This window comes from Ailuropoda melanoleuca, chromosome 5 (assembly GCF_002007445.2).
Source record: "Ailuropoda melanoleuca isolate Jingjing chromosome 5, ASM200744v2, whole genome shotgun sequence".
Lineage (NCBI taxonomy): Eukaryota > Metazoa > Chordata > Mammalia > Carnivora > Ursidae > Ailuropoda > Ailuropoda melanoleuca.
The window spans coordinates 111192823-111412140 of record NC_048222.1 but is presented as its reverse complement, the minus strand read 5'-3'; the positions used below and the strand labels follow the sequence as shown (position 1 = coordinate 111412140).

The window sequence follows — 219318 nt, the reverse complement described above, 5'->3', positions numbered from 1 at the left end:
AGGGGGTGGGGGAATGGGATAGACTGGTGATGGGTAGTAAGGAGGGCACGTATTGCATGGTGCACTGGGTGTTATACGCAACTAATGAAGCATCAAACTTTACATGAATCTGGGGATGTACTGTATGGTGATTAACACAATATAATAAAATAAAATTAAAAAAAAAAAAAAACCACTTTGGAAAACTGTTTGGCAGTATCTTCCAAAACTGGGCATAAGCATACTCTGTCACCTGTAACTCACTTCTAGGAATAGATCACATAGAAGTGTGTGCACAAAACAAAGTTTTAAATGTTCGAAGTAGTCTTATTCATAAGAGCCTAAAACATGAAATAACCAAAGGTTCTATGAAGAGTAGAATAGGTAAATAAATTGTGGCATATTCATATATTAAATTCCTAGACAGCAGTGAAAATGAATGAAGTCCAGACACACATCATAATATGGATGAATTCCACAAGCATAATATTGAGGAAAACAAACCAGACACAAAGGAATGCATAATCTTATAATTCCATTTATATGAAACAGGTCATTTGTGGATGTAAGAAGTAAGGATATCACCTTTGGAGAAAAGAGGGAAGTGATCAGAAAGGACCATGAAAGGGGAACTTCTGCAGTGTGATTAATTAATGTTAATTAATGTTCTATTTTTTACCTGGTTATTCATTTATCAGTCGTGCTCATTTATGATATAACATAACAAACTGTATACTTACAATTTTGTACTTTTCTGTATGTCTTGTATAGCTCAAGAAAAGTTTGAAAATTTAATTATAATGGGAAGTTCTTTAAGACTGGCCTAGCAGAGTTTAAGACTAGAGGCCAGAAAGTAGTTAAGAAGCTACTGCAAGAGCCCCAGTGATGAATGATGGGTTCAGACTAAGAGAGTTGTAGAAAATTGAGGAGGATGAAAATGAATTGCTTACATATATCTAAACTGAGTATTTTTAAATTTAAATTAAATTAAAATGTCAGTTTCTCAGGTGCATTAACCACATTTTAAGTGGTCTTTGCCCCCATTTGGCCATGGCTACCATAATGGATATGATTTAGTGGTGATAAACTACATTTTGTAATTATATGCCTCATTCCCAACCTGGATACCCATTATCTGGGTACCCTTTTAAAAAAATTAAATGCCTGTCCTCTAATTATGAAATAAATGAAACTACTTAATAACTCCAGGTACCCATCTTCCTGGAAATTTCAAACTCAGTCCTTCTTAGAGAATGAACCATATATGACTTCTAAAAGAGGAACTTAGGACAATATTAACGACTTGCCAATTATTAAGGCTACAGAGCAATAGACTTATTTTAATGCTGCTTCTGTTGACCACTTATTAACCAACCATTCTGCCCATGGCTATAAGAAAGGAACTAGCTCAAAATGCTTGCTTGCCTATTAGAACATCTTGTCCTCTTTTTAATTTTATTTTTATTTCTTGGGCTTGGGGTTATACTCCGCCTTCCACTTGCTACCACTGATCCTGGTTTCTTTAAGCAGACAGTAACAGATACAGTATGTGCTCTTGATATCAAAATCACAACATTCCAGTAGAGAGCACTGCTGCCATTTAATTTCTCTAGGGTGATCTATATACACTTGGCCAAGTCCAGTGTTTATAAATAGTACCCATGATGTATTTTTGATGGCTTATATTTCCAGAGAACGTCATCATTTTCAGGTGTGAAAGGCAGACTTGACCTTCACTTGGTTCCGCTGGAGCAGTTTGTTTTCAAACACTGTCCAGAATTAATGAAGAAAATATTGAAATCTAACATGGAAAAGTAATTTGCTATGGTAATTGATGGTACACCTCCGTATGTCTCTGCTGAATAATTTCTTTCCTTGGATGATGTCCACCCTCTTGGTTTTCAGTAATAGCAGAAGCAACAACTAATCAAATAAGCCAAGGATCAGAAACAAGTTTATTGCTTTTCTCACCCATGCCTAACTAAGATGAGCACAAAACTAAAAGTAAAACAATAATAATGATAATAACACAAAACTTGCCTCTCATCTCCACTGGCCTCCCTTAAATCCTGCCAAAATAATAATAAAGAAAACATTCCTATCTAAACTAAGAATCTTGCTTTGGGACGTGATTGCCCAGAATTTTCTATTTTGTCTTCAGTAAGGACACTGGCTGCCAATATAAACATCAGCAATTGTCTGAAACAGTCACAGAATACTCACTATCCCTTGTTGGAATGTCATGGTTAGACACTTGTTAAGTATATAAAGTATGCAAGGGCGAAGTTTGTATTAAATACTAGAGACAAAATAATAGATTGGTTGCCATCTGGCAAATCATCTTCCCAGATCCATTATTGACTCAGAATAAGTGCCTTAAACAATCCACATCTCCATTTTCTAGGCAACCCAGTGTCAATTAACACTATGTAGTTTGGAGACTTGGTTTGAGGGAAGGACAGAGAGTTAATAGCATTTTTTATATAGAGGATCTTCATAGAAAACACATATGATCACAATCGGCAAGACTTCAGTGATAACCCTGAAGGCACATAGCAGTCAGTGGCTTATTTTACTCTCTCCACAGAAATTGAACAGAGCTGCTAGCAAGGAGTTACATGACTGGCCCAAGTATACTTGAGCATTGCTCTAACCTTCATTTCCTGTCTCCTCCTACTCATCTTAAGGAGAGATTTTAATTAAAAAATGAAGTCCCCCCAAAACAGGCAACAGAAAAATGGAAACATTAAGGATCTGAATCATCTATAGATGCAATAATCAGGTGCTTAGAAGAGTGAGTTGGTTTTCTTCATCACTAGGATAATTTCTAACAAATGGAGGAGTGTTTTTATGGCTGTCAAATACTTTAAACGTCAATCACTAATGTATTGAGTTATCTGTAAACATTCTCCTCTGATTTTTTTAAGTGGGGAGTTTAATTTCCAGACTTCAAATAAATTGATTAATGTCATTTTTTTTGCCATTACAGGTTTAAATATACATATATTTAACACATTCCTCATTAAAGTGATGAGTACATGAAGAGAGTCAATTGTTAACTGTATTTGAAACTATGACTGTAACTAGACTGAATTCCCTCTGAAGGAATGCCTTCTTCATCTTTGCATCCCAGGGTCTACCACATACCTGACATTTAGTGGGTTTTTCAAAACTAAAGAAAAATATAAATGTGAGGTTAATATTTTTTCAGAATTGTTTTTTCTGAGCTGGCTGTGTAAATGATAGTCCAGAAATAAAAAGAAGTGCTAAAAAAAAAATCACAGATTGGGAAAGTTAAAGACTATTTAATAATTATGTCTAATTTTCTACCATTTATGATATATAATTATATTTTCTGCAAATATTTTTAGAATATCTCTGGAGAAATATATAATAAACTGTTAGTATTAATGCTTCCAGGGAAAGAACTGGGGGACTAGAGGTAGAAGGGAGACTTGTTTTTACAGTGTATTTTTTGTACTTTTTAAATTTTCTATCATGTGTATGTAATTCCATTTTTCACTTTGTTCTTTAAAAATCACCATTTACCTGATTAGACAATAAGCCTAAATAAATTCTGATCATTGGTGCAAAATATTTTTACTCTAAAGACAAAGCTTCTCCATTCTATGACTTTTTGGTTAGACCCTTTTTAAACATTTATGTTTAGGGAGGTTTTAAGTGTGTTTATTATACAGATGTTTTTATTCTATTAGCCTTATGCTATAGGAAAAAATAATAAGGTAGTAACTATAATAGTTTAATCATGAATTAGTAAAAGCATAGAATTAGGCTGGTGGCAGCAGCAGAAAAAAAAAAAGATGAATGAGAGAGGCAAAGTGTAGGGCCATTCTAAAATTGGCAGACCTCATGAACCTCTGAATTCTGATCTCCTAAAGCCTTCATTATTCTCTTGTGGTCTGAAAAAGTACATTATCTCCAGGGGTTTGAATCTCACAGGAGGGAACACAGATACCCAAATCTAACTAAAGACCTCAATTGTGTGAAGAAAACTTTACTCATAAAACTTGCAAATGAGAATTCAATGAGAATTTTCTCTCCTGCTGGCCTATATGTAACTTATTTTTTAGAGAAAATTTCAAAGATATAAAAAGATAAGATATATAATGAGCCTCTGTGTGCTTATCACCACTTCCCCTCTCCCAGGATTATTTTGAAGCAATCCCAGGCTTCATTTTGTCTTTAAATATTTCTATTTATATCACTAGTTCCTAAGAATTCTTTTTAAAATAAAATTTAACCAATAAAGGTTTCATATCTAAAAAATTAACAGTTGTTTCTTAACATCATGAAATTTCCAGTCAATATCATTTTTCCTATTTTCTTAGAATGTTTTGTCTTAGACTGTTTTTGTTTGAATCTGAATCCACATGTGATCCATACATTGGATACCACCTTACGCCAGTTAGAATGTGGAGAGGATGTGGAGAAAGGGGATCCCTCCTACATTGTTGGTGGGAATGCAAGTTGGTACAGCCACTCTGGAAAACAGTGTGGAGGTCCCTTAAAAAGTTAAAAATTGAGCTACCCTATGACCCAGCCATTGCACTACTGGGTATTTACCCCAAAGATACAGACGTAGTGAAGAGAAGGGCCATATGCACCCCAATGTTCATAGCAGCATTGTCCACAATAGCTAAATCGTGGAAGGAAACGAGATGCCCTTCAACAGATGACTGGATTAAGAAGCTGTGGTCCATATATACAATGGAATTTTACTCAGCTATCAGAAAGAACGATTTCTCAATATTTGCTGCAACATGGACGGCACTGGAGGAGATAGTGCTTAGTGAAATAAGTCAAGCAGAGAAAGACAAGTATCATATGGTTTCTCTCATCTACGGAACATAAGAACTAGGAAGATTGGTAGGGGAAGAAAGGAATAAAGAAAGGGGGCGTAATCAGAAGGGGGAATGAAGCATGAGAGACTATGGACTCTGAGAAACAAACTGAGGGCTTCAGAGGGGAGGGGGGTGGGGGAATGGGATAGACTGGTGATGGGTAGTAAGGAGGACACATATTGCATGGTGCACTGGGTGTTATACGCAACTAATGAAGCATTGAACTTTACATCAGAAACCAGGGATGTACTGTATGGTGACTAACATAATATAATAAAAAAACATTAAAATAAAACAGTTTCCCTGTTTAGTAGTTCCCATAGACTATCCCTCTAGGATTATAATCAAATTACTGCTATAAAGTGTCACTTAGAATAGTTACTTACTCTTTGACTATGCCTCTAACTTGTTTCAGAGTTAGATTCACTTGTCTTTTTCTTAATTTCTATTTTTGGGAATTGATTTTCAATTTATTTTCTTATTTTATAATTATGTAAAACATACATGATTCCAAAATCAAAACTATACAACAAGGTATATTCAAAGATCAACTTCTACCCCTTCCCCCACTCTACTCCCTCCCCATTAGTAATCCATTTTGTTTAATTTATAGTTTATCTTCCTGTTTTTTAAAGCAAATATATGTATATATTAGGTAAAGATAGATAGGTACATAGATGATAGATAGATAGATAGATAGGTAGATAGATAGATAGATAGATAGATAGATGATAGATAGATAGATAGATAGATAATACACACTTAGATAAATGGTAGTTCACTATCCATGATTTTATCCACCTTACTTTTTAAAAAGCATATCCTGGAGGTCACTCTATAATCAATCGTACAGAGAGAAAGTGTTCCCTCCCTTTTGGAACTAAAACCATCCTGTCGTGTGGATAGACAATGGTTCATTAGACTAGTTCTCATTGATGAACATTGGGTTGTTTGCCTGCTGTCCTCTTTTTGAAGGTTAACTCCCTGTGCTCATAAGGACTGCAGAGGGCTCAGGGCCCCACCGCCTTACCACGAAGACCAGATGGCCGTTCTTTTGACTCCTGTCATTCTTTCTTAAATGCCCTCCATTTCTCAGCTTTCTCTTTTCTCTATTCAGGGGAGGCTTTTACGTCCTCTCTTTTCTGCTACCCTTTCCTATTTTCCTGCATCATCTTCACCTCCACTTGTTGGTTGGGGGTGGGGGGACACAACCGTACTCTGCAACATTCTCAAGAATCTCATCTTTTCTTCTCCTTTCTCTCTCAGGGGAAGGTTGAAGGAGGTCTTTATTCTCCTTCAGAAACTTTATTTTGATAAAATAAAACCTCCTCAAAAAGTGAAACTCTCATATTCAGCACTTCCTGGTTTCTGAGAACATAAATCATTAAGCATTCACAAGTCAAACGGTTCTAGCCACAGCTGCCCAGCACGCTATGCAGTGTGATCTTCTCTCATGATGCTGGGCAGGGAGAGTGAGCCACAGCTCCCAGTCAGCCAAGCGCTCCCGGGGCTGAACCACAGATACACTTACAATCATCCTGTATGCACGCCACCCATTCTGTTTTTCACTCTAGTACAGTATTCGATAAATTACATGAGATATTCAACACTATTATAAAATAGGCTGTGTGTTAGAGGATTTTGCCCAACCGTAGGGTAATGTAAGTGTTCTGAGCACGTGTAAGGTAGGTGAGGCTAAGCCATAACGTTTGGTGGGTTGGGTGTATTGAATGCATTTTTGACTTATGATATTCTCAACTTATGATGGTTTCAGCAGGACATAACCCCATCTTAAGTCAAGAGAGATCTGTATTGTTGGGAGTAGCCCAACTCAGTCTGTTCACAGGGCCTGAGGGTCTCCCCTTGATTCTCACTCTCATTAGAATTTATTCATATGCAAGAAAAGGAAGCGAGGCTGTTGAGAATGCAAAAAACAGAACACGTTGGCTGAGATATCACCTCAGGCCTATGTGCCAGTGAAAGATAAAGGTAAGTCTATAGAAGGAGACGGAGGTGTGGCTTCTACGTTAGAGGGGAGGCAGATTGGAGATAAATATTCAGGAGAACGATTTACAGTGTTGGGCTGGCATTTATTCCTCTCTTCTTACTTTAATCTTTCATCATCTCCTCCTCTCATTTGGCTCAACCTAAATCCAGGGGGATTAAGAAAGGGCAAAATAAGAAGAAAAATAGGCCACGGTGAGGGTGAGGCACAGACCAAGCCCTCACTCACCTCTTTACATGTATAAAAGTACAAAGGAGTATATAGTGAAAAGTAAAATTCTTCTGTCCCCGCCCCGTACCCAACACCAGTTCAACTCCCCGGAGACGACTATTAAGGGGAAAACTCTGTATTCCTGATTTTTCCTTCCATGTGGGGATGTTTCAGTCCTGGCCTCTCTCCATTCCACTATGGAATGTGTTTTTTAAATGGCTTAATCTGAGTGGTAAATTTGAGAAAGAGAAACTGGGGGCTGGAGCTTCAGGGGGAAGGTGTGCTCTGCTGCTTGTCCAGACGTGGGCTCTGCCTGCCACGTAGGAAGGGCTACCCTGGTCCAGCACTTTTATCACGGCATGGATCAAGTTCCTCCTCCTGCCACGCATTAAAGGAGCCCTTTAGCTCTCTCAGCCGTCATATACTCCAGCTTAGCCTTTATGAATAATAAAGTAACATTAGAATCTCCCACCAACCCTACTCCTTGTCTTATTCCCTGATTTGTTCAGAAACTGGTTGGGAAAGAGGAGTTCTATCGATAGGTTCTCTTCAGAGGCTCCAACACCACTTACTTATGGCTCTACTATTCATAATCTCTGTAATGTAAAGGGACTGTATCTACTCCTCTAACCCCCCGCTTCGATAGTATTTCTCAACTCCCCAGTCTATAAAATGAAAAATTGGTTCCCTACATTCTTGCTCCAACTTTCCTCTACATCATCTTCCAGCTTATCAGCTGTACATTTAATGTGTACACTATTGAAGTTTGTGGTATTTTTACTTTACATGGATGTACATACATGCAATTATAATTCAATGCTCTAAATTTTGTCTAAAAGCCAAATTACGAAAACTAAAAAACAATTATAATATTTAAAATATGATTAAGGAAATGCTATTCTCAGCAGAACAAATGAAAGAGTGAAACAAGTTTATGTCAATAAACGTGTGCTATTTGAAGGAACCTTTTCCAATGTTGACATCAAATGAATATTCTCTTCTTATATTCCATAATTATCATGCCGCATTTTGTGTTTGTTTCGTATTTAGATGTTGAGTTTTATACTCATAATGATCTAGGACGAGACAGTTGTTCTAGAAGCCACCGAGGTCTATGCTCTCTGCCCCAATCTACTTTCTCCACCTCTCTCACATCCTTGTAAAGTTATTTAAAGATACCATGACCTACACCCAGGAATGAAGTGATGACCCAGGCAATCACTCTCTTCACGAAATCAGAGTGAAAGGCATCTTAGATATCCACTTGTCCAAAGTCTCCATTTTATAGTTGAGTAAACTGGAACCCAGAAAATTTGGTTGATGTTTTATGCCCAAATTACAGAGCAAAGCATATTAGCCTACATTGACTTGTCACAATAGTACAATAAAAAGGCAAAATAGTACAAAGCTTTGGCTCCCTCAGTGTTCTGTTTTTGCCTCATAGGTCAGCTCTAGGTGAGAGATGTATTAACACAGATGAGGAAATTGTCTCACTATCTGGGAAGCTCTGGATGGGGAGGAGGACAAGAGTGGAAAAGTACTAAACACCAAGCCAGAGTGTAGTAAAGGGTCTTGAAGTCCCCTTGAGAAGGAGGCCTCGGAATGGAGGCATTTGGACTAGGAATGTAGACATGTACAACAGCACAGCTGGCCTGTGGGGGAACTGAGTGCTTGAAATACCCTCCAGACTGCCCCAACGGGGGCAAGGGCAGCTTTCCCCCAAGAGGTCTACCAGATAAAGCCTTTCTCATCACCTATGATTGGGCTTGAAAGATCACATGTAGAATTCTGATCTGGAGCCAAGCTCCTCAGTTACATATGCTAACAGCCCTTTTTCGCATCCTTAGACATGTTTACAAAAGGTTTCTAACTCCCTAGATATGACTAGCGCTTAATGTGTATTTTGATTATCACAGTTAACTATAGTCAGAATAAAGCTAATTATCACCAAATTTTCTCCAAGGTGAAGAGACCAAAGATGATATAATTGGACATTATTATGTATTATTATGAGTGCTTTTCTGTGTTCAAATACAGAGCTGGGCACATTGCAAAAATCTCAATAAATACACGCATCTATTTCTTTTCTTGTTTTGATTACTCTGAAGATCTAAATATAAGCAATAGTCCATTATATTTTCATTTCCTGCACTATATGTCCTTTAAATTTACTTTCTAATCTTATTATTCCATTCATTGTATATGGTTTTAATTATAATCTCACATCTTTCTTAGTAGAAATAATCTTGGTAGAAATAAAGAAGATATTAAAGATACGTTGATTGCTATGTAAAAAGTTGTGGATGCTGCCTAAGGAGATTTCATCCAAGAAAAGTACCCCAGATAGCATATAGAAACCTCCCTTCCCTATTCTTGCCTCTAGACCCCACCTGCTTCCCTGCCTCAACACATGCCCTAAATCAGGACAGGAAAATCTGGAGGAAAAAGAGGTGGGAAAGAGAAGAAATTCACAGCCTAAAACAAGCCAAATCATGTTCCCAGCCATTTCATAGGACTCTTCAAAACTTGCTAAAGTAAGTTTAGCTCTGTAAATGTTTATTTTTAAAGGTTGGATGTTAAGTATGGAGGGAAATTGAATTGCAGAGCAAGGTGGAAGTGTTGTGTGAAATTTTCAGTAATTGTTCCCATTAACTGAAAAAATATTTGCTTAGGATTTGTTTGCAGTACTACCCTTTGGTTAGCCAAGGGGACTGGAATGTGCTGGGCAGGGGAGCTCCACTGCCATTTTACCTACCACGTTTTCAAAGCTGGAACATCTCCAGCTATGGCTTCCTATACTGAGTGTACTTATATACCTTCCTCAGTTTGAATAAGTAACACGCAGAATGGTAATGGGGTGGATTAAAGTGGAACTACACTACGAAAGAGAAAGCAATCATTAAGCCTCATCTTTCTGCTTCTTCCAGCACTGCCTCAGGCTTGGAACACTTTTTTTTTTCCTGAGCATTAAAAAACGTTATTATGAATTTATTTACATGATATACAGTAAAACTAATTTCTCCGTAGGTGTACTGCCCTACAAAGTATGTTTGAAGTGTTTTTGTTTGTTTGTTTTTGGCTTGGTTTCCTTTGTTGGTTTAAGACAATTCATAAGCATTATTAAAAGTAAGCCTCTAGTATTTCCTTTCCTTGTATTTTTTTTTCAGGATTTATTTATTTGAGAGAGAGAGAGCAGGGGGCAGGGCAGAAGGAGAGACTGAATCTCAAGCAGACTCCCCACTGAGCACAGAGTCCTATGTTGGCGATCTCAGGAGCCTGAGATCATGACCTGAGCCAGAACCACGGGTTGGACGCTTAACCAACTGAGCCACAAAAGGTGCCCCATCCTTGTATTTTTTTTTATAACTGATTTATAAGTCTTCCCCACTACCTTGCTCTTTTTTTCTCTGCCTACTCCCTTCACAACTTTTTGTTCTTTCTTCCACCTCACTCAGTCTGTTTCTATATGCAGCCAGGCAACATGATATACACACTGTAAAATACGGTTGTCCTGACTTGTTCTCTACCTTTATGTCTAGAGAGAGAATAAAAACCTGGAAGTGTATGTGTCCCATCTTCTGGGGGGGGGGGGAATCCACGTTGTACTAATTGGCCTAAATTGTTAAAATCCAAGTTCAGTTGGCCTACGTCATGACTTTAATCACAGGTTCTTTTGAATAGAGCCAAATCCCAGCTGCCCAAACCAAACACCTTTTAGGCTGGAAATAAGCAATGCTATTCTCTGAATTCCCCTTGGTCTTCTGGCCCAGATCAGCAGATCTCACCTTGCCCACTGCCAGCCTGCCCTTCTCAGCTCTGGTCACAGTATCACCCCTTTGGTGCAAGGCAGAAGCTACAGACTGAATAAGGAAATAAAGGCAAAGGCATTATCTCCGGGACTCTATCAACCAGAAACACTAACAGTCCCTGGTTTCCTTCTGGCCACTCTCGGAGACCACCAGGAGTACGGTGACTGCTTCAGCCTCTTTTATTCATGAATAGAAGGAAGATTACCCTAAATAATGTTTGGGTGAATTCTCCTCCTCAAGTATTAAATTACCTAACAAGGACCACATATATACATGAAGTCAATACCTTTCTATCATTTACCCACAATTAAATTACTCAATATTTCAGAATTGTTATGTGTTAGGATTAACTGTAATCCTTTCCAAAGGAAATCTACCAAACATTGTCATAAGCAATGAGTCGGTCTTATCCCAGAAATCACTCCGAAGTGGTTTATGAGCAAAGATAATGAGGATGTTTTCATGGAACCATGCCAAAATATAGATACAGAATAAGAAACCACTCCAAACTATTTTATGTCTAAATATAAACAATAAGAGCTATACTACAAACCATAGACAAGAGAAAACTTGAATGAGTGCTAATGCGTATTATCCATCTCAGTAAAACAACTTGCTAAGGCTTGGGGAGAAACTCTGCCTTACTCTTCTGCTCATAAAGAGGAAGAAGTTTGGATTTTCACACAGGAAAAAAAAAATGTCCATTATCTATATATGACACTGAGTAGCAAGGAAGATAGAAAGTGTCATCCCTGTATTAAGCATCCCAGGAAGATGAGGTTCACAGGGCTTTGGACTCTATGCTTCTTCCTAATATGGAGACTCTGTTTTCCATTTGGATCAGCAATCAGGACACTTGCTATCCCACCAGGAATAATTGCCTTAGTCACATGAGGCACTTAACAATGAGACAAAGGAAACAGCATCCAGTCTCAGGTTTCAAAATCAAATCAAAGCAGTGAGATGAATAGGGCAGCGATTTCTGTCAGTTTTGTTCCCTGATGCATCCCAAGTACTTACAATGATTCCTGACACCCAGTAGGTGGTCAATAAAGATTTACTGAGTAAATGATATTGCAAGAATGAATAAGCAATGATTCAACATTATTCACACTGAAGGATAAACTATTTCTTGGTGTGTATAACCGTCAATATTTTGCAAAATGTTTTGGGAGTATAGCAGCCTCCTTTACTTGCTATTCAGCTACCAAAATTAAATCTGCAATGAATTTAAAGCAAAAGCATAGCATAGTTTTTTTTAATTCAACAAATTGGTATGGTGGTCCTACTATGTGCAGGGTAGCATTGTAATATATAAGAGTAAGAGCTCTTACCTGAAAAGTGAACCACAATGCAAGCATGGATCACACAAAACAGGATGAGCAGAGTGGATAGCATCAGAAAAAGCGTGATTCTTGTTTTAATCATCTGAACCTTAACGAGCAGTAATCAAAATCTCATATCAAGAAATCCACCCTTTCACCCTTAATGTCTCTTCTACGTGGTTATATAGATTGTATCAGTCAGAATTTGGTCAAGAAAACAGAAACCACTCTACGTGTTTTAAGCAGTAAGGAATTTAATACAGAGAATCAGAGCTCTTACACAAAACCACTGGAAGGATGGGGAGAATAAAGGTCTGGGAAGCTCCTCACAGCATTCAGAAATCAGGAAGTTCAGAATTCAGAAGAAACCTTTGCCAATGATCTCAGCTTTCCACAGCACCAGAATGAGTGATTTCCAGAAGAATACTTTAGAAACTTCTGGCAAAGCCTCATGTCTTCCCGTTGGTAGAGCTTACATGCTTGTCCACAGCGCTGAGTCAATGATACCTTGTACTTCTCTTTTTTCTTTCTGTTATGTTCTATATCTCAAAGAGTGCTTCCCATTTCTGGACCTATACTAGAAGCCTGATGGCAAAGCAGTTTGGAAAAAGTAATTTCCTGGCCTCCAAACCCTACAATACAGAAGGGTGGGGAGGGAATATTGTGCAGTTGGAATGTTGCTTAGATCCCAACAGAAAATCTAGCACAAAGATTTAAGTTAAGACTATAGCCAAATGTATATTGTTTTCATTCATCATGTGGATTCAGTCATCTTCCTTTTGTAGAGTTGTTGTTGTCTTTCTGAAAATCTCAAGTTCAAGAATCCCTCTATAGATACCATCCCAGAAAGCTATGGGGACTGGGTGGGCCCAGCTGACTACTTGATCTGTTGTCCCAGAAGGGACAAAAACCGAGTAAGCAGCTTGCTTGTGGGTTGCTTAGAGAATGCTGTTTTAATAAAACTTTATTTCCACCAGGGTAAGGCACTGGAAAGTCAAACAAGATGGGAAGGAAATGCTCTCAGGGACGGTTTTAGAGAGGAGGGTTGAAAATTTAGTAGCAGTCCTCCAAACAGACAAGAACACAGTAGACAATGAAAGCAACAGAAACAGCATGATAAGCCTCTACTAGAATTTTTTTTTTTTTTAAGATTTACTTATTTGAGAAAGAGAGAGAGAGCACACACCCACATGTGCAGGGCGGTGAGGGGTGCAGAGGGAAAGAAAGAGAACCTCAAGCAGACTCCCTGGAGCCCAGTGAGGGGCTCCATCCCACGACCCTGAGATCACGACCTGAGCCAAAACCAAGAGTCGGATGCTCACTGACTGAGCCGCCCAGGGGCTCTGCCTCTACCAAAATTCACTGGAAGGAGGAAAATGTGTCTCTTCTGGCTACCTTGCATGTTTTCTAATATCCGCTCAAGGAAACTTCATTACAAACTCTTTTTAAGTTAGTGTTATCAACTGGGGAGAAAAATAAAAGATACACTCTAGAAGTGAGGCTGAATAGATGATACAGAATGGAATGATAACAGTCATATTTCTCTCACTTAAAACAACACAAAACAGAAACTTTTCCATCAGCCCTCCCAACTTGAGCTCCCAACAGAAGCCCCCTGGGCAGCACAGGGAAGAATTACTAGCACAAACAGCTCACCTACCCACTGTTTTGGCCACTCCTTTACTCTCAGTTCATCTTTCCAGGAGGGAACTTCAGGGCCACCCAGGCTGTGAGCGATCTTCTGCTCTGGAGGTAATGCCTCTGGGAACGGGGTTATGACCTCCTGAGTGGAGAGAAACTCCCTGCCCTCCCTCTTCTGAACATTTTCCTTGGGTGAGGGAGCGCTGAAAACCAAGCTCAAGTATCAGGTTCCTATTTTGATCTGTAAACTAAGAAAAACACTCTTTTATCTTTTCCCTCCAATCCCTAGGGAGTTTTTCTCCTGACAGTGCAGTAGAATTTTAGTCTCCAAAAAGCCACCTAGGAAGCTGACCCATAGCCAGCTCAGAACCCACACCCTTTTTGTCCAGAAGACCCAGCAGTAACTGGGCTGGAGGACTTAGCCAAGAGCAACATGGCAGGACTTGTACAAGGAGAGCAGTGAAGGGGTGAGAAGCTGTGTTAAGATTTTAAAGTTACTTCTTCTTCACCGGGTTCCATTACTCAAGATGGGTAAAAATAAAGCACTTGGAGAACAAAAATACATTGAGAAGTAGCCAAAGCACTAGAATCCTTTTCATAAAAGAAGCAGGAAAAGGAAGGGAGGGAGAGAAAGTGAGTGAGTGAGAGATTTTGATTTTTCTTTAAGAGAAACTTAAGTCTCTTACACGAGGAAACCTAGATTTAGGGTTGCAAACACTTCTTTTTTTAAAATTTAAATTCTATTTAGGTAAGCTACAGTGCAGTATCGGTTTCAGGAATAGAATTCAATGGTTCATCACTAACATACAACCCGCGTGCTCATCGTAATAAGTGCCCTCCTTAATGCCCATCACCCATCTATCCCCTCCCCCACCCACCTCCCAGGTTGCAGACACTTTCAAATACATTAGTAGCATATGGAAAAGACTAAAAAGAAGTTGATTGTATATCTCTTTTCAATGTGTTTACTTGCCCTCAACTTGATGGGTGGTGTGCTTCAACGTATGGTTTTCCTTATTATTTATAGTATCAAATGCAATTAAAGAAGGGTCATTACTAGACTAATCCTTCCCTTATATTAATCCTCTGTGATAACGAATAATCAGTCATAGGGAAAACAAGACTAAAATTAAAAGGCTTAGTCAAACCCTAAAACTACAGGTTGAACACATAGCTGCAGCTGTGTGGTTGCCAGAATGCCTTTGCATTAAGCTAACAGATGAAGAATATGTGTTACCGAGACACCCTTACACTCAGTAAGTTCATCATACAATAGTTTTAATTAAAAGTCTGTCATGCTGCATGGCTCAACACATTAGTGCAAACCCAACTATCCTCAAATTGAACAAAAAAAATATGAGGCCAAAAGACTATTGGACTTTTTTTTTAAGTAGAATCAACATACAATATTATACTAATTTCAGGTGTACAACATAGGGATTCAACATTTATAAACATTAGGAAATGATCACTAAGATCAATTTAGCTACCATCTATTACTGAAGTTCTAACAATATTATTAGCTCTGTTCCCTATACTGTACATTATATCCCTGTGACTTATTTATTTACAGGCTTGTACCTTTTAATTCCATTCCCTTATCTCACCCATCCCAAGATGGCCCTCGCCTCTGGCAACCACCAAATTGGTCTCTGTATCTATTAGTCTGTTTCTGTTTTGTGTTGTTTTATTGGTTCATTTGTTTTGTTTTTCCAGATTCCACCTGTAAGTGAAATCATACCATATTTGTCTTTGTCTAACTTATTTCACTTAACATAATACCTTCTAGGCCCATCCATGTTATCACAAATGGCAAGATTTCATTCTTTTTCATGGCTGCATAATCTTCCATTGTGTGTATATACCACCTCTTTATGCATTGGATATTCTTCATCTGTTGGATTGTTTTGAGTAAGAATTAGGCTCAGAAAAATGTAAATGAAAAGTATTCTTTATCTGTTTGGTATTCTCTGTGTACAAATTTGCCATCCCAAAAGTCTAGGTAAAATTGTAAAGCCTAGAAAAATCACAAAGGCTGATAAAAACTCCAGCAGGTATATTTTTGAAACCTGATTTTTATAAGCTTCTCTCTAAAATAAATATCTTGGGGTGCCGGGGTGGCTCAGTTGGTTAAGCGTCCAACTCTGGATTTTGGCTCAGGTCGTGATCTTGGAGTCATGGGATCCAGCCCTGTGTTGGGCTCTGCTCTCAGCAGGGAGTCTGCTTGAGATTCTCTCTCTCCCTCTCCCCCTGCCCCACTCACTCTCTCCCCCTCTCTCAAATAAATAAATAAATCTTAAATAAAATAAAATAAAATAAAATAAAATAAAATAAAATAAATCTCTCAACGTCACCACTTTCAGAATGCATCTAACTGGGGAATTCCAAAGCAGCTGGTTTTTCCTTGGACAACGTTACATAAGGGTCTCTAATAAAGCCTTTCCTAACATAGTCGGTACATTGCTACATTGTTGAATCATTACCATCAAAACAAAACTCACTAGTCAGAGAAGTGTGTTTTTCTTCTGTAGTCCCCTTCCTCCTTCCATTTTCGATGATAATTTCATGATTATTCCCAGCTTTGATCTTCTAGTTTTCTGTAGGGCCATTATTGGAATCTTATGGGGGATGATTCTTCACTGTTCAGGACAGTCTACGACATTGTAAGACAGCATTAATACTCCTAGCTCACTACATTGAGCAACATCTAGTCATTCTGACATCACCCATTCTGCCCCACATTTCCAAATGCCTACCAAGAGGTGGTACTCATGTGGTTGAGAATCACTACACCTCTAATGCATGTGTCTGTATGGACAACCACCATCTATCACAACCCTAAAAGGCAATGTATACTTGTGGCTGAGGCACAAGATTTCTTACTTATAATGCAGAGGTTTCTCTCCAGAGATGTATTCCTCTCTGCTGAAGGTGTGGTTCCTACGGAACATGGGCCCATTCTGATCATGACGCATGATCATTGTTGTTTAGGTTTTCTTATACAGAGACACAGAGCAATGAGGAAGTAAAAGCGGATGTGTTTGCTTCACCATCGAGTTCCCTCTCAAGTTGTCTTAGCCCAGCTCTGCCCACATTCACCACTTTCCAGCACTTTCTCATTCAAAAGTGCAAATGAAAGTGTTTTCTAGATATTATTGCACCGATTGCATTCTTTTCAAGAAAAGGACTCATGGTTCTAGTAAGAGGAACTAATTGTATTCACTGAGATCTTTTCCCAGCAACGTATGTGGTGTGTCTTGAATGCAACCTCCATGCGAGAACTACAGCAGGCCTGGGAGAGGACTTTTTAAGCTCAGGAACTTCCCCAAGGATAAGAGACAAATAGCTGCCTGGTAGACAACAGAGAGAAATTATGGAAGAAGGTAGGCCACTCTGATACCACTTGGACACTATATCATCAATCTTACTAAGGCCTTGAAGACCTTTGTGTTGAACATTTCTCTCCCTTGTGATGGTGGTCCTGTCAGTTCTCTGGTCTGTACTCATCAAGAGTTTTCCATCATTCAGATTATTCAGCATGAGAACATAAAACAAGCAAATTCTTAAGTCCGTGTGATGTTTGGAGAGAGGGAAAACATTTATTCCTATGCATAGGTCGTAATCTTGGCATGACACAATGCTTGGCATGAATAGCAAAACACTTTGGAATAAGATGGAACAAATGAAAGAGAACACCCTCAATCCCACCTTGTGCCAAAAATGATTTTTCATCTTTTCATGTAACTTCCAGATCCTATCTACAATTGCAGTCATGGTTTATATGTCATTATATATTGTGCTTTAAAAAAATGCATTTTCTGTATTCTGACTTGCTTATGTAATCGTATTTAATGGTTGTACCGGAGTCCCTCTTGTCTACGATCTGTAATTAACTACACTCTTTCCTTATTGTTGAATATTTAATGTTTTTCTTTTTCTTTTTTTTTTCTATTACAGATAGAAACATCTGCCCTACATCTGTCAAAATATTTCCTTAGGAAAAATTCTCTAGTGTAGTATTACTTGGTCAAAGGACATGAATGCCTTTGTAGCTTTTACTCAGTGTTATCTTACACATTTTAAAAGGAGATATGTCGATCTGAAATGCTCTTTGCCACATATTTGTATCTAAACTTTACCTTCAACTCAGGTGACATAAAATGGTAACTCGGAATTGCCTTTCTTTGGTTATTAGCAAGAGCACCTACCTTTGATTAAGCCATGTCAAATTACCTCCTTGTTCGTTTGCAATTCTTTCTCAAGGCAGAGAGTATCACAGCAGCAACAGCTGATGAGCTTGTGTTGCTTTCATCTAGAGTTGAGTGAAACTGCAGAGGAAAACACTCAAAGAAGAGAGGGGAAATATCATTTATTCTTTGTGTTTTGATGAACCTTTCTTTCTCCTATGATGTAAAAAGAAACCTCAAATATTTTGTGAAAAGCCTATGTAATGAGTTAATAAGCCTATATAATAAATTAATGATTTTTTGGCTGCATAAAATGTAAATTTACTTTAGTTACCTAAGGAGGAAAAAGAATCTGTAAGAAGTATACTAATGAATTTAATAGAATATAAGGAAGATCTGGGTCAGTATGGTCTATCATTTAGAATACCTTTTATTGCAAGTAACTAAAAATTTAAGAGTGGCTTTAGAAATAAAGAGATTTAATTATTTGGCAAAACAACATTCCAGATTTCCCTGGGCTGGTTCTGCGATTTGACAATGTCATCAAGGAGCCAGACTCTTTCTATCCTTTCACTTCACCAGCCTCAGTGTGCCAGGCATTTTTGTACTTAGTTGTCTCATGGTTCAAGATGGCTGCCTTGACACCAGGTGCTCCATTCAAAGGCAGGAAGCAGGGGGTGAGGATGATGGCTGAGGTAGAGAGAAACTTATTATTCTTTATCTTTTTCTCAAGGAATAATAAGTATTTCTCAGAAGACACTTAGCAGACTTTCTGTTATGTCTCATTAGATAGAGCTGAGTTTATGATTTTTATTAGAATGAATTTGGTTATAGGTTTATGACCATCCCTAGACTAGAAGTTGTACCCATTTTCCATGAGATCAAGGAATCTTCAGCTAACACTGGAGGGAAATTGTGATGTTTGATAACGGATAAGAAATAAAGCTAAGCTTCTGGATACACAGCCAGAGTGTGTGTCACATTTGGGAACTAGGGACTTTGTGGACCTTCCTTTCTTCTATAAATGGGTTTCCATTGGCAAGAAACTCAAATATCTATATTCCTTAGGTAAAACTACAAATGTCTACGAAAAAGAATCTATTAGTTCCGCATGAGGTTCAGGGAGAACGTCAAAGTGAAGGTATGGTCTCAGGTGCCCATCTTACAGGTGGGAAAAGGGAAAGCATCAGCCCTAAAAAAAAAGAAAAGAAAAGAAAAGAAAATGGCTTAGTCGGTTAAGCATCTGCCTTTGGCTCAGGTTATGATCCCAGGATCCTGGGATCAAGTCCCGCATCGGGCTCCCTGCTCAGCTGGAAACCTGTTTCTCCCTCTGCCTGCTATCCCCCTGCTGTGCACACTCTCTCTCTGACAAATAAAGAAATAAAAATCTTTATTTAAAAAAAATGGGAATTGTCTTAAACACGTGATAAGTGCAATGGACATCCTTTACATCTAAATTAAACAAAATACCAACAAAAGGTATTTATTGACTTCCTAACTTGTAGAAGACATTGTACCACATCCTCTGGGGATGCAATCTCTATCCCCTCGTTCTTGTCCCTAAAGCAACTACAATCTATTTGAGGAGAAGCTGGTGTAAATAGCACAAAGAATAGATGAGAGCTAATTCTGAGATACAATCAGTGCTTTGACCATAACAAACTTTGTTGAAGAGAATGGCACATAAACTATTTCAGGTGGGAGAAGAAAAAAGCTTAGAAATGTTTAATTCATTCAACCAACCCTCATGGAGTCAACTACGCCACAGCTCTTTCTTGGTTACTCATCACCGAGGGTCTCAGACTCTTCTGATGTTATACAGCCCACCATTTTGGTGGCCAGGGCCAATGGTGTGGCCTTAGAGATTGCTTCAAGAAATCCTGCTTCCTTCAGGCAGGCTTTATCTTCCCCACCTCCTCTTGCCTTTTTCAGGACATTCATTTTAACTCCTTTATCTCCCACCTCATAGCCTCATTTTTTGAGTGGTTAGTGAAAACTCTATTATTAGGGGCTAAGTTTTTTAATTCTTTTTTATAGCCACAAAGCAAGTACATAATATAGCATACAATTAATGATTCTGCTGTGTGATAAAGGGCAGGTCTCTTAAGCTTTCTGTGCTGAAGAATCACTTAAAGAAAAATAATATGATCTGTCTTTCACTTTTTCAGCCAGGTTCCTCATGAAAACCAGTAACATAGCCCACCAAAACTTGTAATATTTTAGTAAAATATTTTATGAAAATGTGTAATCCTTTTATAAGAAAACACTAGACTTCAAATGGATTTCTTCTATACTCTCTCTTTTTGAGAGAGGTAATAGCCCTTCAGTAGGAAAATCCAATTACGCAAATCTGTATGTTTTCTCTTGGTCATCAGAACATTCAGAAACACAATGAATCCAGTTTTAAAAAAAATGTTCACACCCTTGAATGAATTATAGTAAGCAGGACTAAGATGTAATTAGAAATGCTATTACCTGAGATTATGTGTTAGCCAAAAACCAGCTGCTTAAACCAAAGCAGAGAGATACCCAAAGTCCCTGGACTAGCATCTGGGCTGAAAATTTGGTTAATATTTTCCTCCCAGACTGAAGCACCCAGATCTGGATCCATTATTATCACACAGAAGTTCTTGTTTTTAAATCATTGAATACTATTCAGGACTTTCCGCAGGAAGCAGACCCTTAGTAACGGGAAGACTTTCTAAAAATTTCTCCTTTCAGGAAAAGACAGAAGTCAGGAAAAGGGGAATGCACTCTAGAGAAGAAATCTAGCATATATTAGACTGCGTTATTTCCAGATGCAGCTGAAAAACACTTCCTTTGTTAAGCCTTCCTTGATCCCATAAATTAGCAATTAACTTCCCTGTGTTGGAGACTACCAGAGCTGATCATTTTAATCTCTTCCTAGCATTTATGTTAATGACTTACACTACTGTTAGTTATTTTCCCATCAATCTTCCTCACCAAAGTTACAAGTTCTTGGGGAAACAACCAGTTCTTTCACATTTGTGACTCCTCCTTGCCCCCACAGTGTCTGGAATAGTTAATAATAACTCCTACTGTGTGTCAGGCATTGTGTTAACTACCAGACAGAAAATGGATAACAAAAATAGCAAAGTTCTCTTTGCCCATTGCTTAGAGTCTAGAATGCATAAGAGATACGATTGAATAAGCAAAAACAACAAAATGCCAGTGCATCCTGGGATAGAATTCGAGGTGTTCAGTGACGGTTCATTTCCACGGCATGCCTGCATTATGAATACCTCAAGGGTATGAATACCTGAAGTGTGGTTTGTTCAGTAGCATTCCATATGAAATTGAATATAAATTCATGGGAAGCTGACTGAGTTCGGGTGTCAGTTCCCAGTCTTTTGAGTCTGATAAGAATCATGTGAGCCTTACACACTGTATATGCACTAAAATGAAAAGTGCCCCTGCAGGCATCCTGAGGCTTTGGGGTGGGGAGGAAGGAACTTTAGCTCCCAATGCCCCAGCTTTGCTGATTGTTCCTTTTAATGAATGTCTTTCTAAATATTCCTAAAGTCCAGTGTTTGCTTGTGCTAACACAGGTGCAAGCTTCATCTTTCATGAGGATTTCAATGAACTGGGCCGGTGGATATCCCTTGCATGAAGGAAAGTACAGGAAACTGTGGAAACACACGGAGCATACAACTTAGTTTCAACACACATTCATTTGTATTATGAGTAAATGATTATCAAAGCTTGAGAAAAACAGCATTCAGATAACACAAAAAAACTAAGATGGAAATGGAAAGTATGAATTATTCATTCACCTAAGAACGATTGATGACCTGTTACATGTATGTTATGTTACAACTATGAGATCTGTAGTTACTTTAGAGTTTAGCGATTGTTTTTTTCTTTTCTTCTTCTCCTTCTTCTTCTTTTTTAATCCTCAGAATCCAGGAGGGCTCAGGAATCTGTATTTAAAAAATATCTCTGATGTGGGTGGTCTAGCACCTGTACTTTGAGGAAATAGGTCTAAATTCTAGAATAGGTCTAAATTTTCTATTCTCAGCCTGGCATTCCTTGATACCTTTTTTAAAAACCTGGTTTAATTTAATTATATATCAATTTATTTAAACTAAAGCAAAAAAAACCACTTTACTCATTTCTCCCACCTTTTACCCTTTGCCTCCGGCAACCAATCAATCTGCCTCTGTATCTGTAATATTTAATATATACTATATATAAATAATATAAATATATAAATAAATATAAATTATTATTGATATACACATTGTTACAAATACATAAATCATTAATATAAAATTATATTAATATATTTATAAATTCTACATATAAAAGGGATCCTACAGTATTTGTCTCTCTCTGTCTGATTTATTTCACTTAGCATGATGCCCTTATGGTCCGTCTATGTTGTCACAATGGTGAAATTTGCTCATTTTTTGTGGCTGAATAATATTCCATTGTGTATCTATACCACAATTTCTTTATCCATACATCCACCCATAAACACTTGAAATCAGGGGGTGTGATGCCTCCAGCTTTGTTCTTCTTCCTCAAGATTGCTTTCGTTATTCGAGGTCTTGTATGGTTCTATACAAATTTTAGGACTGTTTGTTCTGTTTCTGTAAAAATGCCATTGGTATTTTGATAGGATTTGCACTGCATCTGTAGATTGCTTTGAGTAGTATGGACCTTTTAACAATGTTAATTCTACCAATGCATGAGCACCAAATACCTTCCATTTATTTGTGTCTTCTTCAATTTCTTTCATTAATGTCTTTTAGTTTTCAATATATAGGTTTTTCACCTCCTTGGTTAAGTTTATTCCTGGGTATTTTATTCTTTTTGATGCCTTGTAAATGGGATTGTTTTCTTAATTTCTCTTTCTGATAATTCATTATTAGTGTATAGAAATACAATAGATTTTTATATAATGATTTTATATCATGCAACTTTACTGAATTTATTTATTAGTTCTAGTAATTTTTTGATGGCATCTTTAGAGTTTTCCTCATATAATGTTATGTCACCTGTAAATAGTGACAGTTTTATTTTTTCCTTTCTAATTTGGATGTGTTTTATTTATTTTTCTTTCCTAATTGCTCTGGGTAGGACTTCCAATGCTATTTTTGGATATGACCCTTAAAGCACAGGCAACAAAATCAAAAATTAAAAAAATGGGACTATATCAAACTAAAAATCCTCTGCACAGCAAAAGAAAGCATCAAAAAAGTGAAAAGACACTCTACAAGATGAGAAAAAAGATATGTGCAAACCATATACCTGATAAAGGGTTTATATCCAACATATACAAAGAATTTCTACAACTCAATAGGAAAAAAACAAATAACCCATTTTAAAAATGGACAAAGGACCTCTATAGACATTTCTCCAAAGAAGATAAGTTTGGTTTTTTTTTAAGATTTTATTTACTTATGTTTGAGAGAGAGAGAGAGCAAGCACGGGGCAGGGGGGTGTGAGAAGCAGACTCCCCGCTGAGCAAGAACCCTGATGTGGGACTCGATCCCAGGACCCTGGGATCATGACCTGAGCTGAAGGCAGACATTTAACTGACTACCCAGGCGCCCTCTCCAAAAAAGATATACAGAAGGCCAATAGGTACATGAAAAGATGCCCCATGACTAGTCATTAGGAAAATGCAAATTAAAACTTAATGAAATATCACCTCATGCATTTTAGAATGGCCATCATCAAAAAGATGAGACATCAATGCCAGCATGTATATGGAAAAAAGGGATTCCCTATTGGTGGGAATGTAAATAGGTGTAGCCACTATGGAAAACAGTATAGAAGACCCTCAAAAAGTAACAGAACTACCATACGATCCAGAATATATCCAAAGGAAACAAAAGCACTAGCTCAAAAAGATACCTGCACCCTCATGTTCATAGTAATATTATTTACAACAGCCAAGATATGGAAACAACCTAAGTGTCTATCGATGGGTGGATAAAGATATATATATACAATGGAATATTATTCAGCCACAAAAAAAGCGGAAATTCCACCATTAGCAACAATATGGATGGACCTTGAAGGCATTACGCTAAGTGAAACAAGTCAAGACAGAGAAAGAGAAATACTGCATGTTCTCACTTATCTGTGGAATCTTAAAAGAAGAAATAAAAGCGAACTCATAAAAAAGAGATCAGACTTGTGGTTACCAGAGGAGGATGGGGGGGGGGCAGAATGAGAGAGATGCTTGAAAGGCACAAACTTCCAGTTACACAATAAATACGTACGAGGGATGTAATGTACAATGTGATGAGATAGCTAACACTGATGTATGACACATAAAGAAGCTATTAAGAGAGTAAATCCTAAGACTTCTCATCGCAAACATAATTTTTTTCTTTTCCTTTTTTTTCTTTTCTTTTTATTATATCTATATGAGAAGATGGGTGTTAGCTGAAACTATTGTAGTATCATTTCACAATATATACAGTCAAACCATTGTGCTGTATGCTTTAAACGTATACAGCGATGTGTGTCAATTATTTCTCCATAAAACCAGAAAAAAATAAAATGCCCAAGATTCAAAAAATGAAAAAAAAAAGTTAAGAAAATCTGAATAAAGCATGAACTTTAGGTAATATTTTTTAAAAAGAAAAGAAAACCAAACAAATAAAAAAAAAACCCAATTCCCTCAATCTATATATATCACACTTGATATTCTGATGTGTTGTATATGATTTATTCATTCCTTCACTTATTCATTGGACAACTACTTATCTACTATATATAATGAGTTCTACTCAAAGAGGTGAGTGGATGGCAGTATATAAGACAGACAAGGTCTCTGTTCTTATGGAGACCATGTTCCAGTGGTGCTGGGGAAGATTGATGATAGTGCTATTAAAAAGAAACTAAGTCGGAAAGATATTATGGAGAGTGAGTGGGCTTATTTGAATGGGTGAACAGGGCAAGCCTTCAAACTAAGACTTGGAGATGAAATTGCCATATGATTTCCAAAGACAAACATCCCAGGCAGCCAAAATCCCAAGAATAAGGGCTCTAAGGTAAAAATTAGCTGAATGTGTTGATGGCTGAAGGCTAAAGCATTGGAAAAAGAAAGAGAGTGGTAGAACATAAGATTGGAAAAGTACATAGTAACCGTACAAAGAAGTTTTGTTTCTGGTCTATGTGCACGGAATGCCACTGGAGGATTATAAGCACAAAAGTAACTAGTATCTTATTTATGTTTTAAAATGATGCTTTCAGAAGAATGGACTGTAGGAAGCAAGAGAGAAGCAGGGAACAAGTCAGGAGAATATTTCAGATTACAGCCTGGACCAAACTTTTATGGCATGATGCATTTTGATTTCCTGTGACATGTATGAAAGACCATTGTATGAGCACAATGGCTAAAGTAAATGGAAGAATAGAGGAATAGAAAGGACAGAAGATGAGGGCAGAAATTGAGAAAGATCTGAATCTATGAGTGGGCATTGTATAACGAACAGAGATAGAAGACCCTGCATAGGACTTGTGTGACCTAGGACTCTTATTGAAGAAAAGTAAGGAAATGCCAGAAAGTAGGGTAGTGCTCAAAACTAATGAGAACATTTTAAAATACTGTAGCAGTGAGCATGAAGGGGCAACCGCTGGCCGTATTCTGGACAGTGCTTTCATCAGAGTGAATACCAGCTGGAATGGATATTACACACTGAAGAAAAAGGACTCGTGAAACTTATATTGACACCGATAAAACAAATTTTTGGAAAGTCCAGGTGGAGGAAGAATTCTTTGCCAAGAATGCCAACTACCGAATGCAGAGGCACGGCGGACGTAGAGGAAGTAGAAAATGGACATGTTTACAAGTTTACAATCACTAGAGTAATAACGGATCCAGCAAGAGCCATACACGGGTGCCCAACCTGCCGGGTAAAAGATTACGCGAGAAAAAATATGTACATGGTCACAAGATTTCACTCCAGTCTTAGTTATTAACTTGAAAAGGAAACGTTGCTTTTTCCATAGAGGAATCTGGCAGAAACGACCTTAATCAAATGATCAAACTCAACATTACCCATAACGACACAACCTAACCCTGTTTGCCCATGACGTGATTCACCGAGAAGGCCCCGCATGGCCTATGTGGTACTCCTTTCCAAAATGTTTTATCTGCATCGAATCGTGAGAAAGCAATTAAATAAATCTAAACTGAGGTACAATCTGCAACAATAACTCCCTTGGACTAAAAAAAAAAAAACTGGAGGGTGGATGGGAAACTGCTCTGGACTAGGGACTAAAGAAGTACAACAGCTAACTGCAATGAGTTATCCTATTTTGGATCCTGGACTTTAAAAAAAAATGAATAAAGTTATAAAGGATACTATTCAAATAACTACAGAAATCTGGTACCGGGCCATGGACAAGAGAAGAGCTTCACATGCAAACTACTTGTACATCCTAAGGCCTGGTAGATTATGGTGTTTGCAAATGGCTCGGAAAGAGAGAAACAGAGAAGCAAAAGATTAAAAATGAACAAGTCTAGATAAAGAATATATGGTTGCTCATTGTCCTCATCTTGCAAATTTTCTGTTGGTTTGAAATCTTTCCAAATAGGAATGGTGAAGATAAGACAATGCAAAGGCTCGGCCTCCTGAAGTGGAGAGTTGTTTCTTTTATTTATTTAATATTTATTCTCTAGAAGTGGAGAACAGCTCTCTCCATCCAGTATCTGTGCAAAACAAGACGCAATCAGAGAAGGAGACAAACCATAAGAGACTCTTAAGCACAAGAAACAAACTGAGGGCTGCTGGAGGGGAGGGGGGTCGGGGGATGGGAAATCTGGGTGATGGGCATTAAGGAGGGCACTTGATGTGATGAGCACTGGGTGTCATATAAGACTGATGAATCAATGACCTCTACCTCTGAAACTAATAATACATTATATGCTAATTAATTGGATTTAAATTTTTTTAAAAAACCTGCAGGGTGAAGGGCAATGTGGTGTGGTGTTAAAGGACTAGGTTCTCTTATGGACTATGAGAAACAAATTGAAGACTTCAGAGGGGAGGGGGTGGGGGAATGGGATAGACTGGTGATGGGTAGTAAGGAGGGCACGTATTGCATGGTGCACTGGGTGTTATACGCAACTAATGAAGCATCAAACTTTACATCGGAATCTGGGGATGTACTGTATGGTGATTAACATAATATAATAAAATAAAAAAATTTAAAAAAATTAAAAAAAAAAAAAGGACTAGGTTCTCGAGCCAAACTTCCTACATTCCTGTTGCAAATTTTTTACATAGTAACTGTGTGACTTTTTTTTTGTATTACCAATTATATATTTTAATATTTCTATTATGTCTCATTTTGAAAATATCTTTAAAATTTTATTATGTTATGCTAGTCACCCTACCGTACATCATTAGTGTTTGATGTAGTGTTCCATGATTCACTGTTTGCATATAACACCCCATGCTCTATGCAACATGTGCCCTCCTTAATACCCATCACCGGCTTACTCTATCCCCTCACCCCTGAAACCCTCAGTTTGTTTCCTGGAGTCCATAGTCTCTCATGGTTCGGCTCCCACTCTGATCCGCCCCCCTTCATTTTCCCTTTCCTTCTCCTAATGGTCTCCCTGCTCTTCCTTATGTTACAAATATAAGTGAAATCGTACGTTAATTGTCTTTCTCTGCTTGACTTATTTCACTTAGCATAATCCACTCCAGTAACTGTGTGGCTTTGAACCAATTATTTAACTTCTTTGTGCCTCAGTTTCCTAACTATAACATGGCACTAAAAATGACATCAAGTACATACAGTTTTTGTGAAGATTAAAGCATGTAGAGAGATGCTGGCCAATAGTAAGCAGTCGATAGGGGTGAGCTGAAGCTATGAATGGGCATCGCGTCTCTTAAGGCAAGATCGAATATCCTCCACAGACGACACATCTTTCAAAATGTAATAATTGTGGATCTCACCAATAATAAACAGTATCATCCAGGAATAGTTTTATCATTTCTTACTCCCTGGTGATCTCAGAACTTCAGTTTAGTGTTTTATGGGTTTTTTAATGAATAATTTTAATAGTATCTGCCTTATAGGGTTGTTGTCAAGAGTAGAAGTTCAAGAACAGTCCCAATGATTACTCTGAGGAAGCAAAAACGAGTTAAATTATGCTTGATACTCTCTATTAAACACGACAGGGAAACATTTTAGAAATATTTTCACTTGAAATAGTTTTAATTTTAACGTTCAAATTCAATTATGCTTTTAAAAATATTCCCTTCCAGACTTTTCTTTTTCTTAATCCCCCAATGGGGAATTAAAATAAAATCCAGGGACAAGCTAATGTACAAACCTAACAAAATAGATTCTTTCCCTTCCCCAAGCTGACTCTGGGACCTAGAGGGCTGTACTCTCACTGTAAAGGTAAGCTCGAAGTAGATCTGTTCTCAGCCCCAGAGAAATGCAAGAAAAATCAATTCTGTCAAAAGCGGCACTGAAAAAAAGGAGGGAAATGATGTTAAGAATTTGGATCCACAACTCGGCTCTCATTGAAGGTTTGTATCTGAAATCACATATGTGTAGTGTAACAATCTCAAGCCAAGAATTCAGTGTAGCATAATCCCTTACTGGTAATACCCCAGGTTCCTGAAAGAGGCAAATGGAAATTCACTCTGCAGAAATTCAACTTCCGACCAAGCCAATAAGAATCCTCACAAACAAAATTCTAAGGAAAATGAACAGTCCACAATCAAAAATAACAAAGTACATTTTTTTAAAAAGGCACAAGAGGGACACCTGGGTGGCTCAGTAGGTTGAGTATCTGCCTTCAGCTCAGGTCGTGATCCCAGAGTCCTGGGATCGAGTCCCATGTCAGGCTCCTTGCTCATCGGGGAGCCAGCTTCTCTGTCTGCCTGCTCTGCCTGCCCCTTCCCCTGCTTGTACTCTCTCTCTCTCACTCTGATAAATAAACAAATTAAATTAAATTTTAAAAAGACACCAAGAATGAAAACCAGTACAACACTAAGGCCCACAAAAGAGTCCTATAATAAAATCAGATTGTGGGGTTATGTCTAATGGATTTGTAATGCGTCAACTTCACTAGGCTGAAGGGCTTTTCCCAGAATTCTCTTTCTTGATTGTTTCCGGTTAATGTTTCCTGTGGCCTTAGAAGGGAAGTCCTTGGGATTTGGAAAGCAGGAGGCAAACAGCAACCATATTGTAGTGTGTACGTGACGTTGCTTTGCCGACTCACCTCTTGATGTGAAGCATTAACTGGACCTGCAATTGCTCGGTCTTCCCTTCCATTCCTATAGCTTTTCTGCTGGAAAAAGCATGTGTACGTAATTCTGTGACAAAAGACCCCCGCTTCTGTAAAATACCCTTGTCACCAAGAGCAGAGACAACAAGAATGGACATGGGTCTCAGTGCACCCTCATGGGATTCCAGGTCATGCTGGTGAGTTCCAAACTGCATTTGATCTTCCATTGCTGCCCTGTAGACTTCTCCAGATTCAGAAGCAGAGAACAGCTTTGCAGAGACTGTTTAACCAGCTCTCCAATTTGCATGAGCCAATTCCCTGAAGAAGAAAAAAAAAGTGTGGGTGTGTTTGTGTGGGTGTGTATGTATTTCCTAGTAGAGGATTTATGTTGCTGTTTGAAACTTGACTATTACGTTATCAGACACGGAGTACAAAATGACCACATTTAATATGTTTAAAGAAACATGAGGGTGTTGTGTTTGTGCTTTGAATGTAAAAAGCTGCTTGAGAAGATGCTTCCATTCTAACAGAAAAGAGAAAATCAGATAATTAATAAAATTACAACTTCTTTTAAACTCATCAGAGAGGTGAGGTCATAAAATAATCAAGTAAACTGAATTCTAAAGAGTGATAATCCCCTCTGTAGAGAAACAGAATTGTTTTGCTTTTGAGAGGACGCATGCAGAACTGACGTCCATAAAGATGAATAAGAAGAAATTGTCTGAGATTAACAAATTCTTTTTTAAAATTTTATTTATTTGAGAGAGAGAAAGCACACACCAGCCAGAGGGCAGAGGGAGAGGGAGAGAAGCAGTCTCCCCACAGAGCAAGAAGCCCAATGTGGGATGTGGGGGATGCAGGACTCGATTCAGGACCCTGAGATCATGACCTGAGCTGAAGGCAGACGTTTAACGGACTGAGCCACCCAGGCGCCCCAGATTAACGAATTCTTGAAGGCTAGTGTATCGGCTGAGAATGACTGGGGCCCCAGACACAAAGAATCTACATGCACTTGCAGGGTCCTTCCTGCAGGCTTTCTCTGGGTGTTCACAGGAAAGATGAGGCATAGGGCAAAAGATTCAAGAGAGATAGGGGAAACAAGTGTGCAATGGTAAGGGACTGATGGTAGAGGGAAAGGCGAGAAACGCTGCCTGCTGCCCTAGACTCTTCTTTCATGTGAAGCAAAAGCTCTATACCATTTGGGTAGGAGAGGCAAACCCTTGTGCAAGGATCCACTTCTGGAAGGAAGGGTAGAAATAAAAGCCCTGCCCCTGAGAAAAAGACAGAAATCCCTCTTGGGGGGCACCTGGGTGGCTCAGCCGTTAAGTGTCTGCCTTTGGCTCAGGTCATGATCTCAGGGGGATCGAGCCCCGCATGGGACTCCCAGCTCGGTGGGAAGCCTGCTTCTCCCTCTCACACTCCCCCTGCTGGTGTTCCCTCTCTCGCTATCTCTCTCTGTTAAATAAATAAATAAATAACCTTTAAAAATAAGGTAAAATAAAATACTTAGAAATTTAAAAAAAAAAAAAAATCCCTCTTGGGCTCAGATTCCTGTACCGATATAAATTAGATGTCTGCTGCCACTGCAGGGAGGGTAAGAATATATAATGAACACTATTGAGTTTATAAATGGAAGAAAAAAAGATAATATTTGGCAAAAGATATGTGCGTGTGTGTCATTAAAGAAAAAACTCAAATGACAAACATATTAAAAATACTCAACTTTATGAATAATTAGGGAAATGCAAATGAAAACCATAAGACACCATGACATACCCTTTGGGTTGGCATAATTTAAGAAATCTGGCAAAACCAAATGCAGAAGAAGAAGTGAATCAGTAGGGATTCTCATGTACTTTGAGAGGTAGAAATTGGTATAACTGTCTTGAAAACCAATTTTTTGTCGTTAGCAAATGTAAACTTATACATACACTGCAGTGTCAGTAATTTCACTCCAACATACATACACTAGATCACTTCCTGCCCACGAGCACCTGGGGACAAGCATAAGAATAATCAAAGCGGGATTGTTCACAATAGCTCCAAACTCAAAACAACCCAAAAGCCTATTAATGGATAAATAACATGTGGCCACTAACCAGCAGTGGAAAGGAAGGAACTAAATCTACACAGATGAATATCGTAAACACAATATAGAATAAAATAAGCAAGTCATAAAGTATACATAAACTATGGTTGTATTTATAGAAAATACAAAACCAGGCAAAACTACAAAATATATTCTTCAAACATGCAAACACTGGTGGCAAAAATATAAAGAAATAAATTGAATGATAGACATAGGATTCAGGGGAACTGTTTTTTCTAGAGAGAAAGGAAAGGAACAGAATTGGGGAGAGATATAAAGGGACATTCTAATAAGCTCTCAGTGTTCTTATTTACCACTTGGTTGATGTGTAAAAGGGTGGTTGTTTTATTACTAAAAAAGTACATGTATTTTTTAAATGCCCTTATGTATGTGTGATAGATTTCACAATAAAAAAGAAAAACAAGTTAAAAAAATAAAGTATCTTTACTTCAGCCAAGATGAAGTAACAGGAACCAGATTTATTCTACTACTTAAAACAACAAAAACCAAAAAACTGTACAAAATATATATAACAACGTTTTCAAAACACTGAATGTCAGGCATTGAAGGATAACGATTCCTGAGAGACAGGAAACAAATAAGGTGGGCACTACAAAAGGCCCAGCTTACTGTTTTGAGAGTTTCTAGCCCAAGAAGCAGAGCGGGATCTCACACAGAACCCAGGGGACCCCCAGTGGTGATGTGGGACCAACATCACTAGAGTTCAGAGCAATGAGTACCAGCTGCTGGGAGAGAGAATTCCAGAGATCTGCAGGAAGTCCTCTTTGAGAATGTAGCAAAATTCTGATGAACACATGCAATCGAGGAAATCATCCAAGTCTCGGGAAAGAACCACCTGAAAGGATCAAAGGGGACAGTCCTGAGCCACAGGAAGTTATGCCATAGGATATTTACTGAGTGACTCCTGTATGCAAAGCAAGTTAACATGCATCTCTCATCTTCACAATTACGTTAAGATAGATAGAGGGAATAGCTTTTGCAGGGCTACACAGCTAGAAAATGTCAGTACCCAGATTCAAGATTAAGCCTTCTGACCAAAACCACATGTCTTTTGCAATTTAATGTGTTCTCTCTCCCTTTACTGGAGCCTATCATTGACAAAATTCCAAGGGGATTGATTAGCTCTTTTTTCTCACTTGCTGGAGATCTCCCTTCCTTAACAAACAAACAATCGCTTGAAAGTTGCACAAAACACTTCAAATGTATGTATTCAACATATTTTATGAATGCTGTAACTTTCCTTTTTTTAATTTTTTTATTTTTTTAATGTTTTTTTATTATATTGTTAGTCACCATACAGTACATCCCTGGTTTTTGATGTAAAGTTCCATGATTCATTTAGTTACGTATAACACCCAGTGCACCATGCAATACGTGCCCTCCTTACTACCCATTACCANCCCATCACCAGTCTATCCCATTCCCCCAACACCTCCCCTCTGAAGCCCTCAGTTTGTTTCTCAGAGTCCATAGTCTCTCATGCTTCATTCCCCCTTCTGATTACCCCCCCTTTCTTTATCCCTTTCTTCCCCTACTGATCTTCCTAGTTCTTATGTTCCATAGATGAGAGAAACCATATGATAATTGTCTTTCTCTGCTTGACTTATTTCACTTAGCATTATCTCCTTCAGTGCCGTCCATGTTGCAGCAAATGTTAAGAAATTGTTCTTTCTGATAGCTGAGTGACATTCCATTGTATATATGGACCACAACTTCTTAATCCAGTCATCTGTTGAAGGGCATCTCGTTTCCTTCCACGATTTAGCTATTGTGGACAATGCTGCAATGAACATTGGGGTGCATATGGCCCTTCTCTTCACTACGTCTGTATCTTTGGGGTAGATACCCAGTAGTGCAATTGCTGGATCATAGGGTAGCTTAATTTTTAACTTTTTAAGGGACCTCCACACTGTTTTCCAGAGTGGCTGTACCAACTTACATTCCCACCAACAGTGTAAGAGGGATCCCCTTTCTCCACATCCTCTCCAACAATTGTTGTTTCTTGCCTTGTCAATTTTTGCCATTCTAACAGGCGTAAGGTGGTATCTTAGTGTGGTTTTGATCATCGATTTTTTTTTTAAGTAGGCTCTACCCAACATGGCTTGAACTACAAGTAGGGCTTGAACTCACAACCCTAAGATCAACACCCACATGCTTTACGGGCTGAGTCACCCAGGCACCCTGCTTTCCTTCATATTTTAATTCAAGGTCAGCCATCTTTTAAAGAAGGGTTTTAGTTTTATTTGATTTATTTAAAAATGAACTGACTACCTACGGTGGACCAGAATAAACTGTAAAAACATTTACACAGAGTTTTAGCTATTTGGAGGGGATTTTTTTAAATGATTTTCTTTTGTCTATGAAAGCTTTTCCATCTTCAAGAATGTTAGTAAAATTCAGGTGCTTTAATTAAGGCAACCTGAAGTCAAAATCATGTGAAAGAACCCCCTAACTGAAAAATCTGAATTGGGGACGGTATGCGCCATCTCAAACCGAGCAATGCAAAAGATCTGGATTAATCTGGGTCACTAGAATACTGAAAGTAGATCCAAAATTTCACATTTTTAAAAAAGATTTTATTTATTTATTTGAGAGAGAGAGAGAGGGAGAGAACATGAGTGGAGGGAGGGGCAGAAGGAGAGGGAGAAGCAGGCTCCCCACTGGGCAGGGAGTCCGATGTGGGGCTTGATACCAGGACCCTGGGATCAAGACCTGAGCTGAAAGCAGACGCTTAACCAACTGAGCCTCCCAGGTGCCCCCAAAATTTCACATTTTTGCTTGTGTAGTTTTCCAGAGGGAGTCTAACAGCATTCTTCAGACTTCCGAAGGAGCCTATAGCCTGGTAAAAATAAGAGACTTTTACTCAAAACTTGTAGTTCCCTAAGTGTGGTCTCTGGACCAGCAGCATCCGCATCACCTGGGACCTTGTTAAAAATGCCAGTGCTTGGGGAGCCGGGCTGGCTCAGTCGGGAGAACCAGTGGCCCTTGGTCTCGGTGTCTTGAGTTCAACCCTACATTGGGCATAGATCCTACTTTTTAAAAAAAGTACCAATGCTCAAGCTTCATCTAGACCTGCCGAATCAGACTCTGAGTGTGAGGACCAGTGACTCCTATTTTCACCAATTTTCTGGGTGATTCAGAGGTATGCAGAGCTTGAAAATACATCCCTATATGGCCCTTCAATTTACTTCAGAAAGTCCCTGGTTCTCATCTGACCAAAAAAGTCTTCCACTCTTCCCTTCAGAGAACTCCCTCCCTCCCTTTTCTCTCTCTCTCTCTCTTTTTGGTATTTATTTATTTATTTATTTATTTATTTATTTTGTATCTTTCAAGCTCATCTCTAATGCTACTTAATGCAGGAAGCTTTCCAAGCCTGGAGGAACTAACTTCAGTTTCTCCCATCATCTGGAAAGAGTCACCTCCCCCAGCCCCCACCCTAACCTAGCAGAGGATATTCACATTGTTTCTTGAAAGAAAAATAAATAAATACAGAAAACCAGAATCAAAACTTCAAACCAACCATGGAAAGCACTTGGTATGTGTTTGGACGATATGTGAATAAACATGTGACATGTTTATTTTATTGTTTTAGAATTTAAACTTCTGGACCGAAGGAACTATAACACATATAACATATAACTCTTGGGCAAGAGAGGAGCCAAATACATTTTTAAACACTGTGTCATAGTAAAAATACTCCCAAATCATGATTCTGCCCTATTATCTGCAGAATCACAGGGCTGGATTTAATCGGTGTTAATGTAATTGCTTGCATTTAAAATTGTTCCACAGAGGTCATGTCCCCACGGTGCTCTAGCTACTGCAGGGATTATATGAAAGCCCTGACCCCTGTTCCCATGGCCACTTCCCTGTGGCATTCCATGCTTCTGGCTTAGCTTTCCCTGGGAAGAAAAACTGGATACTTTCTTGGTACTGAGCCATGCTCCCATCTGGGATAAACATTGAGAAAGAGGGAGGGATCTTTTGTTCAGATTATAAATGCCAGATGCTGCCACATTAATTGTCCTGCACATCCCAGTGGTGCTTACTTCAAACATTTGGTTTTCAAACCCGCCCCTTTAAAAGAATGTGCTGGTAACTGTCAGGAATCACCGAGGAGTGATTCCTACACTACTTTCACGAACACTCACTCTAAGATTGCCACTGACAGAATAAAGGGAAATCCCTGGACCATATTGTGGTTTATCAGTTTTCACACAGCAGAATGTTTCCCAGATTGGAGACTTCCCTACCCCAGGGAATCATGAGAATTGTTAAAGAGGTCACCATTTTGGCTTCAAGCCAAAAGGACATAAACCACCATCAACGAAAGGCTTTTTAGCCTTTGAGTTAGTATTGACTTATAGGAAACCACTCAGCTACTATAAATGAAAGAGCTCTTTGACCGTTTGCCTTGCAAAATCTGAGGGAGAGTAGATAGGTCAGAGATGATGTGAAGAAGCAGCAAAAAAGAAACCTGAGGGAATGATAAACAGGAGAGAAAAGAATAGTCAAAGAAGAGAATGTGGAAAGAAAGAGTGAGAGATAAAGAGGGAAAAACAGTGCAACAAAATCAACTCCATTTCTGAGTCAAGGCTTTTAATCACAGTGATAACTCTAGGCACAGCTTTCAAAGGAAAAAAAGTTATAAAGGAGTCTGTATCGGTAGGACCGATTTTTCCTTTGCCTTAAGTTCCAATACGGTCTGGCCAGCACTGTTACAGATCCTGTCTTTTTTTTTTAATTTTAAAATTATGCTCATTATGGATTTTTTATTTTTAAAATATTATTTATCTTGATTACTGAGTTTTTTGGCACCCCTTCAATTTTGCACCCAGGGCGGGAGCCTTTCTTGCCTCACTCCAGTCCTGCCTCCCTAGCTCAGGTTTCTCTTCAAAATTTGAGTTGGTGCTGTCAGAAACTGAGATGGAGAGAACACATCTCCTTCGAATGGAAAGTCTAAGTGAGTTCAGCTGTACATAGACTTTGAGACTGGAAATTCTCTCGAGAAGCTATTTTCACAGATTATGGGGTTAGAGACATGCTTGTACCCGAAGAATTATTCTGAATAAAGTTTCCTCCAAGTGCTCATTGACATCATCTAGCCAAGGCCAGGCAAACAATTGTCTCCTGGTTCTCTTTTGCCCTGTCACAGACCTAAGGCCCTAATATGAAACCAAAGACTCTTGTCCTGCCAAGTCTGATGAGAAGGGCAAACCAGGAAGATGGCAACTCCCAGGTTTGAACTGCAGTTTGAACCTGACAAACTTCTCCCTGGAGCGATGTCAGAAGGTTCAGGAAAAACATGCTTTGAATGTTAATTTATCTGTTCGTATGGAAAAGGATATATCGATCGGGCTTCATACATATTAATTCTGAGTCTGTAGACTCCAGCAGAAGACCACAGAAATGCATTTGGATGAAGAAAATCCTTGTGGAATAAAACTAAAGTGACCTGAGAAAATGTGATCTTACGCTACCATCCAAAGAAATGGACAACGGTATGTTCCCATTGCAAATGTGGGTGAAAATATGAGTGAAAATTTGGTACGTGTAGTTTACAATAATAGTTTTTACAAAATTGTTACCAAGTGTTAAGGGAGAGCTGACAGAGTACTAGGCATTTTACCTATGTTATCTTTATTAATCCCCATAATAACCATGAAAGGAAGATTTTACTATCCCATTTTTCATAGGAAAAAACTGAAGCTTAGAAAAGTGATTTGTTGGGGCGCCTGGGTGGCACAGCGGTTAAGCGTCTGCCTTCGGCTCAGGGCGTGATCCCGGCGTTATGGGATCGAGCCCCACATCAGGCTCCTCTGCTAGGAGCCTGCTTCTTCCTCTCCCACTCCCCCTGCTTGTGTTCCCTCTCTCGCTGGCTGTCTCTCTCTGTCAAATAAATAAATAAAATCTTTAAAAAAAAAAAAAAGAAAAAGAAAAGAAAAGTGATTTGTTGGGATGCCTGGGTGGCTCAGTCAGTTAAGCGTCTGCCTTTGGCTCAGGTCATGATCCCAGAGTCCTGGGATCAAGTCCCACATCGGGCTCCTTGCTAGGCGGGAGCCTGCTTCTTCCTCTGCCTGCCGCTCCCCCTGCTTGTGCCCTCTCTTGCACTTTCGACAAATGAATAAATTCGAAAGAAAGAAAGAAGAAAGAAAGAAAGAAAGAAAGAAAGAAAGAAAGAAAGAAAGAAAGAAAGAAAAGGAGAGAGAAAAGTGATTTGTCCTTGGCCAAATCAAGCAGCTTGTTAATCATGGGGTGCATGTTTCACTTGGGTCTATCTCACTCCAGAGTCACCGTGCTTTCCTCTAAACCAGGGCTCTGCAGACTACAGACCACGTGCCAAGTCGGCTGTGCCACCTCACAGTCTGCAAACTAAGATGGTTTTTACACCTTTAAATGGTTGAGAAAAACCCAAAGAAAAATACTATTTTTGACATGTGAAAATTACCAGTGTCCATGAATGAAGCTTTATGGAATACGGCCACGCCCATTCATTTCCTTACTCATCTATGTGGCATCCCCACTACAATGGCAGAGTTGAGTAGCTACTGCAGAGACCACACAACCCACAGCCTGAAATATTTACTATCTGGCTCGGTAAGATGACATTGGCTGACCCCTGCTCTATGTCACATTGCATCCTGATGTAGTAGTAGCAATTTTTTTTTAAATGTCATTTAAAAAAAATAATAATCCCAGCATTAGCAGGCTTTCTTTTCCTCACTGTAGATATAACCAGTATTCCTGAACCACATCCTTTTGGTTTTCTACAAAAGTTAAATCTCCCTGCTTGCCAACTCCAGCCTGCAAGAGGAATCTCATTGCTACTTAATGTTCTACCAATCAGACTGAGTCACTTTCTTCTTTAATTTAATTCCAGTCTATATGAAAGAGAAAAACCTACCCAAGCACGTAGCCTGCTGATTTCTTGATAAATCACGAATTTCTGCCAATCTCATGCCTGATTTTAGGACTCTTACCAAGCCAAGAGAGAAATCATACTTAAGTAGCAGCAAAAGAATATTTTTTCAAGCTGCATAATCCTACGAATAAAGAATAACAGAATTATGGCAAGGTAAACACCACCATACCGCAATGCAAACAATACAAAGAAGCTATTGCAAAATACTATTTAAATATCTAGTTTTTAACATCTTCTTCCAATAGATCTCTGCTGCCTGCATTTCCTCTGACAGTCACTCTGCTGACCTGGCATCCCAGACATCGTTGTGCAAATGTTCTGGGAATCCAACAGTCAGTTCTCAGCACCCTCCTTCTAGCCCCCGAGCATTATTCATAATGCTAATGTCATCACCATGAGCCAATTGTATTCCCATAATCCCCTTCAAGCAGTGGTAGGAAGAAAAGGAGAGCACTGTCCATCCCAGGGACTTAAAAGGTAAGGCTGAGAGCAGTGCTGCCTTCACAACAACCAGGCAGCCTCGTTCTCCAGCGCTTGCTTCTCAGAGCCTCCTTCAGCCCACCCTCAACGCTTTCTAGTGGTACTTTCCAGCTCATCGTATTTAGGGCTCTTGCTATCCACTAAAGGAACTCATGGAACAACAATGAACTATTATTAATAGGGCTGGTAGAAAGCTCTTCCTTGGATAATGAGGTTGAGGTTTCTATGCCAAAAGAAATTTTCTTATGTAGAAATTCTATTTCTTTGCCTGGTCCTCCGTGGCTTCCTTTCCACCCCCCCCCCAAATCTTCTGCCTTAGTTAAATCTTATCTTTTCATTAGGGAAAATGTCCCCAGCAACCCAGGGATACAACCAACTTTCCATGAAAATAAACTCCATTTCTCCATTCCCCTGACCTTCCAGATTTCTGACATGAGATTTTCTAGAGTCTGAAGTCAAAGGAGTTCCAAAAATACCTCATGAACCAATCTGGTTTTTGGACCTACTTGATACGATGCAGTTGAGTTTTGACAGGCTAGCAGAAAGGAAATGACTTAAATCAGAAGCAGGCTTCGTTTAAAATTGTCTGTGTGGCTGTTTTTTTTCCTAGATGGTTCCAGAAAAAATAAATACGATTCTTTGTGAGTGTCTACTTTGGAAATTGTTTTTTTCCCTTCTTTGTCATTCTCTGTGTGAATTCCAAGGGGCCGCTGAAGAGAATTTTCCAGGAGCAAAAGGAAGAGAAGAGCCAGTGAAAGGCTCAGTTTGCTCTTACTAATGTAACTCTTTCGTACTCGTGGGTGAGCTATCGGTCAGCCAGCAATGGGATTATTGTTAAAAGCTCACCTGACTCCTTGACTTCAGGAAAATAAGTATCCTTTAGTTCTCAAACTAAGACCAGTTTGAAAAGTTCCCTTTAAGAATCCTGCTAACTATGCCAGAAATGACTTCAATAACTAGGTGATTGAAGACCAAACTTTTAAAATATAAAGTATTTTAGGGAGAAAAACAAGATTTAAAAAAAAGTCAAATTCCAATGAGAGCAAAGATAACCCTTTAAAATGTGTGGAGAAGCTGAGTCAGACCCTGTCAGCAAGCTTCACTGAAGCCTGGGGACTTGTAGCAACACGATCTAAAAAAAAAACAAAACAAAAAACCCCAAAACTAAAAACTTACACAGCAACTTTTATTCAGGGATCTCTATTCTACAAAAGTAAAATTGTCTAACATTCCATGGAGGGGGTAGGTTCGGGAAATTACCGTGGTCCTTCTAAATCAGTTTCTCGACCTCGGCACTATTGACATTCAGAGCTTGATAATGCTTTGCTGGGTGGGGGTGGGGGGCGGAATCCAGGGCAATGTACAGTGTTAGCAGCATTCCTGACCTCTACCCACGAGATGCCATTAGTGCCACTTTCCCTTCCCTGGTCGTGACTACCAAAAAGGTCTCCCGACATTGCTATCTGTCCTTTGGGGGAACAGTTGAGAAGCACTGCTCTAAATGAACAAACCAAGGCCAAAGCGGTCCATAAACTTGTACAACAGTGCCAGCTCGAAAGCAGTGGCCAAACTGGAAGACGAAATAGATGACTCTTGAGTCCCAAGCATGCCAACCTTACCACCACTTCTGCCTACTTCCATGGAAACTCATCTGAGTCCCTAATTTATTCCCCCAAAGTCCCTAATTTATTCCTTGGGTTGGTTAGTTCTGAAAACACATCCACTAGGACTGAGTTGTCAATATAAATTTTCCCTTGCAATGTACGGGATGCTTGGCTGTGTGCAGTATTATCTGACTGGTATTATTCTCCTGGGAGTCACTAAGTGATTTCTGAGACTAACTCCTCTCTCACAGGGGACAAGGCTCTGGAGCATGGAATGGACCAGCAGCAACCCCCTAATTGTACATGCAGAATCGCTGATAATGTTAAGCTTTTACTAAGAGCAGAGTTGCCTGTGGGCAAGATGGGGTGGGACGAGGAGCCGATAGGATAACTTACTCAAGCACATGAATGCTTTTAGATTTTGTTATCTGGTTATCTCAACTACCTTAATTTTTTTTCAGAGCATTGCTTGGAATGATTGCAACATATACGTTTGTTAATTGATTTATTTAAAAGACCATTTCATTTGCATACAAAATTTTTGATATGTCAGTGCTTGTCTCTTGACAAATTACAAAAGGCCTGTGCCCTCCCTCTTCTTTATTCACATCAGTATGTGAACTTGTTGATCTCTCCAGGTGAGTCAGTGAAATCAGGTACAGATTAATTTGAGCAATGCACCACCTCACACATTTGGGGAATACAGACAAGTGTAAAAAATTATTTTTAAAACATGAACTCTGGGAGACACAAAAGAAGAGTGGGGTGGCATGCTGGTGTAACCATTACACAAAGCTGGATATAAACTGGTATCACTTGGCTCTATATTTATTCAATGAACATATATTGAGTACCCACTGGCTCCAAGGCCCTGTGCTGGAGAGTATGAGAATGCCCAGAGTCAGCCTCTGCTGCTTTGGTGTATATATATATATATATGTTTTGTGGGTTTTGGGGTTTTTGTTTTGTTTTGTTTTGTTTTGTTTTGCATAGGCTAACAGGAAAACTGCTACATATGCATAAGTAATCATACTATGAGGCAGAAAGTAATCAGTACTTTAAAGAGGAACAGGCAAAGTGTGCGTCTTTGGCATTCCACAATTTTTCATCCTATGAAACCACAAAGAATAAGTTTCCATCCTAACAGTTGGTGTGGAGTAAAAGACGCCCTGAATTGCCCTGAATGTAGGGTCAAAACTCTCTGGGCTGACTCCTGACTCTTCCATTTCCTAGTTGCATACCTTTGAGCATGTCAATTAACTTGGAGCCTCATTCCCTCATCTGCAAAAAGAGACAGTAGTGCCTGAAAGGGTAATTGCGAAGAGCACAATGTTGTTAAATTTTCAGATAAATGTTACAATTTCTAGCGTTAGGAATCGATCATAGCCATACTTGGTTTATTGCTTATCTCTGCAAAGCCGCTTAATAGTATCCTCTAACTTACACAATAATCCTATGAAATAGGCATCATTATCTTCCTTTCATAGATAAGGAAATTGAAGGCCAGAGAGGTTAAGTGATTTGTCCGAAGTCATACGGCTGCACTCAGCAGACTGTTCAATCTATGGAACCTAGGCCTATTGAACTGGAAAGCATGTATCATTTCCACACCATCATGCTGCCTTGTCACTAGGTCTCTATTTTGCATAAGAGAACAAAAGGTATGAATAAACAGGTTAATATGGCACTCATTGAAATATGGGGATTGATAAAATAACCATCAAGGAAAACATTGATTTACCATATTTCAAGAAAAAAAAAACAGATACAAGTTATTTTCAACAGGATTCTTAGAAAATGAGACAAAGTAATATAGAGCTTGAGACAAAAATCAGGTGTGAGGATGCTCACAGAGGTCCTGGTCCTATTGTCTCTTTCTTCCAGCACTGGAGCAGAATGAGGCTCTGAGAGTGTTGGGAGTTTTTGAGAGCTCGTGCGTGAACTCAGACCTCAGCAGCAGCTCCCTTGCCTGGACCAGGCTAGAGCTGTATTCTGCAGCACGAAGAAGTGAAAGAATTAGCTAGCTCACCTCAAGAAACAAAGACATTTTCTTTTTGGCCACAGTCTGACATATCAGGGGGAAATCATCTATTTTTATGCTTCACAGATTAAAAATGTTGCTTTTCTGGGAGAGATCGAGGAAACATAGAATCATGGAAAATCCTCAAGGCTGATAAAGATTTAAAGAAACCCGTTTATAAAGTAATCTGTCATGAGCTGGCTGCATAGAGCTATCTCATTTCATCCTTGGGACACTATGTAAAGTATACACCATATCACTGTTTCCCAGATGAGAAAATTGAGGTTCGGTAACCCTTGTATTTTTCCCAAGTTGTCTCTGGAACAATCATTTGTGTTGCATTGTGAGAACCAGCCACCTTCAACATGAAACAGTGCCCTCTCTCACCCACCAGGCCTGCTTTGTTCCCCAAGCACAGATTTAACCTCCACTCACCTTCTCTGCTCCACCCACCCTCCATCTGGCACACAGAGAGACTCTGGTTGGCACATAAATGAGCATTGAAGGTGTTTCCAATAACCTGTGACTTTTGAACTGAACAACTTTTGACAGCCAACCCTCAATCATGTGCAAAAGGCTTGCACATCTCCTTGGCAAACTCCTGCCACTTAGGTGTATTCCCACAGTACACAGGGAGAAGTCACATGATGTAAGGGAATTTTCATTTTGGCATGAGCAAAGAATTAGGAAGATAAATCTGTAGGCAAAAGGAATCATATGATGCCTCCAAAGCCAAAGAGAAACTCATTCTCTTTAGATTATCTATTACTCTCCTCCATTAAGGCAGATAATTGGGGTTACCTGGAATCTCTCACCTTACAGCAGTGCCGAACTAGGTATTAGTCTATTTTTATAGATGACGAAAGTAAGTCTCAAAGGTTAAGCAACTTGCCCCAGGCCACACAGCTGGCAGGCTCCAGAAGCCAGGCTCTTGAACCACACTTACCTTTGGTAAGGCACTCCCTCTCCAATGAAACAAACTCCAAAGAGTAAAATGAAGGGGAAGCACTCCTTCTCTTTAAAAGCATGATTAAAAACAGTTAAAACTTTGGCTCAATTATCCAGCCTTATACGTTGTCAGGTACTTACAGTAAATGTTACATTTTATTCTGGCCTTTTCCTTATAGTTAGTAACTTCAGGGCCCTGTCAATGTATGTGCTCATTGACAGAAGAGTAATATTAATATTAGCCCCAAAACACGGTATTGCAAAAATAAAACCAAAGTGGGCAAACAACATCAAGATATTGGATTCATTCCCAAACAGCAAAGACTTTAACTTTAAAAAGCTTGGACCTATCATTTTATTAATAGCAATTTTAAAAAGTTACCATTAAGCACTGATCATGTCAGCTCTATCTAGAAAGTAGAAGTTATTATTCCTATACCAAGTTGACAAAACTAAAACTAAGCCACTTGCTCAAGACCACTGGCCTAGCAGGTGCTAGAACCTGGATTCAAACCTAGGTCTTTCTCTATAAGCTTCCTTTCTTCCTACTGCATTAACAGAGCTGTTTGTATTTACAATGCTTCATGTGATGACTTCTGAGCCTTTCATAAATATTAGATGATGGAAAGTCACAAGACTGAGAAATCTGAATGGGTCCAGTGCCCAGAACCCTTCACCACTGGGCTGACTTACAGCTCAAAATTTTCACACTTCCAATCACCCGCCTAGAAGAACTAACTGGTTTCAAGAGAAAGCTGGGATGGCGGGCATGATAACAGATCAACCTGGGGGAAAAAGGCCTGAGAGACACCCAGTCCAAGAGCTGTCAGTATACAAGAGGACACATGGGGGCATTGGACATCCAGGTGAAGTCGCAAATGGCCTCAGCTACAAGGAGCATACCAACCGTTGGACCCAGGCTTGCCTTGGCCAGCAGCACCCCACATCTGCCATGGGGAGAAAGGCTTCTATAAGATCCATCAGCAAAGCAGTGGTTAAACCAGCGATGAGACCCAGAACGCACAATTGCCAAGACAGAAAATATATTTGGAACACAGAGCTAGTGTCTAAATTGTGTCTTCAAGAAGCAAGTTGAGTGAAAATCCTGATTCCTCAGCCAGATACTTACTGCCCCTGCAGGTTCCAAAAGGGTAACCACAGAGCCATCCCACGCCCACGTACTCCGTCACTCGCTGAGCTTCTGACCCCCAGCCCCTCTTCCTCTGTTGAGCTGGGTAGGCACGGCCCCTCTAGTTCAATTAAGGCTTAGCCTAAACTTTCCTAGGCCAGTGGTTCTCCAACTTTATCCAGCTTTAGTATCATCTTGTAGGTTTGTTAAAACATGACTTCCTGGGCTCCACTCACACAGTTTTTGGTTCAGTAGATCTGGGATGGGGCCTGAGAGTTTGCGTTTTTTTCCGGTCCTTTGGTGATGCTGATGCAGCTGGTCTGGGGACCACATTCTGAGAATTGCTGTTACAGACCCGTACTCAGACCTTGACCCCAGGGTTCTATGCCTCCAGAAGCAGGAAGAGACAAGACAAAGTCAAGGAAAGAGCACTTCCACACCAGGGCAAGAACAGCTGACCAATGCCTTCCTTTCTCAGAGCCCCATTCAGTTCCTCCTAGGACTTCCAAAGGCCCAAAGGGCCCCTGCCAATCGACAAGCTACTTCAGTTCACCTCTCTTTGAGCTGGCCACATGGCAAAAAAAAAAAAAAAAAAAAAAGGAAAGAAAAGAAAAGAAAAGAAAAAAGAAAAAATTGAAAGGACAATCTGAAGACAAAATAAGTCCCTTTACCCTTCCTGAGGATACTCCAAGGAGTAGGAAAAAAGGTCAACCACCTCGCTCCTCCCCCAGGAACGCCACTCTATATCATAATGTCCCACTTATTAGAGCCGGATTAAGCTTAGACGTGCCATTAACAAGGTTTAGAGCCTCGCGCTGTGTCAGGTGACCTATATTTTGCAAAGACATTTACCATAAAATAAAGGAATTGACACATCTACTAAAAGTACCTTTTCAGAAATTTTATTTGACAAGTCCAAGAATCATGAACCAAAATGAATCTACACGTCAACACATGGTAACTCCCCAATTATTTTTTCTCTTTAGACCTATGGTCTCTGAAAGTGCTTTTAACCATGCAAATTAGAGAGGCTGGGGTTAATTCTACAATGTATTACATGGTTGCTGGGATAACTATTGATTTTTTTTTTCACCTCAGAAGACATTCAATTAAGGAATATGTGCAAATAAATCATCACTGCTTCCAGCTTGAATAGTAATTTATAAAAGTTTAGGGGTTAGAATGTACAAAATAGTTTTAGCTTGGAAGATGTGTTACAGGCTGGAATGTTTGTGGGAAATATCTTCTACATGAGGAATTTCTGCTTCAAAATGCCTTGATTAATTAACACAAATAGCTCTGAGGAAAAAGGGAACAGCATCTCAGGTCTGGCAGGACCCTGGCTGAGTTCTTTGGAAAATACAACACAAGCTAAACACAGTAAAGCCAGGACTCTTCCATTCATGGCTGGTCCAATTCCAAGGAAACGCCTTCTGCTTAGGACAGCTCTGGAAAGGATCTGCTCTAGTTGGCGGTGAACCAAAGTCCATTTCTGCTGCTCCCAGGTCCCCTGAGAGAATGAGTCAGCTTCAGGGTCCTAGAGGTGTGAGCTAGAGCTGAGGAGACCTACAGGATCTATAAAGAATAACCCTAATGCCTTGCTCTTGACTGTGAGATTGTCCTTCCAGAATTCCAAAATGAAAAGAAGCATATGGGAAAGAAATAGAGTATTTACATTCAAAGTATCCTGCTGAGCTTTTTAAACACACATTATTTTCTTTAGTTCTAACATTAACCTTGCAAGACAGGATTATTGCCCCTTCTTTTTTTTTTTTTTAAGATTTTATTTATTTATTTGACAGAGATAGAGACAGCCAGAGAGAGAGGAAACACAAGCAGGGGGGAGTGGGAGAGGAAAGCAGGCTCACAGCGGAGGAGCCTGATGTGGGGCTCGATCCCATAATGCTGGGATCACGCCCTGAGCCGAAGGCAGACGATTGACCGCTGTGCCACCCAGGAGCCCCTGCCCCTTCTATTACACATGAGAAAAACAAAAGGGCACCCAGAGAAGTGAACTAATATGCCCAGCATCACACAGCACATTAGTGACAGAACCAGGTTAAGGACCAGAGCCTGTTTCACTCCAAAGTAACAGTCTTCTCCATCAGATCTTTCTAATTAACTACAAGAAAGGGAAAAATTCAAAACAGCTCTACAATATTGATTTTAAGCCACTCAGACATTGAGTGGGGAACAAGAGGTTTGCAGATTTTCCTCAGTGTCAGGGGTGAGTCCCACCAGCAGGTGCCTGGGCAATATTGTGAGGTAGGTAATGTCAGGTTTACAAACTTCCCATCTCCCAGCGTGCCTGGGTAGCTAAGTGGGTTGAGCGTCAGACTTTTGATCTCGGCTCAGGTCTTGATCTCATGGTCCTGAGTTCGAGCCCCACAAACAAATAAACAAACAAACAAACACCTTCCCATCTCCCAACCTCCCTCTCCTACTACCAAGGGCCTGCATTGTTCCCTCTATCAGAGCTCCCCTCCAGCTCCTGGAGTTTTCCAGACCATGTAGTTGTACTAGGGTCTGCTCATCTGTGCAAGAAGAAACCCGCCTAATAATGGTAGGGAGGCAAACCCCTCTGGCTTAAAAATGAACTCTTCACCCTCTACCACCAACCTCTTAGCAATCCTTCCAACGCTTCCATATACCTTACCTCTTGTAAAATCAGAGTAAACTATATCTGAGTAAAGTAGTTTGCACCATTTGAGTGACAAGTATGTTCGATTCTTCAAAGAGGTGTCTGTATTTTAGAGATTTTAATAAATTAATGAGGCTACATGGAGAATTTTATGAGCTGAGAGCTTTTTCTAAATATATTCCTTCTTGTCTCTATCAATTTTTCCTTTCATTCCCCAAGTAGTCAGAGGGACATATGGAGTCCCCCACAGGAAAATTTGTTAAAGTCTGATCTAACATTATTAAGTTTTGACTTGGTGAGCCTCTTTGCTGCTGTGATTGCTTCCAAAAAAAGAGATTTAATCTTTCCATGAACAATATTCTGCCTAGAAATGGAACAATGCCAAGAAAATCCATTGGAGTCAAGACAGCCATGAGATTTCCCCAAATTCCGGAACTAAATGGTATAGATTTCCCCCCAAAAGTATTTCATTAAATAGTATATGTCACAAACCTTTTTATGTAAAGTAGTCAAAGTCTTCTTTGTTCAGACCTGCTACTTGCTTAGGATTGTCGAACAGCTGGTAAGTCTTGTCTTGCTTCGTAGCATCAGAGAACATACAGCAATTGTCACTGCAATGTTAAGAAACTGGAACATTAGACTTGATATTTACATACAAAGCAAAAGTTACATAAACCTGTCATTTACTTACCATTAAAGAAAAATTGCCTGTGTATTTAAAAATCCAATGGTATATTTTCCAAAGCAGAATGGATGTGGAGTCCCTTATTGGTGGTAAAAGGCCGAGCTTGCTTCCTACAGTACTTGGAAGTAGAAGGAGGGGTGAATACAAACAGTGGGGAGAGAAAAAGCAGGTGAGACCACAGAAAACCCTACCATCTGTTCCTCTCCCCTACCTTGGATTCCACCCCGTCACTGGCACTTATGGCACCTGCTAGAAGGTGTGCGGTTAGTGACCTCAGAGGAGCAGGTTACTGAACATTATTGCCCCCGAGGCCCTCTTCTGTCCACAGCATGCATCTTAGTCCCACTGGCCTCCGAGCTATTTCTCACACATACCCCAGGTCCATCTGTCCTTGGCCTTGGCTCAAGCTGTTTCCTCCTTCAGGCACACGCTCACCCAGCCCTCAATCTTCTTCCCACTAATAAAATATTAGTCATTTTCCCAAGGCCCAAATGTGACTTCCTTCAGGATGTCTTTCCCGGTCCTTCCCAACAGGGGCACATCTCTCCCCGTCTGAGCCTCTCAAGCGCGATCTTCCTATTTACCAAATGGGCCTCTGCTATCTAGTTCTCGATGTTTCGTGTGCCACATAGTACCAGCACGCCCACCAGAAGGGGAACCAAGGCCTGTCCCACCTTGTCCTCTTAGTGATGCTTGTCACAATGTCTTGAACACAAAAGATATTCAGTAAATGTGTTTTTTAATGGAAGTGAGAAGAAAATAGTAGCAGGGTGAGGAAGAGAAATAATCCTAGAATATTCCCTTCTCTCTCCCTTGGAAAAGGTAGAGAAGGATCGTTTTTAAACTCTTCCCATCTTTCAGTCTCTTGCCCTACCTTGTTTTGAATATGAAATTCGGGTTATTGTGTCTGTACCTTCCCATGAGTTAGTTGTGATGCTGCCCAGAGCTGAGAATGCTCGTCTACAGGGATAAGAGTGGCAGCAGGCTAGTGCTACCCATGCAGAGAAAGAAGGAACAGGAGACTGGAATTTGGATAACCAGGATTGTTTCTTCATCTGCATTACTGACTTGCTCGAAGGCCTTGTAGGTCAACCCCTGAAATAAGGCTTTCTACCTGGTCCGAAAACATTATGCTCAGTCACTTTTGTCACATCTGGGGACCTCCAACAACAGAGTCTATTGTCCTGTGCCTCTGTAATCCCCACCAGGCAATAGGATAGACCAGCCTGATTTTTTAACCCCAATTAAAATGTCAGAGGAGCTGGCAATTAGGAAAGACTCTCCAGATGAAGTTCGAAATTTTTTCCCATAACGCTTGAGGCATTTTACTTTTACTTAGTGACCTAGCAGTTCACGTCACAGTATGAGCGGACTTCCCCACCAGCCAGCCTCCCCCAGGCTCTGCAGCTGTGGCTTTTCCTCCCACACCACTGCTGCCCATCAGGGGTCAGCGCCAGCCTTCTGAGCAGAGGATTGGTGCTCCCAAACAGCCCGAACTGAAGGAGAAGTCCATTCGGGGGCAGTGTGCACAGTTTCCAGGCGACTTTGGCCCCTGTGCAGGGGTAGTGTCAGGCTAAGGAGAGGCTTGCCCTTGGCTCCCCTGCTTCCAGCCTGGACGTGGCCACGCAGTGTATGCCAACGCAGCCTCCTTCCTCTTCCTTCCCCTCCATCCTGCACACTCTGTCAACCTTGGCTCCAGCCAGGTAGCTGTCGTCCAGCCCCCCTTTGTTAAGGCATGAACTCCAAAGTCACGTATTTCCATTATCTTAGGTCCAGCTTGGAAGTACAGTGCTGAACAGTACCTGTTTCTTCTTCAGGTTTTCCATTAACGAGTCCAGATTTTGTTATTGCCCACAACCTCTCTGTTTTCCCAGAAAAAGGGCCAATCAGAGGCTCAGGGAGCAGCGCTGGGAGATCCCAATGGTACAGTTAATGTTCTCGGACTAGAGGATGAATCTTTCTCCAGCCAGATGCCCCAGGAGCCCCTCCTAGACAAGTCAGACCTGAGAAAAGAGAAATGGATTTTTTTTTTTAGCTAGCTTTGACAGCTGCCTCTCTTGCGTACCCCCCACCTCCTGGTCCCCGCCCCCCATCGCACCTGTATCAGGTTCTGAACTTCCCAGTCTCAATAGGCGCCTCCGTGAATCTCTCTTCCCATATCCCCCCCTCCTTCGTTGCCTGGCAATGAAAGCCTGTATGGCAAACTGCTGCCGCTTTCCTACAGGTCAGTGAGAAAACACCCAAAGCTCCCGCATCAGCACACTTTCACCCGTGAAAAGAGGGTGCTACCAAGTTGTAGAAGGATGAGAGAACCTGAGGGGATGTAGACGACGTCTATCTGCTTTGCTGTTTTTCCTGGGGCCACCCTAGATAATCTCCAACAATATATCTTCAACTGTCTCCGGTAACAAAAGCTGTTCACAAGCTGGCCGTCCCGTCCCATCCCATCACGCTTCAGTGGGAGCACTGGCTAGTAAGCACGGAAGCGTCAGTGCCTTGGAGCTCCTCAGACCCATCTCCTAGGACCTTCCCCTGGGAGGGGAGATGGATAATTGATCTCTCCCTCACCCATTTCTCTGATTTGTCTTTCTTTGGCATATTCGAAAGTACAAAGGAGTACTAAGCACCAAGCGTAATAGTTGAGCGCAAGGATCTTGAAGTCGGAAAACTCTGGGTTCAAATTGTGACTCTGCATTTCTTGAGTTTTATGGCTTTGAGCAGATTACCTTAGCTTTCGTGGCCTTTCTTTCCTCCAGTGAATATCGGAGATAAAGTCTCACTTGCGGGGCGCTGGGAAGATAATCCACATCCTTGGCACCCTCAGGGATGGCAGTTATTACCAGGTTTGAGTGAGGACTCAGGGTCACCTGGGGAAATGCGCTCCAGGAATTGCTCAGCCCCTTACCTGCAGGGACATTTTACCCTGTAGCTCTGGGAAGATGTAAATAAAAAGGAGAACCTTTCAAGGTCCATGGGAATCGGAAGTTGAACAGCTAGTGGGCAAATTCTCGGCAGAATCAATAGTACTTTCAATTCTGCCCGTAAGTATAAATTTGGTTCGGGGCAATTCTGGAGTTAGGGAGGAGGTAACCCCTTGTACTAATTTTTCTGTATCAAGGAAATAATGATACCTCGCGGAACTTCTTAAAGGAAAATCTTGCATTTTTAATCGAATAAACACCTTGGACCTTTCAAAAGAACACTGTAAAAATAGAAAGGAACTTTATTTTACTGTAAGTGCATGTCAGGAAACACTAAAACTTCTGAGATGTAGTGGGGCATTAGGCAAGAACAGGAGGAATATTATGCATATTAGACATAATTAGACATAAGGATCAGACATAACCGTTACCATCAAGGAGCTTCTAGTGTAAAGGGCAGGGCTTCTTAACCTGGGGCTTATGGATGAGCCGCAGAGGACCCATGAGCCTTCTGAAATCGTATACACTATTGTGTGTGTATTTGTGGGCAATCTCGGTCAGAAGGTCCTGGGTTTTCTTCATATTCTCAAAGAAATTAAAAAAAAAAAAGGATTAAGAACCACAGATCAGGACTAAAGAATCATTTAATTATAGTAATTTTTCCATGGAATGCTACAAAAATAGACTACTTCTTGTCATCTAATTCTGGGTTTCTGACACTGGTTTAGATAAAGGACAAGCTTAATTCTTGGCCTGCTGAATTTAAAGATAGTCTGAGTCTTTCATTCCTCTGTAAACATGTGATTTTTCAATACATTTGGATTTCTCAGAAATTATTCACAAAACCTGTGCCAAGATCTATGGCCCCCTTGGTATTACATCTGGGCCGCAGTTGAGCCGCACTGTAATTTACGACCAGCCCGCTGTGTTGAGCCCTCCTCCCCCTATGACTAACAGGAAGAGAAGTTTGGCAGCAACACAGTCTTAATGAATGAAAAATGCAAACCTTGCAAATCCCTCTGCATTTAAATCCCCCAGAGTCCTGATGCAGACACATTTCCAAAAAGCCTGCATTTCCAAGATGCAATTTACTGCCCTTAGAGGTTTGTTGTAGGCCACCCAAAGTACACAGGCCTTATTAAAACAGAGTTTTATCAGCCAAGCAGATACAGTGACTTCTATGATAAAATGGGAGAAATTTGTTGAAATGAGAAGCTCCAGCGAGAATGATAAGTCACATATTATCACTGCATATTTCAGTCTGATTTGCGCACAAGGTCAGGAGAGAGAATTGATCTCTGACTCCACGTTGCTTTGCTGCACTCCGCCACCGTACCTTGAAGAAGGAAGGAGACTTCCAGCTAGTTGTACCCTTATATGGGCTTTTCTTCATAAAAACACAAATGTATAATGAGGGAGAAGCTACCCCTCCCTGGATTCTCACGGGTAGTAGCCAGTAATTTCTTTTCGTTTGTAGATTTGAATTCAGTGCAGTGAAGACTCTGGGGAGATGCTGGATACAGAGAGGCTGCTCTTTGGTTAGCATATGGAAAATAGGCTTTTCTGGAGTATGGGGGGGTACTATCCACCCTAGATATGGGATAGTATTACTCATGCAAGGTACAAATTATAGTACAGGTCCAGGATCCATATTCGAAACTCTTGAACCCAGATGTGTTCAGAATTCGGAATCTTTCAGATTTTTTAAAGGTTACTATGGGGCATTTACTCTTCTCCTCAGAGAGGATGGTGCAGCAACCCATAATCAAACAGACTCCATTTTCCCCTTCTTCAAACATTAAAGTATTGGTCAAGGTCTCATCTCATGGTGCCAAGATGGGTGCAACAACTACGAGAATATTGTTCTCATACAATGATATTTAAGAGCAAGGAGAGAGGGACGTGGGTTTCTCCTCACGTCTCTTTCTTATCACGGAGAAAAATTCTTTCCTAGAAGCCCCAAAGAGACTTTCCCCAAATACTATTGTATAGAACTGGGCCTGAAATATATTTGAATACGAATTCCAGACAAGAATTCATTCCCTGCACTTGGGATGGATATATCCTCCCTGAGCACACTGCAGCCATAGCTAAACAAAGAAGTCAGGGTCCTTATTCAAGGACTAAGGAAGGAATAGTGTTGGCTAAAGAAACTAATGGTGACAACTATGCAGATGATATCAAAGAGTCAAGGCAGGGTCCTGGTTCCTAGAGAAGGAACAGCAGAAATGGCCCAACTGGCATCTGATGAAAGCAGTAACCATCTGGGACCCTCACTCTGGCGCTTCTTCTAAGAAGCCCCTATAGACACTAAAACTCAGACTTGTTACTCTGGTATACAGATTGGTGTAATCAGTGGTAATTAATGCCCTGTTTTAGGACTTGACACTAAGGGATGGTGTTTTACTCTCAGCAATGTAAGGGTAGAGGATGAAGGTAGAAGAGATCAAAGTAAAAGAATAGAAAATGAAGCAATAAAGACACAAGTTATAGACTAGACCAAGGGGTCAGCAAATTATGGCTGTTGAGCCAAATTCAAACTGTTTCCTCCAGGTACACAATCATGCCTATTGGTTTACACATTGTCTATGGTTGCTTGTGTGCTACAACAGTAGTGTTGACAATTTGTAAAGGCGATCACATGGGCTGCAAAGCCGAAACATTTGCAGTGCAGTCCTTTACAGAAGTTTGCTGATTCCTGAATTGGACCGACTCGCCAAAGCAAGGTAATAAGAGAACAACTGTAAGACAACATTCTCCATTCTCAGATCAAGAAAGGGTCCCAGAGGAATTGACAGGGATCACAATAGATGGGCTGCATGGCAACAGGGAATCTAGGTTAAATGTCCTAAGATCTGGGCACAAGGCCACAGACATGTGGGAACTTGGAAGAAGGCATAGCTAGATCCCAGAACTCACGGCAGGACTGCTGGATTAAACAGATGACCTGGGTGATAATTTAAAATGAAAGCCAAAGTAGATGCATGGTTCTTCCAAATGGGCTTATGCACCAGGGAGTGGGAAAGAGTTTGTGCGTGTGTGTGTGTGTGTGTGTGTGTGTGTGTGTGTGTGAGAGAGAGAGAGAGAGAGAGAGAGAATGTAAATTCAAAAATCTAAAAGCAACAACCCCATAATTAGGGTGAGAATCCCACCGATGAGCAAGCTATAAATCAGGAAACTCGGTGGTTAGTGAAGATTTGCAGCACGGAACCAGTGCTTGGCTATTATGTTTGGGATAAACCTACAAGAGAACTAAGTAGCAATACTTCACTGGTTTGAGGGGGAACCTGGAGCTATTGAAAAGATTACTGCCTCAAGTCAGAATTGTTCTGGGAAGTGACCAGAACTGAGCCAGATGGCAAGAGACCAGCAGCTCATCTGAGAGTCGCTGGCGGCACTACAGGCAGGGACCCCGCGTGGCTGAATAAATCTGTTTCCCTTGGGAATAATTACTTGAAACTGTTGATCTGGAATCACCACCCTCTACATTAGATAGCACTAAAGGAAAAACAATTATTTTCCAACTCTCTTTTTTCAAGATTCCCTTCTATTTGTTTAAGTACAACATCAGCTATATCCCACTTTCCCACTCTGTACTCTAATGATGTTGTTGTAACGTGTTGCAAGATTATATTTTAGGTTAATGTTTCCTGGTGGCAGCTGGAAAGGCACCTTAACATCGATATTAAAAAATACTTGGAAATTGCATTGTAAGATGGGCTTCCTGTAGACCGTGAATCCACCCCACAGTGTGAGGGTCGTTACGAGCTCCATCAAAGAGGGTGTTCCCTTCCGGGAGGCAGTGTCCTTGCCTCTTCCTGTTCTTCTGCAGCCCAGATCTCATAGGAAAGCCTCCCTAACCCTTAGAGATTCAGCAGACTTGGCTTGAATGCCTAGAGTTACAGCTTGTGCGAGTCCAGGGCCTCTTAATTTTTTCCCAAGAACTCCTGGCCTTTTAACCTCCTGGTTCCCTCTATCTTTGCTCCTACATCTGTTTCTATAATCTGAATCGCATCTTGAATATGAGTTGAATTACATCCCCCAAGAAAGATATGTCCCCCCCAGAACCTGAGAATATGACCTTATTTGGACATAGGGTCTTTCTGAATGTAGTCAAGTTAAGATGAAGTCATAGAGGTGGGCTTTAATCCAATATGACTGATGTCTTTCTAAAAAGGGAAAATCTGGACACAGGGATAGACTTGCAGAAAGGGCCGATGAAGTCAAGAGACACAGGAGAAGATGGCCATCTATAAGACAAGGAATGCCGAAAGCTACTGAAAGCTAGGACAGATCTTTCCCTAGTGTCGTCAGAGGGAGACTAGCCCTGCTGACACCTTAATTTTGGACTTCTGGGCTCCATAACTGTGAAACAATACATTTCTGTTGCTCTAAGCCATTTAGTTTGTGATGCTTCGTTACAGCAGCCTTAGAAAACTAATACGCATGCCCGACTGGCCAGGGCTTAAAGCTCTGCTCCTAGCCCATGGAACACCAACACATCTGCTCGTGCCAGGCCTCTCTCGAGTGTGCCCCACTAGAGTTCCTCAGAGCAATGACCTTCCATCCAATTACACTTTGAGAAACTGTCAGACACAACATCCCCCTCCACCGCCAAGCCACACCTTTCTGGTCATCTCTACATCTACATTTGCCACCACCCTGACTTAAGCCACTATTGACCTTCTGTAGCAGCCACCTAATTGGATTTTCCTGCTTCCAGTCTTGCCCCTCTAACCCATCCTCCCAACTGTAGCAAGCATAATCTTAAAAAAATATAAATCATCTCACTATGCAAACTCTTAAGATCTAAGATCCCTAAATTGATCCAACCTTTTCTCGCCACCTTTGCATGTATTGTTTCCCTTGCTTGACACTCTTCCACCTCTTCATCTGGTGAATTCCAACCCATTCATCAAGTCCCAGTTGAAAATTCCCTTCCTTCAACCACGGCACTCCCTGAACTGGAGACCAGGTTATGCTTCTGGCTATACATCCCCTGTACTCCTATCATGGCATCATCCCTGGAAATGTCTTGTTTAATATCCACTTCCCTCACTAGAAAAAGAACTAACCCCTACTTACTGCTGTGGTCCTCACTTCCAATAAAAAGTCCAACATATCCAAGCCACTTAAGAAACATTTGCAAGAATTTGTGAATTATTTAAATGAATTTGACCATAGAGGTACTTACTTGTTTCTTTCTTTCATTAACGAAATCCATTTTAGGAAATACTGTTCCACTTGTTTGGTCGGTCCACAGACTCTTTTGGAACAAAGGACATCTTAGTGACAATTCGTATGCAACAACAACTAGAACAGCAGATCCCTCATGGACAAATGATTCCAGGACAGATGGCTCATTTCCCAACATCCTGGCACCATTTACACCCTCAAGAATTCAGACAACCTGGAAATTAACCCTACTAGACTTTCAGCTTCTTGATGGCAGAGATTTCATAAAATTTCCTTTGAGTATCTTCTCACACAGTGGTGCCTTTTACCAAAAAGGCAAATGAATAACTGAATAAATCATGTTCCCTCGGAGGAAATTCCAGTTCTCTAATTAGAGTCTCCAAGAGGAATATATTACTAAACCAACTCAGTAATGCTCTGAAGTCTAGGTGACTGCACACTGAATATGGGAACTCAGGGAAAAGACTACTACTCATCCCATGGTGGAAAGAAAAGGGTATGTGAGCACAGAGAGAAGGCCCTTTGGTTGCCCTATAGAACAGGGACTGGTGAGTGGGTATCTGGGGGCCACACATCTCACCTTATCACGATTGTGCCTTCATTATGGATGGTAGGCTGTGGAACATCTTGCAGTGATGGCCATTTCAAGTAGGCCTCAGAGTTCCTACTTTTCTCACAGACACCAGGAGGGGTGGGCCAAGTGTCTTTACTGAATGTACTCTTCCTATACGGTTGGTAAAGTATGAGTTTCCATCAACTTACAAAAGTTTTTTTTATTTAGGTATCTAAGTGCAGAGATAAAAGAAAAGAGGAAGAAAGTAGAATTTTTGTTGGAATGCACTAGTGCTTAAGTTGAAATGATCTTAGAAAAAATTTTAAAAATAAATCCTGGGAAAGTATGAACAGGTTGTAATATTTTTATACTCCACTACGAAAATAGCTTATATTTGTGTAGTAACTGCATGAAAAATCCCAAGGTATGAAATAATAGATAATAAGACCTTGACTAGAAAGCAATGCCATTTTTTGAAATCACTAGTAGTGTACACATTTTAAACATGTTAATTTCCTTTTTATTGGCCCCAAATAGCTCACGATTGTAATAAGATAATAACTATGGTTTTGTTTTACTCTTTGCTCATCGCCAGCTGCAACTTTTTGTCGTGCAACTGACAATCTGAAAATCATTAATCACTTATCCAGGAATTTAAAGATATAACTATTTCCAGATAAAAGACATCAGGGAGGAAATCTCTGACTTAACATTTCGTAAAAAGACAGAAAAGGAAAGAATCTACAGTGAAACATGTGATTAAACCATTATAATTTGTGCAAAATCACTTTTATAATGAAAACAGTTGGCCTTTGGGTTCAGGAAAGCATACTTTTAAAATCAGGGGTGGGGGGTGGGGGGCCGGGGACGCTGGAAGTCTGAGGTAGAAAAGCTAGCACGTTCAAGCATCCCTGCTGTAGCAAAACACTGTCAGGTCTCCCCTGGGTACTCGTCAGACTTGCATCTTGGATTCTCATTCCTATTTGGATTCAGCATCTCCTTTTCTCTCATGCTTCCTGATCTCAGCTTTTTGTAGTTTTATAGATCTAGCAATATCCAGGTCTTTAGTGGCTTTGCCCTGGATACATCCCGGATCTGTGTTTTTAATCAAACAACTTGGAGGAAGGCTGAGGTGAAGGAGAGGGCTGCTCCCAGCGACCAGGTCAGGGAGACCAATGAAGCAGCAAAGAGCACTCATTCGCACATCCAAGAGCAGTTCTGGGCTGAGCCCTCGAGCAGTACAACTGGGTTCCCCATCCTTCCCTCCCGGGGTACCAGAATTTATATCTGCAATTTCCAATAATGTTTATTCCATTTGGTTTGCAATTCAGCTTTGCCTCCAGCTGCAGATTCTGAGACTTCCTTAAACCTAGCTCAGTGCCTCTCACAAGAATACCTGTTGCCAGTTCAGCCATCTGACCATAGTCCAGCCTTCTAGATACAGGGCAACATCTACCACCCCATCAACACTCCAGTTGTGACTGAGTATGCCCCCAGACTGGGTCAGACTAATCACGCTAAGATGCAATAGAACAAAGTTTTCAAGTCTGTGGATGTCACAAAGCTAGGAGAGATGGCTAATATGATGAAGATGTTTGAAAGCTCTTGAGAGGTTGGAAGTCTGGTTCAACAGCAACAGAATGAGATTTTATAGCCTTGAGTTTGGGTTCCAAATACCATCTCATAAATACCGATGATGGAAAAAATGGCTTGACTATTTTATGTGAAAAGACTGGGGTGTTTTTGTTGATCATCAGTTCAGTGCGATGTGACTTAGCTGCCCTAACAGCTAATCCTCTCGTAGGCTGCATGAATAGGATTGTGTCCAGATCACGAAAGGCAATAATCTCAGTAGACTCACCTTTTGCTAGTCAGGCAACAGCTGACTACTCAGTTGTGACCTCCATTCTCCAAGAGGGTCATCAACAACCACAGACCACTCAGGGCAAGCAGACCAGGCCAGAGAAGTATGAGCTCTCCACTGCACAGGGAATTGTTGGGACAACTGTTTAGCCAGAGCAGTGGCTCTATATCAGTTAAAACTCTGTTGATTCAACAACAACAAAAAAAACTTAGCTGGTTTAGGCAAAGAGGAGGTCGTGAATCCTAATGCTATAGACGGGGCTGCCATTCAGATGCGGTACATAGGTATGGCAGAGCTATTGGTCTATCTCTAGCATCTGCTCTGATTCATTGGTTCCCATAGAGTAGCAGGTTTAAATATTTTGAATATCACCCCTGGAAACAGCGGTGTCTCATAGAATCCAAGGGTAGGAATATAGCTGAGCTTTGGGAAGGGCTAGAGCCAGGAAATGGAATGTCACTGGGAAGGCTGGCTTTATTGGCTCTCTACTCCTCCCCTCTGCTTCGTTATTCTTTGTCTGTGTGAGACAGCTTTCTCCAATTCCTAGTCTACTTGCTCAAAACTGGCTTTCTCTTGATCCCAGCTCCAAGTTCCCAGTAGAAGGGATTCTGTTTCACGTAGCATGGGTCAAGTACCTACCCCTGTCCCCGTCAATGTGGCCAAGTGGATGGAGTCCATTAGACACACATGGCAGCTAGAAACTCACCCCTATGAATTGCGATGGGGATGACCAATGAATCATTCTGTGACAGGCAAATACCCAAAATGTTTTGTATCAGTTTCTTACCTTTCTTTGATGTCACATGCCCCTTTGAAAAGTTGAAGAAACTTATGTTTTCCTCTAAGTAAAAACACTCACACATTTTGTTTATGCTTGCAGGAAGTTCCTAGAACCTTGGAATAGATCCACAGATCCCAAAATAAGAAACCCTGTCCCAGAGAGTGAAATATTGAGGAAAGAAAATATGAATATCTGCCTTCAAACAGCTGAAGAATTGTTGGAGAAGGGGATTAAAAGATGTAAATGTACGTATAATCAGAGGACTAGAATGTTATATAAAAATGAACATGTGGTTCTCTTTGGGGATAGTGTAATGGATAGATAGCTCTTACTTTTTTGTGTGTTTCCCAATTATCCTACCAAAAATATATATGGTTAGTTTTATAGTCAGATAAAGCATTATTTAAAAAGAAAAATAATTAAATTTCCAAATGCTTTAGACAGTTTACAATAATGGATGAAATTGACAAGAACACAGATTTTTACTCAGTGGCACTGACTATTTTGGAATAATCACCATGTCCCTAAATCTATCCTTGCCTTCCTATAATCTGTTCTCAAAACAGAAGCCAGTTGGGTTAACACAAGGCAGAGTATGCCTCTCTGCTCAGAACCCCACAATGGCTCCCCAGCTCACTCAGAGCAAGAGCCACGGTTCCTGAATTTGCCTACAAGGCTCCATATGACCTGTCCCCTGTGGTGTCTCCCACCACATCTCCTACAACTGTCCCTCCAGCTTATTCTGGTTCTTCTAGTCCTCAAATTCCATCACCTCCTTAAGTCTCTGCAAATGGGCCCCGTAAGGCCCATCCTGTTTTAAACTGCATTCCTTCTACCCCCTTATTACTGTTGCTTTCCATGCCCCTTATCCTACTCACTTTCTTTTTCTCATGAGACATATCACCTTCTAACATACTATGTTAATTACTATACGTACTTGTTTATCATCTCATTCTCCTCATATGAATGTAAGCTCCAATAAGGCAGTGGATTTTGTCTTTTTAAAAATTTTTTATTGGGTTTCTTCAATCCTAAGCACCCAGAACAGTGCCCAGCTAATAGTGGACACTCAGTAGACATTTGTTGAAGGAAGGGAAGGAAGGAAAGAGGGGAAAAAAGACTTGATGTGGTCATGCAGAGACAGAGCAGTTCTCTCACAGAAGGAATTCCTGAAATTAGAGAGAGAAGTTTGGTTTGGAAACTTGAAAGTTTCCTCACAGATCTTAAGTTTCTACGTGATAGGACTCTTCTCTTCCTCCACCATAACCCAGATTTCTACTCACTTAGATTTATTACTTGCCAAATTTCTGACAGAAAGCATTTGGTTCCAAGGAAGAGAAACCACCCGGCTTATATTAAATAAAAAGGGAAGTTTTATTTTTATGCATGGACTCTCGTGGATTCCAAGGGCAAGAACTCCAGGGTGGCCCCTTGAGAGGTTGAAACCAGGACTGTCTCTTTGCTTTTCTGGTACTTCATCTCTCTTTCCCTCAGAGACATCTCATTTCTCCTTAGTGGAGAGCTGCAAGACCTCCCAGCTCAAGGGCCCATCACTAACTAATTAGAGCCTCTGTCTCAAATCCAAATTCTTCAAGAGGGCATCTGATTGGCTTGGCACGGCTTATCAGTTGTTTTCCCATATGTCGAATGGTACCATCAGCTGTCACCAAAGACAATAGCATTAGAGAGTGCAACCATGACCAAAGAAGCCACCATGGTGGGCTTGGGAAGGGAGGCAGCTCTCAGAGAAGAAGCTCATGAGTTGAACAGGCAAATTGGCTATGCCAAGACACTGCCCCGCTGGAATCTAACTGCATTAACATTCTGAACAATCTAATTTCATTTCCCCAGCAATTTCCTGTCTGAAAGAGGTTGCTGATTTCTTTGAAGCTAAAATAGGCACATCCCTCACTTATAAAAATAATAAATAGCTTTTTGAGAAACTTCTGAGGAAATTTTTTTACCACCTGGAAAAGCACAGTGAGAGGGTTCATCTCCCAGAATAATAGCAGCAGACTTTACCCTGAAACAGACCTTCAACTTATCGCAAAATTCCACACCACAATCACAGATGTATATAATATTGTTTTTTATAATAAATGAGCTTTTATATTTTGAAGTATAACACAAATAAGGAAATGTACACCAATCACATTCAGCTTGATGAATTTCCAAAGGGAAACACACACACTGTAACCAGCAACCAGATCAAGAAATCAACATTACCACCCTACCAGAAGCAATTTCTCTCCTGCCCCAACACAGCAAAGGTAACCATTCTCTTGACTTCCATAGATTAGCTTTGCCTAAGTTTAAGTATTTGGCCCTTTTTTCCTACTGAGTTGCCTATCTTATTTTTGTTGTTGTTGTTTTGTTTTTTTAAGCAACTTTATGGAGATATAATTGATATGCAGTAAAGTACACGTATTTAGAGTGTACAATTTGATAAATTTGTATGCCACAATCAAGAGATTGAACATATCCATCCCTCCCAATCCCAGCTAACCACTGATACACTTTTTGCCATTATCGATTCATTTGTATTTTCTAGAATTTTTTTTTTTTAATTTGACAGAGACAGAGACAGCCAGCGAGAGAGGGAACACAAGCAGGGGGAGTGGGAGAGGAAGAAGCAGGCTCATAGCAGAAGAGCCTGATGTGGGGCTCGATCCCAGAACGCCGGGATCACGCCCTGAGCCGAAGGCAGGTGCCCAACCGCTGTGCCACCCAGGTGCCCCTAGAATTTTTTATAAATAGAATCATGCAATATGTGCTTATTTCTGCCTGGATTCTTTCACTCAGCATAATTTTACGATTCATCCACATCATTACATGCAACATTCCTAGTTCATTTCTGTTTACTGCTGAGTAGTATCCCATTATATGGATATGCCACACTTGGTTGATACAACCTGTTAATGGGCATTTGAGTTGTTTCCAGTTTGGGGCTATTTAAAATAAAGCTAGTAAATACATTTTTGGACAAGTTCTTGAATTAACATATGTTTTCATTTATCTTGGGTAGATGTGTAGGAGTGGAATGTTTGGGTCCTATGTTATGTGTATGTATAACATAAAAACTACCAAAATGTCTTCCATTTTATACTCTCACAAGTAGCGTATGAGAATTTCAGTTGCTCAGTCTCTCACTAACACTTGATGTGATCAATCTTTTTAATTTTAGACATTCTCATAGATGCATAGTGATATCTCATTGTTATTTTAATTTTCATTTCCCTAATGATTAAAGATTTTGAGCATATCTTTGGATATGCTTATTTGTTATCTGTGTGCCTGTTTTGGTTAAGCGTTGTACAAATCTTCTGGTCATGTTTTGTTTGATTGTTTGTTTTAAAGATTTATTTATTTATTTTAGGGAGAGAGAGTGAGAGCGAGCTGGGAGAGGGCAGAGCAAGAGAGAGAATCTGAAGCCGACTCTGAGCTGAGTGCAGAGCCCGATGCAGGGCTCCATCCCAGGATCCTGAGATCATGACCTGAGCCAAAACCGAGAGTCGAAAGCTTAACCAACTGTGCCACCCAGGCGCCCTTCTTCTGCTCATGATTTAATTAGGTTGTTTGTTTTATTATTATTAAGTCCTACCAATTACTTATGCTATCTGGATACAAGTCCTTTATCAAATACGTGATTTGCAAATAATTTCTCTCAGTTTGTGGCTCTCCTTTTCATGGTCTCAGCAGTGTCTTTCAAAGAGCAGAGATTTTAAATTTTGATAAAGTCCAATTTATTATTTTTTCTTCCATGGGTCATACTTCGGGTGTCATATCTGAGATCTTTCCCTAACTCAGCATCACACAGATTTTCTCCTGTATTTTCTTTCAGAAGTTTAATTGTTATTAGGTTTTACATTTAGGTCTAACCTATAATGAGTACATTGTGCGTGTGCTAAAAATTATGTATTAAGGTTGGTTTTGTTTTTCGTTTTTGTTTTTGTTGGGTATTTTTTTTGCATTTTGATATCCAATTGCTTTAGCATCAATTATTGACAAGAATATCCTTTCTTCTTTGAATTGCCTGTGCACCTTTGTCAAAAATCAATTGACCATATATGTATGTCTATTTCTGGACTATATTCTGTTCCATTCATCCATCTGTCTATGTTGCTGCCAATACTACACTGTCTTTATTATTGTTGCTTTATACAAGTCTTGAAGTCATGTAGTATAAATTCTCTAACTTTGTTCTTTTTCAAAGTTGTTTTAGTTATTCTAGGTCCTTTGCATTTCCAAATGAATTTTAGAATTAGCTTATCAATTTTGCAAACAAGCAAACAAAAACCTTGCCGAAGTATTGATTGTGTTGAATTTATAGATCAATGTGGAGAAAAACTGACAACTTAAAATATCATCTTGTGACTCATGAACTCAGTATATCTTACTTAGGTCTTTAATTTCTTCCACCAATGTTGGGTCTTTTGATCTACGGGTTTACAGTTGAAACAAATTTGGATAATATTTGGCCATTAATTGTTCAGATATTTTTCTGTGCCTCTCCCCTCCTTTGAAGACTCGAATTCCATGTACATTAGGCCAGTAGAAGTGGTTACATTTTTACTGATGCTCTGTTTATTATTTTTAATTTTTTTCTCTGTATGTTTCATCTTGTTATGTGTTCAAATTCACTAATCTTCTGTAATGTCTAATCTGCTGTAAATTGCATGCAGTTTATTTTTCATGTCATTGTATTTTTCATCCCCAGAAGATTTATTTACATCTTTGTAATATCTTCCATGTCTCTACTTAATATGATATCATCTCTCTGACCTCTTGAACATATAGGATATACTTATAATAGTTAAAAAACATCTAATTTTGTCAACTAATTTTATCATCTGGGTCATTTCTGGGTTGGCTTCAGTTGATTTTTCTCCACATTTTGGGTCATATTTACTTGCTTATTTGTAATTTCTGATTGGACGTCAAACACTACAAATTATGGTTTCATATATTTTGTTCTCTTGTTAAAAAGTTGTTTCAGTAAGGTAGGTAAATCTAATCTCCTTTACTCAATCTTGATTGGAAGCTGTCTTTTGAATTGTCTATCATCTTCTCACCCATTTGGATATTTCATATATTCAATTATAAGCCATGTGGTAAAGAGGTAAGCAAACGTCTTCTTCCATTCTGTCACTTGTTTTTGTATTCCCTTAAACATGATTTTGATGAAGAGATATTCTCAGTTTTAATGTTGCCCAATATGTAACTTTTTTAATTTTAGGATTAGTGCTTTCTGTTTCTGTTGACCTTTTCCAAAATCAAAAATATAGTTTTTATGTTTTTGTTTCAAAAAGTTTTAGTTTTTTCACTTTAATTTTTTTTAAATATTTTATTTATTTATTCAACAGAGATAGAGACAGCCAGCGAGAGAGGGAACACAAGTAGGGGGAGTGGGAAAGGAAGAAGCAGGCTCATAGCGGAGGAGCCTGATGTGGGGCTCCATCCCACAATGCCGGGATCACGCCCTGAGCCAAAGGCAGACGCTTAACCGCTGTGCCACCCAGGTGCCCCTTCACTTTAATTTTTTTTAAAGATTTATTTATTTACTTTAGAGAGACAGAGAGCATGAGTGGGAGGGGTAGAGGGAGAGGGAGAATCTCAAGCAGGCTCTGCACTGAGGGCAGAGCCCATGGGGAGGCTCAACTCCAGGACCCTGAGATGATGACCTGAGCCGAAACCAAGGGTCAGAGGCTTTCCTACTTAGCCGACTGCACCACCCAGGCACCCCTTTTCACTTTAACTTTGGAATCTACAAATCACCTGGCATTGATTTTTGTGTATGTTGTAAGGTAGGAGTCAAGATTTCTTTCTTTTTCTTATGAATGTCCATCTGACCCAGGACAACTTACTGAAAAGTCTATCATTTCCCCACTGTACTGTACTGTCAACTTTGTCCTCAATTTATAGACCATATACGTATTGGTCTGTTTTTTGGTTCTCTGTACATATAGTTTTTATATCAGTCTGATAAATAGCACTGGTCTGAAGCAGTCATTTCATAATCTTCAGTTTAAAAGAAAACTGAGGGGCGCCTGGGTGGCACAGCGGTTAAGCGTCTGCCTTCGGCTCAGGGTATGATCCTGGCGTTGTGGGATCGAGCCCCACATCAGGCTCCTCCGCTATGAGCCTGCTTCTTCCTCTCCCACTCCCCCTGCTTGTGTTCCCTCTCTTGCTGGCTGTCTCTATCTCTGTCAAATAAATAAATAAAATCTTTAAAAAAATAAAAAATAAAAAAATAAAAGAAAACTCGTTGGGGCACCTGGCTGGCTCAGTTGGTAGAGCACGTGACTCTTGATCTCAGGGTCGTGAGTTTGAGCCCCACATTGGGCATGGAGCCTATGTAAAATAAAAAAAGAAGAAGAAAAAATAAAAGAAAACTGAGTTTTCTTAGGTATATATAATGTTGACTTAGCAGAATATTGTTGCTCATCCAAAATACAGTTTGAACTCAAGAAGTGTGAAACGGTAATCATTATATTAAATAACTCTAATACCATTATATAAATGTTTATGTTACGATTGCAAAGGTATTTTGGTTATAAAATGAATACTCTCTTTTGCCCCCGTTAATAACCTACATTTTGAAGTATTAGGTTAGAAATGAAATTATGCAATTCAGGCAGTGTTATCATAATCTGTTGAATTTTTCATGCCCCTTAATAATTATAATTGAAATATTCTAAAAACAAGCAATATTTTATTCCTTTGTCAAAAGACCATTTTCTCATTATATCTGTGTAAATCTTATTTCAAGGAAATTTTCATTACAAGATTATTTAAACAGAACTTCTTTAGAAATGCTTAGAGGTATTAAAATTTCAGTTTGTAAGGTGTGGGTTTATTTGTTAATTTAAAAACATTACATGTCTTTTTTTTAACTGGAAATAAAAATTTCCTATTACAAAAGTATTGCATTTTTTAAAAAATTTATTTATTTATTTGACAGAGATAGAGACAGCCAGTGAGAGAAGGAACACAAGCAAGGGGAGTGGGAGAGGAAGAAACAGGCTTCCAGTGAAGGAGCCTGATGTGGGGCTCGATCCCGTAATGCTGGGATCACACCCTGAGCTGAAGGGAGACGCTTAACGACTGAGCCACCCAGGGGCCCCAAAAGTAATGCATTTTTGTTATAGAGGAAAGCTCAAATATATATAAGATAAATGGAAAAACTTTAAAAGAAAAAAATCCCACCTTTATGTAATGATACAAAGTATGGTTTGTCACTTTTTGGAGTCTGGTTATTCAGGGAGACAATTTCTACCTGGCTTAGTCCATCTGGACCTCTATAACAAAAATACCTTAAACTGGGTGGCTTATAAATAACAGAAATTCAGAAATTTATTTCTTACAGTCCTGGAGGCTGGGGAGTCCAACATCTTAAGTACCAGCAGATTCAGTGTCTAGCAAGGGCCCTATTTCTGGTTCATAGGTGGTGCCTCCTTGCTGTGTCCTTACACGGTGGAAGGGGGTAAGGGAGCTTTTTCTGGCTTTTTTTTAGATTTTATTTATTTATTTGACAGACAGAGAGAAAGACAGCGAGAGAGGGAACACAAGCAGGGGCAGAGGGAGAGGGAGAAGCAGGCTTCCCACTGAGCAGGGAGCCCAATGTGGGGCTCGATCCCAGGAATATGGGATCAAGACCTGAGCCGAAGGCAGACGCTCAACGACTGAGCCACCCAGGCGCCCCTTTTTCTGGCTTTTTAATAAAGTTACAACTCTCAATCATGACGGCTCTGCTCTTCTGTCTTAATCACCTCCCCCAAAGCCCTACCTCTTAATACCTTCACCTTGTGTACTAGGATTTTCATATATGAATTTTGAAGGCACATAAACATTCAACACCATTTCTTGTTACCATGTCCATCGTAAGCAAAGACCTGGGTCACTCAGTCTCCTGATCAAAGCCCTTCACTTCATCCCTTCATGAACTCATTCAACAAGTATGTGCCCCGTACCTATTGTATGCCAGGTACCCTGCTAGTTGGCGGGAACAAATAAACTGAATAAACAAAATAGACATGGTCCTTTCCCTCCATAGAGTCCATTGTCCAGTGAGAGAAGTAAATTTCCAGAAAATAACCTCAGACACAGATGTAAAAGGACAACTAGGATACATATTCTGAAGGAGAGGATAATAAATGGCATGGTGAGAGGGTAGAATAGGGAATATAACTCAACCAAGGTATGAGGAAAGTTCTCCTATGGGAGAAATGGGTGACCCGAGATCTAAAGGGTGGGCAAGAATGAACCAGTCCCAATAAAACTAAATGAAAGTCACACAAGGGGGATGGCAGCATGCCAGACACAGGAACAGCAAGAACATAGGCCTTGTAGCAGGAAGGGAGAAGGGTGAATTTGGAAGAAGGCTGAGTGATTTAGCACAGAAGGAGATAGGAGAATGGTACAAGATGAGGCTGGATACCTGTGGAGGGGAGAGGCCATGCACGTCTGTAGGCCGTATTAAGGATTTAGGGTTTTATCCTAGGATCAATGGGCAGCCATTGGAGTGATCATATTTGTGTTTTATAATGATTACTCTGGCTGAAAAGTGGAGAATCTACTGATCAGGGGAAATAAAATGTGGATACGTGAAGACTATAACCAAAACTCCAAGTGAGAGATGAAGTAGCTTCAAAAAGAGCGGCGGTCCAGCAAAGGATGAGATGGGAAATGCTTCCCAAGGCAAGCTCCTCTACATTTGGTAGCGGGCTGGTGATGGAAGATGAGAGAAGAGGGAAAGAATGACTCCAAGAGAAAAGAAAGGAATCAGAAGGGGACTAGACTGGGTGAGAACTGGGAGATCAGGATTTGGATTTTGTTGATGTTGTGGAGCCAAGTGGCATATAAAGAAGGCAGTTCCATTTACACGATGGTCATTCAGAAGAGAGAGCTCAGCTGGGACAGAAATTTGTGAAGTGTCTGTGCGGAGATAACGTCAGAGATACTATCACATAAGAGAAAGCACAGAATGAGAAGAGAGGCAGCTGGACTTTAGAATGCCAAGGGCGAGTAGAAGAGCCTGCAAAGAGATCTGAGATGGAGAAGGAGAGCGGGAGGCTCAAAGATTCAGGGTCTCAGTGAACAGGGGTACTGAGTTTTAGGGAGGAGTGATCAAGAAATACGAAGACTGAAAATTCTGGTCTGATTTAGTGATGTGGGGGTCACTGATGACCTTGGCGAGTACAAGGGAGAAATTGGGATGGTCACTGGAATGAAAGCAGGTTGAAGAATGATGGAAGATGAACTAGAGATAGAAACTATAACAGTACTTAAGAGAGGTCTGGCAGTGAAAGAAGAGAGAAGAGCTAGTACCTGTTAAGATTTATAAGATGTAGAGGGTTTTTCACATGCTTCTGTTTTGACAGAAGAGATGTATTTTTAAAACATGATGGATAATTTAACTTGGTTTTCAATTAAAACCGAAGAGAACTGTAATCTATTGCCTCTAATCCTTTTGTCAACTACAATGCAGCCAATTTTCATTTTAATTATATGGTAGTTTATTCAGAAGAATAGTGCTAACATTAAGAAAGAATTAAATAATCTGCAATTGCATGTTATCAGCAATTTCATATAAGATTCCCCTCACAATAGCTATTTTAAAAGGTATTATAGTAATGGTTCATTTCCATCTTTAAAAATGTAGTGTGTGTGTGTGTGTGTGTTAATGTGCACTCAGAGCATGATGGCATAAAGCAAAATTTGGCAAACTATGGCCCTTTTGCCAAATCTGGCTCACCATTTGCTTTTGTAAATAAAGTGTTATCGGAATACATACATACACAAATGGCAATAGAAGGGATTACATTGAGAGTATTTGGACAAAGAAAGAAGAGGTCATTTATAGGGTGAGGTTCTTGAGAAGGTGCACTGGGATGAAATCCAAAGCATAAGCGGAGGGACTGGCCCCTCATAGCAAGAAAGCGATGTTTTCTATTTGCCATAGGAAAAAGGGAGAGTAGGAGGAGCTATCTTCGTTCCTCCTTCGTTTGCATATTTGACGGCTATAGGTTGAAGGAGTTTACAGCTGAGCACTTTGGCGTTCTGGGGATGCTGTAAAAAAGATCTTCAGTTGATGGGGATGGTGGGGGAGTTGGAAATTTGAGAAGTCTGAGAAGGTTTAAGAGTTATTGCAAACATTATTTATATTAGCCAAAGAGTAGAAACAATCCAAATGCCCATCAATTGATAAATGGATAAGCAAAATGTAGCATAGCTATACAATGGAATATTATTTAACAATAGAAAGGAATGAAGTACTGGTGCACGCTACAACGGATAAACTTTGAAAACTTTATGCTAATTGAAAGAAACCAGTCACAAAAGGCCACTTATTGTATAATTCCATTTACATAAATGTCCAAAAGAGGCAAATAGAAAGATTAAGTGGTTGTCAAGGGCAGGGGGCGGGGGGGGGGAGGGGGGAACAGGAAGTGACTGCTAATGGTAATTGCTATGCTAACGGGGCTTCTTTTGGAGGCAGTGAAATATTCTGAAATTAAATAGTAGTGAGGTTGAAGAGTTTTGTAAGTACACTAAAAATCACTGAATTGTGCACTTTAAAAATGTGAATTTTATGGTATGTGAATTATATCTCAATAAAGCTATTTAAAAAAAAAAAAGAGACAAGTTATTGCAGAGGGTAGGCTAGTGCACTGTCCAGATAAAGGAAGTGGGACGGCCAGGTAGCAGGGACACCCATAAAGCTAATGAAGCTTCAGGGCACGTCTCCCATGGGAGTAGAGAGCTGCCGGGACAGATGGAGAGTCCTAGTTGGGAGGGGAAGCCAGGCTGGAGTCAGGAAGCATATTGTGTAAGGATTCTGGTTAATCATCATAGAGATTTAAACACGGAATTTAAACTGGACAATGGGGAAGCAGAGAAAGGAGAGGTCTGATGCATCATGAGAAAGCAAAGTGTTAATAGGCTAGAAAAGCAGTTAAGAAGATAGGAAGATCTTAAAAGATCAAGTTGGAAGACATTAAAGGAGGTTAAGAGAAGTCAAAGGAGGATGCTGGAGGTGAATGACAAAGTCCTAGCAGCGATTGTTTGAGGTGATTTGAACCACAGGAAATGATATGATCATTTGAAAAAGTTTCAACTCTAATCCGCAGGCATCTGTGCAACCTGTCCCTTGCCTGTTACCTCACCCAGTCCAATGTCCCTCTCACTTGCCTCACTGCTGCCGTCATTCAGGTCCTCAGGAGCTCCTTCTAGACTGAGGTCTTGTACACCTAGTAGGTCCTCTGTCTGGAATACTCTCTGCTGCTTTGCCAGGCTAACATCACCTCAACGCGAGGATCTCTGTTTAAAGTCTTTTCCTCAGAGAAGTCTATCCCAACCTATCCATTCTCCTCCCAGGGGTAGGTCCTCCTGTTATATGCCCAAATAAAATCTCTCTATTTTTCTTTTACACCATTTCACACCACACATGACTGTATTGTAGAAGTTACAGGGCTAATTATCTGTAAAATGTGTCTCTCCAGGATAGAGGAGTGTAAGAATAGGTCTGGCTTTCCTCCCTCTTGTATCTCACGTCCTCAGGGACTTGCAAATACTAGGATATTCCATACATATTTGTTGTATGAATGAAATTTAAGATTTTTATGTGTGGTAGCTTTTTCCGGCATACAGTTTAACGTATGAAGATATAAAATGTGATTTAACAGATAATCTGAAAATGGCGTATAATGTTAAAATAATGCAAATTTCCTTTCTGAAATACACACACGAAGATGTATCTATCTTCAACCGCTCCTCAACCCTTACTGATCTCTAGAAATACAAATCTAAAACAACAGTTGAAGATAGGGAAAATACTTCAAGATTTCTTCAAGTATTCTTCTGTCTCATAGAAATGACATAACTGAATCCCATATTTGAAATAAAAAAAGATTACTGGAACTTCCAAAAGCTAAATAGTACAAGATATATTACAATTTTCCATTAAAAAGTCTTTATAACAGGAGTGGAGATAGTGATAAATTCTTTAAAGCCAACAGTGAACTAATCTTATAAATGTTAATTATAAATACTTTCGACTCAGTGTGCATACACATTTCCTATGGGGGAAGTGGAAAACAAATTCAGTGATTTATTTTCCTTTGGACTTGTGACAAAATCTGCATTCACACACTTAAAAAGAATTGCTCTGGTTTATTAGCTGCTGTAAAAATGACAATCACTGGTGTTCTAAAAAGCCTTATAATTTAAGAAAAACAACAAGTCCCCTTGCTTGTTCTTTCCCTCTGCCCTGGTGAAGGTTATTCCTTTTATCTTTTCATAAAACAAGTCTTGGGATTCTCCTCTCTTCTCAACATCTTCCAAATCTCCATCTAAATGCCTCTTCAAGGAAGACTTACCTCTCACCCCCTCTGAGTCCACCCCAGTTATTCTTTCACTTGTCTCTATTTGTCTCCCTCAGGGCACAACATTTATCACAATCTGTACTTCGGTTGACCCTTTGTATACGATCCTATGCCACCACAGGAATGTCACCTCCCTGAGTGCAGGGATCTTTGTCACCACCCCTGCACCTAATTCCCTACTGCAATTGTACATTTTCAAACTGAGAGGAACTCCTGAATATGAATGTCATGTTAATAAGCAAATGCCCATGTTAACTTATGTCCTAATATATTTAGCATTTTTATCTGATTTACATTACCTTCTGAAAATTGTGTTGGGGCTTTGTTTTTCATAAATAAATTGGAAAAGACATTTTTATTACAGGACAATGATAAGCTCAGAACCAGGCGTCATAATTGTAAAACATACACAAGTAGGCAAATAGAACTAGGACATCCAGTAAGTTTCCCTGTTCTAGACCAACATTCCAAGAGTAGATTTTAAACAAATACAACGCCAAGTGGAAGAAACTGGCAACAAACGGAGGGAGTGTGAGACTTTAAAATGTCCCACACAAAGACTCAGTCAAATGCTTTGGCCACACTAAGCGCTCCTACCACTCCCGCAGGCCTACTCCGGGGACCAGCCCACGCCAGCTCCGCTGTATACCCCTGTCCTCCCCGCCAGCCTAGTGGCGACGGCGCACTCCCCCCTCACCCTCTCCCTGCTGGTCCCGGCCCTTACGTCTCCCCGGCCCGGAGCCGCGGGGTCGCGGTCTCCCTCCGGGCTGTGTTGATTGCAGGCTGTCAAGTAGGGAAAACCCCCCAAACTCCTGATCTTGTGTACACTAGAACTGATACTCTGAACTGATACTCGACAGAGCCAACATGGCAAACCACAAACTGACACTCGAACATTCCTCGCTCCTCCCAGGGCCCGAGCCCCGGCGGCCCTGTCCTCGCCAAGGCCTGGGCCGCCTTCCCCGGCGAGGTGCCGGCTGGGGGCTCCGGCCGCCGCCGCCACAGGGCGGCCGAGGACCCCGTTCCAGCTTCCCGAACTACAGATCCCAGGGTGCCTCTCGGACTGCCGCTCCCTCCCTCTCTCGCTCCCTCCCTCCGTCAGCTCCCTCCGCCCCCGGCCCTTGTTTTGGCTGGAAGCGCTCCGGCGGAGTTTCAGAGAAAGTCTGGGCAGAAACCGGAGCCGACCCGAACGTGGGAAGGGGAGGAGGAAAGGAAGAGGGAACCGGGAGGCCCGGCCGCTCTGAACCTGCCGCGCGCCCCGCGGTGGCGGAGGCGGCGCGGGAGGAGCGTGAGGGGACAGGACAGTGGGGTCGGTCCCCGGAGCCGAGCAGCCGAGTGCCTCGTTGCTCCGCCGCTCCCCGCCCTCTCCGGCGGCGGCGAGAGCGGACCCACCCTCCAGCGGGGCTTGCGCCCTGCCCAGCACCAGCCGCCCAGCGACGCCCCGCGTTTTGCCGCCACCCCGGCGGCTCCCTGCGTGGCCCAGGACCTGCCCTGCGCCCGCACGAGACCCTCGCGGTTTCCCTTTTCCCTCTGTCCGCTCCCCGCCGTTTCCTGGGCGCCGCGGGGAAGTGACCCACCCTCTCCCGAGGAGGGGGAAGGAGAGGATCGCGCCGGGCGCACCGAAACCAAGGGGCGAGCCGCAGTGGGCGCCGCGCGGGGGCATTGTGTGAGTGAGTGAGTGAGTGAGTGTGTGTGTGTGTGCGCGACAGTGCAACGTAGTGTCTGTTTCGGAAAGCGCCTGGGGAGGTCCTGTTCCTAGGGGGCGGAGCGCAGGGGACCGAGGCTCGGCTCCGGGCTGGGGCAGAGTCTCGCTGAGCCCGAGCGCTGCTGAGGCGGCCGGCGGGACGGCGCGCCTGGCGGCTAGGCGGGCGCACTGAAAGAGGCCCGGGCGCCCTCGGCCCGGCAGCTGCCCCTGCCCCGAGGTGTCGGCCTTGGCGACGCTGCCTGCTTCTGTTCACGTCCGCCGACCCGCGCAGGAGACGCTCGGACGCGCACAGCCAGCGCGTCGCGGACCTCGCGCGTCCCGTCTGCTCCGGCTGCGCCTCGGCAGAGAGGCTGTGGCTGCTGCGCCGCTGGCAGGCGTCGGCTGTGTCGGGAGCGTGCCCGCCCGCCCCTCCGCTGCCCCGCGGGGAGCCGGAGAGGCGCGCACCATGAGCGGCGGCGAAGTGGTCTGCTCGGGATGGCTCCGCAAGTCCCCCCCGGAGAAGAAGTTGAAGCGTTATGTAAGTAGAGCTTCGGCCGCCTCTCCTTGGGCCTCCCCGCCCGCACCGCTGCCCTGGCCGCGCGCGGGGCTGGTTCTTCCACTTAGTCCCCCATCTCTTTTCCCTCGACCCCTTTCCCGGCAGGCTCGGAACCGAGGCTGTAAGCTCACGTCCTGGCCTCCCTCCACTTGGCCGGCTAACTTTCTTCCTCCAGATTCCAGACGGCCTGCTCTGCGGGCCTTCTCGGCCCGTGGGAGGGCCCGGGATTTCCACCTAATGCCTGCTGCATGTTTTTATTATTCCTTGTAGAGGTGAGGGGAAGAGCATTCTCCTTTCTTTATGTGTGCATTTAATCCCCATGGGGCTGCTGTATACCGAATTTCCCGCAGCCGGAAAACCGCTGAGGTTTTAGAACTCAACAGCCCTCTCTTCGGTCCGCGCTCCCTCTCGTCTCCCCCCTCTGAGGTGCGTTGCGTCCGGGAAGCTGTGGACTGTGGACCCGAGAAGTTGGTATTAGAAACCAGCATCTCCGATCCGTGCAAAAAGAAAAGTTACTACGCGCCCTGCCGTTTGCTTAGCAGGGTTCGCATTTTCGCGGTTTTGAGTCGAGGGACGGTGGAGTTTGGCCCGAGAGCCGTGGCAGTTTGCTGCGAGAGGAGGGCGCTGGGGGGAGCTTGGCGGCTGGTGTTTGGGCGCCTTGGACGCGCTGTCAAGCCTCGCAGGAGGTGGGACCGCTGAGGCCAGTAGGATTTCTGTGTGTTGCGGTCCTTCCCCAGGCCACCAGGGTTACTTAAATGGCATTGGTGTAATTGATACAAGATGCTCATTATGCCATTTTAGGTGTTAAGAACAATATTCCTTGAAAGAACCAACTTTTACTTTGGTGGAAATCTGTGTCCTCTTCAGGGGTCTAGAATCTTATCCCCTTTTCATCCATTGGTTCTTTTGTCGCTGCCTTCTGCAAAGGAAAGAAATGACACGTTTGTCCTGGCATATGGAGCCAATGTTTGTCTAGTAAAATGTGTTTTCAAAAGCAAAATGTATGCCTCCTTAAATATAAATTTACTGTCAGGGGCCAGCACTTCCAATGGAACTTGCTTCTCGTTGAAGGATATCTACACCCAGTATTAAAACCCAAATTAATCTTATTAGTCACTGCTTGGATAGTGAAGTGCAGTATTTAACTTCACCGACTCACCAGTGAGTTGCTGGTTCACTTTCTGCCAGCATTTGTTATAGACAAGTAATTCTCTTTTAAGAACTTGACGCCATACATCCTAAAAAACTTCTCCAGAAATTTGAACCCTTCCAGACCCTGTCTCTTTACTTATCACAGTTTCCTGAATGTTCTGGTAAAGATGCTAACATTAATCCCGCATTTGTGGGAGGCCATGATTTAGTTCTTTAGTTCTAAAAAGAAGGTTGTATGTGTGTGAGAAGAGGGATTAGGGAGATAGGTGTATTTGTTTTGAGAGGCGGTTTAGGAAACACATAGATCTAAGTAGGTTCTGGAGGAAAGTAAAGGACAGTACATTTGCCTAAATAGGTAGTGATTATAGAGACTTAAGGCATTCTTTCACACGGTTGGTTTATGGCTCTCTCAAAAGATGCCTACGACTGGACTAGGCACCGTAAGATTAGAAATACAGTAGGAAAGAAGTCCTGCCTAGTGGGCTTGCAATTTAATGTAATATAATTTAGGAAGAAAATCAGCCTAAAAGATTGTCATAGCAAGGACAAAGAAAATGAAGTCCCAAATAAAAAAATATGATCATTATAGTAGTCTTGCGAGGTACGTATTATCTCTGTTTTACAGATGAGAAAACAGTTTCTGTAACCAGAATGTGCCACAGACAGGATTTGAACCCAGATCTGTCTAACTGGGCTATAAAAGGTTAATGACTCATCTAGTTCAAGTGGAGCTCAGACTAAATCATCTTTAAAGCTCCTTTCAGTTTATAACTTTCTAGGAGTCTATGAATATTAGTTGAAAATGCAAGGAAGAGCGAGTTGGGGATAAGATGTGTAGTGCTAAAGAAACATAAGACCCTTCAAGCAGCTTCCCGAGTCTTCGGGGAAATGAGGCAAGAATATGTGAAAAAGTGAGCCAACAGCATAAAGTGGTTTCAGATTGTGTGCCCAAGCTGACTGTTATTTATTTATTTTTAAAATAAATGCTCTGAGGAACAAGCTCAATATAGTCTGAAACCATGGGGATACTTGAGAGATAGCGGGCTCCCTAAATTGTGTTTTCAGCAGGGGGAAGAATATGCCTAGCAGCTTGGGGGAGGTGGGGTTTTTCTTGCCCGGCTGAGCACTAGTGTTTTCTTTATACACAGATATGGCCCAGGAAGACAGTGTGCCAGGTGGCTACCAGAATTTAAGGGGTCCCAGGGGATGACTGGATTGTTATAAGTTAAATGAGGCCTGTCTTATAGTTTAGCTGTCAAGTTCGTTGCCCAGAAGTTTTGACATTTCCAGGTTATTGATCTTTAGGCTTTGGTATCCAATTCAGATTGTTTATGCTAAAGCAGCTTTGACCCTCAAAGACATGCATTTATTCATGCATTCTTGTTTTATTTTCATATAAAATCTTTATGAAAATAAAGGGTAAAAGGAAACATTGTTGGCCATCCAGTAAACAAAATGTTGCTTGATAATAGTATTTAATGAATGAATTTGCTATGAAAAGATATCTTGGATGACTGGTACTGTAATTGTTAAAGGAGACATCAGGGAGTTTGAGCATTGATTCTTTTGAGGAGCATTTGGCCCGTGGGATTTTGACAGTTGTCTCACTGTTTACACCATATTTAGGGTAGTCCAAACATTGACTAAGATGATACTTAAGGGCTTTTACATGACAAAAAATTGTTTTAGTTTTTATCTTTAAAGTCATCTCATGTTATGTCTCCAATGCATTCCATTTACAACTCCATTTTATGTTTACTGTTCATAGTCAACTCACCCAGCATTGTTTTCTTTGCACACTAGTGTGTTCCTCTGGTGTGAAAGCTTTTCTTAAATTTCCTAGAGAGAGTGAAAGGGACATAAAAAAAGAAAGAAAGCCTGGAGTAGTGTGTAGATTCCCTAAGCTTTTCATCTCTCTTTACTTTTTTCTGTATCTGTTTGGAAAAGGGTGGGAACCTCTTGTATGTATTTTATCCTCTGCATTTTTTGAAGTCTACTCATGGTGGAGGTGAAAATGTTCATGCTTTCTTTCAATTTTGCTACTACTGTGTTTTGGTTTTTGTCCTGTGTTGTATATTAAAGAGCTGCTTTTTTACTTTAAGGACCTGAGTGGAAACATATACAGATCACTGTTGCCAGGGTTACAGAAAACAAGTAAATTCTTGGTAGTATGCACTCAACAGTGGTGCTCAGATTTTTAAAGAGTTATTTAAAGATAAATCAGCCATTTGAAATAATGGTAGGATTTTTATCAGGACTTGAAATTTCAACCAAGATAAAATGTAAGTCTGAAAACAAAGGATTGATTCAGGCCAGCTGGCTATCACCATATCTCTGCAGGAGGAGCTTCCCTGTGGCCTGCCTCAAGTCTGGACACCAAGTTTGGGCTCCTCCATGGCCCAGCTGTCAGCATTGGGCAGGTGTGCAATCTCAGCAGGAGAACCTGCTTCTGAGGCCAGACCAAGGTAGCCTGGGAGCTGCTAGCCAGCCTGGGAGCAAGACCTTGGCCAGTTCTCTCATGTGTAATCTGCACCCAGCCTGGGCTCCACTCTTCAGTTGTCAGTTAATAGGATGGTTCTTGTCTGGACTTCCAGGACATGCCCCTGGTTTTGGAAATGGGCCTAGAAACAGAAATAGCCTCTTCTTCTGGGTGGGCACCTGACATCTTACATGGAGGAGAGGGGTACAGGCAGGCACAGTTAGCGTCTCCTTGTTAAGAGCACCCCAGGATCTGTGCTAAGCATTAGGTCACTGCCCAGTAGTGTCACTGCCAAATGGGACTGTGATGTCTGGAAGCTCTTCCTGCCCTTTTTTTTTTTTCCCCAATTACCAGTAGTAATCAAGGGACTCTGAAGCTTTTGCTTACAGTGACTGAAGGAGCATAATTATTCTGTCGAGGGAATTTTTTTCTTGAAAACTTCAGGATAATAAATATCCATTCAAATTCTTAATGTTTTCTTTTTATCTTTTCTCATGTGGCAAGAACACTGTTTTTGTTAACAAAGATCATCAGCTACCAATTACATTAAGCCTTCATGATAGGTAATGATAGTTAATTCTTTCATTGTGCCTGGACTTAATGATGAGTACAAAACCCTCCACGGAAAACCTGCTGAATTCCTAAATCTGATTGTTGTCTTTTGGGATTTAAAATCATCATTAGGAAGTTGTATCAGTTTGGAAGGTAGTTTTAGAATTCTGCTGTTTTGAAAATTTGGTTTTAAATTTTTTAAAAAGATCATCTTTGAACAAAATACAATAATATGACAACAGTTATACTTGGATAATCTGGTTGACAGCTGAATTGGCTATTTCAGTGTGTTTTGCCATTATTAAGTCTGCTTTAAAAATAAGAAAAATAAGACAACAAAGTACCTTCTATGACTAAATAAAATTCCATATGTATATTTTTTTAAAAGTTTATTTTCAGTCATCGCTACACCCAACGTGGGACTCCAGCTCATCAGCCTGGGATCAGTAGTCTCATGCTCTTCCGACTGAGCCAGCCAAATAGAATTCCATATTTTGTGGTCATCATAGAAAATATGTAGATAAGGTCTTGATAATTTGCAGATTGAGGAAGTTTAAGAGGTGATAGATTCAAAACATTGAATGCCATCACTCCTGATTTTTCTTAACAGAAACTAACACAGGAGAAGGGACATCACAGCAGGTAGACGACTACTTTAGTTTTAAAGGATTTGGAGTAAATTGTGCTACTGTGGAAGGAACCTTGGACTGAGGGTCAGGACCCAGGATTGGACTTGACTTTGCCGTTACCAGGTGATACTTTGACCATTGTGACCCTCAGTTTCCTCATCTGTAAAATGGGGAAGAGGCATGCAAATCTAGATTCTAAATTCTTGTGGTTTAACATTCCTTAGATATTTCCTTGGCAGTGAGAGGCAGAGGGGGGAGCTTCTCAATAGGCCTCTTTTTTGGGAAATAAATGTTAATTTCTCGCTCACCTTGAATAGTTCGGTGAACGTATGAGGAACTGCTTAAGCAGAGTTCTTTGGGGACCCTCCAGCGTTTGCCTTAACAGAACCCAGGCTCACTGAGTACAGGGCTGCGGAGTTGCTGCTCTGGGTGTCATGGTGTCATGGAGTCCCCAGCACCCAGAGCTGTGCCTGGCTCAGAATAGAAGTGCAACGATTACCTGTTGACTGAATAAATCGACTGGTCTTTCTGGAGCTTTTGTAATGTGTCATGTGTGGAATACAGTGGAGGAAAAGGCCCACTCCCTGCCCTCAAGGAGTTTCTAATCTATCTGCAAAGACAAGCTATAAATGCACCTACATTTAAATCATCTTACAAGACATATGTTATAAGGCCATAGATGATTACTTGCCAGATGAATGATTCAGACAATAATTGCTTAAGAGTACAGACTGAGAGGGGAATGGAAGGGGGCTGCCAGGGAAGGGTTCACAAACGACTTTTCAGGCCCTGTTCTTGGAAGAACTGAGGTACTGCCAGCAGAAATAGCAAACCCTAAGGGAAGCCTGGTTTTAAAGGAAGAACAAAGACTTTGTGTGGAGTTTAGCTAACCTAGTGAAGAGAACAGCTTCAGAACACCTCAGTGTCAAGCGTGGAGTGTGGATGTCAGCTGTGAAGTTGAGTTTGAGAAGTTTCTGTTTCAGCCATGACCTAATGCTCCTGATAGGATCCTGACCGCAAGCGAATATTATGTGTCAGACCAGAAACAAACAAACAAAACAACTCGTTTGGTCACCTGAACTTATTAAAATTCCAAGGGACATGTGTTATTTAAGATTTCTTTATGTCTGTTTTAGCTAAATAATTCATTCTGGCAAGCATTTAGTTTACAACAGAGAGGGAGCATGTTCTGGTGGGAGGGAGAATAAAAGAGCCTTTGATTCATTTGCTCCTGAGTTCCAGCGAGAGGGCCAGCACTGCCTTGGGCTAGTGTCTTATTTTGGACTTTGGAAGCCATCTTAGCCCAGCTGTGTGAGTGCCAGCTCGTGTTGGAGGAAAGAGAATAACACCATTGGGTCTCCTTAAACCCCCTCTGACTGTTGATGGAGGGGTTTCTCTCATTTCACATTCCTCAGATTAACATGGTGGCTAATTTCCTCCCAGTTAGAGCTTCATCTGAATTTGCCATTTGAACTCTGGCTTGAAGTCCCAACACTTCTGTGACTCCTTTTATCTCAGTCTATGGATTTGAGTACAGGAAACTTATCAAGTCACAGGTCTCTTTATTCTCCCCTCTTTGGCTACAAGCACAAATAAAATTAGCATTCTTTTCTTCTTTAGATTACTCCTGGGGAAGAGTGGCTCTTTGTACAGTGGATTTCCACATCCATTAAATAAGTAGCCTCTTCAGTTGCCAAGTAGATGGCTGGGGAGTCTTACTGAATAGTAGGTGGCAGTTCAGGCCTGTGGAAGTACTGGGAAGTACCGGGAAAAGTCACTTTAGTCCCTTTGACCGTTCCAGGCTTGTATGTGTAAACACCTTAAATAATACAGGAATGCCTTAACTGGAAAAGAGAATCTTTTATATTTTCAGCAGTTCTTTTATTCATAGGCACAAAGCTCTCCCTGACTGAAGAGAATAATTCTTATTGCTGAACGCATGTGAGGTTGAACCTAACAGCTTTTGACCGTCTCGCAGCCTGCTTTGTGAAAAATAGTTAACGCCGTGCACCGAAATGCATGTTTGCTTGTTATCTCTGTTACATTAGCTCTTGAAGCGTTCTGATTACAACTTGTAGCTGCCAAGCCCCGTCCTGCAGTATTATCTGGAACAAAAATTTTCCATGTGGTTGTTTTTAGCAGAGCTGCTATAGGCAAACTGCACATGAAGATGTAAGTTGCAAGAAATAGAGCTCCTAGAAGGGGAAATGTGAGTTATCTTAATTTTTTTCTATCATTTAATTGTTCTTTCCTTTATGTGTATTTCAGAAATTTTTATCATATTTCTAAACTGAGTTTTATTTTTATACACTGGAAAGAATGCCAAATTCACCATGAGTTTTTCTTAATGGTGGCATTTCTTTTTTCTCTCAACTTTTTACTTTGAATTCATACTTGGCCTAAATAATTCCCTGTGTTTGAAAAGGGAAAAAAAAAGTCCTAAAAGGAAAAAAACAAATGGCTACATTGTTCCATGAATTAAAAACAATATACGGAGAGTCCAAATATTTCTTTTCAATGTAAAAATCTTAGGTCATTTTTTTTTAAAGGAAGAAAAATATTAAACTTTGCTTTAACTATCCTGTTCATTGTTTTTCTTTTCCCTTTTTTATTTTTCTTTGACTTGTGTAGTTTAAATTTTTTTTGAAAACAGTTTTATATGTTCTTTAAGAACGCCACACATGGAAAAAGAAAACATCAAAATTCCACTTTATGTTTCAGGAGAAAAGTGAGAGGAGGGCATCTATGGTCTGAGGAAGGGGGGAAAATGTCAGTTGACACCATGGCTTTGTACATTACTTTCCTGTTGCTTGGTTGAGTTTGTCATTTGCCTACAGATATTTAGTTATTATACATGAAGTAAGCAGGTAAATATAATTTTAGTCAAGGTTTGCTTTAGTGAAATGAGGACAAAGGACATTAGCTCTCAGGAGAAGGTTGAGAACTCAATCTGTTGTTGTTTTTATTTGTGTTTTGTTTTAGTTTTTTTTTTAGTAATCTCCAAACCCAGTGTGAGGCTCAAACTCATAACCCAGGGATCAAGAGTCGCATGCTCTATTGACTGAGCCAGCCAGGCGCCCCTTTATTTTTTGTTTTTAATACATCAGTTAGCCAGTTGCTATAACATTTTATTTGCTAACTTTTTTTTTAAGTGGGAGAGAGGTAAAAGCACTCTTTGTCCTGTGGGTCTCTATCTACCCTCTTGCTCTTTTCTCTTTGTTTTCATTTCTTTCTCTGTAATGTAAGCCTAGCCACCAGTATCACAGAGTATTTGTGTTAGAATCTTTACACACATTCTTTCATCTTTTCTCTAAAAGAGGGAGTTATTTCTGTCCCTGTAATGTGGTAATCCAGACTAGGAATCATAATGTTCCACCCAGCATGTAGATTGTTTTCCTCTCCTGAAATGCAGTTTTTAGTTACTACTGTATTGGGAAATGTGGTCAGGCCACTTTCCGAGTAGCAGAACTCCTCCCTGAGATGACTACCTGATTAAAGAATTAAGTACCTGGTGTGCTTTCTCAATTCCAATCCATCACATATTCCCATTGGTGCCTTGGCCAGAGTCACAGCAGCCAAGATGAAAGTGCTTCTGGTTGGAGGGATGACCAGTTGATTAGCGGGAGAGAAGTTTTAATCTTCCACTCTTGAAAGAGAAACACTTGGTAAAATGCTCCCTCCAGTGTTTTGAATTCCAGTGGCGTTAGGTAGACCTTGAGGAGGAATGATCACCTCATTCAGTTAAGGAGGTATTATTTGAACCCCCTTCCCTCTGGCAAAGTTATAATTGACCCCGACTTGTGTAGGAGTATTAAATTTTACATATCCTCCTTGTCAGTTTCAGGTTTGAATGTTTGAAGTGTTGAGAAAAGGTAAAAGGAAATACTGAACCAGTAAGAATGCGAAGTATTTGGGAAGGTAATTTGATCCTAGTGATGCTGTTACATAAAACCAAAGCCTTCTGAGTAATCTTCACTGGGTATATAGGTCATTTATCTCTGAAGAACAGGGAGCAAAATTAAACCGGTGCTTTTGAACAGTATTCCTTTTTTCTTTTTCTTAAGTAAGTAGTCGAAAAAGGAAAAGCAAGCCTAATATATTTTTATCTTTGATATATTTTTCTCGATGATTTTCATAATGGCCCACAGTATACACAGTAGAAGGTATATACACATGATCTGTTTACAAAGAAAATTGTGGCTTCAGTTATCATTCTTTAGTGTTTGTAATAGGATATTAGTTTCCAGAGGACAAAGATGGTATTTGTTCTCTGTGTCTGAAGGTACGGTGTGATACTTTGCACAATCTCTTGAATAACATGACCAGATAATTAAAGAATTTTAAACGTAAAATTATAAATCATCTAATCTAGTTTTTCAACCTTTCTAACCCATTTCTCTTTCATGTGTCATTTGGCTGTCTTTTGACTTTTTATCCAGTTTTTCTTTGTGGTTTGCAATACCAAAACAAGCTATATTGAGTGTGTCTTTCCCAGTTATACAGATCTCCTTCTTCCTTAGTCAAGAAACCAACCTCCTTGTTTTACAGGGGGTAAAAATTAGCCTCTGGGAGACTAATTGATTTGTCGCAGGTCATACACGTTAACCAGCTGTTCTGGCAGAGCCAGATCTCTCGCCCCTTGGGTCAGATCTTTCCAGTCACTGAGGGAATGCCTGCTGTGTGTGAACAAGGTACTGTGTAGAATTCAGAAGAAGAGGACCAAGAGGGCTCTGTCTCCATCTTTTTGGAGTTTGTATGCTACATAGGATGCGCTTAGTACTGCAAATTATATTATGATCAATGATGTTTGAGATAAACCTCTAGAAGAATTTAGCAGAAGGAGGTGAATTCAGGGACTCTGCGAAGGCTTAATGAAGGTGCTTAGAGATTTCTCACCAGAAACTTAAACAGTGGATTCTATTTTCAAAGCTGCAGCTGCAGTGAGACTCTTTTTCTATTCCCCCTTTCCTTGACAGACTTTTTTATTTTTTTTTTTAAAGTAAGCTCCACATGCAGTATGGGGCTTGAACTCACAACCTTGATATCAAGAACTGCGTGCTCTACTGACTGAGCCAGCCAGGCGTCCCCAGCCAGATTCTTGAGTGGGTTTTATACACTTGGCTGCTTCCACCTGCCACTCATTTCGTAATGGAATAGAGCCTGTGTCCTTTTCCACTACCTTTACCTAAACAGTTCCCTCTGAGGTCCCCAGTGACCTCTTGGTTGCCAGATCTAGGAGAACTAGATTTGAACTTTTTCTTTCTTGCTTTTCATGGAACTCCTGACTACACTGATGGAAAGATCTGCTTTCCCATGCTTTCCTGATACCGGGCTCTGGTCTCCTTCTGTGTAGGAGTTCTTCAGTATTCTAGTGCCAGCCCTGCAAGGCCTCTTCTCCCATCTCATGCTGTTAGTTGCAACTTCATCCTACATGAGTTCATGAGCCGCTTTGAAAATTTGATAAAAGGTCTGGGCTCTCAGTTTCTACAAAATTCTTACAAACTTACACATAATTGTTATAACCTTGTGCATTTTCTAACCTTTAAAGCCCAGCTCTGAATCTTAAATGGCCTTGAATTATACGCTGATGGTTCAGGGGCTGTTACCTCAGTCTGTTTCTCACTCCACATCTGTGGCTCTAACTGCTTAGATCCATAGCTACTTAGGTCCCCCACAGCACCCCAGACTCAGCGTATCCACAGCAGGCCTTATCATCGTCTCCCTACACTGCTCCTCTAGCTGTTCCCTCAGTCAGTCGCTCCACCGTCCCTTGTCCAGTAGCTTAAGCCAGAGGTGTTCTGTGTTGTCCCTCCCTCATTCTCCATACTCTGTGACAAGTCCTGCCAGTTTTACCTCCCAAATATCCCTTTGAGGGGTGCCTGCGTGACTTAGTCGGTTAAGCGTCCAACTCTTGGTCTTTTCAGTTCTGGTCATGATCTCCAGGTCATGAGATCCAGCCGCCCATGTGGAGCTCCCCACTGGGCATGAAGCCTGGTTAGGATTCTTTCTTCCTCTTCCCCTCCTCCCCACCTCCCCATCCCCGCTGCGTGCGCCTGCATGATCTCTCTCCCTCTCTCTTAAAAACACACACACACATAAATACCTCTTGAGTTAATTGACCTCTGCTTGCTAAGGTGCCTTTGCCTTTCTTCTGGATTGCTGCAGTAGCCAGTGGCCTCTCTCCTTCCATTCTCCACACCCCTCCTCCCGAGACTGTCTTCATTAAGAAAGCCAGGGTGACCTTCTGAAGCATAAATCTGAGCACACTGCTCCCCAGTGTGAAGCTGTTCCGCAGCAGCTCCTTGGCCTGAGGAATGCCCAAACCTCTTCTCTCCGTGTGCAGGGCCCGTTGCGAGGGGTGCATGCGCGTGCCTCCCCTAGTATGTGTTGCTGCCTCCTCACCCCGCTCCAGCTGTACTGAACTGCCACATCCCACATTGGCCTTGTGATCTGTCGGTCTGGCCTTTGCCCCGTGCTTCTCTTCTCCCGGAATTTTAGGTCTTCCCGTCTGCCTTCACAGCCAGGCTCGCTTCTGTTTGTTCTCTGCCCTGGACCGTCCTCTGAACTCCCAGCACTCTCACACACAGACGCGGTGGGCTGCCAGCGTCTGCTTTATCCTCCTGTGATGCTCTGCTGTTTCCATAGCATGCCGCCTGTCACTCCTGATCATCTTGCTTGTTGTAATTGCTTACTGCCCCTTCGGATGGCAGGGCCATGTGGTGGCTTGTGAACCCCAGGTGCTTCTGCCTTCGTGGGCCCCCCTTCCTCTATTTAAAAAAAAAAAAAAAGAATAAAAATTGTATGTTACAACTGCGTCATTATAAAGATGAGTATGTTCCAAGCTGGTATTGTTATTATTATATTCATTTTTTATCATGACTTTAAAATAAATTAATATAAAAACACTTTTCACAGGCTCCTAAAAGTCTCATGGGTCCTAGCGTGGTGCCTCCTGTGCCTGACGGATATGTTGGCTTTGTTAAATGGGCATAAATACTTGGGGTCTACTCAGTCATTTTATTATGTGTCCCCTTTGGAATGGCTTGGATAGTGTATTAAACAATATTAAGATTTTGTACTTTTGCCCCTGGTAATGGAAAAATGTATGGAAAATAGGGTGATATACTCAAAAGGTATATATTTTATATATTTAAAAGAAATCATGAGTTTTTTAATGATGCCAAAGATATGTTATATAAGCTGTTTTATTAATACAGGCTTTTCTTCATGATGCTTCTGTGTGCTACAGTGGTTTTTAGTGGAGTGGGGAGGTAATTTTGTGGGGGACATTTGAGAAGGTCTGGAGACATTTTTAGTTGTCACAGCGGGGGCACTACGGGCTGCTAGTCAGTGAGGCAGGGCTGCTACTACACGTCCTGCATTGCACCAAACAGCCCCTACAACAAAGAATTATCTAGCCCAAAATATCAGTAGTGCTGAAGTTGAGAAACCTTGGTGTAGAGGAATTCTTCATAAAGCTTAGTATCTACATGTGTGTTACTTAGTTTATTTCCCTCCCTATGTGTCCCTTAAAAGCTATACAGTTGGCCCCTGAACAACACGGATTTGAACCACATGGGTCCACTTAGACGTGGACTTTTTTCCATAAACACATTGGAAAATGTTTCGGAGATTTGCAACAGTTTGAAAAACTCACAGACGGGGGTGCCTGGGTGGCTCAGTCCCTTACGTGTCTGACTATAGATTTCAGCTCAGGTCACGATCTCAGGATTATGAGATTGAACGCCCAGTTGGGCTCCGTGTTGGGCATGGAGCCTGCTTGAGATTCTCTCTCTCCCTCTCTCTTTGCCCCTCCCCCCTAAAAAAAAAAAAGACAGAAAAACTCACAGATGAACCACGTAGCCTAGAATACCAAAATAAGTAAGAAAAAAGTGCTATTGTAAGAATACAGCATATAATACATATAACATATCAAAATGTTTAATTGACTATTTTATAGGTAAGGCTTCTTGTCAACAGGAGGCTATTAGTAAAGTTTTGGGGGAGTCAGAAGTTATATGCAAGATTTTCAATTGCATGAGTGGTTGGCACCCCAACCCCTGTGTTGTTCTAGGGTCAACTGTATTTCAGCTGTAGGATTGTGCTGTAGCACTGGAACCAAAAACATTTATTATTATTTTTTTTACCTCGGTAAGGCTGAGAAGAACAGTCATTGAGATGGTTGAGCTTATGAACATGAAAGGTTGGTGCTGTGTAACTCTTTCACTAGGGTTTATTTTATAAACAAAATCTCTCTCAAAGGGTCTGTTGTCATGTAAATCATTACTCAAATACTCATTTTTGCCCTTGCTAATCCTAGCCAGAGTACAACCATTTGTTGTCTGAGTGGGGAGGGGGATTTCGAGTCATTTATTCATGATTTTTATTACCTCTTGGCTTGAATATCACCATTCATTGTTCACAAGCCGCCCAGCTTGTTTACTTTTTATAAATTACATGTAATCAGTCCTCTTGCAGGTCTGGCTACTGTAATTGGCAGTAGCCACAGAGCAGGGCTGACGAGTCTGCATTAATGCTGATGTCTCATATTCAGCTCATGTTCACTCTTCACGCTTTCTTGCCTCTTCCCTCTGTTTTTTAGAAGGAAGGTGAAGAGAGAATGGCCACCATGCCATTGGTGCTTGTTTATAATTTGGTCGAGTCCCTGTGTGTTTTGGGAAGAATCCACGGTTTGGGGCAGTGGTTCTCAGACTACTTCTGTGTGCATTTTACTCACCTGGGTAACTTCTAAAGTGAGGCTTCTTCAGCCCTACCCACCTTCTGCTATTTAGTAAATTTAGATTGAAATCCAGAATCCTGCTGATTCTGATATATGTGGTCCTTGAAATTACACTTGGGGAGATCCTTAGTTGGGCACGAGGGAAAAAGGGAGAAGAAAGAAAATCCAGTAGAAATAAATGTGTATGAAGAGTGGGATAGGAAGGCAAGAACCCAAACTAAGAAAGCAACTTTAGCCTTTCTACTGTGAGATAAGGGAAATACACTGTGTTGCTGCGTGCTTACTGTTTTCTAACAGTGATTTAGATCAAACTGTCCCATAAAGAGGACTTACTTAAAGGAAGACAAAAGTGAAAGGGAATTTTTAGAAAGGTTAGAATATGAGAGAGTACCTAACTGAGACACTCGGAAGACATTATTAAATCAAGAAAGGTATTATGTAACTATTGATTTTAAAAAAGAATGTGCATTCCTGCATCAGGAGTTTATGAATGACTTAAGACAAAGAGGAAAGATGTGAAGAAGGATTAGCTCTTCACCAGAAGTTCTGGTTTTTCTGGTTATTGGATCTGAGAACATATTATTAAAATTCGGTCCAGATTTCCTAGAATAGTTCTAATTTCAAGTATTCTTTCCCATTGTCTTTATTATTCATGTCTGGTTCACCCTAATTTTGGTTAGTTGACATGTGATTTATAAAAGCACTAGAGCAGTGTACTAGACTAAAGAAGCCCTCTTGTTTTTCAGTCTGTGTGTGTCTGTGTTTAATGTGTGTATCCTCATCTACTTTTTAAACCTAAACTTTGATTTTAAAATCCATTTTAGAGAAAGAACAAGAGAGTCAAACAGACAAGACAGACTCTATTTAGAAAACTGGAAGAAGTGGACTAGGTGGGAGTGGTTATTTAATCCTAGCAAAGGAATAAAGTACACATTTTATTTCCAACTGCCTACTGAACTTACTCCATTTCTAGAAAGCCATGTCTGTTTTTTGGCATATTAGTTCCTTAGGGAACTTTACGATCCCATTCAGTTACAGTGCAGAAGGCTCTTGACACTGCCCCCCCACCCAAGTAAAAGGATTTTGGAGAATCACTTACAAAATGATGGCTATAAGCTTTTGCTAAATCATTCTTTACTCTGCTCCAGCCATCCCTGTGTCGGAGTGTTCATTTTTCCATGCTAGGAACCCAGACTGTTTTGTAAAACTTTTCACCCTTATGGGGTCGTATTGACTGGCTTGCTAATCTTTCCTCCCCCCCCTTCCTTTTTCCATCTTTCATGCTGTCTCCCTTCTCCATTTATTTGCCCAGGAATACTTCAGCCTCTTAAGTACTCTGCCCATCTGCTCACAAGATCTTAGAGAATCTCCCCATCTGCTTTTATAAGTGTCGAGTATCATTACTGTTATTATATGAAGTGTCTACCACACCCTCTCATTGCACTGTGAGTCCAAGTAAGTTTGGTTAGTAAATCACTTGGCTGCTGAAGTGAAAAGAAGGGCTGTTGCTGGATGTGGTGGAGACCCAGAACTAACTTCTACCATTTACTCTGGCAACCAAGAAAGGCGAGACTCCTGTGACTTCTACTCTGTGCAAAGAATTGAAGTCAGGGCTCATGACTTGCTCACTTCATTCCAGGTGACCTTATTTTCTCGCCTTCCTGTACTTTTAAAACTATGTACTTGGTAAACCTCCTTTTCTGATGAGTCTCTTAATATTTCTAACTTTTTTTTCAGATTTTTTCTATAATTTATTCCAGTCCATGTGTTGTTTAACATAGCAGTAGATGTTTCCAATGAATATTTATATTTGCTGAAAACAAGGATGAATGCTCTTAGGGAGAACCATAACATTAAGTAGTCCTACAAGTGCAGCATAAAAAAATAAAATATATAGCTTATAAACTTTCAGTGGGAGGACTTTAGCTTAAAATTTTCTGGTTTAGGTTTAACTTGGAAAGTAAGTTATAAAATCTTAGGTAAGCAAATTTAATTCCCTTTGTATAAGTTACTAAAGGGAAATATTTTTTAAATAATGATAAACGATTTATCATTAAAGTTAATATACATATTTAGCCTTATAATAATTTTATATTTACTTATATTTGAATAGGAAAAGTGCATAGATTGACTTAAAATATTTTAGTATGTTTGTCCTTTGGTTATTTATATGTTTTAAGGTATAGTTTTTAATACTCAGGCATATTTTAATGTTCACTAATTTTAATCCGTATTAATTACTAATCTCTACTAATTTTAATGAGTCTTAAGCAATTAATGATACTCTTTTATGATAGATTTTGTGCATACTTAATTTTTGAGGAAATTGGTTTTTATTCTTAAATTGGAGAAATAGTATATGTTAAGAAACCCATGTTTTTATGAAAGGAAATTGGAACATGGATATTGAAATATATTTAATCTATCAAATAAGGTTCTAGCCTTGAAAACATTCATGTATCTTTTCAAATAGAATCTCTTGTGTTTCTAAACCATGTATTTCCAAAGCAGAACACATTTTCATAACTTTGAGATTTTTATTGAAAACCTTAGAGAGAAGAAGATAACTCAAGAAAGGTAAAGACCAGGTTTTCTTAAAGTAACGAAAGGCATAAGAATTTCTGTTACTCTTCCTATTCCTAATGAGAAAAAATGAGGCCCTAGGCAATTGGACCTAGGAAATACCCTGAGTGCAAGGCCAGCTGGTTTCGGCAGGCAGACCCATGGACGGGAGCACAAGCTCCAATCCAGACCGGTGCTATTCCCAGTCTGCCCTCTCCCCCTCTGTTTTCAGTAGGTTGTTGTGATTTCTCACTTTTGAGCAGTTGGACACTCTAAGAGCATTTTAGTTGTCCCTCAGAGCAGCGGCAATATGGTAAATTCACCCCAATCCCTCTTTTTTTTTAATTTTTATTTTTAATTTTAAAAAACACATAGCGTAAGATTTATTGTCTTACCCATTTTTAAGTGCACAGTTCAGGCATGTTCACTGTAGTCCCAGTGTTGTGCCACCCCAGTCTCTCTTGCCTGTCTGTCTAATCTTTATAGCATGGGAAACTTCTGAAGGGGCTTTACCAGCGCCATTTGGAAAGGTTGTGCACCTCACCTATGTTTACTCCTTCTCTGTAGTAGGAAGTTAATTATGTGGGATTTGCTCAGCTGAGCCACACAGAAGATCCTAGGTTAGTGTACATTTGGAAATCCCATGCCCCTTTCTGCCCCTGAGGAAAAATTGTTAAGTGATCTAGAGTCAGTGTTCAGTTTAATCTTGAGCATATGAGAATGAGTCACCGTGGGTAAGTATGTAATCCCATTTATACCTTCCTTCCAATCTCCCTTTAATTTTTAAACTGAAGATGCTAGATCCTGACTTCCTGTGTAAGGTCTGGTGACTGGGGACTAATTTAGGGACTGGGCGATGTTGAGATGATTTTGGAACGGCACTTTCTGTTCTACCGAAAATGAAGCTGTATGGCCTGAGTTTTAAAATTCAGACTATGTGTGGAATGTCTGTGTGGATGAAGAAACAAATTAAATGCTTTTTTGGAAGGCAGGAGGAAAGAAGAATGAAAATTTTAAGCTAGTCTGATTTTTGTGGGGGAAATTTTGAGATTTTTAGAATATATACAAACCCAAGATGACGGGCTAGTTGCTCTGTGATTTGTGTGCACAGAAGGAATACGTGCTATCTGGCTAAAGAGATATTGCTGAATAGGTGTATTAGCTAACAAAATAACTGAGTTCTGATTCCAGTTACTATTATCTAAACAATGCATGACCACTGCTTTCATGTCTTTATTGGTAGAATGAAAAATATTTCGCTGGGAAATTATTTTAAAAAGAATACTTGTGAAGTACTGGACTCTTTAAAAAGGTACTTTGAATGTAGTACCTAGAGAATGGAAATCATTAACGTTTACATTTTCATACCCGTGGAGATACATGGCAATGGGAGTGAACCTCACAATAGGCATTTTTTAAGACAGCATACACTTGAACAAGCCATTCTCCCTAAATGCTTCTTTTAAATTGGCAGTGGTTTTTAGCCAGCAGTCAGTAATCTCACATAGCAAGTGTTTGGCACGCCTGTTTTAACCTGCACAGGTTCACTTCACACAAAGAAAGGGAGGGTGGGGTTACATGGTGGAAGCACCCTGTTAGCCTCATTAACATATTTTGAATAACTGTATTTGAACATTTGCCAGCTAAGCTAGGCTACTTGGATGCTTGCCAAATGAACAATGGGAACTTCTGAGACAAGCATACAGATTTGAGCCTGTAAAATGTTTACTTTTGTTTCTTGGAGGCGAAACATTTTAGAAGTTGCTATTTAGGATATTTCCCTTATTCTCACAACAGAACTTTTTTTTTTTTTTTAATTCTGCAGAAATTTGAGATCTTCTCTTCCCACCACCTTTGTGTTTGTTGGTTTTTTTGTTTTGTTTTAATATGTACTTTAAGACTTGTCTCAGAAATACCTTTGATAATCTCTCCCGGATTAAATTGAGTTCCTACTCAGCCTGTCTTTGGTCTTTGCAAAGTTAGTCCTGAAGCTCTTTCCATGAGCCGATCTGGAGAACTTCTGCAGGCTTATCGTGTGAGCACGAATGGTGGGAACAGGACAGACAGGATAAACTAGGGTGCCTGTAGAGTCACCTCCTGCCCAGTGGATGCTCAGATCATAAAGGTGCCAGCCTGGCTCAGCTCTTGAGCACAGAAATGGTCTTTACAAGGTTCCAGTTTTGTAGCCTGTAACTGTGCCCAGAAATACTTTTTTGACTTTGCATTGATACCTTCTGGCTGAAACCACAACATGGGGCTCCAAAACTAGTCAAGGAAAAAATAGCTGAAACCAGGTTCTCGGATACTGTGATGTAGCTGACTTTAAGGGTAAGAAGATGAGGCAGCACGTATGCTTAGTTCTGTAGTTCTTATTTTGGGGCCCAGGTCAGGGGAGTATCAGAATCACCAGGGAGCTTTTTCAGAAACTGTTCACCATAATTGTTTTTTTTCTATTCACATGTATTACAGTGAAGGGTGGAATGACACTGTATTGAGGGGGCATTTGAATCTACAACCTGTTGAAAACATGGGTGCTTGCTACTGTGTGGTAGTTTCCATAGTTTCGGCCAGTTTGCAATCCTGCCTCTTGTTTACGCGGTAGAATGGAAAGATACAGCCTGATGACACCAACTCTCACTGCTCCTGTGAAAGATTTTGAAGTAATATGTCAAATGTGCATTTAATGGACTTTCCAAAAGAGAGTTTTCTTCCTGCTTGGAGCTTTTTTTTCCCTTTTATTTCTTTAAAGTTGGTACTTAAGACCGACTTTTTAAAATCACACAAATATAGTATATCAAAAATGGGAAAGAACAAATTCGATTATAGCTATTTAAAGGAAAAAAAATTTTTTAATGAGAACCTAGGAAAGAACTCTGGTACATTAAATCAAGCCCTAAATTTTTAACAGGTGTTGTAATGAGCATATCTATTTATATTTTATATGTCAGTCATACATGTGTATATAAATATATGTGCTTTTAAATTTCTAGATTGAAGTTACTAAATTCCGGCTAGCTTTTGTTGAATTTCATTGATTTACTTGTAATTTTGTGAATAATGTGTGTGATTTATATATTTACGTAATCACTAAACCAATTACATAAATATATCTTTGAGTCTTCGTAGCTTTTTTTCTTAGTGATTCATAACAGCCTGCTTGAAAGAAAAAATTTATAGGTGATTGTAATCATGAAGCAGTATAGGGTTAACGAGTACCTTTGATCATTTCTGTATTTATATTTTTATCATAAAATGTTGAATTTGTGTTTGTGGAGCTTCTCTGGTCATTTTATTGTGTTCTAGGAATACTTATGGAATATTACTAGTTCACTATTTAGTACATATTTAACATCTCTGAGGATGGTAGATATAAAATCTATTTCTCAAACAAGTACTTACCTGAAACAAACAATTTATTCAAGTACTCTAACAACTCTAGCGAAACTTGAGTTCTGGCCCCAGGCCCGCATTTAAGCTGATAGTGTGTGCGTGCGCGCGCGTGTGTGTGTGTGTGTGTGTGTGTGTGTGTGTGTGTGTTTGTAAAACATACTAATCACTGATAGTGTCTTTAGAATGTGTTAATATTTTTAGGTCCAAATATGAGTTATTCAGTAGGTACATCAGATTTTAAAAACTAAATGAAATGTAAATATTGACTTTTGTGTCCCTTTTAATTAATTTTAGTGACATACTAGGTGGTATTTGTGGGGATACGTATAACTTCTTCATTGGTTGTTGTGTTCTTCATAATTTAGTTACAAAGTGCTAGCCATGAAATGTGAATGAAGAGGCTACCTTCAGGTAGAGTGAGGGTTTAGCTCATTTAGCCATAGCTCTAGCTTATCCAGCGCAGTGTGCTCCCCAGCACCCTGGCATATTTACATATTATATAATCCAGACTGGTTTGTCCTGTTTGGTAGGTTTGTTATAAACTGCAGAGCTAAGTAAATGTGTGATAACATTTTAAATGGCATTACAAGTCAAACAGTACTTGAGGAGTGATGTAGCAGAGGGCCCCAGCTGTCAGGTGCCCCAGGGTCAGCCTCCTTTCGCGCCATTTCCGTTTTCTTGTGGGTAACAGGAAATAAACATGAAACTGTAGTAATGTGTGACCAGAGGACTACTCCTTTTTCCAGGTGACATCCCTCCTGATACTGAAAATGTCTGATACTGAAAGTAGATGTTGACTGTGTCCGCTAATGACTTTTGTGCATAAGCAGAAACCAACAAACCAAACTGGTGGAACCATTTCCATCTGTCTGTGCCCTGTATGAAAACAGTGAAGGAGGAAGGTAACTAGATGAGTTTTGTTCCCCTCCTCCCTCAGTGTGTAACGAGAAAACATTGCCATGTGCTTGGTGATGAGCATTTCTTATGGCTGCACAGTACGGGGTTAAACTGACATACAGTGCTTAACTTATCCCCAGTTATAGGACTCCTGGGTTTTCTAAAGCATCCTCTGTCCTTACCTGTTTACCTTCGTGAAAGCTATGTGTATATCTCATGGGAGTGCTCCAAACCTCTGTGGGGCTGTGTGTCCCTCTTCAATGTTGCCTATGTCCTTCTCGTGTTCACGTACCATTAGGCACCAGCTGAAACTGGGATCTAATGGTGGGTGTGACGTCTTTCCTGGAATGCCTCTCTCCTCCATACAGAGCCACTCTGAGATTTGCAGGGGTTCCTAGGGCCACAGGGTGTTAGTTAAACTTACGGTGGTGGCGGTGACAACGTCCCCCTGCCATGCTATATGCTTCAGCCTCTCACTCTCTCACCTGTTCCAATCTCAGGGCTTCTCTTTGAGCTTACAGACTGAGGACCCTAACGTAGATCTCAGTTTAACAGCAACCTGCTTTTTCCTCGTGAGTCAGTGCTTAGTTTGAAGTGTGCTAAAAGAGGTTCTCATTTCTGTAGGTCCGGCAGGTTGCAGCCTGCTTGAGTTTTTAGTATCTCTGGTTAATAATGACTTCAGAGCACAGAAGAGGAAATGGCTCTTTTATGAATGTTGCATAAAACTCTGTGGCCTTGTGCAAATGATCTAACTTCACGTGAATCATGTCTTATAGACAGAATCTGCATTTGTGTGGGTAGATTCACCACTGTGTGCTAGTCTGAAGTAATGAGGGACAGAACCATCCCATATATAGCACATACATTGTTTTAATATTATTTTTGCTGTTTTAAATTTGCTTTTATTGAGATCAGAAATATATTTTTATTCTAATTTTTTATTTTTGAACTGAATATTTAAAACTTACATCCATGGAATTACCATCTTCTCAGTGGTTAATTACTGAAGTTTATAATCAGAAGATTGTGAGACCTTTAGAGGATAAAATGGAAAATAAAATTAGGTCTAGGACAAGGAATTCTACTTGGATATTGCAAAAATAGAAGAAAAAAAAAGTGAATGAATAACTGGCAACACAAACTCTTTTTCCTGTAAGTTCCTTTTTTCCAAACCCTTGCCATCATGCTAAAAAAAGTTTTCTTGCAAGTTGATTTTTCTCAGAATCCTGCTGCTTACTGTTAGTAAGAATTTTTTTCATGTGCCAGAGTTTTGTTTTTCATGTGATTTCTGCAGCAATTTGGGTCTTCCTGAAAATATTTTTTTAAGTGCAGTGGCAAAAGTTATTGATAGTAAGCCAAGAGGAAAATTTAATATGAACTTCTGTACAATTTAGTTATAGTGATTTAGAGGGAATTAAATGTATTATCCNTATAGTGATTAGAGGGAATTAAATGTATTATCCAAGGTGAATGAAGTTAAATTATTACAGGAGAAATATCAATTCTTTTTTTTTAATATTTTATTTATTTATTCAACAGAGATAGAGACAGCCAGAGAGAGAGGGAACACAAGCAGGGGGAGTGGGAGAGGAAGAAGCAGGCTCATAGCACAGGAGCCTGACGTGAGGCTCGATCCCATAACGCCGGGATCACGCCCTAAGCCGAAGGCAGACGCTCAACCGCTGTGCCACCCAGGCGCCCCGAGAAATATCAATTCTAATCGAAGATGACGTTTGAGTGCTTATTGCCAGTGTCAAAAATTACAATTTTCACTTGCTACCTGGTCTTTTCCCCCAAGGATGCATATTTTTGAGATTTCTCTGTCAGACTAACGCAAGGTAATGCTACTGACTGAGCCAGCTTAATGGAATGACATCATGGTTTCCTTGGGAATAATTAAGCAGGGTAAAAATTCAAGTTTTTTAGAGGGCGTGATTGGACTTCTTGAGCAATGTGATACCTTAGAGCAGACAAGAAAGTTAACTGAATGCTTTTCAGAGGATAGCTAGTGTTCTGCATCTCAGTCTGATAGGAAAGAAGAAATCATATTTTAGATTCTCCTATTGAAACAGCATGTGCTGTACTCATCCTGTTATTCCTTTTATTTATTTATTTTTTTTTTTAAAGATTTATTTATTTATTCAACAGAGATAGAGACAGCCAGCGAGAGAGGGAACACAAGCAGGGGGAGTGGGAGAGGAAGAAGCAGGCTCATAGCAGAGGAGCCTGATGTGGGGCTCGATCCCATAACGCTGGGATCACGCCCTGAGCCGAAGGCAGACGCTTAACCGCTGTGCCACCCAGGCGCCCCCTGTTATTCCTTTTAAGAAATGATTTCAGAAATGGTCAAGAACATCTTGTTCAGCAGCTCACTCTGACCCCCTGACTTACACGGAGGATCTCACTGTATTTGTTTGCTCTATAAATCTTGCAGTGGCCCTTGACAAAGAGTAATGAAATGTTACCTGACCTGCTGTATCAGTCAGGATTCTTAGTTGTAAGCAACAGAAACCCTAATTTCATCAGAAAAGAGGTTTATTTAAAGGTATTAGATAGCGCACAGTCTCTCTGAGAAAGCGGAGGACTTAGCTTGGGAGCTCGTCAGTCAGGAGCAGTGCCACTGACCTGGTCCAGGATACAGTAGATCATTCCTGCCTCACAGGCCACGACCGTAGGCCCTGCATCTTAGACTACCAACACCAGTGACACTAGGTGATGAACACTGCCATTACGACCTCCGGAAACTGCATTTGCTGCCCCAATCCCAGACTCGGATTTTGTATAGTGTTTATTTCTTGAGATTCGAAATCTGGAATGAATTTGTTTGGTGAAACCAGTGTACCCGATTGTGTACCTGCAGTCTGTTGCAGGGAAGCTAAGAAAGCAGCTACCTGAAATTTTCTCTTTTTGTAGTATGAGGGTTAATGATTTTCCAAATATAGGGAGGGGAGTTCAGATGCTGGACATCCGAAAAGAATCTTGTATGTGTACTGTTCCAGGCATATTGGGGGTAGAGGTAGAAGATTGAAAATAAGGACAACTACCCTCCTACAGAAATTAAAATGTTTGCTAATAGTAGGTATGAGGAGAAAATGTCGTAACAAAACCCATAATTTCTCAGTATTCTCATTTCAGCAGCCTCCACAGACATAAGAGCAAGCACTCTGTTTACTAAACAGCTGTGATGTGCTTGGTGGTGGTGTTTTTGTTTTTGTTTTTAAATTTTGTCTTTAATCCATACAACAACCTTGAAAAGTAGACATTACTACCCCCATTTTTACAGGTAAAGAAACTGGTGTTCCAAAGTAACTTCCCCAAATTATGTAGCTGGCAGATGTCAGTGCTGAAATTCAAACTCATTTGTGTCTGTTCCAGAACCCCCCTGTTCTTTGTATTGTACCAGGTTTCCCCCTCACAGAAATTTTGTGAAAGAGCCCATGTGGCCTCCCTGATTCATTTATTTATTTTTATTTGGTTTTTTTTATAGATTTTATTTATTTGACAGTGAGAGAGAGACAGCCAGCGAGAGAGGGAACACAAGCAGGGGGAGTGGGAGAGGAAGAAGCAGGCTCCCAGCGGAAGAGCCTGATGTGGGGCTTGATCCCAGGACTCCAGGATCACGCCCTGAGCCGAAGGCAGACACTTACCGACTGAGTCACACAGGCGCCCCTGGCCTCCCTGATTTAAACCAGAAATTGTTATGGGTGCTTCTGCATTGTTTCCCTTAATCCAGCACTTAACCATTTATCCTGAGTTGCGAGACCCTTGTAGGCTCAGGAGAGTGACTGGGGCTAGAGTTGCAGATTCAGGAACAAGAAGGGTATAAGTGTCCCTGGGTGCTTTGGGCATCCATGCGGTCATCCCGGAAGAGTTGTTGGGTGAGAGAAGGGATGATGAGACTTACAGAACACTAGTTTGGCAGGTGGATCAGAAGGAGAGGAACCAGCAAAAGACATAGTGATTTTCCCTTGGTAGGAGGAGAAGAGACTTGTTAGGGGAGCCAGAGATCATGGTTTAAGAAGGAGGGTGTGGTTGGGAGTCAGGTGCTTCAAGAATCAAAGTAGGATGAGGTAGAAAATAGCCATTGAGTTGAACTGGCCAAGCAGGAAGTTATGGTGGCCTTTTGTCATTTGAAATAATATTCTCTGAATCTTACCCATCTCTGTTAATCTACCGTGAAGTGCAGTATTGGAAACACCACCCTGGATTTTAGGTTCTCATCCTCAAAAGACATGTGTAATTTTGTGTTTAAAATTTTCATTCCTTTTTAAAATAATGCTTTGGTAGTTGTTGGGGCCACACCTGTATAGTGAACAGTCCAGATGGACTAGAGTTTTCCCTATCCCCATTCTGGAGTCATACTTGTTTTATTTAGAGGCCAGCGTCCTTCAGGAATGACTTGGATTGACTCCCCATCAGTCTGTTATGTCTGCCCACGTAGAAGCTAATCGTCTACTTTCCTTCCTACTCATGCAGCCTTGTGAAATCTTCCAACCACTTGGGCTATTTGTTTGTCTTTTTGCAAATCAAATGAGCATCATGTCACCTTAAAACATCTTTCTAATTAAACTTCAGAAAGGTCGAAGGGTGAGTGATTAAAATTTAGCTATTTATAATTTATTTAATTCTTCCCTCTCTAGAGAACCTCTTTAGAGTACACAGGCATGGGAGTAAAATTAAAAGTTCATGAATGGGGCGCCTGGGTGGCACAGCAGTTAAGCGCCTGCCTTCAGCTCAGGGCGTGATCCCGGTGTTGTGGGATCGAGCCCCACATCAGGCTCCTCCGCTATGAGCCTGCTTCTTCCTCTCCCACTCCGCCTGCTTGTGTTTCCTCTCTCGCTGACTGTCTCTATCTCTGTCAAATAAATAAATAAATAAAATCTTTAAAAAAAAAAAGTTCATGAATGGGTTACAGAAAATTATGGGGAAAATTGGAGAGGTGTTGGAATGGATTTTAATATCTGTAAGGTTGTATGTCCAGAGCAGAGTCCACCTTGGATGGGCCCTGAGCAGGACGGCCTTTTCCTGATTGAGACGGGGCCTTACCTTGTCCTTTCTGATCACAGCACAATTTCTCCTTTGTCCTGGAGTGATGGGATTTTCCTACCTGTGGCCTTTTCTGTTTACTGCTGCAGCCCCAGTGTTTGCTAGTTCACTCCTGTGCCTTTGTCAACACCAGTTATATCTGCCCTACGCTAGTTGGCATTGGGGATTTGTAAAAAGGGGTGGGAGTAAGGGAGATCAAAATAAAAGCTCTCCCCGCATCTGCCTTTTAGTTATTTGTTTCTGTCCCTCATCTCCTTTCACCCCAGTGATGAAATGAATGCAGATGAAGGAAGGAGGAGAGGGAAATGGTATATCATATTTTTAATATTCTTTTCCTTTTCTGCTCATCAAACTCTCCCCACTCCCCTGTACCCCTATTCTCATTTCTAACCCTTCAATATCTGTCGTCTCTGTTAGAATATAAGCTCCCAAGGTAGAAAGACCATGTCAGTTTTGGTCTTTGTTGTGCGCCCCCCCCCCCATTGCCTAGCACAGGGCCTGATGTATAGAAGACACATGTGCTTGCTTGGTCAATGAGTGAGGAGAGGAGGTCATGGGAGGAAACCATTACTTCTGCCAGTATCATTCTTGACAAGTTTACCCTGGTCTGATTTCTTACTCTTCCCCCCAGTTTTCTAATCCTGAAGAGAACCTGCCTCCTGGGCAGTGGCAAGAGGATGACTCTCTCACAGTTGGGTACTGGACACATTTTCCTGTGGTGCATTTTTCTGTATAGTGATTAGTCTGTTGGAACTTTATATTTAAGGAAGCTTTTGTGGGCTGGCCAGAGAAGTAAACCATTATGTACAACATTGTTTCTATGGGAAAATGCCTTGTGACTTCAGATGAATCTACTTACATACAAACTTTTGGATTACAACCTTTCCATTAGTTGGAAACTGCCATTGCATGATCTCCCATTCAGGCTTTTATTCATTACTAATATATAAATGAACAATAAGCCATTTCTTTGTAGAAGGACCAGAGCCAGAAGTCTTTGCTTCCGAGATTATAAACTATTACATTAAAATGAATTTCATTCATCCAACAGACATGGTAGTTTATTTCCAATGTATTTATAGAGTGCCTGGCACATACTGGGCTTTGTACAAAGGATTCACACGTGAATAAAAGAAGGACTCTATCCTGGTAAGGTCACAATCAGGTTTCCATTTAAATAGGAATTAGACTCATATAGTCCACAAGTCCACTTCCAGCTCTGAAATTCAGTAACTCTGGTTTTGAATCGCTCTATTCATTGGCCCATTTTCCTTGTCATATGTGGTTCTATTATAAAATATATTTTTAGATAATGCTAGAGAGGGGCATTGACATTCATGAGTAGCAATTAATAGCAGCAGTCCCACCTTTACAACTTTAAAGTAATTCTAAATCCATTTTTATTACTAAGAATGAGAAATCCAGGAAAAAAACATTTACTTTTATTCTGGCTTTTATCATAAAGAAATAAAGCCAGATGCATCGAGAAATTGACATAAAAATATATTGAATGATAGGGGCTTTCCTTTGAAAGTGTAAATATTCCACAAGGATAATATATATAGGTGTCGGGATTAACAAATATTTTTGTTTGTTTGTTTCTGAATGCTTTCCTGTAATTTTTGAACTGTTTATAGCAGGTGTATGTTACTTCCCCACCGCCACCATTGCACAATGTTCACATGGGCACGCGCAAGCAACACTTCTTCAGATAAGTCAAAATATTTTAGTGAGGTGTGCTTCTTTCCCCAAATCATTTACCCATGTGTCTTAATAAATACTTGATCAACAAAACCTAGTTTCTGGGAGTTGGAATGTGGGAAGTCTGAATGTTTATATAAAAAATTCTACAGCTATTTATAAAATATACTTAGAACTCTGTGGAGTAAAAAAATAAACCTTCCTTGAACTTTCTGAGGCGTGACTTGGTTTCTGTGGAAATAGTCTTATTCTGCCCCGAAACCTAATAAGTTACTTGGTAGTTAATTTCAAATATGTTTGAGCAACAAATTTCCTTGTTGGTGGATCTGTGATTTTTAATAAAAGTCTATAATTCGGGTAATATATTAACTGTTTCTGACAAGCAAATAAATCAGTGTTCCTCCCAGCACCTGGAGAAAAACAGATAATGTATTTAGCTTCTAGAATTCCATGTAGTGATCAGGATAATCCCTGAATTAATATTTAGAATTAAATTTGCCAATACATTTTAGAGTGTTACTTTTCTTCTCGGTATAACTACTACTAAACTATATGTTTTATTGCCTTATTGGTTTCCTTTTCATCATTTTAGCAGTTTGGTTTTTTTTAAAGATTATTTATTTTAGAGAGAGAGAGAGATCAGTCACAGGGTTGGGGGGCAGAGAGGTAGAGAAGCAGACTCCCCACTGAGCAGGAACAGGGATCCCAGGGCGGGGCTTGATCTCTCAGTCCCCAGGTCATAACCTGAGCTGAAACCAAGAGTCAGAGGTTGAACCAAGTCATCCACCCCATTGCCCCAGCAGTTTCTTTTAATGTAAAAATCAGCCTCTAGCTAGAATCCCATAATTATGGGAGATTGAAAACCCATATTTGAGTTCAGTTTTAGGGAAAGAACAATTCATAAATTTTTCAGTAATTTGCTTCTGTGGTCCTTTAAGTATTCTTCGCTATTTTATTTAATACAGAATGGTAACTCACGCAGGTATACATCACTGCGCTTCTGTTGACGGAAAGAGATCATTATCTAGATGGCAAGAATCTCAAATTATTAAAGCAAACTGGATGCAGATTAACATGGTTTAATCAGTATTTGTTAATGTTTAACCATTGTAGAAATTGAAAGTAGAAGCACTTGCGCAAGTTCATTGGAAAATTGTTTGTAACTAAAGTTTCCGTTTTAGGAGAAATCACAGTGCAAAGTAATGAATCAATTTAAAAAGAGAGAAATGCTTTTTTTGATGACTGGCAAATAATAGGTATGCAATAAGTGATAGTTTCATTTATGACAAAGAAGGCAAACATTCAGATATAGAAGTTAAGGTCATCTCAGCAGTCCATAGGTCTACGCATCATGAGGCATTTTCCTCCTGTTTGTGCCGTGAATATGTGAGCATGGTGCAAAATTGGTAAGGTTTTTATTGTTTTATATGCAGTTCTGTTTTTTTACTTTCGTACGCTTTTACTTTTTCTTTTTCTTTTCATTTGCTTTTACTCTTAAATGAACTTTTGCTTAAGGTAGATTCTTACTTGTCATGAGTCAAGTTTTGCTTATACTTGAGTTTTTTCTAAGTTCCCTGTGTATAACAAAGCACACAATCAGAAATTTATAGTAAGTATGACTCAGAAGAGGAAATTGGGAGCTTTCTAAAGTCTTTGAGTCTTTCTCAGGCAGACATATTAAATACTCATATGAAGCCCACTTTGTGTAATTAAGAATAAATGAACCACCAATACAAAACAAAACCAGCATCTGAAAATGTATGATTGGTCTTTTTTTGTGTGGTCTTAGAAAACATACACAATGGAACGTAGCACCCCTGGGTTTCAAAAACAATGCCATTTGAAAATACACCTGATGTCATATAAAAGACACTAATACCTTATTCTAAACAATTTTACCTCGTGTTCAGATATTGAGCTTCATAAAACTTTATCACTTACTATTTATTTTTTTAATACCTGAAGTGAACCTGATTTGAGGTGTTAACAGGATAGCAGATTCATTTCTTCTAGGAAAGTTCTAAGGCAGTGAATCTTACACTTAAAAAATTTCAGTCTACTATTATGTTCTGTGTTTTGTGCATATGTGATATCTTCTATACATAGTTAATATGTATGTCTGGTGAAAAATATGTATAGGACATTAGCCTAGGTATTCAATTCTATATAAACATAGATATTCAAATAGATTGATTTTAATTTTGTAACAGTTTTATTGAGATATAAATCATGTACTATAAAGTGTACCGGTAGCCTTATATAGTATACAATTCAGTGGTTTTTAGTATATTCAGAGTTATGCATCTATCAGCACTAATTCCAGAACATTTTTATCACCTCAGAAAAAAAACCCCATTCCCATTAGCAGTCACTCTCTGTAGCCCTCCAACCCACCCCCCCCATTAGCCTTAGGTGAATCATTGATCAGTCCATATAGATTTGCCTATTCTGGATATTTCATATAATGGAATTATGTAATATGTGGTCTTTTGTGTCTGGCTTCTTTCATTGGGCATAACGTTTTTAAAGTTGATCCGTGTTGTGGCATATATTAGAACTTCATTCCTTGTTATTGTATGGATATATCACAATTTATTTATCCAGAATGGATTAAATTTGTTTTTGACCTGAAAATTTGACAATCCTCAAAGCCCTCTGTGATTTTCCCAGACTTCTTTCTCTTACCTCTCTCTCCATATCCCACACCTCTCATGGCTAGGTTTTCACTGTGTGTCTCCTTGTCTGAGGACTGTCTCAAATGCCACTTCCTTTCTGAATTTTTCCCTTGGTTGCTTGAGTAATAAGTAATCTTTCTTCCTTCAGATTCTTACAGTTCTTCATCTTTGCCATAGTTTCTTTTTTTTCTTGTACAGATTTTATTTATTTGTTTGATAGAGAGCACATGAGCAGGGGAAGGGGCAGAGGGAAGAGCAGGCTCCCTGTTCAGTGGACCCAGTCCTAGGACCCGGAGATCATGACCTGAGCTGAAGGCAGCTGCTTAACCGACTGAGCCACCCAGGCGCTCCTTTGCCATAGTTTCAGCGTGTGCTTTGGTTGTTTATATACTTGTCTCTCATTTCATATTTTAATGCATGAGACCGGGGACATTTCTGTTTCTATCAGAAATAATCCTGCAAATAGCCAAAAAATCAATACATGATTTTTAAAGTAATGAATGAGATCAATGAAGATCACTTGGGTATCATAAAATAAGGCTGTCATTGATAGTTATTATTTCTAGCTGGTATGCCAAAACTGTCTCAGGAGTTAAAAAAGATAACTATGTTTTTAGAAAAACCTGTCTTCTCATTATTAGTGCAGTGACTTAGTGTCTGGTACATAATTGTAACTCAGTATATGTTTGTTGAATTGGACCCAGTATCTGGTAGCATGACTGGGTACATTTTCAATGTCTCTGGAAAGGAAATTCTATATTTGCTTATAAATACACTTAGAAGCCCCAAGTTTAAAAGAGACAGAGCAAGAAAGTGAGAGCATATGTTGGTCAAATAAGGAAAAGGTTTGGAGAACCTCTTTGCAGGAGTGCCACAGAGTAGTTGCTTTTCACTTTTATATTGGATGTGTCATATTTGAATATGTCAGTAAATGTTTGTTTTTTTCTTTTCCCTTCCAGAGGAGTAAGTTCTAGTTACCAGTGAAGACTTAATAAAACAGACTGTAATAAGTTCTCCAAGCGCAAGGGCTGAGGGTGCATATTCCATCTTTTTTGAAGTCCTGTTTGGACCAGCCTTAAGTCAGAGGTGGAACTGTAAATTCTGGTGAAGATAACTTTAAGTTCTGACAGTGGGGCAGTTCACAAAGTGCTCTTCTTGGGTGCAGTAAGGACCTTGATTCTGCACTAGTGTTTTCAGCCACATCCACAGGGCTTTGAAAAGAAAGAAAGCTGTTACTGGTAGGTCCTGTCTTTGAAGAAAAGAAGAGGAAACAGGGGTACCTGTCACCATGGCAAATAACTTCTTATATTCTAGTGCTGATTACTTTGTGTGGTCAGAGATCAGAGAAAGGGGGCCCAGGATTGGAAGAGGTAAGCACCAGACTCTTGGGGTTCTCTTAGTTTCTCTTTCTCCCATGACAGTTGTCCCCAGAACAGGACTGGGGACATATGCTGTTTTTGGAGTCAATGATGGTACTCCATCTTTTTGTGATTATCTAAAACTTGGATTACTTAAATAGTTTGAAAACTTGTTATAGTAGGAATTATAAAAGTTTTATGGTTTTCATTTTTAATCTCTCTATCCCTACCCTTCCAAGTTACTATAGATATGCCAAATTTCTATAAGTATATACAATTAAAACATTTTAATTATATAATACATAAGCAGTTGTTCTTGGTAGTCGATTCCTGTGGAGGTTTTTCCTTATATTGTGTGCAGCTCTCAAAATTTTGTTCCTCTTTATTTAATAATAACTTATAAAGTGGTCTTTAGTTTCCTTTGTCTAAATTCATTTGGTTTTATGTGTACTTTTCTCACCTGATCTTTTATTTTCTTAATATTTGCTGTGACTCTAGGACATATAAAGAAATACCGACCCATATTAAACATTTTCATTCATTTTATACTACTCCGTTGGCATTGAGAAAAGATAGTATTTCCCCACTTGGTACACTCTTCACAAGGTAAAAAATCAGTGTAAGGTGAAAATATCCTATTGCTCTAGTAATTCCCACAAAAGGTCAGCCTCAATAATAAAAGATGAAAAAGAGAAGTTTGGTAGTGTTTGTTCTTTCACAAACTCGTATCTGGAGAAAGAACACAATATATACATGATCTCCTGATAACTGCCTTTGGTGTCTAAAATCTGATATTGTTGCATGATAATCTGACATTGCTTCCTGTTTCTGAGGGGATGACTGGATGTGAAGCCAAAGTGCTTGCTAAACCAGGAAACTGCTATTTCAGAATGCACAGCAACTCAGGCTGCTTGAGCAGTTGTGCCAAGACACAGCCTAACTGTAACCTGTGCAGGCTGAGTTGTCTTCCCACTGTTGTGGCTGGTTTTAAAAACCAGCTTCAAATACGTGAAAGGCCTCAGGTTAACATTATAATAGCACTACAACTAGGGAGCAAGAAAGGTCTCCAAAACCTAGTGTGCTCCCACCCTGTCACTGTGAGCGTCCACACAGACACTGGATGCGTACAGGCTCAGGTGGCGGTTGGCCAGGGACCTGATGGGAAGCAGGTGGCAACACTCCATAATTTGAGGAACATTCAAGAAAAAGACTACTTACTAAGATATACAGTATAATGAGAATATAAGGGCCCATAAATGGGGTGGGCAAGGGCTGGTCCCTGTACCTAAAGAGGAAAGAGGAGGGAATGTTACCAACCCCCAGAAAGATGGTTATGTTGAAATTGGTGCCTTGCAGGAGCTGAGATCTTCAGTCAAAGGACATGGCTGTCCACTGAGAACACAAGGACACAGCCAGAGAATCAGTTCCCTGCCCTGAGGCCCCTCTCTCTACCATCCCCATTGGCCAAACCTGACCGAAAGTCAGAGAATGAGCAAGAGTTGATGCAGTCCTTCATAGTTCAGCCCTCCAGGCTCAGAGCGTGGTGGAACTAGATAGAGGGTGGGTCTGGAGGGGTAGATGGCAACTGCCCACCACAGATGTTGTAAAATATTCCTGTATTGACTGGGATATCCCTCTCTTCTCTATTGATACGATGGAACTCCTTTCTATGTCATTGAGTCTCAAAAATACTTAAGGTTACCTGGGTCAGGCATGTAGAAAATGGCGACTTCCTATTCATCCAATGTCTGTTTTCATATTTTCAGTTATGGAGAACAAAATCTTATTCAAGAAGCAGCTTGTTCCATTGTTAAACAGCTCTAATTATTAGGAGGCTTTTTCTCGCATTGAAACCTGCTTCCTATAACTTGTAGTGGTTGCCAATTCTCTTTTGGGGCTACACAGAAAAAGGCTACCCTTTTGCCATTTAACTTTTATCCTCATTTTAGCTTTGTGCTGTTTAACAGTCATTCGTTTATTCAACTTGTATTTATCGAATGTCTGCTGTAGGCAAGGACTTGTTCTGGGTGCTGGATATTCAGCTGTGAACAAAACAAAACTCCCGCATTCACGAAGCTTCTGTTTTAATGGGTAGGGACAGACATTGAGCAAATAGATAACGTGATGTTGAGTGGTGGTAGTTGCTGAGACTATTGGCTGTTAACCATTATTCACTAGAGAAAACTATGTTTGAATCGGGGTCTAAATTCATTATGAGTCAACTGTGTAATGCAGTTGCCCAAAAGCTCAATTCCATTTTAGTCTGTAAATAGAATGCCCAACACGGGAGAGGTCATGTTTCCTCTGCTTTCTTACTGTGCAGCTGGACCTGGAGTGTTGCATTTATATTCTGGAGGGACGCTGACAAACTTCGGGAGATGTCTTCATTATAGCCTTTTAAATCGTTGAGCAAGGCCACATAGTATTCTTTAGGCCAAACCTTCCCGGTTTTGTCAACATTTTCTCATGCGGTATCATCTCTATACTCTTAACCTTCCTGATCTTTCTCAGATAATTAATTTACTCTCAAAGTGCTGCCCTCAGAATTTAACTCTTTTCTCTAGATGCGGTTTCAACTTAGGTAATGCCTAGTAAACTGTTTCTTCCCTTGATCTAGTTATTTAATTTTAGTAATGCAGCTGAGGATTGAATTTCCTGCTCTTGTTGTTTTTTTAAACAGCTGCGTTACTTCTGACTCTCAACGTTAAAGTACTGCTAAGCCAGGTTTCCAGCATTTCTGTTTGTACAATTTATGTTTTTACTTAAATATAGGACTTAATTTCTATCTCTATTAAAATATCATCTCATTGCTGTCCATATAGTATTCTACATTAAGAATCTTTTGAATATTGTCTTTCATCTTTTTGTCCTCTGCAAAGTTAATAAGCATATTCTCAGACTTCATCTATATGATTAATATAACTGTTCAATTAAAGAAAAACAGGAACACCAGGTCATTCCTTCAGATTATAGCAGCTCAGTAATTAATATTCTTTTAAGAATGTGTTTCAAAGAACTGTGAGCACCCTTATTTATGTCATCCATCTCACATTTCTCTATTTTACCAGGACCTTTTCAAGAAATGAAGATATATTTTGTTTACAGTATTTCTCTCTGATACCAGGCTTATCAAAAAACATATTAGGATAATTGGACATGACACTGGAAATACAGTAGGCCATTGCTGCCCCTCCCATATCCAAGTCTTGTAATCTACCCCCTTGAAAACCCAAGGTAGAATTTTGTTAGAATTGATACCAAGCTTACCTGTCTGTGGTTTCCTCTTTTTTGTTTGTACCTTTTTTTTTCATTCTGGAACTCTACTTTCATGTATAGGGAACTTGCCGGTAGTGGTTCTTTGGTTCTTGAAGATAAGATGAGGCTAAAATTTAAAAGTGGCCTTTGTTCCCTCTTTTCAGGGTAGGCTGCCATTTGCAGTTTTAAGTCTCTTCCTTGATCAAATCTAGAACACGGAGGCAAAATAGAAGCTGGATAATTCCGCCTTCTCACTCTTGTGAAGGTTGTGTCATTTTCCCCAGGATTTTAAAAGGGAGTGGGGGAATGGCTGTGTTACCCCAGTTGCTGCTACTGCTGGCTGTCCCTGAGGTCTTTCTGGGCTCTCTAGCCTCCCTGAAGTGCCTGCAGGGAGTCAGCTCTTGTATTCAGTCTTAGGGATGTATTTAGAGCATTAGTACATGTTTTTGGTTTGGTTTTTAATTTGTGAGCTCTCTGTAAGACTACAGTATTGTTTTTAGAGGCCTCTGTATTTATGGGTTAGAAAAAAAGACAGTATTGACCTTATTCTTCATGGGAATGTTTTTGTTTTCCAAAGAGTTTGGTGTCCTGTTTTCTAGGATTTTCTAGGTTAAATATATAACATCTTGACTTTGCTCAGATATGTAAGAGCACGTACATCTTGCTGGCAGTGTGACTTTCAAGGGGAGAGTTACGGAAGCTGTCTCTTGCCTCGTACACAAGTGACCACTGACCTTGTGGCTAAACATGCCAAACCCGCGAAGTCAAGTGGCTTTTAACTCAGGGTTTGACTTGACTGCAACTACTGGAGATGTGCCTGTGCTGATTGGGAGATCAGCGTATTAGCTAAGTTTAAAGACTGGAAGCTGTTTAACAATTTTTCTGGCTTTTCACATGTTGCAGAGAAAAGGCTAAATCCCAACTGGTGCACGCTATTGTGGGAATCTTATACTTCAGATTCATAAACAGTATGTTCTAGATTTGGCGTTTGCGCGAGTGTGTTCTGTGTTGATTTTACACCAAGCGTCAAATGTCTTTCCTTTTAACTGTAGCTGAATTTTAGTTGAGTGAAGGAATAGAAGTTGAACTTGTGTTTAGTACCTGCAGCTGTTACCAGGCTTGTGTGGGCATCACTATCCCCCTGAGGTTGCTTCACAAGCACAGACGTAGCAGTCATGCTCTGGTGAACACTTACCCTGCTTTACATCAGTATTCTGGCATAACTCCCTCTCAGAAGTGTCTTGGTTTGGAAGAAAAACCGTATGGCTTCCTTGGATACGTCCCAGAGTATCCTAGAAAGCACGTGGCTCGCTCTGCAGTCCTTGCTCTGACCTCTGGGCCTTTCTTACTCACGGTTCCCTACAACAGGAACCCAGAATGACTTGTAGGACCAGAAAATCCAATGATCCTTGGAATACTGTTCATCTTCTTGAAGGGACATTTGATTCCATACTTCGTTAGAAGAATAGAGCCGATACTCACGGCTGAGGAGCAACTTTCATTATGTTGGCAGGTTGAAAACACATTTTCTTAATGTAACTGAACTTTTCTTGCTGAGTGGATCTGTTTAAAAACTTGCCAATGATGGCTCCTTACTAGTATCTGCTGTTTAAATGCAGGATGGTTTAGGGGCACGTGGGTGGCTCGGTTGGTTGAGCATCCTACTCTTGGTTTTGGCTCACGTCATGATCCCAGGGTTGTGGGAATGAACCCCCCCCCCCCGGTTGGGCTTCATGCTCAGGGCAGAGTCTGCTTGAGATTCTCTCTCCCTGTCCCAGCGCCCCTCCCTGCTGCTTGCACTCTCTCTGTCTCAAATAAATAAATAAAATCTTTAAAAAGAATAGAAAATAAATGCAGGATCTTTTAAAGAACCCATGGGCTTTTGCAAGCCGCAGTGTATCTTGCTCTATCCAAACACTGACCGATGTCTTGATTTATCTCTCTCCTCTAGATGGTGGTGCCTGGAAGGTAGGGACCCTGGCTTTTTCATCTTGCCTCCCAGCACTGGTCATTCAGTAGGTGTGGCTGAGAGAAAGAGGGAGATAGGGTAAAAAAGGGGGCTGTGAATCAGCCCTGCTGCTTTCTGGTTCCCTTTTAGGAATTCAGGTACCTGAGCTGCCTGTCTAGGAATATGAAGGGTAGTAAATATTTTAGGAAATGGCCTCCCCAGTTTTCTGAATATGATACATCATTTCGTTTCCCAGCATCGTTACCCTAGAGCAGAACTTCTCGACCTGGGCACTATTGACAGGCTGGCCTGGATGACTCTGTTGGAGGGCCGGCTCCCTGGGCAACGTAGGATGTTGAGTTAGCAGCATCCCTGGTCTCCACCCACTAGATGCCAGTAGCACACCCCGCCCCCAGCTGTGATGACCAAAATTGTCTCTAGACATTGCCAGATGACTAGGGGGCAAAATAGAGACCTACCCTACCTCTTGAGAGCCACTGCTGTACAGAAGCTTCTGTTTACAATAAATGCAGACCAAAGAAACCAGCGATAATAGAAGTTTGGAGTTGGAAGGGAACTTGGAAATGGTCTCGCATACGGTTCCTCTTGGTGCTGGTCTTCCCCACCCTCACTGAAATTCCACTGTTTTATACCTGAAGAAACGGACTCAGGGGAATTAGTGAATATAAAAAAGAAAAATATATAAGTATTTGAAGTAATATTGATTTTGGACTATAGACTTATTTAAGTCTGCTCACAGATCCTTGGAATGAGAAGTGTCTCCTTCCAGCCAACTCAAAATAAGAAAACATGAGTTTATGGAAATAGGTAAGAGGATAATGGTTCATATCACAGAAAAACTAAAGGCTCACACCCCTAAAAAAGAATTAAAGATGTACACTGAACATTTTTTTCAGATTAAAAAGAATAGCGCAAACTCACTAGGATATGGCAAGATTTTTGGCACAGGCTTATGGAGCTGTATGTGCTTCATATTAGACTATTTTAAGTGCGTGTGTCTAAAAATAAACAGAAGAGTATTTAAAGTAATAATAATTTGGCTTTTTCAAAATGACTTGCTTTTTACATCTAGATAATCATGATAATGGCCTACCTGATGAGATATTTCTACCGTAGGTTAAGTTGTGTTTTATACGGGTATTTTGTATCTTACTGAGAATTCTCACATAAAGCTAAGAACTCCAAATTAAATATTAGCTGCTTGTGGTTATTTTAAGACTCATCTCAATAACCAAGAGAATTTGGTTCTCACACTTTGTACCTTTTGATTACAAACAGCTTTAAACAGGTTTATGTTGTACTTCATCAAAGATTATAGAGGATCTGCAGACTGAGACGCTTTGGGACTGAAATTGGGCAATTCAGAGTTTCTCATGCATGTAAGCCGCCTTTTGTTTTGATCCCTATCATTCTTAGTCTGTCTTTCTCAAGACTCTGCTGGAAAGACTGTCCTGAGTGAGGAGGACACAAGAGAAAATGGCAGGATCCTAAGGCACCGAGGCCACACGATACCTGCTGTTCGAGGTAGGGTGAAATCCAGTTGGCAGACTTTTGTCAGAACTTGTAGTTGAGAGTGTCATATTTAGATTCAGATGGTCCATTCTTGGTTTGGTTTGGTTTGTTTTAAACACAATACAGTCACAAACTTAAGCAATAAGAATGCTTCTGAAAAATCATAGGTAGGTCCATTTTTAATAAATCAAAATGATCAGGAGAACTTGCCAATTAAATTTATCCCAATGTTCTGGTCCCCTATTTCCATTAAAAGACACAGTGATCACAATCATGCTTGATTTCTCTCTTTAGATAAGCTGGGGTGTTTTATTGTTGTTGTTGTCGTTTTTAATATTCTTAAACCTGACACTTTGATTCTCAGTGAAAATACTTTCAACCATGTATGTTGGTGATTTGTTGAAAATTCATTACTGAAAACCTGCCACTCTGCTTTTAGTACTTGAAATCCCTTGGCAAGGAGATATTATTCTCAAAACACATTGTTTGGAGGACTTCAAGAAGTTCATTATTCTGGTGAGAAGTCCTTTCTGAACTTTGGATCATTACAGTAGTATGCTGATTTCTGTAAAGAGTGGATTCGGACTTGAATAACTGTAGAGTCCTGGCAGACGTGAACATGTCAGATGTCTTGGCACAGTTTGGGGGCAGAAGGGGACTTTCCCACTTCTTTATGTAATCCACGATCATAGTATGTGGGAGTTTTATGAAATTTCTTCCGTTATACTGAAATGCTTAGCTTTTCATACTGTACATGCTGCTGAGTGAGAACAGGCTCTGTGTATGTATGCATATATTTAAATGAAATGAAAAAGAAAAATGAAATCCAAGAAATTCCTTAAGTTTGCAGTGGTGATTATTTTTAGACTGTGTTCATGTGTTCCAAAAGATCGCTTTTAAGTCAGTTGATTGGAACTTGGAACAGAACTTCCCATAGAAACAATTGTATAATATATGTGGTGGTAAGTTTTCCAGATGAGGCCTCAAGGCTTATTTAACCCATCGTATGCTAACGTGCTTTGCAATGCAAGGGACAGTGATGTGTAGTTTATCAAAACACTGTTTAATGATATTCGAACTGCAACCTGTTTCAATGCTAGACATTAAATAAAATTGAAAAAATTTTGAATGAACAAGAAATAAATTTTATTTCTATTAAAAGGTGGGTTTGAGGGAAAGTAATTTAAAGAGACTTGGTGGAGTGGTAGAAGAGCCCCAAGCCGACCTGAAGATGTGACACTTAGTAGTTTGGGCCTCACGGACAAGTAAATAAACCCGGCGAGCCTCAGCTTCTTCAAGTGTTGTGGTTGTGAGGGTTGGAGCAGAAAGTGCACATGGTGGTGACCTATAATCTGCAGAGCTCTTTACAAATATACAGTGTACATTCTGGTTCTTTCCTTAATTATAAAAATCCTGTGACCTGATCTTCCTGTTTCTTGACATAGGTGTAGTGGTAGTAAAACCCTTTATGCCTAGCAATAATTAATAAGGTCCTTTGTAGCTCACAGACAGAATAAATGCATATTATTTTAGCCTGCTTGGAAGACAGTAACATTTGCTTTTTTGAAATGGGTGGAACTCCCAGAGTAACCTCTCTCTCACATTTTTCTAGTCTCCAGCTCTCTTCTATCCTTTCCTTGTCTGAGTATCTCTTACTTAATCACCTTCTCAAGTTTCACACTAGGGCTCGCACACCAGGCTGGCTTCCCAGTGGCCTGGCCTCTCTCTGACCTGTGCCTCTGGCCTCAGACCAGCTCCATGCTGCTAGCAGACCCTGCGGTTGACCAGCTCTGGCTAGGGGCCCTCTTCTGCTCAGGGTCTCCCTGGACACCAAACAGAGGCAGCCTGTCTGAGGGACCCTGGCCTTGCTACAATATAGCTGGTGTGACAGGCCCAGCCTTGGGCCCTGTTGGGGGAGTGAGACTAGAAGTACTTGGGCCTAATCTTGCAGACCCGAGGAGCTTTTCTGGTAGAAGTGGTGTCAGGAAATGGAACGGCGACTGAGGCCCTCACAGAGCAAAGCTTTCCCATTCCCTGCCTTATTCACTGGGGGAGGTGGGCATGGGGACTACTGTAAACTTGTAAGAGTCACAGTAACACACCAGACAAAGAGGCAAATTGAAAGGGGCTTATTAAAGTATTATATTTTGGGTCAAAGTTATAAATTTAAGACTAAACAAAATAATAACATTTTATACTAGAACAAGTCTTAGAGATGAGGAAATGCAGCTACTCATTTTAGAGTGGCGGGATCTTAAGCTGGACGGGTTAATTGATTTGCAGGTGTCTCATGTCTTCCAATCTTAAAGCCTTTCATGGGCATCCTGAAGACTCTACATCTGGGCCTCACTACCCCTCTGTTCCCTGTATAAGGTCGGCACTGATCTTGCACAGCTGTGTGTTGGGACCCTAGGATCTGCCTCACAGTCTGCAAAGACCAGAGGAGGAGGAGGTAGCCTGCTGCACCACCCCTGATTCCCTTCTCTCACCAGAGCAAGAATTAGTCATATTTATTAAGCAAGGCAATTTGTAGATGTTGTAGAAACAAGAAGTCTGACACAGTTCCTGCTCTTTCAGAGCTTACAGTACTGTATTATCTTACATCATTAGAGGGAGCTAATTCTGGGCCACGCGGCACCCACTGAATTGGATATTAGCTCACTGGGTTCTAGTTTTGNTCTCACCAGAGCAAGAATTAGTCATATTTATTAAGCAAGGCAATTTGTAGATGTTGTAGAAACAAGAAGTCTGACACAGTTCCTGCTCTTTCAGAGCTTACAATACTGTATTATCTTACATCATTAGTGGGAGCTAATTCTGGGCCACGCGGCACCCACTGAATTGGATATTAGCGCACTGGGTTCTAGTTTTGTTTCTTCCACTTATTCTCTTTAAGACTTCAAAGGTTGTTTAGTTTTTTTTTTTTTTAAGATTTATTTATTTATATGAGAGAGTATAAGCGGGGGGAGGGGCAGAAGAAGAGAATCCTCAAGCAGGGAGCCCCACACGGCGCTCGATCCTAGGACCCCGAGATCATGACCTGAGCCCAGATCAAGAGTTGGATGTTCAACCGACTGAGGTACCCGAGTTCTGGGGCCTTCCTTAGTTTTCTAATCCATGAAATGTGGAGATTAAATTCTGAAGTCCTTATATCTGTACTTTCTATGAGTCATGTCTCATGATACTTTATTTTAATCATCAGGCTTTTGAACCCTATTATTCATTTCAAGAAATTCTTAGCCAAGATGTAGACACTAAGTTATATGCTGATATGATAAGCAACTTCGCAGTTTATTGAACCACAGGTTTTGAGAGAGTCTGGTAATGTATAATGGTCCATAGCTTCAATTTTAAAGCAGAACTAGATCCCAAACCTCTGTAAAATAATTTGGATTATTATATGCCTCATCAGGTTTATAAAATACCTCCTTTTGAATATTCACAGAGTTAGAAAGTAGTGAATGATTATTATAAAGAGCTTTTGACTTTACAAAGGGGCTTAACCATTGAATTCTTCTCAGGAGTGAGTTCTGGTGCATGTAAAATCGAATAGGATTTGCAGAACCTTAGTCCATGTGCATCTGAAGTATACAGTTGTTTCTATTTATAAATCGTAGTTCTCTGCGATGGTGCTGAGCATTTGCATACCAGATATGCTTTCTGTTACCTAGCTGGGAGTTTTCTGTGGTCTGAGCGGCTTTTTTTGCGGTTATGTTGGAATTTTACAGACCTTTCTTCCCCACTCTTCGTGTTCCTCCCAGTTGTTCAGGCAGCTTTTGTTTTTGAAGTGATTAGCTCAAATACNAGTTTTCTGTGGTCTGAGCGGCTTTTTTTGCGGTTATGTTGGAATTTTACAGACCTTTCTTCCCCACTCTTCCGTGTTCCTCCCAGTTGTTCAGGCAGCTTTTGTTTTTGAAGTGATTAGCTCAAATATGGGAGATCATCTCTGGTTGTTGGATGAGTCGCCCAGTTAGGAGATGAACCTGTGACTAGGGAGGTAGGTTGCTTTCTGTAGTGGCAGGAACACGGACCATGTACAATTTTAGGCTCAATTGCCAGCCCTACCTCTCACTAGCATTAAGCAAGAGACTTAACCCCTCAGAATCTCAGTTTTTCATCGGTAAAATGGGAATAATAATTACAATAAGAATAGTAATAATAATGTTGATATGACACGAGAGATGAGAGCATTTATCTTTTCTGAAGGAGCTGACATAAAGTAGACACTCTGCCTTTCCCCTCCACTCCAGGGAGCAGCCAGAAAGCAGGAACAAAATTGTCGCCCTGGGAGTACCAGTTTCTGAGGCCACCATGAGGTTTGGGCAAGCAGGGCTGCTGGTACTAGCAGTGTGGGTGGGATAGTCTCGTGTTGTGATTAATCCTTGACCTCCAGAGCCAGAGAGCCTGGGTTCTACTGGACTGCTTTGTGATCTTGGAAAAGTCACTTATCTGTCTAGTGCCTCAGTTTCCCGATCTGTAAACTGATGCCAGTAGCACTTATCTCATCAGGTGGTTGGGAGATCCCGTGTGTTCCTCTTTGTACACTGCTCAGAATGGTCCCGGGCACGTGATACGTCTGTGTTTACTGCAGTCTGCTGCAATGAAAATCTTTGTTTGTTAGAGTTTAATGCAAACTTTTACAACATTGCGTGGAATGATGACAGGCTTTATAAGGATAACTGGTATTTTCTGTTGAGGCTGTTATTTCTGAACAGTGCTAGGCCAGTTTCTTTAGCAGGAGATAGATTTGCTCTTGGAAGTCTGCATCAGCTTTCATCTCTTCCTCTCCCTGCACGTCCACTCTGTACAGCTTTTGTTATTAAGGTGGAGCAGTTGAAGTCACTGACTTGGGTGGAGGCCAGACTAGTGTTTCCGTGGGCATATATTACTTTCCTGGACTCGGGCAGGAGCAGGATGATGGAAGTCAGAGGTACGGGGAAGCTGTCCTTTTAGGCAGCCCACGTAAAAGGTGTGTTTGCTGTCTTTGTCACATTGATGCTGATGGATCAGAATCTTATTTAGTATCTTAGTGATTTTTTTTCTTTTACCCTACAATCTATCTCTTTGAGCTGTCATTTTGCTTGTTCTCTGGTTAGACAGACTAATGCTGTTTGTTATGTGTCTTTCTCCATTGTTGTTTCAGTGTTGAAAATCTCTTCAGTTAACTAAATATTTGTTTAAGGCAGGTGAAATTTCTCCATAAAGATGTATATTTCTGTAGGATTATATATATATCCTACATAGGATGTACATGACATTTAGTGATTATACATCTATATTTTATTCATCTATATGTATATGTCTAGATTATACATCTGTATTTTCCTCTAAATAAAATAATCCTGTGTGGGAAATATGTATTGAAACAGCAAGTGAAAATGTGTTTCTCTCAGGGATGGTGTAATTTGGGACCACATTTTTATCTTCTGTTCTGCTTTTGTATTTGAGGCTTGGGAGACTATGTTTTTGTTGTTTTAGAAAAGCGATGGAATTTTATCAGACATTTTCCTGAAACTCCCTACCTTCACCTTTTCCTGAAATATTTCTTTCAAAGTCCTGTTTTCCTTTGTTAAGAGTAAAAAGTAATTTAAAAAGTAAAGGAGTTTGGTTAGTTTAGGCCTTTTCGGTGATCTTGTTGGCTTCACGAAAGAAGAGACTGTTTGTCTGAGAAGCAGTGCTTGGAGGATCATATGACCATTAGTGTGAAACTTGGGCCAGTGATTTGTGAGCCTGAGCCTTTAAGGTTTTTGTGTTGTTGTTGTTTTTTTCATTGTCTGCAGACAGGTTGCCTCAGACCCTGTTGTGCCTTGTGACTTGGGGTAGGAGATACATTTTCTGATTTTAGACTTTATCCTAACTTCTATTCCCAAATCGTGGGGATTTTCTAAGGTTTTGGTAACTCCCATTGTGAAATAGAAACTGATCTCTAGCTGATTTTAGCTACTGCTAAGTTGTGACTTGCACGTATTTCTTTTTAATTTGACTGTTGTTTTCTCAAATTGAAAGCAGTAATTGTGAATTAGAATTCCTGGAAATATTATTCTTCCATAATGATATGTCACAGATGTTTGAGTGCTACACATACTCCTCATTCCATTTTTAATGTTGGTTTAGTGGGGATGAAATGTGGAGAATAGCTGTGTGTTGTAATGAGTCTAGACCCTTTCCCCAGTGACTCACTCTGTGTGTGATGGTACCCCTCTGTTCTTCCTGAAATGTCCAGTGTTGGAACATCGAGACTTGGTGTGTTGTTTAATATGTGAGTTTCTGAGACTTTCGTATCTGTAGAATTAGGCATAAAATAACTTGCCCTACTCCCCAAACCACATTCTGCATCCTCACAGAACACAGGAGAAAGCTATCCCTTTAGTGTCATGATTTTCTTTCTAGCTTTTTTTTTGGATGTATACTTTTATGATATGTTCTAGAAGATTTTGAGAATGCTGAAAAGAAAATAAAAACCACTTGCAGTTTGACCACTCAGAGAAAAACTGCTGTTAAAATGTCGAGGTATTTACTTCCAGACTAGTTTTCTATGTATGTTTATCTAGATACGTAGTTATTCTTTTATAAGAATGTCTGTAAGCCTTTCTGAAACCTGCTTTTTTTTTGGCATAGCAATATATGTGAGACCATTTTCCACATTCCAAAATATTCTTTGAAAATATGATTTTCAGTGGCTGTATGATTGGGCATCTGTTTGGCTCTGGAAATACTTAAAGATGTGCCAAATTAAAAAGTCCATTTTGGGGCCGAGGTCTTACTTCCTATTTTAAAAATAATTGGCTTAAAAAGTAATTGAGAACATGTTAATTTTGTGCCTTTACTCAAGATGGACTTATCTATTCTTCATTACATTTCTGTAACAAAACATTTTCTTGAAATACATAATTCTTGGTATGGTAACAGTTAATTATAATAATTAATTTTTAATAGCTGATTAAACAGGTCAAGTTTTCAGAAATCAACTTATTCTATTAAAGAAATCAAACTAGTTTTGAAACAGTTCCTCCCTTCAAATTTGAAAAAATAAGGTTAAGATTTTTTGCAACTGAATTTTGGGTTCATCTACCATGAACAGTTGGTGCCACTGGCTGCGCTTTCATGTTGGGGCGAATTCGACTTTTCTTGAGCCTCCAGGCTGTACAGAACAGGAAAGGCCATGTTGTCAGGGAAATGGAGCCAGATGGTCCCCGCGATGGGTGCCAAGCCCCCAGCAGAGACGGATGCTACACCTGGCAGAGCAGGGTCAGTAGCACATGTCGGTGGCATTGCTCACCCTTTCCTGGAGAGAAAAGAAAATCTTCCCCTCTGCTGGCACAGTTTGAAACCACTTTGCAGGCTCTGTTCAGCCTGCTGTAGCAGGTGTCCAGGCAGCTAACTTCTAACGGGCAGTGGAGGAGGAAGTGGTGGCAATAGCTGGGACCAAGTTGGCAGCCCCCATGGCTGTCTCATAAAATCCACATTCTGGCATTCTCAGAGTCTTTCAAAGAAATCTGGGTAAGTCATGAAACTTGTGCCATTTTGGTTTACTTGGCTCTTTAAGGGGAGTAGTAATTAAACCAAATGGAGCTGTCATTCAGTGTATCTTAGTGGTGCTTTTCAATTTGAAAATTGAAACCTGGAATCACAAAGCCATCTCTCAGTATTCCCCTAGAACTGACTACTGTGGCTTGTCCTTGGCACAAGGGAGTTGATTTGTGGGAAAGTGTATGTTTGAGAGTCACATGTCCCCAAGTTTACATATCTGAGCAGTTAGGACCAGTATGACTTTGGGCATATTTGTTAATGTCTCCGAACCTCATCTGTAAACACGATCGTAATAATAACTGCTTTCAAGATAAGTGAGAGCTTGTATAAGTGCATGCCACAGAATAAGCTTTCACTTGGTATTAGTTTCTGTGATGATGACAGATTTCGTGCAGGGTCATCTGACCAGTGTGTGGGTTTGTAATCATTCCGTAGTCCTGCAACAAAGATATTTCCCCTTTAGAATACAGACCATACACTTGAGCTGTGCCTGAAAATGCAAAGCTTTACAAAAAGATGTACCAGAATATGGTGACTTAACAGAGTAAAAGGTAGTCCAGATATCCATACGGGTCCAGGACTAGTTATGGTACTTCATTAGGCAGATTCCTTCCATATTGTTTCTCTGTCATCCCAAGGGTGTTGCCCCCATCTTCACAGTCAAAAATGACTCACCATGATCTCTCTTCAGCCCAAGAGAAGGGGGCTGATCCAGAAGTTGTACAGATCATTTTCATAGTCACATGACCACAGCTAGCTGTAAAGGAGGCTGGAAAACATCATCTTCAGCAAGTCAGCCACTCTGTGAAAGCTTCTGTTACTCTAGAACAGGGGTCTGCAAACAGTGATCTGAGTATCAGATCAGCGAGCCACCTGTCATCGTAAATAAAATTGTATTGGAACACAGCCACTCCCATTTGTTTATGAATTGTCTGTGGCTGCTTTCACACTACAATGGAAGAGGTAAGTAGTTTTGCCAGATACCATATTGCCTGCGAAGCCTAAGGAAGTTATTATCTGGCTCTTCATAGAAGAAGTTTGCTGGCGTACTATCAAAAAAGGGTGCTACCAAGCGATCGATCACATCCACTGACTCAGGAAACAGGTGAGCCCTGGTGCACTGCCCCAGCCAGTTGTTCATTCCCAGGGAATCCCAAGGGGGCCGGACAAATTGAAAGCGTGGCATCTGGCCGGGCTTGCCAACACTTCTGCCGAACAAACTCGGATAAACTTGTCAGCAAGAACTGAGCCAATAACTCAAGAGGTGAGGGTTTGGAAAAAAGAAAGAAATTTATTTCTGGTGCTGGCAGCAGGGGGAAGTGGCAGGTTCAAGCCTTCGTTGACCTTTTCACCCATAAGATGGACACCTAGAGTTTTATAGGAAGAGGTTCAGGGAAGGGGATGCGTGGGGTGTGGTCTTGTAGGCATTCCACTGCTGACACGGCTTTTCTGGACTGGTGGTTTGAACGTCCCACCGGTTGTCAGTGCTTCAAGAAAGTGCCATAAGAAATAACTCTTGGGGTCTATAGTTGAGCGAGAGGGCTCGCTGACAAGAGGAAGTGGATATTAGGGGAGCAACTGGTAGTCTCTACCACGGTAAGGGTCCTGGTAAGCAGGGTGAGTCGTGTCCTTGGAAATTCAGAGTCAGATCTTGATTCTTACGAAGACTAGTGACCCACAGGGCAGTGAGTTAGTGTGCAGCTGATTGTTGAAGAGCAGTGTTTAACGAAGGATTTAAGGAGCCTCAGCACAAAGTGATTTGGTGGAGGCGAAGAGGGAAGGTACAAAGGGTGGTTACTAAAGTGAGCTTCCATTTGTAAAGGAGAGCATTATTGGGACACCTGGGTGGCTCGGTCGGTTAAGTATCTGCCTTCAGCTCAGGTCATGATCCCAGGGTCCTGGGATCAAGCCCCTAGCCCCATCTTGGGGCAGGAAGAGGCCCTTTGGCGTGGAGACCAGAGAAGGCCTTCAGGGAAGGTGGCTTTGAGGCCCAGGCAGCAGTAGCAGGCTTGCAGGGGAGAAGGGAGTCCCTGCCTCACTTCCAGCCCAGCCTCTCCTGGGCCCAGCTGATTTCCCTTCTCAGCCTTGACCCAAACCCCCACAGAATATGGTCCTGCCATCGCAAGGCACAGCCCTCAGACAAAATGTGAAGCATCAGTTTGAGTCAGTGTTACAGCAATGCTGTTTATAAACAGTGCCATCTACAAATTAATGCCTCTCACTAAAAATTGCCACTTACTACCTGAGGAACTTAGGTGCAAATGAAAATAGAGCCCTGATAGTTGCATTCAAAATGAGTGCCACTTACGATCTTAAAAACCGGAGCCATTTTTTGCTAGTTTTTAGTGAAAGAACACTATATATTTTTTTAAGTGTTTCTTAAGACCTGAAGCAGTATTTGAATGCGGTCATATTTGGAAGTTTAACAGTTCCTTGGAAAGCCAAGGCTGAGCCAGAAATCAGACAGTGCTTTTGTGAGGCATAAGGAAGAGCCTGTGTGCCGAACCCCCTGGGTGCCGGAGCTGGGCCACCGGCAGGAAAGCCAAAGAGGCCACCCCCAGTGGAGGATTGCGGCATTATCTCAGCCTTCCTGCCGGAGCTGGAGACGTACCTCCCCATGGTAGATCCCTCTAAAATCACCCCTGTGACACTCACAGAAAGTAGTATTTCCACAGCTTTGTCTTTCCACAGTTAGTAATCAAATGTACAAGAGCTTTTATTTTTATAGAAATGGTTGGCATTTCTCTCCTCTTCTTTTTAACCAAACCTAGAATGAGGAGACCAGTCTAAATAATGAAATTCTTGCTGGTGCTGGCAAAGAACTCCTGTTGTTCACTCATCTCCTGTTAATTAAAACCTAGTGAGGTTGGCGACCATGTTGGGAAGCAGATGAATAAGGATGAATTTTCAGTGTGTCTTCAGACCTTGTGAAGGATTGGAAGGAAGGCTGCTACCTAGACAAAGCGGCAAGGCTTCTCCTGCGCGTGCAAGAGAGGATGCTGGAAGCATAAATACACTGCGCTCGCGGCCCTTCTGACAGAGGCAGCAAAGGAGGGAAAGAAGGGTTTTCTTTTCTTACAGGTGATGCATTTTGCGGTTATTAGAATGTAAGACAGTTTATTCTGGAATTTTCACACAAGCTTAGGTTAAGGTAAAAAAACCATTACCATTATGAGAAAGTCCCGCCCTTACCCTGTCGCCTAGGATTCTGTCTGGTACAGACTCAATGAACAGTATGTGTTCAGTGCATATTTATTGAACGAATAAATAAATGGGTTCTGGCACTTAATCGTAAGAGCTTTCTAGAAGATTAAATGGATTCTTAAGAAAAACGATTTTTTTAAGAGGTGAAATATAAAGACAAAGTCCCCCTCATCCCTTTCCCCTGTCAAATCTCTCCAACACATACATCACTGGTAGCTCTCCTGGTTTTCGTGAAGGAGTGAAGGTTCAAAGTGTGTGGCCTCCTGTTACTGAAAGGAAAACCCCAATGTTGTGTTTCATGGGCCCTTTCATAACAAACGCAATATTAAATAGCCAAAAAGTTTGTTCTGAATTAATCCTGTGACTTAACAGCACTGAACTGAGGTACAGATCTAGGCTTTGTGTATAACATGATAGAATTTTGGAAATGGGGGTGCATGCATGCCTCAGTTGTTAAGTGTCTGCCTTCGGCTCAGGTCATGAACCCAGGGTCCTGGGATCGAGCCCCGCATTGGGCTCCCTGCTCAGTGGGAAGCCTGCTTCTCCCTCTCACACTCCCTCTGCTTGTGTTCCCTCTCTCACTTTGTCTCTCTCTGTCAAATAAATAAAATCTTAAAAAATAATAATAATTTTGGAAATGGAGTAAAAAGTTTCAACCAGAAGGCTGTCTCTGCTTGGCCCGCTGTGTGATTCCTTTGAAGTTTGGGGGTTTTATACAAATTTAGATCTTCAGTATAGTAAATTAAAGGCATTTATGAACAAGCCAAATATAATTTATATTCCTTAATTTTGAGCTCATGATATTTCTACTCTAGGTATGTAAGAGGTAACAGAAGAGAAATCTCAGTCAGAGTGAGATACTTGCACAGTGATTAGTAGTTTCTTTTTAAGAAACACTGTGGTGTGGTTGGGTATCTGAACTTGACGTCATACAGATCTGCAGTTGACCATTGCACCGTCCTTCCTACTCTTTGCCCTTGGAAGAGTCACTCAACCGTCTGAGTCTGTATTTCTTCAGCTGGAAAATGGGAATAATAAGAGTACTTTCCTCAAAGGCTCATGTAAAGTACTCAGAACAGAGCTACATACAGTGTTTGCACCAATTGTGGTAAAGCCTATGCTGTGGAACAAAGAGACCCCAACATATAGTGAATTAAAGGAGATAAGACTTTATTTATTGCCCACATAACCAGATAAGGCTTCCAGGCTCTTTGCTAGGCAGTCAGGGAAGCCAGGGAGCCAGGTTCTCTCCTCCTTACTACCCCACGGCCCCCACCATCACAGAGTCCATCTACATGGTTAAGGCAAGGTTGTGGGCATGTTTTGTGTCCCAGCTTGAAGTTGATGGGGAAGAGGGGTGTGGGGAGTGTGGAGACATCATGCTCAGTGCATTTAAGCCAAGAAATGGTACACATCCCTGCCATTCACCGCACCAGGGAGAATTGTCACCTGGTCACATCCAGCTGCCGGAGAGGCTAGGAAGTGTCATTTCTAGCTGGACAGCCCTGTACCCAGTTAAAACTCATTCACTGTGGAAGAAGAGAGGACCAGATGTGAGCGAGCAGCTCAGAGTCTGCATCACAGTGCTTAATAAATGCAACCATTATTTATTTATTAAAAAATAACATTTTAATTAAGGGTTTAAATATTCTTGTTCAAAGGAAGAGGGATCAAAGACCTGCTGCAGCAGAATTTTTTGTCCCATCAGGTGTTAGTTGTTTTGGGGGAAGGGGTCCTTTAACTATTGAACCTCAAATCCTGATAAGCCTTGAGGGCGGATCAAAAGGCCTTGAGGGTAGAAAGCTTGTGGATTAAAAAGCAAAAGGGGTGGGACTGTGATAAAAGAGTGAATGCTGATTTAGCTGTGCTCCTCCTTCCTTTCAACCAGCCACTAGGAAAAAGGCCTGATCTGTAAATTAAAGTTAACCCTTTATCTGACCTGGCAAGGACAAAGTTCACCAGCTTCTAAAGAAACTTTTTCTAGGAGTAAGATAGTAATTTCAAAGCGCAGAAAAGAAGTCAGGGAAGAGCGGGGACTTGCTCAGTCTGTCTTTGATTTTTCTCTTTAAGAGGTATACTTTGTACTGTGTTAAGAAACACATAAATTTTCATTGAGATTATCTCTGACTTGTCACTGTTGTCAAAGAAAAAACAAAGGTAAAATGCACAAGTTCCTGCATTTAGTAGAAAGTGCTTCAGGTAAAAATTAACTATTAAGTAAGCAACTTTTCTCAATAGAAGAAATGTACAAATTCTTAAGGACAGCCAAGTTAGGGGTAACAATCTAGTATTACAGCGAACGTTTTCAAACCCTTATAAATGTGACCTCCTCCAGTTCATGTATTCGTGTGTATTTAGCAATTGCTAAGAAACAAGTAGAAGGAATGAAATCATGCCCTGAGTTGCTCCGTAGTATATTTTTTTCAATCTGCATTTTTAGCCTTTGCTGGGTAACTTGCTTTGGACTCTTGTCTGCAAGTAATGCTCATATGTTTGATAACGGGGTCATCTTAAAGAGCAGGCATCTGTTTTTGTTTTTGTAAGTAACCCATTGCCTAACTGCTAAAAATAGTTGAAGTCGTTTTAAACAGATGGTCCAAAGCTGATAGGAAAGAAAGTAGAAGTGATTCTGTTTTTCAATTTTTATTTTGTCCCCCACCAAAATGCAAAAGTAATTAACAGTAATACCCTGAACCAAATTTTATCTAAATGTTGACCTCTAAGAAGTAAGTTTCCTTAGAGGTGGGATTTGTAGATCTACCTGTTTGACCTGGTAGAGTCAAAAGCCAAAATAAAGTGCTTAAATTCCTACTTTCTGAATGCATTTATCAAAATGATTACTTCATTGTCGAAATAGAGCTTTTGCTTTTTTTTTTTAAAGAAAAGCTGTGGTAAAATGTATGGGGGCTAAAAAAAACATGTAGAAAAATCTGAAATCTTAAGAGGGTGGTAAGTGGTGGTGACATGTTGATATTTCATGTAAGTGGGACCTTGCCAGAGGACCTGGAGGAAGACCAGTTGACGAAGTTCTTATTCTTATGATTTCCAAGTTCTTCAGGGGTCTTGAGCTAATAGTTCATTAGCTACTCTTCTTTAGTTTCTGGCATTGAAGATAATGAATCTCTTGATAATGCAACAATTAATTTGTATTTATGAGAGACTTTGAAAAAGAAGGAATTTCTTTAACATGCAGATGTTATTCTCAGACATCATGAGTAGATTATAATAGTTCTGCCCAGCAGAGAAAGTAAGGAAGAGAAACACTCAGAGTTTTATACTTGTGAAATACTAGGGTATTGAAGCTCACTTAGACTTTTGTTTTTCATTAATTCCCATTAGTGATCATTGTACCTGCCTCATCTGTCCTTGTGTGTGTCCACAAAGCACCTGCAATTCTTTGATTTTGATGTTTGCATTTTTTTTTACCTTTACTGTTTCAGTGGCAGCCCACAATTGATAGCTCTTGGGCATTCATGGACTATGGATTTTAAGCTACCTATCTGGAATCTTTCACCTTTGCTTCTGTCCGAATTTGTCTAAATAGAAAGTAGTAGACTGGCTCGCAGAGAATAATAAAATCATAGCCCAGGAGTCAGCATACTACAACCTGTAGCCCTGATTATGTGTGAGAAGGTTTTTTACATTTTTAAAAGATTGTTTAAAGAGAGGAAGAAGAAAAAGACAAGGAGTTAGAGACCATGTGTAGCCTGCAAGGTCCACAATATTTACTAGCTGGCCCTTTACAAAAATGTTTGCCGCCCCCTGTCATAGACAGGTAGTATAACAGTGGTTAAGGACTTGGGCTCTGGGGCCAGGCTGCATTGGTTCAAGTCCTAACTTTACTACTTCTAGTATGACCTGGGGCAAGTGACTCAATCTCTCTGTGACTTGTTTTCTCATCTGTAAGTGGGAATAATTACAGTGCATACCTCATAGGGTTGTGGCGAGGACTCTGTTAATGTATAAAGTGCTTAAAACAATGCCTGGTATTTAGTATTCAATAAATGTTAATGATTATTATTACTGTAGTGGTGGTGGAAAGTCTTTAGAGATGATCTAAACTAGTCCTTGCTTTCAAGTGATGAATGTCCAAATTATCAAAGGTCATTTTCTGTCCTCTGCATCAAGAATGAAGGCCCATTTTCTTTTTAATAGTGCCTGCTTTGCTGAAAAAAGAAGTCAGGATGACCTATATACTTGGGATGCCTGGGTGGCCCAGTCAGTTAAGCGTCTGCCTTTTCTGCTCAGGTCATGATCCTAGGGTCCTGGGATCCAGTCCCACATCTGGCTCCTTGCTCAGTGGGGAGCCTGCTTCTCCCTCTGCCTGCCGCTCCCCCTGCTTGTGCTCTCTCTCTCTCTGACAAATAAGTAAAATCTTTAAAAAAAAAAAAAAAAGCAACCTAAACTCAAATGTAAAAAAAAAAAAAAAAAAATTGAAAGCATAAAAAGTAATAAAGGTGCCTGTTTTTAAGTTAAGAAAAGGACATTAGGGGCGCCTGGGTGGCACAGTTGTTAAGCGTCTGCCTTCAGCTCAGGGCGTGATCCCAGCGTTCTGGGATCAAGCCCCACATCAGGCTCCTCCGCTAGGAGCCTGCTTCTTCCTCTCCCACTCTCCTTGCTTGTGTTCCCTCTCTCGCTGGCTGTCTCTGTCAAATAAATAAAATCTTTAAAAAAATAAAAAGGACATTAAATGTAACAAACACTTGAAAAAAAGCAAATTCTTTGATGTGTATATGATAAAGTGTAAGAAGAAATAAAGTGGATGAGAGACATGGAAGAGAGGATAATGGTTAAAAAGAGAAAAAGAAACACGAATAAGAAAGGTAGTCAGAAAAGCAGAAACATTTAGATGAAAAGGAAGTGGGAGTTTCTGCAGAATGGCCAGTGGTAACACTCCTACTTCCCTAGGGATCCCACCTCAGTTAGTCTGTGTGTCCAGTTTAATTTGCTCCCATTTGAAGGAAATTGTTTCCTTTGCAGAAATAAATTTTCAGCATCAAGTCAAGTAATGCTTACTGAACACACGTTGTGTGTAAGGTATGTTCCCTCAAGAAACCTTGTCGTATATACAAAATCATCATATTTTGTGTATTTATTTTTTAGGCTGAGTAATTTTATTATCTTTAGCCACTTGTCTTATCATCATACAACATTTGTTGGATTTCTGAATACTTTTCTTCGTCTTCTCTAATACCTCTCTATTCATTCCCTTGCTCTCTCCCAGGTATAAGAGCAAACTGTTATTTACAGAATGTGGAAACTTAACAAAAGAAACAAAAAAAATATGTAATGAAGGTTGATTCACTCTTTCTTTTTCCTCCTTTTTCACTTGAGTTTTTTATTCTGTTTATGGATATTGGACTAGAGAGATAAGTGTTCCAGGACTGGTATTTGATGATGTCAGGGGACTGAAGTAATGGCCTTGCATGGAGATTACACAGTGAAGCCGCACATTGATTACCTCATGTTATTAGCTGATGGAGACCTTTGAGAAGACAAGATTGCAGAGCTGTCAAGCCTGCACTCCCAGGATCTGATCCTAAGAGCTTGGTAATTGGCACTGCCCTGTGGGACCGTGTTAAGAGTAGTGGTGGCTTAGTGTACTAACTACTTTCTGTGAGAGTATCATGACAGTTCCACACATCCTTTGGATTATTTACATGAGATTAGGACTTTCAGATCAACTTTAGTTTTCCCTTCTAGCAATTACAGAATTCTAAAACCAGTCCTAATTGTTCGCTTGTTTTTGTCTTCCTCCACTAGAAATTGAGTTTGCTGAGCTAGGTGAATTTTTGTTTCTTGAATTATTACCGTTCCTCCAGTAGCCAGAACAGTGGCACATAGAGGTGCTCAATAAATACTTTTGGATGAATGAGTGAATGAATAAATTGAATATAGTTACTCATTATTCCACGGAGATATCCTCTCCCGGCTTACATAGGGTTACCAGTTGATATCATTTTAGATGTTTTTGTGCTAAGAAGAATATTTTAGATTTTGAATGAATTCTGTTCTACAGATACACAGTTGAGTACATAAAAGGGAAATTGAACATGAAATCCGTGTTTTCATGGATTAAAATTATTATAATTTAAATGATGAACAGTAAGATTATTAGATGTACATGAGTTAGGTAGTTAAGGCCTTTAGCTGCAACTAAACCCTCAAAAATGTTTGGAAGGGCTTTTAAATATTGTTCCCTTTACTCTAAGAGAATAACATAAGAAATATTAATTTTTGAAACTGTCCTTTCAAACAGAAGTGAATTATGAAATGTTAGTAACCACTGTGCTATACTGTTTCCTTTAAGCATGCCTTCCAATACCCTTTCTCAGGATTTGGATGTAGCAAAATGAGGAATAAACCAAGGAAGAGGAAGACCTGGCATGCAGGGGTTGGTGGACCCACCTTGGGGGAAGCAGTGCAGGAATTCGCAGATGAAAGCCACGAACCAGGCCCATCAGCACCCAGTCCTGGTGAAGGAGAAGGATAGGGAGGTGGTGGTGGGTATTCCAGCAGGGTGGACCTATGAAAGAAGGGGACCGACAAGAAGTGAAAGTTAATAAAGACAGTTGGTGAGGTAAAACACAGAGAATCCATTAGACTGTGGCTATAGGAGCATTCTCTGTCATGCGTCCTGGGGTAGTGACATTGACACTGGACAAGGATAGAGGCAAATGCAGACGTAGCCCCAGCCTGGGACTATAGGAAACAACAGACCTGTTGTCATGATAGTGTCAGTGCCCCTCGTTGATTTTAAACTCTCAGACTCAACCTTAGAGTGAAAAAACACAGAGAAGCGAGGTGGTTCTAGAGCAGAATGTCAATGCTGTTAGCCTTGACAATGTGGAAGTATATGTACAGCAGAGGATAATTAGGCAATGGAAGGGCATGAGGGAAGATGAAAGCAGGGGATGAAAACTCATGGTTCAAGAAAGTTACACTCTACTACGTCCGTAACAAAAACCGGCATAAGTATGTGGCTTGAAGCCCCTCTGGTTGAGGGACTGGAACCCGTGGTCTGTCTACATTGGGGGGAAGAAGAAGAGGGGTAATAGGGGGAAAGTGAGCTGACCGGCAAGGTTGGGTAGATAACGTAAAAGTAATAAGTCCTATATAAGCATAGGTTTGGAAATATGAGGTATCTTGTAGTGTCCTGGTAAGAGCCCGGTCGTTAAGCATCTGCCTTTGGCTCAGGGCGTGATCCTGGTGGTGTGGGATGGAGCCTCACATCAGGCTCCTCCACTGGGAGCCTGCTTCTTCCTCTCCCACGCCCTCTGCCTGTGTTCCCTCTCTTGCTGGCTGTCTCTCTCTCTCTCTGTCAAATAAATCAATAAAATCTTTAAAAAAAAAAGACTGAATTCAGCTCAGAAGGTTCAAATGCAGACTTTAATGAAGGACTACTTATGGTGCTGTGGGCTGGGTTTAGAGGAAGGTCCTTACACCTTTAGGGCTGGATACAATAAGTACTAATTTTAAAAACTGTGCACATAAGACCCTTGAGCTCTGGAACAGTGTAGGAGCCATCACCCAGGGACACTGTGCTTAGGAATTAAGCAGCCACCACTGGAAACTAGGAGTTAAAGCCGGGAGAAAAGAGAATAAACACACTAACCCCGCTCCCCAAACACAGAGAAGGGCAGAGAATGGTTAGGGATGGAGCAGGGTGGTGCTGCTGCAGGGAGGGGGGGGGCAGGCAGAGAATAACCCACAAGAGTAACTACCAAGAGAAGCCAAAACCAGGACATGCTTTCCTTTAGAATAGAACTGGGAGGGAGGGGGGTGCCTGGAGTGAGGATTACTACGTTGTCTGATACTATAGAATTGACGTTTAACCTCCTGTAGGTATGAATTTGATAGGACATTTTAATACAGTTTTATTTATATTATTACTATTTCTTCTAATGTGCTATGAGCTTGGTAGATAGAAGTGACTCAAAGAGATAGTCTCTGCTCTGAAGTTGCTTATATGTAGTCTCCTTGGAGAAAGAAGATGCCAAACAAACCAGAAGAAAAGATAATAAATAGGACTACAAATTGTGATTATTGCTGCACATTTGTGATTTTGCAGCACACTAGAAAGTGAGTGTTGCTTGTGTAAACTCAGGTCTTTACCAGTGATACTGCACTAATTTTAAAAATATAATTACTTGAGAGTGGGAACAATTCTTTCTTGAGTAGCTTATTTTGCTCTTTTTAACTATAAATACACAGCGTGCTGCGAATCAGATACCCAAATTGAACAGCTGCTTCTTCATTGTTTTGTTCCTTTGTTACTCATTTTAATGAATAATTTGAGCAGACTTCAAAACATTAAATTAGATGTGTAAGCATGCTTTAAGAATTGTATCATAATGTCAGTGTATTTAAAACTTAGTAGTGATATCATTGCCTAAATACAGTAAATTTTTAAAGTCAATTATTTTAGCTGCTTTACCCTCTATAAATAATCTGGTAGTAAAATAGAGAAGAGATAAAAATTAACCTGTGGATCCATATCCAACATATCCAAGTACAGAGACTTGGGGAAATCCCCCTCCCCACTTCCTGCTTCCTGACATAGGAACCTTAGTGATTTGAATAAGTCTTTTGGGGGTCCTTGGTTGGAATTTGCCTTTTCCTGCCTTTCTAGTAGAGATCTAAGTAACAACAGAGAAATTGGGAAAAGCATTAAAAGCTTAGGAGTTTTGTCTTGTCTTCCTTGATACTTCCTGTCTCTGAGGGTGTTGTCCAAAGGGGAAAGATAAACGAACAAGGAAGATGGATGTCAGCTGTCTCCTCATTCCTCTCGCCTTTCAGAGCATTCACTGCAGTCTGAGAACAGAAGAACTTTAAGTCCTGTATTCCTATATCCTCAGCATTTGCTTGTTAAAACAAACCTTTGAACGTTTTATCTCTCCTGATTTAGGCTACTCTGTTTCCTCCATGAAAAAGCTGGCCAGTGTGTTTTAAGCTGATACTGCATCCCTGTAAAATGTAGTCATAAATCACTGGCAGCTCGCTGCTTTTAGAACCTGCCAGAATTATTATACTAATGCACTTCTTCAAAGGTGGTTAAAAATGGTAATTAAGTAAACTCTGTTTTTGTGCCCTTATGTATCTCAGAATGTTTTTTGTATGGATTCTCTCATTTGATTTTGATCTGGTTCCGGGAAACAGAATTCCTACTAATGCAGGAGGAGTTTTATATGTTCAGTTCCTTAAATATGAATTGCCTCTCTAGAAATCATTTTGTTTCTAATAATCATGAGTTATGTGTTCTTACTGCTCTGGAAATTAAGAAATGGAACCACAAGATCACTGTAGCCCAGAAACTATGTCTAATACTTGCATCTCCCCTTCAGGGATCATTTTCTGATGTTTTCTTCAGGGAGTATAATTTGTATCACCCGGGCTGGTTGTCTTGCAAATGTGTGTTACCAGTCACAGGGGGAGAGGGGCGTGCCACATGATAGATTATTTATGTCTGTCATCTTCGTATTTAAAGAGCTGTACATGTTAGTGCAAAACGCTAGTATAGGACGGGCAGACAGTTTAGAGAAGAGTCTGCTGTTGCTGATGATGAGATCATAACCAAAACCCACACTCCTCTCTAGACAGAAAGATCCCTATGGAGATAAGCATGCTTTTTGAGAGGAGTCATTCAGCCACGCCATCACTGAACCATGGTCTCTTTCACTTTACCTGTTCCTTGACTTGAAGAACTGTAGACATAAATCTATAGTTTCCCAGAATCTTTGTTTTGGAAATGATTTTGTTTTAGCTGTTCTTGTCTGAGACACCTGAAAACCAAAAATAGCAGCCAGACCATGTCAACTTAGAAACTGGCTGTTAGTAAGTTGTTTGTCTTAAATATTGAGAAAGCCATATACTACCTAGATTCAACCTAGAGATGCGGACTCTTCCTTAAAAGGCAATGATCAGAAGTCCAAAGGTGCTCAAGGAAGTAGTGAACCTACCTTGGTTGTTATGAGTTTTGTCTTTGGAACATAGTGTTTAATAGGAATTCGTAAGTTAACTTGCTGTTCTTGAGTAACTGATTTGTAGAAGTCCAGAGTAAGTGCTTCGTGTTTTGTTTTGTTCTGTTCTGTTTGTGTTTGTTTTTCATTTTTGGGTGTCTGCCTTTTCTGTTTTCTCTGCTCACAGGAACTCCACTAGGGGGCAGACAGAAGAACGGAGAAGAAACCCCTACCGGTGCATGGCATTCGCCATAACCTTAAGCCTTATGTTCGCTACTCCTTCTGGATACCTTGGGGGAAAGTTTTTCTATTTAATTGTATTTCATATAGGAGGATCTAAAGTGATTTTTAGTATGCTTGTTTCTACATTTAAAGTGTAAACATATTAATACAAGTGTAATGATAATTTTAAATCAACTCATTGTCCTAGTGTTTGTTTTTCTTTTATAGCATGTTTCCATCATCAAACCACTTAATAATTATCTATTGATGACCATAATGATAATCCCTATTTGGTTCACCTTATACATGAAGACTCTCACTCATGTATTCAGTCACCACACTTTAAGTTCCTCCCTTTTGTCAGGCCTTCTTTGTATTGGGTTTGAGAAAGAGCTGTGAGGAGGTAGCCTAGGAGACCGAGTATAAACAAATGGTAAGTTACAGTCACCCTCTAAGCCATTTGATGGAAGAACGAGGATGAGAGGAATCAGAAGAGCTTTTTTTTTTTTTTTTAAGATTTTTTTAATTTATTTGACAGAGATAGAGACAGCCAGCGAGAGAGGGAACACAGCAGGGGGAGTGGGAGAGGAAGAAGCAGGCTCATAGCAGAAGAGCCTGATGTGGGGCTCGATCCCATACCATCGGGATCACGCCCTAAGCCGAAGGCAGACGCTTAACCGCTGTGCCACCCAGGCGCCCCCGGAAGAGCTTCTTGATGGCTACAGTGCTGGACAATTTTTATTTCTGGTTATTTTCTTTTTTCAAACTGCTCATCAAGTTTAGAATGCCATATGGGGTTGGACTGGGGACTTCAGTTGTTAGGTGAGACAGGCCCTGCCCTTAATCGTGCCATGTCGAGGAGGACAGCTAAAGATGTTGTGTTTTTTATTCTTCCTTTGTCTTTGCTGCACCAAGAATTGCATCTGAGTTACCAAAGAGTCCTTGACTTCAGCCAGCCTAGGGTTACATAATCTGAATCTTTAAATGCAAATGTCTTTGCTTTGCCTTTTCATGGTCAGTTATTCAACAAAATACAGAGGGGCGCTTTTGTTTTTATTTCATTTTTAAAGCTAGTCAGATTTTCACTAGAGATACTTTGTTTCTTCTCAACTTTCTCTCTGTTTTGGGAACAAACTATCCTTTGTTCATTGTAGATAATCTATAAATAGATTGCCTAATCTTTTAATTTTTAAGGAATAAACATTTAAATGGCTAAGAAGTAAAGGTATTTATTTCAAGAATGTCTTCAGATTACAATGCCTAACACAAATGAAGTATCAAAAGATCTTTTTGGTGGAATAAATACTTCATCTGTTAGATTTAATAAGTCGTTCTGTACAGTATGATAAAGCAATTATTGGTAAAACAGGTGATAGCCTTTCTGTCGAGGATTATACATATTTGTTTTAGTTATTATTTGCTTCTAGCATGAATTGCATACTGTAGCAAATTGGACAGGACCTAACAGGACATTCTTTGAGTTCATTATTAAATATCTTAATTACTAGAATGTATCTGGGATGCTGTGCTAAGAAAGCCCAAGATAAATAAGTATCTTGTATTTTTAGTCATTACATATATTTTCTTTATTGGTTTCAGAAAACCCAAGGGCTTCACCTTTATTTTCCATGAGTCTAGCATGGTAAACAAGACTTGGGAAAAGTCACAATAAGTAAAATATTAGTGAATTAAAATTTTAAACCTGAGGACTTTAAACCTCTGAAAGTTAGAAGTGTAGCTCATGAAACCAAAGATACAGTCATCTTATTTTAAAAAGTTAGCTGCTTAAAAAGTATGTATGTATATGGGTAAAAATTAGATGAAAATATGGAAAAAAATTTTCGATGTCAATAGGATTATATATAACTTCTCCCTAATTTTTCAGTTGAATTTNGAATTGCATACTGTAGCAAATTGGACAGGACCTAACAGGACATTCTTTGAGTTCATTATTAAATATCTTAATTACTAGAATGTATCTGGGATGCTGTGCTAAGAAAGCCCAAGATAAATATCTTGTATTTTTAGTCATTACATATATTTTCTTTATTGGGTTTCAGAAAACCCAAGGGCTTCACCTTTATTTTCCATGAGTCTAGCATGGTAAACAAGACTTGGGAAAAGTCACAATAAGTAAAATAATAGTGAATTAAAATTTTAAACCTGAGGACTTTAAACCTCTGAAAGTTAGAAGTGTAGCTCATGAAACCAAAGATACAGTCATCTTATTTTAAAAAGTTAGCTGCTTAAAAAGTATGTATGTATATGGGTAAAAATTAGATGAAAATATGGAAAAAAATTTTCGATGTCAATAGGATTATATATAACTTCTCCCTAATTTTTCAGTTGAATTTGTTGTTGCTTATAGTTTATTAATAATTAATTTGTTAAAAACCTGCCCATACAACTTACACAATTTTATTCTGGAGAACACTTGACTTGGAAAGTGGATAACCTCCAGAAATATAGATCCCACCACAGTACTTTAAACTAAGAGGTGCAGTCACTTGGAAGTTTATGACATGAAAGTAGAGGGCCAAGGCTATTGCTGCAGGTTTTTCTTTATCTTATTTTTAAAATAACTGCTACATTTTAANAAAGTTAGCTGCTTAAAAAGTATGTATGTATATGGGTAAAAATTAGATGAAAATATGGAAAAAAATTTTCGATGTCAATAGGATTATATATAACTTCTCCCTAATTTTTCAGTTGAATTTGTTGTTGCTTGTAGTTTATTAATAATTAATTCGTTAAAAACCTGCCCATAAAACTTACACAATTTTATTCTGGAGAACACTTGACTTGGAAAGTGGATAACCTCCAGAAATATAGATCCCACCACAGTACTTTAAACTAAGAGGTGCAGTCACTTGGAAGTTTATGACATGAAAGTAGAGGGCCAAGGCTATTGCTGCAGGTTTTTCTTTATCTTATTTTTAAAATAACTTACATTTTAAAGATGTCTTAAAATTAAAGGCAGAGGATAAAATTTAAACAAATTCTATCCAAAAATTATTATCAAAAATAATTTTACATAACACAGAGAACAAATGGACGTTTTTCTCTACACTGATATAATGCTCCTTTGAATCTTTAATAGTATTACTGACCTCCAACCCCTACCCCCTGGCAATCCCAGCTGGTTTTTAGTTGAAGGATTTTCCATATGTTTGACTTATTTTTTTTTAATTTTTTAATTTTTAATTGAAATATAGTTGACTTATAATATTAAAGTAGTTTCAGGTGTACAGCATAGTGATTCAAGAATTATATACGTTACAAAATGCTCACTAAATAAATGTATTACAGCATTATTGACTATATTCCCTATGCTACACTTTCATCCCCATGACTTATTTATTTTTAACTGGAAGTTTGTGCCTCGTTATCCCCTTCACCCATTTGGCCCATCCACCCCCCCCCACCTTTGGCAACCACCAGCTTGTTCTCTGTATTTATGAGTCTCTTCTCTCTTTATTATTGCTATTATTGTTGTTGTTTGTTTCCTTTTTCTTTAGATTTCCCATATAAGTGAAATCATATGGTGTTTGTCTTTCTCTGTCTGGCTTATTTCACTCAGCGTAATACCCTCTAAGTTCATCCATGCATTCACAAATGGCAAGATTTTATCCTTTTTTATGGCTGAGAAACATTCCAGTGTGTGTGTGTGTGTGTGTGTGTGTGTGTGTGTGTGTGTATACACCACATCTTCTTTATCCATTCATCCATCCATGGACAGTTGGGTTATTTCCATATTTTGACTATTGTAAATCATGCTGCAATAAACATAGGGGTGCATATGTCTTTCCCAATTAGTGTTTCATTGACTTCAGGTAAATACCCAGCAATGACATTATTGGATCATATGGTACTTCTTAAGTTTTTTTGTGGAACCTCCATACTCTTTTCCACAGTGGCTGCACCAGTTTGCATTCCCACCAACAATGGACAAAGGTTCAGTTTTCTCCACATCCTTGCCAATACTTGTTGTTTTTTGTCTTTTTGATAAGAGGCGTTGTGACTGGTGCGAGGTGTTATCTCATTGTGGCTTTGATGTGCATTTCCCTGATGATTAGTGATTTAGAATGATCTCACTTTTCAGGAATAGAATAAAAATTAAAACTGTTGCCTTTGACATGCCTGCATTCATGTAGCGGCTGGGATGGGGGGACTTTTCCATATGTGTATATGTTCTCCTTGACTTCCTGTCCACTTTTATCTATTGCAGCAGCATCTAGTCTCAGGAATGAGGAAGGGGTAAGAGATGGGATTGGAGAATAGATAGGTTGAGTGGAAAAATACAGACAGGATATCCTCTTTCAGAAGTCACATCCCACCATCAAGAGTTGGGGGTTTGTGGGATTCTGAAGCCCTCTAATTAAATGGAGGAAGAGGTACCATCTTTTCCTTTTCTGCTCATCTTCCCCAATCCAAGTCTGCCCCTCCTTCACTCTAGTGAAATACCACCAATTGCATATTTAAACTAAAATACTGAAATGTGAATTTCTGTGGTGAAGTGTGGGATGTCCCAATGACGTCCCTGAAAACCCAAAGCCAATCCCTATACTCCGAATTCAAGGTTTATATTTAGATGAGAGTGTGGGTCCTGTAGTTTCAAAATGCTGTAAACATGTTTGTGTGGTTATTTTTAGCTTTTCCAGACTTTAGTGAACTTTCAAGTTGGCAAGTCAGACAGTTAGTTGTCGTCTGTTACCTCAGATGCCAGCACTTTGTGAATGACTCTGATTGTCTCAGAGGGTTTCTCACATATTTAAAACAGATAAGTGTAAGAAGTTATCTTTTGTCAACTGTGTGTGGCGTGTCTGTATATGTATGATTCTGCATACTGTACATGCTTTTTGAGCTTTTGTGAACTGTATCACTTGGGTAACAGTTTTGCTTGGAGTTCAAGACGAGTTGGGTGCTGCCAAATGGCACCGTTATTCCTCTGGCAGAAACAGCTAGTCATTTTCTCCTTCTCCCAGCAATTCTCTTCTCGCCCTCAAGCATTAAATCATCAAACACAAATCCTTACAGTCTTATTTTCAAACCATTGTATCTACTTCCTGTTGGTCAGAGGTTATGAGGCTCGAGTGGTGTACAGGGAGAAATAGAAAGCGGACAGAAAAAAGATTTTAGGGCCGAGGCACCATAGAATGGGCAAGATAACACTGAGGTGTTGAAAACAAAAGGTGGTAAATGATCAACAGCTTTTCTTGTATGATGAGATCCTTTTGTGCATATTACATGAATGAAAAAGTGATTTCACTTCAAGAATGATGCTTTAGGAAAGAGTGACACCCCCTCTGTCGTGGGGGGGAAGGGGAGGTCGGCAGCAGCAGCACTGGGGCTGAGGCTCACACGTTTGCAGAGATCTCCTTGATTTCATTATCTGTGGAGTGATTTTCGTACATGTTCGACTTTGTAGTTAGTTCCCTCTTTGCATGAGGTTATTTTTCCTTGCATCTTCAACTTGATGTGTTTCATAGTCACTGACTCCAGAATGCATAATTTATCTGTTTGGAAGTGTCATTCTAAGGAAAACTTTCAATGCCACATTTCCTTTGTTCTGGAAGCTTTGGTGTGAGTTTTATGTTTAGAAGAAAATTGTGCTAAGCGTTATTTTGGCTTATTATGTATAAATGTAATTATGGAAATTTGAAATTTGTTTTTGTAACACTTCAGTGCTTTTCCTCTAGTTCTTAATGTTGTTTTTGGAACCATGATCTAAGTCTCAGTGTATCCGTGTTTTACTTTATTGTGAATTGTGAATGTTCAATAAGAAACACAGAACAGAAAGTGAGAATATTTTTTATGTTTTGCTGGAAACTCAGAACACTAGCTCTATTCCAGCATTAATTATTTTGGATTGGATAGCTGAACAAGAGATGGAGTTTAGAAATATGTCGGTTTTATGGAAGATAATTTTTTAAAATTCCAGATTGTTATTGATATTCCTTTTTTTTTTTAAAGTCTCTCTTGAAGCAAGACATGTTCTTTTCCAAATAATAATGATAACAACAACAGAGATGGCATGCATTTGTGGGCCAAAGTAAGTTTGTGGAACACAGTGAAATCAGGAAACAGCTTCACACCGTTGTTACCGTCCTAGGAGCAACAGCTTGCAGTGGTGCTTTGCAACCCGTCGTGGGTCTTACTGTTTAGAGCTGCCAGCCTCTTCAGCAACTGGTGTTGCCTGTCTCTCAAGTCAAAGAAATGGACTTTAAAACTGCACTGTCCATATAATAGATACCAGCCCTAGCTGACTAAAATAAATAAATGAGAAAATCAGCTCCTCAGTTGCACCAGCCACTCTTCCAAGTTTGCTGTGGCGACCTGTGGCTGGTAGCTGCTGGGGTGGCCAGCGTAGTCATTTCCCAAGTTGCAGAAAGTTCTGCTGGGCAGCACTGCTCTAGACGGCAGTTAGAATCTGCATCTGTGCTGGAGAATCTTGGGACTGGAAGATGTGATACCAACTTCCTCCCACTTAAACAATAGCATTTAAGTGAAATCCTCACATCTTACTCTTCAGTTAAACATGTGCATTGACATCATACTTCATAGCACGTGGCAGTTCGCCCGTATTCTCCCTTATGACATGACATTCTGCCTTCAGGCGCTGGAATATCATTTTCCACAGGCATACACATGTGCAGCAATTTTGAGTATGTGTGCGAGTGCGCGTGTAGGGAATATAACTATGTATATATAATTAAATATACTAACACAAATGATATTTCATAACTAAAATATGTAGATGTCCTAATACTGTAGGCACTGTCTGAGGTTGTAGTTTCCTCAGTTTTGTACATTGGCATGGTATCATATTGAGTTATTTCTTGATTAACTCAGTTTCACTTTTTGTTGACTGAACCTTGTGGAGGAAATTTGATAGGATTTGTGGCTGAAGTCTTCCAGAGTAAGAAGGCCCACTGTTGCTTTAGTTACATCATCTGTTTATATGGAGACTCAGTGGACAAGAGAGACAGTATCATCGGGGTGACCGGCAGACATTAGTCCATTTGTTCAGGTAACACTTCTCACGCCTTTGTGGCCACCAAGTCCTTGCATGCTGTGCACTAGGCCAGGCACTTAAGGAGGAATAAGACAGGGTCTTAGGGAGGAAGGCAGCTGTACAAAGGACTGATTGACATGCAAGAGGAGGGTGCTCTGATAGAAGCTTGCCCGAGGTGCTGGGGACACCCTGGAGCGGTCAGCTCTACCTGTCAAAGGTGACAGGTAAAACAACAGAAAGTGTGGCCAGTATTCTTTCACATCAGTTTCCAGTTACTCCTAATGGGAAAGATTAGTTCCTTGCCCAGATCTCTCAGTATTTTGGAAATTTTGTTAACTGTGAGGGCAAATGTTTTAAAAATGCCTTTCAAAAGCATCATTTTAATGACTTTGTAAGACTGCTATCGGGAGCTGTATTCTAAACTAACTTACTCAGTTCCCTTCTGTCACCAGCCTTACCGCTCTAGTCAGGACAGGCATTTCCCAAGATGTGGAACTTTCAGTTTTCTAAAACGGGAATGGTCCTGGAAATACTGGGATGATTGGTCACTCTACGTATTGTTGGATATTTAGATCGCTTCAATTATTTACTCATATAAACAATACTGTGTTGAGTATTTCGATGCCTAGGTATTTACCTGCATTTTTGCATTATTTCCTTGGATGAGGTTCCTAGAAATACAATTAATGGCTCAGTGACTCTGGACATGTTTGGAGCTCATGATAAGTCTTACAGCCCTTTATTGTATTTTTGCCATTCTCAGCCAGATTGGTAAGACTCTGCCTGGATGTTTTGTGCTACCTCTGCCTCCACAGGTTCTTAGGGAGATATGCAGAAAGCAGACTTAGGAACAGACTAGCTGTGGCTCCCGTTCTAAATCTCTCACTGGCCAGATTACGTATGACTCAACTACCTTTTCTTTCTTTTTTTTTTTTTTTCACCTTTTATTGTCTCATTTTATTTCACATAAATACTTCTTGAAATTCAGTTACACATAACAAGTATTTATTACCTACTCTGTTGTTTCATGTTGGACAAAAAATGGCAGAATATCAAGTAAATAGAAGATACTGTCCCAATTCACTGTTAGAGCACAAAGGAACTAATTGTTGCACAGCAATCCAACTACCTGTGTCTAGGCAAGGCTGAAGTCTGATTCCAAAGGAGAGCGGACTCCCTGATCCCATTCACCTATGACCACACCCTAACGTGAGCTCCCTGACTCTCAGGGCACAGTGTGGAAAGAAAGAAGTGAGATCAAGGAAACCCAAGGCTGGTGGTCTTTCTTCCCAGTACAGGTTCAGCTATACATCACGCCAGGCCTCCACCCCTGTCACTCAGGAGATTGCAGACTTCTCTTGGATCCACTGCTCGCCAGGCTCTTGCCTCTTTCAGCCTCCTGCTGAGGGTAAGGAAGCCATGAAAACCCCCAGAGTTAGAGTGTGTCCCTCCAGCCCTGACAGTTGGGAATATGATGAGATACACGAGCTAGCATTCACAAGTAAAATGTATGCGACCTGCCCCACGATGCAGCATCGAGAGTTCATGCCATGAGACCTACTTTCCTGTGGAACTCTAGTAACTAAATTTCCCTGGTTGGGGTCCAAGGTCTCATACCAAACTGTTCTTTGTAGTAAGAAGTATTAAAGTGTTGTTCTATTTCAAGCCTCTTTAACATGTGCCCCACGGGTCCTGTGAACCCCTGAAACTGTGTACAGTGTTATTTATGTGCCTTTTTCTAAGAGGAAGTTCCATTGCTTTTATCAGATTATCAGATTCTCAAAGTGGTCTATGATCCAAAAAAGGTGTAAGAATTGCTTTGTGTCCATTACATACTCAGAAGTTTCTGCTGTTGCTTCTTTCATTTGTTTTATGTAGGACTTATGCCAGGGCTTTGAGGTAGGCATCAGTTTAGCAATGATTTCAACAAGTAAATTATGTGCACTTTTTAATTAATAACATAAAATTCCCTGATTTTTTTCCTTTCGGGTACTGCAGTATTTATTTCTGAGTTAAATTTGATTTCTTTTTTTTTTCTTTTTTCTTTTTTCTTTTTTCTTTTTTTTTTTTTTTTTTTTTTTTTTTTTTTTTTTTTNTTTTTGGTTAGTTTTGCTATTATGAAGTTGTTTCAGGTCCAGCTAATTTGTTTTTGTCCAGGCAATATATGTAAACTCCTATTAAAAGGTTTGTGGAGCAGTTGTTAGCCTACATCTAGGCATTGTTCTGCATTATTTTTGGTGTATTCTTTTGTTTATATTACTAAGCTAAAGTTAGCACAGATAGCACCAGGCTAGAAAATGGTGACAATAGTTTGAAAACAGGAAATTTTAGGCTTGTGTGTGTTTGGAACAGATGATCATAATGATAGAGCCAGTGGAGTGGAAACTTCCACCGAGCCTGTTTTTTCCTTATTTTGCTCTATGAGAAAAGATGGTGCTTCCTGGAAAACAACTCAAGTCTTTTAAAGCAAATGGTTTTCTTTTGTCCCCGTTTCATGGCTAATTTGTTTTTCTTTATTTTATTTACCCTGGTTGTATTATTATGGAAATTTAATATTTTTTAATAGGCAAGGTAATTCCCAAAGTGCTTATTTTAGATATTTAATATTTAGATATTTAGTATATTACCATTTACTGACATGGTTTTTAAGGAAAATTAAAATAATATGAATATTATAGCCACCAAACTTTATGGGAAATCTTTTAAGTGATCCCAACTTGCCTTTTTTTTTTAACCCCCTAAATTCCAGTCTTTAAAACAAAGTAGTTATACTTTGTCTAAGCTATTTCCTGACTAAGACTCCTTCCAGATGTATCCTGGAATTCTATATTTAAAAGAAAGGTTAAATTCATTCACTAATTTCAGAGGAAGAGAAAGAGTATACATTTCCATACATACATAAACTCTTTTGTGTACATCATTGCTAAATTTTTAAATATTAATAGACTTTCTTTTTTAGAGCATTTTTAGTCATAAGCCTTTTATGCATGTAATATTTTTTTTTAATTGTAGAAGGAATAAATGGAAGTTCCTTGAAAAAAATCAGACTATACAAAAGTATATAAATTACAACTAGGAAACTTGTCTGACCTTCCCATCCCTATTTCTGGAATTACTGCAGCGAAGGCTTCCAGTGTGTCTCCTTCCAGACATGTGATCTAAACATAGTTTGTGTGTACAAACACACATTCATTTCAGGCAAATGGGAATTGTACAGTATGTATAATTCTGCAAGCTGCTCTTTTTTTCATTTGAGAATTATCTTGTGGGCATTTTTCATATATAGATCTATCTCGTGTTTTAAATGTTTGCATCCATTTGTTACTGTATCGGTGTCTCATCATTTGTTGAATTTAACCATTACCCTGATGAAGAAATTTAGATTAACACCTGTCTTAATTAGGGGCGCCTGGGTGGCTCAGTCAGCTAAGCATGTGCCTTCGGTTCGGGTCACGATCCCAGGCTCCTGGGATCCAGCCCCCAAATCAGGGTCCCTGCTCAGTGGGCTGAGTGGAGAGTCTGCATCTCCCTCTGCCCCCCCACTTGTGCTCACTTGTGCTCTCTCAAATAAATAAATAAAATCTTTTAAAAAAGCAGCCTGTCTTATTAAAAATGGCATTTTCATCTTATGAAATACATATCTTCAGCCCTAACATTTTACAGATTTTGGCGATCATACATAAATTTTGAATTCTACCGAAGAATTCATGGTAACGCTCTTCTTTTCTTAACCGTCAATAGTGAAAAATAACCTTTTAAGAGATTTCAAATAAGAAAGTTCCACTGTCCTTTCTTTCCCAGTTTGCAGGGATGATACAGGGTTAGTAAAATTACAGTGGTGATGTTTCTTGGGCAGTTGGCTCAAGAATATAAAAAGTGCTGTTCTTCAGTTATCTGGTCAAGGCAAACTTCTTCCTGAGGAGGATGCCGTCATCAGTTCTCTTTGAAGTGCTCTAAGGGAATGGGCTTGTTAATGGGCTGTTTGGGACCTGGGTGCTGAGAGTTCAGAGGAATGTAGCGGGGAGGTGCCTTAACCAAGAGGGAGTTGAGGAAAGCTTCAAAGAAGAGGCCTTGAAGAATGAGTAGGAGCTCATTGGGCAAGAGAGAGGGTGTGTTAGATTCAAAACAACAGAGTGTGGGTGTTGGTGCAGCCATCTGTGGAGGTGAAAGATCGTAGAGGTGAGCGGCAGGTAAGTTTGATTTTAGAGAACCCTGTATGCCATTCTATGAAAGGAGTTTGAACTTTACCCTAATAACAACTTTGGGCTTCTTTCTTTCGCCGAGATCTTCTCATCTCCGTTCGTTGACTCCCTGAAGTCATTCTGATGAACAGAAAACCTTAAAAGAATCCTATCAAGGCTTTGAGGGCTTCACAACATGTAAAGTGCTGTTTTAGATACAGAAAAATTTAAGGAATGGTCTTGGCTTTCAAGGAACTTGATGTCTAGTTGGGGAAATTATTCATAAGCATTTGGAACATTTGGAAATGTATGTAGTAAAACAACAGATGGTTCCACACTGTCCCATGGTAATGCAAGAGACATTTCAGAGCAGTAACTGCCGCATTGCCAAGTCCAGAGGGAAGGTGTAGAGAGGAAAGGGGAAGAAGGTTTGGACAGAATCTTAAAGAACAGATTCGGTTTCCAACAGTAGAAAGGCGTTCAGACATTTGCCAGTGGGATAAATATTGTGAACAAAAACAAGGAGGGAGGTATATTTAACCTCAGTGGCAACAGTAGAAGGCATGAGGAATTAGATAGATATAAGCTTAAAAGGATCGCTGATTGTTTTTGAAATTCTGTTTCATTGAGCAACCTAATTCTGCCTATTGACTGGACCAGTGGTTCTCAGCCGAGGTGGCACATTAGAATCATCTGAGCATTTAAAACTACCTATGCCCCTGCCAGGGCTAATGCCCCAGACCAACTATCTATCCGAGATGGGGCGACAGGCATCAATTTTTTTAAAAAGTAAAATCCTGCAGGTATTTCTTATAAGCAGTTAGAATTGAGAATCACTGGACCACCCTGACCTCTTCTTTTTCTGTCCACCCATATATTGGTTATTTCTTTAGTAATCAATTCTTCCAGTAAAGAGTCAGGGAAGGGATTAGGGAGTCTTGGCAGGCATTACAGCGGGCATGTTCTCTATCTGTGATACCACAGAGAAGTCAGAAAACAGCAGCGCAGCAGTTACGGTGTTTTTCTTTAAAACAGAGCCCATTTGCCATTTAAAGCCAATTAGGCATATTTTGTGAACTTATTAATATTATTGCAGGTAATGGTTTGAGGCTAACCTGGATTGAGATTTTTTTTCTTCACACGAGATAATGGAGCTCCCCCAGTCCTTTCTAGCCAGTGTGTACATACCCATACTCTGTAGGGTGTATGATAAACCTGTTTTGAGACCTTGCTTCAATGTAACAAGCCTGTTTTCTGTTTAACTTGTGTAATTTGCTTAAGTACAGAAAGTATTTAAAGGAACAATTCCTTTAAAATGAAGTTTAAAAATACCTCTGTAGAGTTTTTAAAACAAATTAATTTATGGCTTCTGCACCTTTCTCTTGCCTGACAGTTCTCCATTTACAGATGGGTGGGGCAGATTGCAATTATGTCGTCATCCCCATAACGCATAAGATCATGTGAGAACGGCCATGTTTTTATCCTTGCCTCATTTGATTGGCATATTCAGCACATGCACACTGAGCACGTCCCTGGGGCTGGGCGGTAGGAAAAGAAAGCTGAAAGGTGAAAAATACAGCTCCACCCCTCAAGAAACTCACTTGTAGAAATGTCAGACATCATAACTAGCGTCAGGGCGGAAATGGGGAGCATGGAGGGGCCCACTCAGGGATGGTGCCCTGAAGGGGTCTGACCTGAATCTAGGGAGGTAGATTCTGTGTCATAGGGCAGCATGTATCAGGGACAGAGGCAGGGCAAAAGTAGAGCGTTAGGGGAACCGCAGTCATTTCCGATGTGGTTGGAAGGCAGAGAGGCAAGAAGTGAGGCCAGAGAGACAGGGAGAGGCTTGGAGGGCCCTGTGTGCCCTGCTTGCCAGGGATTTTGGGCTTCATCCTGCAGGCAGTCACTGAACATGGGGAGTGGGTAATGGCTGTGCAAATACTCCAAGCATTATGGATATTTAGTTTGACATCTCATCTGAATATATTTCCATTGGGATCCATGGACTATATAGACTCTTCTCTCTGGTTGTTAATGTAGTAGCCAGAGTTACCCTTAAAACCCTGACAAGGGGCGCCTGGGTGGCACAGCGGTTGGGCGTCTGCCTTCGGCTCAGGGCGTGATCCCGGCGTTATGGGATCGAGCCCCACATCAGGCTCCTCAGCTGTGAGCCTGCTTCTTCCTCTCCCACTCTCCCTGCTTGTGTTCCCTCTCTCGCTGGCTGTCTCTCTCTCTGTCAAATAGATAAATAAAATCTTAAAAAAANATAGACTCTTCTCTCTGGTTGTTAATGTAGTAGCCAGAGTTACCCTTAAAACCCTGACAAGACGCTGGGACCAGAGTAGGGTGCTTTTAAGCTACTTCAGAATGCAGACCTGATGGTGAAGTCTTATTACTGCGTTATTTATTCAACTTAAAATTGAAATGATTATCGCATATAAGAAAAGACAACGAGGTAAATTTGCATAGCTCCTCTCAAGCAGACCTGCTTACAATGGAAGTCCAGTAGTGAAAATGATTTTTCACATGAATTTTGTGTAAAACTGCTTTGGGTATTTGGTTTTGAAGATTTCTAGAAAACTTGTCCTTTTTTGTCTGTTACTGCTGCAGGATTGGTGAGGCAATGTACAGCTTTCTCTGGGGCTACCAAGGCAGCAAGGATAAAAATAGGGCAAACTTTAAGAATCCCAGATATTTTCAGATAACAAAGACTGATTTATGTGGGCCCATTTTGCACTCTGACAAAACATAGAGAAGCTTTTGTGCTGTGATTAGCAAGGGTGCTGATGTCAGTTCTCTTGTCGAGCATCAAGCTTTATTCTGTGGCTAAATTGTGCTTTGTACCATAATCCAGAGAACCTTTGTATCTGCCTTATTAAAGTGTGTAGTTTATGTAATTGCTTTTGTTTTCCAGTTTAATCTGTGCCAGATTCAATGAGAGTGACTCATTTTGTGACTGAGACAAACATTCACATTTGGACCATGTTAAAAATAAATAAATAAGTGGCAGGTGCTGTTGGCTAAAGTCTGTGTTTTAATGTTGTAATTTCCTGCTCTAAGGGTTCATCTCTTATCCTCTGTAATCACGAGCGCAACCTATCTACTGCACCCTGATTGATTGCTACTCGTTTTTTGGCTATTTATTTTTGTTTCCAGGAGCCTTTTAAATTTGAACAATATCGTTTCAACAGAGAAGCAAAGCAATGGCAGGGGAGCCACAGTTAATCGGAAGGAGTGACACACAAGCTGTAGCAGAAGGACACATGCCGTTCTTTTCTGTCAATTTCCCAAGGTGTTTTGTGCGTGTATTTTGGTGATGCTGTCCTAGTTATGTTTATTATGTATATGTTCAGTACTGAAGCTCTTTTTCTCAAGTGGAAGAGTTTTTGAAAGCACACCTTTCTATTCAATGTGGCCTATCCATCGACTCTAATATTCTCAAAATTTTACAACCGTGGAGTCTTAGGGGAATTCTCTTTATTGTATGAGAATTTCTAGGTACCAGACGCTGTGCTGTGTATTGAGTATGTAATGACAAATGGTCACTGTCTTCACGGACTTTACAGTCCGCTTAGGGAGTTAGGTACAAAATAAATAAATACAAAGAAGACTTAAATTGCAAAATGACAATAACCACTGTATAGGTAATAAAGTATATTACGTAGGTAATAAGGTCCCTAAAATTGTGCCCTACTTTACATTGGGGGTCATTGGGAAGGGAAGGCCTAAAAGGTCAGAGTCGGCCTGGCGAAGACAAGGAAAGAACATACTAGACTCAGGAAATGGCATGTGCAAAGTCTCTGAGGCAGGAAACAGTTTGGCATCCTATTAACTGTATTCTTAGAAGAGAGAAGTGACAATTGATAAGCCTAACTGTATTGAAAAGGTTATGGATGAACTGTAGGAGCACAGCAGTATGGCACTATTTAGTATAGGGGCAAATGATCCTCCGTACAGTTCAGTAGCCTCTGAGAGCTTCCCTAAAAGTGCAGAATAGAGATTGATGCCTATAATACTAAGTGAGTCATTGGGGAATGGATGAATTATGTTCAATGAATTATGTAGTAAGGCATTTTAGAAAGATTTCCATGCAAGACATTAAAGTTTTAAAAAGTCATTTCTGTATTTAAAGACGGAACCTTCACTATCTGGAGAAATCACTTACTAAAAGATATGATTCCTTGATGGCCCTAGATAAATGACATAATACTGTATTTTCTTTTCTCTTTTCTTCTCTATTACTTTTGCAAGCTTGCTGCTTGATAGGGAGATGTCCGTAGAAGCATTACCTTACTAAGAGATGATATTTATTTATTTTGAAGTAAGTAGATGACTTATATATTAACTGAATGGATTTTTGTAATCCAGAAACTAGTGCTAAATTCACGTGAATTAACACGTTATGATGTTTTAATGTTCTCTAAAGCATGTGTAAGAACTCCCCACTGCCTTCTCTTTCTGGACACCACTAATCATTTACTCTTTACTTGGAGCTATAGTCAGACTGAGATGTTAATTTAAAACCTTGATGACATTAAAGAACTACATAATATTTTTAGGCCTTTGTGATGTTTCTACTAACCTTGTTGAAGGATTGCACCCAATTTTTCCAGGAAGGATTGCCTCTCCCTTTAGCAATAGTTCTGCAGATACTTTGTGGGGTTTGCTATATTCTCATATATTTTCATGTATGGTCAATATTTTCTTCAATTAGTTAACTCCTTGAGAGTAGCAATCATGAATTACCTACTTGTATTTCTTCCTACAGGTATTTACAATATAATCAGTAACTTACTGGTTAACTCATTGATTTACCTTTTAATGTATCTGTATTTCCTTGAATGAATACAGTTTAAAGAATCTGTTAAAATATTAAGCCTAAATTATCCCCCAAGTTAATTCAGTTATGGGTACAGTTGTCCAAGTTATTAAAGAGGAAGACCTTCAAAGAGTAGTAAGGTTTATATTGTTTCTGGGCAGAGTTGTTGGTTTTAAGTACTGCTGAAGCCAGCTGTTCAGTCATTTGGTTCTGCTTTTATTATTTAATCAATGTAGATTTCAGGGAGAGTAATAGTAAAGAATTTTAGGCTTTTTCAGGCATAGCATCATACTCAAAATTTACCAAAGCTTGTGGAGAAAATATATTGTGAGTACATATCCAGAGTGCCAATATATGTTTATTGGGAAGAGAAGGAAAAAGAGAAAGAGGAAGGAGAAGGAAATTTGCAACCTATCCTCAAAGAATACAGATCTTATCCATGTGGTCTTTGAACAATAGACTGACTAGAAGAAAGACACAGTCCATTCTTTGCTTGCTTTTCAGGTGATAAATCAGGAAAGCTTCTGAACCCTTCTCCCCCCTCCTCGCTGCTCCTTGCACCCCCGCCCCTCCCTGCCACACACAGAGAAAGAGAGAAATCTATAGCTTAAAATACGAAGGAGTCTCTTTAACTATCTTTGTGTATTCTCTATGGGATGATATTAAGACATGAAAAGACATTGCTTTTTTTTAATGTGGTAAGATATACCGAACATAAAATTTACCATTTTAACCATTTTCAGGTGTACAGTTTCAGTGGCATGAAGTACATTCATTTTCTTGTGCAACCATCACCATTGTCCATCTTCAGAACTGTCCATCTTCCTTAAACTGTACCCACTAAACACTAACTCCTTAACCCTGCCTTCCAGCCACTGGCAACTACCACTCTGCATTTTGTCTCCATGAATTTGATTACTAATAGGTACCTCATATTAGTGGAGTCATACAGTTTTTTGTCATTTAGTGACTGGCTTATTTCACTTAGCATCACGTCTCAGGATTCATCCATGCTATAGCATGTGTCAGATTTTTATTCCCTTTTAAGACTGAATAATATTCCATTATGTATATATACCACATTGTGTTCATTTCTTCATTCAACAGTGGACACTTGGGTTTCTTCTACCTTTCTACTGTTGTGAATAATGCTACTATAAACATGGATGTACAAATACCTGTTTGAGAACTTGCTTTCAATTCTCTTGGATATTTACTTACAACTGAAATCGTGAAGAACTGCCATACCATTTTCCATATCAGTTACCCCATTTTGCATTCTCATCAGCAGTGCACAAAGGTTCCAGTTTCTGCCATTGTGGCCAACGCTTGTTATTTTCTGCCTTTTTGATAACAGACATTCTAATGTGTTATGAAGTTGTATCTCTCTGTGGTTTTGATTTGCATTTCTCTAACGATAGTGATGTTGAGCATCTTTTCATGTGTTTATTGGTCATCTGTCTATCTTCGGAGAATCTGTTCAAGTCCTTTGCCCATTTTTAAATTGGGTTATTTATTTTTGTTATCGAGTTGTAGGCATTCTTTATGTATTCTAGACATTGATCATTTATCAGATAAATTATTTGCAGATATTTTCTCTCATTCTATGAGTTAGCTTTTCACTCTATTGATAAGTCTTTCAGTGTGTAAATTTTAAATTTTGATATATCAATACCTATTTTTTCTTTTGTGTTTCTTCTGTACTTTTAGTGGTAGATCCAGTAGATCATTGCCAAATCTAATATGTTATGAAGCTTTTCTCTGTTTTCTTCTAAGAGTTTTATAGTGTTAGCTCCTAGATTTAGGTCTTTGAATCCATTTTGAGTTAATTTTTGTGTGATATAAAAATCCAGCTTCATTGTTTTGCATGTGGATATCCAGTTTTCCTGGTTCCATTTGTTGAAACCATTGCTTTTTTATATTTAATAAAAACTAGGTCTTCCTTGTTGACTTGATATTACATATCCATGTAATATCTTCTAATATCAATATCTTCCAGTCTTCTACTAGAAGATCTAATAGAACATAATAAATATGTATATGTAGACACATTATTAAGTTAATTGAGGCATCAGTAAACTTTGCTGGAGTGTAGATTATTTTATGGAAACAAAACATGTATGTGACTTTCTCTAGACAAGTATTTGTAAAATTGCTTTGATAAGTGTGCACTTCCTTGAAAAATTTCTGTCAAATTAATACTAGATGGATATTTTTGTTTTGTTCCCAGGCATGGAAGAGGAGATGGTTTGTGTTACGCAGTGGTCGCTTAACTGGAGATCCAGATGTCTTGGAATATTACAAAAATGATCATGCCAAGAAGCCTATCCGTATTATTGATTTAAACTTATGTCAGCAAGTTGATGCTGGATTGACATTTAACAAAAAAGAGTTTGAAAACAGCTACATTTTTGATATCAACACCATCGACCGAATATTCTACTTGGTAGCAGACAGTGAGGAAGAGATGAATAAGTGGGTTCGTTGTATTTGTGACATCTGTGGGTTTAATCCTACAGAAGAAGGTAAGCCCAAGATTTTATTATTCAACCTGAGTTCTCCTCTATTACTGCATTTTTAGAACTGTTATAAAATCTTTGTTATTTCAGTTACACAATATAATATTTACCTTTTTATAATGGCTAACAACATTTGAAAAAAAGCACTAAAGTCTTTAATCCGTTTGGGAAGAAATTTTTTGTAGGTTTTAGGGGAGACTTAACCATTGTGGGGCAGTGTCTAGATAAATGCCTTGGAAAAGATGACAAGAAGGCATACTTATTTAAGAGCGTTTCTTGTGTCTGTATATATCAAGTTGAACCTTACAGCCCTGCTGATATTTAACTACTTTTCACTTATTAAAAGCATCATTTTCATGTGACTCAATTCTTAGATGTTATTTAAAAAACTGTATTGGATTATGAAGTTAGGAAATAACCAAGACGATTATCAATACCTATGAAACGCAAGTGACAGTCAGTCACAAAACATGATGAAAAAGTAACATATGAGTTTGCTTAACACAGAGGTCCTAAAAAGAGCATGGAGGGAGAGGGGGCTCAAGGTTTGGGAAAGGCGTAGTGAAGAAAAGCTTCTCGGGTAAACTGTGGCTTTTGAAGGAAGCAGCGTTTCTACACAAGTGAAAAAGGGATCCAGAACCCTCTAGACTTAGGGGCAAGGGAGAGCAAGGACCCAGAGATGGAGCAGCAGTCTACGTGACTGGAGCAGGGGGCTGTGAAGGATAAAGGCAGGGGGAGAGTTGCTTGAGGAGCTGAGATTTGGAGTGCCTGTCCTGGGAAGAGCTGAGTGGGTAGAGGTCTCACGAAGAATTTTACAGGAGCAGTTCCTCTTCCCGTGCTTTTATATAGCTGTCTTGACCACTTACTTCCTGTGCACTTCTCTACTTCTCTTCCTTCCCTAACAAACACCTATCTAGGGGACTCCAACACACATTTAGGTTCGTAAAGCCAAAACTCAGAAATAAAGGTGGCCTGAGGTCTTTGACCTTACCGTCTTCATGGTTAAAGTCCCATTTCCAGTGTGCATTTCCAAATATCTATATTTAGGAGTTCTGGAGGTTCGGTGAGGGCTGGAAAAATTGCATCAACAATCAACATCAAGTTTTGGATTGAAGTGAAAGAGCAATCATCTCTAATTAGCTCAGGTCAGCCTGCTGCTTCCTTTCTGGCCAGTCAGCAGCCCACAAGAAGGAGCCTTCCAGGACCAGGACCGGGATTGGCCCAGTGGGGTGGGGAAACCCCTTGGCAAGGGAATCCAGAACCCTGAGGGGGCAGCACTGAGACAGGAAAGGAGGCATCCAGTTTAGACAGGAGGTGGCTAATGAGCTGGACTTTTCAGCAGAGCTGTAGTGATTAAAAGCCTCAAGAAGTTGTTTCACGTGTGGAATTAAGGCTTCGGTGGTTTTTGTGAAGTACTAAATATGTTCACATTTTAAGTGAGTGTGTGGCGTATTACTTCTAACTCCAGTTAAACTCCTTTCCTTTCTTCTTGCATATATTAGTCTATGTTTGAGTACGGTGGAGGATTTTGAAGTTAAAGTCACAAATGAGGTAGCTCTCCAGTGGTTACTTAATGACCACTCAGTAATGATAATTTTTGGATTAAGATACTACATTAGTTTCAGGGGCACCTGGGTGGCACAGTCATTAAGCGTCTGCCTTCGGCTCAGGGCATGATCCCGGCTTTCTGGGATCAAGCCCCACATCAGGCTCCTCTTCTGGGAGCCTGCTTCTTCCTCTCCCACTCCCCCTGCTTGTGTTCCCTCGCTGACTGTCTCTCTGTCAAATAAATAAATAAAATCTTTAAAAAAAAAATTAATTTCATGATGTGCTGGATTTTCAGTTAAAATAATTTAAGTCATTGTATACTCTTCGGGTTGACGATGTTCTTTTGCCTGCTACCTTTTCAGTTTAGAATTTATTTTTGGTGACATAAAAGTAGACTTCTGTCCTTATCGATTGCCTGTATCGATTCAGTTGATCTGAAAGACTTTACGTAGTAGGTGTTCTTCCATCTCTCTTTGTTTTCTATATAATTCTCCTAAATATAATTAGCAGAGGAAATGAGATACCCTCCTAGAGGAGATACATTCTTCAGTCAAGGAATAGGTCTAATTTTTGGAAGCCTATTCAGGAGTGAGTGGAGATGAGACCCCCCCCCAAATAAGAATTTCGAATGCGGGGCGCCTGGGTGGCACAGCGGTTAAGCGTCTGCCTTCGGCTCAGGGCATGATCCCGGCGTTATGGGATCAAGCCCCACATCAGGCTCCTCCACTATGAGCCTGCTTCTTCCTCTCCCACTCCCCCTGCTTGTGTTCCCTCTCTCGCTGGCTGTCTCTATCTCTGTTGAATAAATAAATAAAATCTTAAAAAAAAAAATTTCGAATGCACACATATCTGAGATTACCTTTGCAAGTTTCAAGGCATGAAGTTTGGTCCATTTGTCCACTTTAGAATGACCCTCATCATCTGAGAGTTTGATGAACACCCAGTCACCTCTGGGAAGAAGGAAAGTTTTGTCTACTTTAGAAAATTGATTCATTAATTTACCAAATTATTGAATTTGCCAGCACTCTACTAGGCTTTGAACATTCGTTTAACCTACATATTATTAGGTGACTAGTTAGGGAGACAGATGGCAAACATTACAGACGTGGAACTGAGTGAGCATCTGGTGGGGAAGGATTCATGCCAGAATAATTCACTACAGTTGATGAGTGCAAGATACATTGTGTGTGTGTGTGTGTGTGTCTATTTTACATAGTAACGTACGCTTATGTACGTATATTAAAGTATGATACTGTAGGACTGTGTTAATACAGTTCTTGCCCTCATTGAGCTAATAGTCCGTCTAATAGAAACAGGCTAATACTCTAGGGATTGTAATATTGGTTAAAAAGTGTCCTGGTAAAGAAGAAATAAGCACAGATAGCAGCTAATTTAGTTTTAAGAAGGTTAGGAAAAGCCGACATAGTTTTAAATGGTTCTGTGACCCTAGCTGGTAATGTACTAAGAACTTTATTTTGTACTTAGTGGAACATTTTCACTGATATTAGTAGTCTGAATCAGTCACAATGTCTATTTATCACTTAATAAACTTACTCATATAGGGAGGGGGGCAGGGCAAACTCCCAAATCCTTTTAAAACAGATAAAGTACAATTGCCTTGAATGAAACTCGCAATTTGTGAATGTTTTATCTTCATGATATCAATAAAGGGGGAGGTTGGAAAAAGATTAATAGTATTATTAGTCGCATTTGATATATATAATGAGTTGGTTACCAAGAACAGCTATGCTCATCATAACTCATTTTTTATCTCTTCATTAATACAAGCCACTAAAGACTTCAATTTGCCAGTGCTTTCTAAATGTAGTTTGCGAGTTATAGCTAAATGCAACTGCATTTTTTTTTAAATTCTACAATACAGATTTTTTACAAGTTCATCCTAGCCTTCTCCCAAATAGCCACAGTTAGAAATGTCTTACTCTGTTGTCGAAGACTTGAGCTTCTCATAAATCATCAAGTTGTAAATAAATCAGTAAGTCATAATTCAGTGAAAGTTGAACAGTCCTTCATTGTGTAGTATCAAGGAACCACAAAAATATTTTACTCTATAATTTTGATTTTTCATGCAGGGTAGCAAAACTGCAAAAAGGCTTTAAAGTTAACCACTGTATTCCTCTATTCATTTGCAGTACATGACTTTGCTGGATGCCTTTAAAAAAAAAAATCCACACATTTAAAGATTTGTATCAAATTCTAAACTGCAGAGAACTGCTATTATCCTTTGTGATCACGTTCATACAGTTTAATATGACAAGATAAATATCAAAATGTCTGTGTTCTTCCATTTACTTTACCACCTACTTCATATTCTCTTGCTTCCAAATAAATCTCACCACCAATCACTAAATAATAGGTGTTTTTGTTTTTACCTAGCTCTGTCCCCGGAGCCCTGTGCTCTTCCCATTTCAGAGTTGAGTATGCTCTCACTCTTGGCTTAAAACTAATGACACAGAGCCATTTTTCACTATGCTCGTGTCAGACTAGATGTGGGAAGAAATATCCTATGCTTGGATATTACAGTCTGAGAAAATAACTATCCACAGTCCCTATGAGAATAACTAGTTTTTGCTGAAAACAAAAGGAAAGGGGAAAAATCTGACCTGTGTTTTGATTCCAGGAACCTCTCAAAATATCATTACCATGTTATTTCCGCTGCCCCAGGTGACCACTGCTATTATTGAATACTCAGAATGCTGGCAAGCTGAAGCTGTTTTTAAATTCTAGTTATTGAACTATGTGTGGTTCCTCTGAATGCTTTTATTTAGCAGATTTGAGGGTAGAAACTAATTTCTTTTGTTTTTCTTGGAAGTGTGCAGATTTATTTTTGTTTCTACATGGAGGTGGAACCTGTTAAATGTGCTAAGCAAGTGTCAGGAAACAGCCTTATGGCTCTAGACAGCCAGCTAACCTGGCGCGAAGACTCCGGGTCTGATTTCAGGGCGCGAGGGTAGTAAATTGCCTTTTACCAGTCACTCGAGTTGCTTTTCCCAAAATGCCCAGATAATAGTAGCTTAAGAAAATAGTGATTCTCTATTGGATAGTCTTTCCTGTAGAGAAGTAGGTAAACTAACGTAAGTATATATACATGCTCCCGTTCCTGTAAAGCAGTGCTTCTTCATTAGAGGACTCTTAAATTTCTTTTTATTACTCTTTTTTATTCAGGGATAATTTATGACTGTGGAAGGTACAGTTCAGTACAGTTTTATATATCCATCTATATCTACATATAGAAATAGAAGTCTGTGTAACTGCCACTCAGGTCAAGAAGTAGAACATTTCCAGCCCCCAGAAGGCTTTTTCATTCTTTTTCCCAGTAAACACCTAGAAAAAAAGCCCAAACGTAACTATGATTTTGCTTCTATAACCATAGATTAGTTGTGCCCATACGCGAACTTCATATAAATCAAACCACTGAATCTGGCTTCTTTTTTCTAGAAGTCTGGGAGGGTCATTCATGTAGCCTGTAGTGGGAGTTCTCCTTCATTTTCCGTAGCATTCTGTTGTGTGGCTAGATCACACATTATGGATCTGTTTGATGCTCGTGGACATTCGGGTTGTTTCTAGTTTTTCATACAAATAAAGCTACTGTGAGCAGTGATTGATATATCTTTTGACGGACATGAACACTTAGTATGAGTGTGTACCCATGGGTGGAATCGCCATATCATAGGTTAGGGACCAGTTGCTCTCCTACCAGCAGTGCAGGAGACTTCCAGTTATACTACATTCTCACCTACATTTGGTATTGTCAGTCATTAAGGTTTTTTTTTTTTTAAGATTTTATTTATTTATTTATTTGACAGTGAGAGAGAGACAGCCAGTGAGCGAGGGAACACAGGCAGGAGGAGTGGGAGAGGAAGAAGCAGGCTCCCAGCGGAGGAGCCCGATGTGGGGCTCGATCCCAGGACCCTGGGATCACGCCCTGAGCCGAAGGCAGACGCTTATCAACTGAGCCACCCAGGCGCCCCTGTCAGTCGTTAATTTTAGCCTTTCTAGTGAATATGTAGTGGTGTCTCATTGTGGTTTTAATTTGCGTTTTCCTGAGGACCAGTTCAACTAGAGCATTTATTCGGTTTTTGTTTTGTTTTCTTACACATTCTCAAGCTATTGAGATATTGATTCATTGAGTCTCCTGAGACAGGGCTCAGGCACCTAGAACTCTAAAAAAGTGATTCTGGTGCCATGACACTTCTGGATAAGAATTAAGGCATTTTCAGCACTTCCTAAGGAATTATTTTAAAAGTCTCCCAAGAATATTTTTATAACCTGTTAAGGAGATAATCATGACAAATAAGTTTTAAAAATTTCCATTTAAAACACATTAAATACATGGGTCTGTGATTAAAGACCTTCAATTTTTGATTAAATAAAGTGAAGAAATTGCAGGTTGCTTCATTGAACATTGCAACTACTGCTCTTTCCTATTTGTATTCATTCGTTAGATTTACCTTACAAAATATTCTTCTGTGAAAACTGGTGCGTTCAGAAATGAGAGGATGGTTACTTGAACATCAATGATAAGGCATACTCTTTGTGGGTAGAGTCTTTTTTCCTAAGTTAATTAGACATACATCCAATCAAAATAATTGGACATATATCCAATCAAAATGCTTCTCTTGACAAAAAAGAAATTCTGCAACAGACCAGGTAAATTAGTAATCAATAGAAACAGTGTAACCCTGACCTATTTACCTTTAATTGTGAACATAAAGGTAAAATTTTTGTATAGAAACCCAAAAATATCCGATCAACAAATGTAGCCCATCTCAAGAGAAAAGGATCTCATCTAGTCTCCTGACAAGGACATGGGCAACACCTCGGTTTTATTACCACGTGCTAGATACAGTATGGCAGTAGTCATAAAATCAGAGAACCTGTCACATTAACTTTGAAATATTCTCCTTACCAATGAGAAAGAGTAGAACTGCTTACCTGGGCTTAAACTCTTATACCTTTTGATGTGTGTGTGTATATGTATGTATGTATGTGTATGTGTGTGTAGATATATTATTTTGAATGTTTAGAGGCATCATCTAGGCACCCAGCTCCTATGAGGGATACTAACACCAGGGCATTATGGTTCCAAACAAGATAAAACTGCATTAAGCTGGGGATCATGGGGACCAACTTATTCTTTGTGGTTCTCCTCACATAATAATTTGCTTCTCTTCACTGAAAGCTGGTGAAGCTTACTTTGCCAGTACTTATTAGCTTTCTTAGGAAAATTCAATTAAGAATTTGCTCTAGCAGCTCATTAGGCTTTTAATGGATGCTAATTATACTCTTTATGCCTTTTGAATTAAGAGACAGGGAATAATTTTACACACATAAGCAAACCCTAAACTGATATTTGGTTCTCAGAAACTTGATACCAGCATTACTTAGAACAGTAAGTTAGAAACCTAGGTGAGGGGGCGCCTGGGCGGCACAGCGGTTAAGCATCTGCCTTCGGCTCAGGGCATGATCCCAGCGATCTGGGATTGAGCCCCACATCAGGCTCCTCCGTTATGAGCCTGCTTCTTCCTCTCCCGCTCCCCCTGCTTGTGTTCCCTCTCTCGCTGGCTGTCTCTGTCTCTGTCAAATAAATAAATATAATCTTAAAAAAAAGAAAAAAGAAACCTAGGTGAGGCAGAAAGCAACAAACGTGGCTGCCCAACTACTTGTCAGGTAGAATGAGGCACATCACGTATCTTCATACAGTGGAATAGAAGCTTCTTTTTTCAGACCAGTTGGTTAACTTTGACCAGAAATTTTATATTAAGGAGTATTTAGACACACTGCAATGCTTGCATTAAAATATGCAGAGCTGAGTAATAGGAGTAATATTAATATGAGCAAAATAACCCCAAAGACTAAATCTTTGAAAGCAGGGCATCAACTGAGGGGTAGAGCTGTGTTCCCTTCTCTTTTAAAGTCTTTTGAATGCTATGTTGTTTGGAATGGTTGGCTTGCTTTTCATGGCTGTGTGGAGGTCTTTTCTTTCTTGAGCTGGCTAGTGAACATAATGGAAGTTCTCTCCGTTTTGTTTCTTAGAAGTAGATGTAAGCCTTGCCGTATTGTGATCAAGATATTCTATATTTTTGGATGGAGCTCTTAGAGTGTATTATGCTAAGTGAAATAAATCAGGCAGAGAAAGACAAATACCATATGATCTCACTCAAAGAAAACAGATGAACATATGGAAAGGGGGGAAGGGAGAGAGAGAAAAAGCAAACCATAAGACTCTTAACGATAGAGAACAAACTGAGGGGTGATGGAGGGAGGTTGGTTGGGGGTGGGCTAGATGGGTGGTGGGTATTAAAGAGGGCACTTGTTGTATGTAAATGATAATTGCTGAATTCTACTCCAGAAACCAGTATTGCACTGTATGTTAACTAAAATTAAAAAAAAAAAAAATGAAGCTCTGCACCACTGCCTTCACTGTGTAAGGACATGTAATAGCACAAAAGTAGAAATAGCACTAATGTCTATGAATCACAAAATAGAATAATAAATTGTAAAATATATTCATTGATAAAGTACTCCCTCAATGTTAAATGCAAATAAATTCATCTGTGTTCCTAGGGAATGAGCTCCAAATATCAGAAATAGCAAAGAACAAAAGGATTTTTAAAATAATGCATAGCGTATAACATACCTATTTTAATTTCAAGAAAACACTAACAAAGACCCAAAAAAAAGGAATCTTTGAATCCGTCTTTTTTTCTTTTTTCCAGAAATTGAGAGGATCTTGCATCTATAAAAAGGGTGAAAAACTTTAGTCATTCACAGGTGGGAGAAATGGAAGGTTAAAAATGAAATGGTCCCATTGTGTTAATAAAACAAGATCAGACAAATGTGATTGCCTGGCTAAGTGATTCTTTTCCTACCTAAGATGAATCACTCAGTTCATTTAGTGTATAGCTATCAAATTTAAAAACTGAGTTTAAAGGAAAAGTATATCTATAAAAATACCCACCTGGAAAACTTACTTTAGGAGTTACACTGGAAAATTAGAATTCTTACACTGTTTTATGTAGTCATGTATTTCCAGTGTTGAGTTTCATTTTGTTTTGGGCAGAATTAAAAATTGAATGGGATAGTACAATTTTATCACACCTCTATGGTACAAAAAGGAGAAGTATGCAAAATATATCTGTGAATAGAGCCTGCAGGATACGATAAGTGCTTTCTGACCACACTGCTCTTTTTTTTCTCCCCAGTGTTGTGCGTTTTTCTGAAAGCTTCTCTTTAAAAGATAAATATTTTTCATAGTTCTGTTAAGTTTAACAACCCACAAGGATTTACTGAGTCACTGATTACTCTATAGCCTTTAAAATCCCCTTAAGTAAATCTTTTAGATTTGTAATTGAGTCAAAACAGTAAAACATTATTTCATACAGTATGTTATATACACTATTTATAATCATCTGTTAGAAATAATGAGATATTTATGAGTTCCCACTGAAATTATGGCATTATGTCCTATAAATGCCCCCCCCAAATATTTTTCTTTTCTCACCATTTTCTTTTCTCACCTTTCATAAATAAGAAAGAACTAACTAGTAAACTCCTGGCATAAAGTGTTAGATTTTATTAGATAAGCTTGTATGAAGACTTGACATTGCATGCAGCACAACAGTTAAAAACGTTAGAAATTAGCTCAACTTCTATTTACTCCAAATGCACCAACTGAAAGAAGTCTTTAAACTTAATTAGCAGCTAGAAGGGCTCACATATTTCTTAAGGAGCAAATTCCAAACTGCACCTTCAGTTGAACGAGTCTTGAAGATTTAGGAGTGCCCCTGGCCTGTTCCAACAGGACATAGAGAAAGTGCTCAGTGAGTTTGGGTGAATGAAACCATTTCGATCATCTGCAACATGCAGGGCAAACTAACGCATAGGAGTTCTGATCCTTTTTGTTTGTTTTGGGAAACCACAAACAAAGATAAACTTATATTTAGCCATACTAATGTGTTATTATTCAAGCTTTACAATTATGATATGAACTTCTGTGCCTAGGAAGAAGAGTCATAAAATACAAACTACATAAATTTCGCTGGGTTGCATATATAAATATTGAAGGTGAATACATAAAGACATCATCAAAAGCATATGGAGTTACTCTGTAGGATCTAGAGAAGATAGAGCTGACATGTAGCTCCTCCCTGGTGAACTAAGAGGCCAGATGACCTGCATTTGATTTTATTTGGTAGAACATATTAAGTCCTTTACCTTACCTTTTATTGTCTTTTAGGGAATGTTTTGTTATAAAAAACCTCAGTTTCAACCCAGGCTTTTCTGTTCTAACATAGACAGTAAACGAATTTGTTTATTCATATATGAACGTTTATCTTTTTCTGGACGTATAGTCTTGTATTCCTAACCAGTCTAACAGAATTTTTCTTCTGGGCTTTTCAAAATTTACATGGTTGTGTTAATGATTACAGTGGGATTTTATCTTATTTTTAACTTGTGTTCAAATTACTTCACTCTGAACAATTTAGCTAGTTTCATATGTCTACTCAGAACGTTGTTAAGTGCTTAATAAATTATTCCTTTATTTGCTGGCCCCTTTTGCATGAAAATATTACAGAAATCCAGTAAATGGTACTGAAGGCTATGAGCCGAGGGAAGAGGAGATGTCTTAAAGAAAAGCTCTTTCCCTGAACATGAATCCCGCAAGTAGAACTATTTCTCCTTGGTCTGCTGAGGAGTAGAAAGAAAAGAATGAACAGCAAAATAAAGATGGGACAAAGCGGGGATGCTTGTGCCTGTAGATGCCACACAATAAAACGGGCCTCCTTGGACAGTTGGCTTGGCTTGGGAAGCACTTTGGTTTTTTGTTTTGTTTTGTTTTAAAGATTTATTTATTTGTTTGCGAGAGAGAGAGAGCGAGAGCGATGGGAAGGGGCAGAGGGGGAGAGAGAATCCTCAAGCAGACTCCCTGCTGAGCACAGAGGCCGCTACAGGGCTCGATTCCAGGACCCTGAGATCATGACCTGAGCGGAAACCAAGAGTCAGATGCTTAACTGACTGAGCCATCGAGGTGCCCTGACTTTGTTTTCTATCATGGAAAAAAAATCTCTCTCTTATGCTAAGATTGTAGAACATCTTCATTGCCAGTAGCCTCCAAACTAAAGGCTGTTCAAGGCACAGTTAACCATGGCTTTATTACAGCCTCTGGAAAAAAGAGCCCCACTCTTCAGATCTCTTTCACAACAGCCAATTATTTCCTGTGTAAATGCTGCTATTTAGGTAGTATTTGTTTTAACTGACATTGTCCTGGTTTATGCTTTTGTGTGTTTAAACAGTTTATCTCCAGACTTCCAAGTAGCTTTATTTAAGAAAAAAGTCTTAAAACGAGATAGACGATGATAGTTACATTTTGGTGTTGCAGACCCTGTGAAGCCACCTGGCAGCTCCATACAAGCGCCAGCGGATGTACCTTTAGCTGTAAACACAGCACCGCCGTCCACGCAGGTGGATTCGTCCTGCACCGTTCCGCCTCCTCCATATCAGCTGATTAACCTGCCACCGCACCTAGAAGCCCTTGGCATCCAGGAGGATCCTCAAGACTACCTCTTGCTCATCAATTGTCAAAGCAAGAAGCCTGAACCCACCAGGTAAACCGCGAATGCCTGTGTGTGCGTGTTGTGTGTGTGTACACTTAGAAGTCTTACCATTAACCTTTTTCTATTCTGATTTGAAGGCGTAAAAGAAACCCAACTTTATGGGTTTATATTTTAGGCTTACTATGTTTCAGGGTATATTCTTCTAACATTTCTGATATTCAGGAGATGTATTGAAGAAACATGTTCTCTGCTGTCTTGGCAAAGAACACTTGTACCTACAAGGCTCTTTTGGAAATCTGTCTCCTGTTTCATAGTCTTTGTTACAGACTCACAGTATTACTTGCTTAACAGATTTCACTGATTTATAAATGGTGATCTTGTTCCATTTCTTATGTGATTGTAAACCAGCCAAGGGTCATCTTTTGTTTCTGAAGAAGGAGAGGAATACCTACTACTAGAAGATTTTGAAAGCAAAACGATTCCATTGCAGTGAGTGTGTTGTGGTTGCTTTGGATCTGTGTGAGAAATTAATTATTCAGGTAAAATCCCAATATAGCAAATTCCATAGGATATACAATTTGGGTTTTTGTGAAATTTGATGAAATCACATATATTGCTATAAAAACTAAAATTTTCCAATCATCATACCTAGCAATGAAGCAGATCTTACCGTGACTTTATACGTTTGTGAGTAGAAAGAAGCATATGGATTTCAGTGCTTGCCCGAAGGTATCATAAAGCCTTTCCCAAATCCTTGGTTTCCCTATCATCTCCGTTCCTGCTCCCTTCTGTTCTTCTAAGCTATACGGTATCTTGATTTGATCATTTTTGTCATTTGCTGTTGAGTGACTGAGGTAACAGTGAGAATCGGAGACAGAAAATGTAGATCAGGGAGCCCGTTCCTGCCATTAGCAGCAGTGTGACAACCAGTGATATTGGGAATATTTATGTCTTGATTTGCAATATATAAAAGTAGGAATGAATTGCATAGTAGATGTGAAAGATATTTTTTAACAGAATGATTGGACATTAAGCATTTTTTTTTATATCAAAAAAGTTGTTTTCATGGAGAAAGTGACTGTTACTGGGCTAAGATCATACGAAGTGCTTGTTCAATTTTTATATAGAGTTTGTCAAGAACCACAGTTTAGTTGCTGTGAATTATTCCCTGAGGTAACGGAATACAAATATTCCAAAGATGGGTTTCTGCATATTTGTTGTAATGGGATTTTACCTGTAAGAGCAAAAAAAGAAATCTTTTTATAAATCAACACTAGTTAATAATATCAAATTCTAACTTGATTTTGCTTGTTTGCTGTGAGTATTTAAAATTACACATTCGCAACTTTGTTACCTGTGCTACTAAGATTCTTTTTTATGGAGATTCACAATTATTTTTCAATATCAACTTTTTAAAAGCCAGCAGCTAAGTGGCAGTGTACTGTACATTTTCTTTTTATATGGTATCTTTCATTGATCTCATTGGTATTACAGCTTTCCTGCTGTAGTAGAAATTATGCTCAGAGTCCTTGCTCAGATGTATTTTGTATCTATAGTTTGCAGAAGTGGCAGTTAATTGACAAATATTTATGAAGTACCCACTACCCACTATGTGCCCACTCTTTTGCTAGGTGGTGTGAAGGTATAGACTAATTAATGACATAAGCTACAGCCCCCTTCAGAGTTTATAAATGAAGCTTTTGAAGAAGTCAGAACATGGAAGCGTTAAGTGTTTGTAGATGAAGGCAGGAGAATTGCCTTGCAAATTCTGCAGGACTCAGCTCAGGCATGTACTTCTCTAGAAAACATTCCCCCAAACTCCCAGGCTGGACTAAATGCCTGTCTGAGTTTTCATAGCATCCTGGTTGTGCCTCCTTATCTGTGTTTGTTTGTTTTTTTTTAAAGATTTTATTTATTTATTCGACAGAGATAGAGACAGCCAGCGAGAGAGGGAACACAAGCAGGGGGAGTGGGAGAGGAAGAAGCAGGCTCCTAGCAGAGGAGCCTGATGTGGGGCTCGATCCCGTAACGCCGAGATCACGCCCTGAGCCGAAGGCAGACGCTTAACCGCTGTGCCACCCAGGCACCCCTCCTTATCTGTGTTTTATCACAGAATTGGGAATAGCTTGATATTTTAATTTATTCTTCACTAAACTATAAGCTAGTCAAGGGCAGGGAACTTAATACTTATTGTACTTCTAGCTTTTCTTAACTCACTTGTTTGAATTCAGTGAAGTGCAAATTTTAGAATACGTGTAGTGCATTAGAAATTCTTAGAAGGAACGGTGCAAGTATTTTTAAGATGGAGGGTGAAACACTTCAAAGGAAGAGTAGGATTTGAACTATACTGGTTCCTGTCATTTGCAATCTGCATAAAAATTATTTGAGGGAAAGGCAAGGTAAGAGTGAGGGATGGGAGGAAGCGAAAGAGGAGGAGCGTTTGCCGGAATAGAGGGTTCCACTGGGGGAGAGTAGGACATGAGATCGGCATGCCAGGTGGAGCCAGCGATCGACCTCAGTACCAAGCGGAGTTGCTTGTGGGCTTTTTTCGTTCCCACAGCCTGTTGGGACCCGTAAGAGGATTTTCTCCAAGTAGATGGGTGATCTGAAAACCATGATCTGAAAATAGTGACCTTATAGCAGTATGGTCCCTTGGGTTCATTGGAAGAAGGAGAAACTGGAGGAAAGAAGTCCACTAGGACTTCTTAGGAGGGTTTAGTGGCGTGAATCTATCTGAATGTGAGGTGGTGACAGTGGGAAGAGAGCAGGGGAATAATTACTTGGTTAGAAGAAGGACTTGGTGCCTCAGTGGTGGTGGAGATCAAAGAGAATAAATCAAAGCTGAAAGCATTTTGAGCCTCGAGATTCTGGAAAAAGACATTTCTCTTAAAGGCAAGTCAGAAAGGACAGTCAGTTTGAGAAGTAAGGAGTTTGGTTTGGTACACGCTAACAAGGTAATACCAGGATAACCAAATGGAAAAATATTTGAACAGTTTGAAAATACGGGACTCAGACATAGGTGAGAAGATGGGAGTTGTCAGCATTCAGTGGAAGGTGAAGTTATGAGAGAGGAGGATTTTTAAATGGCTTTGCGGTAAAGCATTAGAAGATTGAATTCTGTTGGCTGTTTCCAGGTGGAGACCCAGGGAGAAGGAGCGAGTCAGTAAAAGAAGGGACTAATCCATGGGGGAAGGGAAATGACAATACTGCAGTCTGGGCTCTGTGGCACCAGAGGCAGAGTGTGAATGAATAAGTGTGATACACAGTGCCAGGTGTTACGAAGAAACCAGGGAAGATCAGACCTTAAAAAGACTATTGCAAGTTATTTTTCAGAAGATTAAGGACTTTGGACAACACTCACAGTAGTTAAGGTATCTTATTAACCATTAAGGAAGTGCATGCAATGTGTTAGTATTGTTAGCTTCATTTTGGCTTCTACCCAAATTTTGTGATACTGCAAAAGGCAGAGACTAGAAATGTACCCAAAACATTAAATATACTCTAATGAGAGTTCTCAGGGTTAATTATTGTTTGGAGTTGGCCAGCTCTGTGGCTTGTATTTTGATCATCTTTACAGTACTGGCTAAATGTTTGTTAAAGAAAATTAGTAGGAAGAGAGATACACAAAGCCTTTCAAGTTGCCACCTCCTTGTAGGTCACATTGAATTTATGCAATACCAGGTAATCATTAGACTGTTGGTCTTAGAGAACAACAGTTGCCAGAGGTAGGCTAACAGAAGAGCAGTGAACCAACTTGATCAACTCTTTTGGCACGAGGTTTCTGCATGCTCTTCAGAGGAAATGCTTTTCCTTGTGTCTATGCCTTAATCATTTACCTTTCTCAGAGTTTTGTATCTTTCTAATTCCAGTGTCTCAGGGATCATGGTTTTACGTGTGGATTTAATAGGTGGAGTTGGGGGTGTGGGCCGGTACAGAGCAGGAATTAGGGAGAATGCTTTTGGTGGTTTTGTGGTGGTGGTTTTGTTGTCTGGTGTATAATCATAAAAACTAAGAAACATTCATGCTTTAAATCTTATGGATCGCACAAAAAAATCGAATGAAAAAAAGCCATGTATTTTGATTGCTAAGCTATAAATAACATGTATTAAAATGTAGTCTTATGTCTTTACCATGTTTTATTTTCTGTCATTAACAATTTTTATTTAGAACACATGCTGATTCTACAAAATCCACCTCTTCTGAAACAGACTGCAATGATAACGTCCCTTCTCATAAAAATCCTGCTTCCTCCCAGAACAAACACGGAGTGAATGGCTTTTTTCAGCAGCAAATGATGTATGATTCTCCACCGTCTCGTGCTGCGTCTGTCTCTGTAGACTCCAGCCTTTATAACCTGCCCAGGAGTTACTCTCATGATGTCTTACCAAAGGTGTCTCCATCGAGTACCGAGGCAGATGGAGACCTCTATGTTTTTAATACCCCATCTGGGACATCAAGTGTAGAGACTCAAATGAGGCATGTATCTATTAGTTATGACATTCCTCCAACACCTGGTAATACTTATCAGATTCCACGGACATTTCCAGAAGGAACTTTGGGACAGACGTCAAAGCTAGACACTATTCCAGATATTCCTCCACCTCGGCCACCGAAACCACATCCAGCTCATGACCGATCGCCTGTGGAAACGTGCAGTATCACACGCACGGCCTCAGATACTGACAATAGTTACTGTATCCCTACAGCCGGGATGCCACCGTCACGTAGTAATACCATTTCCACTGTGGATTTGAACAAATTGCGAAAAGGTCAGCTCTCACTGGCTTCTACTGTGTTAGAGGTTAATGATAGAAAGTCTGTTTGTCTGAGTATTTGTTCTTTGCAGCATAGTATGATGTTAAATGATAGTCCTTTTTTCCTTCAGCTCTACAGTTACCCACTCATGTAGCGAAGACATCAGATGCTTAGTAGATCGTGGGAAGGGTGTTTGTGCATGCAGCGTGTGCCTGAGTGCGTGTTCTGCTGGAAGGGAGAAAGACTTGGAGTTTTTCACCCCTGAAGAAGTATGGCCTTAGTAATACCTCCCTGCCTCAGGAAGCGTGCTCCCCTCTTTCCTGCTTTCCATGTATCCTGGGTGGGTAGACTCTACTGGGGCAGAGGAGCAGGAAATGGACCAGCCACAGACCTCTCCAAGCCATCCCTTTCCTGCATTTGTGTGCCGTTATGGCCGCTTCTGTGTCACATCTGCTGGGCTCCATTTCCTTCCTTCCTTGATAAGCACCTTATACGTTGTGTCTAACAAGTATACTCCGTTCCAGTCATGCCATTCTGCTTTTGTTTGATTTTATTTACTTGTAAGGCTCGGAATCTTCTCTCCCCTTACTGTAGCCACTTCACTTAGTCCTATACCATCTCCTAGAGCCTGCCAAAAGTTACAGACCTTGAGAGGAGAGAAATTCAGTCTGGGTTACACTCTGAGGTTCTTAAAGTCCTAGAAATAGAAGGCCAGAGTTTAAGATGCATATACCCTAAAAACTATGGGCTGGTGTTTCTATATTTTGTGGTAGAGTTACCCACCTGTCCTAGAGAAAGTAAAGATTTCATGCATCATAACAGGGAGACTTTACTTAGCCATTCAATACCAATTTCTGATTCTCTTCATGAAGCGGCTCTGTAATCTGATTACAGGTTAGTGAGATATAAGTTAGGCCCAAGGTAGCACAGAAGATGAGAAAAGAGAAGTATTTTTTTCTCCATCTTTAAATAACCCATCTCATCCTGGGCTTAGGCATTCATTCGCTGTCGAATTCAAATGCTGGTACTGGTTAGCATATTAGTGCTGTCTGCATTTTCTAATGACTTAATGTGCCCATTCGGGATATTGTTCTGTGAGCATCTTTTCAAAAATCTGTGTGTGTGCATGCATACCTGCACTCATGTGTGTAAAGAGAGCGAACAGAGACCATTCTGAGAACTGGTAAAGATGGGGAAAAATGCTGATCATTTGTTTTCTATTTTAGATGGTAGTTCTCAAGACTGCTATGATATTCCACGAACATTTCCAAGTGATAGATCTAGTTCACTTGAAGGCTTCCATAACCACTTTGTAAGTATAATTGACCTTGGTGTCATCAAGTGTATTTCACTGTCAGGATCTTCACACTCAGTGCCCTGAGACTAAATAAGGTCATGAAATACAAGTCCCCTCAGATCCATATGAGTAGGTGTGACTTACACTTGTGTTTTCCTGTTTGATAATAGTTTTCTGTTTATTAAAAGAAATGTATGTGTGTTTTAGAAAATCAAAAATATATTGACAGTGGGAAGTGTATCAAGTGAAGAACTGGATGAAAATTATGTCCCAATGAATCCCAATTCTCCTCCACGACAACATTCCAGCAGTTTTACAGAACCAATTCAGGAAGCAAATTATGTGCCAATGACTCCGGGAACATTTGATTTTTCTTCATTTGGAATGCAAGTTCCTCCTCCGGCTCATATGGGCTTCCGGTCCAGCCCAAAGACCCCTCCCCGAAGGCCAGTTCCTGTTGCAGACTGTGAACCACCCCCCGTGGATAGGAACCTCAAGCCTGACAGAAAAGGTGAGGAGGGCATGGCATAGTGAAAGGGCTGGGGGACGTGCCAGCTTAGATCTGCATTTGACTGTCATGAAATCCCAAATGGAATTGGGACTAGAAATTCTGAAGTATTTCTTATTACCTCAGTTATCAACTTAAGTGCGGTATTGCTATTTGTAGGTTAATCATTGTTACATGTTGATGCCCAGGTGAGATTTCTGTCTCCTGTCTCTAGAGCAGAGGTTACAAACTAAAATGCTCACAAGGTTTGGCAAGGAACAGGAGAACATTAGGAGAAACTGGAATGCACTTGCCCATTCTAAATGGAGTACCTAACTGTTCCTTGGCTGTAACCCTTTCTTGACTTCTGAAAATAATATGGGCAAGTCATCTGATGTATCAAGAGAAGCTGGAAATTTCATTTCTATGTGTATCGTCTTTTGATTTTTGAGTTCGATCAGGTTGTTTAACTTAAAAAACAAAAACCAAAAAAACACCGCAGACCAAACCAAACACTCCTACAGGCTAGATGTGGTCTTGGCTGCTGTTTTGTAACCTCTTCTCCAGAGTATAGAATATAAAATCAGACTAGAGGTTATTAGTGCATTTGACGTAATTCTTTAAGAACAATGAGGCTGCTTGTACGCTCTTTCCAGTCTGTCCGTATAACAGCTTCTTTAAAAATGGTTCTGCCTTTGCTGGGATATAAATCCTTCTAGTCTGTTCTTTCATACTGGCCTTCATAAGTAACATTAAATTCTAGAGTAGCATGGTTTTTTAAGAATTCAGTATAAAAGAAACTCCAAACTGGTAATACATACCCAGGTTTTTAAATTTGGGGTTTGAGTGGTTAAAACCCAGACAACTAGCTGTGTTGCAGCATGCTGTCAGTGTGATTTAATCTTGACAACCAAATAGTTAGTATATTGGCTGTGTGATGAGTTGGCACCATTTCTGGGGAATTCAGCACATTTGAAGTCTTCTGTACTGTACATAGCTTTTTAAGGGCATGTAATGACTGTGTAAATGTCTCATTAACCTGAGTTTTTTAGATCATTAATATATTTCTAATTAAGTTCCAATTATGGGGAGTAGAGTCTGAGATTCACTCCGAGTATCTGAACAAAGTGAGTTTTGTTTTGTTTTGCCTTTAAGTAAGTAAGTAAGTAAGGCTGGTCCTGTTCTGAAATGAGAAAGTTACTGGGAACAGAAGCACTCCCAGGGGACCGTCACTTTGCCCTGCTGCCTGCATTTCTGCCCTACAGGAAGTCTTTGCATCTGCTTTGTTCTGTCTCACATTCTTTCCTTCCTTTCTGTTTCCTGCCCCGCATCCTCTGCCTGGTTTCTGCCTTCCAGGAGCTGTGGCCGACAACGCCCCTTTGTGGTCTCACTTCTGCCTCCTGGCTCCTTTATACATGCGTGCAGCTTCTCCAGCTGCTGCCTCCCTCATTGTTCACTCACTGTAGAGCGCTCACGGAAAATTTGATTGCTCTGATTTGTCTTTTTACACCGGGCTGTAGGATGGATTGTAGGCCAACCCATAGATTGGCTGCTGCTGGTCAGCTGCCCACCTTTGGTCTGACAGCTGGAAAGATAGTCATGCATAACCCCCACGGCCACCCAGACGGCCCCAGCAACAGGGCTATAATCAGGGATGGTTATCTTAGAAAGGGTGTAAGTATCATAGGCTTTTTATTTGACAACTTTTCCTTATGCTTCTTTTTGTCCTCATTGGTCTTTAAATCTATTTAGGCATTATTAGTCATTTTCTTTGCATACAAAATGCAAAACTATGTTTGGAGATGCATAGATTTATAATTGAGTTCATAGTTTGCTGAAGGATTAAGGCCCAAGTGTCATGAACTCTTAGCAATATTGAAATATTCATTCGTAATGCTAAACTGGTTCTTTACTTATTACTTAGTGCACGTGAGCAGCAGATCTCTACTTTTTTTTTTTTAAGATTTATTTATTTATTTTAGAGCGTGAACGAGCATGTGAGCACACGTGGGGGGAGGGGCAGAGGGGGAGACTCTTCAAGCAGATTCCCCGCTGAGCACGGAGCCCCACAGGGGGCTCGATCTCACGACCCATTAGATCACGACGCTTAGCCAGCTGAGCCACCCAGGTGCCCCAGCAGATCTCTGCTTTTTAGCCCCAAATGTAAGTTTGATATCTGGAAGTCCTACATGTATGTGGAGGTAGTATTGTTAGGGTAAGTGTTCAAAGCACTGAGTCCTAACTTCTGGTTCCAGGTTTTTTATTTGGTATCTAAACTCAGATACAAAATGAACTGAGAAAGTACCCAGAATAAAATAATAGTTTTTGGCAAAATCAAGGAGAATAGGTTTAGCAAAACAGAGGAGGTTACTAAAATCATAGTAATGAAAAAAAAATTGCTTTTCTTTTAATACTGTTCTACTTTTTAAATAAATATGATACAAGAGAAAACATGAGAGACTAATTTAGCAAACTTTTCAACTCACTTTAGGAAGTTATGACTATTCAAGAAAAACACAATTGAAAACCCAAATTCAGATCTTGGAGCAGTTTATCTTTAAAAACTTAAAACTGTAGGGGTACCTGGGTGGCTCAGTCAGTTAAGTTTCCGACTTGATTTTGGCTCAGGTCATGATCTCAGGATTGTGGGATCAAGCCCCACGTCTGGTTCCACACTCAGTATGGAGTCTGCTTGGGATTCTGTCTCCCTCTCCCTTTGCCCCTCCACCACCACCATCCCCCTGCCCCTGTCACGTGCTTGCTTACTGTCTCTTGCTAAAATAAATAAATATATCTTTAAAATAAATAAATAAAAATAAAAACATAAGCTGTAAAACAAATGTCTTATTTGGTCATGAAATTCTTTACATGCATAGCATCAGATAAGTCTGTTTTACTTTCAAATTTTGTGACATCAGATACATGACTCAATCTATTGCAGTATCTCTTATTAACTATACCTCATAATTAGCAAAACTGATTCTATCAAATATGACTTGGTTAGTTTTAGAGCCCAAATAACTAGTTCAACACCCAATATAACCAGTTTTTGTGATTGTCTTCTTTGGAAGAGTCCACAATAAATGAGTGACATTCTAGTCTTGTTTATACCCCCAATTATAGATGTCAGCTGCTGTAGTTAGTAGTACAGATAAGTTTTTCAAATACTTCTCAGTAATTGAAGCTTCAGAAATGCATAGATGTTCTAAACACTTATGTTTAATGTCTTTTCATGGACCCTTTTGCCCATCACCCAACTTGGTGGTAGCTATGTTTTCACTCCTACTATTTCTGTCACAATAGTATTTGTTACGAACCAAGTTTTATGTATGTTAATAGAGGAGAAAAGCATAATTTACATATAGTGTATTAAATATAGGAAAGCAGATGAGTCCTTGTAAATGCAGGACAAATTATGTTTTGATTGCTTCAACTGAAAGTTACATTTTAATTGAAAAGCAAGTTTATAAAGTTTTGGAAACTTCTGTGAGATATCTATTGTGGCTTCTCTTAAAGTAAATCATTACCTGAATCTACTGTATTTAACCACTGCACTGATCTAGGCCCCCTGCCCCCATCGAGGCTCCTAACATGGCGTGGCAGCCATTTGAGCCGTAGATGCTGTCTTTCTACTTTGTTTTGTTTGGCTTTGTCCAACCACGGCTTTCTGCAGTAGTTCTGAACATTGGTTATTGTATTGATTTTGAAAAAGCAGTGCAAGTTTACTTCTGGTGTTTTTGTACATTAGTCATATTACAGTATCTTCAGGTGCACCTCTTCACTTCAGTATAGGAAGCATCCAGAAGTCCAGTCCAGACAAGCTTTCCTAGATGGGTCTTTTTGACACAGTTGACATATTTGCTCTAGACATTTTTTCAAGAGATCTTCTGAAGTTTTTGAATGTGATTAAAAGTTAACATACTTTTTATTTCTATTTTTTTAATTAACATGCATTTTAAAAACTACTTTTATACTATAATAAATGTTTGGGAGATGGATGAATGGCACTAGTAAAAATAACTAGATTTTAATAAACAAGTATTAAGTTTGAATCTCAAGTCAGATTTTTGGTTTAAAGGAAATGCAAATGGGGTACATTTATGGGGTGCCTGGCTGGCTTAGTCAGAAGAGCATGTGACTCTTGGGGCGCCTGGGTGGCTCAGTCATTAAGCGTCTGCGTTCGGCTCAGGGCGTGATTCCAGAGTCCTGGGATCGAGCCCCGCATCGGGCTCCTCTTCTGGGAGCCTGCTTCTCCCTCTTACACTCCCCCTGCTTGTGTTCCCTCTCTTGCCGGCTGTCCCTCTCTGTCAAACAAATAAATAAAATCTTAAAAAAAAAAAAAGAGGAGGTGAAACCTATCTTATTAAAAAAAAAAAAAAAGCATGTGACTCTTGATCTTGGTCAGGGTCTTGAGTTCAAGCCCCATGTTGGGTGTAGAGATTACTTAAATAAATAAAAGCTTAAAAAAAAAGAATGGATTGCATTTTTGTAGCATAGCCTTTACGTGCAGATTGTTTCTCCTAAATATTCTTTACCTTCCAATATACAAGTATCATTATTATATTCTTCATACAGTCAGACCATTAAAACAAGTGTAAAAGTTTTTCAGTATACCACCTAGATTAGTTTTTGGAATTATCAGAGTATAATAATGTTGCGAATTATCTTTCTTGTTTCTTGCTTTTTGAGATGCCTAATGGAGATAGTATAATCTGTAAAACTGCAGAAGAGTAAATCATTTAGGCTAAGTTAAACCTGTAGTAAAACAGAAAATAAGTTGTCCACTTTGTGTTGAATTTGTGTAAGCAGTACCTATGAAAATAATACTTGGTAGTGTATGGACTTTGCAGAAAAGATTGCCTCTGCTTATTTGAAACATGACCTCATGTGACCGCCTTGACCATATTTGGGATGATCAACTTTTGAAACAACATTCAGTTGCTCTTTTCTTCCCACTTGAAGGACAAACAAGAAATTATGATATTGATCAGATTAAACACGACCAGCTTTAAGAGAACTGCAGTTCATCAACATAGATTTCAGGGCCTAGCAATTATAGGATATACCCTTTGCTAGGCCTTCAGTTCCCAAACACAGGAAGAAAAGGTGGCTTCACTGACGAAGCTCCCTGTCTAGTGGAGGAGGTAGAAAAGTAAACACATTATCATAATTGGCGTGGAAGGGGCTGTGGTTGAGGTAAGCTCTTGGCACTGTTATCTACGCTCCCCTGAGGAAAGTCTGAGAGGGTGAATGGCAGTTAAATGATGGTGGGGGGGAGGACGGCAGAGGATCTTTTAGAATAAACAGCATATCCAGATCCTTTAAAAGAGGGCAGATGGGACTGGCTGAGTTGTGAGTGGGAGGGAGGAGGGGAGCAAAGTATGAATGGGGGAAGAAATGCCAAAGGCCTCGCAGGTGCCTGATCCTGAGAGTGTTATAATCCATGCTAATGAGTTTGGGCTTTATTCTGAGTACACCATTAAAGGGTTTTATGCAGGCAAGTAACATAATCAGGTTGGCCCCTAGAAAGCTGTTGTGAAATTTAAGGATATGATAGAAAACAAACCTCAGAGAGTGCTTTGCTCAGTTTTCCAAATCCAGGGTTCTTAAAGCCTTGGTTTAGAAATGATCAAATGAGGAAAGGCATAACGGAGCCCCCTTCCTGGCTTGTATTGGGTCCCTCAACTTGGGGGCTGACCATGGTTTTTAAGGTCTTGAAGGCATTTGCCGTGTAGAGGGAGGTTATTTGGCCATAAACTGTGCGAGCCCATCGCTTTCAGAACAACAAACCAGGTCAGCAAGGTCCCCAATAAAAACAGGAAGGTGTTAAGAAAGGACTTCAGACTTGCAGATTTTTTATTTTCTTTAGGTAAATGAAAACAGACTATTATACTGTCATAAATATAAATTAAAATTTATAAAGTAGAGATTAGAGAGCAAGTAGAATTTAGAGTGACTTGTAAGAGATCTGCAACGGCAGCTGGTAATGGAGGAAACAAAGCAGGTGTGTGGCGAGTCAGAGGAGAAATTGCATTTTAGAACATGCAGTGTGAGGGCCTGCAGAACAGCCAAAATGGGGTGGTCATGTAAATGTGTAGGTTAGGATCTCCAGAGGAAGATCTGAACTGGAGATGAAGATCTCTCAACTTGTACCCCAAATTAGAGAGCACGTCACATGATCCAGAGATTGACGCCCATAAGGGTTAAAGCACAGTAGGAATTTCGCCAGTCGTCAATGCTCTCTGCTAAATGAAATGATGTTGTTTTCTTTGTTCAGAGGTAGTCTGGCTAAAGCCAAGTTGTAATCTACCTTGGATTTAAAAGTTGAGGCTTGAATGAGTTCCTCTGTTTACTCTCAGAATCTAAGAATCAGTGTATCTCCAAAGTTGGTTTATTTTTGCCTTTACTTTATTATCCTTGTTTCTTACTCTTTATTTTCACCCTTTTTTTTCAACAATCAGGAAAACATATAAATATTTGCCAGTAGACAGTAGAGAAGAAGACAGGGTCAAGACAGGCGTACTAACACCTTGGGGCCTTTTTTCACCTTTCTCTCCTCATAAGTAGTACTGAGACGTCATTTGGGTATGACTTTCATCTCTGTCTGGAACATCAATGTCAAATTGAGTTTGGAGGGATATAAAGAAATAAAGCTAACAAGATGTCTAAGTGATTCAGTACAATTCAGTGCCACACTTCCACATTGCACTTTTGGTCCTGAAATCAACCTTGAGCTTTGCGTGGAGCGGAAAATACATATAAATTTTATAAAAAAACACTTTAAAAACCTCACCTGATTCTGTATCTTTGTATTAGGAAAACCAATGAGTACCCTTGAGAGTGCTTAACAGATGGAATTGGTTTGGAGAAGAGATGATCCGTTCAGGGTCGGGCAGTAAAGGATGACTGCAGGGAGCTGTCGGACAAGGGAAGGATGGAATTAGATCACAGGCAGGTGGAGTTAGCAGTCACAGGGCCTTGAATATTTAACCACAAACATAGGTGAAGATACCAAGGGTGTAAAGTTGAGAAATGCGGAGGGTGACTGCTAGGGGAGGAGCCCAGTGACAAATCGGGAGGAAGCCCAGAGCTAAGGAAAGTGGGTCTTTCAGAAAAGGAGGAGGGCAGAAGACACATTGAGGGAAGGCCAGCAAACCAGAAGTCTCCCTGAAAAGCAATTATTAAACTTCACGTCACTCACGGATCAACTACATACGGCATTCAAGTAGATGTAAGATCTTGAACTGAACTGAGCAGTTCAAAACTGACCTCTAAACACTGGTTTCCTAGGATTTTTGATTGCCCAAAGAGAGAGGTAAAACAGTGTGGACAGCACAGGAGCATACACCAGCAGGTGCGAGGCAAGGGGAAACCTTCATTCGGCCTCTGAAATCATTGTTGTGACCCAAGGAAGTCACTTAACCTCTTTCGTTCTTCAGGGGTGTCTTATCCATAAAATGAGGAAGCTGGATTTGATCTGTAAAGGCCTTTTAGCTGTAAAATAAGTGTATTTTTCTGTAGTAACCCTTACCCTCTGCCTCTTACTTTTTTTTGAAGGGAAGTACATTGTTTTGGGGAGTTTATAAAAAGCTGACCTCCTCCGTTGTTTTTAGGAAAGTGCCCTGCCAGCGTGGGCCCTGGATAGGGATTCAGCATTAGGGGTAGGAGTACAGCCCCAAATCTCGTCACTCACATTTTAAACTAGACCTGCCCCATTTCTGAATAAACTCAATGTATTAATTGCCTAACTTAGAAAATTGGTTCATTAGAGAATTCTCACGTTTTATAACCTAGAGATTCATATTTTAAGAAACTATTAACCTTCGGTAGATAAGGTACTAAATATTGGCATTTATTCAGCAAATTCTAATTTTGCCATCTAATAGATGTCGACTCCGTTTTGTAAATGCCAAAAAAGATGAAAATTTGGTGCCATTGAGTAAAAGAGCAGTTGAAATTACTGATTTAAATGGTATTGCTACTATGGCCTCCAGGCTTCCTCTGGGAAAAAGTGAGGCCACTGTTGGATGTTAACCCTGTACTTTTCATGAGGCTTTTCAGCAGCACTTGTATGTGGCAGAGAGTAAATGAAAAAAAAATGAGGGCAACTGGATTTATGTCTTCAAATACTTACATCGAAGCTAGACAGCGAGCAGTTCCAGAATCAAGACATCTAATCCTTGCAAAATGATGTCACTGGGCAGCTACCAGTATCCAGGGGAAGCAAACAGTGGTCTTGGTTTTGATCTTGGATTAGCAAACATCATAGCATCAACCTGCTTCTCTAGAAGGGCTTTTGGTCAGGAGGTCAAGAAGTAGTCAGATTAAGGTCTTTTAAATACCTCCATTAAATTAAGAAAGTCATATAATAGGGAAGTAGGTCTTGGTACTTTCTTATCAGACTTCAAAGAAAAGATGGGCTTTGAGGTCTGACTGAGGTATTTTATAATTTTTTATTTGATCCAGTTTTCTAAGGCATGTTAGAAGATCACTAACATGGCACATGACTTTCCTCCCTTCCCCCAAATAAAGATAACCACTAACCAGTCTGGTTATCCCACTAAAACCTTACCATCTCTTGTAACACTTGGCTTGTCACACTGTTGCATGAAGCTTCTTTCTTTCCCTTGTACTGAGCATGAATGATATGTAGCAATATTGAAATAGTCTCCACAAACAAACTTTTGTTTATGCTTTTGAGATGTAACATTTCTGCTCAGGGCTCTGTTGCTTTTTTACAGAATCCATTTTTCCAGTTAAAAAATAACATATTAAGAGAGTCTTCTTTTTACCAATTAGGTCAAAGTCCTAAAATTTTAAGACCCAAACCCCATGGTTTAGAGCGAACTGATTCACAAACCATAGGTGACTTTGCTACAAGAAGAAAGGGTATGTACTTTAGTACCGCATGCTGGATGGGGCATTGGGAATTTATTTATTTTGTGATGGTTTTTTTCTTAAAAAGTAAAGGAGAACAGCCTTAAGTAGCGCTGCTGTTGTAAATAAAGCTTCCTAGCACGTTATTTCTAAAGTGAATGCTTCCCGGATTGTGTGTCTTCCCATTGTGTCTTTCCATAGACACGAGTCTACTTGTTATGCCATTAACAGCAGCATGTTAAATTTGGTAATACATGATATTTAGTCTTGTCCTTTTGCATTATTCTCTTAACCTTTTGGACATTGATACATTGTTTCCTTTAAGCTTATGAGCTACTTGTGAGTTCCAAACGCCTCCTTTCCTTCCATATAATGTGGTATGTGTTCTGTTCTGAGATAAAATACAGAATCACTTCCCATGGATTAATTATTTTATGCCATTACTTAGAATTTGACAGCTAAACTGCGTTTAGCCTTTGGGTTTCAAAAAACTGAAACATAAGAGTTAAAGAAATACGTTCACTAAGCACAATATTCTGTGTCTATTTTGAGTGTATAGGTGAGCAAGATTTAAACTCAGACTTAATCTAGTCTTCAGAAAATCACTTTGAGTATTTTGTTTTGAATAGACAAAAATACTTATAAGCCCCAGTGAATCTACATAGTCCTTTAAAATGACCACCTATTTTATAGTTTGATGGTAATTACAGTTCATTAAAAGTATGAGTTGAGTAAAAGTATGTCCGTATACGGACAAAGACTAGAAGAAGGAAACCTAGAAAAATGAAAATTTTTTCTTTGGAGTGGCAGGATGAAATGTAACTTAAATATTTACCTAATATGTTTAAATAGTCTCCTAAATTATAATTAATATTAACATTTAGTTTTTGTTTTTTTGTTCATTTCGTTAATGTCTGAAAAATGTTTCATTCTTGATTTTAAGGGCTGAGAGAGCTCTGTGGTATTTACTAGCATGGTAATTGTCTATTGTAATAATGAGGTAAATAAGCAAAGTCAAATCAAGCCAATAAGAATATTAGTGTTTATTATTATTTAATTTGATAGAGGATATTGTTGGTTAAATAAGCTAAAAATTCAAGGTAATTTTTAATAATGGCCTTCTCTCAGAATTGAGTCTTAAAATATTATTATTGCTTTCTTTTATTTGTTTTCAGACTGGGCTTGAATTAATTTAAAAGATTTGGTCAATTCTTTTTTCAGTTTTTGATTTTAGCAAAGTTTTGTATTTAATACTTTCTGTACATCATTTTATATATATGGGTGTGTAACTGATGCTTCAGTGTTGAAGAGTAGAAATATTTTTACATAGAAGATTAAAGCTCCATATTTTGGGATAAAATTATTTTTTTAAAAAAGGAACTAAGGAAATAGTGAGAAGTATATATACATCAAGTGACTAAAGGAATTGGGTCATGTTACCCTTTCTTCTCGTTTAGTTTATTTTCATAAAATATTAAATTAAGAAGCAACGTGTTGTAATAGAGCTTTAGACTTTGAGTCAACAACCATGAAACATTATTGGATTTAGCTTTTGTCACTAAATCACGTAACGTCCCTGAAGCTCGTTGCATGTGTGAAACAGCTGGTGTTAGGTGTACTCTGGCTATAACGTATAAGGAGAGAGAGAGAGAGAGTGAGGATCTTTTTTTGTGTTCCAAATTTCTGCATACTGAAGCCTCTTTGTCTCTCTTTCATTTCAGCCAAGCCAGCGCCTTTAGAAATAAAACCTTTACCAGAATGGGAAGAGCTACAAGCCCCAGTCAGATCTCCTATCACTAGGAGTTTTGCTCGAGAGTAAGTCTTTGTTTAAATTTTGTACCTTGATTGTTCACTGTAATGGAAAATACCTGGAACAGTGGTTCCCGAAGTATGGTCTGGGAAGCCCCCCTTTTTGGGGTTCTGTGAGGTCAAAACTCTTTTTATTAAGATGCTAAGATGTCTTTTGCCTTTTCCACTCTTGTTCTCTCAGGAGTATTTGCTGGAGTTTTCCAGAAGCTACATAGTATTTGATCATATCCCTGAGACAGCTAATCAATAGAATATATTTGTGTCCTTTTGTGGTGTTTTTTGTTTGTTTGTTTTTATGTGTAAGTCTCTCAATTTTTTTTAATTCAATTAATTAACATATAATGTACTATTAGTTTCAGAGGTAGAGGGCGGTGATTCATCAGTCTTATGTAATACCCAGTGCTCATTACAACACATACCTTCCCCATTGTCTATCACCCAGTTAACCCATCCCCCACCGCCCTCCCCTCCAGCAACCCTCGAGTTGTTTCCTATGATTAAGAGTTTAATGGTTTGTCTCCCTCTCTGATTTCATCTTGTTTTATTTTTTCCTCTCTTCCCCTATGATCCTCTGTTTTGTTTCTTAAATTCCACATATAAGTGAGATCATATGATAATTGTCTTTCTCTGATTGACTTGTTTAGCTCAGCATAATACCATCTAGTTCCATCCACGTCCTTGCAAACAGCAAGATTTCATTTTTTTTTTGATGGCCGAGTAGTATTCCTGTGTGTGTGTGTGTGTGTGTACCACATCTTCATTGATCTGTCCGTGGGCATCTGGGCTCTTTCCATAGTTTGGCTGTTGTGGACATTGCTGCTATAAACATTGGGGTGCAGGTGCACTTTCAGATCACTACATTTGTATCTTTGGGGTAAATACCCAGTAGTGCAATTGCTGGGCTGTATGGTAGCTCTATTTTTAACTTTTTGAGGAACCTGTTTTCCAGAGTGCCTGCCCCTGCTTGCATTTGCACCAACTGTGTAGGAGGATTCCCCTTTCTCTGCATCCTCGCCAACATCTGTTATTTCCTGACTTGTTAATTTTAGCCATTCTGAGTGGTGTGAGGTGGTATCTCATTGTGGTTTTGAGCTGTATTTCCCTGATGCCGAGTGCTGTTGAGCACTTTTTCATGTGTCTATTGGCCATTTGTATGTCTTCTTTGGAGAAAAGTCTGTTTGTGTCTTATGTCCACTTCTCAATTGGATGATTTGTTCTTTGGGTGTTGAGTTTGATAAGTTCTTTATAGATTTTGGATACTGGCCCTTTATCTGATAAGACATTTGCAAATATCGTCTCCCATTCTGTTAGTTGCTTTTAGGGTTTTTTTACTGTTTCCTTTGCTGTGCAAAAGATTTTTATCTTGATGAAGTCCCAATAGTTCATTTTTGCCTTTATTTCCCTTGCCCCTGGAGATGTGTCTAGGAAGAAGTTGCTGCAGCCAAGGTCGAAGAGTTGCTGCCTGTGTTCTCCTCTAGGATTTTGATGGATTCTTGTCTCACATTTAGGTCTTTCATCCATTTTGAGTCTATTTTTGTGTATAGTGTAAAGAAATGGTCCAGTTTCATTCTTCTGCATGTGGCTGTCCAATTTTCCCAACACTGTTTGTTGAAGAGACTGTCTTTTTTCCAATGGATATTCTTTCCTGCTTTGTCAAAAAGTAGTTGACCATAGAGTTGAATCCATTTCTGGGTTCTCTATTCTGTTCCATTGATCTATGTGTCTGGTTTTGTGCCAGTAGCATACTGTCTAGATGTGTATAGCTGTGTAATAGAGCTTAAAGTCCGGGAGTGTGACGCCACCAGCTTTGGTTTCCTTTTTCAGCATTCCTTTGGATATTCAGGGTCTTTTCTGGTTGCATATAAATTTTAGGATTATTTGTTCCAGCTCTGTGAAAAAAGTTGATGGTATTTTGATAGGGATTGCAATGAATTCCTCTAGGTAGCATAGACATTTTAACAATATTTGTTCTTCCAATAACTTGGAATGTTTTTCCACTTCTTTGTGTCTTCTCAATTTCTTTCATGAGTGTTCTATAGTTTTCCGCATACAAAACCTTTGCCTCTTTGGTTAGGTTTATTCCTAGGTATCTTTTGGGTTTTGATGCAGTTGTAAATGGGATCGACTTCTTAATTTCTCTTTCTTCTGTCTCATTGTTAGTGTATACGAATGCAACTGATTTCTGTGCATTGATTTTATATCCTGCCACTTTACTGAATTCGGTATGGGTTCTAGCAATTTTGGGGTGGAGTCTTTTGGGTTTTCCACATAGAGTATCATGTCATCTGCAGAGAGTGAGAGTTCGAATTCTTTGCCAATTTGGATGCCTTTTATTTCTTTTTGTTGTTTGATTGATGAGGCTAGGACTTCTAGTACTATGTTGAACAACAGTTATGAGAGTGGACATCCCTGCCATGTTCCTGACCTTGAGGGAAAGCTGTCACTTTTTCCCCATTGAGAATATTTGCCGTGGGCTTTTCATGTATGGCCTTTAAGATATTGAGGTATGTTCCCTCTATCTCTACACTGTGAAGAGTTTTAATCAAGAAAGAGTGATGTACTTTGTCATATGCTTTTCTGCATCTGTTGAGAGGATCATATGGTTCTTGTCCTTTTATTAATGTAGTGTATCACATTGATTGATTTGTGGATGTTGAACCACCCTTGTGGCCCAGGAATAAATCCCACTTGGTTGTGATGAATAATCCTTTTAATGTACTATCGGATCCTGTTGGCTAGTGGCCTTGGTGAGAATTTTTGCACCCATGTTCATCAGGGACATTGCTCTGTAATTCTCTTTTTTGGTGGGGTCTTTGTCTGGTTTTGGTTCTATGCTGACCTCATAGAACGAGTTTGGAAGTTGTCCTTCCATTTCTATCCTTTGAAACAGCTTCAGAAGAATAGTTATTAATTCTTCTTTAAACGTCTGGTAGAATTCCCCTGGGAAGCCACCTGGCCCTGGACTCTTGTTTGTTGGGAGATTTTTGATTACTGCTTCAATTTCCTTGCTGGTTATGGGTCTGTTCAGGTTTTCTATTTCTTCCTGGTTCAGTTTTGGTAGCTTACGCGTCTCTAGGAATGCATCCATTTCTTCCGGATTGCCTCATTTGTTGGCTTAAGATCATATGGTGTTAAAATTGTATTTCTTTGGTGTTGGTTGTGATCTCTTCTCTTTCATTCATGATTTATTTATTTGGGTCCTTTCTCTTTTCTTTTTGAAAAGAGGTTTTCAAAACCTGGCCAGGGGTTTATCAATCTTACTAATTTTTTCAAAGAACCAGCTCCTAGTTTTGTTGATCTGTTCTGATGTTCTTTTGGTTTCTAGTTCATTGATTTCTGCTCTAAGCTTTATTAATTCTCTTCCCCTGCTGGGTTTAGGCTTTATTTGCTGATCTTTCTCCAGCTCCTTTAGGTATAGGGTTAGGTTGTGTATTTGAGACCTTTCTTGTTTTTGGAGAAAAGGTTGTATTGCTATATACTTCCCTCAGGACCACCTTTGCTGCATCCCAAAGATTTTGAACAGTTGTGTTTTCATTTTCATGTGTTTCCATGAATTTTTTTAATTCTTCTTTAATTTCCTGGTTGACTCATTCATTGTTTAGTAGGATGCTCTTTAGCCTCCATGTATTTGAGTTCTTTACAACTTCCCTCTTGTGATTGAGTCCAACTTTCAAAGCATTGTGGTTGGAAAATATTCAGGGAATGATCCCAGTCTTTCGGTATTGGTTGAGACCTGATTGTGACCCAGCATGTGATCTCTTCTGGAGAATGTTCCATGTGCACTAGAAAAGAATGTGTATTCTGTAGCTTTAGGATAGAATGCTCCAAATATATCTGTGAAGTCCGTCTGGTCCAGTGTGTCATTCAAAGCCTTTATTTCCTTGTTAATCTTCTGCTTAGGTATCTGTCCACTGCAGGGAGTGGGGTGTTAAAGTCCCCTCCTATTATTGTATAATTATCAATGTTTTTCTTTAATTTTGTTATTAATTGGTTGCCTCTATGTTAGGGGCATACGTATTTACAATTGTTAGATATTCTTGTTGGATAGACCTTTTAAATATGATGTAGTGTCCCTCTTCATTCCTGACTACAGTCTTAGGTTTAACATTAATTTATCTGATATAAGGATTGCCACCCCAGCTTTCTTTTGATATCCATTAGCATGATAAATGGTTGTCCACCCCTTTCACTTTCAATCTGGAAGTGTCTTTAAATCTGAAATGAGTCACTTGCAGACAGCATATTGGTGGGTCTTGCTCTTTTATCCAATCTGATACCCTGTATCTTTTGATTGGGGCATTTAGCCTATTTACATTCAGGGTGTACCTATTGAAAGATATTAATTTAGTGCCATTGTATTACCTGTAAAGTGACTATTTCTGTATATTGTCTCTGTTCCTTTCTGGTTTATGTTACTTTTGGGCTCTCTTGTCACTTACAGGATCCCCTGTAATATTTCTTGCCAGGCTGGTTTGGTGATTAGAAATTCTTTTAGTTTCTGTTTGTCCTGGAAGCTTTTTATCACTCCTATTTTCAGTGACAGCCTAGCTGGATAAAGTATTCTTGGCTGCATATTTTTCTCATTTAGCACCCTGAGTATATGATGCCAGACCTTTCTGGCCTGCCAGGTCTCTGTGGATAGGTCTGCTGCCAGTCTGATGTTTCTACCCTTGTAGGTTATGATCCTCTTGTCCTGAGCTGCTTTCAGGGTTTTCTCCTTGTCTGTGAGATTTGCAAGTTTCACTATTGGTGTTGACCGATTTTTATTGATTTTGAGGGGGGTTCTCTATGCCTCCTGGACTTGAATGCCAACTTCCTTCCCCAAATCAGGGAAGTTCTCTGCTATAATTTCCTCCAGTATACCTTCTGCCTCTCTCTCTCTCTTTTTCCTCTTCTTCTGGGATCCCAATTATTCTACTATTGGTTCATTTTATGGTATCACTTACCTCTCGAATTCTCCCCTCATGATCCAGTAGTTGTTTCTCTCTCTTTTTCTCACCTTCTTTATTCTCCATCATTTTGTCTTCTGTGTCACTAATGCCCTCTTCTGTCTCATTTATCCTAGCAGTTAGAGCCTCTGTTTTTTATTGCATCTCATAAATAGCCTTTTTTATTTCGATTTGGTTGTATTTTAGTTCTTGAAAGGGATTCTCTATGTCTTCTATGCTTTTTTCAAGCCCAGTTAGTATCTTTATAATCGTTATTCTGAACTCTAATTCTAACATTTTATTTACATCCATACTGATTATGTCCTGCCAGTCAGTGCTGCCTCTTGTTCTCTTTTTTGAGGTGAGTTTTCCCGTCTTGTCATTTTTGCAGAAAGTAGTTGCTTTTCTATTTGTAGAGTTGCAGCTATTCTTTTCTTAGATCTCCAATTGAGTTCACAGGTGTTCAGAATGATTTGATAGCTGTCTAGCTGAATTCCTGGGACCAGGCGAAACTAAAGTCTCCTACTTCTCCACCATCTTGGACTATTACTCTTATGTTTTAAAAAATGTTCTGTTATTTATAATATGGTAAATAGATATAACCCAAATAAACAAAGTTCCCTGGGGTTCTCAATAATTTTTAAGGGTGTAAATGGTTCATGAGGCTAGAAACTACTAATCTGGAAAATACGGTGGTTTATTGCGGGGATATTTAATCAAGATTTTTTAATATATGTATAGGGAAATGAAGGAATGTGTGAAGTTGCAAACCTGCATTAAATATGTGTTTGTGTTTTATGTGTTCATATAGCTAGTTTTTTAAAATAGGAACCCTTAAATCTTCCTTTTCATATCTGTGACTTTCTACATATCCCCCAAATCCCTGGCAATACTTTTTTTGTGCTACACAAGGAATTTGATGTCTGAAGATATACTTTTTACTGTATAGCTGTAAATATTAGGCGTGTGTTTGAGTATGCAATAAGTTGTATTAAAATAAATGTGTACAATAAATGATTATGAACTTTAATGGATATTTCTGAAAGAATGTAAACTATCACTCATTGTTATTTTGGAAGTGATTTTAGAAATCGTTGTCCAGGTTTAGGTTTGTAACAGTAGTTTCTGTAATTAGCTCCTCTAGGTTTCCCTTGTCTCCCCGACCGGACTCAGTGCATAGCACAACTTCAAGCAGTGACTCCCACGACAGTGAAGAGAATTACGTTTCCATGAACCCAAACCTGTCCGGCGAAGACTCAGTACGTAAAGTCTGCATCTGCACCTCTGTTTCTTTCCAAGCCCCCCTTCCAAGTCCTGCACGTTAGGATCTTTCTCCCAATCTCTTAATCTTACCCTACAGCCTTCTTTATATACTTGAGGAAGAAGGATAGAAGACCACTTTTTAAAATGCTTTTTAAATAATAATATTGTAAAGTTTAAAACCGATAAAGCATCAAGAGTATAATACCAACATCTATAAAGTAGATAAAAATGAGTTAAAAACCATAAATTTTTTTGGTTCTATTTCTTTTAAGATACACTTGATTTTTAAACCATTCAAGAAAATATACTGGAACTATTTCATAATGCAGTTCTCCAGGTCCACTTTATGGCATTCTTAGAGTGAAATGATCTTGTATAGGAGGTCTTTTGATAACCTTTCAGTAATATACCCTTAGATATGGCTTAAAGATTAGAGACCTGTTACAAACCTAGTTTGTTTCAGATTGGCTGCATTACCATAAGGCACAAGGATTTTATAATTGTAGCAAGCCTGTGTTCCCCAGAAATTATATAGTTGCCAGAAAATACTTAGGATATTTAAGAATACAAGCTAATTTTAATGTTTAAAAACATTTTGCTTTTGTTTATCCTTAAATCACATTCAGCACTTGTTCTGTTTACTTGTATTTTAGTAGATGAGTGTATCAGTTATGTTTAGGTTCACCTCTGAGTAACAAAAGATAAACAAAGAACAATGACTTAAAACAGACATTTATTTCTTTCTCCCATAAGAGTCTGGAGAGAGTCAATCCAGGGTTGTTGCGGCAGCCCTTTCCAGAAGGTCCTTGGGGAGTCTGACCCCTGCCAGCTCCGCCATCTTCTGGGTGTGGCTCACATGCTCCTAGAACAAGCTGGGGCTGCACCAACAAGCCACATTCTGAGCTGCAGAATAGACGAAAGCCTGTCCGCCTTGTAAAGAAGGTTCCCAGAAACTGCCGTACACACTATGTGGCCACAGAGACACAAAAGGGGCCAGGAAGCATCCTTTGTTCTGAGGGATGGTGGGCCTGGCTAAAAATCTGTTCACGGGGGAGAGGGAAAGGCAGATGTTAGGGCCCAACTGGGTAGTATCTGCCAGCAGAAGCAAGCATGTGATACCAAAATTTGGAATGGGTAACATTTTAGTGACCTTATTTTCTTTAAAGCAATACTCTAGAGATTCAAAATAGAAAGTCCATTTCCATCAACAGATTAGTTGTACATCTTTAATGTACGTTAGGCAAAAACAGGTTCCTCACAACCATGTGTTGTCAGGAAACAAAATTAAGTGATTTGAAAGCTTGATGTGGTGCTTAAACTAATTAACTTTAAAATATCAAATTTATACATTGTTCAAAATGAATAAGATAATTTAAAATGTTTACATCAGCCCTGAATTAGAATACAAGCTAGCTACATCAATAATGCTTTCACCAATTTTTTAAGGCAGAGCAATTTTTATTAATTGGCTTCTGCTTTTGGATTCACTATTTTTCAACTTGGTAAGTGGTGTTTTATTATTTTTATTAACTTATTTTTTTTTCTCATTATAGTAAATAGACCGGTGAAAGTCTACATAAATCCTCATTGCTATATCAGAGTATATATTGTCATCAGTTTTTATCATTAGGTGGTTGAATGGATTTTTTTTTATTACAAAAGTAATTATTTTCTGAGATACTGAAGAGTTTCCTTTTGCCCCAAATAGTGAATTACCATAAAAATTTTGGAAAGGACATGTAGTAGGCAAGTTTGGAAATGTGATTTGTCATGAATTAGTGTTAGGTGAAGGGAAAAGATGAGAAAGAAAAACATTGCAATCAGAAAGTCAAAAGAAATAAGAATATATAATTGTTCTTTTATAACCTTATAACATTAAGCCAGAAAAGTGCTTTTGCCTGCCAACTAATGATTTCTGAAGTACTTAGGTGCTAAGTGTTAGAAATAAGCAAAATGTTCCTGGTGAAAATATCCACCACACCCCCACCCCCATTCACAGTAGAAAAGCCAAACACCATTTCCATCTCCTCATGCTGCCGGCTGCAAGAGTTCATCATAGCCCGACAGCTCTTCCTTAGAAGATGATAGTTACAGCAATGTTTTCCATACCTCTTGGAAGTTAGTGCATTAATGGAATACCGTAGAAATTCACAATATCTCATTGTGCTTGGACTGATGAGGTCATTAAAAAAAATTGTCTTGGAGAAGTTGAGACAGGATCAGATCAAATATGGCTTATGCCCACAATGAAGAAAAATTCTGTATATTGAAGTTTTAAAACATGACACATTTCCCATACTGATGATCATAGAACAGGCGGTGTTTAACGAAACCGTGAATTGGTGATGCTGCCTATTAATTTATACAAAGATCCAAAGTCAGGCATTCGTGAAGTGAACCCTTAGTATGACGCTTGAAATTTGAGTGACTGTACGTCACTACTAAAGGCATAAGTATTGTTATATAACAATAACAGCAAAAATACGTTCAATAATTTTCCTTTAAAAAGAATTTTAGAAAATCAAAACACTACTGTTTTTTTGGTTTTGGGGTATTTGTGAATTCACAGAACATTTATGATAACTACTAGAATCTGAGGGTTTTTCTAAACTGTTTTGGGAAAACACTGGGTTACAGACTAGAACTCAGAGACAGGCTGTTCCCGGTTGAGATTAGATCAAGAGTAAATGGACTACCTTGCAGGGACATACATTTTAACAACACTTAAAGATGAAAGAATTTCCAATTCTAATAATAACTAGACAGAAAACAGTTTAACCAGCAATTCTGAGAAATTCTCTTCAGGAACAACTTGTTGAGTTTAAATGTTTACATCATATGAGCTCATAGGTTCCTTTCATAGCCTTGCAATACTATGAACAACTCTAGGCATTTCCAGTTAGGGGAATTCCAGGTACGGGTTCTTTCACGAGTCACATTTGAATACAAAATTTTACACGCACACACTTCTGCTTGATTTTTTATTTGAGAATGAAATATGGAGTCATTCAGAAAAAAAAATTCAGTTTCTTTATGAATTAGGAAAAAAGGGAGAGGGAAATAGCTATTTGCACTAATTGAGCAGCAAAACTTGCTTATTTTTGCACCTTACATGTTATTGTCAATTTTTTTTAATGTTTTATCAGTGGTTGGTAAACTTCATTTAAAAATCTGTTCCTACAAATAGAGCCCTCACATTCAGTCGTACAGCTTGCTCACTGCATAAATACACTAAAAATACTGCACACACTATGTGATATGTACAGTAGGCTGCACAGTATCGCATTTGGGGGGACGTGCAGGTCAGACCATATCCTGCTCACCAGGCCGTGGGCCCCGGCACAGAGCTGTGTAGCCCCACAGACAGGAGCACCTTTTTCTAATTCACAAAAATGTTTCGCACAGGCTATCAGCAGTCCTGCTTCAAATGAGGAAATAAATTCAGTATTTTTCCAGCAATTGTCTTTTACCTAAATGACAGCTTCCTCTGTTTAACTTGAGCTTAAAGAAAAGGAGTAGCAATATAGAATCAACGGGGGGCGCCTGGGTGGCTTAGTTGGTCAAGCATCCAACTCTTGATTTCGGCTCAGGTGATGAGCTCAGGGACATGGGATCGAGCCCTGCCTGGGGCTGTGTGCTGGGTGTGGAGCCTGCTTAAGATTCTCTCTCTCCCCCTCTCCTCCCACCCCACCCCTGCTCATATGCCCCCCATACTCTATCTCTCTCTCTCTTTAAAAAAAAAAAAGAACAGAACCAGGCTTATGCAGTTTCCAAATTGCTTTGTTCATTATAACAAGTGTAAATTTTAAGTATATTACATCATTATGGTTTTATTCAAAAGTATGAGATAATATGTGAATATTCATATCTATGTGATAGAAAACACAAGGATGGAAGCTGCTAATGACTATCTATGTAGACTTGCCTATGAGAAGTCTAGAACATTTCTAGGTGAGGTGCAAAGCAGCAAGGCAAGGAAGGAAACAAGTCATTTGTTGGCACACGTTTAGCACTGTCGTAAATTAGCATGGGGTATATGTAGGGTATAAATCCATGTCATCCTTTACTTCTTATTCACCATTGATCTTCAAGTTCCTAACAGCCTGTTGCTTTTGCATTTTTCTGCCTCAGGCTTTTTTGTTTTCATCATTTATTGCTGTCCTCTATCCTTTTTTCCTTTCTCTCTCTTTTTTTTTTTTTTTTTAAGAGAGTAACCCTTCCATTGTACAATTCCCATTAGGACAGAAGAGATAGGGCTGAAGAGAAGACAGAAGAAATGAAGTGGTAAAAATTCCTGATGGTTAAAACAAAATAGACTTTGCCAGTGAAATCATTGTTCATAGCCTTTAATTGATGTACATATTCTAAACTAATTTCAGTGTGAGAGCTTTTTTTTTTTTTAAGAGTTATTTATCTATTTATTTGAGAGAGAGAGTACAGGCAGGAAGAGGGACAGAGGGAGAGGGAGACTCAAGCAGACTCCCCGCTGAGCACGGAGCTGACCCTATGACCCTGAGATGGTGACCTGAGCCGAAACCCATGTTGGCTCGCTCAACTGACTGAGCCACCCAAGTGCCCCAGCATGAAAGCCTTTAAATAAAATATAGAGCTTTTTTAAAAATTTAATTAGAAAGCAAGGAAAAAATTTAATTAGAAAGCAAGGATTCTTAACCAGTAGCTTAAAAATGTAATTGAGTTAAGGATATCATTTTAATAATGTTCAGGCGGCGCTATCCCAGCTAACTGTAGCTTGATGTTTCAGTCTTACTTTGAACCAAGTTCGACTTTTGAAACTACATTTAACTTGTTCTAAGCTAAGTTGTAATTAATTTTATTAATATTAGGTTATTTTCCTCCAGTCCTAAAAGGTTATTTAACTTTCTAAGCAGACATTGTTTTAAACCATATCCTCTTGAAATAAATATTTCGGCTTTAGTAGATGACAAACAAGATAAGCGGTATGTCTCATGGATGTCTGACTGTTGATTTTGTTGTATTGCCATTTTCAGAATCTTTTTGGCAGTAATAGTCTTGATGGAAGAAGCAGTCCAATGGTCAAGCCCAAAGGAGACAAACAAGTGGAATACCTAGATCTAGATTTAGATTCTGGGAAGTCCACACCGCCACGTAAGGTAAGTGAAATCTCAGTCTATAAACGCAATTAGCTCACCTTTTGTAAACCCACAGAATCATGTTTCCTTTGGAGAAATTTTATTAGTATGTTTATTTTAAATTTAGTAAAGTCTGTTACTTAATATTGTTTTGTAAATCACAATTAACAAAGTTATGGAGACTAATTTGATTTTTTCCTTTTTAAAGGTATAGAAATTATATACTTCTCTTTTAGTGGTTACTGTTGAAGTGCTTGCTTAACAAAATCTGAAGTTAATCATTGTTTTCATTCTCTTTCCATTGATAGCTCACATTACTCCCCTTCTGATGTATGTGCTATTTTTGTCCAAAGTTTTGGTTTTTTCCTTTTGTTAAATCCACAAATTACACACTAGTAATGGTAGTAGTATTTTTATAATATAGATAGTGTTTACTTACATTTTCCTATATATTTGAGAACTTCTTTTATCATTTCTTCTTGTATTTTAGGCCTTCCTCCAATAATCATTTTTTTTTTCTTTTTTTCTTAAGAGAGGGAGGAGGTGGGGGTGGGGCATGTGGGGAGAAGAGCGAGGGAGAGGGAGAGAGAATCTTAAGCAGGCTCCATGCCCAGCACAGAGCCCAACTCAGGGCTCCGTCTCACAACCCTGGGAGCATGACCTGAGCTGAGATCAAGAGTTGGATGCTTAACTGACTGAGCCACCCAGGCACCCCCATTAATCATTTTTTCTTCCTCCTTAAATACATCTTTTAAAAGTTCCTATTGTGGACGTCTGTTAGAGGGAAATTCTTGCAATTTTTGTTTGAGCAAAACATCTGTATTTTGCCCTCATTCTTGAGAAAGAGTTTTTTTGAGTTCACAGTTATTGATTGGCAATAAATTTCTCTCAACACATAGGGGATACTGTTCGCTGTCATCTGGCTTCCATTGTTCCTGTTGAAAAATATGCTGTCAATCTAATTACAGTTCCTTTGTAGATAATTTGTCTTTTTTTGTGGTCTGGCTGATGTTAGGATCTTTTCTGTATCTTTAGTGTTCTGCAGGTTTACTACAATGACATCTAGACACAGATTCCTTTTTATTTATTGTGCTTGATGGAAGTTGTGCTGTTTTTATTCTGGATTTGTATTTCTTATCAATTCTAGAAGAGTCCCAGTCATTATCTCTCTTTTTTTTTCCAGTCATTATCTCTTTAAATACAGCTTTTCAACTATTCCTCTTATCCTCTCGTTTGAGGTTTCTTACTAGAGATTAGTTAGAACTTATTCCGTTTTCCATGCCATTTCACTTTTTCATATTTTCGCTCTATTCATCTCTTTGTGCTTACCTGGATAATTTCTTTAGATCTGTCACCAGGTTCACTAATTCTCAATTCTTCTGTTTAATCCATTGTTTAATTTTTAATTTCAGTTATTTTATTTTTATTTCTAACATGAAATTTTGTTTGTTTTTTTAAATACGCCTAGCTATTCTGAATAGTTTGTTTATTGTTATTTTATTCCTTTTATTTAGTTTCTTAATTCCTTTAAAGATTTTGTACATAGATATTTTATACTGTTTATTGTCATTTCAGTATCTGAAGTCCTTGGAAGTCTGAATCTGTGTTTATTATTTCTGCTTACTCTCGATAGCTTGTTTCCTTCCATGTTTTATACATTTTTTTGCAAATTCATTTTGCTGAGCATATCTGTGGGAATCCTGCAGACCTAAATTTCCTTCTGAATAGATTTGCATTTTCTTCTGCTGGGAAGCACTTTAGGACCACCTCAGTTCCCTTCAGGGGTTCCTCGCTTAACAGGATGGTCTCAGATTGGGCATGCCCTCCCACCCGGGGCCTCCTGATTGCATAGCTGAGATTAACATTCATCCTAAAGACAACTGTAAAGTTTACCTTGAGCAGCTCTTTGTCCCCTCTGTTTTCCTCACACCTTGGGTATTTCTCTTACTTTCTAAAGAGCCTGGCAATGCATTAATAATTATATGTGTTTTAAGTTAGTTAGTATTTAGTTGTATTTTAGAAGTAGGAGATCCTGGGGCACCTGGGCGGCTCATTCAGTTGGGTGTCTGCCTTTGGCTCGGGTCATGATCCTGGGGTCCTGGAATCGAGTCCCGCATCGGGCTCCCTGCTCAGCAGGGAGCCTGCTTCTCCCTCTGTCTGCTGCTCCCCCTATTTGTGCTTCTCTCTCTCTCTCTCTCTCAAATAAATAAATAAAATCTGAAAAAAAAAAAAAAAAAGAAGAAGCAGAGGGCCTGTCAGCCTATGTAGCTTGGCATTCTTGAAATACTGCTTTTCAAAAAACATTTCTTAACTCTGAAAGTGAACACTGATGCATGTTCTCAGGACTTGAAAAAGTGAAGCTTAAGCTGAAGGGAGAGGCCAGTTGTGTATCTTAAGATGAGCCAGGTGTCTGCGATCCCGATTTTACAAGAATTCCATCTGCGTTGGGAGCATTAGTCTGCATTTTTATATATAGTGACTTTAAATGTAAGGGGAAAACAGTGTACAATTAAGAGAAAAACAACATTGTTAAATTGAGATAATGTTGTGTGTGTGTGTGTGTGTGTGACCCAATAGAATTTCAAGAGTTACAGCATATGTCTTGCGTTTTAAGACTAAATTTCCTCCGAACTCTTTTATATGTGGGCTTTATGGTGTTTTTCTTTGCNGTGTGTGTGTGTGTGTGTGTGTGTGTGTGTGTGTGTGTGTGTGTGACCCAATAGAATTTCAAGAGTTACAGCGTATGTCTTGCGTTTTAAGACTAAATTTCCTCCGAACTCTTTTATATGTGGGCTTTATGGTGTTTTTCTTTGCTTTCTAGCAAAAGAGCAGTGGCTCGGGCGGCAGTGGAGCTGACGAGAGAGTCGACTATGTTGTGGTTGACCAACAGAAGACCCTGGCTCTAAAGAGCACGCGGGAAGCCTGGACAGACGGGAGACAGTCCACAGAATCCGAAACACCAGCCAAGGTTGTGAAATGAAAATACTGCTTCGCTGTTTCTGAACAAAAAAGAACCGCATTGTAAAGATAAATCCTGTTTGACTGCAGATGACTTGACACTTCTAGGTAGATCTTCAACTGAGTGGAATTGAAGTCAAAGGACCTTTCAGACGTAATCAAGCAATTTAGACTGTAGATGGTGCTTTGGTATCGGAACAATTCGTAACATGTAAATAACGTGGGAAAATAGTATTGTTTAGCTCCCAGAGACACACTCGTTCCATAGTTAACTCACTTGTAGTATTACTGTATTTATGCACTTTTGTTTAAAACATTGGTTTGGGTATTCCCAAATGTTCCTTACCGTAATTCCTTTGGGAGTTCTTGTTTTTCCTCACACTACTCTATATAACAATACTAAGTTGACTAAGCTACTTTCAGATTTGGAAACTGCTCTTTAAACTACACTCTAACAACATTAAGATGAGAAGTAGATCCACAATTACGTTTCTCCCTGAAAGGTTAGGTGATAACCATTAGCTTACTACAGAGTAACAGTTGGACTCATCACTCACGGACTTCCAGAGTGCCGAGGGTAACGTTTGTGCTGGTGTTAGGAACTGATGGTCTGGTTCGTGTTCGTTTAGTCTTCAGTGTGGAACTTGCTTATATTTTGTTAATTACTGTGTTTTTGGTTCATTGAGTGAAGATTCTGCCAGGTGGGATCTTGCACCTCGAAAAGATTGGATAATTTCACTGTCAAGTAAGCCTCCAGGTCATTTGCAGCGTGCGCTGATGATGTGCTCTCACACTTGCTAACGTGTATGAAACTTTACATTATTTGCAAAACATAGATGATGTAACTAGTCAGGTACGTACCAGGCCCTGATGTGCTAATACACTGATAAAGTTTAGACAATGAGCTCCAGGTGTGTTCCTGTAAGTCCTAATATTGGTTTCCAGTTTGGACTTAACGAAACATTCACTGTTAGTTATAGCAACATACTGTGATTTTTTTAATTAGACAGTAATTCAGATTTATTACTCTTAAGAATGAAATTCTATCTTTTGACACCGTAGTGCCCTTTCTATGTTTTTTTAACTTTACTTTATATTCTTCTTGGCCTTATATTTAAATCCCTATGCAATTAATATTTTATATCTACATTTTTAAAAAAAATAGATGTTCTATAAGTGATTCTCATATGTAGCACCTATTGCTTTTCCAGTAAAAGAATTAAGGATTTTGTACTGTGATTTCTATTCACTGCCCTAATTCGAGAAACATTGAAGCATTGCTATAATGTGAAATCTTATAGTCATGGATCTCTTCCAACCAGATTTCTGAAATGACGAGAGGAATTATATAATTCTGTCTCACCTGTAATATGGTCCTGTGACATGGATATCAGAACCACAAATTTTATATAGTGAGGCTACAATTATATTTATCTGTTTTGGCTTTGCAGTGTAATTTAGAAAGCAGGTATAGTTGTTTGCCTTTTTTTTAACTAAGTTACATACAATCTCTTATTGGTATGAGAATAACAGTTTTTGGAGGGGGCAGAGGTGGGAGTGCTCACAGCCGAGGCATGATTCCCTCCATTCAGACCTCTTAACTGTTGCCTGAGTACACAGATGTGCCCTGATTTCTGGTCTCTTGGCCATAGTACTGTGCCTAAGCAGTGTAATGAGTTTATTTCCCCAATCCATGAACTACAAATGTTCATAACAAGATGAATTGTAGACTAGTAACATTTGATGCTTTTAAATGTTTGCTTCTTTTTAAACAAAAACTAAAACCCAGAAGTGAATTTTCAGGTGGATTTTTAAATAAAAAGATTGTCTGAATTTGGTGTGTGCAAACTGTTTTATAATGAAACCACAAAATAAAATCCAAAATGATTGAAAGGTGCCTCAGCTATTAAAGCACACAACACAGTTGACGTGCTAAGATGCTAAAATTGTGTTATATGGAAGATGAGCGTATTTTCAGATTTAGAACACAACAATAAGTATATTCAGTAAGTATATTATTAATTCAAAAATGGAAATCCTGTTTAGAGCTGCCTATCAAAAGAGTCTAAGGCAAATAGACTTGACTTTTTTAGAGTAGTTTTTCAATTTTTTACAAGTTATCATTTTTGAAAACCTGCAGCACTCTAATTTGTAGAAGTTTTCCCACTGTGCAGAGTAATTTAAGAATTGAAATGTATTAGGCAGTTTGTTTTAGAGAATGAAATCACGTTAAAACATTGTATTAACAAATGAAAAGACAGTTTCTTATGGAGCATTATTTTCCAGACATTTTTTAGCAATGGAATCTTTCTTCAATAAAATTTTATGTAACCCCAACACGTAAAGCCTGAAAAGTTCATTTTATCAGTGTAAATATTTTGGGTTCCTATTTAAGTTTATTTATCTTAGTCCATTACTAGGAATAAAATTTGCGAATAACACAAATGTGTAATTGGCATTATAGAGTTGGCAAAAAACTTCAGTGGCCAATTTGTTTTATTTGCATATTATCGAGAAAGTTTTGATTCACGCGAACATGAGTAAGTGTAAATAATAGCAGGTTTTAAACACACATCTCAGAAGGTTCTTTGATTAGAGATAGCTGAAGTTTATTCCAAGGTTTAAAAAAAATTATTCTTGTAGTGGAAGTTAATACATACACAGTCTTCAGTATGGAAAAAAAAAAGGGGGGGGGTTATGTAACACATTAGAATGTGCATTTTTATTAAGTTTTAAAAATATACACTTAGTAAAACAAAACTTTTTAAAACCCTAATCATCTCCAAGAAGCTGAGTTTTGGCCATGCAAGAGTTTGAAACCACTGGTTGATCATATGACAGTTATAAGTCAGAAATCTTTTTCTTCCATATGTTTGATGTTCTCTATTTTTTATTCCTTACTTTGAGAAACTAAAATTTTATGAAGGTTTGAATACCAAAGCACAGTTCTGCTTTTAAGAATTGCAATTTTAACTTGAATAATTTAAGCTACTTAACTCCTGGAAGGTATCACTTAGTAAGCTATAAAAGATGGTTTTTATCTACACTATACATTTTCACCAATACTGTATAAGCTACTGTGAGCATTTTAGAGAATTCCATAAAGGTACTACTGTGTGTGTGTGTAGCATTGTATTTAATCACAGACTAAATTTGGTAGAGAAATACTGCTATACTTGCACATTAAGGTCATAAGTCAGTTTCTTCCGGACTCTATAATTAACAGGGGTCACAATCTTCATATTCATAAATGCATTTAAACTGGAAATTGAACACAGTGTTTTTCTTTTTCTCCTAGTAGGAAGTTGTCTGCTCACCCCCCCTTAAACAAAGGCAGTATTTTTGGTATTTTTTAAAACATTGGCTACTTTGTGCCTGTACACTATACCGTAGACAGTGATCATAATTCTTGGGATGCTTTCAGACACTCTTAGTACCCCTTCCTTTGGCCCACTGAAGTATTGGTATTAGTATTCTGAATGAATACAAAGCCTGTAAAATTTTAGAGACAACAAGGTGAGCCTATCCCTCCTAATCTTGTCTTTGGGTCATTCTGGTAGGTCTTGTCCTTTATTGTCAAATAAACAATCAGATCCATGTCAGGGATTGTACATATGACCAAATCAAGGGGATACAGGGAGAGAGACATATACATATATCCTAGGGTAAGACTGATTGTCAATAACAGCTGATGTGTTATATGTAAATCTGTATATAATTTAAAATACTGACAGCTCTGAGATGAAAAGCCATGGTGTAAATGAATAATGTAGACATAGACTTGATAGGATGAAAAGTTGATTGCCAGGTTGTGGAGATAATTGGATTTTACTCTGACTAAATACGTTTATATATTACTACAGCTTGAAATAACTTAGTTTGTCTTCTCTTCCATAAACTTAACTTTCTTTAGGTTCATTAAAATGTCTATTATGAGTTTCAACAAACTGTTTAGTCGAGGGGTTAACATACCTTCTACTTTACCTAAAAAGACATGGTTTTGTGTAAGTTGTTATAACCTGAATCAATTGTTGGTAATCATCCGAAATTTCAACAGCAAAATCCTATGTATAAGTTTATTTTCCCCCTCTTGCACAACTTTTTTTGTAAGATCCAATTGTAGATATTTTCTGCTACCAAATAAAACTTTTCAAACAATTTGGTTTCAAGACTTTAACTAGTCGGTTTGGATACTGAGACTGTGAACCAAGAAAGACAAATTTATATTTCTAACCCTTCCTTAAAGTCTATCTAAATTTAAAAAACCCAATTCTGCCATTTACTATGCATTGTCCCTTGAACAACATAGGTTTGAACTGTGTGGGTCTATTTATTCACAGACTTTTTTTCAGTAAATACAGAACAGTACTCTGTTTTCCTGATGATTTTCTTAATAGCGTTTTTCTAGCTTTATTTATTGTAAGAATATGGTATATAATCTAACACCAAATATGAGTTAATTGAGTATATTATCAGTATGGTATCTGGTCAACGGTAGATTATTAGAGTTAAGTGTTAGGGAAATCAAAAGTTACATGTAGGCTTTTGATTGTGCAAGGGGTCAGCATCCCTAAGTCTTGTTCAAAGGTCAGTTGTACTTTCCCAGCCCTACTTCCATAGGGTCACCCATGTCTGCAACAAAGATCTCACCAGATCATGCCTGAAATAACAATCATCACACTCTAACTCAATAAGAAAAACCTGAGACTGTTTCCATGTACATATGCTCTTGTCATGCTCTCATTTAGCCAGTCCTCCCAGCCTTTTGTGGAGTAAAAGGCCAATATATAAGGGTCTGCATGTAGCCTTTTTCATCAGAAAATACTTTTTATATATAAAACATGACTTGGGAAATGCTAACCGGCTGTGCTTTTCCATTTCTATGAGAGTTTTCAAACATCTCCAGTACTTCATAAAACCCAAGAATGACCACGTCGGTCCTTGGGCCTACTCATTCCAGCATTTTGCAATTCTGACTCATTAGATCATATTTAGGGAGGTTGGGGAATGTGAGGTTATCTTCTTTGAGATCATTCGCTCCTCATCTGTGTTTCTGTCACCTTGTAAATGGTGACACTTCTGACTATTGGCATATTATTTCTTTGGGGAAAAAAAGCTGCTTTCTCTGATAAACACTTTTTGAGTTACAGTTTTATTAGAGTTTTGTAGAGAATAACTTGGCAATTCTGTGGATGTGTTATTGCATATTTAAAAGCTGAGTCAGTGATGGGAGGCATTTTATTAACTTGTGATGGGTAACATTCCTCCCTTATTTCCTTTTTTTAATATTAAAAAATAGTTTTGTAATAAAAGAAGTGAACATGTATAGAAAACTAAGTTTCTCAGATGTGTTTCTGTACTTCTTTAGAACAGGATTTTATAACTATTACAGTGATTATGTTGGTGATTAACTCTTAGCATAATGTATCTCTGATTTTGTGTTCTATGCGATGCCCAGAACATTTGGAATACTCAGTGTGAGGAAATACAGTGTACAGAAAAGAAAACAAGTCAAATACCAAAAAAAAAGCCCACTTTTTCAAATACAGTATTGCGATGGTTGTATCCAACTTGGCTGGGTGTGGTGCCCGTGTTTGTTCAAACACTAGTCTAGATGTTGCTGTGAAGGTATTTTGTAAATGTGATTAAAACATATCACCCTCCATAATGTGGATAGGCCTCATCCAATCAGTTGAAAGTCTCATAAGAGCAAAGGCTGAGGTTTCCCACAGAAGGGTTTCTGCCTCAAGACTATAGCATAGAAATCTTGCCCGGATTTCCAGCTGGCCAGCCTGTCCTACAAATTTCAAACTTGCCAGTGCCCACAATTGTGTGAGCCAATTCCTTAAAATAAATCTCTCCCATATCAATGGAAAGAGGGATGGATGAATAGGTAGACTATCGGTTGATTATGTTGGTCTGTTTGGTAAACCATGACTGATACCAGTATTCATTCATTGATCTGAGTGCCTGTTACACATATACCAAGCAATGATTCTGAGGTTTAACTTGAAATATATTGGCAGTCTCTACTCCAAAATTATTTTCTCTTCTAAAATTAAAGTGTTGATGAATTTCTGAAGCCATTTACTGACAGTGAAACATGTTTCTACTTATGCTAGTAGCTTATGCTACTTTTGTCTTTCAGGAACCATTAAATTGGCATGAGGGGGAGACAGTATGCTAAAAGAAACAAAGATTATTAGATTCTTGCTGGGTGAGGCACAATATCTTATTAACAGAATTTCATTTGCTGCTTTCAGGCTGTGGTCTTGACTGTTGCCACATGTTATGACCTTAACACATTTATTTAATTATCCCTGCTTTAAATTTCCCTTTTGTATGTGAGACACATATCCTATATGCTTCTAAAACCACTTTTTAATAGTTCTGTAAAAACAATGAGACCAGAAGTTGCTTACTCCAGTCCTAAGACAAAGCAATAATTCTACTGGATGGTGGCCTATTAAAAATTAAATTATTAGCTCCTACATGTGTGGCATTATGCTAGGTGCTGTGGGAAACAAATTTACATCATCTTTATCTTTACAAATGTGTGAAATAAATTATATGGGACAGTAAATTACTTCTGAGGTTCCAATGATGAGCTACGGAAGAAGACTTAGTATCACAGTCAAGAAAAGCTTCAAAGAGACGGAGATTGAGCTGGGTTTTGTAGGATTAGCAAGAAGGAGAAAGGGCGTCTGAAGAGACAACAATATGAACAGTTTATTATTAGTTTGCTATTGCTTTATGAGAAGAGGGTGTAAAAATGTCAGAGGAGGCTAAAATGGAGAGCTGTGTATCAAGTTGAAGGTTATCAATATTGTACTATATTTATATAATATTACCTAATGCTGTAACAAACCAAAATGTGATGGCTCAGGCGTTAAAAAAAAGTCATTTATTCTCAGTTTCCATGGTCAGAGATTTAGGATTGTCTTAGCTGGACAGTTCTGGCTGAGTCTTTGATCAAACGACAGTCAAATCAGCTGAGTCTGTAAGTCATCTTGGGGCTGAGGGATCTGCTTCCAAGGTAGCTGGCGCATGTGACTGGCAAACTGGGAGGAGGCCTGTGTCCTCTCCGTGTGGGCTTCACAAGGCCGCGTGAGTATCCTCGGGGCATGGCGGCTGCCTTCCCCCAAAGCTGGTGATCCCCAGCACCAAGCATAGGCTCCAGGGTCTTTTATGAGCTTGGCTTGGAAGCCACACAGTCATCTCTGTGCTACTCTATGGGTCGTACAGTCAGTCCACCCCTGATTCATTGTGGAAGAAGTCTTACAGAGACATGAATACCAGGAAGTAAGGATCGCTGGAAGCATCTTAGAGGACTGCCATCACAAAGGCAGAGTTGGGTGTTAAGAGATGAGGCCAAGGATGGAAGGTCTTCAGAAGCAAGTGGAACTCAAGTGCATTGGGAATGAAGGATCTTCAAAACATCAGAAGAAGCCTAAGCATTGAAAGAGTAGGTCACAAGTAGTCAGGAAATCATTCTAAACCCAGATCTGTGAGTTTAGCTGTGTGTTCTCATAAAATCCAAGGCTATTCAATAGTTATTGAGATACTGTGTTTAATATTTATTCTTATCCCCATATTACTGTGAGGTAGGTACTGCTCTTTTCTCCAACTTTCAAGTTCCAGTTGAGACAATGAGTATTTCCCTCAGCTCTCCTACCCAAGGGTAATGGCTCCTTCCTCTGAGAGTAACACAACTGGTAACTCTTGACAGGTTTTTCTTATTTGGCTTTTATGATGGTGTATTAGTTTGCGAGGGCTGCCATCACAAATTCCCATCATAGACTGGGGGGGCTTAAAACCAGAAACTTACTTTCTGGGACACCTGGGTGGCTCAGTTGGACAAGCGTCTGCCTTCGGCTCAGGTCATGATCCCAGGTCCCGGGTCCTGCATCGGGCTCCCTGTCCCTGCTCAGTGGGGAGCCTGCTTCTCCCTCTGCCTGTTCTGCCTGCTCTGCCTGCCAGTCCCCCTCTTTGGGCTCGCTCTCTCTCTCTCTCTCTCTGACAAATAAATAAATAAAACCTTTACAAAAAATTTTTAAAAAAATAAACTTACTTTCTCACAAGTCTGCAGGCTGGAAGTCCAATTATCAAGGTGTTGGCAGGTTTGCTTTCTTCTGAGGCCTCTATCCTTGGCTTGTAGATGGCCATCTTCTATGTCTTCTCTTTCCTCTGTTCATGCAAGCCCTTGTAGCTTTCTCTTCTTATGACACTAGTGACACTGGATTAGAGCTTATGCTTAATAGAGCGTAGGATCACCGTTATGACCTCAATCAATCTTAAATACCTCTTTAAAGGCCCTATCCCCAAAAGCAGTTATATTCCAAGGTACCCCAGGTTAGGACTTCCATTAATTTGGAGGCGGGGGGGACAGAATTCATCACATAACAGATGGCTGTATTTATCTCATCTACCTGCCTGAAGGCACCTTGGAGTAAAAACCGTGCCTTCTCCATCATTATATCAGTCCCATTCCTGGCAGGAAAAGACGGCACAATTCAAAGAAGTAATTGAAGCGTCAAGTGAAAGAACTCCTTATCTGTGGATGAGGATAAGGGAACCAACAAGGAGTGGTTAAAAACGCTTAGAAACAGTAAGAAGCCATTAATATTTCTAGAATTAAGAAGGCTAGTGGAGGGCACTGACGCCCAGCAAGAGCTATGCACCAGCAGGTGCTTTCATCTTAGGCAGGAGAACACAACCACTCCCGAAAGCAGACCAGAAGGGAGGGAGGCAGGCTCCTCCTTACATGACTCCATGACTTGCCGTTGGGTACAACTGACTAGCAGCCAGAGATAATCGAGGAGATGAAAATAGGGGTCAGCCTCCCATGGCACATGTCAAGGCAGAGAAGGGGAGAGGACATGACCAGGCAGGGTAGAGAAAATCCATAACAATATTCATAATCATTACTGTGTCATAGCATCAAGGAAATAAAGCGTCTGTAGAAGACTGGCTTACTCAACAGCTGATCCAACCTCTTTTTCCAGTGCCAGAAGGAGCTGTAAGGATAAAAAGTGCATTTCCCAGACTTCCTTGCAGCTAGAGTTTTCCCCCTTTTCTGACCTCCCTGCTAGTCACATTCACTTAAACTCAGAAACTCAGTCAGTGGAGAGGCAGCCAGAACTTGGTGGCGCCTCAATATTGTTAAATCTAGCAGCTTGCATTTAGTAAATAAGCAATGAGTTCCTGATCTTTGCTTCACAGCTAAGGTGGGGTATTCAGCACCTTCATGGCACTCTGGCTATGTGATCCTGGGACTCCAAAGTTGGCGCGATGCTTTCCTGAACCCCGATTCCTGATGGTTCCCGGTCTGGTGGTTCTGTGGCATTGTTCTCAGAATCATCCCTAAAGACCCTTCACATCTGACAACAGTTGTAAACTCTTAATTCTCTATTTTGAATTCCTTTTTGTTTAAAATTATTAGAGTGACTTAAGTCTGTTGAAAAGTGACACAGGAGCAACCCTCTTGCATTCCGGATTTTTTTCTTACCCTCCTATTGTAAAACTGTGTGATTAAGGCAAATGTGGGGGGAGAAACAGGAAAAATGCCCACAAACTATGTTACTTCACTATCTTTGCCTGAATGCGCAGTTGGATTCGGGGGGTTTTTACATCTACTGCTGTCATAAATATGTTCGCAGGTGTGAAGGATCTGAATCGTCATCTTTAAAGACTGCATAATATTCCTTCCAGTATTTTCAAATACTCAATGGTAATATCCAGTGTTGATATGGGCGTGGAGAATAGAACACTACCATATACTACCACTAGGATCAGAAGCTGGTACCACGTTTTTAAACAACACTTCATCAATACAATCTTAAAGTCTTAAAACTCTACTTAACCTTTGCCTGGAAATTTCATTTCAAGGAATTAACCCTAAAGCATATCTAAAATGTGCACAGGGCGAGTGGGAGCACAGGGTGGAGCATGGAGAGGACAGTGCCCGGGGTGGGGGGGATCTCGCTCCCCTCTGGCCCTCTAGTCGCCTGCCATCCCCAGGGCTCACCAGCGGGGTCTGGAACCTCCTCCCATCTCCCACGCTGTCTTGCCCACCACTTGGCAGGGGGAGATAGCTGCCGCTGCTCTCACCCCCTTGTCACCCGAGAGCCCCACAAGCTCGGTGAGGACCTGGAGCCATGATCCGCCTGCCCAGGAAGGTGGTGTTATACGCAACTAATGAATCATGGAACACTACATCAAAAACTAATGATGTACCATATGTTGGATAATTGAACATAAAAAAAATATGATCTGTAAAATTGTTAGCTAAATAAATGCTCATTGTTTTAAACCACTAAAACAAAACAAAAAAAATTATTTTAAATGTGTGCACAAAAATTTATCTTTACGGGGTAACATCCTGCAATGGAGGGTGGGTAAAATTGCACATACACAGATATGTATGTAATCTTTTATAATATAGAAAATAATTCTTAGTGTGGAAGACCTCAAAAGGGAGACCAAGTATTTGGGAGATCCAACCCCCCCCCATCACTTTGCTTTAATCAGGGTACCTCCACTTTTTCTGTTTCTACATTGAAAGATAAAAATAAGATTTTATTTGAAAATAGTTTCCATGACATGAAAACGTTCAAGGTGTTGCAATAAAAGAATATTTGATGTCGTTAATGGCTTTTCAAGATAGATTGCTGTGTAAAAATTAAGTCTATAAAACTAAATATAGTAACCCCTATGCTTGCATGTAACTAACAGGATTAAAAGAGCAGGATATCACTGAAGATATTACAGACATTAAAAAGATAAAAAAGATGGACAACCTTGGGCCAATAAATTTGGAAATTGTATAAAATGAACAAATTGTTAGAAAAAATTACTGAACTGAAAAAAAGAAAAGAAAATTTGAATAGTTCTGTATCAACTAAAATGAATTTGTTATTGAACACTTTTTGACAAAGAGAATCTGGGCTCATAAAATAAATGAATTTTACCAAACAGTTAAGAAATAATGCCAGTCTTACACAAGTTCAAGAATGCAAGGTAATACACCAGACGTTTAATGACTGAGCCACCCAGGCGTCCCTATGCATGATTTTAAAAACGAAATTCTTAGCAACATGAAGTAAAAGGAAAATGTGTTATAAAGAAAAGAATACCTAGTTTTAAAAATCCATCAACAGGGGCGCCTGTGTAGCTCGGTCATTAAGCGTCTGCCTTTGGCTCAGGGCGTGATCCCGGCGTTCTGGGATCGAGCCCCACATCAGGCTTCTCTGCTGGTTGCCTGCTTCTTCCTCTCCCACTCCCCCTGCTTGTGTTCCCTCTCTCACTGGCTGTCTCTCTCTGTCAAATAAATAAATAAATAAATAAATAAATAAATAAATAAATAAAATCTTTAAAAAAAAATCCATCAGCAAACCTCACACTTATTTGATGGTGAAATATTGACAACTTTCTCTTTGAGCCTTAAACAAGAGTAGTATGTACACTGTTACCATGTCTGTTCTTTATTGTACAGAGGGACCCAGCCAGTGAAAAGCATAAGATTTGGACATAATGAATAAAACTGCCATTGTTCAGAGATGATATGATTATGCATGTAGAAAATCCAAAAGAAATCTAGATTGAAGACTGCTGGAGGCAATGTCAATATGCAAAAATTAATTTTATTTTTGTAATATCTACAACAAACGATTTAAATATGAAACTGTAAAAGACGAAGATTATGGTAGCATACAAAATAATACAATATATTTAAAATAGAAAGTACAAAATCTCTACTGTAAAACATTGTTAAGAATAAATAAAAGCAGGGGCGCCTGGGTAGCGCAGTCGTTAGGCGTCTGCCTTTGGCTCAGGGCGTGATCCCCGCGTTCCGGGATCAGGTCCCACATCAGGCTCCTCTGCTGGGAGCCTGCTTCTTCCTCTCCCACTCCCCCTGCTTGTGTTCCCTCTCTCACTGGCTGTCTCTATCTCTGCCAAATAAATAAATAAAATCTTTAAAAAAAGAATAAATAAAAGCAAATGAAGGAGTATGCTGTGTGCATGGATTATTGGGTAATTGAGTAATCAGTACTGTAAAGACGTCAGTTTTCTCCCAAATTTAATCTTTAAATTCAAAGCATTCTCATTCAAAATCCCAGGAGATTTTTTGTTTGCTTGTTTTTTAATGAACCTGGGAAACTGATTCTTAAATATTTATGGAAGTGTTAAAGACTAAGAAGAGCCAAACATTCTTGAAAAGAACAATGTGAAAGAACACAAAACTTGAGAGTCATGATAAAGCCATAGCAATTAATACAGTGTAATATTGGTACAAGGAAATAAAAATATATCAATAAAACTCGAGAGAGCACAAAAACAGAAGGACACAAAAAATGGATACTTAATTTATGACGAGGTACTCTGCAAAAGGTGGAAAAATAATGTTATTCTCAATAACTTGTGGTGGACAAATCGGATATCCATATAAATAAAAGAACGTTGACTTGTAACTCACATCATAAACAAATGTCAATTCCCAGTCAACGTTAGACATTGTGAGAGGCAAAACAATAACGAAGTTCATATAGGATGATTTCTTAAAGAAGACAAAAAAGAATAACAAAAAAAAATTGATAGATTGGATGATATCAAAATTATTGTCAAAATGGGGAGTACTTACTGAAATATTTTTTCAAACTTTCTGTTGGAGAGTTTGGTAGGAGAAAATTGAAAAATAATTAATTAAAGATCTTTCCTATGTAGGAAAGGAAAGAAAGAGGGAAAAAAAGAAGTAAGGAAAGAAGGAAGGGGAAAGAAAGAAAACAGAATGGTAGTAATAAATAACACATGGGAAGATTCTTGAGTTCATTAGTTTTTTAAAAGGCTATTAGTATAAACTGGCAATCATTTATTAAAACATTTTAAAATAATCTGTATTTTGCATATATTCTCCACATCTTTTTATCAAATTCATGTATTAGTCTAAATAAGCACAAAATAGTTTTCCTTATAAAGTTTTTTTTCTATACAACATTTTGCATAAACAACACAATCGGGTAGTTCAGAACATAAAAAGTATAAAATATTTTTCCACACAAAGTATCCCTCCCATGAGGAGAAAAGGAAACCCTCGTGCACTGTTGGTGGGAATGCAAACTGGTTCAGCCGCTGTGGAAAACAATATGGAGGTTCCTCAAAAAATTAAAAATAGAAATACCATATGATCCCCTAATTCCACTACTGGATATTTACCCAAAGAGAGCAAAAACCAATAACTTGAAAAGATATATGCACCCCGCATTCAATGCAGCATTGATAGTAGCCAAGATATGGAAGCAGCATGAGTGTCCATCAATAGATGAATAGAAAAAGACGTGGTATAAATACAATGGGATATTACTCAGCCGTGAAAAAAAGAATGAGATCTTGCCATTTGTGGCAACATGGATGGACCTAGAGGGTATTATGAAGTAAGTGAAATAAGTCAGACAGAGAAAGACAAATATCATATGATTTCACTATTTGTGTGAAATCTAAAAAAAAAAAAAAAAATGAACAAACAACAAAAAACAGATAATGTTAGAAGACGAAAAGTACAGCCTAGAGACATAGTCAATAATACTGTAATGACGTTGAATGGTGACAGATGGTGACTGCACTTACTGTGGTGAGTTGCGTGGAATTGCCCAATCACTATGTTGTGTACCTGAAACTAACATAGCATTGTATGTCAAATATACATAAGTAATAAAAATGAAAACAACCCCCCCCAAAGGACCCTCCCATCCATGTCCATGTTATTTGACTTTCTAGATATTGTGCACTCATAAGCAAATTCATGTATATATTAATGGGACTTGTAAATATCAGTTGTTTTTTTATGATACTTTGTTTTTTCCCTCAGATTGTATTTGCTCACTTTCCAGCAGCTTTGAACAAGTTTGTCATTTGGTGGACAGTGCCCTCTTGTGTATAAAACTGAATCTGCAAGTCATGTCCTGACAGAAAGTGGACTGACTTGAAATGTTTTACAGTTGTAAAAGTTCTTGAAGTCATATGGTGTATCATGACACCACCATTTACTCAGTTATGGCCAGCTTCAAAATATTAGACCTTTTCTTTAAGGTTTCAAAGAAGGTTAAGCCTTCCCATGCTTGCTTTAGTGATTTCATATGTATTTAGCACCAAAGTATTTTGGTCTCCCAAGTATTCTCCCATTCATATTTTGTTTGATTAGAACAGGAGTAATTCGTACTGGGGTATAATTCACATACTATACAATTCGTCCATTTAAAGTGTACAACTCAGTAGCTTTTAGTATATTCAGAGTTTTGCAAGCATTATCATAATGTAGATAATTCTAGAATATTTTCATCACCCCAAAGAGAAACTCCATACCCATTTCCCCAAACCTACAATCCAGCCCTAGGCAACCACTAGTCTACTCTTGTCTCTATTGATTTCCCTTTTCTGGATATTTACTATAAATGGAATCAAAGAATATGCTGTGTAGGTTTTTATGTGACTTCCTTTTTCACTTAGCTTAATGCGCACAAGGTTCATCTGTGTAGTCACATGTATCACGATTGCATTCTTTTTTACAGCTGAACAATATTCCATTGCAGGGACGCACCACATTTTCATTATTCATTTGTCAACCGATGGCTGTGTGGGTTGTTTCCACTCTTTGGCAGTTATGAATAATGCTGCTACAAACATTCAATTATTTTCCTTTTATAGTTGCAAAGATGAAAGGCTTCCGAGCTGAAATGATGGCTCAAAGGCCACAGTGGAAGGGGTCTGCTCTATCTCCCTGTTTTTGTAGCTGGAGCAGAAAGAGGGTAGAGAGGGGCGCCTGGGTGGCGCAGTTGTTAGGCATCTGCCTTCGGCTCAGGGCGTGATCCCAGTGTTCTGGGATCGAGCCCCACATCAGGCCTCTCCGCTGGGAGCCTGCTTCTTCCTCTCCCACCCCCCCTACTTGTGTTCCCTGTCTCGCTGGCTGTCTCTGTCTGTCAAATAAATAAATAAAATCTTTAAAAAAAAAGAAAAAGAAAAAGAAAGAGCATAGAGAAAAGTTGGAGAGGCGGCTGGCAGCCCAAGGAGACTGATGGCCAAGGAGGTGGTGGTGACAGGGAATATACTCAGGAAAAGAAATATATTACCAGCACATTCCTACTTATCAATGCACATTTTGTGATATATTTTAATTGTGAAGAAACTTTATTAATACTTTCTATAACCTTCAGTCCTTCTCTGCTCAGATAATAAATATTTCTTTCTCAAATCCATTCTCTTCTGCTACTGCCCTAGTTTACCGCTGCATCTTTTCTCACCTGAACCCCCTCACCACTGCAAACTGGATCTTTCTTATCTCCAATCTGATCACGTCACTTCTTGCTTAATGTCCCTCAGGGGTCCCCTACCACCCTCAGAATAAAGCCCAACTCACCACGGTTTCCCTCACCCCTTACATTCAGGTGTAAGAGCTGCTATTGGAACCTACAGGTAAAAATTAAGTTGGCGTATTATTTACTTCTCAGTAGTAGCAGTTACAGAAGAGTCATCTGTAAGGTCAATATAAAATCTTCTGAGTAAATTTAGATATCAAATTTCAACATGAAATTAAAGAACATTTAAAATTGTGATTATATGCAAGTAATGAATCATGGAACATTGCATCAAGAACTGGGGATGTACTGTACGGTGACTAATAAATATTTTTTTAAAAATGAAAAAAAAATAAATAAATGAAATAAAATAACTGGGAACCCAGAGTCATCATGAAATTTTCAGTGTTTTTAAAATTAATTATGTGGGGTGCCTGAGTGGCTCAGGTCATGATCTCAGGGTCATGGGATCAAGCCCCGCATAGGGCTCCGTGCCCAGCATGGAGTCTGCTTCAGATTCTTTCCCCTTCCTTCTCCCTCCCACTGTGCTCCTCCCCGCCACTCACTGCTGGCGTTCTCTCTCTCTCTGTCTCTCAAATAATAAATAAATGAAAATTTTAAAAAAAGAAAATTAATTTTAACAATCAGGAACTCAAAATAACTATGAAGTAATAATCAGTTTTAAAAACAATAATTTGGGGGCGCCTGGGTGGCGCAGTCATTAAGCTCTGCCTTCAGCTCAGGGCATGATCCTAGCTTTATGGGATTGAGCCCCACATCAGGCTCCTCTGCTATGAGCCTGCTTCTTCCTCTCCCACTCCGGCTGGCTGCCTCTATCTCTGTCAAATAAATAAATAAAATCTTTAAAAATAAATAAATAAAATAAAAACAATAATTTGTTGGGGGGCCTGGGTGGCACAATTAGTTGAGCACGGACTTTTTGTTTCAGCTCAGGTCGTGATCTCATGGCTGTAAGATTGAAAGCCCAGTGGGGTTTGTGCTCAGCTTGGAAGTCTTTGTAGAATTTATGAATTCCTTTGATGTTTTCAAGGGCATTATTTACATTGAGCCTAGTCATATATCATTTTGACTATACAATTATTTTTACTTAAAATATTATGTCAAGTTCCTTCTAAGAAAACAATTTAAAGTGGAGATTTTCAATTTATGCCTATAGCTCAAGTTATAGAATCTACCTCTTCATTAATGACAGTAAATTCTAGAAAGGGACTGCATATTAGCTATAGTTGAGTTTTTAATGGCCTGATGGTATCATTTCAATTTTCCCATGGTGTACTGACAACAGTTTCAAATTTGTCTTTAGTAAATGTGTTTTTGGTACATTTCAATGTGTTGTTAAAACCAAAAAAGTAATTGTAAAACTAGTGGATGACATAAAAAAAAAATTCAGTGTGTAAAAGACATTCTTCTGTTTCTTCATTCATTACCAAGTTTAAAGAGTAAATAGAGCAAGGACCATAATGCCCTAGCCTGTGTCTCGAGGGTACGTTTTTGCAATGTGTTACATTTGCTTCAGATGTATGGCATTGTCATATCCCTGAACTCCCAATTTATTTTTAACAAGGCTGAAATTTGTTTAAGTAGGCTATTAAAAATGTGTATAATATTTCTTTAGTTATGTCTTCTACTGGACAAATTCCTCAAAATTATTCAAAATAGAAATATTGGCACTTTTAGGGGCGCCTGGGTGGCACAGCGGTTGAGCGTCTGCCTTCGGCTCAGGGCGTGATCCTAGCTTTATGGGATCGAGCCCCACATCAGGCTCCTCCGGTATGAGCCTGCTTCTTCCTCTCCCACTCCCCCTGCTTGTGTTCCCTCTCTCGCTGGCTGTCTCTATCTCTGTTGAATAAATAAATAAAATCTTTAAAAAAAAAAAAAGAAATATTGGCACTTTTAAATCTATGAATCTAACAATAATTTTAAACTATTTCACATGATTTACATTCACTGCATCAACTGAAAAATAGTTGGGTCATAGGACGTCTTACTTTGTTCAAAGTGATTTTGTGAATCACAGTTGCTATAATTTATTTTTGTATTTCACCCTCTATATATTGCATTGTATTCATGTCAATGTTGGTGTTCTGCATAAATATATACCGTAATGTTATTAATTTTTGCTGTAGTTTGTGTGACATGAAAAAAATTCTCATTATCTTACTCATCTATTGGATGATCCTGTGAATATTAAACACGGCCTTGCCAAAAACTACATTGTCTGTGTTACGCACTTGACACGATCATACCAGTATAACCTGTTTCACTGCAAAGTTAGATTTATATCTAACTTTTTGAATACTTTACAATGTTTATTTCACTTCATGTTTACTAAGAATATAATATAAAATCTAACAACATTTATGTCTACTCTTTTTTTTCTTAATCTTATTTGTTTGAAAGAGAGGGTGCATGTGAGCATGAGTTGGCGGGGGCAAAGTGGAAGGGGAAGCAGGCTCCCTCTGAGCAGGAAGCCGCTACTGGGGGCTTGATCCCGGGACCCTGAGGTCATGACCCAGCTGAAGGCAGAGGCTTGACCGACCGAGCCACCCAGGTGTCCCCATGTCTAGTCTTATTCTTCAGTTGCTTCCCCCCTGCCCCTACTCGCAGAGGTTGCAGTCCAGACAAAATACGCAATCCTCTAAGATAACGTATTAAGGATCAGTTTTTTCCCCTGCTTGGTTCCCCACGACTACCATTAGGAAAAATTTATCTGGAATAAGTTTCTGAAAAATCCCAGTCTGAACTATCTTTTGAAAAGTTAAAATTTTTCCCTTGAGGTGTATAATTTTCAACAAGAATGTACCATTTTTTAACATTCAAATTACTTGACCATTACCTAGAAAGATTTAATAATCTCTGTGAATAATAAGAAATATAAATTTGGTCTCTGAGCCTGGTTCCTGACACAGAGCTCCTTCAAAAATGCTTGTAATTTCTGGAGAGATAGGGGCTCTAGGAACATCTTTTGTTCTAGTATCTGGTCTTTGACCCCAGTTCCTGACACAGAGCTCCTAAGTCCCCCAGAATTTCCTGCACGATAGGGGTGTCTTTTGTTCTGATGAGGTGATTCTTGGCAGGCTCCTGGAGAGCTTTGGGGTGGGGGCTGGTCACTGAGAAACACTAAGCCCTGATTAGAAGCATGGATCTCTCCACCCCAGCGCCATCCATGGGACAGGAGAGAGTCTGGAGACAGAGTGAATAATTGAAGACACCATAAAAATCCCTAAACTACGGGGTTTGGAGAGCCTCCAGGTTGGTGGACACATACGCATGCCAGGGGGTGGTGCACCCCAACTCCCTGCAGACAAAGTGCCTGTGCTGGGGATCCTTCCAGACCTCAGCTTACATACACCGTCATCGGGCTGTTCATCTGTATCCTTGATTACGTCATTTATAATAAACCAGTAAATGTGTTTCCCTGAGCTCTGGGAGCCATTTAGCAAATCATCAACCCTAAGGAGAAGGTTGTGGGAACCCCCAATGCCTAGATTTCCAGCCCGTTGGTCCGAAGTACTAGTGACAACCTGGGACTTGCAACTGGCATCTGAAGTGCGGACATGCGGGACTGAGCCCAGGAACATGAATACATGACTAAATGTGTCTCTTAGGATTGATGAAATACAGTAATCGTCTAGTTGTCTTTCAGTGTCTTTTTTTTTCTTTTTTCTTTTTAAAGATTTTATTTATTTATTTGACAGAGAGAGACAGCAAGAGAGGGAACACAAGCAGGGGGAGTGTGAGAGGGAGAAGCAGGCTTCCCACTGAGCGGGGACCCCGATGGATGCGGAGCTCGATCCCAGAACCCTGGGATCATGAGCCGAGCGTAAGGCAGATGCTTAACGGCTGAGCCATTCAGGCACCCCTTTCAATGTCTTTTCTAGTGGCTTTATGTTCTTCCTTCTCTGATATGTATGCAAATTTTTAAAAATTCTGACATTATGGAAATGTAATATCATAGCTTAATACTTTAACTTAGAATGTATAGGTTTTAATATAAAAACAATATACCAGTGAAATTTAAATAGCAATTAATTTTTGTATTGAAGGAATGTTCATAAAAGCAAAAAAACCCACAATTTTTACAATTACTTACCAATCTTTCCTTTATATCTTTATAGTAAATTACTTATTTATAGTAATATAACAGTGTAATACACTTTTTTAGTTTTCTAAAAAAAGATTTATTTATTTAGTTGAGAGAGAGAGAGCGTGCACATGAGTGGGGGAGGGGCAGAGGGAGAGAAAGAGAATCTCAAGCAGACTTCCTGCTGAGCACTGAGCCCCTTGCAGGGCTTGATCCCACGACCCTGAAATCACGATCTGAGCTGAAACCAAGTGGCTGCTCAACTGACTGAGCCACCCAAGCACTCCAATACATTTATTTATAAAAATATTTTATCATCATAAATAAGTATATTATAAAATTTATACAATGCAGTATGTATTTATGCCATATATTTATAAATACAAATATTTATTTGTGAGATATATATTGTAAATGTATTTTTAAAAATATAAATTGTTTATGAGATGTGTTTGTTTATACATAAATACATTATACCTATATGATATATAATACTTTTATGTAATATATTGTATTATTAGAAAGAATAATATACATACTACATATAGTATATAGTACATAATTTATAATTTTATATCTATGTATATTTACATTAATAAAGAATTACACTGTATCATATATATTTATACAAATATATTATCTACATATATATAACTGTATAATACATATTATTAAAACATTTTTATTATGTATACATAATTTTTATTATAAATTTTTTTATTCATTAATGATGATTTGTCATATAATGAAAATATTTGTTGATTTGTATTGGGATTCACCAATAGCATTTGGTACAGTAAACAGAAGAATATCTGAACTGCTACATAAACTGTCAAATTTAGCCAGTGTACCAATAGATTTCTTTCTCTCTGTTTTAAATTTCCAAGATATTTAATAATCATGACATCAGCCAGAAAAACAGCTTTTTATTATAAGCCCCATATTATTTTAGATATTAAATCGATAAGATTTTTCAGTGATCAAGTTCTTACCTTTTTTGTAAAGTGGAACACAAAATATCAGTCAAGTTAGAAATTGATCCCTAATTTCATCTGCTGGAAAATTATAATACACTGATTTTGTTAGAATAAGATACATCAGTGCTGTCTGTTAGACAATTATCACTATAATTACACAACTCAGCCCAAGTAATGAAGATATCTGTATTAGTTACCTATTGCCGCCTGACAAATTACCTGAAAACGTAGTGACCTTGGACAACAATGCACATTGATCCTCTCACACAGTTTCCGTGGACCAGGAACTTGAAAGCGTCTTGGGTGGCTTGTTCTGGCTGGAGGTCTCTCCTGGTTTGCAGTCATGATGTCAGCCAGGGCTACAGGGACCCGAAGTCTTCACTGAAGCTGGAATATCTGCTTCCAACATGACTCCCTCCCATGCTGTTGGCAGGAGGCTACTGTTCCTCACCCAGGAGCCCTCTGCTTAGGTCTGTTTGAGCATCCTAAGATCCTGACATCTAGCTTCTTCCAAAGCAAGTGATTTGAGGAAGAAGGTGGATGCTCAATGTTTTGTCAGACCCATTCTCTGAAATCACACACCATCCTTTTCACAATGTTCTATTTATAGTCAGCCCCACTCAGTGTAGAGGAGACTAGACATGAATGCAGTATCAGCAGGCTAAGCTTATTAGAGGCCATCTTCGAGGCTGGCTACCACAATATCTTTGATGTAAATAGCACTCATTTAGATGTAGGACCTTTGTGTAGTGCACAACTTGAACAACCATGCATGGCAGCCTTAAGCAGTCATATGAACAATATACAGAGTTTTTTACAGAAGACATTTTCTAGCACTCTGAGCAATTAACTGGTTTGATAGGTAAGATTTCTTCCTAACTTTTGAAGTTTTTCTTCTTAACTTTTGTGGTTTTTAATTTAATTTGTATATTTTTTCCCTATATTATCCTATCCTAAAGTGCTTTTTTTCTGATTCTGTATCTTATAATATAGTAGATGGACTTCATAAATATTTATATATACTTCCTCTTGGTTCTCATATATCTTGTTTCTTTTTTACTCTTTCTTTTTAAGTCCTACTCCATTTTCCCTTTTTGACTGTCTACTTCATTCAAACAGATAGTTTTTCCCCTCATATGCTTTAATAATGAATAATTTTAAAGTTACCCTTAAATAAGTGTTCTAAAACCATCGATTCTACACAAACTGCTTCTCTGATTAGGATGACATCCAGGCCACATCTCTTCATAGGATGATGTCACCTTCTGGTTTATACTGTTGAACTGGTGTAAATTTTAAAAAGCTTTCTGTCCTTCATAAGCACCCTCATGTAGACAATAAAATATATGGCATAATACTGACAAGGAATAATAATGATCGGGAATTTCTACGTCTTGTAGGCAATCTGATAGAACACATAAGAGTAGAAATCAGAGGGAGGAGTTAAGATGGTAGAGGAGTAGGGGACCCCTTTTTCAGCTGGTCCCCTGAGTCAAGTTGGATAGGTACCAGACCATGATGAACATCCACGGAATCAGCCTGAGATGCAGGAAGATACATCTGGATCTCTACAAATGAACATCTCCAGCGCTGAGTATTGAGGTATGAAGCAGGGAGCCGTGAAACCGCGCACAGATATCGGAAGATAAATGGAAGGGGGAGGGAGCCGCCGTGTCTGGGTGCTGGGAAGCGGTAGCCACCTGCACGGGGGAGCAGGCGGACCGCGGACCCGCACCTGCCGAGAGACCAGACTGAGACCGTGAGCCAGGAGCACGCGCCACCAGGCATCTCACGGAGCTCTGGAACTCCGGTGTGCTCACTGGATCCAGACTGAGACCAGGAGCTCCGGGAGCGCGCGCAGGGCGGCTGGCTGCTGGTGAGCCACCTGCACCAGGGAGCAGGCGGATTCGCGGACGGCACCCGCGAGACAGCAGACTGAGACCGCGAGCTCCGGGAGCGCTCGCGGGGCGGCTGGCAGCTGGCGGTGTTAGAAACACAAAGGACAGAGACGTGCCAGCCCTGGAAGCTGGGGCTGGGACACTGGGTGTGGGGCGCACAACCCGGGATGCTGCAGGGTTGAGCAGCACCAACAGAAACAGAGTTAAAGTGGCCAGAATATCAGTGGAGAACGGTCCGCAATCCCTCTGTTCTGAGACAGAGGCTGAATTTCGGCCGCTGCTGCTCTGACTCTCAGAAGAGGCACAGCAAACTGCCAGGGAAAGCCGCCAGAGAACAAAAGACTGGAAATACCGACTCACAACATGCCCATCCCCATCCCCCCTCGCAGGGGACATGGAGACTCTACCCAAACAGGGTTGCCTGAGTATCGGCACGGCAGGCCCCTCCCCCAGAAGGCAGGCTGAAAAATCAAGAAGCCCACAAACCGGGGTGCCTGGGTAGCGCAGCCATTAAGCGCCTGTCTTTGGCTTAGGACGTGATCATAGCGTTCAGGAAAGGAGTCCCTCATCGGGCTCCTCCGCTGGGAGCCTGCTTCTTCCTCTCCCACTCCCCTGCTTGTGTTCCCTTTCTTGCTGACTGTCTGTCTCTCTCTCTCAAATAAATAAATAAAATCTTTAAAGAAGAAGCCCACATCCCTAAGATCTCTATAACACAAGGGTGCACAGCCTTAATAATTTGGGCACTGGACAACCCCGCAACCTCTCCTCATCAGAATGACGAGAAGGAGAAGTCCCCCCCAGCAAAGAAAAGACAGTGAGTCTGTGGCCTCTGCCACAGAAATAATGGATATGGATGTAACCAAATTATCAGAAATGTAATTCAGAGTAAAAATGGTCAAGATGATGAGTAGACTTGAAAAAAGTATTAACANCAAGGGTGCACGGCCTTAATAATTTGGGCACTGGACAACCCCGCAACCTCTCCTCATCAGAATGACGAGAAGGAGAAGTCCCCCCCAGCAAAGAAAAGACAGTGAGTCTGTGGCCTCTGCCACAGAAATAATGGATATGGATGTAACCAAATTATCAGAAATGTAATTCAGAGTAAAAATGGTCAAGATGATGAGTAGACTTGAAAAAAGTATTAACAAAAATGTTACTGAGAATATAGATTCCCTAAGGGCGGAAATGAGAGCGAATCTGACAGAAATTAAAAATTCTATGAGCCAAATGCAGTCAAAACTAGAGGCTCTGACGGCCAGGGTCACCGAGGCAGAGGAACGCATTAGCAAATTGGAGGATGGGTTAGAAGGAGAAAAAATGAAAATAGAAGCTGGTCTTAAAAAAATCCACGCCCACAAATGTAGATTACGGGAGGTTACTGACTCTATGAAACTATCCAATGTCAGAATCATCGACATCCCTGAGGGGGTGGAGAAAAACAGAGGTCTAGAAGAGATATTTGAACAAATTGTAGCTGAAAACTTCCCTAATCTAGCAAGGGAAACAAACATTCATGTCCAAGAGGCAGAGAGGACCCCTCCCAAGCTCAACCACGACAAACCTATGCCACGTCACAGTGCAATTCGCAAACATTAGATCCAAAGATACAGTATTGAAAGTGGCCAGGGCAAAGAAATTTCTCACGTACCAAGGCAAAGGTATCAGAATTACGTCAGACCTGTCTACGTAATGAGGGACCTGGGATGAGAGAAAGGGTGTGGGGGGGAGGCATTTCTAAAGATCTTTCAGAGAAAAACATGCAGCCAAGGATCCTTTATCCAGCAAGGCTGTCATTCAGAACTGATGGAGAAATAAAGACGTTCCAAAATCGCCAATCATTAACCAATTTCGTAACCACGAAACCAGCCCTACAGGAGATATTAAGGGGGGCTCTATAAAGGTAAAAAGGCCCCAAGAGTGATACAGAGCAGCAAGTCACAACCGATACAAAGACTTTAAAGAGANTAATGAGGGACCTGGGATGAGAGAAAGGGTGTGGGGGGGAGGCATTTCTAAAGATCTTTCAGAGAAAAACATGCAGCCAAGGATCCTTTATCCAGCAAGGCTGTCATTCAGAACTGATGGAGAAATAAAGACGTTCCAAAATCGCCAATCATTAACCAATTTCGTAACCACGAAACCAGCCCTACAGGAGATATTAAGGGGGGCTCTATAAAGGTAAAAAGGCCCCAAGAGTGATACAGAGCAGCAAGTCACAACCGATACAAAGACTTTAAAGAGAAATGGCATCATTAAAATCATATCTGTCAATAATCTCTATCAATCTAAATGGCTTAAACTCTCCCATAAAACGCCACAGGGTTGCAGATTGGATAAAAAGACATGACCCATCCATTTGCTGTCTACAAGAGACTCATTTTGAACCCAAAGATGCATTCAGACTTAGAGTAAGGGGATGGAGTACCATCTTCCACGCAAATGGACCTCAAAAGAAAGCTGGAGTAGCAATTCTCATATCAGATAGACTGGATTTTAAACTAGAGGCCATAGAGAGAGATACAGAAGGGCACTATATTATTCTTAAAGGAAGTATTCAACAAGTGGATATGACAATTATTAATATATATGCCCCCAACAGGGGAGCAGCAAGATACACAAGCCAACTCTTAACCAAAATAAAGAGACATATAGATAAGAACACAGTAATAGTAGGGGACCTCAACACCCCACTATCAGAAATAGACAGAACACCCTGGCAAAAACTAAGCAAAGAATCAAAGGCTTTGAATGCCATACTCGACGAGTTGGACCTCATAGATATATATAGAACACTACACCCCAGAACCAAAGAATACTCATTCTATTCAAATGCCCATGGAACATTCTCAAGAATAGATCATGCTCTGGGACACAAAACAGGTCTCAGCCAATACCAAAAGATTGAAATTATCCCCTGCATATTCTCAGACCACAACGCTCTGAAATTGGAACTCAACCACAAGGAAAAACCTGGAAGAAACTCAAACACTTGGAGGCTAAGAACCATCCTGCTCAAGAATGACTCGATAAACCAGGAAATCAAAAAACAAATTAAACAATTTATGGAGACCAACGAGAATGAATACACAACGGTCCAAAACCTATGGGATACTGCAAAGGCAGTCCTAAGGGGGAAATACATAGCCATCCAAGCCTCACTCAAAAGAATAGAAAAATCTAAAATGCAGTTTCTATATTCTCACCTCAAGAAACTGGAACAGCAACAGAGGGACAGGCCTAACCCACTGACAAGGAAGGAGTTGACCAAGATTAGAGCAGAAAT

General features: G+C 39.7%; 1 protein-coding gene across 8 annotated transcripts; it reads left to right on the top strand.

Moving 5' to 3' along the window:
- The first annotated feature begins 72648 nt into the window (after positions 1–72648).
- GAB1 (GRB2 associated binding protein 1) lies at positions 72649–197863 on the top strand. 8 transcript variants are annotated; one of them, XM_019804936.2, is made up of 12 exons: positions 72649–73713; positions 150809–151103; positions 162046–162271; positions 162629–162709; positions 166388–166989; positions 168202–168287; positions 168480–168783; positions 177559–177648; positions 179358–179451; positions 185509–185632; positions 190646–190768; positions 193569–197863. In XM_019804936.2, exons 1-12 carry the CDS (start codon positions 73642–73644, stop codon positions 193725–193727), a joined length of 2256 nt encoding a protein of 751 aa, XP_019660495.2. In that variant the 5' UTR covers positions 72649–73641; the 3' UTR covers positions 193728–197863. The 8 variants fall into 8 exon arrangements, with proteins under 8 accessions (XP_019660495.2, XP_019660497.2, XP_019660496.2 ...); XM_034661571.1 differs by lacking the exon at positions 72649–73713 and adding an exon at positions 78181–80752; XM_034661570.1 differs by lacking the exon at positions 72649–73713 and adding an exon at positions 85689–88922.
- The last annotated feature ends 21455 nt before the right edge of the window (positions 197864–219318 follow it).

What these genes read in the sequence shown, in the direction of transcription:
- GAB1 (XM_019804936.2), top strand. Translation starts at nt 73,642, where the DNA reads ATGAGCGGCGGCGAAGTGGTCTGCTCGGGATGGCTCCGCAAGTCCCCC. An exon ending in AAGAAGCCTGAACCCACCAG is followed by an intron (nt 162,272 to 162,628) that starts GTAAACCGCGAA and finishes ATTGTAAACCAG; the next exon opens with CCAAGGGTCATCTTTTGTTT. An exon ending in AAGGCTTCCATAACCACTTT is followed by an intron (nt 168,288 to 168,479) that starts GTAAGTATAATT and finishes TGTGTGTTTTAG; the next exon opens with AAAATCAAAAATATATTGAC.